This window comes from Mus caroli, unplaced genomic scaffold (genome assembly GCF_978045245.1).
Source record: "Mus caroli unplaced genomic scaffold, Mus_caroli_1 scaffold_5, whole genome shotgun sequence".
Classification (NCBI taxonomy): domain Eukaryota; kingdom Metazoa; phylum Chordata; class Mammalia; order Rodentia; family Muridae; genus Mus; species Mus caroli.
In genome coordinates this window covers 111,562,471-111,850,828 of record NW_028227260.1, presented here as the reverse complement: position 1 = coordinate 111,850,828, position 288,358 = coordinate 111,562,471, and the positions used below count along the sequence as shown (strand labels likewise).

General features: G+C 40.1%; 2 protein-coding genes and 1 long non-coding RNA gene across 9 annotated transcripts; 1 reads left to right on the top strand and 2 right to left on the bottom strand.

Annotated features, from left to right (window-relative positions):
- Nucleotides 1-62,818: 62,818 nt before the first annotated feature.
- LOC147004737 (uncharacterized) lies at nucleotides 62,819-75,374 on the bottom strand. The gene is made up of 4 exons (XR_015047102.1): nucleotides 75,325-75,374; nucleotides 73,738-73,866; nucleotides 71,163-71,226; nucleotides 62,819-62,912 (listed from the first exon to the last, which is right to left on the bottom strand). It is a non-coding gene; the product is annotated as an uncharacterized LOC147004737 (long non-coding RNA).
- Nucleotides 75,375-154,359: 78,985 nt separating this feature from the next.
- Nucleotides 154,360-165,620, top strand: Cd40lg (CD40 ligand). Its single transcript, XM_021154048.3, has 5 exons — nucleotides 154,360-154,515; nucleotides 156,105-156,236; nucleotides 160,420-160,474; nucleotides 161,855-161,917; nucleotides 165,244-165,620. The coding sequence occupies exons 1-5, from the start codon at nucleotides 154,360-154,362 to the stop codon at nucleotides 165,618-165,620; spliced, it is 783 nt and encodes a 260-aa protein (XP_021009707.1).
- A 7,397-nt stretch (nucleotides 165,621-173,017) lies between these two features.
- On the bottom strand, nucleotides 173,018-279,977 carry Arhgef6 (Rac/Cdc42 guanine nucleotide exchange factor 6). 7 transcript variants are annotated; one of them, XM_021152941.2, is made up of 22 exons: nucleotides 279,638-279,977; nucleotides 278,251-278,334; nucleotides 245,213-245,297; nucleotides 242,955-243,076; nucleotides 240,059-240,260; nucleotides 229,639-229,709; nucleotides 220,298-220,392; nucleotides 215,946-216,041; nucleotides 213,981-214,103; nucleotides 196,776-196,914; nucleotides 192,786-192,845; nucleotides 190,441-190,587; nucleotides 187,856-187,942; nucleotides 187,020-187,098; nucleotides 186,074-186,219; nucleotides 184,879-185,004; nucleotides 183,277-183,297; nucleotides 182,066-182,159; nucleotides 180,638-180,715; nucleotides 178,462-178,561; nucleotides 176,362-176,416; nucleotides 173,018-175,158 (listed from the first exon to the last, which is right to left on the bottom strand). In XM_021152941.2, the coding sequence occupies exons 1-22, from the start codon at nucleotides 279,872-279,874 to the stop codon at nucleotides 175,018-175,020; spliced, it is 2,388 nt and encodes a 795-aa protein (XP_021008600.1). In that variant the 5' UTR covers nucleotides 279,875-279,977; the 3' UTR covers nucleotides 173,018-175,017. The 7 variants fall into 7 exon arrangements, with proteins under 7 accessions (XP_021008600.1, XP_029329203.1, XP_029329205.1 ...); XM_029473343.2 differs by lacking the exon at nucleotides 184,879-185,004; XM_029473345.2 differs by lacking the exons at nucleotides 278,251-278,334; nucleotides 279,638-279,977 and adding an exon at nucleotides 267,298-267,607.
- Between the last annotated feature and the right edge of the window lie 8,381 nt (nucleotides 279,978-288,358).

The following is a 288,358-nucleotide window of genomic DNA, read 5'->3' as shown; positions in this document are numbered from 1 at the left end:
GACTGTTGTCAACCTCTGGTCTCCACATATTCATGCACAGGCATGCATGTATGCACACATGCATGTGTGTGCATTCAAGCGCATGCGCGCACACACACACAGACACACAGACACACAGACACACAGACACACACACACACAACCACAAAGCTTATATAGAATGCTGGTTGCAGTTGGTTATATTCAGGGGCAATAAATCTGGTGATAAATATATAGAAGGAAGTACAGAGTCAAGTCCGCCAAGGAGCCTCTTGGACTGTTGTAGAGATACAGGAGTTAACTGTGCACTATGCTGATGGCAGTACAGGAAGTTTTCCCAGAAGAGGTGTTGTGGCATCTTAGGCTGATTTAAAAAGAACTGGAGGGGTAGGGTACAGAATCAGTTGTACAGTGTTTGTCTAGCATGCACAAAGCCTTGAGTTCAGTCTCTATGGTAAGTTTAAGACCTGCTCAGAATATATGAGAATATATGAATCCTTGTTGGAGAGGGGGCAAGAGAGGAAGAGGAGGGGGAGAAGGAGGGAGAAGTGGCAAGAATTTTTCTTGAAAACAGGTTACATATTACATATTTCTTACATATTAAGGCACATTACCTACAGATTCAAAATAAAAGAGTGATTGAGTAATTGGCATTTTCCAAGTTATTTTTGTCCATGTGGTGGCTCGTGCCTATAATTCAGCACTTGGGAAGCTAAAGCAAGATTGCCAAGAGTTTGAAGCAAGCTGGAGACATGTAGTGAGTTCTAGGACAGCTTGGAATACAGGGTGAGGCTCTGTCTCAAAAATAAATAAGCAAGCAAGTAAATAAATAAATAAAATAATATTTTCAAGGTATGCTTCATTTTGTGAGTTTATATAATCCTTGAAAGATATTGAGTGCGTTTGTTCAATTTTGTACTAAATGAGCAAAGACTTCATTTAGGATATAATTAAAAAAAAATCTTCTATTCAAAAGTCTGGTATTTGCTAAACCGGTAGGTTTAAATCACAGGTATAAATCACATTGCTCTCTTCTCACTTAAAAGAAATGTCACTTGAATTTTCCAAGAAAACTTGGCCCTGAAATAAGGATAGAATCTATTGTGGTGGATGGGTGAGGAACTCATAGGTCCCATGTGCCAAGAATCTATGAAACAAAGTGATATCACTTTGGTAATAGCAGTTGGGGGAAATACCTACTTTCTCTTTGCATTTAACACCTTTTTGGAGAAAAGAACAAGACTTAAAGGTCAGATTAGCAACCTAAAAATGAAACTAGAATGGAGGGAAGGATAGAAGGAGTGGCATGCTGTCTTTCTTTAGTCCAAGCCTGAGGAGAAGTACCACTTAGTCTTCTAAGTTCCCAAGGCAGAAATCCAGGCCTTTAGTGTTACACACAGACTCATTCCATTTGGGAGGAAACTCTTCGAAGGGAAAAATCCTGGACTGATCGCTAGTCCAGAACTAGCTTGCAAAACCCTTTACTGGAGACAACGTACATAATTTGGATACAAGACAGAGAAATTCAAGCAGGAACTAACTGGAGGCGTCTTCCCTGTTAACTAGTATTCATAGTGCCAGAAGGGTCTGTGCAAGCTATTGGGGGAGAAAAGCCATCAATGATGTAGTTTGGCCTTTAGTCTCTCCCGGCTTGTCCGTTGAGGTAGTCCTAGGAGTGCAATAGTGTTGTGGCTGTTTTGGACACAATTGGTTGCTTCCTGATTGGATCTGAGACCTGCTCCATGGGAGGAAATAAATGTGAACCTTGTCAATACTCTACAGCTAAGGAGGACACAGTCTCTGTGGGGGGATCCACTACCTAGGTTTTGCTAAATGGACATGTTAAATTGCCTCCTAAGGAATTATGCTCATACACATAGACTGATGCAACTCTTTAGCCTTAGTCAGCAAAGCCTCTTTTGGCACGAGTTACAGTCCAAGCAGAGATTCCTAACTCATTAAAGTGCTGAGAATAATGGATCGCTGAGTGCTCATCCTACATAGGACATCCAGCTATTTCACCCACTCTAAGGTCCAGGGGGCGTCATGCAAGGGGGAGTGGAAAGACTGTAAGACCCATATGATAGGGAAGAGGACTTTCAAATACTGTCTTCTGGGCATGGCTGTTGCAATCATGAATGTGATGGAATTGTGACTCCCTGCACAAGACCTTCACATGGAAGGAGATGCTTGAGGGAGGGAGGGCAACTAGCCAGGAAAAAGAGAAGGTAATGGGACAACAATATATAGTATACAAGCAAGAGACAAAAGAGAAAGAAACATGAAAAGGGGAACGAGAAAGAAAGAAGAAAAGAAAAGAAAGGGAACGAAAAGAAGACAAAAGAAGGCAGGCAGGCAGGCAGGCAGGAAGGAAGGAAGGAAGGAAGGAAGGAAGGAAGGAAGGAAAAGAAAAGAGAACTGGATGGAATGTGGAATGAGCTTTTCTGAGACTTTGACTTTTCATTGATTTCTTTATGTTCGTGCTTACAAAGAACAGAAACCCACTGAGTGAATTCAGATGAAGTGAGAATGAGGAAGCTGACTTCATTAAAAAATAATCATCTAATATCCACTGTATTTCAGGTCTGAGCTAGGAGTATGGTGAGCAGTGACTAAGAATACTCCCTGTTAGCAGGACAGTGGCAGTGCATACCATTAATCCCAGGGCTCCAGAGGCAGAGGCAGGTGGATCTTTGTGATTTGAAGTCCAGGTTGCCTGGTCTACACAGAGAGTTCCAGAATAGCCAAGGTTGCACAGAGAAACTGAGAAACCCTATCTAGAAAGATGAGAAAAATGACTCAGTGGTTAAGAGCACCAGTTGCCCTTCAAGAAGACCCATATTCAATTCCCAGCACCCACATGGCAGCTCACACCTGTCTGTAACTCCAGTTCACAGTTTTTGATACTCTCACACAGACATACATGCAGGTAAAACACCAATGAATATGAATTAAAAAATAAATTATACCCAGCACTCAGGAGGGAGAGGCAGGCGGATTTCTGAGTTCAAGGCCAGCCTGGTCTACAAAGTGAGTTCCAGGACAGCCAGGGCTATACAGAGAAACCCTGTCTCAAAAAACCAAAATAAATAAATAAATAAATAAATAAAAAATAAAATAAATAAATAAATAAATAAATAATATATTAAAAAGGAAGAACAATGTGTGTGCCATCTAGCAGGAAAAAAAAATCAAATCACTGATGTAAGAAGCATGCAATTTGTCTGTGAGCTTTGCGCTCTGAATGCTGGAAGATTCCCCATAACCTTGTCTTAATTGTGCAGAAAGAAAGGTCAGGAAAGGCTTCCCTGGAAAAGAGAGAAAGTTCTGAAGGTGACTTGTTGCAACTAGAAGACACAGCAGCTCGGCAGGACCTGATTTTTGCCTTGCTTGCCTGTGAGTGCCCTTCACTCCCAGGGCAGCTGCTGGATACAGAAAGGTGCCTCTTTCCTTTCCACGCCCACTGCTCTTCTCTGAACTTAGGGCTCCAGCTTTGTGAGCACAGTTGTCTGGCCTCAGGAAGCAAACTGACCAAAGATTTGTGCAAAACTCAGCAGTTTCCATTTTGCAAACTTTGTTCTGAGGGAGTTGCTGATCACAGCCCTTCCCCCTTTAAAGTTCCCTTTGAACTCTGCCTTTGACTGAACCCAAGCATCACCACGGAACTTAGTCAAAACCACAGTGTGGACCCTAAGTAAGTAGAGGTATATTTGAAACTTGAGAATTCTCTCAAAAGGTTTTGAGATGGTGCAGTTGGAAAGACCAACATCACTTGCATTTACAGAGTGAGATCTTCAGGCATGTGTTTTAGAACTGGGTGAGAAAATGATGCTCTTACTACTAATAACAGTTAATACTTATATTCGGCAGTTACTACATTCCAGGAGGTTGTCTGCTAAGCACTTGTTTTATCTCATTGGCTCATTCTGGGGATGTAGGTGTTATACAAAATCCACTTTACACGTGAGAAAATGAAGCTTATTCAAATACTGTTGATATTGAATATTCAAACAGATGAATGTCTACGCAATCTTGCCACATGTAAATATTTGTGTCACTGACCACTCCCACAGTCAAGAAGGTCAGTTGCAGCATTACTACAAAAATTGCCTGTGCTGTGTCCCTTTTATAGTAACACCTAGCCCCCTTCCCCTGTTGCTGGCAACCACCATTCCACTCCCTGTAATCTATAGGTTTGCCATTCTGAGAATCTTATGCCAATACACTCATATAAAATACCCCTTCTTGAGACTGCCTTTTTCTTCTTCTCTTCTTCCTCCTCCTTTTCCTCTTCCTCCCCCTACCCACTCCTCCTCCTCCTCCTCCTCCTAGACATAATTCCCTTGGGATATACCCCCATTGCTGCAAATAGCAATAGTTCATTTCTTTATATTTATTGAGTACTATCCCATGGTATGGCTATAAATCTGTTTAACCATCTAGCCTCTAAAGAACACAGATATTTCCCAGTTTGGGGCTGTTAAAACTGAAAATGTTTTGAACATTTGTGTACACATTCTTACATGCAAAATTATGAGCATAATTTTGGAATGTGTCTTTATTATTACTTTAGTTACTACAGGATCTGTTGTACCTCCTTTATTCTATGGCTAACATTAGTAATTAGTATCTTACTTTCTTTTTTTTTTAAATTTTCAATATTTTTATTACATATTTTCCTCAGTTACATTTCCAATGCTATCCCAAAAGTCCCCCATAGCACCCCCCACTTCCCTACCCACCCATTCCCATTCTTTTGGCCCTGGCATTCCCCTATATTGGGGCATATAAAGTTTGCAAGTCCAATGGGCCTCTCTTTCCAGTGATGGCCAACTAGGCCATCTTTCGATACATATGCAGCTAGAGACAAGAGCTCCGGGGTTCTGGTTAGTACATCATGTTGTTCCGACAATAGGGTTGCAGATCCCTTTAGCTCCTTGGGTACTTTCTCTAGCTTCTCCATTGGGAGCCCTGTGATACATCCAATAGCTGACTGTGAACATCCACTCCTGTGTTTGCTAGGCCCCGGCATAGTCTCACAAGAGACAGCTATATTTGGGTCCTTTCAGCAAAATCTTGCTAGTGTATGCAATGGTGTCAGCGTTTAGAAGCTGCTTATGGGAAGGATCCCTGGATACGGCAGTCTCTAAATGGTCCATCCTTTCATCACAGCTACGAACTTTGTCTCTGTAACTCCTTCCCTGGGTGTTTTGTTCCCAATTCTAAGAAGGGGCACAGTGTCCACATTTTGGTCTTCATTCTTCTTGAGTTTCATGCGTTTAGTAAATTGTATCTTATATCTTGGGTATCCTAAGTTTTGGGCTAATATCCACTTATCAGTGAATACATATTGTGTGAGTTATTTTGTGATTGTGTTACTTCACTCAAGATGGACCCTCCAGGTCCATCCATTTGGCTATAAATTTCATAAATTCATTCTTTTTAATAGCTGAGTAGTACTCCATTGTGTAAATGTACCATAATTTCTGTATCCATTCCTCTGTTGAGGGACATCTGGGTTCTTTCCAGCTTCTGGCTATTATAAATAGGGCTGCTACGAACATAGTGGAGCATGTGTCCTTTTTACCAGTTGGGACATCTTCTGGATATATGCCCAGGAGAGGTATTGCTGGATCCTCCGGTAGTACTATGTCCAATTTTCTGAGGAACCGCCAGACTGATTTCCAGAGTGGTTGTACAAGCTTGCAATCCCACCAACAATGGAGGAGTGTTCCTCTTTCTCCACATCCTCGCCAGCGTCTGCTGTCACCTGAATTTTTGATCTTAGCCATTCTGACTGGTGTGAGGTGGAATCTCAGGGTTGGTTTGATTTGCATTTCCCTGATGATTAAGGATGTTGAACATTTTTTCAGGTGCTTCTCTGCCATTCGGTATTCCGCAGGTGAGAATTGTTTGTTCAGTTCTGAGCCCCATTTTTAATGGGGTTATTTGACTTTCTGGAGTGCACCTTCTTGAGTTCTTTATCTGATTTAGGATAGGTGAAGATCCTTTCCCAATCTGTTGGTGGTTTTTTTGTCTTATTGATGGTGTCTTTAGCCTTGCAGAAGCTTTGTAGTTTCATGAGGTCCCACTTGTCAATTCTCGATCTTACAGCACAAGCCATTACTGTTCTATTCAAGAATTTTTCCCCTGTGCCCATATCTTCAAGGCTTTTCCCCACTATCTCCTCTATAAGTTTCAGTGTCTCTGGTTTTATGTGAAGTTCCTTGACCCACTTAGACTTGACCTTAGTACAAGGAGATAGGAATGGATCAATTCACATTCTTCTACATGTTAACAACCAGTTGTGCCAGCACCATTTGTTGAAAATGCTGTCTTTCTTCCACTGGATGTTTTTAGCTCCCTTGTCGAAGATCAAGTGACCATAGGTGTGTGGGTCATTTCTGGGTCTTCAATTCTATTCCATTGGTCTATTTGTCTGTCACTATACCAGTACCATGCAGTTTTTTATCACAATTGCTCTGTAGTAAAGCTTTAGTTCCTGCATGGTGATTCCACCAGAGGTTCTTTTATCCTTGAGAAGAGTTTTTGCTATCCTAGGTTTTTTGTTATTCCAGATGAATTTGCAGATTGTACTTTCTAATTCGTTGAAGAATTGATTTGGAATTTTGATGGGGATTGCATTGAATCTGTAGATTGCTTTTGACAAGATAGCCATTTTTACAATGTTGATCCTGCCAATCCATGAGCATGGGAGATCTTTCAATCTTCTGAGATCTTCTATAATTTCTTTCTTCAGAGACTTGAAGTTTTTATTATACAGATCTTTCACTTCCTTAGTTACAGTCACGCCAAGATATTTTATATTATTTGTGACTATTGAGAAGGGTGTTGTTTCCCTAATTTCTTTCTCAGCCTGTTTATTCTTTCTGTAGAGAAAGGCCATTGATTTGTTTGAGTTAATTTTATATCCAGCTACTTCACCGAAGCTGTTTATCAGGCTTAGGAGTTCTCTAGTGGAATTTTTAGGGTCACTTTTATATACTATCATATCATCTGCAAAAAGTGATATTTTGACTTCATCTTTTCCAATTTGTATCCCTTTGATCTCCTTTTGTTGTCGTATTGCTCTGGCTAGGACTTCAAGTACAATGTTGAATAGGTATGGAGAAAGTGGACAGCCTTGTCTAGTCCCTGATTTTAGAGGGATTGCTTCAAGCTTCTCACCATTTACTTTGATGTTGGCTACAGGTTTGCTGTAGATTGCTTTTATCATGTTTAGGTATGGGCCTTGAATTACTGATCTTTCCAAGACTTTTATCATGAATGGGTGTTGGATCTTGTCAAATGCTATTTCCGCATCTAATGAGATGACCATGTGGTTTTTGTCTTTGAGTTTGTTTATATACTGGATTACGTTGATGGATTTCCGTGTATTGAACCATCCCTGCATCCCTGGGATGAAACCTACTTGGTCAGGATGGATGATTGTTTTGATGTGTTCTGGGATTCGGTTAGCAAGAACTTTATTGAGGATTTTTGCATCAATATTCATAAGGGATATTGGTCTGAAGTTTTCTATCTTTGTTGGGTCTTTTTGTGGTTTAGGTATCAGAGTAATTGTGGCTTCATAGAATGAGTTGGGTAGAGTACCTTCTGTTTCTATTTTGTGGAATAGTTTGTGAAGAACTGGGATTAGATCTTCTTTGAAGGTCTGATAGAACTCTGCACTAAACCCATCTGGTCCTGGGCTTTTTTTAGTTGGGAGACTATTAATGACTGCTTCTATTTCTTTGGGGGATATAGGGATGTTTAGATCATTAACCTGATCTTGATTCAACTTTGGTACCTGGTATCTGTCTAGGAACTTGTCCATTTCATCCAGGTTCTCCAGTTTTGTTGAGTATAGCCTTTGGTAGAAGGATCTGATGGTGTTTTGGATGTCTTCAGGATCTGTTGTTATGTCTCCTTTTTCATTTCTGATTTTGTTAATTAGGATGCTTTCCCTGTGCCCTCTAGTGAGTCTGGCTAAGGGTTTATCTATCTTGTTGATTTTCTCAAAGAACCAGCTCCTTGATTGGTTGATTCTTTGAATAGTTCTTCTTGTTTCCACTTGGTTGATTTCGCCCCTGAGTTTGATTATTTCCTGCAGTCTACTCCGCTTGGGTGAATTTGCTTCCTTTTGTTCTAGTGCTTTTAGGTATGTTGTCAAGCTGCTAATATGTGCTCTCTCTAGTTTCCTTTTGGAGGCACTCAGAGATATGAGTTTTCCTCTTAGAAATGCTTTCATTGCGTCCCATAAGTTTGGGTATGTTGTGGCTTCATTTTCATTGAACTCTAAAAAGTCCTTAATTTCTTTCTTTATTCCTTCCTTGACCAAGGTATCATTGAGAAGAGTGTTGTTCAGTTTCCACGTGAAGGTTGGCTTTCTATTATTTATTTTGTTATTGAAGATCAGCCTTAGTACATGGTGATCTGATAGGATGCATGGGACAATTTCAATATTTTTGTATCTGTTGAGGCCTGTTTTGTGACCAATTATGTGGTCAATTTTGGAGAAGGTACCATGAGGTGCTGAAAAGAAGGTATATCCTTTTGTTTTAGGATAGAATGTTCTGTAGATATCTGCCAGATCCATTTGATTCATAATTTCTGTTAGTTTCACTGTGTCCCTGTTTAGTTTCTGTTTCCATGATCTGTCCATTGGTGAAAGTGGAGTGTTGAAGTCTCCCACTATTATTGTATGAGGTGCAATGTGTGCTTTGAGATTTACTAAAGTTTCTTTAATGAATGTGGCTGCCTTTGTATTTGGAGTATAGATATTCAGGATTGATAGTTCCTCTTGGAGGATTTTACCTTTGATGAGTATGAAGTGTCCCTCCCTGTCTTTTTTAATGACTTTGGGTTGGAAGTCAATCTTATCAGATATTAGAATGGCTACTCCAGCTTGTTTCTTCATACCATTTGCTTGGAAAATTGTTTTCCAGCCTTTCATTCTGAGGTAGTGTCTATCTTTTTCTCTGAGATGAGTTTCCTGTAAGCAGCAAAATGTTGGGTCTTGTTTGTGTAGCCAGTTTGTTAGTCTATGTCTTTTTATCAGGGAGTTGAGTCCATTGATATTAAGAGATATTAAGGAAAAGTAATTGTTGTTTCCTGTTATTTTTGTTGTTAAAGTTGGCATTCTGTTCTTGTGGCTGTCTTCTTTTAGGTTTGTTGAGGGATTACCTTCTTGTTGTTTCTAGGGCGTGGTTCCCGTCCTTTTATTGGTTTTTTTCTGTTATTATCCTTTGAAGGGCTGGATTCGTGGAGAGATAATGTGTGAATTTGGTTTTGTCATGGAATACTTTGGTTTCTCCATCTATGTTAATTGAGAGTTTGGCTGGGTATAGTAGCCTGGGCTGGAGTTTGTGTTCTTTTAGTGTCTGTATAACATCCGTCCAGGATCTTCTGGCTTTCATAGTCTCTGGTGAGAAATCTGGTGTAATTCTGATAGGCTTGCCTTTATATGTTACTTGGCCTTTTTCTCTTACTGCTTTTAGTATTCTGTCTTTATTTAGAGCATTTGTTGTTCTGATTATTATGTGCCGGGAGGTATTTCTTTTCTGGTCCAGTCTATTTGGAATTCTGTAGGCTTCTTGTATGTTCATGGGCATCTCTTTCTTTAGATTTGGGAAGTTTTCTTCTATAATTTTGTTGAAGATGTTTGCTGGTCCTTTGAGTTGAAAATCTTCATTCTCATCCACTCCTATTATCCGTAGGTTTGGTCTTCTCATTGTGTCCTGTATTTCTTGGATGTTTTGAGTTAGGATCTTTTTGCATTTTACATTTTCCTTGATTGTTGTGCCAATGTTCTCTATGGAATCTTCTGCACCTGAGATTCTCTCTTCCATCTCTTGTATTCTGTTGCTGATGCTCGTATCTATGGTTCCAGATTTCTTTCCTAGGGTTTCTATCTCCAGTGTTGCCTCATTTTGGGTTTTCTTTATTGTGTCTACTTCCCTTTTTAGGTCTAGTATGGTTTTGTTCATTTCCATCATCTGTTTGGATGTGTTTTCCTGTTTTTCTGTAAGGACTTCTACCCGTTTGATTATGTTATCCTGTTTTTCTTTAAGGATTTGCAACTCTTTAGCAGTGTTCTCCTGCAATTCTTTAAGGGATTTTTGTGCTTCCTCTTTACTGTCTTCTATCTGTTTACCAGTGTTCCTTTGTATTTCTTTAAGTGTGTTATTAAAGTCCTTCTTGAAGTTCTCTACCCTCATCATGAGATATGCTTTTAGATCCGTGTCTAGCTTTTCCGGTGTGTTGGGGTGCCCTGGACTGGGCGAAGTGGGAGTGCTGGGTTCTGATGATGGTGAGTGGTCTTGGTTTCTGTTAGTAAGATTGTTCCGTTTACCTTTCGCCATCTGGTAATCTCTGGGGTTAGTTGTTGTCGTTGTCACTGTTTAAAGATTGGAGCAGAAGCTGTGTTTCACTCACCAGCAGTCTCAAAATCCTGTGGCAGGTGTCGTGGGTAGCTGGCAGGTGTCAGCTGACCCTGCGCTCTAGCTACTCAGGTGCTGGTCCGGCTGGAAGAGGCCTGTGGTCCTACTCAGGCCTGTTTTCTGCTTCCCTAACTAATGCAGTCTCAGGTCCCGCGTGATTGGACTGGAGCAGAGGCTGTGTTCCACTCACCAGCAGTCTCAAAATCCTGTGTCGGGGGTCCTGGGTAGCTGGCGGGTGTCAGCTGACCCTGCGCTCTAGCTACCCTGGTGCTGGTCCGGCCAGAAGAGCACTTTCTTTTTATCTTTACAATATTTGCTAGAGACTTGCTAGTTGTATCAATAATTTTCAGAGCCAACACCTTGTCTAATATTTTTTTCTATTCTCCATTTTCAATGTCATTAATTTCTGCTGCTCTTTTAGTATCTCTTTCTTTATGCGTTTACTTTTTTTTTTTTTTTGAAACAGGGGCTCATGTGTTCTAGGGTGTTCTCCAACTCCCTACAAAGTCAAAGATAGCTTTGAATCCCTGATCCTCCTGCCTCCACCGCTGAGTGCACCACGACACGGAGCTCTGTTTTCTTTCCAGTCTCTTAAGGTGTGAGCTTAGATTCTAGAGCTACAGTTTCCCCCTTTCTTAGGTGTAAGCAATTCTTACTGTCAATTTCTCTCTGTGTACTGCTATTATCTGCTCCTGTGTACTTCTGTATTGCTCCATTTTCATTTTCACTCAGCCCTACAGATTTTTAAATCTCTTTGGAAACTATCTCTTTAACTTATAGGTTATCAGTTATTCTGCCTAATTTCCAAGTGTTTGGAGGATCTAAGCCTTCCATTTTAATACTCACTTTATGTTTATTCCATATTTCTTTTTTCTTTTACTTTTATAGGTTATCTGAATTAATTTTTTAATTTCATTTTACTTATGTATAATGATTTTGACTACATTCTTTTGTATAGTTTTCTTAGTAGGTTTTGTAATAATAATAAATATAATAAATAGTAATACACATTAAACCATCACAGTATTAATTATTAGTATTGATATTCTATCACTCTGAGTAAAGGATGACTCTTGATTTCTTTTGGTCACTTTACCATTCACGTATTTAAATTTTTCATGGTTCTTTATAATCACTGTGCTCCATATCAGCCAAGTCTTAAGATACTTGCCTTAATCTCAGTATATAATTACAGATATAATAATAATATACCAAGTGAAATATTTGATTCTGTTTTTACCTGTTCTCTTGTTTTTTCACTTATCAAAGTTCCATGTTAATTCTGTAAAATTGCTTTTGTCTTCAGAGGACTTCCTTCAGCCATTATATCAAGGTTGGTTTGCTAGTGACACTGTTACTAATTGTCCTTCTTCTGAGAATGTCTTGGTTTACCTTTATATTCCTAAAGGATGGATGAGGTTATTCCTTTGATGGATAAGAAAGTTGTGATTGGCACATGGAATTAGCTACTTTTTCTGTTGCTGTGACAAAATCCCAGGCAAAAGCAACTTACAGAAGGAAGCATTTGTTTTGGCTCACAGTTTGAGGGGATACAGTTCAAGGGTAGAAGACAGAACAAGGAATGCAAATTTAGTGGTGGTAATGGAAGCATGAGACAGCTAGTCACATAGTATCCAGAGTAAAAAAGCATGGAAAGATGAGTGCTAGCATTCTTAACCCCACTTCATCCCCCACTGTCCCATCAACTTTATGTTCCTTTTTAAAACCCACCGAATCCACCTAGTACTGCAATGATATGCACAAGCATAGGATCATCTAGTAAAATATGGCCATCTTCTCAGGGGCTATATTTGTGAAAATGAACTACCCCTCCCCCACCATTTACCAATTCCTTCTCAACTAGAGGTAGAACTTCAGGAGCTGCTCCATGCTGAGATTTGTTTCTGGCTTGATGTTGTGCGGGTCGTGCATGTGAAGTCAGAGATGCTGTGGGTTCATGAGTCTAGCAAATACTGTCTCACTGCAGATGTCCTATATCACTAGCTTCTACAACCTTCCAGCCCACTCTTGACAATAATTCCTGAGCCTGAAAAGGAGAAGCCTGGGAGATGCACCATTTGAGGCTGAGCATTCCAGTCTCGAATTCCCTGTAATTGACCACTTGTGGCTTTCTGTATTGTTACTTCTTGCAAAAAGAAGCAGCTTTGATGTGGGTTGCAGTAACTGGTGGTTATAAAACTGAGTTTAAATAGAAATATCTTACAAAATAAAGACAATGCCTCTATCAGACACCATAGGCTATCAGATAAAAATCTCAGCACCAGGTATAGGTTGTCTCCTTTTGAGTTATTAGTCAGTAGGGTCCCATATATCTCCCCTAAACATTACAAGATCTTGCCATTGTTCTTAATTACCCTCCAAAACTTGATGGTATGACTTTGTTGATGAAAGCACCACATGTTGAGTCATAGGATGCAAAGAAACTAAGCTGGTAACAACCTGGACATTTCATCCCTACTGGCTAGAAACTCTTTATTTCTCACTTTAATAAAATTATTCTTCTTAGCACTAGGAACAACCTGGTGAGTACATGTTTAGGCAGGGTAGTTGTTGAATGCCATCTCAAAGGAACGTGACATTTGAGTTGAGGTGAAAATGTAGCTAATACAGAGATACAATGAGACTTAAGTTATACAGTGAGAATACAGCTATACCAAAATGTGAGAGAAGCCTTTGGAGCTGGGTCAGCAGGTAAAAGTACTTACTGCAAAATCCTGAAGACCTGAGTTCAATCCCCAGAACCCACATAGAAAACTGGATGCAGTTAACCAGAAGCACGTGAGTCAGCTAACCTGGACTGTGCTATCCACAAGTAGAAACAAAAAATACACCAATGCAACAAGGTAGAAGGAGACAACCAACTCCCAGCAGTTGTCCCTAGACCTCCACAAGCATGCCATGGTAATCACAGAGCACAGGGTAAGATTCATTAGAATGAGTACATACTGATGGACTCCAGACAATGAAAAGTAAGAAACTGATGTTGTCTCTGCTCATTTCATATGAATATCTGCTTCTCCTCCTGAATTTTGTGTTCAATAATTCTATCTGTCTACATATGTAAGAAATGCAGGAGTCAGCAGTCATCCTGCACTCTTCCTACTCATCTCCCTTATAAACTATCATTGAACTATGACACTTTTTTTTAAGAATGACCCTTTATCTCCACTCACACTGACACTATCCTATTTTGGAAGCCAATTTTGGTAATGGTTCCTTTTGGCTGTTTTTTTTTTTTTTAATTAAGTACAAACTGGCCTCAAATCATTATGCAGCACAGGCTTGCCTCAAACTCCTAATCCTCATGCCTTCACTCTCAAATACTGGAAATACAGCACTAGGTCCTATAGAAGCCACTACTTTAGTAGGAGAGGGAGTTAAAACAGAGTCTTATGTAGCCAAGTTGGCCTTAAAGATACTATGTAGTTGTGGCTGATCTTGAACACCTGATCATCCTGCTTACATCTCCCAAATACTGACTGCAAATATGCACCATCACATTGGCTTAGAAACCAGTATTTTTAATTATAGTATTAAAACTGATTCCTGAACTTGGTTAATGATTTCCAATTTCCGACTTCTAATCCTCCTTTTACTTTGCTTCTTGTATAATATTTCAAAAATAAATTATTCATCTCACCCAGTCTGCTTAATTTCTCAATGTTCCTCCTTTCTCCATTGCCAAAATTTGATGTTTATGAGCCTCTAATGCCCACATACCAAAGGGCCTCCTTGAAACCTGCTCCAGTCTTGATCATTTCACCATGTACCATCCAGTTGTTCAATCCTTATCACTGAAAATAGTCTTCATTTTCTTGTCCCGTTCATCCCAGTAGTAGCATGAGTTTGGCTATAGTTCAAACCTACATGCTAAACCCATCTATTTCCCTCTATCTCCATCATAATTGCTTTGGTACAAGCAATTATTATTTCTTAGTAGACTATCATGATGGTCTCCTAAACTTATCTCTTTATCTTCTCTTCCTGTTTTTAGATACATTGTCTACAACCACAGCTATTTTTCACAAATATAAATGAGTATCATCTTGATTGTCTTCGGAATTATTTTTCTTTCTTTTTTTTTTTTTTAGAGGAGCAGTTTAAATATTTACTTCTTCAAATAAGTCTACTATACACATACCCAAGTATAAACAAGCATTTGGATGGATCGCTTCTCTACTTTTTACAGCCTTGGAAATAATTACTTTCCTGCCAGCCAGCCAGGCAACCTGAGAAAACATAACCAATGCCAAATGCTTAAGATTCCATGTTATCTTTGAAAATAAAATACAGGATTATTTCCCTTCATTAACAGTTGTTATTCCCGTTTTTTTCCTGCTTTACAAACTGCATATTTAGTTTGAAGGCAAAATTTGCAAGAAATGTACCAACTATAGAGAAGCTAAAATTAATGTGATGCAGAGCCACAAAAATTGCTAGATTTTAGTTGACTCCTTCTATAATTTTCTTATTTCTTGCTTCAGAATGTTTTTCTTCTCATAAATACAGTTTCTTTTTTTTTCCTTTTTTAAAAATTTTTAATATTTTTATTACATATTTTCCTCAATTACATTTCCAATGCTATCCCAAAATTCCCCCATAGCGCCCCCCACTTCCCTACCCACCCATTCCCATTCTTTTGGCCCTGGCATTCCCCTATATTGGGGCATATAAAGTTTGCAAGTCCAATGGGCCTCTCTTTCCAGTGATGGCCGACTAGGCCATCTTTCAATACATATGCAGCTAGAGACAAGAGCTCCGGGGTTCTGGTTAGTACATCATGTTGTTCCAACAATAGGGTTGCAGATCCCTTTAGCTCCTTGGGTACTTTCTCTAGCTTCTCCATTGGGAGCCCTGTGATACATCCAATAGCTGACTGTGAACATCCACTCCTGTGTTTGCTAGGCCCCGACATCGTCTCACCGGAATTATTTTTCATTGCCAACTGACTTTAGCATCCTTTGGAGACACACCTCTTACATACTCTATGAGGGTGTTTCCATAGTGATTTAACTGAGAAAGGAAGACCTACCCTGAATTCAGGTGGTGGAAGAAAGGGAAAGATGAACTAAGTACCAGCATTCATCTCCCTGGTTTCTGGCTCAGTATTCAACAGTACACACTGTTTCACACGCCCAAGGTTTTCTCACCATGATCTCTTGTGCCCTCCAATTATGTAAGAAACATTTAATAGACCCTTCCTTCCTTATGTCGCTTTTGTCAGACATTTTTTTAATATAAAAAAAAGTATTGAATATACCAGTTGCTCTTGTGACAGAGCTTGAAGTCTACAATTTGTTAAGACTCCAACATTGGACAGTAAATCTGTGTCCTCATCACTTTCTCCTCTTGACACACCATGCTCAGTCCTAGCAGACTTCTTTCTTCTTTTTGTTCCCAAGATGCATCATGCTCATTCCCACTTTTGAGCCTTTGCACATGGATAGTCTCCCCTCTCACAACCCATTTCCCACTCTGTCAACACTGAGCTATGCCTTACTTCTACTCAACTCTTAGAGATATTTTTGAGGTGGCTATTTTGGATTACTCATATTAAATTAGGTCACCTCTAGTACTTCTGTAAACCCTTGTCCCCGCACCCCCCCACAAGCATGGGCCATATGTTATTATGCTCATTCAACCACCCCTCTCCTTTACTGAAGTGTAAATGCTATGTGGACAATTTCCAAGTTCTTTTCTTCATTACTTGTAGTCATTGGCTTTGGTTGCCATAACTGTGAACTACAGAAAGGATGGTTCAAATAACAATAATATATTGCCTTACAGCTCTGAAGTCCAGAAGTCTACCTGGTTCCTGTTCAAAGTGTAAGTGGTAAATCCATCCCATTAGTCTCTCCTCACTTCTAGGAGTTACCTGGCAGTCTTGGGGATTTTTTGGCTTGTAGATGCATAACCTTGATCCATACCTTTGCGTTTTCAAGGGATGCTCTGTGCAGCTGTGCTCTTTTCATTTCTTTCTTAAAAATTATATTTTATGCATGTGTGCATATGAGTGTGTGGTACATGAGTATGTTTACAAGTATGTTTATGCATGCATGTGGAGACCAAAGAACCACCTCAGGAACAATGTCTACCTACATCCTTTGAAACAGAGTCTTTCTTTTTTTTTAATTGGATATTTTATTTGTTTCAAATGTTACCCCATTTCCCAGTTTGCCCTCTGTAAACCCCCATCCCACCCCATCCCCCTGCTTCTATGAGGGTGCTCCCTCACCCACCTACCCACTCCAGCCTCACCACCTCAGCATTATTCTACACTGGGGCATCAAGCCTTCACATGACCAAGAGCCTCCCCACTCATTGATGCCAGATAAGGCACCTTCAGCTCCTTCATTCCTTCCCATTGGGGTCCCTGTGCTCAGTCTGATGGTTGGCTTTCAGGCCTCCACATATGTATCAGTCAGGATCTGGCAGAGCCTCTCGGGAGGCAGCTGTATCAGGGTCCTGTCAGCAAACACTTCTTGGCATCAGCCATAGTGACTGGATTTGGTGTGTGCACGTGGGATGGATCCTCAGATGGGGCAGTCTCTGGATGGCTTTTCCTTCAGTCTGAAACAGAGTCTTTCATTGGCCTTTTAGAGACAGAGACAGGAGGATTTCTATGATGTTGAAGGCATTCTGGTCTACACAGTAGGACCCTGTCTTAAAACAGAACACAAATCTCAAGTTCAAGAATAATCTTCTGATTCCAATAATGAAAACATTTCTTAGTGAGCTAAACCAGTCTCTAAACAGTACATGGCCACCACATATAATGGCTGATGATCAACAAAGAAGACACAGATGGAAGGAGGCTCAGATGCACCCAGCCCTCAAATCTTCTATATGTAAGAATCTGCAATCCCATAGCAACTTAGTCTCCCTCTTTGCTTCTTACTGAATTTTGGCATCTGGGATAGAGGATGTTCTACCCTTGAACTCCATTCTGACTAGGTCAGGGTTAGATAAGATACTTTCCAGAAGTTTACCATCCCAGGCAGACTCACAGAGCCCCCTGCCTTTGTCTTCTCAGCACTTCTGGCCTCCCCTCTGAACCTGACTGATACTTGATAAATGTCTACTCGGAGGTCCTTTGATGAAAATGCCATGGCATGTAAGTTAATTAATTATCAAGTACTGGTATGAATAATAAAAATGGGATGAGTTTGTATTGCCTGGCCTTGAATAACTTACATAAAATGAATGTTTCTTGCCAAACCACAGGCATATCTGAATTAGAAAAAAGAGATTGATAAAGTATATTTGGTACCTTAGTCCTTCAGAGTCAACATAAAAAATGTACGCTTTTCCAGACTCTTTTGTTGTTGCTGGGGGCTGTGCTCGGCTGGTCAGCTCGCTTCCATCAAAGATGATGAAGCCCTCCTTGCAGTGGCTTTCATCTAATGTTCCGTGTATTAAGAGAAATGCTCGCCTGGGAAATGGTCTTTCATCTGCTCCAAGCATGTTTTTAAAATAGTGATTGCTATGTCTTTATGGAGCTCCGTTTCCTTGGATACCATGATTGGTAGATACTTGGGCACCTGATCCAAGCTGAGTCAATCAAAATTCTTCCAGGGACATTTGATACTTTGTATTAAAAAGAAGTATAAAAATCTCTGTTGAAACAGCTCTTGGTAACAAGAGTATAGAAATGGTCAGCTTCTAGGAATCCAGTCCTGTGGAAAACATCTAAGAGAATCAAACAAGCGTAGGAGGTGGAGGTGGAGATGGAGGTGTAGGATGGGGGTGGGGATGGGGTTGAGGGGAATGGGAAGAAAAGGAAGATGACAGGAGAGGGTATGAGATGAAATGTGAGAGAAAATCCTGCCATTTGTTTGAGTGTTTTTTTTTCTGGTTGTCCTTACCCTTCTCATGGCTGGCTTCACAGGTAGACACTACTTGGACATTCCTTATTTGCCTGTTTTTTTTTTTCCTCCTAGTGTCTGAAAACAGTATCAAAAACAGAGATTTAAGATTTACATTTGGAAAGCACTTCAAGATTTTCATTGCAATTCAGGAAGCCTTCTTATTACTTGAATGGGTGGAGGGTGTTTTCTTGAGATATTTTGCTTTATTCTGTTTTTGAGACAGGGTCTCACGGGACCCAAGCTTGACTTGAGTTCACTATGTAACTAAGGCTACCCTAGACCCCCTGATCATCCTGCTTCTTTATCCTGAGTGCTGAGATTATAGACATGCACTACCAGTTCCAGCTATTTATTGGTTATTAGAGGAAGAGGATGGATGGTCTTCAGGAGTTACTCCTCCACTTACTAATGTGCTAGGTTGTCTGTTATTAGGTATCTTGAGATTGGATTCAACTAATATTCTGTCATTAAAAGCTAACTGCTAATATACTTCTCAATGAAAAAGGGTAAGGTCAAAAGGTTATAATGATTTGAAAATTAAAGTTAAGTCAAATTTTTGTACTGTGTTAACATACTTTAAAACTAGGTTTAAATTAACTTTATGACTACAAAAGAGACCATGATATAGGATGGGTCTAAGGAGGCCGCTAGAATACATGTGACATGTAAGTAGCAGGAGGGATGAAGGAAGTGGGACAGAGGAAGGGCAGAGGGGAGAAAGATCAATAAACATATCAAAACACAGCCTGGCATTATGAAAAATCTACAATGAAATGCATTACTTTGTATGCAAAATTTCTCTTTTTCTTTTGTGTATGAGCAAGTATGTCTATGCATGTGTGTGCGTGTGTGTGTACACACTTGTCACACATGGAAGCCAGAAGAGGAAGGACTTGTCCTCCACTCTGATTCTTGGCCATTTTCCTTTGAGGCAGGGACTCTTCCTGGATTTGGACTTTGAGATCTCCCCACCACCACCACTACCATGAAGCTGGCAGCCAAGTAGCATCATCCATCCTCCTGTCTTAGCTTGCCTCAGTGAATGGGACTCAGCTTTTATGAGTGCTAGGATGTGAACTCATGTGCATTTCTGAGAAGTAAGAACTCTTAACTACTGAGTCATGTCTCCTGCTGCAAGCCCCCCTCCCAGAAAACTGAAGTTTCTTAAAGTCTACCCATACTTTTAAGTTTAAAATGGTGCCACTAGAATTATGGAGGAAATAGGAAAAAAAAAGTAGCTACCACTCACTGTCTCCCAGCACATGACAAAATCTCATTTAAATCCCATAACACCATAGTTCCTGAGCAATCCCTGTTCTGCAGAGCATTAAAGAATCTTAGAGAGGTGAGACAGTTTTTCAGGCAGCATTTGAAAATGTAGTGATTCAAACCTGGAACCATAAAACTCCAAACTCCACATTTACTTCAAACATAGCCTTTGCACTGCAATCAGCCAGGGTGTTCCTGGGAGTCTCAATTAGCTATTTTGTGTTATGGATCACCTGGCTCAATTTGGACTTCAAGTAATGAAGTACCAGGCTGCATTATGTTTTCTTATGTATAAAATGTTTACAGTAGGTAATTCTAGGGAAGAGATTTCAGCTCAAGCCCTAGTCCTGTCTTCCCAGTCTGCTAATAAGGAAATAAATATGCAAAGGAATAGATACGCAATCCAGACATTTCTAGGTGCCTGCTTACAGGCATTCCACCTCCACATTTCTCTATTTTTTTTTGATTTTTTTTATTACGTATTTTCTTCAATTACATTTCCAATGCTATCCCAAAAGTCCCCCATACCCTCCCCCCACTTAACTACCCACCCATTCCCACTTTTTGGCCCTGGCTTTCCCCTGTACTGGGGCATATAAAGTTTGCATGTCCAATGGGCCTCTCTTTCCAGTGATGGCCTACTGGGCCATCTTTTGATACATATGCAGCTAGAGTCAAGAGCTCCAGGGTACTGATTAGTTCATAATGTTGTTGCACCTACAGGGTTGCAAATCTCTATAGCTCCTTGGATACTTTCTCTAGCTCCTCCATTGGGGGCCCTGTGATCCATCCAATAGCTGAGTATGAGCATCCACTTATGTGTTTGCTAGGCCCCGGCCTAGTCTCACAAGAGACAGCTATATCAGGGTCCTTTCAGCAAAATCTTGCTAGTGTATGCAATGGTGTCATCCTTTGGAGGCTAATTATGGGATGGATCCCTGGATGTGGCAGTCTCTAGATGGTCCATCCTTTTGTCTCAGCTCCAAACTTTGTCTCTGTAACTCCTTCCATGGGTGATTGTTTCCAATTCTAAGAAGGGGCAAAGTGTCCACACTTTGATCTTCATTCTTCTTCAGTTTCATGTGTTTTACAAATTGTCTCTTATATCTCGAGTATACTAAGTTTCTGGGCTAATATCCACTTATTACTGAGTACATATCATTTGAGTTCTTTTGTGATTGTGTTACTTCACTCAAGATGATGCCCTCCAGGTGCAACCATTTGCCTAGGAATTTCATAAATTCATTCCTTTTAATAGCTGAGTAGTACTCCATTGTGTAAATGTACCACATTTTTTGTATCCATTCCTCTGTTGAGGGGCATCTGGGTTCTTTCCAGCTTCTGGCTATTATAAATAAGGCTGCTATGAACATAGTGGAGCATGTGTCCTTCTTACCGGTTGGGACATCTTCTGGATATATGCCCAGGAGAGGTATTGCTGGATCCTCCTGTAGTACCATGTCCAATTTTCTGAGGAACCGCCAGACTGATTTCCAGAGTGGTTGTACAAGCTTGCAATCCCACCAACAATGGAGGAGTGTTCCTCTTTCTCCATATCCTCGCCAGCAACTGTTGTCACCTGAATTTTTGATCTTAGCCATTCTGACTGGTGTGAGATGGAATCTCAGGGATGTTTTGATTTGCATTTCTCTGTTGATTAAGGATGTTGAACATTTTTTCAGGTGTTTCTCAGCCATTTGGCATTCCTCAGGTGAGAATTCTTTGTTTAGCTCTGAGGCCCAATTTTAATGGAGTTATTTGATTTTCTGGAGTCCACCTTCTCGAGTTCTTTAAATATATTGGATATTAGTCCCCTATCTGATTTAAGATAGGTAAAGATGGTTTCCCAATCTGTTGGTGGCCTTTTTGTCTTATTGACAGTGTCTTTTGCCTTGCAGAAGCTTTGCAGTTTCATGAGGTTCCATTTGTCGATTCCCAATCTTACAGCACAAGATATTGCTGTTCTATTCAGGAATTTTTCCCCTGTGCCCATATCTTTGAGGCTGTTCCCCACTTTCTCCTCTATAAGTTTCAGTGTCTCTGGTTTTATGTGAAGTTCCTTGATCCACTTAGATTTGACCTTAGTACAAGGAGATAGGAATGGATCAATTCGCATTCTTCTACATAATAACAACCAGTTGTGCCAGCACCATTTGTTGAAAATGCTGTCTTTCTTCCACTAGATGGTTTTAGCTCCCTTGTTGAAGATCAAGTGACCATAGGTGTGTAGGTTCATTTCTGGGTCTTCAATCCTATTCCATTGGTCTACTTGTCTATCACTATACCAGTACCATGCAGTTTTTATCACAATTGCTCTGTAGTAGAGCTTTAGGACAGGCATAGTGATTCCAACAGAGGTACTTTTATCCTTGAGAAGAGTTTTTGCTATCCTAGGTTTTTTGTTATTCCAAATGAATTTGGAGATTGCTCTTTCTAATTCGTTGAAGTATTGATTTGGAATTTTGATGGGGGTTGCATTGAACCTGTAGATTGCTTTTGGCAAGATAGCCATTTTTACAATGTTGATCCTGCCAATCTATGAGCATGGGAGATCTTTCCATCTTCTGAGATCTTCTTTAATTTCTTTCTTCAGAGACTTGAAGTTTTTATCATACAGATCTTTCACTTCCTTAGTTAGAGTCACGCCAAGATATTTTATATTATTTGTGACTATTGAGAAGGGTGTTGTTTCCCTAATTTCTTTCTCAGCCTGTTTATTCTTTGTGTAGAGAAAGGCCATTGACTTGTTTGAGTTAATTTTCTATCCAGCTACTGATGGTGTTTTGGATTTCTTCAGGATCTGTTGTTATGTCTCCCTTTTCATTTCTGATTTTGTTAATTAGGATGTTGTCCCTGTGCCCTCTAGTGAGTCTGGCTAAGGGTTTATCTATCTTGTTGATTTTCTCCAAGAACCAACTCCGAGTTTGGTTAATTCTTTGAATAGTTCTTCTTGTTTCCATTTGGTTGATTTCACCCCTGAGTTTGATTATTTCCTGCCGTCTACTCCTCTTGGGAGGATTTTCTTCCCTTTTTTCTAGAACTTTTAGATGTGTTGTCAAGCTGCTAGTGTGTGCTCTCTCCAGTTTCTTTTGGAGGCACTCAGAGCTATGAGTTTCCCTCTTAGAAATGCTTTCATTGTGTCCCATAGGTTTGGGTATGTGGTGGCTTCATTTTCATTAAACTCTAAAAAGTCTTTAATTTCTTTCTTTATTCCTTCCTTGACCAAGGTATCATTGAGAAGAGTGTTGTTCAGTTTCCAGGTGAATGTTGGCTTTCCATTATTTATGTTATTATTTAAGATCAGCGTTAGTCCATGGTGGTGTGATAGGATGCATGGGACAATTTCAATATTTTTGTATCTGTTGAGGCCTGTTTTGTGACCAATTATATGGTCAATTTTGGAGAAGGTCCCGTGAGGTGCTGAGAAGAAGGTATATCCTTTTGTTTTAGGATAAAATGTTCTGTAAATATCTGTTAAGTCCATTTGTTTCATAACTTCTGTTAGTTTCACTGTGTCCCTGTTTAGTTTCTGTTTCCACGATCTGTCCATTGATGAAAGTGGTGTGTTGAAGTCTCCCACTATTATTGTGTGAGGTGCAATGTGTGCTTTGAGCTTTACTATAGTGTCTTTAATGAATGTGGCTGCCCTTGCATTTGGAGCATAGATATTCATAATTGAGAGTTCCTCTTGGAGGATTTTACCTTTGATGAGTATGAAGTGTCCCTCCTTGTCTTTTTTGATAACTTTGGGTTGGAAGTCGAATTTATTCGATATCAGAATGGCTACTCCAGCTTGTTTCTTCAGACCATTTGCTTGGAAAGTTGTTTTCCAGCCTTTCACTCTGAGGTAGTGTCTGTCTTTTTCCCTGAGATGGGTTCCCTGTAAGCAGCAGAATGTTGGGTCCTGTTTGAGTAGCCAGTCTGTTAGTCTATGTCTTTTTATTGGGGAGTTGAGTCCATTGATATTAAGAGATATTAAGGAAAAGTAATTGTTGCTTCCTTTTATTTTTGTTGTTAGAGTTGGCATTCTGTTCTTGTGGCTGTCTTCTTTTTGGTTTGTTGAGGGATTACTTTCTTGCTTTTTCTAGGGTGTGATTTCCGTTCTTGTATTGGGTTTTTTTTCTGTTATTATCCTTTGAAGGGCTGGATTCGTGGAAAGATAATGTGTGAATTCGGTTTTGTCATGGAATACTTTGGTTTCTCCATCTATGGTAATTGAATGTTTGGCTGGGTATAGTAGCCTGCGCTGGCATTTGTGTTCTCTTAGTGTCTGTATAACATCTGTCCAGGCTCTTCTGGCTTTCATAGTCTCTGGTGAAAAGTCTGGTGTAATTCTGATAGGCCTGCCTTTATATGTTACTTGACCTTTCTCCCTTACTGCTTTTAATATTCTACCTTTAGTGCATTTGTTGTTCTGATTATTATGTGTCGGGACGAATTTCTTTTCTGGTCCAGTCTATTTGGAGTTCTGTAGGCTTCTTGTATGTTCATGGGCATCTATTTCTTTAGGTTGGGAAGTTTTCTTCTATAATTTTGTTGAAGATATTCGCTGGCCCTTTAGGTTGAAAATCTTCATTCTCATCAACTCCTATTATCGGTACGTTTGGTCTTCTCATTGTGTCCTGTATTTCCTGGATATTTTGAGTTAGGATCCTTTTGCATTTTGTATTTTCTTTGATTGTTATACCAATGTTCTCTATGGAATCTTCTGCACCTGAGATTCTCTCTTCCATCTCTTGTATTCTGTTGCTGATGCTCACATCTATGGTTCCAGATTTCTTTCCTAGGGTTTCTATCTCCAGTGTTGCCTCATTTTGGGTTTTCTTTATTGTGTCTACTTCCCTTTTTAGGTCTAGTATGGTTTTGTTCATTTCCATCACCTGTTTGGATGTGTTTTCCTGTTTTTCTTTAAGGACTTCTACCTGTTTAGTTGTCTTTTCCTGTTTTTATTTAAGGACTTCTACCTGTTTGATTGTGTTATCCTGTTTTTCTTTAAGGACTTGTAACTCTTTAGCAATGTTCTCCTGTAATTCTTTAAGTGAGTTATTAAAGTCCTTCTTGATCTCCTCTACCATCATCATGAGATATGCCTTTATATCCAGGTCTAGCTTTTCGGGTGTGTTGGGGTGACCTGGACTGGGCGAAGTGGGAGTGCTGGGTTCTGATGATGGTGAGTGGTCTTGGTTTCTGTTAGTAAGATTCTTACATTTACCTTTTGCCATCTGGTAATCTCTGGAGTTAGGTGTTATAGTTGTCTCTGTTTAGAGATTGTTCTTCTGGTGATTCTGATTACCATCTATCAGCAGACCTGCGAGACAGGCTCTCTCTGCGTTTCAGTGGTTAGAGCACTCTCTGCTGGCAAGCTCTCCTCTTACAGGGAAGGTGCACAGATATCTGGTGTTTGGACCTCCTCCTGGCCAAAGAAGAAGGCCCAAAACAGCACCTTTCCCAGAAGCTGTGTTGCTTTGGCAGGTCACAGAAGCTTTCAGCTTCTGTGGTGCACAATCTCACCTGTGCAGACTAAGTTTCTAAGTTTGGCAGAGTCCCGGAACCAAGATGGCGCTCCCTGCTCCTGAGGCAGAGGGCTCCCGTGCAGGGCGTTTTCCTGTGCTCCCCGGCTGGGAGGGTGGCCGGATGTCTGCAGCCTGAAAAGGGTGCTGCCTCAGCGGCTCTGTGGCTCCCGCCTGTCCCAGAAGCTGTCTGCTTCTGTGGTGCACACTCTCACCTGTGCAGACTAAGTACCTAAGTTCGGCGGAGTCCTGGAACCAAGATCCATATTCTTTTTTCATTGGTCCTTTTTTCCTTTGTTCTGAGATCCAGTGAAGTCAGAAAAATGGTACTTTTCATCTTTATTTAAAGAACATATTATTATTATTATTATCATTACCGTTATCAATTTTTTTATTTACATCTCAAATATTGTCCTGCTCCCACACCCCCTTGCTCAGTTCTTCACTTTTTTCCCTCTCACTTTGCCTCTGAGATGGGTATCATCATTGGGGTCCCCCTTCCCTGGGCCAGCAAGTCTTTACAGGATTAGGCAGAACCACTCCCACTAAGGCCAGTCAAGGCAGTCCACTGCTACATATATATTGGTGGCCTCAGTCTAGATTTACTTGCTCTTTATTTGGTGACTTTATCTCTGGGAGCTCCCAGCAGTACATATTAGTTGACACTGTTGGTCTTCCATGTTGCCAACCCCTTCAGTTCCTTCAATCCTCCCACTAACTGTTACATACATGTCTCTGACCTCACTCTAGTAGTTGGATATAAGCATCAACATCTGTCTCATTCAGTTGTTGGTATAGCATACAGAGGACAGCATTGCTAGGCTCCTCTCTGAAAGTACAACAGAGCATCAGTAATACTGTCAGGCTTTGGTACTTGCCCATGGGATAGATCCCAAGTTGGGCTGGTCACTGGTCTGCCATTCTTTTAGTTATTACTCCATTTCCCCCTGCATTTCTTTTAGATAGGAACAATTTTAGGTTGAAAATATATAGACTCAATACAATTCCCATCACTATTCCAATATAATTCCTCACAAACATGGAAAGAACAATTTTCAACTTCATATGGGAAAACAAAAACCCAGGATAGCCAAAACAATTCTGAACAATAAAAGAACATGAGAAGAATCACTTAAGCAAAAGTAATAATAATAATAATAATAATAATAATAATGAAGCACATGGAATTGGTACAGAGACAGACAGGTTGGTCAATGAAATAAAAATGAAAACCCAGGAATAAACACATACACCTATGGTCACTTGATCTTTGACAAAAAAAAAAAAAAGCTAAAACCATACAGTGGAAAAAAATAAGGCATCAACAAATGGTGCTGGTCTAACTGGCAGTCTGCCTGTAGAAGAATGAAAACTGATTCATAATTATCACCGTGCACAAAGTTTAAATCTAAGTGGATCAAGGACCTCATCATGAAACCAAATACACTGAATTTAATAGAAGAGAAATTGGAAAATAACCTCAAACACATTGGCATAGTGAGAAATTTCCTGAATATAACACACAAATAGCTGAGACTCTAATCCATAAATGGGACATTACAGACCTGCAAACTTCTGTAAGGCAAAGGACACTGTCAACAAGACAAAAAGCAAGGGTACAGAAAATTTTATTGTGTGGAGTCTTACTTCAACTAGATAAAACAAGTCTGTTTATTAGGAAATATGTAATCATATCTTGACCATTGTATCAAGGCCTGTAGTATTTTCAGAGGACTATTACTATAAACTCACTTGGTATTACCTTGAATCTGGTAGCTTATTTGTACCATTTATAGCAGTTGTCCTCAACCTTCCTAATGCCAGCAATCCTTTAATACAGTTCCTTATGTTGTGGTCACCCCAAACAAAAATATATATTTTTTGCTTCTTTTATAATTGTAATTTAAAAAATTTGTTTCAATTGTTCATGGTAAAATGTTGTTTTATGAAGGTTGTGCAGAACAATGTAGACTCCTTTATAGCCAATTATAATGTAACCCTAAAAGGAAAGACTATGATAATATCTCAAATTTGATTCCTATTGAAAGAAAGAAAACTAAATTCAAGACTTTAAAGCCCTACCCAGAAAGTTTATTCAAGGTCCATACCTCATGTGGCTTGCTAGTTAGGAGGGCTTTTTGGGCTTAGAGCAAAGAACAAAGGCTGTAAAGTCATCCCAGGAACCAACTAGACTTTGAGATAAGAAAGACATGCAAGGAAAATCCCCCCAGGACAAGCTCAAGATGAGTAGTGGACCACCTGCTGATATGGTTTGGGCTTAGCCAAATGTCCTGCAGACCAAGATAAATACCCTCCCTTTAGAGTTACTCTCTGATGTTTAAATTGCCCATTTGTGTGTAACTGCACCAATTCGTCCCCTACCCCCACTCCTTTCCTATATAAACCCCTTTCCTATATCTACTTTTGAGCCTGGAAGCCGACATCTGTTATCTCCTGTGTGAGATGCATGTCAGTCCTGGAGCTCCGTCAATAAACTGCCTCGTGTATTTACATCAAGACAGTCTGTTTGTTCATGATTCTTGGGTGCACACCGAATCGGGAGTCGAGTGGGGGTTTCCCCACTAGGTTCTTTCACCATCACTCTTGTTCTTATGATCTTGAAGAAAAATGTTGGTGGAAGTTATGTCAGAATGTACATTTATGACACATACAGAAGTAAGTGGTGTCTTAAGAGCCAGCTTCTATAAATATTTTAAATTAGGTAAAGAAATCATTTACATATACCAATTGCAAAGACGCAGATGAGAAAAATATCAGCCAATGTAAGTTGAAGGCAATTTTCTAGAAGCATATTTTATTTTTATGTTTGTCTCATGTACATTATTTCCATTGTTTCTTTCAAATTCTGGGCTGTGTTGGGGTTATCTGTATGCTGCCTGGTTGGTGACTCTGTCTTTGGGAGCTCCCTGGGTTCTGGGTGAGTTTAGGCTGCTAGTCTTCCTATGGGTTTGCTCTCCTGAGCTTCTTCCAGCCTTTCCCTATTCCAACCACAGTGATCCCTGACTTCCATTGGTTGGGTTAAAGTATCTGCAACCTTCTCAGTTAGCTGCTTGTTGAGCCTCAAAGAGGACAGACATGCTAGGGTCCTGTCTGTAAGTATACCATAGCATCCATAATAGTGTCACTCTTCGAAGAATGGCCCCAAATTGGGCTAGTCAAAGTGCCTCCTTTCCCTCAGTCTCTTCTATATTATTTGTCCCTGCAATTCTTTTAGATATGAATAATTCTGGGTCAGTGTTTTTAACTGTGGAATGGCAATATTTAAATATAACTTATAAAATGATGAGAAAAGATTACCTGTAAATTAAGTTTCTATATACATAAACATAGTTTCCTCTTTTATTTAACTAAACATAGTAGTATTTTGATGCCTTTGAACTGCTGTATTCTCTCAAAATTGTTTTAGAAATTTACGAATATATTTTCTTTACCAATTAATTTCTTTTCATGGTTTTAATGGACATGTTGAATATAATAATATAAGTTATGTTGGTTTGGTTTTATCAAGATAAGCTTTATTATTTATTCGTGGAACCTGCTACCTTAAGATACATATCTTTATTAAAAATTAAATTTAGATAAATATTATTTCAATTGTTTTCCCATCAGTGCTTATTAGTGTAAGTGTTGTATTAAGTATCCTTTGGTTTTCAAAGTACCTTAATGACATTTCATTTTTCATTACTGTCAAATGATTTCAATGGTGTTCATTTTTCTTGTATTTTTATCAGTTTATCTCCCAGTACTCTGTTCCTCCATCTTTCTCATACACTCACTCATTCCCCCTGTTTTCATTCTCACCTGACTCAAATCTACCTACAAAATTTGTTTCCCTTCCTAAGGAGATCCATAAATTCCCCCTCCTTGAGCTCTTCTTGTTTTGCTTAGGCTCGCTGTATCTGAGGATTGCAGTATTATTTTCCTTTAAAGAAAAACTAATGTTCAAATATAAATGAGTGCATTTCATGTGTGTTTTCCTGTGTCTGGGTTACCTCATTCAGTATAATCTTTTCTAGTTCCATCCATTTGTCTTCAAATTTAAGGATGGTATCTTTTTTTTTCCTCACAGAATAGTATTCCATTGTGTATATTCACCACTTTTTTTTATTCACTATTCAGTTGAGGGACATCTAGGTTGTTTACAATTTCTGGCCACTATGAGTATAGCTGCAATGAAGATGAATAAGGAAGTGTCCTTGTGGTAATAGAGAGAGTATTCTAGGTAAATGCTCAAGATAGGTATATCTGGATCTTGAGACAGAACAATTTCCAATAGTCTGAGGAACCATTATGTTGATTTTCATAGTGGCTGTACTAGTTTGCTGTTCCATCAGCAATGGAGACACATTCCCCTTGTTCCAAATGATTGCCACCATCTGCTATTCCTTGTGGTTTCTACTTAGGCATTCTGATAGGTGTAAGATGGAATCACAAAGTTGTTCTAAATTGCATTTTCCTGATGGCTATAGACATTAAGAATTTTTAAGCGTTTCTTCGCCACTTGATATCCTCTTGAGAATTCTCATTTTAGATAAGATAACCCATTTTTAATTGTATTATTAGTTTTCTTAATATCTGGTTCCTTGGGTTTCTTATACATTAGCTCTCAGTCAGATTTGGGCTTGATGAAAATATTTTCCCATTCTGTGGGTTACTGTTTTTGCCACTCGGTGTTATTCTCTGCCTTATAGAATCTTTCCTGTTTCACAGGGAACCATGACAGTTTCAGTTTTTCATATGATGGATTACATTTCTGATTGTTGTATGTTGATCCACCTCTGCATCTTTGGGAGGTGATATACCTTATCATGATGTGTGATATCGATGTCTTTTTGTTTGGTGAGTATTTTTTATGAGTATTTTTGCATTAATGTTCATGAGGGAAATTGGTCTGTGATATACTTTCTTTGTTAAGTATTTGTGTGGTTTAGGTGTCAGGATAAATGTTGCCTCATAAAATGAACTTGGAAATATTCTGTCTGTTTATATTTTGTGAATGTATTTGAGTAGTTTTGGCACTATCAGTCCTTTAACAGTGTGATAAGAATTTGTATAATTTATGTTTTAGTGCTGTTCATTTTGTTTACAAATGCCAGTACCCTTGCATTTATGGCATAGATGATAAAAATTAAAAGATTACCTTGGTGAAAGTTTTTTTTAATGAATATGAAGTGTCTTTTTGTGTTTGCATTAATTTATTTTGGTTTGCAATCTCTCTTTTTTTTTTTTATATTAGAATGGATAAACCAAGTTGCTTCTTAGGCCCATTTGTTTATACATGTTAGATCAGGATAGTGAGAGCTCACATCATGAACTGAAAGCAGAAAGCAGAGAGAATTAATTGGTGGAAGTGAGATGATAATTTCCTTGATATACAGCCTGCAATAATATATGTATTCCTAACCCCTATTCCAAACTTGCAAGCAACACTAACCATGTGGGCCCAATTGTATAAATTCTAAAGATTATTGGAAACATTTCTTAATTAAATCACAACACTACCTTCTTCTCTTAACGTTCAGATGTCACAATGGAGAAGATAGTTGAAAGATAGCAAGAACCAAAAGTAGTGAATGACTACAAATAAAGTCTGTTTTCCAGAAACAATAAGGCATTTGTACATGTGAAGTGATAGTGACTATAACTATATGTAGAAGAAAAATTCAACATCAAGCCAGACAAAGCCCAGCATGTAGGGGTGAGATCTTTAGAACATCCCATTGCTGGCTAATGATTATAAACCACTTTTTTTTTTTGGTGTTCACTTTTGGGAGATAGAAGTTAGCTTTTTTTTTTTATGGATATGAAGCATGCACCTAATGACAGAAGAGCCTGAATATGGTGGGTTAAATGAGAAATGTCTCCTATAGGCTTAAACATTTGAATACTTCATCATCTTTTGGTGCTGGTATTTCTGAAGGTGCAGTTATTTATGGTGATGCCTGAAGAAGTGTGTAACTGGAGGCTGGTGTTGAGAATACTTAACACAGCTGGATTTCCAATTTAGTCCCCTTCTTTGTGCTTGTGAAAGAAGAGGGCTCAGTGTATCCTCCTCATTCTATTCCTGACACTTGCTGACATACAATCCTACCATCATGAAGTCTTTTCTATCTGAAAGTTTATGGTCAAAAATTATTCCTTAACAGAAAGAACACATAAAATATGAAGGAGACATTTACTCCTACAGGGATATGTAAGGAATAGAAAGGATAAAACGTGGAGTGGAACCTAAACACCCTTGACCTAAGAATAAGAAAATTAAATAACTTTAGTCAATAGATATTAGGCTTCTTATTAGATTCAAGGCTCACAACACAGGAGAGGAAACATGCTCATTAATGCAAAATTGACCAAAAAGCAGTAGCTCAGGGTGTGATAGGACATAGGCGATAACCTACTGTTATTATTTTTAGCTAGATGTATACAGTATCAATAAATCCCCACATGTAAAACAACATGCATATTTGGGTAATATTTAGCAGTAATATGAACCTAATTTTATTATTTGAAGCAAAACATATATAAATAGAAAATGTTATATAATTTGAAATAAAAGATACATAAACAATTGCATACATTGGTTTAATAAGTAAATTGAAACTGTAAAGTTCTAATTAAACTGTACATGCTCATTTACTTATAGCTTATTTGAGGTATAGGTTTTTACGTACTTAGTAGTGAGATTTCTTATGACTTTTGCAGATATCCTTAGTTTATCTTACCTTTTTCTATATTCCTTCTACATTAATCTTTCTCATTAGAACCTGACTCTCCAAAGTATCTCCAGAAAGTATGACAATCACAATTACCCATGCTGCTATCAGTAGCTATATTGAAACCCACATTTCATGTTGCTTCTGAAGATATTGTTAATGTCAAGGATCCCAGAAGCCATCAGAATATACAGTGAACTTCACAGTCAGTAAAGCTCCCTCAGATCATGTTGAGTTAAATGTTCTGAGATATGTTTTGTTGAGGTCGCATATATACTGGCAACAGAGAATGCATGGCCATGATACTTTAGGCCTCTAGAAACAATCATGTCAGTGATCCCTGCTGCATTATGGGACCACATTAATATGACAGTCTTGAACTGCATTAGAATAATTACTGATGTCAATTATCTATAATTCTGCCACATTCATAAGTGTTCTGCCATTTATAAAAATTTTTATGTCCTGTTTCATTCTGTCACTAGACAAGAGGCTTCAGTCATGGTCATACCAGCTATCTGAAATTTTCTTGATATCCCTGTTATTCCTGGCAACATAAACCAGGGTATATTCGAGATCCATTCTGCTACAGGCAACCAGGACATGAATGAACCCTCTTGCCTACTTGAATCTGCTGATGACATAAAAAATACCAACAGTCAAGAAAAATATATTAATATTACTCATAAATGATGCCACTAGTAACCATATTGAGATCTATAGTCAATTTTTGTATAAGAAGAGCTCCCTGATGTCTGAGAACCCCAGGCCAGAAGAGTCTTTCATGAAGATCATTGTCAGTATTACTGCCTGTGGTCATAATTAGGTAAGTGTTGTGTGATGCTACTGAAGAAACCATTGATGTCAGTGATCCTACCTGAAACCTGAAGCTCTGTTGAGGTCAGTGCTGCATGCTCTCACCAGTAACACGATGGAGTCTATTTTTAATCTTGCTGATGGAGATCATGGAGATGACTATGATCTGTACTGCTTCTGGAGAAACTGCTGAATTCCATGGTCCATACTGATACCCAAGATCGTTATGAGGTAAGTATTCTGAGCAGACACAGAATAACAGATCAGTGGCTGAGATTCTACATATCATAATGAATTCTGTTGATGTTCCTGATTCATCAATTTTGCCCTCAATTTTGAGCAAACAATGTATTTTGATGTTTTTGGTCCTACCTGTAAGAAGAAGCTATACTGATATCAGTGATGCATTTTGTGAACAGAAACTGGGCAAGAGTCCATTATATCTATTGCTGATGGAGATGCTGATGATGGCTATGATCTGTGTTGCTGCTTGAGAATCTGATTAATTACAAAGTCCTTACTGATGCTTGAATTCATATTGAGGTAAGTTTTCCTAGATGGCACTGAAGATCAGACTGATGTCTGAGATCATACCTGATACAGGAAATTCTCTTTATGTTTAATGATGAATGGATATAGACGCAGATGTTAAAATGAAATTATTACAGATGTATGTTATCCATTTTTCTGCTCAATTTGTGCGAAGATTCTTGCCATCTATAATAATTTTAATGTCACTATGCATCCTGCCTCTTGAACTACCTTGATGTCCTTGATTCTTCTTGGCAACAGACTCCACTTTGTATGCCAGATGCCTGGTGTCATAGGCAACCAGGTTAGGGGTGAATCTTACTCCCACTTTAGACTAATTAGTGACACCAGAGACCCCAAAGCAAAGTGAATCTTGCTCCTACTTTGGACTAATAAATGACATCAGAGGCCCCAAAGCAAAGTGAATCTTGCTCCCACTTTAGACTAATTAATGACACCAGAGACCCCAAAGCAAAATGAAGCTTGCTCCTACTTTGGACTAATTAATGATATCAGAGATCCCAAAGGCCATATAGTCATTCATCCATGATGTCACTGGTAACTATGTTGAGATTTATACTCAGAGATTGTAGTTGGAATGGTGTAGCAACTAGTATTATCTTTGAAGAGCTCCATGACATCTGAGATGCCCCAATCATAAATGTCTATTGTGAACATCATTGTCAGTACTGCTCCCTGAGTTTATAATGACAAAAGAGCTGTGTACTGTTATTGAAGTTCCCTTTGATGTCAGTGATCACATCTGCATGCTGAAGCTATGCTGATATTATTGCTGTTTGCTGTGATAAGCAAGCATAATGGAATCTATTCCATGAAGTTCCTATTACTAATGGAGACCCTGGTAATGGTTATGAGCAGTGTTGCTTCTGGAGAAACTACTGAATTCCAAGGTAAATGCTGATACACAATACCATATTGAAGTAAGTGTCGTTATCTGACACTGGATATAAAATTCATGTCTGAGATCCTACCCACCACAGGAAATTCTGTTGATGTCCCTGATGCATTCATGTAGCTGCTGATGTGAAACATGCATGGTTTTTTCATTATTATGATTCTACCTGTAACAAAAATCTATGTTGATACACCAGTGATGTATGCTGTGACCAGCAATTTTGATGGAGTCCATTATTCCTATTGCTAATGGAAACCCTCATGGTGGCTATGATCTGTGTTACTGCTTGAGAATATAATGAACCTCAAGGTCCACATTAATGCCCAAGTTCGTTTTGAGGGAAGTATTCTTATCTGGTACTGGAGGTCAGATTGATATCTGGAAACCTCCCTGCAACAGGAACATCAGTTGGTATTCCTCATGTATGTGTGTAGCCAACAATATCGAACATGTGATAAATATTGATACTTGTGATTCTGCTGGAAACCTGAAGCTATTTTGAAGTCAGTGCTGCAGTTATGACCAGCAATCATCATGGGGTCTTTTATTCCTGTTGCTAATTGAGACCCTGGTGATGGCTATGATCTGTGTTGTTTCTTGAGTACCTGATGAATTCAAAGGCCCATAGTGAAATGCTAGATTATATTGAGGTTAGTGTTCTCAATAATGGAGATCAGATTGATATCTGAGATCCTAATGGCCACTAAAATTCTGTTGATGTCACTGATACATGAATACATTGCATAATGTTGACTAAGTAATGTGCAAGATCCTTACTGCCACCCGAAATAATGTTGATATCAGGGATTTATCCTGCAACTAAATGAGGTAGTTATGACAATGATTTATTCTGTCCTGTGAATTGATGTTGATGTCATTGATATATAAATGTCTGAACACCCCATCGGATTGCAACCCCATCCATTTGAAACCTGGTTGCCTGTGATCCCTGCTGCCCCTGGTTACCATGTTAATATCACTATTACCAAGTTCCTGTAGAAACTATGATGATATCAATCATCCATTCTGCCTCAAGTAGCCATGTTGAAACCCAAAGTCCATGATGCTTATTGGATTATTGTTAATTTCAAGGATCCCTAAGGCTAGCAGAGTCTTAGGTGAAGTTTTAGATAAATTCTGCTGCGTCACATCATGTTGAATTACATGTTCTGAGATATATTGAGGTCACATATAGTGTGGCAATGGACACTGTTGCTTGTTACATATACTTCAGGTATCCAGCAGCCATGTCAGTGATATCTTCTGCCTTATGGTACCAAATTATTATCACTGTCTCCTACTGCCAATGGATTCATTATTGATGTCAATTATCAATGCTTCTGTCAAATTTATGTCAAGTATCCTGTTACCTGTAAACATTTTGATATCATGATTCAAAGTACCACTAGGGGAGTTCTTTACATGGTCATATATACCTTTTGAAACTCTCTTGATATCCCTGGCAACAGATACCATTGTATATTTCAGATTCCTACTCACACAGGCAGCCAGGCAGTGAGTGATCACTACTAACACTTTGGAACAAATTGATATCAGTGATCCCAACTGCTAGGGAAATTGGCCAAGGGAATTGGGAAATTGATGTCACTCATCCATGCTGCCACTGGTAACCATGTTGGGATCCTCAGTCAGTGTCTTTGAAGATGGCATGATGTCTGTGATAACTCAACCAGAATAATGTGTTGTGAAGTTCATTGTCAGTACTGGTGCCTAAGGCCATAATGATATAAGTGCTGTGTGCTGCTACTGGACACATATTTGATGCCACTGAACATATTTGCAACCTGAAGCTATGTTGAGGTCAGTGTTGTATTCTCCAACCAGAAATCATGATGAACTCAATTCTTATTGCTTATGGAAACCTTGGTCATGTCTATGATCTGTGCTTCTTCTAGAGAATATACTGAATTCCAAGATCCAAACTGACACTTGATGTCATGTTGAGGTAAGTGTTCTTATGTAGTACTGGAGATCAGATTGACATCTGAGATCCAACCTGCCACAGGTAATTTTGTTGACGTCCCTGATGCTTTCATGTAGCACCTGCTATCATCCATGAAATGTACAATATTCTTACTACCACCAAAAGAGGTAGTGATGTCAGTGATCTATCCTGTTCCTGGAAAAGCGTTTTATGACCCTAATTTCTTCTGCCCTCTGAATCAATGCTGATGTCACTAATATATACCTGGCAACAGACCCCATGGTATTGTCTGAGATTATTGTTCACAATGGCAAAATTATTGTCAGTGATCCTAGCTGACACTGGAACCATGTTGACTTCACTAATGCACAATTGCCACAGAAATGTGGATGATGTGAATCATACATTCTGCCTCTAGTAGCCATGTTGAAATTCATAGTGTGTGTTGCTCCTCAAGGGACTGTAAATGTTAAGAATCCCTGAGACCGTCAGAATCTTCAATGAAGTTCAGTCATTAATGCTATCTTAGGTCATATTGAGTTACATGTTCTGAAGTATGTTATGTTGAGGTGTTTTAAATATATATTAGGCGTGATCTCTACTCCCACTTTGGACAAGATTGATGACATCTGTGATCCTGACTACCAAGGGGGAAAATATATACATACATATATATATATATATATATATATATATATATATATATATATATTGGCATCAGATACCATTGTATGCCCATGATACTTCAGGCCTGTAGAAGACAGTAAGTCAGTGATCCCTGATGACTCTTCTGCCCAAATTAATATAACTTTCATTAACTGCCAATGGAATTACTACTGATGTCTGTTATCTATTCTTCTGTATAAAATCGCAGAAGTTTCTTGCCATTCATAAGAAATTTGATGTAACGATGCATCAGGCAACTGGAAAAGAGATTTGTTTACATGAAACCCTCTGAAAGTATTTTTATGTCCCTTGTATTTACTGGCAATGGACAACATGTTATATCAGAGATCCCTGCTGCTATAGACAAACAGATTAGGCGTGATCTCTACTCCCACTTTGGACAAGATGGATGACATCTGTGATCCTGACTACCAAGGAAAATATATTGACATTACTAATCCATGCTGTCACTGGTAACTATTTTGACACCCATAGTCTGTGTGGTCATTGAAAAGCTACATGATGTCTGTGATAAATCAACCATAAGAATCTATTGTAAAGTCCATGGTAAGTATTGCTGCCTAAGTTCATAATGAGGTAAGTGTTGTTTGCTGCTACTGGAGACTAGTTTGATGCCTGTGATCCTAACTGAAACCTGAAGATACCTTGATTTGAATGCTGCATGCTGTGACCAGCAATAATGATAGAATCCATTTTTTCTATTGCTGATGAAAAACCTGGTGATGGCCATGATCTCTCTTATTGTTGGGGACCTGCTGACTTACAAGGTTCATGTTGATGGTAGAGGTCATGTTGAGGTAAGTGTTCTGAGGTGGCACAGTAGATCAGATTGATGTCTGAGATTCTAACTTCCACAAGAAATTCTGTTGATGTTTCTGCCTGCTATCAACCATGTAATGTACATGGTTGTTACTGCCCCTGGAATTGTGCTGTCAACATAAATAGTGCTACCTGATAAGAGGTTTATGATCATAACTTTTCCGCCCTTTTAATCTATGCTAATGTCATTGATATATAAATGGCAATAGATTCCACGGTATGGCCTTAGTTACATGCTGTCATTAGCCACCTTGTCATTAGTGATCCCTGCTACCACTAAATTCTATATTAATGTCACTCATTCAAAGTGCCTACAGAAAATATGATGATATCCATTATGCTGCCTTCAGTGGCCTGTTTACACCCATAGTCCATGATACTTCTGATGAGATTGTTAATGTCCAGGATCTATGAGACCATCTGAACATAAGGTGAAAATTTAGGTCATACCGTTTCCCCATGTCATGTTGAGTTCCGTATTCTGTTATACTGAGGACACATAGTGACAAAAGATATCATTTTTATATTCATGACATTTCAGGCCTCAAGCAGCTGTGATCACAGTAATCTCTGCTAACTTATGGGCCAACATAAATATGAGCATCTCCAAATGCCAATAGAATCTCTACTGATATCAGCTATCCAAATTTTTCTGCTGTTATTTATGAGAAGTGTGCTTTCAGCTGCAACAATTTTTATGTCAAAGATCCATCCTGCCATCAGAGAAGAGGATTCTGTACAGTCATTCATGGCCTCTTAAATATTTTGATGGCCTTGATACTTCCTGACAACAAACGAGGTGGTATATACCAGTTCCAAGCTGCCACTGGCAACCAGGTCCTGAGGGATTCTTACTGCCTCTTTGGAACAGGTAATGACATCAGAGATCCCAACTTCCCAATTTTCAAGATAAAAGTATTGACATTACTTATCCATAAAGCATCTGGTAAACATGATGAGATTCATAGATAGTCTTGTCTTTGAAGGGTTCTGTCCTGCCTATGATCCTTTAGTCAAAGAGTCTATTGTAAAGTTCATGATCAATATTGCTGCCAAATGTCATAATGAGGTAAGTGCTGTGTGCTGCTACTGGAGATACTTTGGACACCTGGGATGGTACCTGAAACCTGACACTATGTTTAATACAGGTAATGACTGGTTTGACCAGCAATCATGATGGATTTCATTGTTTCTATTACTGAAGATGATGGAGACCCTGATCATAAGGATGATCTCTGCTGCTGTTTAAGGGAATTCCATATTTTATGGTCCATACTGACACTGGACATCATATTGAGGTACAGATTCTGATGTACACTGGAGATCACATTGATATCTGAGATCCTATGGGCCACAGGAAATTCTGTTGATATCCCTGATGTATGCATGTAGCCCCTGCTCTGGACCATGAGTTCACTAATATATACATCATGGGAAGACAAATCATTCTATGTCTATACTCTTTGATAGCAAAAGCAACAATGTTGTCATTGATCCTTTCTCCCATTTAGGGCCACATTAATATGAGTGATTCCAACTGTCATTGGAATCTATACTGATGTCAGTGATGCATGCTTCTCTCACCTGTGGGAATGTCCTTTATGAGATATATACTCTTAGCTGTAATAATTTTGAAGTCAATGATCCATTCTGACACTATAGATGTGATTTCTGTTCATGGTTCTCCCTGTTCTCTGAAACAATCACGATGTTCTGATTCTTCCTGGCAATAGACGCCATGGTATATGCAAGAACTTTGATGCCAGAGGCAACCAGGATGTTAATGATACCTACTGACACTTTGGACCAGATTGTGATAGAAATTGTCCTATTTGCTAAGATAAATATGTTGATTTTACTCTCCCATTGTACCATTTGTAACCACATTTAGATTCCTAGTCAGTGCTGACTCTGAAGATCTTGGTAATGTCTATGATCACTGTGGACAAAAGCATCAATTATGAAATGCATGGTCAGAACTTCTGCCCAAGATCCCAATGAGGTTAGTAGTGTGTTTTCCTATTGGAAACTTGTTTCAAGCCTCTGATGTGACTTACAACCTGAACCTATGTTGCTGTCACTGCTATATGCTGAACCCAGGAAACATGATGGTATCCATAGTTTCTATTCCTTGGAAGACCCTATTGATGTCAATGATCTGTTTTGCTGCATGAGAACAGACTGAATCCCAAGGTTCATATTGATGTACAAAGTTATACATTGAGGTGAATGTTCTGAGCGGGCATTGGGGATAACTTTGATGTCTGAGAGCTTACCTGCTGCTGAAAACTGTGCTGATGTATCTGATACATGAATGCATTTTCTTTTTGTAGACCTTGTTGTGGGTAATATCCTTGCTGCTCCAAGAAGAGATTTGATGTAATTGATCCTTCTTGCCCCCAGAGAAAAGATTTATGTCCATAATTCAACCTTTTCAATATCAGTGATACACTTGTCCGCAGACACCATACTATATCTACAATTCTTGCTCACAATAGCAAACAATATTAGAGATTTGTGCTGCCACTTTGGACCATGATGATCCCAACTGCCTACTGTAATATTATGATGGTAGCCATCCATATTGCTACATGTAACTCTGTTCTTATCCATAGACAGTGCTGCCTCTGAAGATCTTGTTAAAATCTATTTTCCCTACTGCTAGAAGACTCTGTCTTGAAGTTCACGGTAAATACTGTTGCCTAAGTCATGTTTACTTAAGTGTACTGTATTACAATCAGTTATGATTTTCATGCCTATGACCTGACATGTGACATGTAGCAGTGTTGATGTCAGTGCTGCCTTCTGACATCAGTAATCACGACAGTGATTATTGTTACTCTCAAGGTATTATGGTGCACAGGAATCTATGAAATGTCCATGATTTATGGAAATAGCCCCTCCTGTTTTTTTTAATAATTTATATGCTCCTTACTGCAACCAGAAGAACTGATCACGATATCATTGATCCATCCTGGCAATGGAGAAAATGCTTATGTTAATACAATTCCCAGGTTCTGAATCTATGCTGATGTCAAAGATACACCTGGAAACAGTAACCAAGTTTTTTCCAAGATCTGTGCTACCACTGGCAACCTTGATTTCAGTGACCCCTGTTGCAAATGAGTATCATATTAGTATCATTAATTCAAAGTATTGTCAGAAAGTATTTTGATGTCCATAACCAATGATGGCACTAGCATCTATATTGAAATGCATAGTCTGTGTTGCTTCTGATGGAATTGTTCATATCAAGGAGTCCTGTGGCCACCAGAGTCTATTCTGAAGTTTAAGGTCAATACTGCTGCTTAAGGTCATGTTGTGAAGTGTTCTAAGATATGTTATATTGATTTCATTGATATAATGTGGGAAAAGATACCGTTGTTTTCTGTCCACAATGATTGATACCAGGATCATCCATGGATGTCCATGTTCTCTGCTGCCACTTGGAACATTAATACAAGCTACTCCAATTGCCACCAAAATATATACTGATATCATCAATCCACACTTCTGCCATCTGACACCATGTTAGGTATATGATGTGTACTGCCAGCTCTAACCAATTTGATGTCAAAGGCCTATCCTGCCACTGGACTAGACATTACTGTCTATGGTTTTATATGTCCTCTGAAAATGTGTACAAGCCAATGATACCTCCTGGCAACAAACAACATGGATTATCCCAGATGATGGCTGCCATTAGCCTCAAATAGATTAGGGATTCTTGCTGTCACTTTGGACCCTATTGATTATACCATCGATCTCAATTGCATAGGAAAATATCCTGATGTCACTAAATCTTGCTGCCTGTGGTAACCATGTTGATATCCCAAGTCAGTGTTTGCTCTCAAGAGCTTGGTGATGTCTGTAAGCCCTACTGCCAGAAGAATCTATCTTGAAGTTCATGAACAATACTGCTACCTACTTCATGTGTAGTGTTCTGAGTTCCACCTCAGACATGTGTGTGATCCTACTTGCAACTGGAAGCTATACTGATATCAATAATACCTGCTTTCACCAGCAAAAAAGATGGTATACATAGGTATTATTGAGATCCTACCTGCCACAGGTAACTATAGTGAATTCCTTGATGCATGCATGCAGCCCTCAATGCAGACCATATTAATTAAATACCCCTTTTGACACCAGATTTGCTATTGATGTCAATGATCCATCCTGCCACTGGAGAAGAAATTTATTTGCATGATCTCTTCTACCCTCTGAATCTACGATGACATCACAGATTTATCTTGCAATAAACACCATGGAATCTATACTGATGTTGGACCTGCACTCTGCAATAAATGTGTGCGAGCCCCAGGTTCAGCCTGTGTATGGTACTTGGTTGCTATTTCATTATCTGAGAATCTCAGTGATCCAAGTTGTTTGATTGTGTTGGTATTCCTTTGGAGTTCTTATCCCCCTTGGGGCCCTCAATTTTTCCCCCAACTCTACCATAAGAGACCCAAGCTCCATTCAATATTTGGCTGTGGGTGTCTGTATCTGTCTGAGCCAACTGCTGATTAGAGCCTCCTAGAGGACAACATTCTTCTGTCTGCAATCCTATCACTGTATCATTAATGCTCTCAGGGATTGGTTGTTGCCCATGGGATGGGTCTCTAGTTTGGGCAGTTATTGCTTTGCCATTGCATTAGTGTTTTCTCTATCCCTTGTCCATGTATTTCTCATAGACAGAATAAATTTTAGGTCCAAAGTTTGAAGATGTGTTGGTGTGACGATAGCTTCACTGGAGTTCCTACATAGTTACAAGAGGTGGACCATTCAGATTCCATAGCACAATATTGTGAGTCACAGTTAAGATCACCCACATTGATATTTGAGTACCTTCCCTTTCCCAGGTCTCAGTCTCATCCTCAACATGTCACACCCCTACACTCTATACCCCTACAAGTTTCAGTTTTCCCTTCATTCTCATGGTCATCTGGACATCTACCCTGCCCCTACCCATACTGGATTCTGAACACTGCCATGCCACTACCCATTCTTTCTCTCACCCACTTAATTTTGCCCATCTGCTTCCCATGATTTTTTTTAAGTGAGATTCAAGCATCCTCACTTTGTCCTTTCTTCTTGTTTAGCTTCCTTGGGTCTGTGGAGTACAGCAAGTTTGTCCTGTATTTTAAGACTAATTTCAACTAATAAGTGACTACATGCCATACATGTCCTTTGGGGTCTGGTTTAACTAGCTCAGGATGATATTCTCCATTCCATCTATTTTCCTACAAAATCCATGATGTCTTTGATTTTAATACCTGTATAGTACTCCACTGTGTAGATGTGTCACATTTTCTTTATCCATCTTTCAGTTAAGGGACATCTAGGCTGTTTCCAGTTTCTGGCTATTATGAATAAAGCTATGAACATGGTTGAGCAAGTGTCCTTTTGGGGACAGTGGAATATCTTTTGGGTATATGCACAGGAGTGTTAAGCTGGCTCTTGAATAGAACTATTTAGAAAGAAACACCAAATTGATTTCCAAAGTTGATACAGAACTTTGCAGTTCCACCAGCAATTGAGGTATGTTCCCCTTGATCCACATCCTCACTAACATGTATTACCACTTGAATTTGTGATGTTAGCCCATATGATTATAGTATGATAGAATCTCAGAGATGTTTTGATTTGCATTTCCCTAATGACAAAGAACATTGAACATTTCTTTAAGTGCTTCTTGGCCATTCAAGATTCTTCTGCAGTGAACTATCTGTACCTAATTTTTCACCTATGTTATTTGGGTTTTTGGAGGTTAACTTCTTGAGTTTTTGGTAAATTTTGGATATTAGTCCTCTATGGGATGTCAGGTAAGTGAAAATTTTTCATAATGTGTAGGTTGCTGACTTGTACTATGGGCTATGTCCTTTGCTTTACAGAAGCTTTCCAGTTTCATGAGGTCCCATTTATCAGTTCTTGATCTTAGAGACTGAAGTATTGGTGTTCTGTTCAGGAACTTGTTTCCTATACCAATGTGTTGAACCTATTTCCTACTATCTCTTCTATGAGATTTAGTGTATCTGATTTATGTTGAGGTCTTTGGTCCATTTGGACTTCAGTTTTGTGCACGATAGTTGTGGATCTATTTGTATTCTTCTATATACAGACATCTAGTTAGACCAGCAAAACTTGTTGAAGATGCCTCCTTTTTCCATGTATACTTTTACCTTCTTTGTCAAAAATCAAATGTCCATAGGTTTGTGGGGCCATTTCAGGATCATCCATTCAATTTAATTGATCCACCAGTTTATTTCTATAGTAATAGAATGCAGTTTTAATATTATTTCTTTGTATTACAAATCAAAGACTGGTATGGTGATACCTCTGGAAATTCTTTTATTGGTTAAGATTGTTTTAGCTCTCCTGGGTTTTGTTTATCTGTATGAATCTTAGAATGGTTCTTTCAATGTCTGGAAAGAATTGTGTTAGAATTTTGATAGGGATTGCATTAAATCTATAAATTGCTTTTGTTCAGATGGTCATTTTCAATATGTTACTCCTAGTGCCCCATGAGCATTGAAGATTTTTCCAATTCTGATATGTTCCTCAGTTTCTTTCTTCAGAGAATTGAAGTTCTTCACTTTTAAGTCCTTACTTAAAAGTGGTGGGGTGAAATCAACCAAGTGGAAACAAGAAAAACTATTCAAAGAATCAACCAATCAAGGAACTGGTTCTTTGAGAAAATCAACGAGATAGACAAACCCTTAGCCAGACTCACTAGAGGGCACAGGGAAAGCATCCTAATTAACAAAATCAGAAATGAAAAAGGAGACATAACAACAGATCCTGAAGACATCCAAAACACCATCAGATCCTTCTACCAAAGGCTATACTCAACAAAACTGGAGAACCTGGATGAAATGGAGAAGTTCCTAGACAGATACCAGGTACCAAAGTTGAATCAAGATCAGGTTAATGATCTAAACAGCCCTATATCCCCCAAAGAAATAGAAGCAGTCATTAATAGTCTCCCAACTAAAAAAAGCCCAGGACCAGATGGGTTTAGTGCAGAGTTCTATCAGACCTTCAAAGAAGATCTAATCCCAGTTCTTCACAAACTATTTCACAAAATAGAAACAGAAGGTACTCTACCCAACTCATTCTATGAAGCCACAATTACTCTGATACCTAAACCACAAAAAGACCCAACAAAGATAGAAAACTTCAGACCAATATCCCTTATGAATATTGATGCAAAAATCCTCAATAAAGTTCTTGCTAACCGAATCCAAGAACACATCAAAACAATCATCCATCCTGACCAAGTAGGTTTCATCCCAGGGATGCAGGGATGGTTCAATATACGGAAATCCATCAACGTAATCCAGTATATAAACAAACTCAAAGACAAAAACCACATGGTCATCTCGTTAGATGCGGAAAAAGCATTTGACAAGATCCAACACCCATTCATGATAAAAGTCTTGGAAAGATCAGGAATTCAAGGCCCATACCTAAACATGATAAAAGCAATCTACAGCAAACCAGTAGCCAACATCAAAGTAAATGGTGAGAAGCTTGAAGCAATCCCTCTAAAATCAGGGACTAGACAAGGCTGTCCACTTTCTCCATACCTATTCAACATTGTACTTGAAGTCCTAGCCAGAGCAATTCGACAACAAAAGGAGATCAAAGGGATACAAATTGGAAAAGATGAAGTCAAAATATCACTCTTTGCAGATGATATGATAGTATATATAAGTGACCCTAAAAATTCCACCAGAGAACTCCTAAGCCTGATAAACCGCTTCGGTGAAGTAGCTGGATATAAAATTAACTCAAACAAATCAATGGCCTTTCTCTACACAAAGAATAAACAGGCTGAGAAAGAAATTAGGGAAACAACACCCTTCTCAATAGTCACAAATAATATTAAATATCTTGGCGTGACTGTAACTAAGGAAGTGAAAGATCTGTATAATAAAAACTTCAAGTCTCTGAAGAAAGAAATTATAGAAGATCTCAGAAGATGGAAAGATCTCCCATGCTCATGGATTGGCAGGATCAACATTGTAAAAATGGCTATCTTGCCAAAAGCAATCTACAGATTCAATGCAACCCCCATCAAAATTCCAAATCAATTCTTCAACGAATTAGAAAGTACAATCTGCAAATTCATCTGGAATAACAGAAAACCTAGGATAGCAAAAACTCTTCTCAAGGATAAAAGAACCTCTGGTGGAATCACCATGCCGGATCTAAAGCTCTACTACAGAGCAATTGTGATAAAAACTGCATGGTACTGGTATAGTGACAGACAAATAGACCAATGGAATAGAATTGAAGACCCAGAAATGAACCCACACACCTACGGTCACTTGATCTTCGACAAGGGAGCTAAAAACATCCAGTGGAAGAAAGACAGCATTTTCAACAAATGGTGCTGGCACAACTGGTTGTTAACATGTAGAAGAATGCGAATCGATCCATTCCTATCTCCTTGTACTAAGGTCAAGTCTAAGTGGATCAAGGAACTTCACATAAAACCAGAGACTCTGAAACTTATAGAGGAGAAAGTGGGGAAAAGCCTTGAAGATATGGGCACAGGGGAAAAATTCCTGAATAGAACAGTAATGGCTTGTGCTGTAAGATGGAGAATTGACAAGTGGGACCTCATGAAACTGCAAAGCTTCTGCAAGGCTAAAGACACCATCAATAAGACAAAAAAACCACCAACAGATTGGGAAAGGATCTTCACCTATCCTAAATCAGACAAGGGACTAATATCCAATATATATAAAGAACTCAAGAAGGTGGACTCCAGAAAGTCAAATAACCCCATTAAAAAATGGGGCTCAGAACTGAACAAAGAATTCTCACCTGAGGAATACCGAATGGCAGAGAAGCACCTGAAAAAATGTTCAACATCCTTAATCATCAGGGAAATGCAAATCAAAACAACCCTGAGATTCCACCTCACACCAGTCAGAATGGCTAAGATCAAAAATTCAGGTGACAGCAGATGCTGGCGAGGATGTGGAGAAAGAGGAACACTCCTCCATTGTTGGTGGGATTGCAAGCTTGTACAACCACTCTGGAAATCAGTCTGGCGGTTCCTCAGAAAATTGGACATAGTACTACCGGAGGATCCAGCAATACCTCTCCTGGGCATATATCCAGAAGATGTCCCAACCGGTAAGAAGGACACATGCTCCACTATGTTCATAGCAGCCCTATTTATAATAGCCAGAAGCTGGAAAGAACCCAGATGTCCCTCAACAGAGGAATGGATACAGAAATTATGGTACATTTACACAATGGAGTACTACTCAGCTATTAAAAAGAATGAATTTATGAAATTCCTAGCCAAATGGATGGACCTGGAGGGCATCATCTTGAGTGAAGTAACACAATCACAAAAGAAGTCACACAATATGTATTCACTGATAAGTGGATATTAGCCCAAAACTTAGGATACCCAAGATATAAGATACAATTTGCTAAACGCATGAAACTCAAGAAGAATAAAGACCAAAGTGTGGACACTGTGCACCTTCTTAGAATTGGGAACAAAACACCCAGGGAAGGAGTTACAGAGACAAAGTTCGTAGCTGTGATGAAAGGATGGACCATTTAGAGACTGCCGTATCCAGGGATCCATCCCATAATCAGCTTCTAAACGCTGACACCATTGCATACACTAGCAAGATTTTGCTGAAAGGACCCAAATATAGCTGTCTCTTGTGAGACGATGCCGGGGCCTAGCAAACACAGGAGTGGATGTTCACAGTCAGCTATTGGATGTATCACAGGGCTCCCAATGGAGAAGCTAGAGAAAGTACCCAAGGAGCTAAAGGGATCTGCAACCCTATTGTTGGAACAACATGATGTACTAACCAGAACCCGGAGCTCTTGTCTCTAGCTGCATATGTATCGAAAGATGACCTAGTCGGCCATCAATGGAAAGAGAGGCCCATTGGACTTGCAAACTTTATATGCCCCAATATAGGGGAATGCCAGGGCCAAAAGAATGGGAATGGGTGGGTAGGGAAGTGGGGGGCGCTATGGGGGACTTTTGGGATAGCATTGGAAATGTAATTGAGGAAAATATGTATTAAAAATATTAAAAATTAAAAAAAAAGAAAAAAAAAGAAATGTTCAAAGTTCTTAGTTATATGTGACTACAAATCAAAACAACCCTGAGATTCCACCCTCAACCTATCAGAATGCCTAAGAACAAGAGCTCAAGTGACAGTACATGCTGGTGAGTATGTAGAACCCGAGGAACACTCCTTTATTGCTGGTAGGATTGCAAGTTGGTAGAAACACTATGGGAAACAATCTGGCTATTTTTCAGAAAAATGGAAATAGTTCTACCTGAAGAACCAGCTCGACTAATTTGGGCATATATCCAAAATATGCCCCACCATGTGCTCCACTATGTTCATAGTAGCCTTACATGTAATAGACAGAAGCTGGAAAGAACCCAGATGTCCCTCAATAGAAGAGTAGAGACAGAAAATGTGGTTTCTTTACATAATGGAATATTATTCAGCTATTAAGAATGAGGAAATCATGAGATTTTCAGGCAAATGGTTAGAACTGGAAATTATTTTCATGAGTTAAGTATCTCAGCCCCAAAAGGGCATATATAGAATGTACACACTAGTAAGTGGATATTAGCCAAAAAGTACAGAATACCTAGGATACAACCTACTGAACTTAAGAAGTTTAACAACAGAAAGGCACAAATGAGGATACTTCAATAACATTTGATGGTGAAGGAAATAATCATAGGAGTCAGGGGGAGGGAGGAACCTGGGTGTGAGTGGGGAAATGGAACAGAAATGGGACAGGATCAGTTAGGTGGGACAGGAACGAAGCCCAAAGCAGTAGCAGAATAAGTAGAAATATGCAGGTTTGGGGGTGGGGTCGATGTGGGGGAACACTCTAGAAAGTACCATGGACCTTGGAGTTAAGACTCTCAGGACTTAGTGATATGCTCAAGAGTGGGGAGAGGGAACTTAAAAAGCATCCACCTCCATTAGATAGACAGGGCTTCAGGCAGATGGATGGGGTTACCAAAACACAGTTAAAATTTCTGACTCAGAATTGTTCCTGTGTAAAAGTACTTGAGGGACAAAAATGGAGAAGAGATGAAGGGAAAGGTGGTCCAGTGACAGACCCAAATTGGAATTCCTCTCAAGGGCTGGCTCTAAGAACTGACATTATTACTGATGCAATGGTGTGCTGACAGACAGGAGCCTAGCATTGTTTGGCCTCCTAGAGACCCAAATAGCAGCTGAATAATTCAGTTGCAGATACTTATACCTAGAAATTGGACTGAAGTCGGGACCCCTATGGTGCAATTAGAGGAAGGATGGAAGAAGCTGAAGGGAAGAGTGACCCCATAGGAATACCAGCAGTATCAACTCATCTGGATGCCTAGAAGCTCCCAGAAACTGAGCCACCAACAAGGCAGCATGCCAGAGCTGGCTGGAGTATCCTGACACACATATAGCATAGGATTGCCTAGTCTAGCCTTACTGGGAAAATATGGGCCTAATCTTCAAATGACTTGAGACCCCATGGAGGGTGAAGTTCCAGTGTATGTGTGGGAGCATCCTCTTGGAAGAGGGGCAAGGGGGAGGAGGAATATGATGAGGAACTGTGAGGGGGTACCAGGGGCAGAAACAAAGCCAGGATATATATATATATATATATATATATATATATATATATATATATATATATATATGCGCATACATACAATATTCAAGGTCATCTTCAGCTCCATAGTTAGTTTGAAGCCCACCCTGAGATACATTAGACCCTGTCTCATAAAAATATTATTAACTATACTCCTGTTAATAGAAATATAATTCCAGTTGGAATTGCCCCACTTAAATCTAGGATAACTAAGAGCTTTGCTGGCTTCTATTTGCCCTGAACTTGTGATAACTATTGTTTTTCAACCTGTCAAGAAAAAAATGAGACCTCTAATGTCCTATAATCAAAGGGTGTTCCTATGACATGGACCCAGAGGGAAGGAAACCTATGATAAGCAGACTGGAGTTAAAATGCTTAATCCGGCTCCCAGTGTGGAGACAGTGTCTTTTTGTGTCATTCTGATTTTCTTAAAAATTGGATATTTTATTAACTTACATTTCAAATGTTATCCCTTTCCAGGTTTCCCCTCTGCAAACACCCTCTTCCAACCCCCTTTACCCTACTTCCATGAGGGTGCTCCCCCTCTGACCTAGCTACTACTGCCTCACTGCTCTAGCATTCCTCTACAATGGGACATCAAACCTTCACAAAACCAAGGGCCTCCTTTCACATTGATGCCAGATAAGGCCCCTTCAGCTTCTTGAGTACTTCTCCTTACTCCTCCACTGGCTTCCCTTTGCTCTGTCCAATGGTTGGCTGTGAGAATCCACATTTGTATTGGTCAGGATGTAGAAGACCCTCCCAGGAGACAGTTGTATCAGGCTCCTGTCAGCAAGCACTTCTTTCTTTATCAGCAATAGTGTCTGGGTTTGGTGTCTGCATGTGGGATGGATCCCCAGATAGGGTAGTCTCTGGATAACGTTTCCTTCAGTCTTGATCCACTCTTTTTTTCTTGTATTTCCTATACAAAGGAGGAATTATGGATTAAAATTTTGGAACTGAGTGTGGGGTCCCATCCCTCAACCATGCCAACCTCTGGATATGGTCTTTAAAGGTTCTCTCTCCCCTTTCGTGGTGTATTTTGGCTAATGTAATCCTGTTGGAGTCCTGTGAGTCCTTTGCTTTTTGGCATTGGGGACTTTCGGGTTGCTACATCCAGTTCCCCATCCCCATTTGCTATACACTGCTATTCAGGTTCCCGACACACATTACATTTCCTCCATCTCCTCTGATATATGATTCTTCCCTCTTTTTCACCTACCCCTCTTCTCTTACATCCCAGTCCCTTTCACCCTCTATTTCCCAGGAGTATTTTGTTCCCCTTTCTAAGTAGGGCTGAAGCATTCACACTGATCTTCCTTCTGCTTGAGCTTCTTTGGCTCCATGAGTTGTATCTTGGGTATTCCATGTTCTTTGGCTAATATTCACTTATCAGTGAGTACATACCATGTATGGTCTTTTGTGACTGAGTTACCCCACTCAAGACAATAGTTTTTAATTTTTTTAAATTTTTATTAGATATTTTCTTCATTTACATTTCAAATGCTATCCTACAAGTACCCTATACCTTGTTCCATGCACTGCTCCCCAACCCACCCACTCCCACTTCTTGGCCCTGGATTCCCCTGTACTGGGGCATATAAAGTTTGCAAGACCAAGGGGCCTCTCTTCCCAATACTGGATGACTAGGTCATCTTTTGCTACATATGTAGCTAGAGACACAAGATCTGAGGGCACTAGTCAGTTATTTTTTTTGTTCCACCTATAGGGTTGCAGACCCCTTCAGCTCCTTGGGTATATTCTCTAGCTCCACCATTGGGGCCCTGAGTTCCATCCAATAGATGACTATGACCATCCACTTCTGTATTTGCCAGGCACTGGAATAGCCTCACAAGAGACAGCTATATCAGGGTCTTTTCAGCCAAATCTTGCAGGCATGTACAATAGTGTCTGAGTTTGGTGGCTGATTATAGGATGGATCCCTGGATGGGGTAGTCTCTAGATGGTCCATCCTTTCATCTTAGCTCCAAACTTTGTCTGTGTAACTCCTTCCATGGGTATTTTGTTCCCAATTCTAAGGAGAAATGAAGTATCCACACATTGGTCTTCCCACTTCTTGATTTTCTTGTGTTTTGCAAATTGAATCTTGGATATTCTAAGTTTCTTGGCTAATATCCACTTATCAGTGAGTGCATATCAAGTGGCTCCTTTTGAGATTGGGTTACCTCACTTAGGATAATATCCTCCAGATACATCCAGTTGTTGAAGAATTTCATAAATACATTGTTTCTAATAGCTGAGTAGTATTCTCTTGTGTAAATGTACCACATTTTCTGTATCCATTCCTCTGTTGAGGAACATATGGGTTCTTTCCAGCTTTTGGCTTTTATAAATAAGGCTGCTATGAACATAGTGGAGCATGTGTCCTTATTACCAGTTGGAACATCTTCTGGGAATATGCCCAGGAGAGGTATTGCTGCATCTTCCAGTAGGACAATGTCAACTTTTCTGAGGAACTGCCAGACTGATTTCCTGAGTGTTTGTACAAGCTTGCAATGCCACTAGCAATGAAGGAGTGTTCCTTCACATCCATGCCAGCATCTGCTGTCATCTGAATTTTCACACTTAGCCATTCTGACTGGTGTGAGGTGGAATCTCAGGGTTGTTTTGATTTGCATTTCCCTGATGATTAAGGATGTTGGACATTTTTTCAGGTGTTTCTCATCCCTTCGGTATTCCTCACTTGGGAATTATTTGTTTAGCTCTGTACTCCATTTTTAATGGGGTTACTTGAATTTCTGTGGTCCAGTGTCTTGAGCTCCTTGTAGATATTGGATATTAGTTCCCTATCAGATTTAGGATTAGAAAAAAATCCTTTCCCAATCTGTTGGTGGTCTTTTTGTTTATTGACAGTATCTTTTGCCTTACAGAAATTTTGCAATTTTATGAGGTCCCTTTTGCTGATTCCTGATCTTACTGCACAAGCCATTGCTCTTCTGTTCAGGAATTATTCCACTTTGCCTATAACTTCCAGGCTTTTACCTACTTTATCCTCTATAAAATTTAGTCTGGTTTTATGTGGAGTTCTTTGATCTACTTAGACTTGAGCTTTGTACAAGAAGATAAGAATGGATCAATTTGCATTATTCTAAGTGATAACCTCCCATTGTACCATCATCATTTGTTGAAAATGCTGTCTTTTTTTTCCCAATTCATGGTTTTAGATCGATCCCTTGTCAAAGGTCAAGTGACCATAGGTGTGTGAGTTCATTGCTGGGTCTTCAATTCTGTCCCATTGATCTCCCTGTCTGTCGCTGTACCAGTACCATGCAGTTTTTATCAAAATTGTCCTGTAGTGCAGCTTGAGGTCTGGCATGGTGATTCCACCAGAGTTTCTTTTATTGTTGAGGATAGTTTTTGCCATCCTAGGTTTTTTGTCATTCCAGATGAATATGCAAATTGACCTTTCTAGCTCAGTGAAGAATTGATTTGGAATTTTGATGGGAATTGCATTGAATATGTAGATTGCTTTTGGCAGGATAGCCATTTTTACTATATTAATCCTGCCAATCCATGAGCATGGGAGACCTTTCCATCTTCTGAGATCTTCAATTTCTTTCGTCAGAGACTTGAAGTTCTTGTCATACAGATCTTTCACTTCCTTAGTTAGAGTCACACCAAGGTATTTTATATTTTTTGTAACTATTGTGAAGGGTGTTGTTTCACTAATTTCTTTCTCAGCCTATTTATCCTTTGTGTAGAGAAAGGCCACTGATTTGTTTGAGTTAATTTTATATCCAGCTACTGCACTGAAGCCGTATATCAGGTTCAGGAATTCTCTGGTGGAATTTTTAGGGTCACTTATATATACAATCATATCATCTGCAAATAGTCATATTTTGACTTCTTTCCAATTTTTATCCCCTTGATCTCCTTTTGTTGTGATATTTCTTTGGCTAGGACTTCAAGTACTATATTGAATAGGTAGGGAGAAAGTTGGCAGCCTTGTCTATTCCCTGATTTTAGTGGGATTGCTTCCAGTTTCACTCCATTTAGTTTGATATAGGCTAATGGTTTGCTGTATATTTTTTTTTATTATGTTTAGGTATGGGCCTTGAATTCCTCAGTATATTATAGATGTCACTGAAGTCCAACTTGGTGGACCAATGAATTTTACTGGGATTCCTTACAGGAATATGTGCAAGGGGTTACTTACAGGAGCAGAAATGACTCAAAGACAGCTGCATCACCAAAGCCCACCACAGCATGGGCGAGAGCTCACAAAGCCGGGGACCTGGAGCACACTGCACAGCCTGCAGGCAGCACAACAGTTTGGAGAGAGTCTTCCACGTGCCTCAGTGGGTCTATACCTCTTCCAGGCAAGGTAGCTCCAGCTCTGCTGGTTTCTACTTCTTTCGGGAAACTAGTCTCATTTTCCACGATACTCCTCAATTGTAGCTCAGCTTTCTGCATCTGAGAGGGACTCTCAGCTTTTAGTCCTTCCTCTGGCATGGAGGAGCCTAATGACTGTTTTAAGTTTGGGGGACTCCTTGAAGCTGTTTGGAGGTGTTTGCCTTCCTGCTTAAAGAGCTTCCTGAAGCTCTTTTGAGTTGTTTATCTCCCTGCTTAAGGAGATTCCTGCAGGGTGGAAGGTTTCGATCCTCTGAGGACACTATTATACAACAATATATTAAGGGCTTTGGGAGTTATATTAGTAATAAATTCAACTGTACTTGGATTGTACAGTTAATAATAATTTTATATGTCACATTATAATATAGTAGAAATAGTAGTAATAATAATAATGATAATAATAATAATAATTTCAACTGTGCCTTACCCTGATAACATGGTTTCACATATACATGGGAGTATGGTAGCCTCCGGACCCATCCTCTGTCCAGGTAGCTGGACCATGATAATGGATTTTATACTCAGATGGCCATTAATTTTATTTATAGTTGCCAATTTGTAGGGCACACCATTTACTTTGAGATTTCCTGTACTTATTATAATTTCTAAATGGTCCCCTCTGGTAAATTGGAACAGGAAGAAAACTGTACAGCTAGACCCTAACACACACAATCCTGATGGGTTGAGCAGAAGTATAATCTAGGCTGTGTCCCCCATATATCCAATATAGTCCACAGAGGGCATGGTACCTGATATCTGCATTGACACTGTTTCAGGCCAGTCAGAGATGAGAGAAACTAGACAAGGGATAGATGTTTTGTTCAAAGTGGTTTGGGAACCAAAGCATTGGATTTCCTAATCGACTGCATTATAAAATCTTTGGCCCAGGTATGTGATGCTTCCAGCAGAAGTTTAAATCACACTAGGTAGGTCAGTTTTCCACAACAACTGAAGTATTATTTTGGTTTTGGTTTTGGTTTTGGTTTTGGTTTTGGTTTTGGACAGGGTCTCATTATGTAGATCAGAGTAACCTGGAACACACTGTGTTGTAGACCAGGCTACCATCAAACTCACAGAGGCCTCTGACTCTGGAGTGCTAGGTTTAAAGGCATGTGCTACTACCACACCTGACCCCAATAATTGAAGTTTTAGGGAGTTAAACTGTACTGGCTACTTTTGTGTCAACTTGACACAGCTAGAGTTATCACAGAGAAAGGAGCTTCAGTTGAGGAAATACCTCCATGAGATCCAACTGTAAGGCATTTTCTCAATTAGTGATCAAGGGGGAAAGGCCCCTTGTGGGTAGGACCATCTCTGGGCTGTTAGTCTTGGGTTCTATAAGATAGCAGGCTGAGCAAGCCAGGGGAAGCAAGCCAGTAAGGAACATCCCTCCATGGCCTCTGCATCAGCTCCTGCTCCCTGACCTGCTTGAGTCCCAGTCCTGACTTCTTTCAGTGATGAACAGCAATGTGGCAATGTAAGCTGAATAAACCCTTTCCTCCCCAACTACTTCTTGGTCATGATGTTTGTGCAGGAATAGAAACCCTGACTAAGACAAATTGGTACTGGGAGTGGGGTATTCCTGAGAAAACCTGACCATGTTTTGGGGAGGACTGTGGAAGGACTTTGGAACTTTGGACTTGAAGATCCATTTGTTGTTAAGAGCTCTGTCAGATATTGTATAGGAGCTTGGAAGATAATGTTGAGAACAGTACAAGAGATGGAGGTCTGGTTTGTGAAATTTCAGAGGGAAAATTAAAGACAATTTCAGGGCCATTGCTGTTTTGATTGTGAAGATTTTGTAGCTCTGGTTAGCTGGGGCTGAAGAATCAGCTGTGGTTAAGAAGATACCAGAACTACTAAAGCAAAAACTTTGCATTACTGGGACTATTGATGCTGGTTAGCTGGAGCTAAGAAATTAGTGGTGATTAAGAAGAGACCAGCATCATTGAGGTGACATCTTCTGGGAAGTGTTTTCTGAAAGCACAAAAAGGGTGTGCTCCAGAGATAGCCAACGTTGTACTCCTGCTGCAGCGGGACTTGGTAATTTGTAAGGGTCTCCCAGGTGGTACTGGTTTTGAAGGCATGAAGGGATCACACAGAGCAGCTGAGGCTCGGCACTGTGAGAGGCCATGGAAGGCCATTGGTGAAGGTGCAGCCCCAGTTGGAATTGAAGGCCCAGGACTGAAGGGGTCATGCAGTGTTTTGGACATGCCAGTTACATGAGATGACCACCAAGAGCAGCAGCAGCAGTGGAGTACAGGTATCTGGAGCCCAGAGGATGATGCGTGTGCTACAAAGGTCATGGCTAGAGAAGTGACCCAAGCCCTTGGAGGAGCCCAGAAGATCGTGAGTTGGATCCCAGACATTGGACGGTTGGAGATTGATTTTTGCTTTGATTGTAACTGTGCCTTTGTATTTTCCCTCTTGAAGGAAGAAACTGTTTTAGTGGAGCCCACAGTTAAGAGACTTTTAATTGTAAAAAGACTTTGGATTTTAAAAGAGATGGATATTTTAAAGAGATTGAAATTTTAAGAATATGTAAAGACTGTGGGACTTTTAAAGTTATTTAGATCTTGGGGATGAATAAGAACGTAAGGGTTGAGGCTTACTAGTGATGTGTTTGTGTGTCAAGTTGACAAGGGGTCAATTGTACTGGCTAGATTTGTGTCAACTTGACACAGCTAGAGTTATCACAGAGAAAGGAGCTTCAGTTGAGGAAATGCCTCCATGAGATCCAACTGTAAGGCTTTTTCTCAATTATTGATCAAGGGGGAAAGGCCCCTTGTGGGTAGGACCATCTCTGGGCTGTTAGTCTTGGGTTCTATAAGAGAGCAGGCTGAGCAAGCCAGGGGAAGCAAGCCAGTAAGGAACATCCCTCCATGGCCTCTGCATCAGCTCCTGCTCCCTGACCTGCATGAGTTCCAGTCCTGACTTCTTTCAGTGATGAACAGCAATGTGTGAGAATTTCGCTTTCTTTAAAAACCCAGTAATGTTATATGAGTACTTTTTTGTTTTGTTTTGTTTTAATCTCACGTGTGTCCCCAGCTGCACATAGTTTATGTTTGAAATTCTAGGGACTCTTGAGAGGGTATAAATGCAAGAGCTCCTGAGACGACCTGGGGCAGTTACTGCTACTCCTGTTGCATCTGCTTGTTATCTCTGGATTAAATGAACAGTGCTCTAGCCACTGGAGCAAGGTTGTGGATTTATGTGTGTCAAAGGGCAATGATGGATATACATTGTTTCAAGAAGAAAAACAATTCCAAAATTCAGCTCACAAAGTAGGGTATTACCTTGATATAAAAACTGTTTAATGTTAATTAAAAAATAGTTGGATAGGGGCTAGGAAGTTGGCTAACTGGGTAAAGTGCTTGCACTCACAGTAAATGCTAAGTGTGCCAGCACTTGTCTGTAACCCAGCTCTGGAGGAGTGGAGAGAGATAGATGCCGGGGCTTGCTGAAGTACCAGTATAGCTGAAAGGGCCAGCTCCAAGTTCAATGAGAACAACTATCTCAAAATAAGATGGACAGAAATAGAGAAAGTCACTCAGCAGCTTATCTGGAATGATTAATTCATTTAAGTAAATTTAGAAAAACAGTATGATTGATTTAAAAGAAATACTGAATATTTGGTAAAACAAATATTTCAATTCTTTCTATCTATAAATGAATATTTGAAATAATGAGGAATAAAGATTAACAGCTTAAGAATAAATCTAAACACAATGAACAGGACACTGAGACAGTGTGTGCATATTTGTGAGTTTTAATTATGATATATTTTCAATACACAGAATAGTATGTTGGATAATATACATATATGTTGAATCTACCTGAATAAATAAAATACTAAATCTAAAAAAAGAATGAATCTAAAAATCAAACTTCTATATGTTTGCTGACCATCAAAGTAGAAGGCATTCTTGATAATTTATGTTTGAGACACATGTGAAGCATTCTTAATCATTAGGTAAGTTTAGGTGTCATTTATCTGAAGGCCAAGCACAATGACATGATGTTTTGATGCCTTTATGAGAATACAAAAATCCATGTCTCAAACAAATATTTATACATTTTTTCAGTTACATTTAATGTGTTAGTGTTATGAAATATAACATGACAAGGGAGTACCTTTGGTGGGCTAATGCCAGGTGTTCCCCTGAGAAATTATACCATGCAACAGACCTGGTATAAAATGGATTTATTGGGGGAGGGGAGAGGAGTGAGGAACTGGGGAAGAGATAGAGGCAGACAGACAGAAGCAAAGCCATTAGGTCAGAAAATGTAGGGCAGAGAACAGATAGAGGGGAAGCTTGGAACAAAGACAGACAGAGATCTCAGAAAGAAGAACAATGGGAACAGAGAGAAGGGGCTGGGCCTGAAACAGTGAGAGGGGACTAATCAGTCCTTTTATCCTGCCTCAGAGTTAGCAGTTTAGTTTGTTTCAAGAAACAAATACACTTTCTTTCAATGAATTTTGTAAGTGAACAGGAAATATTCTCATCTCTCAGAGCTGACAGTGTTAATTTTATAATGTTTATAGGAGATTTTTGTGGGACTATTTTCTTAAAAACAGTGTAAGCCTGGTATGTTGTCACATACCTGTAATAGCACCTACATGGAATGCTGGGATCACCTTGAACCTAAACATTCTAGACCTTCCTGGACAATAAACAACATACTAAGTGGCTATCACAAAAATGAAATGAAATGAAATGAAATCAAACCAATGAACCTTCTATATTTGTATCTCATACCTTTGGGAACTAATAAGATAATGATTAAAAAATAAATTTCAATTATCTTTATGAATAAAAAGAATTAGAAATGTTAAGAAGGTTAAAAAAATCACTACAGGGAGGGGGGAGGGACCTGGGTGGGAAAGGGGACAAGGAGGGGAAGAGAGGAAAATGATCAGGTATTTTGGGGGTAGGGAAAAGAACTGAAGCGCTGAGGACCAGCAAAAAGAATGGAAACAGGCATGTTTGATAGGTAGGAGGTTATAAAACCCTCTAGAATGTACAAGAGACCTGAGAGGTGAGAGAATCTCAGGACTCAAAGGGAGGGACCTTAGATGAAATGCCCTGCAGTGGGGTGAGGGAACTTGTAGAGCCCTCCTCCAGTGGAGAAACAGGACATCAAGTGGAAAGATGGGGTTGCCATCCCACAGTCAAAAGCTTTAACCCAGAATTGTTCCTGTCTGAAAGAAGTACAGGGACAAAAATGGAGAAAAGCCTAAGGAAAAGGAGATCCAGTGACAGGCCCAAATTGGGATGCAGCTCAAGGAGAGGCATCATGGCCTGAAACTATTACTGATGCTATGGTGTGCTAACAAAAATGGGCCTATCATGACTGCCCTCTGAAAGACCCAACCAGCAGGTGAAAGATTCAGATGCAGAAATTTACATGCAACCAATGGACAGAAGCGGGGAACCCCTATGGTTGAATTAGGGAAAAGCTAGAAGCAGCTGAGGAAGAGGGCGACCCTGTAGGAGGACCAACAGTCTCAAATAACCTGGACCTCCCAGGATCTCTCAGACACTGAGCCACCAACCAGGCTGCATACAGCAGCTGATTTGAAGCCCCCAACACATATACAGCAGAGGACTCCCGGGTTGGACACAGTTAGAGAAGGTGCATCTAACCCTCAAGAGACTTGAGGCCACAGGGAGTAGGGAGGTCTGGTGGGGTGGGGGTAGGATGGTGGGGACATCCTCTTGGAGATGGGGAGTGGGGGCGTGGGGGGCATGGCGGAAGGAGTTATGGCATGTGGAACAGTCAGAGGGCAGACAAGGAGGGGGATAAAGTCTGGACTTTAAAAAAAGATTAAAGAATAAATTTTAAATAATGCACTACATTAGTGTGTGAAAGTTCGGTACAAGGGATTATTTGCCACTCACTTATTCATTTAGATTTTGTTTGGAAGTTAATATAAAGAGGCTCTTACACTTAAACAAGAAAATGATTAAAGATGTTTAAAAATAAAGGAGTTCTATTTTGACTCTAGAGGTATACCTCCTAGTTGACTTTATAATCACATCAGTGGGGTTTAACTTCCTTCTTAGAATCATCAGAATAACAAGGATTAAAGAGTTTTTCAAACTCAATTTCATAGGGGACAAAAAAGTTTGCGAATTTTTTTATTTGGTTACAAATGTACCAGCAAGTAAAAAATATGTATGCTTCATTAGTCTGAAGATGGGAAAGTAGATGAGTACTTCAGAGTATGCTTCATAATGTCTCTTTTAAACACAGACATTTATTTTCTCAGTTCACCATCTACATCAAAAAGCATATCGTCGTCGTCGTTGGTCTCCAAGTTCTCGTTGTTGGTCTCCAAGTTCATCAAACCCTAAAAGAGAAAAGGACTTCTTACTAAACAAACTCCCAAGCATACAAATAGGAAAGATTCTGTGCAAATGATGTATAAATGTGCTATATATAGTTAAGCCAGATAATTATACTGTTAATAAACTATGAGGTACATCTGAGGTCAAATTCCCAGTTTATCATTTCATGTCTTCAATAATTCCTACAAAGTCATTAAGATTTTACAAATAATATCAGTCACTTCAGTCAAAAATAATTCAAAATAGCAAGTAGTTAAACTTTTTGATTCCTAAAACATATTTAGTTTCCTAAGGACATTTTATTGACTATGTGCATACCTCCATGCATACTTCCATGGACTTCTCATGCATGTCTTTAATTGCTTCCAGGGTCTGGCTCTGACTACATTTGGACAGTTTTAATGCTTGTTGTTCTTTTTGATAATTGCTCTACAAATGTAAAAGGAAAACATTACTATAACAATTCTGTTCATTTTGTTGTTACTGCCATGCAGCATGAATGCTAGGCTAAGAGTCAACCACTAAATGTATCTCCAATACTAAAATGTTTACATGAGCAAAAATAATTCAATATGAAACTTAAAAGGAATAGTTTTCTAAGTGATTTAACATTTTAACAACTATGACTAAATATACTTATATTTTTAAGTAACATGAAATACAACTATACTACCAATTGTGGGTTAATAAAACTTTTTTTTTTGTTATGAGAAAGTGTTTGCCATGCTGCAGAGACTGGCCTTAGCCTCTCAAGTGCTTATGTTTATAGGCATGCACCATGTAAACATGAACTTGGTAATATCCTAGCCCTGGAAGCTTAACTCTAGCTAGTGTTAATGCTTTTATCATACAATGGCCTCCTTTTACTAAATAGCAGAAGCAATCCCAAGAGTTGGTTCACTACCTCATCTCTGTATGTACCCCCAACCTAAGGTGTATGTGCCACTTCTTCTACTTTCTCTTCCTTTCGTAAGGATGCCTTACACTATTCTTTACTAAGTCCAACATCTTCACTTGTCTCAACTATTGTCAAGAGTTTCAGCAATTGTAACTGTTATTTTAAATTTATGACTCTAGCTGGCTGTCAATGTAATGCCTATAAAACTAACTTTTATAAAGTTTGAGTTACAATGATCACAAGATCATGAATAGTCTTGATCACTTAAAGACATCCTACCTCAAAATAAAGTGTAAAGAGATGTCTGGGGATAAAGTTTAGTGGTAGATTGGTTTTCTCTAGGTTTCAATCTCAAGTAACACATGGAAGTAGAAATATACCTTTCTCTTTGTATTCTTTATGTTGGCACAAAACCATGGTAATTTGCATTTTATAAAACATTAAGACAAGCTCTTTACACCTTTTCTCCTTGGGACACTACATTCCTATTTTGTCCTTTATTTATTGTGATCAGTTTAACCTCACATTTCCACTCAAATCATCCTGATTAAGAACAATGACTTCCACTTTGCGTATTTTCCATTTAAAAAACGTACACGTGCATACATATGGAGACAAAGGATTAATATTGGGTGTCTTCTTTGGTTGCACCCTACTGTTTGGGAGACAGGATCTGACTGAACCTAGAGCTCATCCATTAGGCTACACCTGGTGGCTAGGAAGCTCTGGGAATCTTTTTTCTCTGAACTAAATCTGAGTTTGGTGGTTCTAAAATGCTCACCACCACACTAACTTTTATTGTTGTGGTGGTTTGTTTTTAGTTTTGCTAGTTTGTTGGTGGTGGTTGTGTTGGTGGTGGTAGTGGTGGTGGTGTGTACATGCATTCCTACTCAGGGAATATAAGCTCGGGTCTCCATGCCTACACTGAGAAAGATTACCAAATAAACCATCTTCCAGCCCTGCAAATCTGTCTTATTTGGCCCATTAGCAACATATGACACAGTTAGTGAACTTTTCTTCCTTAAATTTTTCCTTCACTTATGGTAGTATTCTTTCTACCAATTGTTCTCTTCCCTTGCTGGTTCCTTCTCAACCCCCCCCCCTTGCCCCATGCAGAATTACAAATATTTAAGTTCTCTGGGGGTCTGTCTTTAGATTCCTCATTTACACTGATGATCACTCCCCCTTGAAATTTCATCCAGAGTTCAAGGTATAAAAATTGCCTTCAATTGGAGTATTTTTTTTTTTATCTTCAGTCCCTATCTCTTTCTTGAACTGACATATAATGGCAGCTTCCTCAATGCCTTCCCAGGCAGGAATGGATCTCCTGTTCCTTTCAAATTTAATACTTCTGAAACTATTAACCAATCAAATAAAAAAGTAGTTAATATGGTCATCATCTCAGATCTTACTTGGAAACCATGTGATGACTACAGTCATTGGTACAGTAATGGAGAGATGATCTAAGATAGTTCGGTGATATTCTTCCACAGGAATATTCTGCTAGGGTTGTTGAGACAGCCTGATGGAAACAGGATGTTTCCATCCACTGTTGTTACTAAATCTGTACTAAGTTATGATGGTAAGAACTGATTTACCAGTTTGAGTTGGCTTTCTAATATTAACAACAGAGTCCAGATGACACCAGTAAGTAAGCTTTCACTCTCCTATCAACTGTACCTGAGGCTGACATACTGTGCTCCCTTTTGTAAAAACTGGTAATCCTCTTTTCATCTTTCAGCAAAAGTCTGCCTCTTGAAAATTTATGATCTGGACTACCATAAAATTCCTAGTGGTTTTCATTGATATAGTAGTATGTGATCATACTTCTCTGGTTTAAAATTCAGTAGGACTAGAACAGAACCAAGGATAGATAGATAATGAAACTTAATTTAGGTTCATGTGCCCAACACAAGGCTAGTTTCTCCATTCCTACCTGATACTTAGTTATACTAGGTTAATTATAAAGTTAGTTATGATACTAACCATTGATTTTTCTTGTTCTTCATTGAATTTCTGTATATCCATATCAAACTTCTGAAATGTAGTTATATCCTGCTCACACAATTTGTTGTTGATCACCTCGCTGTAAAGCAAAGTAATGAAAGCAGTCACATTTCATACCAATATGAAAAAAGAACACTCAAAACAAATTAAATTGACCATTTCATACTATAAAAAGAAAAACAGCAGTACAAAATTATCTAATGGGAAATCATTACAGATTTTTCCCTAACAGATTATCAGAGAAGTCTTCTTTTATGTTTTAGCTTTTCAAAATTAAAGAGGTTTTAATACATATACATCTTAATTTAGGAAATTAATTGTATTTCAAAGTATTTTTTCATTAATTTCTACCAAATATAAGGTATAATTTATTTTCCTATATTTATTCAGTTAAGACTTAGTGCAAAACATAAGTCAATTAAAATATATAAATTGTCTGCATATGTAATTGATCCTTTTCCATATTGTTATAATAAACCATAAATTACATTTCTAAGATTTTGTGCAAGACTTCTGTGTTTCCACAATGAAATTAAATCAAATTTTAAAATCTCATTAACAGGTACTTAAAGTAGAAAATAAAAATTTTCACAGATTTCTAAGAATTAGATTTAGTTTCCTTGAAGGCATGAAGTTATAGGGTTAAATGCTTAGACAAAATCAAAGTCACACATTTTTTACTAAAATCTCAGACATGGCTTTTTTTTAAAAAAAAAAACTCAGCCACATATAATTTTTTAAATGATACAAATGTGACCCTACCAAACTAAAACCTCTACCTCTCCCATTTGTTCATTTGCCAAAGTCATTCTAATTTCTGGTTGCTTTCTTTGAAAGAATCTTTGATATAAGTTTCCATGTGTTTTCTCTTTATGTGACTCCAGGTCCAAGGTATCTCAAATAATCATCTGATATCTATGGGCAACAGGAACATATGTGGTGCACATATATACCTGTAAGCAAAACACTAATATACAAATATGTCTGAAAAATAATTATTAAGAGCATTGTTTCCTAAGCCATTTAAGATGTTTTGGGCCTATGATCCTAGTCTAGGAAGCTTAAGCAGGAGATTTCCAGTGTATAGGACAACATAGATTACATAGCAAAATTCAGGCCAGCCTTAACTACATAGTGAGACCATATCTCAAAGACAAATTATTGTCTTCTAAGAAAGCTAATGTAACATTCAATTACATATAATTTAAAACAGATTCTTTTGGATCTGAGTATCATTCTCTCACTGGTTAGTAAAGCTGTCTTTTACTTTCAGTTACATAATTCATTTTATGAAAAAACAAAACAAAACAAAACAAAAAACAGTGAGGGGATTGGAGAGATGATTCAGCAGTTAAGAGCACTGGTTCCCTTCCAGAGATCTGAGATTGGATTCCCAGCACCTCCAAGATGGCTCACAACCTATAACTCCAGTTCCAGGGGAATCAATGCCTTCATCTGGCCTCCTCAGGTACCAGACATACAACCTGTGTGCAAGCCAAACAAACATACCCATAAAATAAAATTTTAAAAACAGTAATAAGGGTTACATTAAAGAATTCAGTTTTGCACTGTGTTGAATAAAGAAAGAAGCACAGAGGAGTCCTAGAAAAGAAACTGACTTAATATAAAATTAATACTAGGTCAATGAAAAACTGTTGCATGTACAGAATTTTATATACATATCACTTAGGTTTGAATACATGGAACTATAAAAAAGTTTACATCTTTTTTTTTCCTCTAAAATCCCTTCAAAGCAGTTATGAAGATACCTCAATAGTTAAGAGGGTTTACTGTGAAAGGAGGAGGTTCGCAAATTTGAATCTAGTACCCATCTAGAAAACCAACCATGGATGGTTGCTTCTACAATAGCAGCACTGTGGTAGGCAAAGTGAGAATTGCTAGGACTTGCTGGCTGCTTGTCTAACTGGATGTTCAGTGACAGAGCCTGTCTTAAGGGAATAAAGTGGAAAGTAATAGAGCAAAATCTAACATCCTCCTCTGCCCTCTACATTTGTATATATACACCACACACACAAACATACAAAAAAATAAAAATTAAGTTTCATTAATGTCACACCTCTGCAAAAAGCACCATTTTCACTTCTGTACCACAGGAAAAAATAAGTCCATGATGCTAAATCAAAAATATTTGCAAGAGTCTGTGTCATGAGTAGACCTTGGGTGCTGACTCTGCAACTAGTCCCACAATACCCAGAGGAAGCTCAACTCCCAGGTGCTCTAACACACCCAGGATCACAGCAATGGCATCAACATCAGGAGTAACTTGAGTCCCTAAGGATCCAGGGACACAGGAACTCCTGCCTTGCCAGTGGCATGGATTCCTTCTGGTCTGAAACTGCACCTGGATCAGACCTGGGGTACTGGCTCTGCACCCACTCTTAAAACACCCAGAGGGAGCATGACTCCCAGGTATTCTGAAATGCCCAAGATCACAGGATTACAGAGGAAGCTCGACTCCCAGGAGATCAGAGACACCCAGGAACACTGGAGTTCTGACAGAAGATCACAGCTGAGGGCACGACATCTTTCCCAACACCCTGTGTATCTGGGACCCCCACAAGAACCAGGGAAACAAAATCATCCTCCCAGCCAGAGGCACGGGTTCCTTGCAGCATGCAACTGTGTCTAGAGAAAACATAGGGCTCTGGCACCCCACCAAATCTTGCAACACCAAGAAAAAGCTTAACTCCCAGGAGCTCTGACACAGCAGGATCTCACTAGATTGGTCACACCAGGATTTCAGGATCCAAGAGGCAGCATGACTTCCAGGAGTTCAGACACACCCAGAATATCAGGATCGCAGGATCCCAGAATCCCAGATAGCTGGACTCCAATGAGTTCTGACACAACCAGGATTACAGGAGGGACAGGATCCAGTCAGAGACAGCAAGGGAAGGTAGCACCAAAGAAAATGAGATAGCAAGTGTTAAGTGCAAGAATATAAATAATAGAAACCAAAACTAGTCGGCATCATCAGAACCCAGTTTGGCCATCACAGCAAGACTTGGATACCACAACCCATTGGAAAAGAAAGATTCAGATTCAAAAATCACATCTCATGCTGATGATAGAGGTCTTTAAGAACAAAAATAGCTCCATTAAAGAAATACAGGAAAACAGCTAGAAGTCCTTAAAGAGGAAACACAAAAATCCCTTAAAGAGTTAAAGAAAACACAATCAAACAGGTGAAGGAATTGAACAAAAACCATCTAGGATCTAAAAATGGAAATAGAGAATAAAAACTCACAAAGAGAGATGAACCTGGAGAAAGAAAACCTAGGAGACATAGATGCAAGAATCTCCAACAGAATACAAGAGATAGAATAGAGAATCGCAGGTACAGAAGATACCATAGAAAACATTGTCAAACAGTCAAAGAAAATGCAAAATGCAAAATGCAAAAATCTCCTAACCCAAAACTTCCAGGAAATCCAGGACACAATGAGACGACAAAACCTAAGGAAAATGGGTATAGAAGAGAGAAAAGATTACCAAGTCAAAGGGCCAGCAAATATCTTCAACAAAATTATAGAAGAAAACTTTCCAAACCTAATGAAAGAGATGCACATGAACATACAAGAAGCCTACAGAAATCCAAATAAACTGGACCAGAAAAGAAATTCCCGCTGACACATAATAATCAGAACAACAAATGCACTAAATAAAGATAGAATATTAAAAGCAGTAAGGGAAAAAGGTCAAATAACATAAAATGGCAGACCTATTAGAAATACACCAGACTTCTCACCAGAGACTATAAAACCAGAAGATTCTGGACAGATGTTACACAGACTCTGAGAGAACACAATTGCCAGCCCAGATTACTATACCCAGCAAAACTCAAAATTACCATAGATGGAGAAACCAAAATATTCCACGATAAAACCAAATTCACACAATATCTTTCCACGAATCCAAACCTTCAAAAGGTAGATGGAAAACTACAACACAAGGAGGGAAACACTACACCATACAAAAATCAAGAAAGAAATCTTCTTTCAACAAACCTCAAAGAAGGTAGCAACATAAACATAATTCCACCTCAAACAACAAAAGTAACAGGAAACAACCAACAGTCACTGGTCTTTAATATTTCTTAATAGCAATGGATTCAATTCCCCAATAAAAAGACATAGATTAATAGACTGGATACATAAACAGAACCCAGGATTTTGCTGCATACAGGAAACCCACCTTAGTGACAAAGACAGACATTACCTCAGAGGAAAAGCCTGGAAAAATTTTTCCAAGCAAATATTCCCAGGAAACAAGCTAGAATAGCCATTCTACTATGGAATAAAATCAACTTATAACCAAAACAATTTTTTGTTGTTGTTGTTGTTTTGTTTTTGTTTTTTAAAGATAAGGACTGTCACAATACTTGTCAAAGGATGCATCAACAAAGATGAACTCACAATTCTGAACATCTATGCTCCAAATGCAAGGGCACCCAAATTCATAAAAGAAGCTTTACTAAAGCTCAAAGTACATATTGTACCCTATAATAATAGTGGGAAAATTCAACACCCCACTCTCAGCAACGGACAGATCCTGGAAACAGAAACAAAACAGAGACACTGTGAAACTAACAGAAGTTTTGAAACAAATGGATTTAACAGAGGTCTATATCTATAGATATCATAGAACATTTTATCATAAAACAAAAGAATGTCCCTTCTTCTCAACACCTCATGATACCTTCTCCAATACTGACCATATAATGTGTCACAAAACAGGCTTCAAAAGATATAAAATTATTTAAATAATCCCATGAATCCTATCAAGTCATCACTGACTAAGGCTGATCTTCAATAATAATATAAATAATCCAGGCATGGTGGCACATGCCTTTAATCCCAGCACTTGGGATGCAGAGGCAGGCATATTTCTGGTTTGAAGGCCAGCCTGGTCTACAAAATGAGTTCCATGACAGCCAGGGATAAACAGAAAAACCCTGTCTTAACCCCAATAATAATAATAATAATAATAATAATAATAATAATAATAATAATAAACAATAATAATATAATAGAAAACCCATATACACGTGGAAGTTGAAAAACAGTCTACTCAATGATAAATTGGTCATGGAAGAAATAAAGAAAGAAATTAAAGACTATTTTGAGTTTAATGAAAATGAAACTACAACATATCCAAACTTATGGGACACAATGAAAGCATTCCTAAGAGAAAAACTAATAGCTCTGAGTGCCTCCAAAAAAGAAACTGGAGAGAGCATACACTAGCAGCCTGACAGCACCATTAAAAGCTCTAGAACAAAAGGAAGCAAATTCACCCAAGAGGAGTAGAAGGCAGGAAAAAATCAAACTCTGGACTGAAATCAAACAAGTGGAAACAAAAAGAACTATACAAAGAATCAACCAAACCAGGAGCTGGTTCTTTGAGAAAATCAACAAGATAGATAAACCCTTAGCCAGACTAAAGAGAGGGCACAGAGTCAGTATCCAAATTAACAAAACCAGAAATGAAAAGGGAGACATAACAACAGAAACTTAGGAAATCAAAAAAAAAAAAAAAAAAAAAAAAAAAGATCCTACTATAAAAGCCTATACTCAACAAAACTGAAAAATTTGGATGAAATGGACAATTATCTAGACAGATATCAGGTCCCAATTTAAATCAGGATCAGATAGACCCTGCAAACACTCCCATAACCCCTAAAGAAATAGAAGCAATCATTAATAGTCTCCCAACCCCCTCACCAAAAATAAAAGCCCAGGATCTGATGGGTTTAGTACAGAATTCTATCAGACCTTCAAAGAAGACCTAATACCAACACTCTTCAAACTATTACGCAAAATTAAAAAGAGAGGGAACACTATTCAATTTGTTCTATGAAGCCACAATTACACTTATACCCAAAACATACAAAGACCCAAATGAAGAAAGGAAACTTGAGACCAGTTTCACTTATGAATATTGATGCAAAAATACTCAATAAAATTTTGGTAAACCTAATCCAAGAACATGTTACAATGATCATCCTTCATGATCAAGTGGTCTTCATCCCATGGATACAGAGATGGTTCAAATTATGGAAATCCACAATGTAAACAATGTCAAGGAAAAAATCCACAGTATTATCTCATTAGATGCTCAGAAATCATTTGCAAAAATTCAACAACCCTTCATGATAAAATTCCTGGAAAGATCAAGAATTCAAGGCCCATACCTAAACATAGTAAAAGCAATATACAGCAAACCAGTACCCAACATCAAAATAAATGGAGAGTAACTTGATGCAATCCCACTAATATCAGACAAGACAAGACTAGATAAGGCTTCCCACTCTCTCCCTACCTATTCACAGTAGTATATAATATAGTAGTATTCTATAGTACTAGACGTTCTATCCATAGCAACTAGACAACAAAAAGAGGTCAAAGGGATAAAAATAGGAAAGGCAGAATTCAAAATATCACTATTTGCAGATGACATGATAGTATATGTAAGTGACCCCATAAATTCCAACAGAGAACTCCTAAACCTGATAAACAAATTCAGCAAAGTGGCTGGATATAAAATTAACTCAAACAAATCAGTAGCTTTCCTCTACTCAAAGGATAAACAGGCTGAAAAAGAAATTATGGAAACAACACCCTTCACAATAGTCACAAATTATAATACCTTGGTTTGACTCAAACCAAGCAAGTGAAAGATCTGTATGACAAGAACTTCAAGTCTGAAGAAAGAAATTGAAAATCTCAAAAGATGGAAAGATCTCCCATGCTCATAGATTGGCACAGTTAATTTAGTAAAAATGGCCGTCTTGCCAAAAGCAATCTACAGATTCAATGCAATCTCTATCAAAATTCAAACTCAATTCTTCATAGAGATAGAAAGAGCAATTTGAAAAATCATTTGGAATAACAGAAATCCAGGATATCAAAAAAACTATTCTCAACAATAAAAAACTTCAGGGGGAATCATCCCCGACCTCAAGCTGTATTATAGAGAAATAATGATAAAAATGTATGGTAATGGTACAGATACAATGACTTCATGAAATTCACAGGCAAAAGGATGGATCTAAAATATATCATCCTGTGTGAGGTAACCCAATCCCAAAAGAACAAACATGGTATGTACTCACTGATAAGTGGATATTAGCCTAAAAGCTCAGAATACCCAAAATGTAATTCACAGACCACATGAAGCTCAAGAAGAAGGAAGAGGAAAGTGTGGGTGTTTCAGTCCTTCTTAGAATGCGGAACAAAATACTCCTTGGAGGAAATATGGAGACAAAGTACAGAGCAGAGACTGAAGGAATGACCATCTAGAGTCTGCCCATCCTGTGGATCCATTCCATATACAGACACCAAACCCAGTCACTATTGTGGATGCCAACAAGTTCTTGCTGACAGGAGCCTAATATGGCTTTCTCCTGAGAGGCTCTGTCAGAGCTTGGCAAGAACAGAGGCTGATGATCACAGCCAACCATCAGACTGATCAATGGGTCCCCAGTGGAGGAGTTAGAGGAAGGACTGAAGGATCTGAAGGGGTTTGCAACCTTATAGGAAGAACAACAATATGAACGAACCAGACCCCCCAGAGCACTCAGAGACTAATCCACCAACAAAAGAGGGGGTCCCATGGCTCCAGTTGCATATATAGCAGAGTATGACCTTGTCAGGCATCAGTGGGAAGAGAGGTCCTTGGTCCTGTGAAGGTTCAATGCCCCAGTGTAGGCAAATGCCAGGGTGGGGAGGTGGGAGTGGGTGTGGGGGGGTGAACACCCTCATAGAAGCACAGGGATGGGTTATGGAATAGGGAGTTTCTGGGGTGAAACCAGGAAAGGGCTATTATTAGAAATGTAAAGGAAGATAATATAGAATAATAAATAAATTAAAATAAAAATATTCACAAAATACTACATATAAATAGGAATAATTCATTAAGATGTCATATAGTATATTAACTAATATTTCCTAATATGTAAATTATGTTAATACTATATAGTTTTAAACACATTATATATCCAAAAAAACGTACCTTCAAATTTTCCCAGAATATTTTGTACTGGAGATCTATGAAGTAATTAAAGCTTTAAAAAGTAAGGATACCTTTTGATGGCTCAGCTTTTGCTAAAAGCAGGACGATGAGAGTTTGACCCACAGCACTACACCCTCCAAGAAAACCATTCAAATTAAGGATTAATCTTACGGAAATATTGTTTATAACATATATCATATTCTAATTATTAATATAGATTTCTTGCTACACAATCAATTAAACTTTTCTGGAAGTACTTACACTAAGAAGGAAATAATAAGTTTGAACATATTACCGTGTATCTCCAACTATTCCTTCAGGATTTGCATTCCCATCATCATGAGTTACTGGATTTTGTACTGGGTTGGTAATAAAACAAGATATTAAAACAATTACTTTATTTTGCAAATTTTAATGAAATGCTTTGTGATCATTCAGGCATAGTGCCAACATTAGGTTTTAAAGCACATCTATGATTTGTCTAGAAGTTAAACAAAATCAAGTAATGTCTAATTGTCATCTAGAAATATATTTTAAGCTATTTATTTACATGTTGTGATTAAAGACAAGAGATGCAATATGAGATTTTTGATCTCCATTACAATCCTAAGAAGAATAACTGAGAAAAAAGGAAGTGTAACATCAATGCCCAACATTAGATATCTGGTATCTTCCATAAGGTCCAATTCTGAAGCATTCCCATCTTGCTGTTCACCACTTAACAAATTACAGTTTTCCATTGGTGTCTCTACAGAACATGCAAAACGCTGCCATTCCACTGAGAAACTTACGTTTTCTGATTTAAAATAAAAAAATAAATTTTCTCAAGCCATTTGAATCAAAAAAATCACTTAAACTAATAAAATTGAAATATAAAATAACATTAAGGAATGATTTTTACAAAAGCAGCACTTCATAATTGCATGAAGGGTTTAAAGATAAAACCATATTTCTATTACCCTCTGATTTAATACTAAAGACTTTAGTATTTAAACATGGAACAGAATAGTTGGCTTCAAAGATAGACATTATAAACCTTAACTTTAATATGTACACATTTTTAAAAAAAGAATTAAGTTGAATAAAGTATCTTGGGCTTCCTTACTATAAAGGACTAAAAGTTTGTTATTTTTCAGTTTAAAACTCTCTCTCTCTCTCTCTCTCTCTCTCTCTCTCTCTCTCTCTCTCTCTCTCTCTCTCTCTCTCTCTCTCTCTCTCTCTCTTTCTGTCTCTCTCTTTCTCTCTTACACACACACACACAGACACACACACACACACAGACACACACACACAGACACACACACACAGACACACACACTATGATGGCTTTAACTGTGACTTCAAGTGGGTTTACATCTAATCATAGAAGGATCTGCATTTTGGTCCCATTCCTGCTAGGTTTTTGATAAGTTAGAGCAAATGTGTCTGCATCTCAATCTCCAAATAAAATCATAGTTCCTATGATCACAACCAAGCTCTCAATCTTTTTCATCGCAATACAAATCTAAATTATAAAGTTCTGCCTGTCTGGACATATATTTTACTGATACAGCAAGAAGCTCTGTGTTCAATGTTCAATTAAGAAAAAAATTTAAAAATAAAAAATAAAACAGGCATATATCCCCAGGCCCCAGTACATTTGTAAGGCTGAGGACTTCAGTTTCAAGGCCAGTTCAAGCTGCACACGTTTTCAGACACTCCTGAGATACAGAGTTAGAGCTTACTTCCCTAAACCAAAACAACACACAAATAAACACAGCCTGTCCTGAATTATGTCAGAAGTCCCAGTACTTCTGAGGCTGAGAGGAGCCTCAGGATTTTGAGGCTGTTTGGATCCTATATAGACAAATTTCGGCAATCTGGCCTTTCAACACCAGGTAGAGGAAAATGAAGACTGGTCTTCAGTTTGTTTTTATGAATTTCTGGCGGGAATGGAATGGGAAACAAAATACCCATGGAAGGAGTTACAGAGGCAAAGATTGGAGCTGAGACTGAATGCATCCAGAGACTGCCTCACTCAGGGAAAAATCCCATAATAACCACCAAACCCAGACACTGTTGAAGATGCCAAGAAGAGCTTGGGGACAGGAGACTGATATAGCTGTCTCCTGAGAGGATCTGGCAGTGCCTGACAAATACAGAAATGGATGCTCATAGACATCCATCGTACTGAGCACAGGGTCCCCAATGATGGAGCTAGAGAAAGTACCCAAGGAGCATAAGGGGTTTGCAGCCCCATAGGAGGAGGAACAATATGAACTAAGCAGTACCCCCAGAGTTCCCTGGGACTAAAACACCAATCAAATAAACCAGATGGTAGGACTTATGGCTCCAGCTGCATATGTAGGAGAGGATGGACTAGTAGGTCATCAATGGGAGGAGAGACCCTTGGTACAGTAAAGGTCCTATGCCCAGTATTAAGGAATGCCTGGGCCAGGAATTGGGAGTGGGCGTGTTGGAGGCAGGGGGAGAGGGGAGAGGAGAGGGGATTTTCAGAGGGGAAATAGAAAAGGGGATAATATTTGAAATGTAAATAAAGAAAATATATAATAGAAAAAAAGGAATGAAACAATTTATTTAAAGGTTATATGAAATAAATTCATGTTTTGCTAACATATAGGAACAATGTTCAGGTATTTTCCTGGGGTAAAATCATAGCAAGTTATTGTTTCTCAACATATTGTGACTATAGTGCCAAGAGTAGGTATATGCACTGCTAAAACTCAGGTATAGGAATATATAGATATAGGTAAAATTAGAAATGAAGTATATGAAAACTCTTAGAAAAGACTTGTTCCATTGCAGGTGAGTTGGTAAAAGTCTAAGGAACTGCAGGACACAATCAATACCGAAGACTGGATATATTATACCTTCAGAATGAGCCTCCTCCAAAACATTTATGTCATCTTCTTCTTCATCATAGTCAAGAAGTAATAAGTAACCGTTCTTTGGTACCACCCACATTTTCTTTGCCATTTTTCTCTTAAGCACTCAGTTGTCTTCTCAGTTAAAAAAAATAAGAAGGAAAAAAGAATAAAAACATAGCGATCTGAATCCAAAGGTATCATTTAAATAGTTATAAATGTCAAAAATTCAAATAATTATCTTAGCTCATTGAAAGATTGTTTCTTTTGTTTTTTAACACTTATATTTTTAATAATTTGTCTTTATCATAGAGTTTTGAATACATATTCAATATAGTGACATATATATATATGTATACACACATATATATATATATATGTATGTATGTATGTATGTATATATATATATGTTTTCCCTTACAATTTCCTCCATATATCCCATTTATCATGTCCCTCTCCCTCCCAACTTTGTTTTAAAATCTTCTTTAACTTACTTAGTTAAAAACCTTCTTTAGAACCCAAGTTAACAATCTACCATTTCTCAGTTTAAAAAAAGGCAAAAACAGGCCAGCCTTTAATGTGTGAGTCCTCCCCTTCCCACCAAAAATGATGAGCAAAATGTGTTGCATTTAAACTTTGAGGTATCTGAATTTTGATCCTATATCCCAAAGATTCTTTTAAAACAAAACATCAGCAATTCCGTTTTTCAGTGTATCTCAGTTTTAAAGTAAATTCACAGTACTATTCAGAAAGATAACGAGCATGGTAACTATATATTCATGTCAAGAAGACCCAATGCTCAGTCTACAACAAACACTCGCCACCACCACCCACACAGAAAATCCTTATATTGGAGAAACGTGGGATTGGGGGAAGCCGAGGATTTCAAACATCTGCAGATTTTTAGTTCAAGGCCTGCCCAAGCCAGGCCAGACTGAGCTACAAAGGAAGATCCCTTTCTATAGAAATAAAACTGAGTGAAAACACTGAACTTGGTGGTGCAAGTCTTTAATCCCAATACATGGGCGATTGAGACAGGAGGATCGGTGCTCAGAATCCTTCCCAGATTACTTATTAATCTCTTGCAATGTCTCCTCTTCTTCTTTTCATTCATTCTTCCTCTACCACTCCCTTCTCTGCAATGTCCATACAGTGTATACCAAAGGAACACACCATAGAGAAGACAATGAAGAGGGAGGAATCCTCAGTGTATTTCTAATGGATCCCAGACAGCACACAGGACAAGCACCAAGTTGGACCCTAAGGCTCCTTACAGCACACAGGACAAGCTCCAAGGCTCCTCACTCACAGACCCATGCTCCCTCGACCCCCAATCCTTCAGCCAGCTCGCTGATCCTATCCCCAGGACCCAAGATTGTGTCCTCCAAGGGTTCACAATCCTCTAAGGCCCTGACCTATTCAATATTCTGCCATGAATATGGTCCTCCACCTTCATTTAACAATCAGAAGCCATAGGAAATGGGGACCAGGAGGCTTTTCCTCACATAGTGACCACCTGGGCCTGATATGCCACACTGTGACACACCTCGATTAACTGTCCAACAACCCTGATCAGAGCAAATTATCACTTACAGGTTATCTCAGAGGTGAACACTTTCCCAACAGCACCCTTCCGTGCTCAGCTCCTCAACGGTAAAAAAACGTTGTCAGCAGAGATGCCTGGACAGAGGCTTCTGAGGACCCTTTGTGACGCAAGCTGGAGTAAACAGGTCTCACCCAGGGACTGCACTGATTGGCTGAATATATCCTGCGCATGCGTACATGGAGTACCAGGCACCATTGCTTCAAAGGGAGTTTTCAGGAGGTGGGAATGAGCTACTACTGGCTTTAAGACACTTTCTAGGTTCATAAGTCCATACAGACTTGAAATACTTGAACAAACGTGAAACATATGAAACAATGCAAACGATACTACTTTATTTCAAATGTAGAGGCTCTTGTATGCAATTTTGGTTTCTATTTATTTATGTGCATAACATTTAATGTGTGTGGACTTTTTCTGAATGTACTTACGCACACCACAAGAGTTTATTCTGTCCTAAGGGATCAGAAGGGAGCATCCAGATCCCCTATATCCCCTGGTACCCTCCTGTCTCCACCTTCCTAGTACTGACCTTGATTACAAGAATGTGCCTGACCCTTCTGGCCCTCTCTCTCACTTATGCCTCTGTTGCCTACAGAGGCTGGAAGTGTGCACTGATTCTCTGAAACTTTAGCTGTGCATAAATTGTGATCCAAGATATGGGTGTTTTGTGCCCGGTCATCTGCATAGAACAGGTGCTTTTAACAGCTGAGTCATTTTTCCAACCACTGTTTTGTGCACTTATTTGCACTCCTCTGGCCTCTTCAGGTACCAGGCATGCATCCGGTGTGTTTAAATTTATGTTGACCCAACACACACCCACACACCCCCACAGGCACCCACACACACCCACACACATTCACACACACACACACACACACACACACACACACACACACTGTACACACACATATGCCCAATGATAATTTTTAATTTTCATATTTCTCTATAACTCCTTTTGTACTATTTCATGCCTTGTCCAACTTTATTGTGAGGTGTATTCCTTTTCTTTCTTTGTTTTTTGATTGTTTTCAATTTTTTACTAGATATTTTCTTCATGAACATTTCAAATGCTATCCCGAAAGTCCCCTATACGCTCCCCCTCCCCGTCCTGCTCCCCTACCCATCCACTCATACTTCTTGGCTCTGGCACTCCCCTGTACTGCAGCATATAAAGTTTGCAAGACCAAGGGGCCTCTTTTCCCAGTGATGGCCGACTAGGCCGTCTTCTGCTACATATGAAGCTAGAGACACAAGCTCTTGGGATAATGGTTAGTTCATATTGTTGTTCCACCTATAGGGTTGCAGACTCCTTCTGCTCCTTGGATACTTTCTCTAGCTCCTCCATTAGGGCCCTGTGTTCCATCCAATAAATGACAGTGAGCATCCACTTCTGTATTTGCAAGGCACTGGCATATCCTCCTATGAGACAGCTATATCAGGGTGTGTTCAGCAACATCTTGCTGGCATGTGCAATAGTGTCTGCTTTTGGTGGATAATTATGGGATGGAAGCCCAGGTGGGTTAGTCTAAGGATGGTCCATCCTTTCACCTTACCTCCAAATTTTGACTCTGTAACTCTTTCCATGGGTATTTTGTTCCCTATTCTAAGGATGTATGACGTATCCACGCGTTGATTTTCATTCTTGATTTTCTTGTGTTTTGCAAATTGTATATTGGGTATTGTAAGTTTCTGGGTTAGTATCCACTTATCAGTGAGTGCATTTCAAGTCACTTCTTTTGTGATTTGGTTATCTCACTCAGGATGATATCTTCCAGATACATCTATCTGCCTAAGAATTTTATGAATCCATTGTTTTAATAGCTGAGCAGTACTCTAAAGTATAAATGTACCACATTTTCTGTATCCATTCCCCTGTTGAGGGACATCTGGGTTCTTTCCAGCTTCTGGCCATTATAAATAAGGCTGCCATGAACATACTACTGCATGTGTCCTTACTACCAGTGTGACCATCTTCTGGGTATGTGCCCAGGAAAGGAATTGCTGGATCTTCAGGTAGTACTATATCCAATTTTTTGAGAAACTACCAGACTGATTTCCAGGGTGGTTGTACAAGCTTGCAATCCCACGAACAATGGAGGAGTGTTCCTCTTTCTCCACATCCTTGCCAGCATCTGCTGTCACCCGAATTTTTTATCTTAACCATTCTGACTGATGTGAGGTAGAATCTCAGTTTTGTTTTTATTTGCATTTCCCTGAATGTTAAAGATTTTGAACATTTTTTTCAAGTGCTTCTCAACCCTTCGGTATTCCTCAGTTGAGAATTCTTTTTTAGCTCTGTACCCCATTTTTAATGGGTTATTTGAATTTCTGGAGTCCAGCTTCTTGAGATCTTTGTATATATTGGATATTAGTCCCCTATCAGATTTAGGTTTGGTAAAAATTCTTTCCCAATCTGTTGGTGGCCTTTTTATCCTATTGACAGTGTCTTTTGCCTTACAGGAAGCTTTACAATTTTATCTCGTCCCATTTGTTGATACTTAATCTTAAAGCACAAGTCATTGCTGTTCTGTTCAGGAAATTTTCGCCTGTGCCCATATCTTCGAGGCTTTTCTCCACTTTCTCCTCTATAAATTTCAGTGTCTCTGATTTTATGTGGAGGTCTTTGATCCACTTAGACTTGAGATAGGTACAAGGAGATAAAAATGGATCAGTTCTCATTCTTCTACATAATAACCACCTGTTGTGCCAGCACCATTTGTTGAAAATGCTGTCTTTTTTCCACTGGATGATTTTAGCTCCCCTGTCAAAGATCAAGGGACCATAGGTGTGTGGGTTCATGTTTTTATTTTATTTGGTATTTATTTCATTTAAATTTCCAATGCTATACCAAAAGTCCCCCACAAGCTCCCCTCACTACCCCCTTACTCCCACTTCTTGGCCCTGGCATTCCCCTGTACTGAGGCATATAAAGTTTGCACGACCAATGGGCCTCTGTTTCCACTGATGGCCAAATAGGCTAACTTCTGATATATATGCAGCTAGAGACACGAGTTCTGGGGGGTACTGTTTAGTTCATATTGTTGTTCCACCTATAGGGTTGCAGATCCGATTAGCTCTTTGGGTACTTTCTATAACTCCTCCATTAAGGGCCCTGTGATCCATCCAAAAGCTGACTCTGAGCATCCATTTCTGTGTTTGCTAGGTCCGGGCATAGTCTTTCAGCAAAATCTTGATGGTATATGCAATGGTGTCAGTGTTTGGAGGCTGATTATGGGATGGATCCCCGGATATGGCAGTCTCTAGATGGTCCATCCTTTCGTCTCAGCTCCAAACTTTGCCTCTGTAACTCCCTTGCATGAGTGTTTTGTTCCCAATTCTAAAAAGGGGAAAAGTGTCCACACGTTGGTCTTTGTTCTTCATGACTTTCATGTGTTTCTCAAATTGTACCTTATATTTTGGGTATTCTAACTTTCTGGGCTAATATCCACTTATCAGTGAGTACATATTCTGTGAGTTTTTTTGTCATTAGGTTACCTCACTCAGGATGATGCCCTCCAGGTCCATCCATTTGCCTAGGAATTTCATAAATTCATTCATTTTAATAGATGAGTAGTACTCCATTGTGCAAATGTACCACATTTTCTGTATCCATTCCTCTGTTGAGGGGCATCTGGGTTCTTTCCAGCTTCTGGCTATTATAAATAAGGCTCCTATGTACATAGTGGAGCATGTGTCCTACTTTCCGGTTGGAACATCTTCTGGATATATGCCCAGAAGTGGTATTGCGGGATCCTCTGGTAGTACTATGTCCAATTTTCTGAGAAACCACCAGACTGATTTCCAGAGTGGTCGCACAAGCTTGCAATCCCACCAGCAATGGAGGAGTGTTCCTCTTTCTCCACATCCTTGCCAGCATCTGCTGTCACCTGAATATTTTAGCCATTCTGACTTATGTGAGGTGGAATATCAGGGTGGGTTCATTTCTGTGTCTTCAATTCTAATCCATTGATCTACCTGTCTTTTGCAGTACCAGTAACATGCAGTTTTTATCATGTAGTACAGCTTGAGTTCAGCCATGGTGATTCCTAAAGAGGTTCTTTTATTATTGAGAATAGTTTTTGCTATCCTAGTTTTTTGGTTGTATTTTTGTTTTTTGGTTTTTTTTTTGTTTTGTTGTTTTTGTTTTTGTTATTCCAGATGAATTTGCAAATTGCCCATTCTAACTCAGTGAAAAATTGAGTTAGAATTTTGATGGGTATTGCATTGAATCTGTAGACTGTTTTCAGCAAATAGACATTTTTACTATATAAATCCTACCAATCCATGAATATGGAAGATCTTTTTATCTTCTGAGTTCTTCAATTTCTTTCTTCAGAAACTTGAAGTTCTTGTCATACGAGACTTTTCACTCCCTTAGTTACAGTCACACCAAGGAATTATATATTTTTTGACTATTGTGGAGGGTGTTGAATCCCTATTTTCTTTCTCATCCTCTTTATCCTTTGTGTAGGGAAAGGCCACTGACATGTTTGAGTTAATTTTATATTCAGCTACTGCACTGAAGTTGTGTATCAGGTTTAGGCTTTCTCTGGTGTAATTTTTGGGGTTACTGATACATGCTATCATATCTTCTGGAAATAGTGATATTTTGCCATCTTCCTTTCCAATTTGTATTCATTTGTTATCCTTTTGTTGTTGAAATGGTCTGGCTAGGACTTCAACTAGTATGTTGAATAAGTAGGGAGAAAGTGGGCAGCCTTGTCTAGTCCCTGATTTTAGTAGGATTGCTTCAAGTTTCTCACCATTTACTTTGATGTTGGCTACCGGTTTGCTGTCTCTTACTTTTTCTATGTTTAGGTATGGGCCTTGAATTCCTGAATTCCTCAACTTTTATTATAAATGGTGTAGCATTTTGTCAAATGCTTTTTCAGCATCTAATGAGATGATCATGTGGTTTTTGTCTTTGAGTTTGTTTCTATAGTAGATTAAGTTGATAGATTTCTGTATACTTAACCATTCCTGCATCGCAGGGATGAAGCCTACTTGATCATGATATATTCTTGGATTCAGTTTGCAAGAATTTTATTGAGTATTTTTGCATTGATATTCATAAGGGAAATCGGTCTGAGTTTCCTTTCATTGAGTCTTTGTATGGTTTGAGTACAATTGTAATTCTGGCTTCATAGAACAAATTGAATAGTGTACTTTCTCTTTTGATTTTGCATAATAGTTTGAATAGTATTGGTATTAGGTCTTCTTTGAACATCTCATAGAATTTTATACTAAACCCATCAGATCCTGGGCTTTTTTTGTTGTTGTTGTTGTTGGGAGACTATTAATTACTGCTTCTATCTCTTTAGGGGTTATGGGAGTATTTCCAGGGTTTATCTGCTCCTAGTTTCAATTTGGTACCTGATATCTGTCTAGATATTTGTCCAATTCATTCAGATTTTCCAGTTTTGTTGAGTATAGGCTTTTGTAGTAGGATCTAATGATTTTTTTGGATTTCCTAAATTTCTGTTGTTATGTCTCCCATTTCATTTCTGGTTTTGATAATTTGGATACTGTCCCTGTGTCCTGTAGTTAACATGGCTAAGGGTTTATCTAACTTGTTGATTTTCTCAAATAACCAGCTCCTTGTTTGGTTGATTCTTTGTACAGTTCTTTTTGTTTCCACTTGGTTGATTTCAGCCCTGAGTTTGATGTTTTCCTGCCTTCTACTCCTCTTGGGTGAATTTGCTTCCTTTTGTTCTAGAGCTTTTAGTTGTGCTGTCAAGCTGCTCCTGCATCCTCTCTCCAGTTTCTTTTAGGAGGCATTCAAAGCTATGAGTTTTCCTCTTAGGACTGCTTTCATTGTGTCCCATAAGTTTGGGTATGTTGTAGCTTCATTTTCATTAAACTCTAAAAAGTCTTTAATTACTTTCTTTATTTCCTCCTTGACCGAGTTATCATAGAGTAGATTGTTTTTCACCTTTCATGTGTATGTGGATTTTCTGTTATCTATATTTTTTATTGAATATCAGCCTTTTTCTGAGGTAATCTGATAGGATGCATGGGATTATTTCAATATTTTTATATCTGTTGAGGCATGTTTTGTGACTGATTAAATGGTCAGTTTTGGAGAAGGCATCATGAGGTGTAGAGTACAATATGTGTTTTGAGCTTTACTAAAATTTCTTTTATGAATGTAGATGCTTTTGCATTTGGAGCATGGATGTTCAGAATTGAGATTTCATCTTGGTAGATTTTACCTTTGATGACTATGATTTCCCCCCTTTGTCTTTTTTGATAACTTTTGGTTGAAAGTCAATTTTATTCGATATTAGAATAGCTACTCCAGTATGTTTCTTGGGACCATTTGCTTGGAAAATTATTTTCCAGCCTTTTACTCTGAATTACTGTCTGTCTTTGTCCCTGAGGTGGGTTTCCTGCAAGCAGCAAAATGTTGGGTCCTGTTTTTGTAGCCAGTCTATTAGTCTATGTCTTCTTATTGGCAAATTTAGTCCATTGATGCTAAGATAAATTAAAGAAAAATAATTATTGCTTCCTGTTATTTTTGTTGTTGAAGTTGGGATTTTGTTCTTGCAGCTGCTTCTTTTAGGTTTGTTGAAGGATTACTTTCATGCTTTTTCTAGGGTGTATTTTCCATCTTTTGTTGGTGTTTTCCCATTATTATCCTTTGAAGGTCTAGATTCGTGGAAAAATATTGTGGGAATTTTTTTTTTGTCATGGAATACTTTGGTTTCTCCATCTATGGTAATTGATAGTTTTGCTGGGTACAGTAGACTAGGCGGACATTTGTGTTCTCTTGCTGTCTGTATAACATCTGTCCAGGATCTTCTGGCTTTCATAGTCTCTGGTGAGAAGTCTGGAGTAATTCTAATAGGTCTGCCTGTATATGTTACTTGAGATTTTCCCCTAATTGCTTTTAATATTCTTTCTTTATTTAGTGCATTTGTTGTTCTGATTATTATGTGTCAGGAGGAATTGCTATTCTGGTCCAGTCTATTAGGAGTTTTGTATGCTTCTTGGATGGTCGCGGCCATCTCTTTTTTTAGGTATGGGAAGTTTTCTTATATATTTTGTTGAAGATATTTGCTGGACCTTTAAGTTGAAATTCTTCCTTCTCATCTACACCTATGTGGTCTGTGAATTTTTTCATGGGCATACTGAGATTCTGGGCTAATATCTACTCATCAGTGAGTGCATATCATATGTTTTGTGATTGGGTTACCTCCCTCAAGATGTTATCCTTCAGATCCATCCATTTGCCTAAGAATTTAATAAATTCATTTTTAAATAGCTGAGTAGTACTCTATTGTGTAAATATACCACATTTTCTTTATCCATTCCTCTGTTGAAGGACATCTGGGTTCTTTCCAGTTTCTGGCTATTACAAATAAGATAGCTATGAACATAGTGGAGCATGTGACCTTATTACAAATGGGAACATCTTCTGGGTTTATGCCCAGGAGTGGTATAGCTGGGTCCTTAGGTAGTACTATGTCCAATTTTCTGAGGAACTACCAAAATGATTCCCAGAGTGGTTGTACCTGCTTGCAACCCCACCAGCAATGGAGGAGTATTCCTCTTTCTCCACATTCTTGCCAGCATCTGCTGTCACCTGAGTTTTTGATTTAGCCATTATGAATGGTGTGAGGTGGAATAGCAGGGTTGTTTTGATTTCCAATTCCTTGATGACTAAGGATATTGAACATTTCTTTAGGTGCTTCTCAGCCACTAGATATTTCTTAGGTGAGAATTTTTTGTTTTGCTCTGTACCCCATTTTTAATAGGGTCATTGTTTCTCTGGCATCTAACTTCTTTAGTTCTTTGTATATATTGGATATTAGCCTTCTATTGGATGTAGGATTGTTAAAATTCTTTTCCCAGTTTGTTGGTTTCCATTTTGTACTATTGACAATGTCCTTTGCCTTACAGAAGCTTTACAATTTTATGAGGTCATATTTGTTAACTCTTGTTGTTCAGGATATTGTCCACTGTGCCCAAGTGCCCAAGGCTCTTCCCAATGTACTTGTCTATTAGTTTCAATATATCTGGTTTTATGAGGAGGTCCTTGATCCATTTGGAATTGAGCTTTGTTCAAGGAGATAAGAATGGATCAATTTGCATTTTTCTACAAGCTAACTTCTAATTCAAAGAGCACCATATGTTGAAATGCTCTCTTTTTTCTACTGGGTTTTTTTTAGCACCTTTGTCAATAAACACATGACCACATGTGTTTTGATTCATTTCTGGTTCTTCAATCCCATTCCACTGATCTACATGCCTGTCTCTGTACCAATACCATGCAGGTTTTTTAAAATTATTATTATTATAATTGCTCTGTAATACAACTTGAGGTCAGGGAATGTGTTTCCACCAGAAGTTCTTTTATTGTTGAGAATAGTTTTCACTATCCTAGGTTTCTTGTTATTATCAATGAATTTTCAAATTGTTCTTTCTTTTGAGATAACCCCCACTCTAGTTCTTCAAGACCCACATGAAGACAAAGCTGTACATCTACTACCTTTAAGCTGAGAGGCCTAGATCCAGCCTGTGTACTTTGTTAGTTACTTAGAAGCAGAATAGTTAATATAGTTTGTTGTTCAGGAGCTTTGGTTTTATTCTTGCATTATTTGTTCTTCTCTCTCATGGAACTATACACTTAGCAAGTGTGCACTACACATTCAACTCCCAAAGTAAATTTCATCAAATCTCCAAACTCAGAGGTTATCAATGAGTAGTCCACTGAATCCTACTTATTTCTGTTGTGTTTTTTAACAATTGGAGAAGATTGACATTCCATGTGTAAACTCTATCAATCATGGTCTAATCTCTCAGTAAGCAAAAGGCATGAGTGGTATGTGGATACTCCGTCTTTATCCCCTACTATCTTTTTATCTTCTATTTTTATTTTATACCAAGCCGAATTCCCCTTAGAGCTTTTGTACCAGTCACAATGTATTATGATACAATCCTCCTAAGGCCAATGATACTCAGGCTTTTATGTCTCCAGGAACATGCTATTCTATCTCTTTGGGCTTTTGTTACCTTATCTGCCTAAAAACTAATAATCATTAATCATATCAATTTGTTCTATTTATACACACACTGTGCATGTATGTTATGTGATTATCATTATTATTACAAAAGTCATATTTTTAAAATTATTTTATTAGGTATTTTCCTCATATACATTTCCAATGCTATCTCAATATCCCCCATACCCTCCCCCCACTCCTCTACCCAACCAGTCCCACTTTTTGGCCCTGGTGTTCCCCTGTACTGGGGCATATAAAGTTTGCAAGTCCAATGGGCCTCTGTTTCCAGTGATGGCCGAATAGGCCATCTTTTGATACATATGTAGCTAGAGTCAAGAGCTCTGGAGTAAGGGTTAGTTCATAATGTAGTTCAACCTATAGGGTTGAAGATCCTTTTAGCTCCTTGGGTACTTTCTCTAGCTCCTCCATTGGGGGCCCTGTGATCAATCCAATAGCTGATTGTTAGCATCCACTTCTGTTTTTGCTAGGTCCCAGCATAGTCTCACAAGAGACAGCTATATCTGGGCCCTTTCAGCAAAACCTTGCTAGTGTATGCAATAGTGTCAGAGTTTGGAAGCTGATTATGTGATGGATCCCCTGGATAAGGCCGTCTCGTGATGGCCCATCAAAAGGAATAATTTTTTATATTTTTAAAGGACTCTGATGGACAAATGTGAAGATTAGATTACCCCACAAATGATCAAATTTGACACAGTAGAAATATACTGAGACTTCAATGTCTCCAGCTGTGCCAACCAAGTTCTCTTTCACACATAGTCTGTCTTTTTATGTTTCTATAATATATTTTTATTACGTATTTTTCTCAATTAAATTTCCAATGCTATCCCAAAAGTCGAACATACCACCCCCATTCCCCGACCCACCCATTCCCATTTTTTGGCCCAGGTGTTCCCCTGTGATGGGGCATATAAAATTTGCAAGTCCAATGGGTCTCTCTTTCCAGTGATGGCCGACTAGGCCATCTTTTGATATATATGCAGCAAGAGTCAAGAGCTCCAGGGTACTGGTTAGTTCATAATGTTGTTGCACCTATAGGGTTGCAGATCCCTCTAGCTCTTTAGGTATTTTCTCTAGCTCCTCCATTGGGGGCCCTGTGATTCATCCAATAGCTGACTGTGAGCTTCCACTTATGTGTTTGCTAGGCCCCGGCGTAGTCTCACTAGAGACTGCAAGTGTATGCAGTGGTTTCAGCGTTTGGAGTCTGATTATGGGATGGATCCCTGGATATGGCAGTCTCTAGATGGTTCATCCTTTTGTCTCAGCTCCAAACATGTCTCTGTAACTTCTTCCATGGGTGTTTTGTTCCCAATTCTATGAAGGGGCAAAGTTTCCACATTTTGGGCTTCATTCTTCTTGATTTTCATGTGTTTTGCAAATGGTAAATTATATCTTGGGTATCCTAAGTTTCTGGGCTAATATCCACTTATCAGTGAGTACATATCATTTGAGTTCTTTTGTGATTGGGTTACCTCACTCAGGATAATGCCCTCCAGGTCCAACCATTTGCCTAGGAATTTCATAAATTCTTTAGTTTTAATAGCTGAGTAGTACTATATTCTGTAAATGTACTACATTTTTTGTATCCATTCCTCTGTTGAGGGGCATCTGGGTTCTTTCCAACTTCTGGCTATTATAAATAAGGCTGCTATGAACATAGTGGAGCATGTGTCCTCCTTACCGGTTGGCACATCTTCTGGATATATGCCCAGGAGATGTATTGCAGGATCCTCCAGTAGTACCATGTCCAATTTTCTGAGAAACTGCCAGACTGATTTCCAGAGTGGTTGTACAAACTTGCAATCCCACCAACAGTGGAGGAGTGTTTCTCTTTCTCCACATCCTTGCCAGCATCTGCTGTCACCTGAATTTTTGATCTTAGCCATTCTGACTGGTGTGAGGTGGAATCTCAGGGATGTTTTGATTTGCATTTCCCTGATGATTAAGGATGCTGAACATTTTTTCAGGTGTTTCTCAGCCATTCGGTATTCCTCAGGTGAGAATTCTTTGATTAGCTCTGAGCCCCATTTTTTAATGGGGTTATTTGATTTTCTGGAGTCCACCTTTTTGAGTTCTTTATATATATTGGATATTAGTCCTCTAACTGATTTAGGATAGGTAAAGATCCTTTCCCAATCTGTTGGTGGCATTTTTGTCTTATTGACGGTGTCTTTAGCCTTACAGACACTTTGCAGTTTCATGAGGTCCCATTTGTCAATTCTCGATCTTACAGCACAAGCCATTGCTGTTCTATTCAGGAATTTTTCCCCTGTGCCCATATCTTCAAGTCTTTTCCCCACTTTCTCCTCTATAAGTTTCAGTGTCTCTGGTTTTATGTGGAGCTCCTTGATCCACTTATATTTGACCTTAGTGCAAGGAGATAGGAATGGATCAATTCCATTCTCCTACATCATAACCACCAGTTGTGCCAGCACCATTTGTTGAAAATGCTGTCTTTTTACCACTGGATGGTTTTAGACCCCTTGTCAAAGATCAAGTGACCATAGGTGTGTGGGTTCATTTCTGGGTCTTCAATTCTATTCCATTGATCTAATTTTCTGTCGTTATAAACAGTACCACGCTTTTTTTTTTTTTCTTCACAATTTCTCTGTAGTAAAGCCTTAGGTCAGGCATGATGATTCCACCAGAGGTTCTTTTATCCTTGAGAAGAGTTTTGGCTATCCTAAGTTTTTTGTTATTCCAGATGAATTTGCAGATTGTTATTTCTAATTCGTTGCAGAATTGAGTTGGAATTTTGATGGGATTGCATTGAATCTGTAGAATGCTTTTGGCAAGATATCCATTTTTACAATGTTGATCCTGCCAATCCATGAGCATGGGAGATCTTTCTATCTTCTAAGATCTTCTTTTATTTCTTTCTTCAGAGACTTGAAGTTCTTATCATACAGATCTTTCGCTTCATTAGTTAGCATCACACCAAGGTATTTTATATTATTTGTGACTATTGAGAACGGTATGGTTTCCCTAATTTCTTTCTCAGCCTGTTTATCCTTTGTGCAGAGAAAGACCATTGACTTGTTTGAGTTAATTTTATATCCAGCTACTTCACCAAGACTGTTTATCAGGTTTAGGAGTTCTTTGGTGGAATTTTTATGGTCACTTATATATACTATCATATCATCTGCAAAAAGTGATATTTTAACTTCATCTTTTCCAATTTGTATCCCCTTGATCTCCTTTTGTTGTCGAATTGCTCTGGCTAGGACTTCAAGTACAATGTTGAATAGGTAGGGAGAAAGTGGGCAGCCTTGTCTAGTCCCTGATTTTAGTGGGATTGCTTCCAGCTTCTCACCATTTACTTTGATGTTGGCTACTGGTTTTCTGTAGATTGCTTTTATCATGTTTAGGTATGGGCCTTGAATTCCTGATCTTTCCAAGACTTTTATCATGAATGGGTGTTGGATTTTGTCAAATGCTTTCTCCGCATCTAGTGAGATGATCAGGTGAGTGTTCCAAGGTCTTTAACTCTCTGCATAATGTCTGGATGTGGGTTTCTGGATTTGCCCCCATCCACAGCAGGAAAAAAAAATCTCTGATGGTGGCTGAGCAGAGGAATGATCTATGAGAATGACAGAATGTCATTAGGAGTCATTTATTGTTACATGGTTTTTTGTTTGTTTGTTGTTGTTTTTTGGACTAGTAGTATTTCCTTTTCTCCTAGTTCCCTATCCTGTCTTAGGTTCTGGACCACTCACTCAGTGTTAGGAATAGTTCCATCTCATGGAGCGGGCCTTAAATTCAGTCAGGTATTGGTTGGTTTCTCCCAGTTTTATATCACTACTGCACTGGCACATCTTGCAGGCAGGCAGCATTGTAGATGGAAGGGCCTGTAGCTGGGTTTGTGTTTACCTTTCTCATTTGGTAACATGCCAGTATATTCTTGATCAATGGGTACGGCAGAATATTTTTAGGAGTCAATTTATTCTTACATTCTTACTACTTTAGGACTTCAGGACTTTCTCTCCCAGTTCAAGACTTCCCTTTGTTTTTCCCAGAACCATGTGTCAAAGAGATTAACCTTTCTCCAGCATATATATATATATATATATATATATATATATATATATATATATATATGCCTCCCCTATCCTTAGGTCTCTGGCACATACTAGTGATGTCCCCATCCCTCCAGCTGCAGATTTCTGTTCATTCCTATGGCCATATGGCCAGCTCCGTCTCCCCACACCTAATCTTGAAACACCTCCCCTATTCCCCTCCCCATTACCTCTCCCACCCAGTTCCCTCCCTCCATCAAGAAATATATATAATATTATATATAATTACATCAATTATTAATTATATTACTTATTATATTATAACATATAATATAATATTTTATATATATATTTCTTGATTTCTTTGTCAAAAATCATTTGGGTAGAAATACATAAGTTAATGTCTGTATTTTATGTTTTATTCCACTGGTTTATGTGTCGGTATCATGCTATTTTGATTAATAGGGTTTGTAGTGTATTTTGAAATTAGATATTGTGATGCTTCTTTCTTTGATTATTACTCTCTTGGCTACTCTTTTTTTTTTTTTAAATGATTCAGTATGAACTCTGTGGTTGTATATTCTAGTTACTAAAAGATTCTTATTGGTATTTTAATTAGTACTTCTTGACTCTTCATATCACTTGGAATAGTATGGATATTTAAATAATATTAATTATGCCAATACATAAGCATGGGATACCTTTCCAATTCTGGGTTGTGATTCTCTCAATGATGTTTTATAGTTTTCACTGTTGATATCTTTCACTTCCTTTACTACATTTACTGCAAGGCATTTTTTGAAGATATTATAAATGATATTACCCTTAAATTTGCTTTTCATCCAGCTAGTTATTTGTTCATTTTATCCAATAGAGCTCACTATATGCCAAGAGGGATAGGTTACTTTGAGGGTAGGTATTGAGTACCAAACTGTAGTTTGAGAAAGTAGTTCTATGTTCTATGGCATAATAGGGAAACTATAATCCATAAACTAACTGAACATGTCAAAATAACTAAGGGAAAAGAGTTTGAGACTTTTTGACATATAGAAATGAAAATATGGGTTGGAGAGATGGCTCAGTGGTTAAGAGCACTGACTGTTCTTCCAAAGGTCCTGAGTTCAATTCCCAGCAACCTATTGGTGGCTCACAAGCATATGTAGTGGTATCTGACGCCCTCTTCTGGTGTGTCTGAAAACGTACAGTGTACTAATAAATAAAAAAAAATAAAATAAATCTTAAAAAAAAAGAAATAGAAGTAGTCATTTAAAAGAAAAGAAAATATTTGAGGAGTGAACACTGCTAATTATCCCAATTTGATCTTTACACATTGTATACATGTATTGAATAAAATACCATGTCTTTTAAATAATTACAAGGGATATATGTCTACTTAAAATAAATTTAAAAATAAAAATGTCTATGCATGAGCCACCTCTTATAGGTAATAATATCTATCAGTCCTCAGTCTCTATCATATATTGCAGATAGTGGGGGACTGATAAGTACTGAGTCATTCCTGGCAAACTTCCCCAACACCTTCCCTAACCCCAAACATGGTTATAACACTGGATCTGAATTCATATGGACCTATGAAGTAATCCTGTCCCATGCTACTTATAGGATGAAATAAGATTCAATGAAAAGAATCATCACCTGATGAAGGAAAATACAGAAGTGATTTTTGTTTGATGTTTTAAGGAAATTATATTCACTCTCAAATCTATAAGTATCAGAAAATTTCCTGCCATGTTTTTTTTCTTTTTTTTAATTGGGTATTTTTTTCATTTACATTTCCAATGCTATTTCCAAAAGCCCCCCACATGCTCCCCATCCACTCCACCACCCACCCACTCCCACTTCTTGGCCCTGGCTTTCCCCTGTACTGAGGCATATAAAGTTTGCATGACCAATGGGCCTCTCTTTCCACTGATGGCCGACTAGGCCATCTTCTAATTCATATGCAGCTAGAGACACGAGCTCGGGGGGGGGGGGGTACTGGTTAGTTCATATTCTTGTTCCACCTATAGGATTGCAGATCCCTTTAGCTCCTTGGGTACTTTCTCTAGCTCCTCCATTGGGGGCCCTGTGATAAATCCAATATCTGACTGTGAGCATCCACTTATGTGTTTGCTAGGCCCCAGCATAGTCTCACAAGAGACAGCTCTATCTGGGTCCTTTCAGCAAAATCTTGCTAGTGTCAATGGTGTCAGCCTTTGGAAGCTGATTATGGGATGGATCCCCAGATATGGCAGTCTCTAGATGGTCCATCCTTTCGTCACAGTTCCAAACATTGTCTCTGTAACTCCTTCAATGGGTGTTTTGTTCCCAATTCTAACAAGGGGCAAAGTGTCCACATTTTGGTCTTCGTTCTTCTTGAGTTTTATGCGTTTAGCAAATTGTATCTTATATCTTGGGTATGCTAAGTTTCTGGGCTAATATCCACTTATCAGTGAGTACATATTGTGTGAGTTCCTTTGTGATTGCTTTACCTCACTCAGGATGATGCCCTCCAGGTGCATCCATTTGCCTAGGAATTTCATAAATTCATTCTTTTTAATAGCTGTGTAGTACTCCATTGTGTAAATGTACCACATTTTCTGTATCCATTCGTCTGTAGAGGGACATCTGGGTTCTTTCCAGCTTCTGGCTATTATAAATAAGGCTGCGATGAACATAGTGGAGCATGTGTCCTTCTTACCGATTGGAACATCTTCTGGACATATGCCCCGGAGAGGTATTGCGGGATCCTCTGGTAGTACTATGTCCATTTTTGTGAAGAACCGTCAGACTGATTTCCAGAGTGGTTGTACAAGCTTGCAATCCCACCAACAATGGAGGAGTGTTCCTTTTTCTCCACATCCTCGCCAGCATCTGCTGTCACCTGAATTTTTGATCTTAGCCATTCTGACTGGTGTGAGGTGGAATCTCAGGGTTGTTTTGATTTGCATTTCCCTGATGATTAAAGATGTTGAACATTTTTTCAGGTGCTTCTCAGCCATTCCGTATTATTCAGGTGAGAATTGTTTGTTTAGCTCTGAGCCCCATTGTTTAATGGGGTTATTTGATTTTCTGGAGTCCACCTTCTTGAGTTCTTTATAAATATTGGATATTAGTCCCCTATCTGATTTAGGATAGGTAAAGATCCTTTCCCAATCTGTTGGTGGTCTTTTTGTCTTATTGACGGTATCTTTTGCCTTGCAGAAGCTTTGCAATTTTATGAGGTCCCATTTGTCCATTCTTGATCTTACAGTACAAGCCATTTCTGTTCTATTCAGGAATTTTTCCCCTGTACCCATATCTTCGAGTCTTTTCACTACTTTCTCCTCTATAAGTTTCAATGTCTCTGGTTTTATGTGCAGTTCATTAATCCACTTAGATTTGACCTTAGTATAAGGATATAGGAATGGATCAATTCCCATTCTTCTACATGATAACCGCCATTTGTGCCAGCAGCATTTGTTGAAAATGCTGTCTTTTTTTTTTCCACTGGATGGTTTTAGCTCCCTTGTCAAAGATCAAGTGACCATAGGTGTGTGGGTTCATCTCTGGGTCTTCAATTCTATTCCATTGGTCTACTTGTCTGTTGCTATACCAATCCCATGCAGTTTTTAATCACAAATGCTCTGTAGTACAGCTTTAGGTCAGGCATGGTGATTCCACCAGAGGTTCTTTTATCCTTGAGAAGAGTTTTTGCTATCCTAGGTTTTTTGTTATTCCAGATGAATCTACCTATTGCACTTTCTAATTCGTTGAAGAATTGAGTTGGAATTTTGATGGAGATTGCATTGAATCTGTAGATTGCTTTTGGCAAGATAGCCATTTTTACTATATTGATCCTGCTAATCCATGTGCATTTGAGATCTTTCCATCTTCTGAGATCTTCTTTAATTTCTTTCTTCAGAGACTTGAAGTTCTTATCATACAGGTCTTTCACTTCCTTAGTTAGAGTCACACCAAGGTATTTTATAATGTTTGTGACTATTGAGAAGGGTGTTGTTTCCCTAATTTCCTTCTCAGCCCGTTTATTCTTTGTGTAGAGAAAGGCCATTGACTTGTTTGAGTTAATTTTATATCCAGCTACTTCACCGAAGCTGTTTATCAGGTTTAGGAGTTCTCTGGTGGAATTTTTAGGGTCACTTATATATACTATCATATCATCTGCAAAAAGTGATATTTTGACTTCTTCTTTTCCAATTTGTATCCCTTTGATCTCCTTTTGTTGTCGTATTGCTCTGGCTAGGAATTCAAGTACAATGTTGAATAGGTAGGGAGAGAGTGGGCAGCCTTGTCTAGTCCCTGATTTTAGTGGGATTGCTTCAAGCTTCTCACCATTTACTTTGATGTTGGCTATTGGTTTGCTGTAGATTGCTTTTATCATGTTTAGGTATGGGCCTTGAATTCCTGATCTTTCCAAGACTTTTTTCATGAATGGGTGTTGGATTTTGTCAAATGCTTTCTCTGCATTTAAGGAGATGATCATGTGGTTTTTGTCTTTGAGTTTGTTTATATACTGGATTATGTTGATGGTTTTCCGTATATTGAACCATTTCTGCATCCCTGGGATGAAACCTACTTGGTCAGGATGGATGATTGTTTTGATGTGTTCTTGGATTCGGTTAGCAAGAACTTTATTGAGGATTTTTGCATCAATATTCATAAGGGATATTGGTCTGAAGTTTTCTATCTTGGTTGGGTCTTTTTGTGGTTTAGGTATCAGAGTATTTGTGGCTTCATAGAATGAGTTTGGTAGTGTACCTTCTGTTTATATTTTATGGAATAGTTTGTGAAGAACTGGGATTAGATCTTCTTTGAAGGTCTGATAGAACTCTGCACTAAACCCATCTGGTCCTGGGTTTTTTTTTTTTTTTGGTTGGGAGAATATTAATGACTGCTTCTATTTCTTTAGGGGATATAGGGCTGTTTAGATCATTAACCTGATCTTGATTTAACTTTGGTACCTGGTATCTGTCTGGAAACTTGTCCATCTCATCCAGGTTCTCCAGTTTTGTTGAGTATAGCCTTTTGTACAAGGATCTGATGGTGTTTTGGATTTCTTCAGGATCTGTTGTTATGTCTCCCTTTTCATTTCTGATTTTGTTAATGAGGATGTTGTCCCTGTGCCCTCTAGTGAGTCTGGCTAAGGGTTTATCTATCTTGTTGATTTACTCAGAGAACCAACTCCTCCTTTCGTTGATTCTTTGAATAGTTCTTCTTGTTTCAGCTTGGTTGTTTTTGCCCCTGAGTTTGATTATTTCCTGCAGTCTACTCATCTTGGGTGAATTTGCTTACTTTTGTTCTAGAGCTTTTAGTTGTGTTGTCAAGCTGCTAATGTGTGCTCTCTCTAGTTTCTATTTGGAGGCACTCAGAGCTATGAGTTTTCCTCTTAGAAATGCTTTCATTGTGTCCCATAAGTTTGGGTATGATGTGGCTTCATTTTCATTAAACTCCAAAAAGTCCTTAATTTTTTTCTTTATTCCTTCCTTGACAAAGGTATTGTTGAGAAGAGTGTTGATCAGTTTCCACGTGAATGTTGACTTTCTATTATTTATTTTGTTGTTGAAGATCAGCCTTAGTCCATGGTGATCTGATAGGATACATGGGACAATTTCAATATTTTTGTATATGTTGAGGCTTTTTTTGTGACCAATTATGTGGTCAATTTTGGAGAAGGTACCATGAGGTGCTGAGAAAAAGGTATATCCTTTTGTTTTAGGATAAAATGTTCTGTAGATATCTGTTAGATCCATTTGTTTCATAACTTCTGTTAGTTTCACTGTGTCCCTGTTTAGTTTTTGTTTCCAAGATCTGTCCATTGATGAAAGTGGTGTATTGAAGTCTCCCACTATTATTGTGTGAGGTGCAATGTGTGCTTTGAGCTTTACTAAAGTTTCTTTAATGAATGTGGCTGCCCTTGTATTTGGAGCATAGATATTCGGAATTGAGAGTTCCTGTTGGAAGATTTTACCTTTGATGAGTATGAAGTGCCCCTCCTTGTCTTTTTTGATGACTTTGGGTTGGAAATCGATTTTATTCGATATCAGAATGTCTACTCCAGCTTGTTTCTTCAGACCATTTGCTTGGAAAATTGTTTTCCAGCCTTTCATTCTGAGGTAGTGTCTTTTTCCCTGAGATGAGTTTCCTGTAAGCAGCAAAATGTTGGGTCCTGTTTGTATAGCCAGTCTGTTAGTCTATGTCTTTTTATTGGGGAGTTGAGTCCATTGATATTAAGAGATATTAAGGAAAAGTAATTGTTGCTTCCTATTATTTGTGTTGTTAAAGTTGGAATTCTGTTCTTGTGGCTGTCTTCTTTTTAGGTTTGTTGAGGGATTACCTTCTTGCTTTTTGTAGGGCGTGTTTTCCGTCCTTGTATTGTTTTTTTTTTTTTTCTGTTATTATCCTTTGAAGGGCGGGATTCATGGAAAGATAATGTGTGAACTTGGTTCTGTCGTGGAATACTTTCATTTCTCCATCTAAGGTAATTGAAAGTTTGGCTGGGTATAGTAGCCTGCGCTGGCATTTGTGCTCTCTTAATGTCTGTATAACATCTCTCCAGGCTCTTCTGGCTTTCATAGTCTGTGATGAAAAATCTGGTGTAATTCTGATAGGCTTGCCTTTATATGTTACTTGACCTTTTCCCCTTACTGCTTTTAATATTCTATCTTTATTTAGTGCATTTTTTGTTTTGATTATTATGTTTTGGGAGGAATTTCTTTTCTGGGTTATTTGGAGTTCTGTAGGCTTCTTGTATGTTCATGGGCATCTCTTTCTTCAGGTTTGGGAAGTTTTCTTTTATAATTTTGTTGAAGATATTTGCTGGTCCTTTGAGTTGAAAATCTTCATTCTCATCTACTCCTATTGTCTGTAGGTTTGGTCTTCTCATTGTGTCCTGGATTTCCTGGATGTTTTGAGTTAGGATCTTTTTGCATTTCCCATTTTATTTGATTGTTGTGCTGATGTTCTCTATGGAATCTTCTGCACCTGAGATTCTCTCTTCAATCTCTCGTATTCTGTTGCTGATGCTGGAATCTATGGTTCCAGATTTCTTTCCTAGGGTTTCTATCTCCAGCGTTGCCTTACTTTGGGTTTTCTTTATTGTGTCTACTTCCCTTTTTAGGTCTTGAATGGTTTTATTCAATTCCATCACCTGTTTGGTCATGTTTTCCTGCAATTCTTTAAGGTATTTTTGTGCTTCCTCTTTAAGGTCTTCTACCTGTTTAGCAGTGTTCTCCTGTATTTCTTTAAGTGAGTTATTAAAGTCCTTCTTGATGTCCTCTACCATCATCATGAGATATTCTTTTAAATCCAGGTCTAGCTTTTCGGGTGTGTTGGGGTGCCCTGGACTGGGCGAAGTTGGAGTGCTATGTTCTAATGATGGTGAGTGGTCTTGGTTTCTGTTAGTAAGATTCTTACATTTACCTTTCACCATCTGATAATCTCTGGAGTTAGTTGTTATAGTTGTCTCTGGATAGAGATTGTTTCTCTCTTGATTCTGTTAGCCTCTATCCGCAGACCTGGGAGACTAGTACTCTCCTCTGAGTTTCAGTGGTCAGAGCACTCTCTGCAGGCAATCTCTCCTCTTACAGGGAAAGTGCACAGATATCTGGCGTTCAGACCTCCCTCCTGGCCGATGATGAAAGCCCAAAACAGGACCTGTCCCAGAAGCCGTGTTGCTTTGGCCTGTCAAAGAAACTGTTAGCTTTTGTAGTCCACACTCTCACCTGTGCAGACTACTTTCGGAGGAGTCCCGGAACCAAGATAGATGTCTCCCACTGATGCTGAGGCAAAGCCCTCCAGGGCCAGGCGGACACCTATCCTATGGCCTGGAAGGAGCCCGGAAAGGGGGCTGCCTCAGAAGCTCTGTGGCTCTCTCCTGTCCCAGAAGCTGTTAGCTTCTGTAGTCCACACTCTCACCTGTGCAGACTACTTTCGGTGGAGTCCCAGAACCAAGATGGCTCCTGCCGGTGCTGAGGCTGGGCGGACACCTATCCATGTTTTTTTTTTTTTTATTGTGAAAAAAATTAGCAGTGTAAATTGTTGTCATATTACATCTTGTAATAGTTTAGTGACTTAAAACATCAAATAATGATTTAAGGATCTGTGGTGTAGCAAGAACTTTCATTTGTTATTTTGGATCCATCATTTTGCCACCAGCCTCTTACCCCTAGGGAAATGTAAAATTTGAATGCTCGTCAAAATATTACATAACCTTCCTAAAATGGAGTACTATGAAACCAGTGTTTGAATTTTTTTTTAATGTCACTTGAATTCTTAGCAGTACTATCACCCCACCCCTCCACATACACACATTGTGGTTTAACTACAAATTATCCCACAAAGGCTCATGGGTTAGCTTCAGCTGGTGACAGTGTTTGGGAAGGGTGTGGCAGCTTTAGGAGCTTCACTGATAGAGGTGGGTTGCTGCAGGTAGGCTTTGAGGTTTCCAGCCCACTCCTCCCTCATACTCAGTGTGAATGTAATGTGAGCAGCCAGCCTCCTGCTTCCTGATACCTCGTCCTTGCATCTTCCCTGCCTGTTGCCATGTGGTCCCCATCAGGATGGACTATATCCCTCTTCATTGCTTCTGTTGGGAAACTTTATCACAACACCAAAAAGAGAAACAAGATTTTTTTTCCTGGAAATATAGGAAATGTTATTTTTTTCCAAAAGGCAATCAGTGATTTGATTATTTCAAACTTTTCCTCCTTCCTTTTAAATACTTTTTAAATCAGGAAGGAAAGTCTTGAGTACCTGGCCCTTCTATGAAAATAGTAACTCCAGTTAGCTCCCTTAAGAACCATGAGGCAAGGAGGGAGTAATTATCTTGTGAGACCAATCAATACTATTGACAGCCAGTCTAGAACACTTCATCTTAATTCAAGCTCCACAGTCAGGGAAAGGAAAAACAAAGGCACCCAAATTATTAGGACTAATTGCTTCCTCTTGCCATGATTTTGTCTTCATTAAGTTTACATTCTCAGAAACTGATTGTGTCCTTTCTATGTGACAGTTATTGACATCAATAGTTATTACAATATCAGCAATAACTTAGGCCCTAATGGGATGTCTATTATTGTTTAGTTAAATAGTCAAGTTGTCAAAAAGCCTTCTAAATATTTATGATTATGCCCAGAGATGTGGGATGCTCTTAATTTTAGTCAGAGGCTTCTTTTTGCAGTGAGTAATGGATCATAACTGCTCAAAATTAATGAGAATACATGACCCTGAGTGCTCAACTCAAAATGAGACACCTATTATCAATATTGTCTCACACACACAGCTCAGAGAACATCTGGGAGGGAGGGGCAGAAAGAATGGAAAGAATGGAAAGGAGTGCTGTGAAATGGTGTCTTCCAGATGTGACATAGTTGTTATACTCAAGAATTCACTGCAGGCATGATCACCAGTACAAGATCAAGTCAGTCAACATTCCATGCCCCATCCCTAGCTAAAGAGCTATTGACAGCTGTTTGTTATTGAGAAAGGGATTGTCCGTTTTCTTTAGGGGTGTGGCCTCTGGAAGATTGCCCATGCTCTAGTGGATATCTCCCACCCATGGGTAACATTCATTGGATTCAGTGGCTTATTGTTTTTAAGAGACTGAGAAAGGTTAAATAATTTGCTTATTTCATAGAGCTGGGCTTTGTACTTGGGTTGTTTTGTTGCTGTGACCAGAGCCTTTAGCTTCTTCATTACCTGCTTGATAAGCCAATGACTATTACTTTCTTTTTTTATTGGCTAATTTCCTTATTTACATTTTAAATGTTTTCCCTTTCCAGGTCCCCCCTTCAGAAACCCCTTATCCCATCCCCTCTCCCCCTGCCGCTCTGAGGGTGCTCCCCCACCTACCCACTCCCATCCTCCTGCCCTGGCATTCCCATACACTGGGGCATTGAACACCCTCAGGCTCAAGGGCCTCTCCTCCCACTTATGTTCAACAAGGCCATCTTCTGTCACATGGGTCGATCGCCATGGGTCGATCCATGTGTATTCTTTGGTTGGTGATTACCTGGGAGCTCGGGGGGGGGGGGGGCAGGGTCTGGCCTGTTGAAACTGTTGCTCCCTCCATGGGACTGCAAACCCACTCAGCTCCTTCAGTCTCTTCTCCAGTTCCTACATCAGGGACCCTGAGTTCAGTCCAATGGTTGGCTGTGAGCATCTGCCTCTGTATTTGTCTGGCTCTGGCAGAACCTCTCAGGAGACAGCTATATCAGGCTCTTGTCAGCAAGCACTTCTAGGCATTCACAACAGTGCCTGGGTTTGGTGACTGTATAGGCCAGGGATCATACAGTCCATACCCCGAGCTCCCAGGTAATCACCAACCAAAGGATGGATCCCCAGGTAGGGCAGTCTCTGGATGGCCTTTCCTTCAGTCTCTGCTCCATACTTTGTCTCCATATTTCCTCCTATGAGTATTTTGTTCACCCTTATAAAAAGCACTGAAGCACCCACATTTTGGTCTTCCTTCTTCTTAGGCTTCATATGGTTTGTGAATTGAATCTTGGGTGTTCTGAACTTTTAGGGACCATCACTTTCTACTACTCTGCTTCTCAGCACAGGGATCATACAGTCCACGCAGGATACCTTCAAAAGCAGACATCTTGATTTCACAAACTTTGCAGTTCTCATGAAATAGATTAGATGAAGATTCATTACATATTCTAGATCAGAAATGTCAAAATAAGGCTTGCCTTTATAGGTTTCAGAAAGCTCTTTAAGAATGGTGTCATCTTCATGTTTGAAAGAAAAATGATGAGAACAAAAGGACTATTTTTAAAAGCGCATGCTTAGTATTAAAGAGTATACTGCATTACTGGTTCTTCTCCTTAACTGGCTCCTCTCCTTACACTGCTGGGAGTCACTGTTCTTGTGGAGGCCTGGACAAATGTCCACTTACACCATATAGGGAATTGATGCTAGACCATTAAAGAACAAATACCACCAAAGTTAAACTTGGTTAACCAATGAGTATTATTCAGGATTATGAGTGAGGGATCACTTACAAGAGCAGAAGTGGCTCAAAGATAGCTGCACCACCAAAGCCCACCCCAGCATGGATGGATAACAATGCAGGGTTAGCTGGAAACTAGCAGTACACTGTACAGCCTGCAGGCAGCTCAGTGTGTTGGATAGTGTCCTTCCTAGGTGGCTCCCTTGGTCTCAGCTTCTTCCAGGCAGCTCAGCTGGTCTTTGTTTCTTCTGGGTGGTTCAGCTGCCCCCTGCTTCTTTCAGCAAGTGGGGCTTGTTGAAGGATTTCTTTGCAGCTTGGCTTGTCTGAGAGTGACTCTTGGCAGTCTTTACTGATATCTAACTTTGGCGGGAGGATCCTAGTGAATCTGCTCAGTTTCAGGGACTTACTGAGTCTATTCTGAGTTGTTTACTTCTTGCCTTAAAGTGCAGTACTTCCCTGAAAGAGTGTTTCACCTTCCAGTAGAACATCCTACATCTTATAAGTTTTTCCCCCCAAGATGAATTGTTTTAACCTTAGAGGAAATTACTGTATTTATATTCTTTCAAATTTGGTCTTCATTTTTTGGGAGGCAGGTTTGAGCATTAGTTCTCTTATGCCTTTTCTAAAATGTAATAAAGTAGAAGAGAAATGCAATGAGTAGCCCTTTCCTGGAAGCCTGTAATCCTGCTTTTCTTTTAGAAGGGACACATTGTAAATTATGTGAGGACTGAGTCAATCCCAACAGAATGACTTCAAGAGCACACTGAGGCCCTAGCTACATAGAGACTTCTGTTTATTCTGACGTATGTACCAGGAAAATGTTGGCTTTATCGACATTGCTCTACATGTTTGTATTGTATACATGTTATGATCAAGATATCATCATTGTGGGACTATCATCCTCTACCTGAATGCCTTGAAAGCGGAGTTTTTATAAAATCATTGGCAGAAATTTCAAAAGTAAATGGCTTAATAGAGGTCCTCAGGGAAGAATGAATGTTTGAGTATGGAAGTATAATGAAACAGCTGACAGGATAAATACAAGAATGGGATCAAGGCAATGGTGAAGTGCCTTAGTCCTAAGATGTGAATGTCCAACCAGCTCTCACATTATGCATTAGTTTCAGTGAAGTCTGCCTTTGCCAAACTACCACAAACTGCATTACTCAAAACAGTAGAGAGTGGTTCTTTTATGGATTTGAAGATTTGAACTGTGAATTCAAGGTATCAGTAGGGTTGAATTATTTGGAGTCATTCACACACAAACACACACATGAGGGGGAAAGGGAAGGAGGGAGAGAGGGAAGGAGGGAGGGAAGGGAGGGAGGGAGAGAGGGAAGGAGGGAGGGAAGGGAGGGAGAGAGAGAGAGAGAGAGAGAGAGAGAGAGAGAGAGAGAGAGAGAGAGAGCGAGCCAGGCTTGCCAACCTGCCTGAGTCAAGGAAGCAGAAGCAGCAAGCTGCCTACTGCACAAACCTCACAAGCAATTCTTTGGCGAGTCTCTCTCAATGGCAGAATTACCACAGGTTGAGCTCAGTAATGCTATGTAAGGGGAACCAATCCATGGGTGTAGTTAGTGAAGAATAGAGAGACTGAGCAAACCAACCAAAGCTCAGTGCCCATCTCCCACTATCTGTGGGATCGTATTTGTCCTCCTTCATCCAGGGTCCTTACACGTGTCTGCAATATCCAAACATTCTTGCGCCTGTGTCTGCTTCAGGAAAACAGTCTTTCATGTGTTTGTTTCAGCAAGACATCCTTTCACCTGTGTGCCCCAGCAAACTAACATTTGACAAAACAAACTTTCTGAAGAACTACAAGTTTCCACTTCAATATTCCCTCTCTGTTTTGCACACCTGATGGCAGCCTGAATTTTTGTATCAATGTACAAGTGGGGAAAAGTGAGGAAAAATGGTAAGTAGCCAAAGCAACTAGTGGAAATAAAAGATGAGGTTCCCCCCCCAAAAAAAAGATGAGTCCCAAATTTCACTCACACTGAGCTTCAGTGCCTCACACCCTAAATGCAAGCATTCTTCTCGGCATAACGATGGTAGTCAGTAAAGGCTGGTGGGGCTCATCCCAATGCATTTCACTGGACACAAAACATAAACATACACTTTTATTGCACAGGTAATCCTGGGCAATATTTTCCTCTCATTTTCTGAATTCAGATTACATAGCTTCACATGAATTGCTTTCATACAGTATGTGTGACATGGGAATATCTATCAAAAGAGATCTGGAGAAGGAAACTATACTGTGTCCTTCCCTGAATTCCTATACAGCAATAACAACCAGGAGCTAGACATGGATGTGTTCATGTGAAACAATCTCTGAGTTTGTTTGCTTGGGTGAGTTGCGTTGGGTTTTTGGAGACAGGGTCTCACTATGTAGTCCTGGCCAGGCTGGATCTCACTCTGTAGATAGAGTAGGGTAGCCTGGAATTGAGAGTTTCATGTCTCTTCCACCCAAATGCTGGGATTAATGTGTACCACAATTCCTGGCAAGACATGGTTTCCCCTTTATATCTCTGCATGCTTGAGATTGTGTTTTTGTTTAGCTGCTGTTTGTATTTTCCTCAGTGACCTGGTTTTATTTTTGTAAGTTTGAAAGACATTTTTAAAATCAGGTATAGTGATACGTATATCTGTAATCTCAATACTTGGGAGGTTGAGGCAGGACCATGAGTTCAAAGTCACCCTAAATTACACGTGAGACCCTGTCAAAATACACCAAAAGATATTCCAAATGCATATTGGTAATACTATGCAAGTAAGAAAATAGGGGGGATTAAAGTGGCTTAGAAATCTGTATTTTAAAGAAACACCCCAGATAATCCTGATGTGGCAGATGCAACAAAACCAGCTGTTTAATTTTTATTTACATTCCACTTAAAATTTAAAATTTGTAACATTTTTCCAGGCATGATGGTGAATACCTTTAATCCCAGCACTTGAAGGCCAAAGGCAGGCTGATCTCTGAGAGTTTGAGGCCAGCCTGTTCTACAGAATGAGTCCCAGGGCAATCTAAGCTACATAGTGATACTCTGTTTCCAAAAAGAGAATTGACACTTTGATACATTTATTCGTTGTCTCTGCATACCCCTCTTCTCTTTGCAGTAAATTCTGGTGTCTTTGAGAGTAAGTTAGAGGAATCTTAGCATCACTCACCTCTAAATACTTCATTCAGTATTTCTTAACAAGGATATTACCTGGCCAAAGATTAAAGTCATTATCACTGCCAAGAAATTTGACATTGATATAGTAAGTTAATACCAAGAGTTCACGTTTGCCAATATATCCCACAACACTTTTTAAAAATCTATTTTTTGATAACATGCAAAATAATGAGTTTAATCATGGCAGTTAGCAGCCTGTTCTTTTTGTTTGTTTGTTTTTCCTTACTCCACCCCTGGCCCTTTACGAACAACATTTTGGGAAGAATTGCTCTATGGCTGGGTTTCTTGCTGGGCTTCCCCCTCCTTCTAGATTCTTTGTCTTTTCCTGTTGTTCACAGTGTCTCATGTTTTCTACCAGGAATCTCTCATGAACCTGCTGCGTCAAGGATTCTCACATACTCCCTACCAAGTGCCCCAAGGGCATCCATCTTCCTCATTTCCAAGTACAATAGCCAATTTTTGGACATCCTCTTTTTTGAGCCACCAGCAGCATTTGACAGAATGGATCCTTCTTTCCCAAGCCAACATCTCCTCCCAGTGATTTTCCTATGTCATTGATCAAGCTTTTGCATCCTTAACTGGTTCCTCCTTGAAAAGAAGTGGCCTGGGCCGACATGTCCACATTGCATCTCTGCTCCTATTTGACTCTTGTAATCTATTCTCAACACAGGAGGTCCTTCTAAACATTAAGTTAGACCATGCCCTTCCTCTCCTCTCCTCCACTGAGTGGCTGCTACCGCCTCGTCTTAAAGGGCTTTAAAACTCTTATTATTGTTGCACCCAGAGGAGCTGAGTCTTCTCCTTGCCCTTCAGTCTTATGCATACCTATGCTTTTGGAAGTGCTTGATTCCCACGTGTGAGCAGCTGTGAGACCAAACAAAGAGGCAGGCAACACAGAACTGTACTAAGTGTGGTGTGTTTAGGGTCTACATATAGAACCATGCCATGGGTAACAGCAAGACAGAAGGTGCCCCACCTTCCATGGGGAGTTAGAAAGTACATCATATACTCCCTATATAAACTCCAATAAACTCCTGTATGAACTTGTCTTGTTTTCCCTGTCTTCGCAGTCTACTTCAGTACCATAAGGTTTCTGATAGGTTTCAAGTTATGCTTCTACCAAAGGCCTTTGCAGTTGCCCTAGAGAGCCACATTAATTATTCCCTTACCTTTTGGGAATACTTAATGTGACTCTCTAGGGGTCTACTAAAATGTCAACTTCTCCATGAGTCCTTCTTTTAATCTATAAAATAGCAGTCCCCTTTCTTTCTTTCCAGCACTCCCCAGCTCTCTCTTACCATGTAATATTGTCTGTCCATCATCACCATCATCATCACCACCATCATCATCATGATGCAATATTGTGGAGTCCTCTGTATCTTAAGGTTTCTCTCTCCTTGCACTATGTTGTAAACTCAGAAAAGGAAGTAATGGTGTTTTGTTCATAGCTGTATCCCCACCAGCGAGCTAGCTTAGCACCCAGGGTCTCCCCACAAATGAGGGAATGACTGGAGAAGGGACCCTCTATGTACTTATCCAAACAAGGAGATCTATAAGGATATCCAGTAAACTGGCCACAGTCGATACCACTGGAGGTTGAGATTTCAGGATGAGCACATTGATGTTTGACTTGATAGACTTTTATTTTTATTGCTTTCATTTTAAAATCATCTATGCATGTGTGTGCACATGAGCATGCATATTTGTGTGCATATGGGTGCCAGTGAAAAGATGTATGGAAGCCAGAGAACAACCTCAGGTGCCATCTTCAAGAATGTTGTCTGCATCCTTTGAGATGAGGCCTCTTGTTGACTCACTACTTAAGGGTGACTGGCTAGCATGCCTGTTAACAAGATGGACCTGGCTCTACTTCCCTGGCACTTGGACTTTGTTATATGGGTCCCAGCGAGGGAACTCACACCCTCATGCTTGTAAAACAATGACTATCAACTGAGCTGTCTTTTCTGCCCATGCATTTTTATTTTTATATTTTTTAAGGACAGAATCTCATGTAGCTCAGGCTGACCCCAAAATCTCTGTGTATCTGAGACCGGCCTTGAGCTCCTGCCCTCATGCCTCCACCGTCCAAGTGATGGAAGTATGTGTATGCAGAACAATGCTTGGTTCATTGTTTGCACTTTTATAGCAAGGCAGGTTACTTTTATAACTATAAAGTAAAGACCAACAGAAGCATTTTAAAACAAAAAGAGTTTGAAACAATGCCAAAAGATTAGGAAAGCATTTTGGGCAGCAGGTGGCAGGATTGTTTCAATGCTCTACTTCTCTCTGCCAGATTGGTGTACATCAGGAGCCCACAGGCATGCTAGCCTGGCATGAATAGAAGGCCAGGAAGACTGACATGAATCTGTTAAATAGAAAGGGTTCCAATTAACAGTGCTATGTGACCAGCTGCTACCAATGGGTCCCTGGGTGTAGGCTTATCATAGGTTTTTAAAGGTTCTGTGGTGTGTGTGTGTGTGTGTGTGTGTGTGTGTGTGTGTGTGTGTGTGATATTCTCCATAGCAAGAACAAAGAACTGGTAAGATGCAAGAAAAAATAAGCGTACAATTGTAATCTCAATACTGAGGATTCTGAAGTAAGAGGATTAAGCAATCAATGTCAGGCTGGGCTATAAGTAACTTTAAGTTTAACCTGGGTATCTAGGAAGACCCTGTCTCAAAATCTAAACCAAACGAAAACTTATAAGTTAATAAAGTTTTTCTACAGCTTTATTGACGTATATATCTGATTCACAAAAATCTGTATTGATTTCATTTTTACACAGATGTACACACTCATTATATCACCTCCACACCTAAATGGGTGTCAAGTGCAGATCCCATAGGTAGAAGCCCACCCATTGGTTAGATTATAGAGTTTATATTATATTGCTTACTCAAGAGGGTGCCAGTTTGGGGATAGCATTATTATATACACACATTCTCCAATGTCAGTGGGCTACCAGGGTACCTTGCCTTAGGACACTAGGTATCCACTGAGACATTTGAGAGCAATGTATTTGATGCCTTGCAAGCTTCGTGGCTCCAGTCTGCACATCTCTATAGATATATATTTGAAGAAGAAAATTCTAGAAATACAATTTTAAGATATCCTATCCCTCCCCCAAGCTTTTATTGTAACTTCCTTACGGCTGTTATCATGAGAGACATGTTGAAGCAGAGTGACTTTGTTCTATGATGCTTTTGAAAGATGTAGCTCTAAGAATGAACTCATCGACAGTTAAGTCACACTATCCCTTACACTACTCTGGTGTAAGAATGTACTGCATATCCTACACTTGATCTTAGCCAAAAGGCTGAGAAGCGATTGTACTGCATATCCTGCCCAATATTGGGATTTTCTTCATTTCTCCCCCTAGCCTACCCGTTGCCACTACATTCATAGGCCACATAGAGACACATATCCATGTGCCTACACCGGTGTGAATATACATTTGTCTCAGGGCAGGAAGCTCTCATAAAGCCTTTGCTCCATTGTACTTTACCCTGCCAGATACCAGGCACAATCTCCTCCAACCACCCTGAGGCTGAAAGATTGCCTCAGTGCTAAAGAGCCAATGCTCAGCATCCTAACAAACATCTGCTATCCCAACTTTCCTCCTCCACTCTACTCTAAACACTCAACTTAGTATCTTTCATGAACATTCCTCCATTGCAGTCTCTTGGAATGCAAGCAAGAGACCCATTAAAACTGGTTTGGTAAAAATGTGTCAAAGCATAATGGAGACACAGATAAATGAGATGAAGATCTCATCCTAGAGCATTATTAAGCACCCAGAACAATACAGTTACCATTCCTGGTTTTCTCTCCAGAAGACCAAATCTTGTCCTCCATCTCAGTTTCTTTCTGTATATCTATTGTATTCTTTCCCTTTTACTTACTAGATACCTCAGAACTTTTGCCTTTATTATGTGGCCTCTCATACAACTTGCTGCAAATATGCCTTTTCATTCCACTTTAACCAGATCTGGTGAATCTGAGGGTTCAGACTCTGAGATTTCAATATGCTCAGGAGAGGAACCTAATCATTTAAGATCACCATTAATTTTAATACCAGGCTTCAAGAATTCTACATAGGGAATTCATCTGTTTAAGAAAGGGGACATGATTGCATCCAATGCCTGCGAATTCAGCAGTCATCAGAAAGTACAGAGAAAGAATTGGCATTCTGGAGCCATTTAGGGGCCTAAGAGCAGTAGTCAGGCAAATGATCAGCATGTCTAGTACACTAAGCCTGAAAACTGGTCTGGAAGCAATCCCAATAAAATCAGGGACTAGACAAGGCTGTCCACTTTCTCCCTACCTATTCAACATTGTACTTGAAGTCCTAGCCAGAACAATTAGACAACAAAAGGAGATCAAGGGGATAGAAATTGGAAAAGAAGAAGTCAAAATATCACTTTTTGCAGATGATATGATAGTATATATAAGTGACCCTAAAAATTCCACCAGAGAACTCCTAAACCTGATAAACAGCTTCGGTGAAGTAGCTGGATATAAAATTAACTCAAACAAGTCAATGGCCTTTCTCTACACAAAGAATAAACGGGCTGAGAAGGAAATTAGGGAAACAAAACCCTTCTCAATAGTCACAAATATTATAAAATACCTTGGTGTGACTCTAACTAAGGAAGTGAAAGACCTGTATGATAAGAACTTCAAGTCTCTGAAGAAAGAAATTAAAGAAGATCTCAGAAGATGGAAAGATCTCCCATGCTCATGGATTGGCAGGATTAACATTGTAAAAATGGTGATCTTGCCAAAAGCAATCTACAGATTCAATGCATCAAAATTCCAACTCAATTCTTCAACGAATTAGAAAGGGCAATCGGTATATTCATCTGGAATAACAAAAAACCTAGGATAGCAAAAACTCTTCTCAAGGTTAAAAGAACCTCTGGTGGAATCACCATGCCTGACCTAAAGCTTTACTACAGAGAAATTGTGATAAAAACGGCATGGTACTGGTATAACAACAGAAAAGTAGACCAATGGAATAGAATTGAAGACCCAGAAATGAACCCACACACCTATGGTCACTTGATCTTTGACAAGGGAGCTAAAACCATCCAGTGGAAAAAAAAGACAGCATTTTCAACAACTGGTGCTGGCACAACTGGTGGTTATCATGTAGAAGAATGAGAATTGATCCATTCCTATATCCTTGTCCTAAGGTCAAATCTAAGTGGATCAAGGAGCTCCACATAAAACCAGAGACACTGAAACTTATAGAGGAGAAAGTGGGGAAAAGCCTCGAAGATATTGGCACAGGGGAAAAATTCCTGAACAGAACAGCAAAGGCTTGTGCTGTAAGATTGAGAATCGACAAATAGGACCTCATGAAACTGCAAAGCTTCTGTAAGGCAAAAGAAACCATCAATAAGACAAAAAGGCCGCCAACAGATTGGGAAAGGATCTTTACCTATCCTAAATCAGATAGAGGACTAATATCCAATATATATAAAGAACTCAAGAAGGTGGACTCCAGAAAATCAAATAACCCCATTAAAAAATGGGGCTCAGAGCTAAACAAACAATTCTCACCTGAGGAATACCGAATGGCTGAGAAACACCTGAAAAAATGTTCAGCATCCTTAATCATCAGGGAAATGCAAATCAAAACAACCCTGAGATTCCATCTCACACCAGTCAGAATGGCTAAGATCAAAAATTCAGGTGACAGCAGATGCTGGCAAGGATGTGGAGAAAAAGGAACACTCCTCCACTGTTGGTGGGATTGCAAGCTTGTACAACCACTCTCGAAATCAGTCTGGCGGTTTCTCAGAAAACTGGACATGGTACTACTGGAGGATCCCACAATACCTCTCCTGGGCATATATCCAGAAGATGTTCCAACTAGTAAGAAAGAAACATGCTCCACTATGTTCATAGCAGCCTTATTTATAACATCCAGAAGCTGGAAAGAACCCAGATGCCCCTCAACAGAGGAATGGATACAGAAAATGTGGTACATTTACACAATGGAGTACTACTCAGCTATTAAAAAGAATGAATTTATGAAATTCCTAGACAAATGGTTGGACCTGGAGGGCATTATCCTGAGTGAGGTAACCCAATCACAAAAGAACTCAAATGATATGTACTCACTGATAAGTGGATATTAGCCCAGAAACTTAGAATACCCAAGATATAAGTTACAATTTGCAAAATACATGAAACTCAAGAAGAACGAAGACCAAAGTGTGGACACTTTGCCCCTTCTTAGAATTGGGAACAAAACACCCATGGAAGGAGTTACAGAGACAAAGTTTGGAGCTGAGACAAAAGGATGGACCATCTAGAGACTGCCATATCCAGGGATCCATCCCATAATTAGCCTCAAACGCTGACACCATTGTACACACTAGCAAGATTTTGCTGATAGGACCCTGATATAGCTGTCTCTTGTGAGGCTATGCTGGGGCCTAGCAAACACAGAAGTGGATGCTCACAGTCAGCTATTGGATGGGTCACAGGGCCCCCAATGGAGGAGCTAGAGAAAGTACCCAAGGAGCTGAAGGTATCTGCAACCCTATAGGTGGAACAACAATATGAAATAACCAGTACCTCGGAGCTCCTCTCTCTAGCTGCATATGCATCAGAAGATGGCCTAGTCGGCCATCAGTGGAAAGAGAGGCCCATTGGTCGTGCAAACTTTATATGCCCCAGTACAGGGGAATGCTAGGGCCAAGAAGTGGGAGTGGGTGGGTGGCGAAGTGGATGGGGAGCATGTGGGGGACTTTTGGGATTTCATTGGAAATGCAAATGAGGAAAATACCTAATAAAAAATTTAAAAAGAAAAAAAACTCTTGCCCATCATCCGGCCAAAGAACAGATACTTGAGTACACAGCTCCTCCCTGTCAATGCTCAGAGAGCATCACAGAATCAGGTACAAAGACAGTATGAGCTGGAGGTTGGATAAGACTACTACATAATAGTGTCTTCTGCACAGGACAGGATCCTTGCACATAAGAACCCACATTATCTGTGGTTGTCTACACAAGACTGGGACAAGATTAATCCAGTCAGCATTCCAGCATGAATAGGAAAGGGGCTCAGGAGGCGCCATTCCTAGATGAGGAGCTGCAGGCAGTTGCTTGGTACTGGGAGAGGGATAGTGAGCTTTTTATGGGTACAGAGGGTCATGTTCAGGTACGTTGGTCAAGCTTCAGTGGATAGTCCAACACCCATGTATGGGCACCACAAATTGTATTCAGTAGTTTTCATTTAACGGGAAAAGACATTGGGAGGACGATGTTGGGGATATTCTAAGAGGAGGTGTATTTAAGGTGAAACTACCACAGGGGAAAAATAAATTTGAGGAAAACATTAACACCAAAAACCGTATGCCAAAGGGCTCCATTTTACCTAAAAAGCCATGGTAATCCTGCATGATGTTTCTGTAACCTGTCTTCAGGGCTTCCAGAATTGATGAACAGGTCTTAAATTCAATCCCACCCTCCTGCTGAAAACTGTCCTAGCTCCTGCTCACCACTCCCCATAGGTTCTATTGAATCCCTTTATTGAAATGATACATGGTATGTCTATACAATGGAGTATCATTCACCCATAAAAAGGCATGAAGCACTGATAGTTATTGTGGCGTGGATGGGCCTTGAAGCGTTATGTTAGGAAGCAAAACAGCCAGACACAACATCCTACATGATATATGACTCTTTTCATATGAAAATTAAAGCTAGAGAAATCTACAGATATACAAGATTAGTGGTTTGTTTGGAAGATTTAGAGCAGGGTGATAGGTAAAGGGTCTATGGTTTCAAGAACATGTTTTAGAATTAATAATGGTGATGGTTGCACACATCTGTAACCACACTAAGACTCGTGTCTTTAAAGATTTCAGTGAGACAGCACAGAAATGAGCACATAGTCCTCCTGTCTAGCTGCATTTTAATAATCAGTGTGCACTATCCTCCGAGCCCTAGTTCTCACCCTTCCTGGATTCTAGTAGTTATTCCTTTATTCTCTACTTCTAGGAAATCAACTTCTTAAGCCTCTATTTATATGCAGTTTTTAGAAAGATCATCAATTTAAAGGAGAGATGGATGGGCTATATGGGAGGGTTTGGAGGAAGTAATGCAAAGGGAGAAATGTCATCATTGTATTATCAAAAATATGAATGTAAAGGCAAAAATGTACACAGCATTCATCTTTCTGTGTTCAGCTTATTTTACCTTAAAATGTCCTTAGGTTCCATCTATGTTGCTACATATAGCAAAGTGCCCTTCTTTTCTGATGCTGAATAATATTTCACTGTGTGCATGTCCCACATTTTCTCTATCTGTTCTGGCATTGATGGACAGCAGCGCTAATTCCACATCTTGGCTATGATGAGTATCTCAGCTCTCAATGGGAAAGCCCTGTGCTTCTGTTTAAGTTTTCAATTTTGCTTTTTTGCTTTTGTACAGGTTTTTACTCTGTAGCCCATGCTGGCCTCTAACTCACATCAATCTTCATACCTCTGTCTCTTGACTCCTAGGATTAGAGACATGAGACACCATGCCTGGCTTTGTATTAGAAAAGTCAGGTGCAGTGGTGCATACCTATAAGGCTAAAACTGGGGAGGCTCTGGCAGAAGGGTCATGAGTTTGAGGCCATCCTGTGCCACAAATCAAAAACTTGTCTCAAAAATCCAAAGCCAAAAGTTTTTTAAATATATCTGACTATTAAATAATTTAAAAATCACAATCTATTGCTAGCACACCAACAGAAGCCCACAGGTAGCCCATCCAAATAATACAACCCAAAGGTACTTTTCACAATTGTTTCCTGTGCTGACATGGCCTTTACTACAGATTCTTCAAGCTATTGAATCAGGTTGAATATATAAAATATCATATCAACACCTTAAATATATGTCATAAAAGATATGACATATATTTAGAGTATTATTTTTTTAACTTAAATCATTTTAATTGACACTAAAAAGCACAAAACAGAATAAATAATGGAATGTATATTTAAATTTTATATAAAGTATGATAAAACATCTAAGCATGAGAACATCCTACTGTTATTGGGAAACCTTTCTCATAATACTCAATATTAGGCATAAAGCCCCACGACACCCATTCCAAATTTAGTTTCATTTATTCATTGTTTTGCTTTTTCTTGTTTGGTGCTATGAAACTCCTGTTTCACAAGGCTATGTAGAGAAAAAAGAAGGACATAAACTGTACAGTTTACATATTTATAAAGACTTAGGTCATAAACAATGTTGTACACTATGACTATCTCTCTTTACTGTTTAGAAATGTAGCTAGATGGATGGTCCTAATTCTGGACTATGTAGTGAGGAGGTCAGAGATTAACAGTAGCCAAAGACACACAATTGCACAATGAACATCTGACTGAAGAGTGTGAAGGAGAAGCAAAACATCTTTCCCTGGTATTTTAGGAAGATCCTTGGAGTGGTGGGAAATCTTAGGTTGTATCATGATTTATGAAACTATAAGACACATACATAATATGTATGTTATTTTGTAGGGATTGTAATGTTAATATTGATCACCAACTTTCTTGACTTAAGAAATCCAGCACTCAGCCAACCTTCTCCATTCCCCTTTTTAAACTAAGCCTGAGTAGGCGCTCCACTGACATCTATGGTGGGTCTTTTCTCCTGTCATCTCTGGAAGTGCCTTCACAGATATGCAGAGATGTTCCCTGTAAACGATCTTTTTATAACATTTATGTATTAAGTGTGTAGACACATGCATGCCACAATGTATTTGTGGAAGTCAGAGACAATTTGTAGGAGTAGGTAGGAGTCCTAGGGATAGAACTCAGATTTTTATGGTTGGAGACAAGCACCTTTAGTTGTCTGTGAAGCCAACTTGTCTGCCTAGATGTGTGCAACCATCACCATTATGAATTCTAAAACATGCTCTTGAAACCATACCTATCACCCTGCTCTAAATCTTCCAAACAAACCACTAATTAATATAGAGGGGATGGAAAGTTGGAAGACGGAGCCAAGTGGGAAGAAATAGATCCCTGAGGATATGTCCTGGAGATATATACCTTGTGGCCAACCTCATCTTACTTCTTTTTGCTTCCTGTTTGGCCACAAGGTTAACCCCATTACTCGATTATATGCTATTGAAGCCATAGTGTCCTGTTTCATCTCAGATATAAAAGCAATGGAGTCAGACAACCATGTCACTTAAGTTTTTTTTATTTAGATTTATTCATCTTATTTTGTGTTTGTCTGTTTCTTGCATGTATGTGTGTGTGTATGTATGCGTGTATGTATGTTTGTGTGTATGTATGTACAGTAAGTGCATATCTGGTACTCCTGGGGTTCAAAAGAGGGCCCCTGGGACTGCAGTCACAGATGTGGGTACTGGGAATTGAATCCAGGTCCTCTGCAGAGCAGCTCTCTTGCCTATTATATCATGATTTTTTTGTTGTCATAACAACAAATGTTATGATAAAAGAAACTCAACTCAATATGTGCCAGGTGCTAGCCAGATATAATGTTGTAGGCCTTTAATCTCAGCACTCAGGAGGCAGAGGCCGGTGGATCTCTGTGATTCGAGGACAGCCTCGTCTACACAGTGAGTTCCAGGACAGTCAGGGCTATATACAAAGAAACCTTGTCTTGAAAGAAAAAAGAAAGAAGAATGCTGCTCTTGCAGAGGACCTGAGTTTACTTTCCAGCACTCATGTGAACCTCTGACAGCTCAAGCTCCAGGGGATCCAACCCCCTTTCCGGCCTCTGAGAGCACCTGTAATCCTGAGTGCAGAAACACTCTGACTGCACAAATACACAGAATTAACATTTTAAGGTATGTGTTATGTGCAAATTGTGTGTGTGTGTTGGGGGGGGGGTTAGACACATCTTCTGCAGTGCTGGAATCTCAATCATGCCACTGCACCTGGATTTTTATGTGGGTACTGGGGATGCAGACTGAAATTCCTTTGCTTACATGGCAAGCACTTTAGCAATTGAGTCATGTCCCCAGTCCCAGGCTATTCTGAGTAGTTCATCGGAATTAACTCTTCTATAACCTATGTGTTAGGTAGAATCCTCTTATTTGGCATTTGAAGAAATGGAGACTCAGGAAAGGTAAGCTCTCTGTCTCTCTCTGTCTCTCTGTCTCTCTCTTTCTGTCTCTCTGTCTCTCATACACACACACACAGAGTCGAGTCTATGTACAAAATTGAGTTAAGTCTAAAGGATGCCTATAGTTAAGTCCCAGCTCTACCTCCCTGTATTAGGATACTGTAAGAGACAGTATAGTGTGGTGACAAAATGCCTCTCACTATTTATATTTCGAGTCCTAGCTATGCTACTTCAAGCTAAGAAATCCTGGGAAGTTTTCCAGTCCTTCTCATTGTCAGTTGCCTATAACATGGGGATGAGTCTGGTCTTCCCTGCTTCCCAGACCTGCTGGGAGGATAAGAAGAACTAATCCCTGTACAATTCCTTGAACACAGTACGTGCTCAGAAAATGGAGAATGATTTCATCTTTCATCCATTCAACTTCCTGGGGTGCTCAAATGAAAGGGCTTTCCCTTTATGTGCAGTAAAAAAGGACAATCCAGCATAAAGACCGCCGTTAGTAACACAGCAGCCATAACTTATGAGACTTTACAGACTTCTCTATGCCTCAGCATGTACAGAGGAGCACAGCATAGCCAGTGAGTGACCGCTCATAGATGGTGGTACTATACCTCACTGAAAACATATGCTATCAACTCACCTAAACTCAAGAAAGAATCCTTCAAAGTTCTGAGCATTGCAAGCCTAGGTTGGGTTTGTTTAAAAACACCATTTACTCAAGCAAAGAAAAAAACATGAATAAATTGTAAAATGATGAAGTGATTCCTGGTTAAAGCAGACAAGAGATTTGGGGGATGGGTCTCTTGTCGTCAGGCAAATCCCCTTGTCTCCAATGTAAGATTGTTTTCTTCTTTCTCCATCTATAGAAACAAAGCTAGTCTTTTAGTGCTTCCTCGAGATGAAGGCTAGGGATGCAGCTCAGTTCGTCGAGTACTTGCCTAGCATACATGGAACCCTGGGTTCCTTCCCTACCACCAAATCAAAGCCAGGTGTGGTGGTACACTCCTGGAATCCCAGCATGCAGGATGTGCAGGCAGGCAGGTCAGCAGCATCCTCAGCTACATGGAATAGAATTGGAGGCTGCCCTAGAGATTATGAGCACCTAATCTAAAAAAGAATAAATAAATAAATAAATCCCTTTGCTATATTTGTGTCATAGAAATGCTTTTTAAAAGAGCGTTTTATCAGAGAAGGTTGGCATAAAGAGAGAAAGTGTTGCCAGATGACCTAACTGACAGAAGGTATCTGTGGAAGAGCATGGACCTGCCTTGTTAGTGCCTTTTCTTCTGTTGAAATGCTTCTCAGCCTTCCTAATTCTGTGACCATCTAATGCAGTTCCTCATGTTGTGATGATACCCAACCATCAAATTATTTCATTGCTACCAGGAGATGTAAATATCTGCTATGCAGGATATCTGACATGTGACCCCTGTGAAAGGGTCATTGGATGCCCCCAAAGGGGTAGCAACCCATGGAGTTGAGAATCACTGTTCTGTTGGCTGAGATCTTGATGTTAATGTGCAGATTACGGTAGAAATACAAGTTTAGCAACTAGCATCCTAAGAGGGTTTTTTTTTCCCCACTCCATTATATTCCAATGTTAGCTCCTGTTCCAACTTTGACCTGTTCCTGCAGGAATGCGAAAGGACAACTGCTCAAAAGATCCCTTTCACCTCACATAAAGCACACACATGGTCATCATACACTGTCCCCGGCCAGCATCAAGCCCACAACTCTGTTAGGAGGAGCACATTGATCTCTGTGGCTAGTAGGTACAAGCCAGCCCGTTCATTGCTCTTCTGTGAGCCTCAGGAAGGAGTTCTTCTAGGTAATAGCCAACTCTGGTTTCTTGTCTTAGTATTTGGTCTTATTTTTGTGTTGTCTCTGAGCTTCTAAAAATAAAACCAGTCATTTTAAAAAAATCAAATAGAGTACCTGTCAGGCCTATATCTGGGCATTGTGCCTACTACCCAAGTCATACTTTCCAGAAAATACTATGGTGCTCATTTGGGCTTCAGATGTTCACAGTCCTGATTCTCTGAGGAAAGAGCAGGTATGAAGAAACACTTGGGGGAAATGTGTGGGTGAATAACAAATAATTATAAGCCAGCTGGTAGGTGTTTAATGAATTATAAGTCACCTCCTCCAGTCTTTTCTGGAAATGGTTGGGAAGATGATAAATAGTACATTAAGTCATACCTGAAGTGAGTGGCTGAGGCAGAGTTTAAACAAACACACAAAAGCAGAAGGAAGCACCTGCCATAGAAGCAGGACAAAGCAAGCTACTGTGATGATTAAGAGACAGTCTTAGACTCAATAGCCATAGATCAATGCAGCTCTTAATCCTCATTGAGAAGTGCCTTTGAGTGTCTGATGGTGCTGCTTAGTAGACTGATACCTGGTCCAAGTGCAGAGAGAACAAGTGATGTAGTACACAGCCATGAATGGGTCATCTATGTTACATTCCTTTCCCTGCAAGGCCAATGACATCACAGAAGATGGGGCAGGGAGATTGTAACAGGAAACATAAATGCAAAGTTGTGTCTTCTGGACACCACAGGACCTTTGCACTTGTAAGTGCACAACAATTGTGGTTGCCTGCACAAACTTGGAGGAGAAGGGGCTCCTAATTCCTGACTCATGATGAGCTATTGACATTTGATGGATGCTGGGAAAAGGAGTCATGGTTTCTCTAAGAGTTTGACTCCAGGTAAGTTGACCAAACTCCAGCAACTACATGAAAAGCACTAAATAGAATCAATAGGTTATTTTCAAAAACAGGACATAGATTTGGGAAAGGGATGTGAGCACATGGGGATACAGGAGTATATGGAGGAGAGGGTAAGGACGAGTATGATTAAAATACAGTGTATACCTGTACACAATTCCCAAAGAATTAATTTAAAGTGTGTGTGTGTGTGTGTGTGTGTGTGTGTGTGTGTGTGTGTGTGTGTGCATGTGTATGGACAGGCTTGGAAAACAATCTGTCTAAATCTTGTCCTCATCATCTAGAGCAAGACAAGAAAGATTAATGTCCTTGGGACTCAGTTTCCTAATCTATATAATGGGAAGAAGAGGAAGAAGAAGAAGAAGAAGAAGAAGAAGAAGAAGAAGAAGAAGAAGAAGAAGAAGAAGAAGAAGAAGAAGAAGAAGAAGAAGAAGAAGAAGAAGAAGAATTTGATAGTTACCTTAAAGAGGTATTGTGAGATTGAATGTGTTCTTAGAAAGTGACTGAAACAGCCAGCATTAAGGTGCATGCAACACACTATATATTGTTGTTATTAGATTCTAAATGTTTCCAGAATGTTAATCACAGCTTAGTGACAAAACAAAGGGGAGGTAGATAAGAAGACACCTTCTGTGAGTAAAATTTCCCAGTTCAAGTCATTGACAACTACCTCCAAACTCTACTGTTGAGTGATTTGATGTTCTTGTTCTTCTACACACCCACATTTTGAGGGCAGGGGAGAGTGGTGCATGTTTCCACATGGAAATTAAAGATTGAGATTGCTTATTTCAGGAAAGCACAAATAAACAACATGGAGGCACAAAAGGGACCGTCCCCACCTACTTCCTAGGCAACTTCATAGGAAGCTGGCCTTGGCCCTTTGAGTAGTGTGGGGGTCATCTGGGTCCCGGTCTGTCACACACCTACTCTTTTCTATTCCACCATGTAAGAAAGAACCAAGTCACCATTCTTTGGTTACCGATCACTTTGATGCGTGTAACTCTTCATTTCCTAGTAACCGTTTCCTTCCGCATTACTAAGCCCTGCCAACCAAAGGCTCTGAGCTCTTCCATTCTGACTCAGAACAAGAGGCGCACAGCGTGGAAGAGCTCCGAGGCCATGAATCAGAGCTTTTCCAGTGTTTGTTGCTAGGAAGGAAAGAATTCAGGTATGGCAACTGTGATCACAAGATCTATGGCTTTGGAAACCTCTCACACAGATTTCTAGTCACTCGTCATCTCAAGACTGTCCCTGTGAGGGTAAAGCACCTTGAGGAGAAGGCGGAAATGATGACATAGAGGTGGCCAAGAGATCCACATCTACTTCACATCGTCATTTACCCACTGAGACCTTTGGCCTACTTGGGCTGCATCCTTTCTGATAGGATGAGAACAATTTGATACGGAATCCACACTCAGGTGCTAACATTGTAGCATGACCCCTTTCACTCAGATTTTAAGTTTAAAGGGAATCTCAGATAGCTTGAGATGTTTCTAAATGTGGTGTCCAAGCATGCTGACTTCTAACCTCCAAGTCCCAGGATTAGAAGAGTTATTAATAAGAGTTTTAAATGAGTTTTTTCCTTCTTTTTTTGCTCTTAATTTATTTGTTTACAGTCTGATAGCAACCCTCTCTACTTCCAGTCTCACCCTCATACACACCCCACCCCCCCATTCCTTTTCTCTCAGTGAAGGAGAGCTTCCCATGGGTACCAATCCACTCCGGGACATCAAGTCCCAGCAGGACTGAGTGCATCCTCTCCCACTGAGGCCAGACAAGAGAACCCATATATGGGGAAGAGATCCAATGGCAGGCAACAGAGTCAGAGTCAGCCCCCACTCTAATTGTTCGAGGACACACATGTAGACCAAGCTGCTCATTTGCAACATCTGTGTAGGGGTCCTAGGTCCAACCCCTGCATGCTCTTTGGTTTGTGGTTCAGTCTCTGTGAGCCCCTTATGGACCCAGGTTAGTTGACCCTGTAGGTCTTCTTATGATGTCCTTGATCCCTCCAGCTCCCTCAATCCTTCCCTCCACTCTTCCACAAGACTCTCTGAGCTCCAACTACTGTTTCACTATGGGTCTCTGCATGTGTTTCCATCAGCTGCTGGATGAAGCCTCTCAGAAGAGGGTTATGTTAGGATCCTGTCTGCAAGCATAACAGACTATCATTAATAGTGCCAAGAATTGTCTCTCTTCTATGGGGTGGGTCTCAAGTTGGGCCAGTCATTGGTTGTCCATTCCCTAGATCTCTGCTACATCTTTATCCCTGAACATCTTGCAGGCAGGACAAATTTTGGGTAGAAGGTTTTGTGGGTAAGTTGGTGTTCCCCTCCCTCCACTGGAAGTCCCACCTGACTACAGGAGTTGGCCTCTTTAGGCTCCATGCCCCCTGCTGGTAGAAGTCTCAGCTAGGGACACCCCCATAGACTCTGGGGAGCCTCCCTCATCGTAAAGATGCCTCCACTGATTTCTATTCTCTCTCCTAACCTTTCCTCCAATTCCTGATCCCTACCCCTGTTTCCACCCTTACCTCTCTCCCACCCATTCCTTCCCTCCATCTACTTCAGGTGTCTATTTCCCCCTTCTGAGTAAAATCCAAACATCCTCCCTTGGGTCTTACTTGATGCTTAGTATTTTTGGGTCTGTGGATTGTAGCCTAGTTATCCTGTACTTTATAGCTAATATACACTTATAAATGAGTACCTATCATGCGTGTTTTTCTGTGTCTGGGTAATTGTCTCAGCTAAACCATCTTCCAATCCTGGCCACTGTTCAAATCAATTACCCCATTTAATTTTCTTCAGAACCCTTATTATTATTTGAGGCTATCTCTTGAATTTATCCATGTGATTACCAGTTCTCCATTCTCTCAAAAGTACAATGTGTACAAGGCCAGAGACTTTAGTTTGTTTACTAGAACAGTGTCTGGTACATAATAAGTGCTCATTAAGTATATGTGGAACATATGAAGAGATACTTTTAAAGCAAGTTCTCCTGAAAATAAAGTAATCACACCCCCACATACCCCACACCATCATTGCCTTTGACAATCCAGCCCTCAGTCCTGCTGCACAGGTCAAATAAAACTACCCTTTCTCCCTGTATGCAGAATAGGATGAAATGAGAGGGACCAAGAGTTATTCAGTCACAGTCACTCAGTGGACTGCTTGTGAGAATTAAGTTGAACTATAAGACAATAAGAGGACAGAGTATACACCTGCATCTGAACGTACTGGATTGATGGTGGAAGAGAACTCAATTCTAATGTAATTGAGATGTCGAAATGGAGTTTAAAGATGAAGATAACACGACAACCCCACATCTCTGAAAGTTCAAAGGTTTCCACTTTGTTAGATGAACATCTTCTAATGATCCCCCACTCCCTTTGCCTTTGCCTATAAAAAGCCTCACTACAGCAGTAAGACATGTAGGTGGTAAGTATTATTAGGCCTGTGTGCAGGTGGAGAAAGTGAGGCACAGCCTTGGTGGCACAAAGTGAATCAACAATCTGCCTTAGTGTATACTGCACTCAGTCACCACCCATTCAGTGACTACTTTGCACAAGAGCAGTGATACTCGTTCATGATCAAAGCCAAGAAGACCAGAACCTTGAGATGCTCCAGTGCTTAAGAGTGGTGGCTTCCCTTTAAAAAGCAAAAGGGATCTCTTGATGGTTTTTATGATCACCACATTCCTTGGAGGGCGAAGCACTATGTTTTTCCTGAATTTTCTTGTTGGGTCTCCATTACCTTCAAGGTAGCAAATACCTTAAAATCCTACTGACATATGAAGAAGTTAAAGTCCACTGACATCTTCATGTCCACAAAGACTTGAACATGAATTTCTTCTGTCTGTCTCTGATTCTGTGTTTGCAGATGCAAGCAGGCCACCTGGAATGCTGCAGCAGTCAGTGAAACATTGCGATGCTACTACGCTGCACAGGGTGAAGTTTACTCAGCAAGATACTTGTTGGTGTCCACAAGAACTTTAATAGGCTATATTTTCAGTAAATGTGGGATGAGTACACAGTAGTGCACATACAGAAGCTACGAGATCTTCAAGAAAATGTGGTGACATGCTTGCAGTCTTCTGTTGTGGAGTAACATTGCTGGGCGGTTTCTATCATCATGTCCTTTTTATGCAGTCTCATGTGCATAGGCTAGCCTTTGGAGATAAGCTTCTCCAGAAGAGCTATTTCCTCAAAGGCTCCAGACAACAGCTTTGCTCCCCTCCACTATCATTTCTTCATGTGCCCTGACAGAGATGTAGTCAGTAGCAGTGATGGGACACTTATGTCAGGCTGGGGCTCTAATCACAGCTCTGCAACCTGCTAGCAGTATAGACTTGGTCAAGATGATTCACATATGGGTAAGCCCATTTCTTCCTCTCGTGTGCGGATTGAGTAGGATGCTACTTGCATGGCAGTTACAACAGAACTTGGCAGACAATAAATACTACAGCAGGCACGCATTGTTCTGCTTCAAGTAAGGAAAGATCCTGCCTTAGAAGCCTGTCCCATGGATAGACCATCAGCTAGACTAAGCAAAAGCTGCATACCGAGGGCCAACCTTACAGATTAGATCTTCAGTGCAGCGAGTATTTCTCCTCCCCCTTTTTTACTCTTTTTTTTTTTTTTTTTTTTTTGAGCTTCAGCATAGCTAGAGTGTGGCCCACCAGAAGCCACATTCTGTGACCACCAAAACCTAGAATTGCCCACCTTTGCCTTCTAGAAAGTCTGGGTGACTCAGCATTCACTTTCTAATTCCCCAAAAGTACTCTGAAAGGCTAACCTGCATTGCTGCAGTTGCCAGTGTCTGTTCCATGGACCCTTCTTCCCTCTGCATGCCCATCTTGCAAAGAGGCATCCATCTGATGGTTAGCATGTGGTCAATGAGGTTCTGACCGAGCAAAGGCTGTTCCAACAAACACAGCTCACATTCTAAACCAAATCACCGTGACTTAAAATAGCCTCCTAATCTGTGTTAGTGAAATGTCGAACCCATTCAAGAAAATGTCACCACCGCCTTTGGCTTTTTCCATTGCCCCTGCTGTCTTTACGCCTTTCAGCCGACTACCTTATAGCTGTGGGCTCCATTTTTTTTTAAAACAAGCCACAGCAAAGCACATGTCACTTACGTAGTACCCAAATAAGAACCCTGTAATGTCTCTGCTTTATATTCTCAGCGGGGAAAAGTTTGATGATGAATACCTTCTTATTCTCTTCAAGGTAATTTATTGCTTTTTCCCCCTTCACAGTAAAGAACTCTGGGAAACTTTATATTACAAAGTTCCAGAGAATAAAAAAATAAATCATAATTGCCTTTTCTTCTTGATTCAGAAGAGCATATTTATAAGTAAAATGTAATGTTAATTCATGCATGTAGATAATTTTCACAACTTCATCCATTCTTAGGAAATCTTGGATATAGTCCAAATAAAAATATATGGTCCATGATTCTACTACAGAGTTCATGAATTTTTCTCCTTGGCACCTGAAATCTTTTGTGCACTTCTCTCTTGACTAGGACACCGTTAAGCTTACGTTTGTTTCTAGTCTTCTGCCCCTCTTGCCTCTACCTTCCGTTACTCTTCCTGCTATACCACAGAAGTAAAGATGACATGTGATGGGTTGACTTGTGTGTTCCAACAATCATGCATTGAATTCCTAGCTCCAAGTACTTCAGATTATGGTGCTGTTTGAGAACAGGGTTCCTACACAGATAATTAGTTAAGAGATTATACTGAGATAGGGTAGACTCTTAATCCAATATGTCTATTATTTTTATAAAAGGGGAAATTGGCAGAAACACAAACATATAGAATGTCATGTTAACACAACAGCTGGAAATTCTGATTGTAAGTCAATAAACAAGGAACACCAACGATTGCCAACAAACTAGCAGAGAATATACTCCTTAGCAGCATCTTTAAAAGGAATCAATCAGACTGACATCTTAAGCTTTGACTTCTCACCTCTTACAGTCATATCACAATACATTTCTAGTGTTTGAAATATGTTTGTGGTTAACAAACTAATAAACTATTTATATGGTCAGTTGATATTCATTTTGATTATATAGGGTGATCCAGTATCCAAATTTATAATGTCTGGTATAGGTAAAGGAACTCAGACTCCTAGGAAAAGTCCTGAACAAGATGGCTCAATTTCAGGGCCCTGGGGGCCATATATCAAATGGCCAACTGGTAGAGCCAACAGTAATGACAATTTATGCTCATAGCCTAGCACTACTCCAGAAGGAGAACATCTGCAGTTCAGTCAGTTTGTGAGTAACAATGAAATTAAGGGGGCTATATATATTTTGTGGGATGCTCCACCCATCCTAGCCTAGTTGAGTCACTCTGAAACTTGTGGTGAACAAACGTTCTGGTCCCATCTAACCGAAGCCTGACTTGACCATTGACTTAGACTCAGGGAACCCAAAAGAAAATAACTCATTCTAGGACCCCACACACAGGAAAAGTTTCAGGGCTGAGAATCCAAGCCTTCAGAAAGTTATCATTACTGTCCTTAAGCAAATTATATAACCTCTTTAGATGCCTTTTAAAGACTGTATGACGTTAATAAGCTTTATTCACATCTAGGATCCAATCCCATATTCACTGGGTCAGAATTTCTTTTGTTGTGTTCTTGGAATCTGCATTGTAATATGCTCTAAGACCATTGTCAAATTACAATTTCATGAATCTGTGTTGTACTGATCCATTTCCAGTATTCTTACCATCTATTACACATAATATCACTTTCATGTCTGTCTTCTTACCATTTGTAGCGTGATTTCTAGTTATATAAAGCCATACTTCTACTTCCAGCAAAAGATACTCCACAGCAAGGAGAAAAACGAAAACAAAAATTAGGTGGGGAATAATTTTGAAACTGCTAGCTTAACAATTTCTTGATATTGCCTGGCTTTTGATTTTCCAGAACTTGTTTGTCCTTTCTTGAACATAAATGATCTGTAGGTAGTCTCACTAAAAATTTCCTTGAACTGGTTCCTTTGACAAAGGATGGAAGGGGGTGTCAACTTTTAGGTCTTCAATTCCTAACAAGACACACATAATAGCTTTGCATATCAGTATATGGCCTTTCCTGCTAAAGTTATTTCCTTGGGTTTGCAAACAGGAGTCTGAGAAGCGTCCTAGTGCTAACTGAACTTTCTTGGTAATGTCACATTTCCAACCACAAACTTAGTCTCCATTTGAGTCAGGCCAATTAGAGGAAGTTTAATGGCTGTGTGGACAAGGTACTGAAGTACTTACTGAGGATGCAAGGTAGGTCAGTAAAATTGGAAGCTGTCCTTTTGGAATTTGCATAATTTAGTAGGGAAGTGCCCAGAAACCATTCTTACGGGAGATTATAAGAGTGTGGCAGGTTTTTTCCCTCACAAATAGTAGGGAATGGCCTTGCAGACTTCACTGATCTCTTCTCTGCCACTTTTTTTTTCACAATCTTTCTACAATTTATAATGTACATTTTGATTTTCAGAGGATAAGCCAATGCCCACATTCTAGTACCTGAGTTGATATCTCATTATAAGGTACTCATTTCAAACAATCCAAGATATTATTGAACAAATACACCCACAAAGATATGTTCTTGGTTGCTGTATAAAAACATACTGCCGTGTTAGATAGGAAAACTAAGAAAAATAAAAGAGTCCTATATGTGGGACTTGGAGATTACTTAGTGATATCAAGAGTCACCATTCCTATTTATTTGCATCTTGAACCTCTTTTCTTGTAAGTGTCATCCTTAGTATCTCACCTCTTATGAGACCTTTCAAGCCTGAGGATCAGAGTTCAGATCTTCGGAATGTACATAAACACCACATGGGGATAGTGGTCATTTGTAACCTCAGGACTCAAGAGACCAGAGCAGAAATCCCTGGGACAGGCTGGGCTAGCTAGACAAGCCAGTTAGTGTGTTTTGCGTTCAATTGAGAGACTATGCCTCAATGAATAAGGTGGAGAGCTATTGAGAATGACTTTCCAAGGTCAACCTTGGACTCCCATATACTAACACACACATGTGCACTCTCACACATCTGAACACACAGAGAGATACAATACACACACAGGCATGCACCACACATACATACATGTGTAAAACCTACTTAAAAACAAAAACAAAAACTCCAAAGATAAGTGTTGTTTTGAGAGTTGATATACTACTTGGAAGTCAGGACATAAATTAGCAGACCAAAAGTTATCAAATGATGTTTAAATGGATCTTTACATATGAGAACATATTAGTGCTGGTAGTTTTCTTTTGTGAGCTTTACTTGTTGTGAAGATTTCCTGGTACAAGGACACAACTTCCTCCTGGAGTGTGCTACGCTAATGAGGATCCTGAGAAATGAAAGCTCATGAGGCAATGATTTGGGAGGGTGATGCCTATGCCAATTAACCAATAGGAATTCTAGGTTTCAGAAACTAATAAGCATGTATTGGTCTCTAGTTATATCCCATTCTGAAATGCTAGATCCCCTAGGTGAGAATCTCTCATGTTGGAAGGTTATGTTTCTTACCTTAGTGTTTGGTGCCCTCCAAGATGCTAGAATTTTCTCATTTGGTTACCATGGGGGTGAGGTGTTAACCCACCAGAGCACACTCTCCAGCAAACCAACCAACAAGATTAAAGGGGTGTGAGAGAGGGTTCCACAGTACTACCCCCACATCAAGGCCACTGAGATAGCACTTCCGTTAGGAGTAGTTCATAGGTTCCAATACAAAATCTGAGTTTGAAGGTGACAGACACAGATCGCTGAAAGCTTACTCTAGTGCACTGGTGTGGATTCCACTACTTATGGACTGTTCAGGCAGACCTCAATGTGATGCTACTCACGGATTCCAACCTAACTCAAGGAGTATACGCACCTTTGTTGGAGCTCTGTTTCAGGCCCACCACTTGTCTGTTACAGGAGAGATCTGGGCTCATCACAGCTTGGTATCTCCTGCTATAGGAAGAGCCTTCATGGTGTGAAGGTTAAAGGCACAAACAAAGGAATCAAACACATAACAGTTTTTTTTCCCTCTGTGTTACATATGAGCTTGACCAAATAATGTGATTCCTCCATTACTCTACACGTTGTTGGAGCTATAATGACATGCAGCATCTAAGGTCATAGCCTGGACTAGGACTAGCATGAGTACTGGAACCCTGTGAATCCCATACTGCTTCCTTACCACTTCTAATCCACACTGGGAAATGCTGGGGTAATTTGCATCAGGGGCCAAACAGGAAAAAGTATGAAAACAGTAAGATGAGGCAATGAAAGAATAAATAACATTGCAAGGTGTGGCTCTGAAGCCATCCATATGATTTTACTGGGTTTTTTTTCCTAAAGTGATAAATTCCCATTGAATGAGCAACCATGTGTTAAATGTCTTAACCCTGTACCTAATGCAAAGAAATAGGAAAAAACCCACAAGGTTACAGTGATGCATTATCATTAAAAGAAAACGTTCCTTGAGCCAGGGAGATTGTTTAGTGGCTAGTGTTTGCCACGATAGTCTGGTAACTTGAAGTAAACCCTCAAAATCCAATGGTAGGAAGAGGAAATTGACCCTCTGACTTCCTCATGTGTGCCATTGCACGTGAATGCTTGCACACACATGTATATAAAACACGCATTCATACATATGTAAGATAATAAATTAAACTTAAAATGAAAATATGGAGCAATATTTTTCTTACCTAGTAAGATTCTTCCTAGGAAAACCTACATAAATAAAGCAGGATACAAATATTATATAAGTCTATAATTACAACCATGAGAAGCGTATATGAAGCAGAAAAGGTAATGTGACAAATAGTTGTGTTTTAAATTTTTCTGGCTATTATTATATTCCCTTTTTCTTTGTTTGGCAATGGCATTAACTTCTTTCTAGCTTTTTCTCTCATAATTTAATGTGAAAGAAGGGTTTCTGTGTGCAGTTATTGTAAAATTAAGGCTGAAAGCATGAGCTGATTTTTCCTGTCGCCTAACCCAATCTTGCAGAAACTGAGATTCTCCATGGGGTGAGCAATTTTTCACCTTAGAACCGTTGCCTAGGAGAAGGGCTTACCTGGCCCTGGCCTCTGGGTGACTATGCCCAGAGAGACTCTGAGTCACTCTCACAACAAAAACCATCAGCCTCAATCCTTCTCTCCCTTTCAGTGGAGAATCCAGTGCAGTCCATTTTCCTGTGAGAGGAACAAAAGCTGCCTTCAGCAAAGGGTGTGCTGGGTGCATGATGGTGCCTGTATTTCCTGGGCAAAGAATGACACACAGCTAAAATCGTCTTCTTAGATGTATCCTGCTCCCCAGAGGACACCAACTGCATTGCCGGATTCACAAGGATGTTTTTATGGGGATCCTCAGTTTACTGGAAAAAAAAATCTCTCAAAGGTACCGTTTGTTGAAAAATGAGAAAAAAACAATACAGAGCACCGGCAGCAGCTTAGTACCTCCTTCTGCTTTTGCAATTCATAAGCTATTTATGGATATAAGAGACAGTGAGGTATTGGAGCCTTGTGCTACAGAATTAAGCGCTACATGAGTGCAAGAGAATTCCTTGGCTACCAGAAAACTTTCTGCAAAGCTCTCTGCTGCTCTGGAGTTTTGGAGTCTATTTCTTTCACCTCTTAGGCTTCCTCATATTTGAGGGTTCTGGAAAGGGCTTCTGAAAAACCAGTGTTAGTCATTTGCAAAAAATAATCAGGTTCTGAAGGGGACGAATCCGGAAGCAAATAGAGAACTATCCAAACATAAGCCTAGTTCAAGGATAAAGGAGGAATATATACTGACAAAAACATCTAGATGGCAGAGTAAAACCCATTATTTTATTATTTTATACTTTATTATTGTGTATGCCACACTAAAACATTAATGTTAAACAGGACAACACAGTATCCACACATATTCTGGCTTCCATTTCAGTGAGGTAGGATGAATGTATTTATTTATTTATTTATTTATTTATTTATTTATTTATTTAATTTCTTGACAGAGAGGGAACATGCAAACTACTGAGTCTAGGAGGAAACACTCCAAACTGTTATCAGTGTTTATCTGTGCACTGTGGTCCGTTTGCTTCCTTCTCTATGTTTTTCTTCATTTTAAAGCTTCCCACAATGAGTGCTTATCGCTTTTCGCATCAGAAACGCAGAGCACCAACAAGCCTTGGTGAAGCACTCTCGAATGTGGAGCTTTTTCCGAAAGTACTTGTATAACTTTAAGAACGATTTGAGGGAGAAAATCTCTGGCTAATTGAAAATGAGTTCTTAACTAAACTTTGGCCCCTTTGAGGTGACTATTTCTCTGCTGAGATGCAGGAAGGCAGCCTCACTTTGCCCCCACACTTGTTCTCACCTCTCAGTAGCCTGACAGATTGCCTAAAGCTGCAGCAATCAAGAGCTTGGTGCCTTTAGGATGTTTTTCGAGATACGAAGTGTAATAAGATAGTGGGAGTCTCTGTGCAACTCTGTCTTAGGCCCAACACCCACCGACCTGTTACAGGAGAAATCTGGACTCATCACAGCTCGGTATCGCCTACAGTAAAAAGAGCCTTCATAGTGTGAAGGTCAAAGAAACAGAAACCAGACACACGTGGAATTTTTCTCTGTGATACATATGAGCTTGACTAAGTAACTCAACTCTTCTTAGCTTTCACATTGTTGCTGGAGCTGCAATGATATATAGCTTCTTAGGTCGTAGCCTGGACTGGGAACAGCATGAGTACTGGAACCCTGTGAGTCCCATACTGTTTCCTTACTACCTACGATGCACACTGGGAAGTGCAGTGGTAATTTGCATCAGAGACCAAACAGATGAGGCATAGGGTAGAGAAAGAATAAATAGCATTGCAGGGTGTGGCTCTGAAACCATCCACAAGAAACACAGATTTCCTCTACATAAGGAAGATCCAAGTTGTGTGGCTGCCAGAAGAGTTTAAAGAAAATAGGGAACTACATAGGGATTCCTGGAGGAGAAACAGCTGAGGTTGGTTCTAAATGGGTGGAAAGCATGGCAGATAAGGAGAACAGGTCAAGGCATGATGAGAAGGGTTAAGAATGCTGGGCTGTGGGCTGAGGACTGGAAGGATTATTAAGAAGGTAAAGTGTTTGTTGTGAAAGTCCCAGGACCTGTCCTCAGATCCCAGGCAATCACATAAAAGTCCACATGGCAGCGTACTCTGTAACCCTATACTGAGGGACAGGCAGGGAAGGAAGGCCTGGAGATAGCCAGGCGATCTGTGGAGCTTGCTGAATAGCCAGTCTAGCAGAAATAGAAAGCTCAACACTTGAAAAGGGAGTCAAGAAAACACCCAACATCACATCACATTCTTGCCTACACACACATATTCACAGGTATTTTCAAACACACACACACACACACACACACACACACATGGGGGGATGCAAGAGAGGAGGGTGAGCTGTTGAACTAAATTTGTACCTTGTTTGCAGAGTGTTTTGTGGGTGGAGTACAAGAATAACAAATACTCCTCTGATGGTCCAAACTCCTTCATTTTAAGTCTAATAAATGTAGATGCTGAAAGAGAGGTCTGTACCATCAGACAGCTGACCAAGAATGCACACAGACCTTCACACTAGTCTTCAGATCTCCTCCCCTGGAGGTGTGTCACTAGGCTGGGAAAATTTGGGGGACAGAAATCTTGCTGCAGTCAAAACTGAATGGTGTATAGGAAGGAAATGAGATGAGCCTGATAAAGGGGGGCATGGTTTCTTTTGGGGTTGATGAGAAATGTTCTGGAATTAGACGATAACAGTTGGTTACACAACTATGCATGTGGCAAGGATTTTTGAAGTCTATACTTTAAAGGAGTGAATCCTATGATGTGGAAATTATATGTCAATATAGGTACCACAAAAAATACTGACTGAATCCATTCTAAGTTATGTCTCAGAACAGGGCCAGGTCCACTAGAAGGAGAATGGAGCTAATGAATGCTAGAATAGAACGATATTTGTTAAAGAATACATAACTACTCTGGTATTTCATACATCCAAGCTGAAAACAAAACTAAAATAAGACAAAAACAACAACAACAAAAAAGAGCTAACACCACCACCATCGAAGTGAGGTCTTCTAGTCATCTTCTGAAGTCCTTATACTCAGCTTTAGATGCCGTTTCTTCAGCCCTTCACTTCCCTCACCCAGGATGCCCTTGATCTCTTCATAAACAGTGGAGATCACATGGTGCCCAGGTGTTAGGTTCTGAGTATTTGCCAGGAGCTAGAGATGGGTGTGTGGAGACCCTGTGGTGAGAGAGTGCCCAAATCAAAGAGGTGCCAAGTAACTCCTCAACTGACCTAGGTGATGTGATAAGCACCAGAGAGGACTTTCAGCCTGGATTCTCAGCCAAGCATAAGTTGTATGACTTCACAGAAAATTCTAAAGGCTTCCTCTGCTCTTATTTTAGCATAATGGTAAGTCTTCTGTGAACCAAAACAGACATGTGCAAAGTAATTTTCTTCCTTAAAAATAAGTTTTTAAAAACTCATACGAAAGCATTGAATCTACATCACTCCTGACCCTTCACCTCCAATTCCTCCCAGGTCCTTCTCCACAATTCATGATCGCTTCCCCACTTGTGATTGTTACATGAATATACGTGTGTGTGTGTGTGTGTGTGTGTATACAACCATGAGTATATAACCTACTGAGTCCATGTCCGTTTGTTCACATGGGCACATTTACAGGAATGGTCACTTAGGATTGTACAATCTCTGCAGGAGTTTGTCCCTAGAGGAAACTGATTCTCCCCCTCTCACCTGCGGCTCTTCATCTAGGGGTGGGACCATGTGAAAGTTTACTTGCCCACATTGACATGACAACTGGTGGTGTCACTATATTGGCTTTGCTTAGGCAACTGTATTGTTGAGAGCTCATAGGTGCATTTCTGAAGCAGAACACGGGTACTCTGAAAGGGGAAATGAAAAAATTAGGAGGCTATAAATGTGGAGGTGAGAGGATGAGAGAAAGAAGGAGGAACAATAAATATACTAAGGGTATTTGAAAGAAACATGCAGAATCATATTAATTTTTTTTACCCAGAATTACATATAACATATATGTGCCTATACATACTCAGTCTCTTATTTTTATCCATTTCTTTGTTTATGATCTAGCAAAGGAGTAAGAGATTATTGACATTGTAGAGCTATTATAATAAGTGCAGTTGTACAATGGCTCGTAAGGTTCCTGCACACACACCTCTATGTTTATGCATTACATAGCTCTATCTAGTTGCCTGCCTATGGGAAGTAACGAGTAATAGGATAATACTCCCGTGGTTAAGTTATATTTATGAAGCAAATATGGAAGATGTTGCAAATGTAGTTAAGGTCCCAAATAGCTTTAAACTAGTCAAAAAGATAGTCAACCTATTTGGGTCAAATGCAATCACAAAGAGTAACTAAGAGAAAAAAAAAAACTGAGACAAATACTAAAGGAGCTGCATGGAGATCCACAGTGGGGGCATTTGAAGTAATAATAGCTAGCACAATGATGTTTTCTAGGCCTATTCTCAGAGCCTTTGTTAGACCTCACAATGACAGTAGCTCCTGGAAAAAGCCTTCTTGCTGGACTCTGCTGATTTCTGAGGTTCTTGAGTGAACAGAGGTTTGGTCTGTTGCTATGTATTGTAATGCTTAATGGGGCCCCCAAGGCCTAGTTGCCCCAGAAGCAACAGAGTCTGCATGTAGACCCAAGTGACCTTATCCCCCAAGTTATTTCTTATTGGTGAATAAAGATAGGCAGAATTGAGATAGATGGGACTTGGTGTTCTCGGCCTTGTGGTTGGAGGAGAGCTATGGCAGGGGGGAGGGTGGCAGGGGTGGGAAGAAGAGAGTAAAGAGAGAAGAAAGATGCCATGAGTTAGGAGTCAAGAAAGCATGGCCCTGAGGACTGGCCAATTGGAGTTAAGAGCAGCCCAGATGAAACATAGTAAGTAATAATTTGGGGTTATCAATAGGAATGTAGATTTAATAGCATAGAGGGTAAATATCTACCCAGCTCTAGTGCTGATTAAAGCTTATTGCAAATAATAAAAGTGTCTTTTATTATCTGGGAAATGAATGATCAAAGGCAGGGTAGAAGCCTAGGATTGGGGTTAAATATTTTCTACGACAATGGAGCACCCCATCAGACTCCCCATTTCTTATATTACCACAGTCCCATAAAGTTAGGCCTCTACCCTATGGCTTCATGGAACTTTAACTACTCCTCAAATATCCCGCCTCCAAATACCATACTGAGATGAAAATTCAAGCCTTTCAATACCTCACAATGAAGATTAAGTGTCAACAGGAGTTACGGCACACCATTCAAACTATGGAAGCTAGCAGTTTTTCTAACTGGAGTCAAATGACGACTACATGACTTTACAGTTTTATTTGTCCATTAAGGCAATCTGAGGAAACTTTCTAAAGTGACTCTAGCGTGAAAATAGGGCCATGAACCATTAAATTATTACAGTGAATGAAGTCAATTAGTATAATGACACATTAAGGGGATTCAGGAGTTAGCATGATGGGGTTGCAATGCCTTACTCATCAGGAAGTGTGTTACTAGGTTGATAGGACCATATATGAATAAACAAGCCAGAGCAGTGGTAAAATTACTCTATAGCCATTGGTTAAATGGAAAGAAAATGGGAAATCAATGAAATGAGAGTCTATCACCTCTCTCAGTGTGCTCAGCAGTGTTAGTGAATGGTACATGGGTAAGAATATAAAGTAGAAGAAGGAAAGGGAGTTGTGTGGCAGCACTTCCCACAGATTATTATTGAATCTGCATAGTTTGATTTCTACTACTGTGATTAAACACAGACTAAAACCAACATAGGAGAGGAAATGCTTTACTTTATCTTACAACTCCGGCGTCACACTCCATCACTGAGGGAAGTCAGGGCAGGAACTCAAGGCAGACATCTGGAAGCAGTAACTAAAGCAGAGAACAAGAGCATTAAGGAGCATTACTTGACCCACCCCCTAATATTCTCAGCTTGCTATCTTATACCCAGGACCATCTGCTCAAAGGTGGCATCCCACAGTGGACTGTATCCTCTCATGTAGATCATTCATTTGCCGCCACAGACTTGCCCATAGGCCAGTCTGATGGAAGTATTTTCTCAATTGAGATTCCCTCCTCCCACTTGACCCTAGTTTGTGCTGAGATGAAAAAAGAAAGAAACAAACAAACAAGGAACAAAAACCAATACTGAGAAGTATATATTATTGTCCCTATTGAAAATATGAATTAAAAGGCTAGGCATGCTATAGCCCAATTGGTAGACTTACCTGCTCAGCATTCATGAGTCCGTTCCTCAGAATCCTATCAGCTGGGCATGGTGCTGTATACCTGTATTTCAACCACTTGGAAAGCAGAGGCAGGATGATCAGAGATTCACGGTTATCTTAGGCTACATAATGAGTTTGAAGCCAGTGCAAGATACATGAGGCCCTGTCTCATAAAGATAAAGGGGGAAAGAACAATATAAATGGAAGTAAGGGGACAAATAGTGAGACATTTTGACATGTAAAAATAGTAAGATTGGTTTAGAAATGATGAACATTGCATGTGTTCTGAAAGTATCATCAGAAATTGGTGTTCACTGTTCAGCTTTGTCAGCATTTATCACAATAATGCCTTTTCTTTACTCTGCTAGTTGAATGAATTAGATTAATAGATTTTAAAATGTTAAGCCATTCTAGAATGATTCAAATGGTCTATCTTTCTGCAGGTGTAAGTGTAACTTTAATATTTTTAAATCTTATTTTTAATAATGGTTCTTAAATGCTTTAACCTCTCTTATAGTCCACCACCCACCAGAAGTAATTTTTAAAAAAGATACAGGGGAAGTGGCCCTGTTTAGAAAGATTCTTTGGAGCAATTCCCATCTGTGTTGTCTGGAAGTCTACAGTTCAGTTCACAGGTCAGCAGTAGCAGCTTGATCCACTACCAAGCACTTTACAGATACACCAGCAGTCCAGTTCTGTAGAGTTTTGATACAAAAAATAAGAACAACAGTGGCGACACTACCTAGCAGAGACAGTAGGCCTCGGCCAGCAGAAGGGACCAACAGGAACATCAGGAGAAGTTCTCTGCTGTGCCTCTCTCAGTGAAGTGAAGATTATCGATTAGCAAAGATGCAAAACCAACAAGCATTGTGCAGCTATCTCCATAAGCAAGCCTAGCTCAGCCCCTGTCACTGTCCATCAAATTCTATTTATATTCCCCTGAAATACCCCGTGTCCTCCACAGGTCTTGTCTCAGCACGTGTGTCTATCTCAGCTGGCATTACTTTGCCAAATAGCCTGAGTCCACAGAAGCAGCAAGAAACTGTAGCACATCACTAGAAGTGTTTTGGTGTGTTTCTCTCTATGGAATCCTGACAAATGAAGCTCAACTATGCAATGTAAGACAGACCAATACATGCGTGTCGTTAACCAAGAATCCCTCATCATGTGTGCATCATTTCTCCTGTGTCTGCTTCAGCAAGACATTCCTTCACGAGTCTGTCTTAGCCTTTCACCTATGTCCGCTTCAGGAAAACACTGCTTTATGTGATTTCCCCAGCAAAACACCATCCAACACAACCGACTCTCCAAAGAACTCTTGTTTTCACTTCTTGTAGGAGCATTCTGTGCTGCCAAATTCATAGCATTAATATATTGCAAGGCGATTTCCAGTATATATTTATGTGTGAGACTGACTGGGAGCTTCATTTTATACCTGTTGTTAGATTTTTTTTTATTTGTTATCCTCGCTTTGAGAGGGAGACACTGAGGAATGGAGGGATGGAGGGAAAGAAAGAGAGAGAAAGAAAAAAGAGAGAACGAAAAAGACATTTGGAAGGCAAAGACAGGCAGATCTCTGAGTTTGAGGGCAGCCTGATCTACAGAGTGAGTTCCAGGACAGCCAGGGCTATACAGAGAAACTCTGTCTCAAAACGAAACACACACACACACACACACACACACACACACACACAGAGAGAGAGACAGAGACAGAGACAGAGACAGAGAGAGACAGACAGAGAGACAGAGAGACAGAGAGACAGAGAGACAGAGAGACAGAGACAGAGATGACAGATCTGAGAAAGGAAAACTAGGATAATTTCTCTCATCATCCTCTTCTTCTTCCTCTTCCTTTGTTCTGGAACATTTAGGAATGTATCAACATTACCTGTTCCTTGAGAGTATGCAAAAATTCATGGGGTGGTTATAAGAGACAATAATGGAGCCAATTTTGACCAGGAGTATCATATGTCTACATTGATTTATATGTATAAGTGAAATTGTGAAAGAATAAATGAGTTTAAAAAAATCATCGTATGCCAACATGCCCAGCTATTTTGGCATCCTTTATGCAAATGATAGCATTCTGTCTGAGACATTGCATATGAGGTTTCTGTTTTGCACAGAGATATCCTGGTGTGACAACTTATTTGCTTGTTCATTAGAGTTTATTCTTGAAAGCTAAGTTACTTTACAGAGAAATTATACAGATACAATAGACAATTTCTATATTTTGCTTCTTTGTGGCAGAAAAGGAAATAACTTATTCATGAAATTCCTTCAGCCTGATGCTGTTTAGGAGACCTGGCTACTTAAGAATGTTCCTAATGTAGTCCATGGAGACTGAAGTGGCCCAAGAAATGCAGTAAAGAGCACTGCCTTCATAATGCATATGTTGTACATTGAGGGCATTTCCCCTCAAATCCATCTCAATTTTCATCCCTCACTCCCTTCTGATGGACCTTTTGTCCCCTAGACAGCATCACCTCTGCTTTCATATTACATATATGCCATGCTGTACATCTATAAAAAATTTTTATTCAGTTCTGTAAGATCCAAGAATTACAACCAGGAGAGACGTAATCCTCTTTCTGGGATTGGCTTCATTTGATTAGTATGATTACCTTTACTTTTGTCCACTTTCCTGCAAATGGCCTAACGTCATCCTTTGGTTCTCTCCTTAGCTATTTACTAGTGATCACCACAGCTGTCAAAGGATTTTTCCCTTCCTCGCTGAAGCTTTGCTGCAACAGGCTGACAACACAGACCAACATGGGGAAAAGGGGGCATCTGCACATTTCTTCAGGAGCCACACAAAAATAGCAAATGCAAAAGGGAACAGGCAGAGAGCAGTTGAGGCTCAAATGCCTTCATGGGAAGAGAAGGAAATAGGAAAATTGTGGGCACTTGTTAGTTGTTAAAGGAATGGATGTGTCCAATGTACAGACTATAGTTTGTAAAGAATCCTCTTTGGAAATGATTTGAGCCAAAGAACAGACAATATAAAGTCCCTCTAAACATGGTGGCTTTCTCTAGTCATTCATGCACTGAATTCAAATGTGCTCTAGTGAGGAAAATTTCAAAGAGGAGACTGGAAGTCAATTGTGTTCAGTTCCATTGGATCTCTTCTTTGAGAGGGTAAGTAATTTCAAGAAAAACCCTTCTCATGTATATGAGGGAAGGTAGAAAGAGAGGAACTCAGGGGATCTTGGTCATAAAGCAGCTTCTTCACTACCAAAAAATCACATGTCCATATGTGTCTATAGCAGAGCGCTCATTTCTATCTGCCCTCAGTCTGGATCGTTTCGGACTCAGCATTAACTTGCTCTAGGACTGTGTGTTGCCATGCCTGGGACACCCAGGTGCACTATCAGTACAGCTGGGTGCCTGATATAGACTCAGGCTTTTTGCAGGCAACTTGAGTGTGCAAGAAGTTCTGGACTTCCTGAAATTGGCATTCTTCTTTTCTTTATTTCCTCTACTTTCTCCTTTCCTGGCTTTCCTAGCCCACATGCTAGGCTGGAGGTGAGCAGAGACGGGGAGAGAGTGGAAAACTATCAGAAACCTTATTGGGCATTAGATTTTCCCTCTTTACCCCCCTCCTACCCAAAGGCCTACTATTCTTCCGGGGCCATGGTTTGAGCCTGCTGCTCTAGAATGTTCCACAGTGCAACTATTTCTTTCCTGCAGAGGTCATGAAACATAGATTTCGTCTTTCCGGTCTTGCTCACAGATGTTCGTTTCAGTGAAATACCAATCCAGAAGCTGCTTTGAATAGTGTCATATGCTGTCCTCAGCCTTCGTTTAGGAATAACGTGTGCAAAAGCCACAAATGCTCCTCTTTACAAAACCTCTACTGTGGTTTGGCACATCACTGCTAACGAATGCAGTCTTTCCTCTTTCTTACAGGAGTAAGAGAAAGTAGTAGCACTAAGTCAGCCCTGTTCATATTTCCGGTTTCAGAAGCACTAGCTCTGAAAGTGCAGCAAATAGCATTGTCCCCCAGGCCTGTGAAAGACATGCCCAAATTCCACACTACTGGAAAAATTCTTACATACCCTAAACTGAACAAACAGAGACATTCTGCTGTCAAATGAGAGCAGATTTTTGACAGGTGTTTTGCTTAAGAAGCTAGAGGCCCAGGCTTGTAATCCCAGCTCTTTGGAGACTATAGGAGAAGCATTTCTGTAAATTCGAGGTTAGCTTGAACTACCATAGTCAGATGCTATCTTGAAAAGATGGCGTGAAAGGAGGAGCAAGAGGAGAGGAAACTTATGATAGAAGCTCTAGAAGACAGTGTGCATTAATTCTTAGCGATAGACGCTCCAGTGACAGTTTAGATTGGCATTTTGAGTTGGTTTACATTTTCTTTTAATTGAGTCAAATTCTCACTCTGTACCTTGCAGTGGCCTCAGATTTGCTGTCCTCCTGCCTCAGTCTCTGGAGTGCTGGTATTTCAGGTATGTCTACCAGATCTGGCTAGGACTCATATTTTATACACAATGACTCGATAACAGAACACCAAACTTCTAGGGAAGATGTTTCTAGTAGAACTAGTTGCTTCTATCTCCTCCTTCTCAATCCGTTCCTCACTTTTAAGAGCCCATTCCAGCACAGGGCAGTGGGGATATGGGCAGAAAAATCATAAGTTCAGGACCAGCTTAGTCTACAAAAAAAAAAAAATGGTGGGATACAGAGTAAGATGTTGTCTCAATCTAAATAAATAAATGAAAGCTGCAGACAGACCTCTACAAGGTCTCCTTTCCTCAGCTTATACACTTAAATATCTCCAAAGAAATGCCCCCAGGAACTGAGGTACAATTCTTGTTTAGGACACTTGCTCTGGAGAGAAAGGCTCTCCTATCAGGAATTTCCTACCTGATGTCTCACTCATGTCTCTCTTTCTCTCCCCTTCTCTCTTCTTCCTCTCTCTCCTTCCTTCCTTCCTTCCTTCCTTCCTTCCTTCCTTCCTTCCTTCCTTCCTTTCTTTCTTTCTTTCTTTCTTTCTTTCTTTCTTTCTTTCTTTCTTTCTCCCTTTCTCTTATAAAGGCCCTATATGATCCCCAACCGCTAAGATGAGATCTGTGTTTTTTTGTTTTTTAAGTTCCTCTATCTTTTTCACTGTTCACTGTGAATAAGCCTCATTCTGTCCACCGACTTCTGTTTCCTGAGTCTGAGACTTTGGTGGAGCAGCATGAATCTTTCATTTCTGCGACAAATATTAACTAGAAGAGTGAGCCAAGAAATCTAGTAGCAGCAGTAAGCATCGCTGGAAAAGTAGAAAACAGCCCAGAGCCTCCTCTCATCTTAGGGCATCCCACAGGTCAGGAAGACATCCTTTACCAAAATGGATATGGTCTTACCTGGATTCAAAAATGTGTGTTCTTCCCAAATCTTTGACTTTCACTCACAAAGAGTCTCTGAGTAAGATGGTGGTACCTTTTAAAGGCAACTTTCTTAAAACTGGTTGAGCCTTTTTACCCTCCTTAAAACCTCCCTTCCAAGGTAGTTTTCCAGGAGGATTTACATTTGAAAGAGATCTAGAGGCCAGGCCACAGCAGGGAAAACAATCCCTGGGGAGATTGCCCTTGACAGAGAACTGGAGTAGGGCAAACAGCATAAATTCTGGGCAACTAGAGTTATGACCCTTCCTTCAGCCTGCAGCCCTCTGTTTTCTACTTCCAGTTGGTTTTCCATTTAAGGCTTCCCATCTATTTCACCAGTCTTTCCTTCTGACTCCTTCTTTTTTAAATTCCAGATTCTTTTTTTTTAATTTTTAATATTTTTATTACATATTTTCCTCAGTTACATTACCAATGCTATCCCAAAAGTCCCCCATAGCGCCCCCCACTTCCCTACCCACCCATTCCCATTCTTTTGGCCCTGGCATTCCCCTATATTGGGGCATATAAAGTTTGCAAGTCCAATGGGCCTCTCTTTCCAGTGATGGCCTACTAGGCCATCTTTCGATACATATGCAGCTAGAGACAAGAGCTCCGGGGTTCTGGTTAGTACATCATGTTGTTCCAACAATAGGGTTGCAGATCCCTTTAGCTCCTTGGGTACTTTCTCTAGCTTCTCCATTGGGAGCCCTGTGATACATCCAATAGCTGACTGTGAACATCCACTCCTGTGTTTGCTAGGCCCCGGCATCTTCTCACAAGAGACAGCTATATTTGGGTCCTTTCAGCAAAATCTTGCTAGTGTATGCAATGGTGTCAGCGTTTAGAAGCTGATTATGGGATGGATCCCTGGATACGGCAGTCTCTAAATGGTCCATCCTTTCATCACAGCTACAGACTTTGTCTCTGTAACTCCTTCCATGGGTGTTTTGTTCCCAATTCTAAGAAGGGGCACAGTGTCCACACTTTGGTCTTCATTCTTCTTGAGTTTCATGCGTTTAGCAAATTGTATCTTATATCTTGGGTATCCTAAGTTTTGGGCTAATATCCACTTATCAGTGAATACATATTGTGTGAGTTCTTTTGTGATTGTGTTACTTCACTCAAGATGATGCCCTCCAGGTCCATCCATTTGGCTAGGAATTTCATAAATTCATTCTTTTTAATAGCTGAGTAGTACTCCATTGTGTAAATGTACCATAATTTCTGTATCCATTCCTCTGTTGAGGGACATCTGGGTTCTTTCCAGCTTCTGGCTATTATAAATAGGGCTGCTATGAACATAGTGGTGCATGTGTCCTTCTTACCGGTTGGGACATCTTCTGGATATATGCCCAGGAGAGGTATTGCTGGATCCTCCGGTAGTACTATGTCCAATTTTCTGAGGAACCGCCAGACTGATTTCCAGAGTGGTTGTACAAGCTTGCAATCCCACCAACAATGGAGGAGTGTTCCTCTTTCTCCACATCCTCGCCAGCATCTGCTGTCACCTGAATTTTTGATCTTAGCCATTCTGACTGGTGTGAGGTGGAATCTCAGGGTTGTTTTGATTTGCATTTCCCTGATGATTAAGGATGTTGAACATTTTTTCAGGTGCTTCTCTGCCATTCGGTATTCCTCAGGTGAGAATTCTTTGTTCAGTTCTGAGCCCCATTTTTAATGGGGTTATTTGACTTTCTGGAGTCCACCTTCTTGAGTTCTTTATATATATTGGATATTAGTCCCTTATCTGATTTAGGATAGGTGAAGATCCTTTCCCAATCTGTTGGTGGTTTTTTTGTCTTATTGATGGTGTCTTTAGCCTTGCAGAAGCTTTGTAGTTTCATGAGGTCCCACTTGTCAATTCTCGATCTTATAGCACAAGCCATTACTGTTCTATTCAAGAATTTTTCCCCTGTGCCCATATCTTCAAGGCTAAATTCCAGATTCTTTTTCATTGTTTTTGTTCCTAAACTATTCCAACCAGAGGTATCCCTCCAACTTGTGTCTTCATCTGTCTTTCTGTTTCTTTGATCCAGAAAGAAATCACTGCATGGGTGACAAAGCTCACACATCCACACAGAGCCTTCCTTCCTTCCTTCATCTCAGACCTGTATTACACGAAGATGTGCTGTGGACAGGGAAAGCTTTCCAGTGCCACCCGTTGTCCTACATCATGCACTGTCAACCTATGGAAGTCTCCTTGCAGGTTATATGGAAGGGTAGACTGAAGAATGAACCAAACTATCTTTTGTCTGGAGATATGTCATTGTCAGGACATGAAAGGACAGACAAGAAAGACCACTAGCAGAACCGCTCAGCAACCCTGCCCATCTTCAGCAGAATATCACAGCCTGATTTGAACAAAATCAGGAGAAGCTTGCTTTCACTGAAGGATAATTACAGAATGATTCAAAGCAAAATGTGTTGCTCTTGCTATATTCCAGGACTACTCTAAGTAATGAAGACAACTCTGTGAAGAAGAAAGACAAGGCTGCTTTTACATAGCTTACATCCTGGATTAGTGGTCCTCAACCTTCCTAATGCTGAGACCCTTTAATACATTTCCTCATGTTGTGGTGACCTCCAACCATAAAATTATTTTCATTGCTACTTCATAACTATAATTTTCCTACTGTTATGAATCATAAATATCTGTGTTTTCTGATGGTCTTAGAGAACCCCCTCTCCCCTCCCCCATCTCTCTCTCTCTCTCTCTCTCTCTCTCTCTCCCTCTCTCTCTCTCTCTCTCGTGTGTGTGTGTGTGTGTGTGTGTGTGTGTGTGTGTATGTGAAAGGGGAAAGAGAGAGGGGGGAGGGAGGGAGGAGAGAGGAAGACTAAGTCTAAATTGCCTTCTTTATTTGTTTCTTGGACTTGACTTTTAGCTAAAAGCAAGTGCAAATTTGTCTCTTTAATAAGGATAACAGCCATTGAATTAGGCTCCCTCCCCTAGTATGGCATCATCTTAATTTAACTATCAACTGCTGCCAGAACTATTTCTCAATAAGATTAAATAAACAGGTCCCACATGGATTTGAATGTTGGAGGGCACATTCAACCTCACAAAGTGTCACTCCCACTACTTATTGAATCGTGCTTCCATGTAGTTGGTTATCCCATCTCAAGAGATAGCTCTGCCGGGCGTGGTGGCACACGCATTTAATCCCAGCACTTGGGAGGCAGAGGCAAGCGGATTTCTGAGTTCGAGGCTAGCCTGGTCTACAGAGTGAGTTCCAGTACAGCCAGGGCTATACAGAGAAACCCTGTCTTGAAAAACAAAAAACAAAAACAAAAACAAAAAAAGAAGAAGAAGAGAAGAAGAAGAGATAGCTCTATAGGCACTAGCAACCTAGTAACTATAAAGGTCATGGGGATTTTCTTCTCAGTCAGAAAATACCTCGATTCCAAACCAGTGCCATTAAGTTGAATGTGAGTGTGCTCAGGTGGGAACCCTTGAACATTGACCATTACCCATATGGCACTGTGCATTCTGGGGCAGTGCAGCTGAGAGAAGTTCTAATTCCATTCATTCACTAAAGAGCACCCATGACACTATAGCTCTGAAAGCACTTTGGCTTGTAGACCAAAAAAAAAAAAAAAAAAAAAAAAAAAAAAAGGCAGGGATGCAAAGATGGAGGGAAAACTAAGATAATTCCTAACTACCATTTGTAGATACTTCAGAGATACTCCCATGTTTTTACAAAAGTGGATCCATGGGAACACCCTATTTTTGCCATGGTATTTTCAATATCCTGACTGACCCCCTCTAAACTAGTGAAAATACTTTATTGACATAATATATGTACTAGATAAGCCTACATCTTTTAATATAATACTTCCATGTAGCTTTCCTCCCTGCTATAGCTTACGCTGAGAGATTACCTGTCACTCTAAACTTACTATTTATTTGAATGCCTCCACCTCCTTTTGCACCATCAACACCTCCTACCCAACTAGAAAAAAAAAGTTTGCTGTCTCCAGTGTTTCCTTAATCATCTAAAGACATGACTACATGTCCTTTGCTTAGCCAGCTGAGTCAGAAGTGCAGACTGGCTAGCTCTGGTGGGGAGTAATGAAGTAGCTCAGGCAGGAAGTGCTGAGAGAGATGGATGCACAGTGCAAGCGGTGGGTGGGAGCCTGCTGCCGCCCTGAAGCACTGAGCTTTGAGACAAAGAACATGAGGATGGAATCCAAGAGACTCAACTCAGGCTAGTCTTAGCCACCCAACTCCTTTACTATCTGACTTGGTAAGTCACTCATTTTTCTCTGAACCTCAGTTGTTCCCTTTTATAAAGAAAACATAGGGTTTGCCCTAGGAGACACTGCTAGTAGAACTAGAGGTCTCCTAATCAGGATCCCTTTGGGATGTCCTTTGAGGACATCTTGAGGCTGAGTTGGGAGCAGAGAACACATTTCAGAAGCAATGCCCTCACCAGAAGTTTTCAGGAAGGGACTACATAACTCAAAAAGGTCAGAGCTGAAGACAACCTTATGCAGAGAGGAGAAGAGAAAGAGGAGGGTTCTAACAAGTTAAAATAAGAGGTAGGATTAGGTAGTGGAAACTCAGGGCAGGCAGGGAAAAGCTAGACAGGAAGATGTCTAGATATAGAAGCTACACGATAGTTTTGGAGCCCCCAAAGGAAGATGCATAAGGCAGGCTGAGACTAATGCATGTGGTGGATTGAAAAATTAAAAAGCAGGCTAAAACATACAGGTAACTTCTTGCTGTTAAGACCCCAGGACAATGCTTTTGTCCCCAGAATACTAGAGCAAGTGGAGATGGAGCTCTTGACCTTCAGCCTCTTGGTCCTTCCACATGCTACCCCATGGTACCACTGCATTCTTTCCTAGACCAGAATAGTTCCTAGACACTCTGATGTTTTCTTTCAGGAAACCTTCCTTACCCTCTCACATCTTCTTCCCCCTCCTTGTCATTGGTGCTCCTGAGCACATGCACCCTTGTGAGTATTTCTCTTCCATGTTTCTAAGCACACCTCCACCAGCATTTCTCTAGGACAGTGCTTACCCACTGCACTGTGGTTAATATTCTCTTTGCATTTGTATCTTCATAGTTGGCAGGCCTTTCTGCCTTCACTTTGGATCTCCAGACCTATCAGAGAGCCCAGCACCTGCTGAATGCTGATTAATGACTTGACAGCATAATATCCGTTATTGTTAGCTAGCCTGGGTGGTCTTTCCATAGGAAACATCAATTGAAGAACCTTTTGAAATTATACAGAAAGCTGCTATGGGGGCAGCGTCTTTGTGTCAGATACACTAGCAGTAGATGTTAGAGTCCTACAGAAAGAAGGTCCAATGACTTTCAAAAGCCCTGTTATGGTTATACATTTTTTCTAGGTTTGCCTTGGAGGAAGATCTTCTTGTACATAAGTGGAGAGAAGTGTATGTTATTCAGGAGATAGAATCTTACCTATAGGGCAGGCCTCTGAGGGGTTTTTCCTCATAATGACAGAGAAAAGTCACATTCTCCCCCAGATAGAGGCCATAAACTACGCCAAGGACACCCTCTCTCACTGACACTATTTTCAGGCTTTTCAAAAAGGACAGAAAGAGAACATTCATGAACATACACTATGCCTTGCACACAGTAGAGCCTTATATAATCTTCTTGTTCAGGGACAAAGACAGAGCTAGAGAGATGGCTCAGCAATTAAGAGCTCTATTGGTCTTCCAGAGGACTTGTGTACATACTGTATCTGTGTTGGATGGCTCACGACCATCTATAATTCTAACTCCTTTTGCTCTCCATGGGCATTTTAGCCACATATGCACATGCCTACAAATATATACACACATATATTTTTAAAATTAAAATGATAACTCCTTTTTTAAAGACAACTAAAAAATACTCAGAAAAATTCCATGAAGATGTGAAACAGAAAATACAAATGAAGGGCAAGATAAGATAATACTACAGAGCTATAAGAATGACTACAATAAAAACGTGGATAATACCAAATGTTAGTAGGATAAGAAGCTGGTACCCCCAGCCAGTCAAAAGTAGTCTTTGGTCATAGAGGACATAATAGTGGTTACCACTGTGAGACATGAAGGTGGCTGGAAGGATGCTTCTGAGATAATAGGACTAAAATCTGGATGATGACCACAATAAGTGTGTCTACCTTATGAAAATTCATTTCACTTATGCTTTGTGTCCTTCACTTCAATATAAAGTTTGTCAGAAATACCTTCTCATAAAGGTAAAATTGCTTGTTCAGTGAATATAGAGCAAAAAGTAAAATGTGTCCTTTGCGTTACAACTTTACTTCTCAATGGTAGCCACTGTTTCTTGTCTAAGCATCTCAGTACTATTCTCTTATAAAAATTTACATACAGTAGAGATTTGACAGGATAGATCACTAGGTAAAGGTGCTTGCCACCAAGTCTGAAGACCTGAGTGTTATCCACTAGAATATACACGTGGAAGGACATAACCAATCCCCCAAAATTGTCCTTTGACATCCACATCCTGGCATGGCACGCATTCACACACACTAAAACTTTTAAATATTTTTAGTTGAACCAAAAAGAAAGTTATTCTTAGATGCATGTCATGTCATATGACAATAATCTCAACATTCGGGATGAGATAAAGTAATTGTGAAGCCGGGTGTGGTGGCGCACGCCTTTAATCCCAGCACTAGGGGGGCAGAGGCAGGCGGATTTCTGAGTTTGAGGCCAGCCTGGTCTTCAGAATGAGTCCCAGAACAGCCAGGGCTACACAGAAAAACTCTGTCTTGAAAAACCAGGAAAAAAAAAGGTAATTGTGAGAGGCCAGCCTGAGCTACATAGTGAGACCTTGTTTAAACCTCCCTCCAAAATGAATGAATGAAAGTTCACCTTGGAGACCTTGGATGGAGGCAGGCAGCAGGTCGATATTGATACTGAGGATTCTGATTTCATCATGGACACTAATACCTGAAACCCAGCCAACACTAAAAGCAGTTGCCTTCCCAACTTCCTGTGTCTATACTAGAGGTGGTTATCCCCGGGCCTTCCCTAGCTTATTCCACCTGGGCCTGTGCAATGTCATAGTAAATAGAAGCAACCAGAATATTCTGAAGAGTGGAAATGGGGACATGTTCCAAGTTATAAAAGACAAGGGAAACAGATGAACACTACATTCTAAGATTTGCCACATATGATTCAACTTTCAAGTTCATCTCATGTTTGTATCCCCAGGTCCAGAGCAGCACTTGGCTACTCAGTGAACATCAGTTCAACCAAATGAACTGATTCAAGGGAGTGACTTTTGAAATTGCCTTTTGCTAATGTAACCAGAAAGTACAGCATCTTGGATGGAGATACCAAAGATCACAAGATCTTTCTTTGTGCTTCAGAGTCACATGGAGAATCTCATTAGTACAACCCAAATTCTTTTTTTTTTTTAATATTTTTATTACATATTTTCCTCAATTACATTTCCAATACTATCCCAAAAGTCCCCCATAGCGCCCCCCGCTTCCCTACCCACCCATTCCCATTCTTTTGGCCCTGGCATTCCCCTATATTGGGGCATATAAAGTTTGCAAGTCCAATGGGCCTCTCTTTCCAGTGATGGCCGACTAGGCCATCTTTCGATACATATGCAGCTAGAGACAAGAGCTCCAGGGTTCTGGTTAGTACATCATGTTGTTCCAACAATAGGGTTGCAGATCCCTTTAGCTCCTTGGGTACTTTCTCTAGCTTCTCCATTGGGAGCCCTGTGATACATCCAATAGCTGACTGTGAACATCCACTCCTGTGTTTGCTAGGCCCCGGCATCGTCTCACAAGAGACAGCTATATTTGGGTCCTTTCAGCAAGATCTTACTAGTGTATGCAATGGTGCCAGCGTTTAGAAGCTGATTATGGGACGGATCCCTGGATACAGCAGTCTCTAAATGGTCCATCCTTTCATCACAGCTACGAACTTTGTCTCTGTAACTCCTTCCCTGGGTGTTTTGTTCCCAATTCTAAGAAGGTGCACAATGTCCACACTTTGGTCTTCATTCTTCTTGAGTTTCATGCGTTTATCAAATTGTATCTTATATCTTGGGTATCCTAACCCAAATTCTTAAGGCCATACAGAAGTTTGCATGGGAGGCTACATGAGTTTGAAGAAAGTATATATAAAACATGTGCGAGCTGGGCAGTGGTGACGCACACCTTGAATCCCAGCACTTGGGGGCAGAGGCAGGCGGATTTCTGAGTTGAGGCCAGCCTGGTCTACAAAGTGAGTTCCAAGACATCCAGGGCTACAAGGGCTACACAGAGAAACCTTGTCTTGAAAAACAAAGAAAACAAACAAAAAGAAAAAAGTAAACTACAACACATGTTTATTTTTGTTTGTTTGTTTGGTTTTTTTTTTTGCTATGGTTTGATCTAACTAGTAGAAATTAATGACTGTGGTGTGCTTTAAGGTTACAGGTTGATTGTCCAAATTTAAGAAAAAAGTGAATTTTGGCTTTCTGGGGATTATAAAATGACTGAAGAGTATTTAAATGAGTGCTTAAGTACAGGGTTATTTGTTATGGCATAAATATACTATTAGAAAAAAAAAAGTAAACAGAATAAAAGAAAAAGAAATACAATTCCTGTCAAACAGCCTCTGCTTTCTTCTGTTTGCTTGGTATATGCGGCAATCCCTATGAAGTGAATAAAAATATGTTATTTTCAAAATCAAATGTCTTTTCCACTTAAATAAATAAACACACACACACACTACCACCACCAACAACAACAATAACATCAACACAACCACTTCCCCTTGGTGTCGCTTTACCAAGAACAAGTCCAGACTTGAATTGTCTACTTCCTATTCCCTGTGTTTTCCATCCTCTCTCTGTTGCATGAGTCTGAATCAGTACCTGCCTGAAGGCTTCCTTGTGAATCTGTTTGTCCCTGTGTCTGTGTCTTCTGCCTGTGTGTGACTGTTCCTAACAAAGGGCTTTGCTCTGTATCATTGAGCAGGACAAAATGCACCACATGAGGACGGAATAGGATACTTGACAGACATCTTTAACAGAGTTTTACAAGGACTAGGTCTCTGGCTCCAGCTGATCCTAACTGACCAAGATAACAAATGTCATTGTTATCTTGGATGCTTTCAACATTTCTGGGATATTTTAGGAAGTTGATTTTAATATCTGTATTTGCCAAAAAGCAGCAAAATATTCATATACATTTATGTCAGTCAGAAGATTATTACATAATCTTAATGTATAGATCACAGCTGTACATTAGCTTAGGTTGTAAAGTCGATAACTTGTAAATGCAAGGCAAATGATGTCAATTGTTGCATTGCTCTCTTAAAAGCAAGTTAAACACACAGCAGGTCTTAAATGACTTAAGTTTTTGTAACATTGACTGTGAGACCCAGCAAAAGTTCCATTCTCTTAGAACGTGAGAGATATTTTCAGAATATTACATTGTCGTAATCCACAAAATAAATATATAATGTAATTAATTTTTGGCTTTTTAATTAGTTCTTTGAGAATTTTTATAAAATTCCTTTTAATTGTATTTACTCTTCCTCCCTCATCACCTCCTAGGTCCATTTCTTTTCCCTACTCAGCTAGCTTCCTGTCCTTTTTTAACCCACCAAGTTCAGTTTCTTTTGTTCCTTTGTTCTTATAAGTATGAACTTACACTGAAGGGTAGCCAACCTAGTACAAACTGCATTATTAAATAAAACTGTCTCCAAGCAGCTATTAGCTTCCTCAGCTAGGGATGGTACCATGTGCCCACCTCCCATCTCCATGTTGGGGATTTGATCTGGTTTGGGCTTGCACAGGTCTTGGGCATGCCAACAGCAAATGCTGGCATATATGTGGGGAAAGGGAAATACCTATGTACTGCTAGTGAAAGTGCAAGCTGTTGTAGCTACTATGGAAATCCATGTAAAGGTTCCTTTCAAAACTAGATATAGATTTAACATGTAATCCGACTATACCACTCTCAGGGATATCCCTAAAGGTTTCTACATCTTTCTATGGAGATACTTGCTCACCCATGTTCATTGCTGCTCTATTCATAATGGCCAGAAACAGCCTAGAAGTCCGTCAACAGATATACGGATAATGAAAATGTGTTCCATTTACATGGTAGGATGTCATTGAGCTATTAATAGAAATGGGAATTATGAAATTCACAGGAAATGAATGGAACCAGAAGCAATCATTCTGGGCAAGGTAATCAAGACTCAGAAAGAAAAATGTCCCATGTCTTTTCTCATTTGTGGATATCAGTTTTGAATCTTTAGATATGTGTGTTTCATTCAAAATACCCTATGGGGTCAGGAAATTAATAACAGGCCATTCAAGCGGGAGGGAGTATAGAATGGAGTGATATATAGAGGGAAGAGTGAATACTAGAACAGAAAGGCTTAGATGGTATGGGGGATGGGAAGTCATAATACAGGAGGGAGTACGGGGATAAGTAAAACTAAACCCTTCTGAAAAAAAAAAATCATGTCACAAACCACTATGGTAGAAGCTTCCTACAACATAAACGTAAAAAGAATGTATATGGGTTACCCTATAACGGAGCAGTAATGTCTCCTACTAGACACCACAGAACTAAACAAAAAGCCTCATGTCAGGAATGGGTGAGCTCTTTTGGAATTGTTGGTCATTGAGGTCCCATAACCCCACCCCAAATATTGCAGGTTATTGCTACCCTCTAGAACTTGTAAGTCCCCTAGCAACATTGTTGTTGTTGTTGTTGTTGTTTCTGAGACAGGGCTTCTCTGTATAGCCTTGGCTGTCCTGGAACTCACTTTGTAGACCAGGCTAGCCTCAAACTCAGAAATCTGCCTGCTTCTGCCTTCCGAGTGCTGGGATTAAAGGCGTGCACCAACATGCCCTGCTCCCTAGCAACATTTTTGTGAGCATCAGCTTTCAGCCTTCACCCTCAGGCTAAATTTATCTAGAAAAGGATCTAGGTAGCATTCTGAGGATGGGAAGAATAAACCAGAGGAAAAGCAGCCTCAATCAGCCAAGACTGAATGTCTCTAAACTCCACCTTCAGAAAACTCCACCTCCTTTCCTTATCAGTTGGAGAGGGTCCTTGGTTTTCCTGTCTCTCTACCCACACAACCTAAAGGGAAGCCTGCTTATTGACAGGCCCCACACAATTAAACAAAAGCCACACCCAGCCCTTTCATTGCAGAGAGATGTTTTCAGGGGAAATAGATCAACACAATTATAGAGGAAACCCATGCTATCTACTCATGAAAATCAAGACAGATTTCCACTCATAAATTAGAGCAGAACACTGGCAGGGCATGGCAGTACATATTTACAAGTCCCAACCCTTATGGGGCAGCTCTAAACAGCTAGTTTCAGGCCAGCCATGGCTACATGGTGAGACCTGGCCTTATAACAAATGATATGGATAGATAACTAAAGATCACTAGACATTTCAGGAAAAGAGGGGACAAAATAAGCAAATAAAACTGAGTCCAGAAACAAGAGAAATTAAATGACTGGCATAAGTTTCAAAACAAATATATTCTGATTTGTATCACCAGCAAAGATAGCCAGTACTCTTTCTCCTCCCCTCCCCACTTCTCCTTTTCTTCTTCCCCTTCTTCTTCCTCCTCCTCCTATTCTCTCTCTCTCTCTCTCTCTCTCTCTCTCTCTCTCTCTCTCTCTCTCTCTCTCTCTCTCTCTCTGTCTCTGTCTCCCTGTGTGTGTGTGTATTTGAGTATTTTTTATTTTGTCTGCATGTATGTATATATACCACATGTATGCTTGGTACACAAGAAGAACAGAAAAAGGAATGGATCCGCTGAAGCTGGAGTTACAGATGCTTGTGAGCTACCATGTGGGTGCTGGGAATCAAACCCAGGTCCACTGCAAGAGCAGCCAGTGCTCTTAACTACTTTGCCATTTCTCCAGCCCCAGCTCATCCCAGGGGTATTCTTCCAGCTTAAAACATTTTGTAATTTCTCTTTCTATTGCATTAAAAGACAGTTTAGTTATATTAACTAATTCCTTACACTTCTTCAGATGTCAAGGACTCTGAAATTACCAAAACTGAACATCCTGTTCTAGAAGCTAATGACAAAGATGTCAGCCAAATCAAATATGATAGGATGTGGCAAATATGATAAATTAAACACAGATGTGGGCATGTTGTGGGAGGGGGGTATTTCATATCAGGCATTAGTGTCAAGGGACAGGGATCCAGCCTGTACATAGGGAATAGTACAAAAAGGTACAGTGTGTGAAGGGAAACAAACCTAGCTTAACATGCATGATGAGCAGGGATGAGCATCAATGGTTTGTGAAAGACGAGGGAAGAAATGTGGGCAGGGAGTTGCTCATTTCTTGTGCTGAAAATAAAAAAAAAAAGTATCCTCTAGTGGATAATCTTCCAGCATATTTAGGAAAAGAAGAACAGCCTCTGTGACACCCTTCATATAACAAGCAGAACACCAATATAGTTAACTCTTTCATATACACTGGGAATATTTTTCCTTGCAGAAATTATGACTGTATTTTAGATTATCTATATAAGATTGGAACCACAAGTATATTCACACCCAAAGCAAGTTTTTGAAGTAAAATACACTGAAAGAATTTATTCCCTGTATAGTTTTTGGTTACAGATCAGTTACTAGCTTGCCAAAAAAAAAAAAAAAAGTAGCACAAGAAAAGGAGACTTAAGAAAGTCGGTATCCGAACTGAAAAATGAGACAATTCACATAGACCTAACTTTGTACAAACTGAAACAGTGGTGGTCAACATTCAATTAGCAGTCCAAGTACTGTCATGCATGCCATAAATCTCCGTATTTACTGAGAACAAAGTTTGAGAGTCATTTCTGGATGTAGGCACTTGAAGGTTTTATTTTTTATTTTAGGTATTAGAATTGCTGTTTGTTTTTAGAAGGGGTCTATATAGACTAAGATGATATCAATCTCACCATACTCTGGCCACAGGCTCCCAGTTGCTAGGATTACAAGGACACTTCACTGTCACAGGCTTAACTGCAGATTTCTTAGTGAGGCCTACCACAACGGCCAACCTTCTCAGTATTAGGGAGAAATAAGTATAGGATGTTTCAACAGGAAGGCCTTTTGTCTCAGAATCTGACATCAGAATAGAGCTAAAGTGTCGAAACTGGAAAGTTAGCCATCATTGCATTGTGCAGAAAAGACTATTCTGAAAAGGACATGGAAGAAGGAGGAGGAGGAGGAGGAGGAGGAGGAGGTGGTGGTGGTGGTGGTGGCGGTGGCGGCTCTGGTAATATAGTTCAGTGTAAAGTACTTGCCTAGGAAAAAAAGAGGCCTTTGGGGCTGGAGTAGGGAAGAAGGGAGGGGAAAGAGAAGAAAGAGGGGGTGAGAGGTAAAAAGGAAGAAAGGGAGAGCAAGGGAGGGACAGAGGAAGAGAGAGGGAGAGAGATATAGAAAGAATGACTTAAAATACAAGTCCAGCATGACATAGCCATATTGACATGTCAGGGCAAATGTCATTGCACTTCCTTGAGTCTGGGACCGAGTCTTGATTCCAATCAGATTGGTTAATATGTTCACTTAAAAGATTTTAATTTAATCTAATGGTGTGGAGGGCAGGAAAGCAAGTAAGCAAGGAGACAATTCGAGGTACTGCAGTTTAGGAAGGCAAGACAAGGAGCAGGTGGAGGCCTGGGTCTGGCTATTGACAGGAGAGTGAAGAGTAGCAGTAGTCAAGAAGCTTGGGGACAAAGAAGCTCGCTGGAGCTGGACAACCATCTCCATAAGACAAAAGAAGGGCTCATGAATGACTCTCAGGTCTCTCACCTCTGCAATTAGGTGGGACCAATTACTGTGATAGAAAAGAACCGTTGCCAGCTCAGACATCCTCTCTTCAGGAAGAAGAAAGAGGAAAACGGAGGGAAAGGAAAGACAGAAAACAACAAAAAGAGAAAAATCAAAGATTTGCTTTGTGTGTTTTTTGAAACAGGGTTTCTCTGTGTATAGCTCTAGCTGCCCTGGAACTTGCTCTGTAGACTAGGCTGCCTTGGATCTCACAGAGATCCACCTGCCTCTGACTCCTGAGTGCTACAGTTAAAGATGTATTCAAGGAACAAAGATCAAATGAAGAATACAGACCATTCTAAGAGGAAACAACTCTCTAGATCCACGAGTGTCCTGTGACTTGAGCAAGGGGAGTATGTAGTATTAACTAAGCCATATAAAGTCCCAGTAGTGGAATACAGCTATGTTTGTAGACACAAGGAGAGAAACTCAAACGAGGAATGTCTGAGCAGGACACATCACAGGTAGCCTGTAAAATAACTACTTTAAAACATGATCAACCATTTTACAATGCATAGAGCATCATGCGATATACCTGACACCCGTACAATTTGCATAGCCAATTACACTATGTAAATTTGGAAAAGAAAATGAAGTAATGGGCCGTGGTGTTAGAGGATTTAAGGGTGGAGAGTATTCAGGAGGATGGTAGAAAAATAGGTCAGGAGAATAAGAGAGAAGGCACTAAAGAGAAATGCTAAAAAGCTTTCAGCCCAAGCTATAACTGAGCTAATACCTGAAGCACCCGTTTCAGTGTTATGTTGTGGGCAAAAGTCAGGCTTCAGGAGTCTGGAGATGAAAAAGTGGGAGCAGGGAGGCTTTACAACACTTTCTTGAAGTTGATCACAAAAGCAAACCCTGATAGCCTGTCCAAGGTGCCTGTAGCAACCTCTCCCTTGAGCTTGGCTGGGCCAAGCTGATCTTCACAAGGCCTTTGTAAATTGAACTTTCTATAATTATGTGAAGTTGACCTGGAACACAGCCTTGAGCCCAAGCTATGATCACTTGTCTAAGAACCAATGCTTCTGACTTGACTGATCAAAGTCTATCATTTGCTTTGAAGCCACCTCCTAGCAGATGTAGTAAAAAAAACTGCACAGGTTTGGGCCCAGGACAGGATGCTGAGGCGTGGGAGGAGAAGACAGCAGGTGCTAACTACACAGACAGCATCCCTAGCAGAGCAGTGTTTATATTTCCTATTTGTCTCTTGAAACAAGTTTGTAGGAATCACCAAAGCAATTTTATCAGTTTCTATACAGGAAGTTGGGATGTGGGAGAGAGATTTCCACAGCTGTATTAGTTTGAAGGTTATCTGATATGACATCACAATGGCCATTCATACATGTATACTTCCGAAAACAATGTCACAACCTGAGGTGGTTTGGCCTCAGTTTAGTTTGTTCATCATATAAAGAGTTAAGAATCATTTGGAAAACTCATTTCTTAGGGTATGAAAACTGTTAAAAAAAATAGGGATAGCTATATATTGTGTGAGATGCCTCCAAAGCCTTTTTCCTTAGCATCTTTAGTCTGTCTTCACCAAAACCTATGGGTTAGGCAAAGCCCTTTGTGTAGGGGAGAGTGAGAGGCAAAGTGACTTACTGGGAGTTCGTAGGAATTTATTAGTACAGCAAGGACTAGAATCCAGGTTTCTCAGCTGAAGCTCAGTTTTCTTATCCTTAGCCACATATCAGTATAGTGGACTGTAACTGTGAAAACAGGGAATGTGGCCGAATCAGGCTAATCATCGCCTTTAGCTTCAGTCCCCTAGTTTCTGTCTGATTTCCCAAACACTGTAGCTAGCTTTGCTTTTCACCAAAGTTTTTATTCGTTTGTTTTTTACATAAATTCTCTTTCTAGCTACATCTTATTTAATAAATGTGGAGCCCTTTTTTGCTTCATGACATGTAGTTTTGACTAGTAAAGCTAGAGAGATTTTATTGAGCTTAGAGATTAAAGAATCAAAGTCCTGAGAAGCAATTAACGGGCGGCACACTGGACGGGAAATCAGTTCTTATATTTGCTAACATCTAGTTCTTTAACTTTATACCAGGTTCCAGATTTATGTTAGTAAGATTGAAATTGAAATAAGTTTATTACTAGTGGACTCATTTGTCACTTTCCTTGAAACTGGTGAACCCCAAACTTTAGAGAGCAATAGGAAAAATACTGCCATTGTCTTTTAAGAAGTCTGACATTTCAAGGCAAGAATGAATGTATGGAAGAAGAAACTCGTTTCTTCTTTACTAACAAAAGGGAAAGCCTGGAAGTGAATGATATGGGTGTAATTTAAAAAAAAGAAAAGGAAAGAAAAGAAAAGAAAAACCCTTTACGTAACTTTTTTTTGCTGGGACAGAAGACTACGAAGCACATTTTCCAGGAAGTGTGGGTTGCGACGATTGTGCGCTCTTAACTAATCCTGAGTAAGGCGGCCACTTTGACAGTCTTCTCATGCTGCCTCTGTCACATTCTTGGTCAGAAGACACCATTTCAGCTTTCAGTCGGCATGATAGAAACATACAGCCAACCTTCCCCCAGATCCGTGGCTACTGGACTTCCAGCGAGCATGAAGATTTTTATGTATTTACTTACTGTTTTCCTTATCACCCAAATGATTGGATCTGTGCTTTTTGCTGTGTATCTTCATAGAAGATTGGATAAGGTAAGGTGACCTACAAGCCTTAATTAGCTAAATTAGGGGGTGTTATTGATCTAGGACAGTTTTAGTTTAGTTCTACCCAAATGATGGAGAACAGTAGAAAGTGGATAATGTTTGTTGTGGCATAATGTTTGTTGCCTAGAAAGTAGAGCCTTACATTTTTGCCTCTGAGACTCTGCACATGTCACTTCATATTTTCATCTCTTTTTCTGTCCCAGGGAAATAGAGGTAGACATAGTACCCGTGGCACAGATCAAATGATTCTAGCCCTGAAGAGGAGATAAACTATGCCTGGCACATAGTACGTGCTAGTTAGTTCCTAATAGTTGCTCCCCAAAGTGAACTATTTCCCCCCACAAAGACAACTTAAAAAAATGAGCCCCATGAAAACAACTTTAAAAGGTGAGCCAGAAAAAAAGGAACATTGATTTGATCTGAAATTCCATTGTGTTTTGGATGAGTACAGACATGAACTATGCTCCCAATCTGCTGATTTTTAAAGTCAGAATGGTGCTATCTGTGCAACTCTTCAATGCCAACTGCCATTGTAAGCTGCTCTGTGTTCCGCTGAGGAGATTTTCCATGCTTAAATGATTAGGAAGGGAGCAGACTAGTTAAGAACAGTAACTTCGGGATCTACCCTATTTCCATGTGCTGGTTCATATTCACTGAGAGCCATATGGGCTGTGTTATGAAATGCTAAGGGATAATGGGGAAGTTGTAACCCATATAGACTCAAATGTGCTGTCATATTTAAGTGAACTTTAAATGACAGGCAAAGCTATTGGCAAACTCCACCTTATATTTTGTTTTGATTTTATTTGGTTAAGCTTGGATTTTTCCCCCTTTTTGAGACAGTTTCATACTGTATCTCAGAATGGTCTGGAACTCTCTAGATAGACCAAACTGGCTTCTAACTCACAGGAACACTCCTGCCTCATCCTACAAATATAGAGATTACAGACATGTTCCACTATACTTGTATTGGTTCTTGTTTTGAAAGTTAAGAATCTGCCCTTAAGACAAGAAGAAATTGTTTGGAATTAGTTGACAACACAAGTTAATTGCATACATTGAATTGCTCAAATATTAAAAAAGAAAATATCGCATTCACTTTGGGAATAAGAAATAATTTCTTTAAAAATGCAAAGCATTTCTACAAGTATGGAAGAAATGAGAGATGTAATTATAAATCCATGTTGTGAATGAATGCCGCTGTAATGCCTCATGTCATGAACACTACCATGAAGCAGGCAAACTAGCTCGGCAGCAAACTACTTTATGGCTGGTGGGAAACATGACAATTATAGGACACTGCTGTTGTGGTACACTGAGATGAAAAGTCATTAGAATAGCTATGATTTCTATCGAGAGGCACAGAAAATATGCCATCGGAATCACCGGCTTTTTAGGCTGTTAAATGGCAGGTGCCAAACAGCAGGAATCCAGCATAATACCTTTTAATATTCCCCCATTTACACTGTCAAAGTCCCCCTCTCGTCAGTGCCATGGAAGTGAATGTGGAGGCAGACGTGATTAGCTGCATTCTTCTTCACTATGACATTTCTCACCAGTGTATTATTTCAAAACAGGTCGAAGAGGAAGTAAACCTTCATGAAGATTTTGTATTCATAAAAAAGCTAAAGAGATGCAACAAAGGAGAAGGATCTTTATCCTTGCTGAACTGTGAGGAGATGAGAAGGCAATTTGAAGACCTTGTCAAGGTAAGGTGCTCAGTTCCTGGCAGATTTCACAGAGAAGTTTTCTTACATTTCCCAGTCCTGCAAACTGAATTCTGACCCTGGGAAGCTTTAACGTATAAGCAGGGATAGTGAGCACAGCTGTGATCTCAGCGCCTGAGAGGCCAAAGTCAAAGGACGGACTGCTGTGGGTTCCAGGTCAGCTTGGTCTACAGAGTGAGACATGATCAAAATGTACTGTATATAAACATACTCGTACACATATATACATGTACACACATATGTGTAGGGGTGGAAATGTGTACATACAAAAAGAAAAAAAAAGACAAAGCCTTACGATAAAATGAAGAAGAGAGCTGAGTTGGCTATGTGCACAGTACTGCAACAACAAAAAAGTTTCCATTCTTTTGTACAGATAATGTGTAATCCAATAATGGAGTAAAGAACTCAAAATCTTACTTCCTTTGTAAATTCATGACACATATGGAAGTCACAGGACAACTTTCGAGTCTTGCTTCTTTCCTTCTACTGTGTGAATCCTGCAGATTGAACTCACATCCTTAGGCATAGCCTTTACCCACTGAGCCATTTCATTATCCTCTTCAAACCTTATTTCAGAACTTAATATACATCCTCCTATTTGGTCAGGGAGGTGTAAGTTAACCTAGTCAAGAAGAAGGTTCTAAAAGCTTACTCCTAGGCCACTTACTGGGATCAGAATTAGGTTCAAATTTGCCGTTGGCTTTATTTTAAGCTAGAATGTATTTTTTTTTTATTTTTCGAGACAATCTTGAGTAGCATAGGATGGTCCTCAGCTTGTAAAAGACTTGTATGTAGCTGAAGACTTGCTCTCCGGATCCTTCTGCTTCTAACCTCAGGCATGCAGCACTGTGTCCAGTTTAATCTAGATTTTATTGTTTTAGTTTTGTACAATGCTCAGTTGTTTGTACCTTGTGTATTAACCCCCCTCCCATTCTATAATCTAGGATTTCCATAAAATTCTTAACACTTTATTTGCAAGACTGGTGAGTTTGGAAAATATCTTAGGTTTCTCCAGTGCTTACATGTAGAGTCCTAGGGACTGAGACTCTATAAGGACACAACCAGCTCTGCTCTTCTCTCTGTGATCAGTCTTCAGTTTCCTTGAACGACAATGAAAGTGGCTTGTTCTTTTTTCCCTTTTCTCTCTGTTACAGAGAGGTTTCCCAGGTGACCTTCCAATCCCCTTCATGCTCATTCAGGTCAGATTTAGAAAGCTTGCAGAATCATCTACCTAGGATAGGAGCAAGGCAAAGAGTCTTTTCGGCTTTTATGAAAAAAAAAAAAGTAGAACTTTTTTAGCATATCAGCCAAGGCTCTAGGAGTGTACTGTTTACCTATCAGGGTATGTAGAATTACTGTTTACCTGTCAGCTATGGAACTCCAAGCAATGCCATCTTTACTTAGGCTATAAAAAAGCTAAACTTCAACGTTTTCCCATCAGCTAATTGTCCTCTATCTAAGGCTCCCCCTTTAGGTCGCCATTTTCCTAGAGTTCTCGCTCAGAAACACAATTTGGAACTGTTGAGCCCAGCAAGTCAACTGTAGACTAATTCCAGATTAGATTTGTGTTTTCTCAGCTAATGTGAGCAGACTTTGGACCATGAGCTGTCTGGCCCAGAATAAACTTGAAGTCACAGGGCCTTCTGGGGTTTTAGAAACACTCTGGTGTAATTATCAGTTCTTAGAATTTCAGTCTTCTCTTTACCATCTCTACAAAGTGGTCAGTCAATATTCATTTAAATAGCTCTCATGACAGAGAGCACCTTAACTTCTGAGACAAGTATCATGGAGGTCTCACAGTGCATGGAAGATGGGGGTCAGGGCTCATGTTAGGACAAATGCAGACAGCACTTTAAACAGTGTAATTACATAGTAAAATCTACTTTGCTCCCGGTCTAGTATGGTCAGTCTCATGGTTATCTGTCTACCAATTTCTGAAGTGTCTTTGATTGGCATCAAATCACTTCCATTTCAGGTTAAAGAGCTCATTATAACCTTATCTGCCATGTAGAATTTCCATGTAGAGAGAAATCAGTAATATAAGATATTTATTTTTGAAATTTGACTTTAAAAACCCTTTCAATTGAAGTGAAGAGTGAAGCCACACAAAAAAGAAAAAAGGCTCTGGGAGTGTGAGTTGGGGAAAGTTCACAAAAGTCAAGGCTAGGTTCAGAAAAGACAAATTTTGCTGATTTCACGTTTTCATCTGGGCCAGGCCCCAACACCACTGCAACCACCTAGCCTAAAAGTATCTCGACTTCAATCATCACACACTAGTGTTTGAAAAGCCACCAAAGAGTCCTTTGTTTACTTGTCAGCTTGCAAACATTTTCCTGTTGCTGCATTGTCACGGTGCCCCCACCACAGCTCAAATGGAAAGTTGATCTGTGGGGCTCTCTGTGCTTTAAGCCCTCACTCACAGCTGGCAACCAAGCTGAGTCTATAGTTGCATTAGGCAAGAGTAACAACACAGACACCTTCTTGGGGTGAAGAATATGAAGGAATGAAAAGGAGCATAAGACTATCAGATCTGAAAGCACTACTGTTTTTTTTTCCCTGCCTGTTCTGAAGAGAATGATGTAACAGATTGAGCCAGGTCTGTGAATTCTACTTTCTGTACTTCATGTAAGCCTCAGGCCCTAGGTTGATCTCATACTCACCAGGCCTTTGATTCAGTCTTCTTAAAATGGCGGCAACAGCCTTGATCATCTCTCGGGCTCCATAGAAGGAAGTCTGTGCTAGCTTCCTCAAGTATGTCCAGCATTCTTTCATGTTATAAGTAAAGCAAACACAGGAGTGGATGTTCACAGTCAGCTATTGGATGGATCACAGGGCTCCCAATGGAGGAGCTAGAGAAAGAACCCAAGGAGCTAAAGGGATCTGCAACCCTATTGTTGGAACAACATGATGTACTAACCAGAACCCCGGAGCTCTTGTCTCTAGCTGCATATGTATCGAAAGATGGCCTAGTTGGCCATCACTGGAAAGAGAGGCCCATTGGACTTGCAAACTTTATATGCCCCAATATAGGGGAATGCCAGGGCCAAAAGAATGGGAATGGGTGGGTAGGGAAGTGGGGGGCGGTATGGGGAACTTTTGGGATAGCATTGGAAATGTAATTGAGGAAAATATGTAATAAAAAAAACATTAAAAATTAAAAAAAAGAAAATAAACATAATGAGAAATACAAAGGTATTTTAAATTGCTCTCTACTCTTGAATGTGTAATGAATTGAAATGTGACATAAAGATCTCTGAACCATGGGATATATTGTTATGAAAATATGATTGCTATACTTGTGATGTTTAACATGAAATAAAATGTCTTCTAATGTTGAACTTTTTAAAAAAATAAGTAAAAGAAATCTTTCAGCGTTGCATTTAATAGGCATTGTGGAACATGCCTGCAGTCAGCATTTGGGAGGTAGAGGCAGGAGGGTCAGGCATTCAAGATCTTCCACAGCTTCATAACAAGTTCAAGATTAGCCTAAGCTTCGTGAAAACCCGTCTTAAAAGCATAAAACAATGTGCATGGAATTTTCAAAGAAAAACTAAAATAAAAATAAGAAACTAAGTGTTCTGAACACCATCACCAACATTAGAAGGTCTATCTCTGCTGAATGTTAATTACTCTAAATATTATAGGCCATACAGAATAACCACCCACAAAACATACTCAAAGCAAAGTGTGTATTTCTCTCCCATGATCATAGTCAAATCTTTTCTTAAGAGGTTTCAAACTAACCTTATTCTAAGAGATCTACGTCCTGAATTTTGTTTGATAATATTCCATATACCAGTTTCAATGGTTGAATTATTACCCCATTCAGCATTATTTATCAATATCTGTCAAAAGACAGGGAGGTCAGGGTCATAGAAAGGGTCAGAGTCACAACCTCTGATCTGGGGAGAGCACTGTAATGGAGATAATAAGGCCTGGATTTTGCTTCCAGGGTCTCCCCTGGGTTTTCTGGGCTGTCAGCTCATCTGTCAGAGCCAGGGATTCCCAATTGCTATGGTGGAATTAATGGCTGCATCTTAAGCTATATTATAATCCTCAGCAGAAGCAGACAACACAGTACTGAGAATCGCCAGATGAATGATACTTTTAAAACTCCTAAAATAAGCTTCGGTCAACTGATCTTTTGCAATGATTCTTCTTTTAGGATATAACGTTGAACAAAGAAGAGAAAAAAGAAAACAGCTTCGAAATGCAAAGAGGTAGGTTGCTATTTACCAATTTTGTTAAATGCTTTAAGACTGAAAAGAAGCTTTGGATTGGGCACATGAAACAGGGAATGCTTAGCCCTGCAAATAAAATACAAGACATTTGTTAAACTGCTACATTCTCAAGCCTCTGTGATACAGAAAGGCCATGTGAATGAGGATATGTTCATGTTAATATTGATGATAGTAAATATGTAAAACAAAACACATCCAATACCTTTATCCAAAGGACCACACTATTTGGCTCCATCTTCAGAGGACCAAGTGAAACAAAAGTCATCATTTGGTAAAATTGGCATTCATCTTTCAATGACAACTAGTTTGTGGAAGGACAGTAACCCAGTGGGTCTTCTGGGATCAATGAATACAGAGTGGCTACATTCTAATCTTTGTCTGTTCTTAACATGAGAGTATCCTGGACATCTGGAGGTCATGAAAGGACCTTGATGGCTCTCAATTCCAGTACAGCCCTGAGAATATCAATGAAGAAATTACTGAGCTTATGGCCTCTGCTTAGCTATGCCTTGAGATAAGATACCTTATACACAATAACACATCCCAGTCTATCTTTGAATAGCTCTAATAATTATATTAAGGACAATATCTACTCAAAAAAAGGTCTTACCTCCTAACTGTGTTCCTCAGAAATTTCCTGGAGTATCTAATTTTTGGGCACATTTCTGTTCTTTGGAGGTGTACTGAGCAAAGAATAATTACTTCTCTATATAGCAGCTGTCTCAACACTGGAGACAGCAGCCATGGTCCCAAGTTTCCATTGAACACATTCTTATTTAGGCTAAACACACCCAGCACCTTCTACTTTATGTTCCCTTTATGATCCTTTGTAATATACCTACACAGTTTGCAGCAGCAGGCACATAACTGGAAAGAAAGTAACCACAGTTTCTACATTTAGGAGATGGACACTTTTAATTTGAAAGCAAGGCTCTTGCATAAGAAACAGAGCTAGGTTTGAAAGTCTGGACAGTCACTTGACCCAACCAGATACCATGATCATATCAGTAACTCAGTTCGCAGGTACAGTGCTGTCCACTACCACACCAGTATATGGAAGCTGTTCTTAAAAGCAAGATTCAAGGCAGCTTTAATGAAGACCAATATTTTAGCCTGTGTCTATTTATGTTAAGTGGAATGGAGTATTGAATACCAATCAGGAAAAAGACCAATTCAGTTTTTGAAGTACTAGAAACCACCTTTTCCTTCAGTGGGAAGGATTCCAGACCAGTTATCCTTCCTTTAACATAAACTACTGTAGCACAGTCACTATTATGCAGTTGTAGAACTGGACCCTTTAATCTCATGAACTGTTGCATATTTCTTTGGCCTGACAGTTTGCTTTTGGTTTCACTCCAGGTGATGAGGATCCTCAAATTGCAGCACACGTTGTAAGCGAAGCCAACAGTAATGCAGCATCTGGTAAGTCCCATCACTTCGGAGTGAAAGCTACCCAAGTGTGTGAGCATGTGTGTATGTGTATGTCGGGTACTCCAAAGCCATTCAGCCTAATCATTAGGCACTTTTCTTCCTCCAGGGACCAATTTACCAACCTATCCATATAACTCTTCATACACTGTCCTTTGTTATCAGAGTCAGCTCAAACGCACAGATGGGACTTAGAGGGACAAAAGGAGGTGGAAACAGTCTCTATGTTCTCATTATGCTTTTTCTCAGTGGCTGCTTCTAAATGATGAATGACTAGGTGGAGGAACCATTATTTTGCAAGTATAAAAAGAGATGGCAGGTAGTGACCTCCTCGCTGGGAACATCTCTTCTTCTAAAACCTCTCCACTGTGTATAAATGGGCCTCAGGAGGTCTTTTCTGTCATCTGTCAATCCCTGTATGATTAACCCCAGGCTCAGTGGGGCTGACCTCAGGGAAATTAAAGGTAAAAATCATTTTGTAAAGATCAATAGGTGCTGAGACGTTAGATTTTTCAATGAAGTAACAACAGATGGCATACTGTGGTCTTTTCAACACCAATGCTTTTATTTCCATATGTATTCTACCATCATCCAGCCCTTATTTTTTTCCCCAAATCTCTACCCTGTAATATCTAGTACTGTAAAATGAATCCCCTCTCTAGATGAATGGAAACACGTATGTACGCTAGCATAAAATTTCCCATGTACATAAAGGCATGAGCATGGGATCAGCCCTAGAAAGCTTCAGCAGAGTACTTTACAATGGAGTTCTAAATCATGTGTGTGCCTTTGTGCATGTGCACATGCACACACAAGAGAGAGAGAGAGAGAGAGAGAGCCGCAGAGACACAAAGGAAGATACTGATACTGGGTTGTGTTGGTTTTGAGGTGACATGAGCTCCTTGGTGACTATAACACAGAAGCACATGCATGATGTTGTGGCTCGAGTACTGGTTAGGGAGTTTGTGAGCACCGGGGTTTAAAAGCTAAGAATTGCTTGCTAAATGACTTTAGGCAAATCCAATTTATCCTGTGGCAGTTTTCTTTCTCATCTACTTCACAGAGTAGTTTTGAATGCCAAATCAACTAGTGTGGAAGAAGGTTATATTATTAAGCAATGTTATACACAAACAACATGCCAGGACTTAGCTTCCTTCATTCTGATAACCAGAGAGTGACCTAACATTCTTCATGGATTCCAGTTGCTCTTTTAATATTTATTGCTTTTGTCATATACTGTTCTCTCAAAATCATGTTTATGGGAAAACACCACAATATTGCTGTGACAGAGAAACCATTTACATATTATAGCAACAAAGAAACCTCCTAGAATCGAATCATCTCCTACAGGTCTGTATCTACCTGTACCCAAATATTTTGGTCCTTGGATATATTTAATAGAATTTTGAATTTTTCAAAAGGCATAGAACTGGTACTACCTGCCTGTGAAATATGTCACAGTCTATATCACAGTAGATCTGTATAGGACAACATAAAGTACACTGCCACCCCAAATTTCCTATTCTTTTCTGGACATGATGCTACAAACTTGACCTACACCCCCTAGTAATAACCAAAATGAAATAAGGAATTAACCAAGTGGCACATGATCTCAGTGCTAGGAAAGAAGCAAAAAGATTATATGTTTAAGGTCATCCAAAACTACAAAGTGAATTCCAGGTCAACCTGGGTTCCATAAAATCGTGTCTTCCCCCAAAAGGGGATAAATTCAGTAGACAGAGGCAGGTAGATCTCTGTGAGTCCCAAGCTAGCCTAGTCTGTATAGCAGGTTGTAGGCCAGCTTCTGTTTTCTTTTCTGTCTCAAAAAAGAAAACAGAAGTGTAAGTGGGTAATGTATTTATTAAACTGAAAAGAATCTGGTCCTTTTTTTTCTGAATCAAATGGTTCAAAAGTGAAAACATCACAAAACAAACATCCTTTATAGAGAATTTGGGGTTCAATGTATCAGGTGCAATGCCTTCCTGGGCAAAAAGAGGAGCCTTAATCAATAGTATCTTATTCCATAACACATGTAAGACCATCAAATAAAACAATTGAATACCTCAAGAAAGCAAATATATCAATACTTTTACTTCCCCCTGCCTCCCACCTTTCACCCCCATCAAATCTAGCTGTGGAAGCTGAGATTTGAAATCGGGTGCACACACCACTTTGAACCCACTCAACAACTATGCAGAGAAAAGGGCACACTGTTGGTGGGGACTCTGCCCTAGCCGCAAGAATATGGGTACTTTTAAGTTGGTGGCACCCACTACAATGGGAGATCAAAACACAGTTAAATGAACACATGGTTTATTTTCATACTTCCTTGCCTATTTTAGGCTTGGTCGTGGGAGGCAGGTCAGGTTTGCAACAGCATGAGGTAGAAGGAAGAAGTGGGGTCTTGACTCTGAGCTGACACTAATCTAGGTAAACTGACAACTCTAGCTTTGTAACATTCATGATAAGTTAAATGTTTGCACGCCCGTTTAGCAAGAATTTTATAGTATTCATAAATCTGAAGTCATTTATGCTTCATTTTAAAACCATGTATTTATTTATGTTTGAGTATGCCTGTCTGTGTGAATGTATGTACACATATAAGAAGGGTAGTGGAGGAACACAAAGATCAGATGAAGGTGTCCTTGTCTTAGCACTCTCCACCTAGTCTACTGGATTAGGAGCTTTCCTTGAACCCGGGACTCAAGTCTTCTCATGTAGGTTGGGTACCAGCGTGTGTCGGTGATCTCCTCTATGCCCGACCACCCCAGTCCCTTTTGTGTTGTTGTTGTTTTGAAACGGGGTCTTGCTTAGCCCTGATAGGTCTCAAAGTCAGTATGTGACTAAGGATGACAATGACCTTGCACTCATGATTCTCCTGCTTCAATGTTGTCTGGGAATTTTAGGTGCACATCACCAAGCCTGGCTAATCATTTGCACTTTCTTAAATTCAATGGTAAATTGGTTTGGAGAACTCGAAAGGGAGGAGAAATTTTGCTGTTACATGCCATTTTATTTAACCTTGTCAGATCTCTGAAACATGCTGTAATACTGTCCCTGTTCTGTTGATTCAGAGTTAGTGTCAGGTTCCAATCCGGGGAGATCACGTGATGTGCCCAAGTTTGAAGAAAACCCAGAAAAAAACCTCTGAAGCCCATATAAACTTGGTATCTGTAATCCCTTGTGCCTCTGACGGCCATAAAGTGCGTTGAGAATTCATTCTCACATGATGTTGGCTTCTGACCTTAAACCTTATTTCCTGTTAGAATATATGCCGTGCTGTGCTTAAACTGACCAGTGATTCCCTCTCTTTCTTACAGTTCTACAGTGGGCCAAGAAAGGATATTATACCATGAAAAGCAACTTGGTAATGCTTGAAAATGGGAAACAGCTGACGGTTAAAAGAGAAGGACTCTATTATGTCTACACTCAAGTCACCTTCTGCTCTAATCGGGAGCCTTTGAGTCAACGCCCATTCATCGTCGGCCTTTGGCTGAAGCCCAGCAGTGGATCTGAGAGAATCTTACTCAAGGCAGCAAATACCCACAGTTCCTCCAAGCTTTGCGAGCAGCAGTCCGTTCACTTGGGCGGAGTGTTTGAATTACAAGCAGGTGCTTCTGTGTTTGTCAACGTGACTGAAGCAAGCCAAGTGATCCACAGAGTTGGATTCTCGTCTTTTGGCTTACTCAAACTCTGAACAGTGCGCTGTCCTAGGCTGCAGCAGGGCTGATGCTGGCAGTCTTCCCTATACAGCAAATCAGTTAGGACCTGCCCTGTGTTGAACTGCCTATTTATAACCCTAGGACCCTCCTCAAGGAGAACTATTTATTATGTACCCCCAAGGCATATAGAGCTGGAATAAGAGAATTACAGGGCAGGCAAAAATTCTAAGGGACCCTGCTCCCTAAGAACTTACAATCTGAAACAGCAACCCCACTGATTCAGACAACCAGAAAAGACAAAGCCATAATACACAGATGACAGAGCTCTGATGAAACAGCAGATAACTAACTGAGCACAGTTTTGTTGTTTTATGAGTGTGTCGTTCAATGGACAGTGTACTTGACTTACCAGGGAAGATGCAGAAGGGCGACTGTGAGCCTTGGCTCACAATCTGTTATGGTTGACCTGGGCTCCCTGCAGCCCTAGTAGGCCAAGTTCTAAAGTCTCCCACGGAGAATTGAGAAACTCTGCCTCCACCTCCCCCCCCATACCCCAACACTCAGTATTTCAATGTCTCTACTCTCTCTTTCCCTCTCTCCCCTCCCTTTCTCTCCCTCCCTCCCTCCCTCCCTTCCTCCCTCCCCTCTCTCTCTGTCTCTCTGTCTCCTCTCTCTCTCTCTCTCTCTCTCTCTCTCTCTCTCTCTCTCTCTCTCTCTCTCACACACACACACACACACACACACACACACATGCACACGCACGCACACATACACACACACACACACACACACATACACACACACAGAGTCAGGCTATTGTTGGCTGGTTCTCTTGTTATCTACCCTGTATCTGTCTACAGCACTGTCAGGTCTGTAGACAGGAGCTCTTGGCCTGCCCATTCCTCCTGATGGAATGACTATATTTAAAGAAATCTGTTGTAGCTCCCTGAAATCTCCATTGTTTCCATAGTGAACTTAATGATTATGTTATTATTTATTTTTTGATTAATAAAGACCCTCTAACATTATTGTTGTTGTATAGCTCTCTTCCAATTTGTGGGGAGGAAGAGGAAGTATTTGGAAGGAATTTTGCCAACTCTTTTTGGTGGGAGGCTGTTACCATAAACTTAGTTCTCAAGCTGAGCATACAACAATTTATATCAGTAACAACATTCTTTCTGCAAGTCTGCTATGGCCTTTGATAGATGACACGGAAGTCTGGTCAGTGAAAAGCAGTCTCATTCTCTGTTCCCACCTTGTTTTGGAATGGTAGAAGGAGACTGGAGAAAGAGCTGTAAATGAGAAGCAGGAGCCAATCTTTCTGATAGCTGTGCTCTAAGCAAGAAGAAAACAGAGCTGGAACAACCTGAGGGTGACTTTTGGCTCTGAACCTTCCACTGAAGCCAGTGGGATTATTTCTTGCTACCTTCAACTGTGATGTAAGAAATGATAATGTAAGAAACTCAAGAGTTTAACTGGTAGAATGTTTTGATTAAAAGAAACACATTCATCTAAAAAATTACTAATGTAAGAATAAAAAGGAGAAAGTGTCTTTCCTCCTGTCCTTGCTCTTCAGGCGTACGGATGACACAGCTGTATCTTGATGAGAGCTCTTGTAATGTGAAGACTCACCAAAAAGCTGAAATTGTGCTGGACAAGCCTGTGTGTCTATACACATCCCCCAACAAGAGACTTTAGGTATGAGCAAGAATGATGTTTGTGGATTTAGTAACTCAGTAGAAATGTGTGTGCTGTGCCTTTGTGCTCAGAACTGCAAAGGAGAAAAAAGCGTCAACTGAGCAAACTCTGCATAAGCTGCTTAAAGGACGTGATGCAGAAGCCATGGCGGCCGAGTAGATTGTGGCCATGATGCTCTTACAGTGTGGGCCTTCCTTAGGAAGGCCAGAATTCTACGTCTTCTTGAAAGAAGGCATTAGTTCAGTCAAAAGGGAGGGTAACAACATATGTATCATAATTCTTTCTTCCTTACAACTGATGGATATGTTGTGGCATAATCTTTCTTATGCAGTTTGAGTTAGTGAGAATAGGATGGGCATGCGACATCACTAGTTTAGTAGTGTGTCACCTGGAGAGATAGATTTTATTTTACTTTTTATACACTTTAAGATAGTAGTCTCTTTTTCTTTGATTATTAGTATTACATACATATATTTTTGATTATTAGTATTACTATATATATGCATAAATATATAAATATAACCCACTGAGTCAATTTTTGTTGGTCACATGTGTGTAGTTTCAGAGCTGACCACTTTGTAAACAGTATCTCCTAGAAATAGCTGTACAAATAAGAACAGAACACCCCAGGCATATTTTTAAAAAAATCTTTGTATAGTCATGTTTTCTTGTTTAGAACATTGCTCCAGTGTTTCACCCTACATTCTTGTTCCTTGGGAGCTGTTATCTTCCAAATTAGTTCTACTTCTAGTAAGGAATTTGCTCAGAACAGCTATATCCAGCTGGCTATGGTAGTGTGCACCAGAGATACCAACATAGCTTTGGAGAAATGAAAGAGAGTTGCAGCAAATTCAAGGCCAGCCTGTTTTAGCTATTGAGATCCAGGCTAGCCAGGCCTGCATATTGAGATTCTTTAGATTAATTAATTAGTTAAATGATTGTAAACAGAAGTAATAGCATTGATATAAAACGCTGCATTTTCGAGGCCACCTTCTCCTCTCCTAGAATCTCTACTGCCCTCTAGAGCTGCTTCTCACAGCTCCATCCCAGATATTTTTTTTTTTTTTGACCTTGCACTCCAAACAACCAAGCCCCCAGCCTCTCACCTTATTTCCTCACAAGGTCTCCTTGCTAGTTCAAAAGCCTCTAAATCCAACAATTCACCGTCTCCTTCTGCCCTACATTCCCGAGGGTCTCTCTGCTCCAAATAGGCACGGCTTTAATAAACACTTTCAAGTTACTAATGAAATACTTTTGAGGTAGGGAAAGTTTGGAGTTTGACTTGTTTATTTTAGCATTTTTGTGGGGAGAGGGGACACCTAGACCTATGTGTTTTTGCAGGGCTTGAATTCATGGTGATCTTTCTGCTTCCAATTCTCATCCTCCTGGGATGACAGGAGTGAGTCACCTAGGTAATAGTTTGGATTTTTATGTCCCCTAGAAGTCCTCTACCTCTCATCAGTGGGCTCAGGCCCTCGGATCCAATGCATACAGATGGAACTTTGGATCTTGCTACCTACGGGACAACATCTTCTGTCAGTGTTGCTCATTCCACCAGTTGCCATCTTCCTCTACCCCACTTACCAAAGCAGAAACCTGTCTTGACCGAGGATCCTCTTGCTTCCCGCTCCCACGTGCTGGAATTAGAAGTCTATGCCACCATGCCTGCTTTGTTCAGTACTAGGGGGTTAAACCCAAGGCTTTGTGCATGCTGGGAAAGCAGTGGGCCAGCTGAGCCCCAACCCCTAGCCCATAGTGCTGTCTTGATAACCATGCTACCTCTACATTCCATGGAAAGCTAGGGGAGAAAGAATTGAAATACACTCTCATTTTTGTTTTGTTTCCAAACAAAGTGAAAATGAACAAGGTACAAAATATTGCAGTCTTTGCTGTTTGGTAGGAAGCAAGGAACCACAAGATGCAAATGTCTGCTGTGACATGCTTTCAGAGCAGGAGTACCCCACTTAAACAGAAGCAGCAGTGCCCTCCTGGGCTTCCAGTGGGAATGTATTTTGTGGTGTATTCAATTATTGCCATTGGAGCAGATTCTCTATATGGAGAGTTGCTCTCTCTTTGAAGAAGGGACTTAGAGCTGAGTGTGATTGCTGTTCTGCTCGTCTTGTAAGATAGAGTTGTATTCCAGGCTTCACAATTTATCAGTTTTATAACCATAGACAAATCGTTCAACCTGACAGTAAGTGTCCACATCTGAAAAGTTGGCTTTTGTTTTTGACACAGGGCCCAGGTTGCCCTAGACCTATGTGTTCCTTGCAGGGCTTGAATCCATGATGATCTTCCTGTCTCCAATTCTCCTGGTGAGGATATTATTTTTTGTACAGTTGATAGGGTTGATGAGGTCAGCAGAAAGTCCAAGTAGAGTGCTCTCTCAGGCTCATCACCAAATGAAGCACATTGTGGAACCCAGAGCAGTGGTCTGCATTCCGCACCGCAATTGGGTGAGGGAAGGGGGCATCCTAAGGTAGATCCCACTTGGTGGCTCCGACATCTGATAGCCCTTACCTGTGAAGTGGAAGGAAGAAAGCACCAAGTGTGGAGTGAAGTGAAAGCAAAAATACAAAGAGTAAAGAAGCTACCAGGAGAGAGACAGACTTCTGTGAGGGAGGGAGAGGAAATGGAGGGGGAAGGGAGAGAAAGGGGAAGACAGAGAGAGAGCACAAAGGGCCATGTGCAACCGTGCACACCTGCAAATCTGTAACTCTAGCACTAGGGAGGCAGAAAACTAACAAGTTCAAGACCAGCTTAAGATACACTTGAGTTTATTCAGCCATGTTTGAGCTACATTGTGAGATTCCTTCAAAAATGAACAAACAAAAGACCACTTCAGTTGCAAAGAATAGAGTTTGAATACAACAGAGAAGCCACTTTGAGGTATTGAAAAGCAATTCCCTAGATTTGACAAGTGTTCACTGGTAGACTAGAGATATAGCTCAATTCATAGTGCATGCATATCATGCATGAGGCCCTGGGTTTAATACCCAGTACGTCATAGTACCTGGCTTAGTAATGCACATGTGTAATCCAAGAATTCAGAGGCAGTGGCAGCAGAATTGGAAATTCAAGATCATCCTGGGCTACATGGTATATCTGAGGTCAGCCTGGAGTACACAAGATTCTGTCTCAAACAAACAAACAAACAAACAAACGCAAAAATAAACACAAAATGGAGCTGCTTGCGGATTTCACAAGGGTTGTTAAATGGGCACAAAAGGCAGAAGAAGAAATGTGGTATAGAGAGCTCAGTTCCAAGAGATAGACCAGAATATAGGCTCAAATCACACCCCCACCATGAAGTACTATATAATTCAATATCTTGGTACTTTTATTCACCTGTTATATGGAGAATAACAGCAAGAAAGACCTGACAGTGTTGTTCAAGGTTTACATGAGCCTAAATATGTGAACTATTTAACCAAGTGCTAGTATGTGGGGCTTAAATTTAACTATTCAAAGCAAGAAAGAACCAGTAAGGCAGCTCAGGCAGAGAGTTAATTTAGTCTCTCCAAAAATGTGGGGACAAGGGAGTGAAAGGCAGTGGGATTCTGGCTTCACAATCATTCCATGGAAGTTGGACCCAAATGCTGCTATAACTACTGCCTGTCACTGCTACTGCTGCAGCGTCACCCACAAAACTTGAGCAGAGACATCACAATGTGGACTAAAGAGACCAGAATATGTTGGGAATGTCCTACAGGCCACTGGAAGGCTGTCTAAATTAATACTCTCCACTCCACCCCAAATATTGGCATAAATGAAGTATATGCGGACCCTCTTTGAATCCAGAACCCTTGCTGCAACTTAACAAACTGTATATTTGCTCTTATGTTTTCAGGAGGAACATGGGGAGAAGAATAGACAGTATCTAGCTCAAATAATTCCCTGTCTCTGTCTCTCTGCCTCTGCCTCTGTTTCTGTCTCTTTCTGTCTCTGTCTCCCTCTCTGTGTGTGTGTGGGGGGGGGCTGTGTTTGTGGGGGTGTGTATGTGTGTGTGTCCATGAGAGAGTGAGGATGTAAAACGCATAGGTAGGTCTACGTCAGGTATTGTTTACAAGACTCATCTATCTATTGGGTTTTTTAACTTCATTATTATAATGTGTTTATGATAGGTAGGGCATGCACATGCAGCATTTCATGTAGGGAGACAGTTGAGGACAACTTCATGGAGGTGGTTGTCTTCTTCCATCCTGATGAGTATTCTAGGAATTTAACTCAAGTCATCAAACTTTCAAGGCAAGCACCTTCGCTCAATCATCTTGCCAGTCCCACCTTGGTTTTTGAGATAGGGTCTCTCCCTAGCCTAGAACTTGATGAGCAGGCTAGGCTGGTAGACCAGCAAGCCCCAGGGATCTACCTGTCTTTGTCATTTCAGTTCTGGGACTGTAGGTGCAAGCCACCACAGCACTATTTTGACATGTATTCTGGTGATATACTTTAGATCCTCCTGCTTTTGTGGCAAGTGCCTCCCCAACTGAGTTGTCTCCCCCAGCCCCCAGCTCATAAGTTTCATCCTACCTGCTGACACCAGAGATCACAACTGAAACTATCACAGATGGACAAACCCTTGTAAAATGCAAAGATGCAGGAGCACTTGCATAGGAAAATGAATGTATCTCTTCTAGTGTTGGAAGGAAAATTGTGAGATATAGTTCAAGTAGTTTGTAAGTTGAAGCCAGAAGATGAAAGATAGGGCAGTTAAGGAAAGTTCTATGTCACTAGTGGGTGACATTTGCTCACTACATTTCAGGTATGATCACAATATGAAATAAAACCTTAAGTGGAAAAGGTAGGTTGGGGGAAGGCTGATGCGAGTGGACTAGCTAAAATTTCCAACCTCAACCTACTCCTCACTATTTCTTAAAGAAACAGAATGATTGAGTACTAGGCACTTTGTCGGGATCTAGAGTAACCTAAAGCTGGTCATGATGTTAAGCACACTTTGATCTGAGCACTGGAGAGCCAGAGGAAGACAGATCTCTGTGAGTTAAAGTCTGGCCTGGTATGCACAGTGAGTTTCAGACTAGCCATGACTACACAGTGAGACCTTGCTGGTGATAAATAGATGATAGATAGATAGATAGATAGATAGATAGATAGATAGATAGATAGATAGATAGATAGAAGGTTAATGGAATTATTGTAAGGATCTATGAATCAATTGATGGATAGAATTATGGTATATACATAATGGAATGCTACTCAGCTTTTAGAAAGAAGAAACTAATTTATAACAGCATTAATGAACCTGGAAGGCATTGTGCCAGGTGAAATAAGCCAGGCAGAGAAAGGTGAATGCTGCAAGATCTCATTCATTCCTCACATGTGGAATATAAAAACAGAAACTCATAGACATGTAGGGGAAAATAGGAGTAAATCAGGGCATGAGTGAGGAAAAAGAAAGGATAGTATTTTAATTAAAGTGGACAAAGTTTCAGTAAGACAGGAAGAATTTGTATGTATACAATACACTGACTATAGTTAATATTTGTCTATCTCAAAAAAGTTAAAAGCAAAGACTTTCAAAGTTCTCACTACAGACATTGTAATAGTTGAGGCAACGCATGCATGGATGTCATGATGTATGCGTGGAATGAAAGCTCACACCACTGTCACCAACAATTCATATTTGTCAGCTAAAAATAAAATGACATTTAAAGAACAACCGTCCTCTACATCAGTCAGTAAGAAAAAAATGAAACACACGATCTTATTTATAAAGCACTGTTTATTCTTGTTTATTGAAAATGTCCATTTTAAAAGTCTTTAAAATAAAAACAAGTTTAGAAAATCTGAGCTCCTATAAGAAGGGACATAACAGAGGGGAAACTGAAAGGCCCCTAAGGGCAGCAGTTTACTTCCAGAGTATTGTAAACAACACAACTATGGAGACATGACTGTGGGATTAACATGGCTTCATTTCCTTTATATTATTTAGTGTGTAAGCATGGGCAGCCCACTGCACAAGTTTCATTATCCAGAGTATCAAGGGCTTCTCCTCATAAGGGCAAAGTCCCCAAACATGCATATGTACACATCCTTTATGAGACCTTTCAATGTCTTAAGCAATGAACTAAATTATTTGGCGACCACAAAAGTGGTTTTTCCTATGGACAAATTTTGCACATTGATTGCCAACTATCAACCAAGCACAGACAGGACAAATGGGAACATGTGGGTTGCTACTGTTATTCCTTTTGTAAAAATGTTTTACATGAAAGATGTCTCATAGAAATCTCTGGGCTTAGAAACAGGACAGCTGTTCTTAGAAACCTTTACTCTCTAAGCTGACAAAGATAGCTCTATGCGATTGTCTGAGGTTGGCCTTCAGGAATACTCCATATCCTGTGGGTGCTATAATGTTGGCCATGTAACATGAGATAATAGCACTGTACCATAAAGTTATGGAAACTGTGAGAGCCTCCATATCACAAAGGAAAAGGGCTCCTCAACAAGCTTTTAGGCCTCAAGGTTGGTTTTGAAACAACCCTTACAGGGCCCAATCAAATAATATACATGTAAGCCTTTGGTTGGCTTTCTGCATCTCTTTCCAGTGACTTTGCCATCTGGCCAAGTTGTCCTGTCATCTGAGGAGGTAGGTGAGAGCTGTGTTCCTCCATCCTCAGCCCATTTTGACTTGTGTTGAATTTAGGTATACAGTGTTCTTCTGGGGCTCTCTGTGAAATCTGCTTTCTCACAGGTCACTTTTCTGGACCACATACAAAGTCAATGGTTTGACATTATAATCAACTTGAACAAACTAGTTTCAAACAGTCAGCTTCACTGACAGCCTGCTCCGGCTAGGAGGGGCCCTTTAACTCAGGGTCTATAATCTGGCTCATCATCCACTGATGAGTCCAACTTCTCATTGCAGAAACCAGAGCTTGGTGAGATGGGATGGAAGGTGTACAAGGGCACAATATTTTCTCACCCAGGTTGTTTAGAAAGGTGAAAAGGCTGTCATGGGAATATTTAAAGTAAAGTCACTGCTCACAGTAACTGACAAGATAAGCAAAGCAAATCCATGATCATTGACACCCCACTTTGTATGGTTGGCTAAAAGCATGGGGTTGGGGGGAGGTAGAAAACTTACATAGAGGCAGAGGGCTGGGCTGTAAAGCTACGCTATACTAGGGATAAGTACTCCATCAAGCTGCTTTGCCCTGCTGCTGAGGGAGGACTGCCTGAAGCAATTTGTTGAGAGACTTGGTGCTGGTGTGGATGGTTGGAGTTCCTACCACACTGACTTTTAAATGGACAACAGCACAGAGAGCGTAAGGGCACTACACTGTTCTTGATCTCAACAGACAACATGGGCAATAACTTCTTAAAGTACTGAAGGGAGCCATATGATAGTCAAGGGAAGTGCAGCTGGGTCACTGGACAAAGGTGTTCATTTTCACCTACTCTAGACATAGCCTGAGAAGCTTAGCCTCCAGCGAATTAGGTAGTAAAGGGCTGTTGGGCATAGCAAAGTATTGGGGCCATTTTGGGCGCCACGTCAGGCTATTTCCCCCTGTTAAAACAAGTGTCAATCAACTGATAACCAAGCAATAAACACTGAATCAAACAGTGGAGGGGAGAGGGGGAGGGGAAGGGAGAGAGGAAGAAAGAGAGAGCATCCCAACACCACAAAGCACAAAGCTCAAATGCACAGTGAAACCATTCAGCTGGCCACTTTAACGAATGCTGAAGGCACTGTGCTCAGCTGCACAGTGATGGTTACTGGAGAATTGAGGTCTTGCTGCTGGATTCAGATCGAATGCATTCATCTGTTTGTTTCAACAGCTTCCGGACCAGCTTCTCTAGGTCCTTCCTGGACTTCAATTCTTCTTCCAGACATTGCTTCATTTTTTTATTCTCCTAGAAGGGAAAAGAGTTATTAATCACTGAGCTAAGGCAGCCCTTCTCGGGGTTCTTCCCCCTCTTATTTCCCCTCCTCATCATATCATCCTTCACACTGACTACATATTCTGAGAGCAGGCTGTCTCTTGGTTCTCTGCCTGTGTGTAAGCAGCCTCCTACACTCTTCACTTTTCTCCAAATGTTCTTGCAGACGGAACCTGCAGCACAGACAACTTGCTCCATGCTTTTTCATTCAGGATCACTTTTCTCTCAATGCAAGCATGTGCTAAGAGGCTCCCCAAATATCCCTGGTGCCAACTTCTTCTGAGTACCAGACCCATAGGGCCATATCAATGGGGCAGATCAAACACCTTAAACTTATTATGTTCTAAAGGGAACTTAGTATCACTTCTCCCACTACCTGAAACCTCTTCCAGTGCTTCTGGATCCTTGAGAGGTTGCCCACCATAGCAAATAAGACAACCAGGGAAGAAGCTTCTCTAATGTCTGTTCTCTCCTGATCCTTGCCCTGTGCCATAACATGCCATAAGCTTCAACTCTGCAATGTCTCTTTATATTTGCTCTATTCCTCATGGCCCCACTGGCCGGCCTCAGCTTGCGACTTCACCATGCCTCATCCAGGATATGCTAAGCATTCCACAAGTGCTCCTGCAGGCCCTGGACTCCCCTCTTCCCTATGCATCCCCTTCTCACAGGTACAACCAGTCTTATCACATATGGAACATAGGACCACACTGCCCATAAATTCACAAACCACCACAGACAACTCTCTCTTCCATCTTTCCTTACTAACTTCTTTCCTCTTTTATATCTCCTTCATTATTCCCTTTATTTGTTTTCATGACAAGGTCTTGCTATACCAAGCTAGCGAATCCATGATGTCCTTACCTCAACCTTCCTAATGGCTAGGATTGCAGACAGGTACCACCATACCTGAGCTTGCTTACATTTTTTAAAAGATGTGTGGGAACAAGAAAGCTGTATCTAAGTTTGGGACTCTGCTGCATATATCTAAATAGAAAGGCTCAGAAATTCAAGGCCATATGGTAAAATAAATAAGACCCACCTGATACCACAAAGAAAATAGCAACCCTCCCTTAGTATCTGCTCCTGGGCTCTTCCTGAATCCCTCTCCCAGTGGCAAAGAAGACAGAGCAATTCTATTTTTATCTGAGAAGATAGCTTTTGGTAATGCATTACCTGCTTCAGTTCCTTGACCTCATCCTTCAAGGCATAGACAGTATCAACAAGGCTCCTAAAATATACAGAGCAAATTTATAAATGAATGGTTGGTACTGAAGTGCTGATAAATAAGGAGCCTACCATTCTATATAAATACAGAGATGGAAATATCAGTGGGTTTCTACTTCATGGGGAGAAAGGATGACCCACATCCTTTCTCTTCATAGGAGGAAAACTCTCTTCACACGTGCTCATTTCAACACCATGTTACAGCATCATTTCTATACTGCACAGTTCGCTTCCCACTCCCAGCTCATGTGACCAGAACGCAACAGATTACAACAATGAAATGTGTTTTCTTTTTCAATTTGAGGATATGGTAGACAAATTAAAAATGATATATTTAAAGTATACAGCTTTGGTGTGTTTGTCTTATGAAATTATGCCATAAATGAAATTATTATCACAACCATCACCACATGTATTTATAGCTACAATTTGTGCAAGAGAGAGACAGAGAGAGAGAGTATTGAGAACACAGGAGGTCAATGCTCTTAGTAAATTTCAAGTATAAAAAAATATTGCTATTTAAAAAAAAAAAGCCGGCCATAGTGGCACACGCCTTTAATCCCAGCACTTGGGAGGCAGAGGCAGGTGGATTTCTGAGTTCGAGGCCAGTCTGGTCTACAGAGTGAGTTCCAGGACAGCCAGGGAGATACAGAGAAACCCTGTCTCGAAGAACCATTATATATATATATATATATATATATATATATATATATATATATATAGAGAGAGAGAGAGAGAGAGAGAGAGAGAGAGAGCTATTAATTATAGTCACTGTTAGATAGACTAAAACTTACCTATCACCTTATACAATTGAACATTAAACTTTTTTTTTATCAGCATCACCTATTTCTTCTACCCCCTCCAAGTTTCTGGTCTACTCTGCTCCTATGAGTTCAATTTTTAAAAACATGACTATTGTAGCATATATAGGGTCTTGTGATAGCATAGCTTTAATTATATTGTAAGTAATATTTACCCCTACTCTAAAGCTGCAGCAATAAAACCAAAGGATGAGACTCTTTTAAAAGGTTAGCTAACCTTTCATAACAGAGAATTAGGACATTAAAAAAATAATTTTTAAAAATGATGATGAAGTTCCCTGGTTAGTGCTGGCATTCCTTGTTTCTCGATTTCTTTCAAATCAAGGAACGTTCAGATCAGATTTTAGTTGGGGATTATTTTAAGATTAATTTTTATGATTGATGTGTACATTTATGTGCATGTGAATGCAGGTACTCAAGGAGGCCAGAAGAAGGCGCCAGATCACCTAGAACTGGAATTTCAAGCAGTGTGAGCTAGCTGCCCTACCTGTGTCTTGTGAATTTAACCAGAGTCCTCTGAAAGATCAGCTAGTGCTCTTAACTACTGAATCATCTCTCTAGGCCCTAGGTTTTCGTTTTCATTCTGTCACTTACTGTCATTCTGAACTTGTGTAACCAGTTTTCTTTTTGTCTTGTCATGGCTATTACTTTCTTTATATATGAAATAAGGATAATACTACATCCCTTGCAGCCTTCACAAGGCTATGATGACTACTATATCAATAATAATGCTCTTAATAACAATAATTACTATAGATGGGCATACATTTTTGAGTGCTAACCTTTAAAATTATTATATTTGATCACAAAACATTTTGTGATCAAAAAATAACACAGAAAGTATTTCCATCACTCACATTTTACAGATGAGGAAAACAAATTCAGAGAGGTAGAAGAGCTAGCCCAGGGCGATCCTGACAATACACAGCAAATTGAGAGAAGAACTTGGACTCTAGCCTGTTCTCTTGAGCAGGACTATGTATGTGCAGCATCCCTCCACGGCCTTTGCATCAGCTCCTACCTCCAAGTTCTACCCTTGTTTGAGTTCCTGCCCTGGCTTCCCTTGACGTTGAAGAGTGACCTGAGAGTTGTAAGCTGAGATAAACAGTTTCCTTCTCCAACTTGTTCATGGTTATAGTGTTTTATCACAGCAACAGAAGCCCTAAGACAGGATGTCATGCCTACTTTAGGCCCCAAACATGTCAAGAAAGCAACACTCTCTACTCACTTCTCTTCAATAATGGTCTGCCCATTACTTCTGGTTTCTTCAATAATGAGTTTCTCTTCCTCGGGGAGTAGAACTTGTGGAACAGAATCTTTACGAGTACCTGTAAGTGATGATCACGATCATGTAAGACGGGGTAGGGAGTTACCAGAGGCAGTCCTAGGTATTTGCCCCTTTCTATTGTAGTTACAGCAGAGACATTCTTCATGCCCTTGTACTCAAAGGGCAAGCATGCCACTTTTACATTTCCCGATAGGGGAGACTCTAAATGACCAAATGACCTTATTTTGTCTTCAAGAAGGGGAACTGATGTGGTAGGAGTCCCAGACTTTTCTGTTTTCCCTTTCCCAGAGCAAAGAGCTCATCACTGATCACCCAGTCTCTGCATGCCTCCAAGTGTCACAAAGCACATCCCATGATCACTGGGAATTCTTTAATTTCAGTGAAGATCAGGCTGAGAGGCAGCACTGCTCTGGGGTACAACATGGCAAAATGGGCTTCAGAAGCAACACTCGTTTCTTCCGTGGTCCTCTAGGAAATGCGGAGCAGCCTAAAGCTATTTTGGTGGTGGGTACAGTGGAGCTGGGAGATTATCTCAGCAACAAAACTCAGGTTTCTTCACTGCTTTCTGCCCACACTGCCTCTCCATCCTGGCAATCTAGATCCTTCCTCTCTGGGTTCAGAGACATAATCTTTGGTCTGTCCAAGTCACTGTCTAGGTCACTGTTTTGGAAGAGTATCCTGCACAGAGGTATACATTCACTGCTTTTCCTTGACCACTTCCATTTCCCCAGAGTAAAGATGTGTTTCCCTTTCTGTGTTCAGAGAATGGCTCTTCATCAGTATGCAGAAGATAAATGGATGGATAAAAGAAAGCCAAGAGCAGTCATTTCTATGGAAACAGGACATTAGACTGGCCCATGCTGCTGCTGAAATGTTGGCCACATCTGAGTGTCAAGCGGGATACTTCCTACATGTAGAAGGGAAGGTAAGAAGGAGGAACAAAACTGCTCTTTTTCTTAGGGCAGATCACATGCCTGAGCTTTTACCTCTAAGTACAGGGCTAGACACTAAAGCTAGGAAAACAAGTGGTTCAGAGGTGAGGTAAGGTCAGATTTTGTATGAGTGATGCTTTGGTGTCTCCTCGTCCCCATTTCCACCCTACCTTTCACAATAAAACTTCTCTCACTCTCCTCCCCCAGCTCATCAAAACTTATTAGAACTGAGCATGCCAGAAGTGCAGCCAGGTTGCATCTGTGGCACACTGTCCCTGTTCACAGTGAAATGTATTGATTTCCACATCAAATGCTTTCCTTTTGTGACAGCCTGTGAGATGTGTTACTTTGTGTTAAGGCAGTCTCTTATGAAATCCCTCTCATTCCGAGTAAGCAGCTGGTCAGCAGCTGTGAATACTACAGCACCAGGGGATGTTCATTCCCTATGCAGATGAGAAAAACTTTCTAAAGGGGCTAGTTCAGTAATGGCATAAAGTCTGAGATGAGAGAAAACAAAATATATAATCTGTGTGACCTAGACTGGGAAGAGCACAACGGTTTGCCAAAAGGCATCACCTAGCTTTCAAGGGTATAACCTAAAAGCTGTTTAGGCAAATGCCCAAATCTCACAGCTCCTTGAGACATTTTATACATTATGAAGTCTCAGCTGTGTAGCTACATTTTTCAGATTTTCAGAGCAACTTTGAAACCCAAGTCTGATGAAGCATCGCTCACTTCAATACATAGCTGATGAGAGATAGTATTCTGACTTCCTTTCCTATTCTGCCTATAAGACGAGATTAGCATCAGTTTGCAGACACAGGAACTCTCTGGGCTCTTTAATTCCTAACTAGTGCTGGTGGAGGTATCTGTGGAGATCAAAAGAGAGTGACTTTAAAAAATTTTTTTCTCATTTCTATCACCTCTAACGTTTTCCCTCTTGCATCTCTTTCTCTCTGGGTGAAAAGCAACGATTCACAAGCAAACCACCCAGTAACTAAAGCACCTTATCTGAAAGATTCAGTCCTGCACCTCTGCTCTGCACTGAGTCACATGCTTTTCATACCCTGCAAACCCCATCTTATTGAAGGTTTTTTTTTTCCTTCTAAGAGACAGTGAGCACTAAACAATAAAACCCCATTCATTAGCAAAAGCAGTATGTCAAATTCTAATCGAGCCATTACCTTGTTGAAAACTGGCGCTGGTGCAATAAGCTTCGATCACCTTAAGAATCTGAGCATCCTCTTCCAGGGCAGCAGTACCTGTCAAATTTAGTCAGTAATAACTTTTGCTACATATATGACCCCAAACACTCAAAATGATGTGTTGTGCCCATCACTGCCAAGGGTTTGCAGTGTTTCTGAAAGGCAGGTAGAAATTTGTTCAAGCCCCACGAGGCAAAAGAATGCTATCAAAAATAACCCCAGGAGTTCTGGGGTCATTACCCGGGGGAAGGAATGTTGCTTTGAAGTTCAGAACTCAAAAGCAATAAGGGTTTTATTAATAATCTCTTGAAGGCTAAAATGATGGCAGTGGGCTTGGTTTGGCTCTAACTCTCATCCAGGACACCAAAGTCTTTCTATCACTTAAATTTCAAGACTTGCCTTCTTTAAGAGTCTTTTCCTGTTGACCCCACCCATCTTTTCAACCAGCTAGATATCACTTATCATCTCCCCAACTCAGTCTTTAAATACTCAGATGACAATGTTCCACTAATAAGTTTAGGTGACGGTGGGGTTGGAGCTTCAGGAGTTGAAGTTTAGCAAAGATATAATTTTAATATATTATATTATATTATATTATATTATATTATATTATATTATATTATATCAGAGTTTCATACAGTCCAGGGTTACAGCTAACTTGTTATGTAGCTGAGAATGAGTTGAACTTCTGATCTTCCTACCTATATCTCCCAAGCAGGGATTAGAGGCACATGCCACCATGCCTGGTTTATATCATGCTAGGGATCAAACTTTGGGCTTTGTGCATGCTCAGCAAGCACTCTATGAATTGAGCTATTTCCCTAGCCACAGGAAAGATTTAACTAAACTATACTCGCAACTGATATATGCATTGCTTGCTAAAACACTGATGTCTCCATGTATGCCCCAAAGTTTCCTTGTTCACAATTTTAGAGTCAAATACAGACATATCTATTGACTGGCTGACTTTGCAGGCATCTCCTAAATACAGCTCTGTTTTCTGATGTCAGCAGGCTGACTCCATGGGCAACTGAGGATATATCCCTGAGCATGAGACTGTCAGAACGATTTCTGTCCTCAGGTCCATTTGGTTTATCAGAAAAAAGTATTCCAGGCATCAGAAATCTAGAGGGAAAAATGTGCCCATAGAAAATGGGTACCAATTGGGGGATCTAAACCAGGTGGGGTGAGGTGATGCAGCATGAAAATGGTCCAGACTGATGTCTGTCAGAGTCAGCAGGAAGTACAGCAGGAGGAAGCTTATTCTGAAGACTTAGAAGTGAGCAAATTTTCTGTGTATTTTTTACAACAGATGATGCCAAGAACAAACTGCTCTAATTATCTGCTTTTTAAACATTGTCATGTTAGTTCACCCATAAATAACTTTGCAAAAGTACAGGCACATACTTTTCCTAATCACGTATTCTTCCTCGGATGCTTTCCTCTCCGTCTTTCTTTTGTGAAGAAACTTCTTCATTGTTTTGGGGCTCTTACTAGATTCCTGTGAGGGTAACAGTTTCTCCATGAATTAACATTCTCTTCCAAACACGAATGAAAATAAAGCAAATAAAATGAATCGGAATACATCTCTTATCAAGATAACATCCATTAGGGAAGGGTCAGACTTTTAGATCACACATACTATAAATGGCTCCAGTAAACTTGGAAAGGTTCAACAAAGCACAGGCAATGGCGTTGCCACAGGGATGAGAATAAGAATGGAGAAGGATGCAGATTGTGCAGGAGGGTCAGTGCCTTTAGGGTACCATCTGCAGCAGAAGTAATGGGATTTCAATCCCAGAAGAGTACCAGCATTCCTAACTTGTTTTATATTCACCATGGATAGTTGGAAGTGGATTAAGTAAGCGATGCAACTACTAATAGAACAGTTCTAAGAGCTTAAAACTGCTTGAGTAAGTTTTGCTGAGCAGTGGCCCTACAAAGGAAACCATAATTCCTATCAGTCAGATGGGAAAATTAAGGTGGAGAGAGAGATTTTCTCAGAGAGGAGAATTTCATGAAGGGTTTCCTGATAAATAAATTTGGCTTATATATAGCCAAACCACACCTTTAATTAGTGCTCAATAAAGGTGAAATTTAGTGTATTTGCTTTTTGCCACGTTTTTTTTTAAAGTCTATTCAACATTAATATGCAAATAAACAGATTGGAACACTTAGAATCCCAATATAGTACTCTGATATTCCATATTGTCCAGAATCTATGTATCTATATATCTATCTGATACGTGAGGTATAACTAGTATTGTAAAATATAGGGAACAAAGAATTTAATTGCTTTCGCTTAGCCACAGTGACTCCACTTACACTTAAAAAGAGGCAAACATGAAAACCACACGTGATTTAAGAAAAAAAAATAAGAGGAAAAGCTAGCATTAAAAACATAGGGACAACAAGCATTTTAAAGGCATGATATATAAAGTGATATTTTACAAGGACCAAACACAAGCCTGCTTTTGAAGAAAGTACTTACATGTCAGAATTGCATCTTCACATTTTAGCCACCAATTATAGCAAGGGACAAAACAAGCATAAAGGAAAGCTTCATTCACCAAAGGTTACAGCACAAGGACATTACGATGTCACTGTTCTACCCTTACCTTTAAGATATAAGACATCCTCTAAAATGAATATGTAAAGAAAGAAAAGATGAGCGTGAGAGGTTGATGGTTATAATGACCACATCCATTTATCAATAGCTCTAAAACAACATTTGAAATGTTAGTGTTATCATCAATTACACAGAAAGAATACCGCCACATTTCCCACATTAGTCTCAGATGCAATACCCTCATGCAAAAGTCCAAAGAATCCAGTTCTTTACCGAATTAAAAATGCCGAAAAATCACCAAAATGCACAGGACATAGCAAGAACATATTAATAACTCTCTTTCCCCAGCAGAAACAAAGTGATCATGCCTTAGTTTTAATAGATTAGTTATGTGTAGGATTAAAGTCAACTTGACCCTTCAGAATTTGCCTTGGTATGAATTCAGTAACTGACAGTTGCAAAATGTCCATTATAAAAAATGGGAATAGGTTACGATAAAGTGGCACTCCTGGTTCAAGTACTAAAAGAAAACTGAATAGTTGTAGGCCAATTGCAAAGCAAATCTGCAGGACCACTTCCTGCCCAAATTCTGAATAGGGTTACATTTAAAAAAAAAAAGTATGCTCAAGACTCATGTCTATTATGCCAATTGAAGGGGTTAAAAATCCTCCAGTGTCTATATATTGTTCTATTTTGCACTGAGAGACAGAGGCAACAATGAATGGGAACAAACGCATGATTGATCAAATCAAAATACACTCAAAACTGAGCAACATCTCCAGTATCAAAGCACACCAAACAGAGAATTATACATTGTCTTTATATCCAAATTCTAAGGTTCATTTCATAACTGTCAGCAACTTACTCTTCATACAACAAGACCTGAAGAGTAGTTATTAATAAATGAGAATCTTTTCTGAAATATGAAATAAGTAGAAATAAGTAAAAAGGGAAAACATCGCTGGATGAAAAAGGTAATAAATACTGTGTCATTAAGGGAGCTAGTGACTGACATGCCTTGACTACACTTGTAGAGCAAAGGACCAGCCATACTGGCCATGACATATCTTTGTAGCACACTAGGCAGATATGATGCCCTGTGCAGGAAGTTGCTACTGAGAAGCCCCTCTGTAAAAAAAGACATTCCTTTCATGTAATTCTTCTATCCTTCCTGCTATAGCAAACATTGCCTTCGTGGTTGAGACACATGCGTTGGTCTCATGATGTTTGGTGATTGGGCTTTATTGATCAGCAAGCTACAAAATGAAGTATCAGATATTTGATTAGAAATGCAACTTCCAAAGATGCGTTTCTTGTTTGAGATGTGTGTACATAGTTAGCTAATCTAAAGAATCATTCTCTCTTCGTAGAGAGACAACAGAGACACCTAAAGAAAACCTAAAGAAACAGGCAGTGTACTTTAACTGTTCAGTTCCATCAATGTGTATATATGGGGAACAGGGGAATGCAAAATTAAAAAGCAACCACTGAATCTAGCAAGTCAAGACATATATATATATATATATATATATATATATATATATATATATATATCCTATCATAAATTCTAGCATATTCTCACTGAACTATTTGCAGTAAGCTCCAAAATTAGCTTGTCAGAAGCATTTTACACCATACATAGCAAAATTACCTCTTTATAACCTAGTGCTGCTGATGGTCTAAGTGGAGGTGCAGGTCGTAGGCAACTTAAACTCCACGGTTTTATAATTTGAGGAGGCTCCAAGGGTCCTCGGGGCTGTCCGGTAGAGCTAAAAGACTGGGAAAATGTCTCATGAGATGCTGGCAATCTGCCATCTGAACCCGACCTGGTACCACACAGTGAGAAAATGACAATAGCTTCATTGGATCAGCAAAGCCAGACATGAAATGGGGAATGTGGAATAGTGAAAGTGTCCAATTGGAAAGCTGACAGTTTCTACATAAAGTTATGGGATCTCTAAGGAACAGCACAAAATGGACTTGGTGTCCCATGATCCTGTCCTCTCTTTTCTGAAATTCCATTTAAGGCAGAAATGTATCCTCTGTAAGGGAGGAAAATGGAACAACAGAAACCAATCAAGGTTCAGCGATGTGTTTGGCACTCACTTAGAATCTTAAATGGATTATTTCATCCAACTAAACTACGACGACAGACTCAGCGAAGTGAAGAAACTGGCTAGTAATTGGCAAAGACAAGACTTCAACCCAAAGCCTGTGTTCTGCCACCAAAACAGACATCCAGCACTCAAAATAGGAATGTTGGCATTGCAGGTTTGAGTGTTAACAGACAACAGAGGAAAGCTTCCGTTTCACCCAGCAAGTACAGTGATATCTCACTAATTCCAATTCCACAAGTTATTGGTTTCTGAGAACCCAGAGGATGGCAATGGTAAAAGCGTCCCTTGCATGCAAGTTCCTGAGCAGATGTAAGAGGACGAGTTGCATGGAATTGTTCAAGCACTCAGGGAAGTGAGCTCCCTGCTTTGACTTAGCACATGAATCCTGTCTTGTTTCTAATTAAAACATTTTAGAAGGGCCTTTGGCAGGAAACACTTGGCTAGTAGTTAGCCAGGGTCCCTTAAGACTGCTGACCAAAAGCACACACACCTAAGTGAAATGTTTTGTTAATTTCAATGGGCCTCAACAATGATGAGCAATCAGAATCAGTGAAGTTTAACTGTACTTCAAAATCTACAAATAGAGACCACCCAAAGTCAAACGGCATGCTTGCTGCTGATTTTTAGAAATCTTTAGTAGGCAAAGTCTGACAGGAAAAAAAAAAAAGAAAGAAACCTTCATTAATCCTAATACTTCAATAATTCCAACAATTCCAATGGACTACCTACAGAATGAGTACTACATGATGATGAGGAGGTCTTAGACAATGAACTGCAAGAGGCTGGTCCTTTGGTCAGTCTGTTCAGCTGCTCCATCCACTCCTGGAAGTCCTGGTTATTGTTGCAATGGACCACAATTCTCTCAACCGTGCTACCTGTATCACCAAATTATGAGCATTTAGGAACAAAAGGCAAGGATCTGTCTCATAAACATACTTTGCAGAATCTTAGACACACTATAAAACCAAACAATAAACACACTGGCAATCTGGAAGCTCACATGTACTGACATGCCATCTAGTTCAATTTATTCTAAGAATATTGTATTTTTTTGCCCATTGTCCAAGACGAAAAAAAACATGTTGAAAAATCTTTAGGCAAGTACCAAATCTTAGGCTCCTTATTGGTGAGTACAGGTTTGGATAAAGCTGGGGACATTAGCCCTGTCTGTGTCATCCATGTAGAAGTACAGGCATTACAGGTAAATCACAGAGGCCCCAAAAATGGGGAAATGTCAAGGAGAATTATGAAGCCTGGGTATTTTGCTCAATTTGTATAGAAAGTTGTGTGGCTTCTTAGAACACAGCCAAGCCTTGCTGGTATATAGGTTGGTGATGAGAGTGGACAGAAGGCTGCACCTTTGGCTTCTTGGCCACCATGAACCATATGACAGTGAAGGAGAAAGTCAGTCTCGTTATTCTCCAGCTCTTACAAGTAGCTCTTAAGCAAGAGAAGATGGAAAGTACTGGCAAAGTTGAGACTATTAAATGACCAAGAAGATTCGTGGCTTCATGGGTCTACTTTAGTTATTCTGAGGAATGGAGTGGGCTTTGCCATATCCTCATAAAGCCTGCTGATGAACTACACGGGAAAATAATAGCACTTATTTGTTTAAACTCCACTTTATTCCAAAAAGGATTTGAAGTAGCTACATAGAAAAGAGAAAATTACCCACCTGTGATTTCGAACATACAGTCATTGCCTTCAATTTCATCCAATCTGTTCACTACCATCCCTGCTATTGGTATTTTTCCCTAGCAGAAAAAAAAAAGTCTTCCTATTAATTCTATGATTGTACATATTTCTCTCAGACTTTTGATCCTCTCAGGAATCACACGGCAAGACATATTTCACTAGTCTGACAAGAGATAAGGCTTCTATAGTCTACGTTTTAATCGGATAAGAAAGCAAGGGAGAAATGTGCCTTTGGCTAATACACCTTAAACCCCAAGCTCATGATTTACAAAACGGTTGACTTTCTAACTTCTTTTCCTGTGAATTGAAAAGCGAAAGCTCACATTTTATAAAAAGGGAATAATGGCTCTGACCACTAATAACGGAGAATCATAGCATATTGGTCTACATTTTAGGAACAGCCTAAGGAAGGTTTCATTCCCTAAGGCATTTAGGGACTGGAACCTTACAAACCGAAATCATATAACATGGCTGCAAATGCAGCCACAGGATCAAATGCCAGCTTTGTATTTCTCAGCAGTAATGATATGGGTCTGTAAACTGTTGCTGCTAATTTACCCAATTGTAGACTTAGATTTTATTTATACAACTAAAGACCTAGCTCATGAGTAGAACAGCAGATAGCCAGAGCAGGATTATACTAATACAAAGGCCTTTGATCTCAAGACCATCTGTTCTTCCAAGCTGTTTCACTATGATAAAAACATTCTGCTTTGGAAGGCCTGAGCTTCTAATGGCATGGTGTATATATCACATCTGAACAGAAGCCTCTTCTCATCTGGCCTTTGATAATTTACTTTATATAGATCTACTCACCTGATACATAAAGCCACTCATCCGAGGACTTGCAGACAACATTATCAAGACACTTGAAAACAGCAGAAAATATCGTTCCTCTTTCTCCTGAAATAGAATAAAACTCATGAAAGGGGGAACCAAAATTGGACTGCTTTTATTAAGACCATTTGAAATCACTCCCTTGAAAACTAGAGCTTACATAATCATCAACCTGAGCATCTGCAGTGAGTTGTAAAAGGATAGCCAACTCAAAAGCACCTAATAAGTGTGTCCTGAGTGTGTGAATATAAGAACCCACATAGATTATGTACCAGTGTGACATGATAGTCTAGACACAAAGTAAGTTTCTCAAGGTTCACAGAACTAAAATATAACTTTGCTTTGAATAGTAGCAAAGTGAAACAACTTTCAACAGCTAAGAAATTTATTAATATTCACAGTTGTTGAATTATTTCTAATCATTAATACTAGGATAATTATACGCTCAATGGATAAAGTACCTGCTGTTCAAGCATGTGGACCTAGGTTAGGATTGCTAGCAACATGTAAATGCTGAGCACAGCAGCAAGCATCTGTTACCAAGATGAATGGTGCAGGCTCGTAGGCAATCAGACCTGAGGGGCTCACTGGCTCACCAGTCTAGACAAACTCAGTAAGCTACAGTCAATGAGAAACAAAATTGGAGTGTAATAGTGGAAGAATTTATTGTCTCTACACAAATGCACATATATAGACAAGTGCATACACACACACACACACATTGAGAGACAAAGCTTCTGTATGGCATGCAAGACAAATAAATAAGTAAATAAATAAATAAATATATTTTACATTTTAAAATATAATGGCTTGGATTATTTGGTCTCATGAATGATACTAGAAATCCAACCCAGGGCCTTGAGCGTACTAAATCTACATTCTTCCACTCCCTATTTACCCCCAGCCCAATTCTGTGGGTGTTTGCGTTGGTACGCAAGATATTTGTACACATTTATAAGAAACCATATTGCATTTCAATTTTTGTACACATTATATAATGACCAAATCCACGTTTTTGGCATATCTACTTTCTTAAGCCTTTATCATTTCTTCATGTTGAACACACTCAGAACCCTTTATAGGGCCAGCAAAATGGTGCACTAGGTAAAGACTTGTCTGCTAAGCAAATCTGATAAATGATCTGAAGAGCTGAGTTTGATGCCCAGAACCCATGTAGTAGAGAAGAGAACCAACTCCTACCAGTTGTCTTCTGACCTCTACATGTGTGCTTTGGCACACACATATACATACACAATAAATAAACAAATAAATAAATAAGTTTATAAACTATTTTTAAGATATATTATAATGCATTATTTGCCAACTACATTTTTATGATTGCACTAAAGGAAACCTAACACACAAGGGCTGCTCTGATCCTCATAACAGGGTCACAGTAATTCCACTTCACACAATTATCCTCATGGCTGTCTACTCATTCTCCTTTCCACTTGAGTAGATTAAAGCTTCACAGCTAACTGCTGGAACAACCATTATTCTCTCGTCTCTTTTTATGCCTAGTTTTCCTTCCACAAACATTGCCCTTCTTCATCAGCCTCTCCAGTTCTACTGGGTTCTCCTCTTTTGCCTTTAACATATGCTTATCGCTTTCTGAAGGACCTGGCACACCCTATGTGGTTCCTCACTTATAATATCTCATTTCTTGACATTTTATTGCCAAATTACTCCCTGCCTTCATTTTCTCTCCATTGATCCCCTCCTAACTGCACTCTCCCGCTGCTCTCTCAAAGTCATCAATAACTGCCTTCTAGCAAAATCCAATGGCTTCTTTTTGGTCCTCACATTCCTTGACCTCTGATCCTTCCATGGCACTCAGCTTGCTGGCCATTTTCAAGTGTTCCTCCAGGAATTTCAATGACACCATAACCCCCAATTCTTTTCTGTTCTCCTATTTGTGTCCTGCATCCATCCCCACAATGGTTCTTCCTCCTTTCATCCAAGGATTTCATCCCAAAGCTGTGAATGACTTAATAGTTCCCTCATTGCTCTAACCTTCCCCAGGGTGTCTGCAGTTTCAATAAGATTGCTTATTAACCCATAGTAATGAATCTCTGCCACAGGCATGTCAGAGGGTATAGAAAGGTGTCATGGAGAAGGGAGACAACTCTAACACCCAATAAATCATACCAGGTGACATGATCAACCTTTGTCCCCTACTGTAGCCTCTTCCTAAAAGAAATAATCCGTCTTCAACCGCTGTGCTCCTCTTTGGATATGTACTTCCTAGAAAGGTACATCTGTCAGAGACATTTAAATCTCTGTAACACTGACCTCTCACCTACATTTCCATGGTACATTAACAGCTGCTTACAGGACAGCTATGCATAAATACCTAGGGTCTTTTGAAAGTTAACAGGTGTAAAGTATATCTGCCATCTTCTGTATCCCATAAGTTACCCCTTTCTGTTGCCATTACCATCAAAAGGGTCTCAAAGTTACCCTTTTCTTCCATTCCCTCTGCCACTACCCTGGTTGATCTTGACATAAGAACTAATAATGGAAGGGAACTATGAAACTCGGAAGAAGCAATGCTGAGGACTTACCTCACAGGCTCCATGCTGCATCACTACTTGAGACATAAAGATCACATTTCCCAAAGTCTTAATATCATCTCCTTCCCATGCCTGAATAGGTTCTGAAAGGATCTGCAATTCCAGCTGCTTTCTCTTTCTCAGATCTTGGCACTGCCCCTGTGGATACCAAACAGAGTATGATGCAATGGGGATTTGGACAAGATGAGATGGGGAAAGTTCTCAGAACAAGTTCAAAACAAGCCATGGCTTTTGAGCCCTTATTTCTCACTTTATCCTTTGTTCTTATCCTATGATCATCTATGCTCCTGCCAGACAAACCAATACACTATGTAGCTGTTAGCCTTTCAAAGTCATAGGAAGAGGGGAGCATTCCCATTTTGTCAAAGCATCAAAATAAAGTGGTAAGAGGGGGGGTATTTCTCCCTCCCCATGAAGAGTCTGGAGAGACAAGGAACAGATTCCTACCAACTAGAGCCAGAAAAGCAATCAGCCCTTCACTACCATAGGTAAATAGGGCTGTAATTACAAAGCAACTTCATTATATCAAGTATGCTTACTCTCCAAAAAAATAGCAACTCGATAAGAAAAATGAACAAAATCACTCCCAGAGTTTTGAGAACAGAGACTGGCCAAATTTATTTATTTATTTATTTATTTATTTATTTATTTATTTATTTATTTATTTATTTAATGCCACTGTGAATCAAACTGAATTTATCATGAAACAGGCATGCAGTGTTCCAACTTTATTTAGGGAGCAACAGGACATTTTTTATAAAATATTCAGGTTATTTTTATTCCTAAAAGGATTAGGGAAAATAGATATGAGTGGCTTTCATGATGATTAAGTTGGAAATTCAAATTAAGAAACAGTTTGCCAATACAATAGAGAGTATGAAGAATATGGAGAGATATAAAACCTGTTTCAGAAGACTAAAGTTATCTTGGAGTGATTTAACAGTACTTATTCCAAAGTGAATACAAGTCTAAGCAAATGAGTTATTACGTTACTGCATCCAAATTAATGTAGTATAATTCTTTCTGGTAGTACATTTTTCTATAAAAGTCTGTTGCTTCATTCAACTAAGACTTTAAGAAATAAATACACTACAGATTTTTAAAGTGCACGTGTTTGCATTAAATATATTGCCACCATCAAAACAAGTTTTAACATGACAAAAAGGAGACGTGTTTGCTTTGTGCTGGGAGCCCGGTACTTTGGTTTGTTGCTGTTACTGTTCAGACAGGGTCGTGCAGCTCACTATGTAGCTGAGGCTCTGATTTGAAAGTGGACCTTTTGTCTCAGTCTCCCAAGTGGTGGTCTTACAGGCCAACCCCACCATGCCTGGCAGATACTTGAATTTGCTGTACTGTTTGCTTGCCTGTTTTTTCAAAGGTCTTCTATGTTCCTTTACATACAATGAATGCAAGAAAGACAGGTTACAACCAGTGCTATGCCATGGGTTTGCGTGAGCTCTTCTACAAAACTGAGCCATGTGAAATGCTAACATTTTACCATTTTTTCCCTAACAACAGGAATAAATTTCTCACAATACCTTGCCTGATCTCCAGCTTTCTCTTTAACCACTGACACGTCAGCTACTTATCTTTCAAAAGCAATAAAAGTGAATTGATGGTGACTGGTAGGCCATAACCTTCCAGCAAGGATCAAAAGCCCACAGAAAGGATCCAAATCCCACAGAATGCTTTAGAAATGTCAAATATATCGAAACTTAGCCCATTACTCAAAATAAAGGGTTATTTTTTTCCTCCTGAAATGGCATTCAATGGTTTTACATCAGTAGGTTCAAGGAGATAGGTTAACCTTGATGCTCAAGATGTAAGATTACAGCTACCTCTGGTAGCAGTCTATATTAAGCAACTTCATTTTAGTACACTGTGTTTTTCCTTTTAGGAAGAATTTCTTTTTCATATGCAAAAAAACAAAAAAAAAAACAAAAAAAACAAGTTCACATCTTTTGGCACAAATAGTGAAATTCAGTATTGATGCCAATCAGTGAATGACAAGTTATACAGACATAGGGTGTGCAAGGGGGTAAATGCAAAGAAATTAAAAAAAAAAAAAAGGAAACCCCCACCTACACATCAATGCTTAATGTGGCCAAGGCTTTCAACTGCGACTGCTTTATATCTTCAGCCTGGCAACCTTTCTTAGGTAAGCATACTTTGTGAAGAACAAAACCAAATGCAACAAATCATGGGCCTACTGTGCTCAGAGCTTATTGTTTCTCTCCGGAGGACTTTTGCTTAAGGAAAGAAACGGCACACACAAATCACTCTTTCAGCAACAAAGTATACAAAATGGAGAAGGACAATCTGAGAACATCACCTACCATGAGTGTTTTGAATGCTATGATTGCTTTCAGAATATCCTGATGGTCTGGATGAGTGTCCTGTCAAAGGAATACATTTACAAACAGTATCAGCATGTGCATATATGTATATAACAACCTTCAAAATAATTAAGATAGATAAATAATAAAAACAGTATTAGAGGAGAATGGATGCTGCCATGGATGGAATGAGTTGAAAGTGTGACCACAAAAAGATAACCCAACAGAAGTGCATGTGTGTGTGTGTGTGCGTGTGTGTGTGTGTGTGTGTGTGTGTGTGTTGGAATTGTCTTGTATCTTAGTTGTGGTTGATTACATGAATCCACACCTGTATTAAAATTCAAGGAGGGGCTGGAGAGATGGCTCAGTGGTTAAGCGCACTGGCTGCTCTTCCAGAGGTCCTGAGGTTAAATCCCAGCAACCACATGGTGGTATACCACCATCTGTAATGGGATCCGATGCCATCTTCTGTGTGTCTGAAGACAGCTACAGTGTACTCATATAAATAAAATAAACACATCTTTTTAAAAATTCAAGGAACTATGAGCCAAAAGCAATTTTATTTCTTCTTATCTTTTAACATTTTATTTTTATTTTATTTTTTAATTATATGTGGCTAGGAGAGAATGTGTATGTGCACCTGAGTGTAGATATTTGAGGAGGCCAGAGACTTTGGGTCCCACTGGAGCTAACCACAGTTACAGGCAGTGATAAGCAAGCTGACTTCAGGGCTGGGATCCTTTGCAAAAGTAGTATGCACTATTAACTGCTGAGCTGTCTTTCCAGCCCCAGAACATTTCTTCTATTTTTATTTTTCTTTTTCTTTTTTCTTTTTCTTTTTCTTTTTTCTTTTTCTTTTTCTTTTTTTTCTTTTTCTTTTTTTTTCTTTCTCTTTCTCTTCCTTCCTTCCTTTCTTCCTTTCTTCCTTCCATCTCTCCCTCCCTTTCTCTCTCTTTCCTCTCTCTCTCTCTCTTTCTTTCTTTTTTTTTTCTTTTTGACAGAGTTTCTCTGTATAGCCCTGGCTGTCCTGGAACTCACTCTGTAGACCAGGCTGGCCTCAAACTCAGAAATCTGCCTACCTCTGCCTCCCAAGTGCTGGAATTAAAGGCATGCACCACCACTGCCCTGCTCCCAGAAAATTTCTTAATCACTTAATTACTAGAAGCACTGAGATCCTAAATTCTGGTCCAGTTTTGAATTCTTAACTTATACTATACAATTGATTGTTTTGCACATAAAATTAAAATGTACTGCTATTTTTCTTTTGAATTGACAAGCAAATTTGTTGATAGTTATGGTGTATAATATGATGGTTTAATATATGCATACACATATACACATTCACATTGTAGAATCTAGCCAATCACAATTGACATTTAAGACAATTTATAACATATCATATATTTAGTAACAACATAATAGTTGTCATTATTGAGGTAATACTTCCCATTTCCCTGACCAGCAAATAATGAACTCCACAGATTTTTGTATGCTTCGATATGGTTACAGTTTGGTCTGTCTTTCTTTCCTTTCCTCTTCTCTTCTCTTCTCTTCTCTTCTCTTCTCTTCTCTTCTCTTCTCTTCTCTTCTCTTCTCTTCTCTTCTCGTATTTTGTTGTCTAGGTTTTGTAGGATTTGGGTTTGATTTTTGAGAAAGATCTTGAAGCTGAGTGGGTAGGGAGGAATAGAGGATCTTGGTGGACTTGGAGGAGGGGAAAAATATGATCAAATATATTTAAATTTAAATTTAAATTTATTTTAATTAATAAAAATTGAATAAATAAGTAATATTTACCATTACTAAATAATTACTCAGAGGGACATCACTGATCCTGTAGTGCAACTAGTATTGAGGTATATGGACATGGTAGGCATACTTCACTTAGGAGTATATATGGATTCAGTTGAAGAACGGAGAAGGCCAATCTGCTCATACAGTCTCAGGTAGAAAACATGGTAGAACAAACTAGAGATCTAACTCAGGCCACAGGCAGGATTGTCCATGGAAAATTAGTGTGTGTTCTTTCACGGTAAATCTTATTTTATCAAGTGATTAGAAATTCGGATGGGCCTGTCCCAATGCTACACTCCCAGAAAGGGGGATGTAGCATTTGATGGTCCCAATCTGAAGGAAGAGTCAAAGCCAATGTGACCAAACAGAGGCTGGCCTAGAAACAGATGAGGCTTGCAGGCAGACAGGCAGGCAGGAGGAGCTTAACTGTGTGTTCCTGAAGTTGTCAGTACTGCAGCATTGTGTTGTAGCATTGAGAAGTGACAAGCAGAGGCCACTGGTTTCTGAATTTTTGTGATAAGGAAGGAGGGGCAAACCTCAAACCATCTGCTGAACTGGTTTAGCATACAGAAAGGCATCCAGAGGTCAATGCCTTCTAGAGCCCCAATTGAAATTTCATTCTGGCAACCTTTCCTCACCAGCTCCCCGCTGTCTCCAACTTTAGGGTAGCCCAAATACCCCGAGAGGAGACGGTTTTTTCACACGGAGGTGAGCGCTTAAGACTTACAAATTCTGACAAGAACAGTAGCTTTTTTTCTTTAAAGATAATCAGCCCCTTTAAAACCTCAAAACCTTTCCCCAGACACAGGAAGAGCAACTATGGTAAACACAGTCGTTGCCGCCCACGCCTCCACATCCAGTGCCAGATCACAAAAGAGCTGCGTGTTAAAAGATTTTGCTGAAAGGACCCTGATATAGCTGTCTCTTGTGAGGCTATGCTGGGACCTGGCAAACACAGAAGTGGATGCTCACAGTCAGCTATTGGATGGAACACAGGAGGAGCTAGAGAAAGTACCCAAGGAGCTGAAGGGGTCTGCAACCCTATAGGTGGAACAACAATATGAACTAACCAGTACCCCCAGAGCTCGTGTCTCTAGCTGCTTTTGTAGCAGAAGATGGCCTAGTCGGCCATCATTGGGAAGAGAGGCCCCTTGGTCTTGCAAACTTTATATGCCTCAGTACAGGGGAATGCCAGGGCCAAGAAGTGGGAGTGGGTGGGTAGGGGAGTGGGGTGAGGGAGAGGGTATAGGGGACTTTAGGGATAGCATTTGAATAAATGAAATAAATACCTTAAAAAAAACCCTCAAAATTTGGGTGCTCAGACTCGCTTATCAGACCTCATTGCAATTCCTAATATTTAGAAAAGATTGTAGCTACACTACAATCATTACGAGTACATTTTAAGTTCCTAAACAAAAATGTGAGTGGACTTTGATGTAAACACACTGGTGGGCAGTGGAGAGTAGTATTGGATCCATTTATAATCTTTAAGGAGGGCCAGAGTCAGAAAATCAAATGTCCACATTGTTCCCATCTGCGACAAACATCTTTTTCTTTTTTTTTGTATTTTCTTCTCCTGATTTTTGGAGAAAATGTTTTTTAACATTGTTTTGCATTGGTTTGCAAAACAATAGAGATTTGTAGGTCTGAATGCCAAAGAACCATCATCTACAGACAAGTTGGCAATAGAAAACCAAGGCAGTAGTTCTCAGCCGTCCTAATTCTGTAACCCTTTACATTTCCTCATGTTGTGGGGACCCCCAACCATAACCTTAATTCATTGCTACTTCATAACTGTAATGTTGCTACTGTTATGAATCACAATATAAATATCTGATGTGCAGGATAGCTGATATGTGATCCCAGTGGAAGGGTTGTTCAGCCGCTGAAAGGGTTGCAACCCATAGTTTGGGAACCACTGACCTAAGTCAATAAATGAGCACAGCCTTAAGGGAAGCAACAGGGCCAAGATCTGGAGGAGGAGAGAGGAAGAATTATAACTGTGTATCTTATTTGGTTGCATAAAGAGGGATGCTGGAATACCATCCAGGAAGAGGGAAGAACTCATCAAGTTGACTTGGAAACCATGATGCTTTCTGGATTCTTAATAAAGTTGGTTTGGAGGCAGACCATCTGCTTTGTGCAGTGCTGAGGACACCAGTTGGTAGTGGACCTTGCCTAAAGCTTGCCTTTCCTTACCTCCATATGTCGTTCCAGTTCTTGCAAGAGAGTAACATACTTTTCCAGTCGCATGAATGGTTTGCTGAGACTTGTTGTTAGAATGAGGATACCCGGGCTGGATGCACCTTGATTTTCCATGAATCGTTCTAGATCATCACTAGAGAAAAACAATGAATGTATTTTGAAGATTGCTAAATATCTGATGCCGAGTATCAACTTACTGTGTTAGTATATTTTGCACAGTGAAAACAGCCATTATTCATCTCTCCAATGTCATCAGTTCTGTGGCCAGCACAGGGGAGATGATGATGGGCCACACCTGAGATCCCTGGTGTTATTTACCCATTCAGCACTTACTAGTGGAGCAGCTACTGGGGAGAAGATTCTGTCCTTAGATAGTACTACTACAGCAATGAACATAAGTTCCCCACCTTTAAGGATTCTGTATCCGGGTGACAGGGTGAAGAGTCTATCAGATGACCTCAATCTCATGTTAAAATAGTATGCTTTCTTGATCAGTTCAAACATTCTACTCATTTGCTGGTCTGATGCCATGATTAACAACTTAGTAAACTCTCCATCTCACTCTACTCTGCTCTTCTAGAATCAAAGGCTATATTCAGGCAGCAGGGTGTTGGTATGGCTAAGCAAAGAGTTAATTTGAGTAAGACCTGACTGAGTACAGTTCTGCAGTTTATCTGAACATTCCCATAAGGCAGCATCTTAGTGGAGATACAAGTACATTTCATGACCCTAGAACTATAAATGTATAAATCTCACATGCTGCTTCCTCTTTCAGTACCTTTCCAGATTGTCTCCATCTATGAGGGCTGGGACTACAAGGTGATTCAATATACCCTTTGAAAAATAGAGAGGTGTGGTAGCAATTGCTGTCCTAGCTCTCAGAACATAGGAGAAACTCCAGCAATTTGAGGTCAGCCTGAGTGACCTAATGACATCTAGGGCACACTGGGATAAAGAATGTTGTATAAAATAATGAAAGAAAAAAGATGAGAAAGAAGGAAAGAAGAAAGAAAGATGGAAAGGAAGGAGGGAAGGGAGGAGAGGAGGGAGAAAGGAAAAGGAAAAGATACAAGAAAGATGGAGAGAGAATGGGAGGAAGGAAATGGAAAAAAGATAGAATTAGAAAGAGGAATCTACTTCCTGAGAACTCAATTTGAATCTTTTGCTTTCTCCCTTGACCACTTAACTCCCTTGGTCATCTGTACACATTCAGCCATTTCCAGATTTCCTTGGAGTGCTTTCATCCCTGTCCACCCCACCTCTATCATACAAGTCTAAGCCATCATCAGTTCCCATCTAGCAGACTGCTGTAGGCTAAGTGTTTCCTCAGCTTACTGTCTTTCCCTGTTCACCATCCTGCAATAGTGCTTTAGTACCATAACTTTCCCATCAAGAACTTCTAAGGTCGTCTTAACTTTTTAGATCCCTACTGGATTCACCAACATTCAAACTCACCCCATGCAAGAGTTTTCTACTAAAGAGTGGCCATGTTTTAATTGAACATACTTTATTTTGTGAACCCCAACTGTGGAATTACCACAGCTTGTGAAATGAGTTCAAAGAAACCCTACTATCAGCAATAGAGTATAAATAGAGTTGAAAATGGAGAAACTTGTAAGTGATCCCTATTTTAAATGAACACTCTCTCCTCAGGTTTCTGGGCTTAGTCAAGGATGCAGTTTCAGCAACCACACAGCAGCTCTGACTATGTAGTACTGTATGCATGTCAAGGGGGAAAGGGCTGGCGATGGCTGCCTTAGGGAATACTGCATCTCAACTGAACAGTTGCATCAAATCATCACTGTTCATCAAATCGTCCATTTTCACAGCCATGTTCTAGAAGCAGCTGAGGGTAAATGCCTGAGCCTCAAGTAACCCATGCATAAAACAGAAAACCAGGAGCTGGAAAGAGACTTGGTGGTCAAAGCATATACCTTTGCTCTTGTAAGGGACCAGCTCACAACTGCCTCTAACTCCAGTTCCAGGGGATCTGACACCCTCTTTTGGATCCTATGGGCACCTTCACTCACATGTACACATACCACCCCCCAGAAACATAATATACATGGATAAAAAGTAAAAGGAATCCTTTAAAGAACAGATAAAACTTACTTTCTAATTAAACTGTTTGGATTAAGCTAATGGAATTTGTAAGGTTACCATTTTATGCTAAGCATTTTGGTATAGGTGTTTTCTCCATTTTATAATTGAGAAACCTGAGGTCCAGGAAAGCAAATAGCTGGTAGTGGCTATGGTAGGTCTGATGCCAACCTTGGGACTGTCAACATTACCACCCTGCCTCTCTACAGAGAGGGATTTTTTTTTTTTTGTCAACTTTAGCCAACAGATGCATTATCATTACCTTTTCAAGACCTGGCTACAATCTTATCTTTGAAATCTCCTAGTACCCAGGATTTGCAGCTTAATGGATAATTGTCTGATGTTTAATTTCCAACCAAGAGATTAAAGAGGCATTAAAAGTCATCACTTATAAAATATAAGTAAGAAAGTGCATTTAAGCAGCCATGCAATCTAAAGAAAATAGCTTTGCTAGTTTCCTTTCAGTTTGGTAAATTTGCTTTGTGTTTCCTTTCTATGACTAAAGGACTGTCAATCTTCCAGAGTCTGCTCTAATTGCTGTGAGAGTTGCAGCAATTGATAGCATGGGCTCATGGACACTGTGCTATTGCTTCCCAAGAACCAGGCTAATTCTTAGACTTGGTAAATATTATAAAGCTATTTAACATTTTTTTAAAAAAAAATAACATGAGACACCTGTCTTGGATAACAACAGATTATTGGGAAGAAAAGAAACTGTTACTGGTGAAATGAACCCAATCATGTTATAGAGATACTATCTGGAGTGATAAATTGATTCCAGAAGACATACTTTATTTAGCTAAATAAGCTTAATATGGAAAGTAATATTATGTGTAAATAAAAATATACAAATGTATAATCATTATAGCAAAAACCCAATATGGTTTGAAGTAGTTTTTACTTTTAAATAGCTTTAAAGAAAATCTTATTTTATTTCATAATGTGTGTGGGTGTGTTGCCTGCATGTATTGTTTGGGTATGTATGTGTTGGATCCCCTGGAACTGGAGATTCCCATGGTTGGGGGCCAATATGTGGGTGCTGAGAATTGAACCCAGATCCTCTGCAAGAGTCGTCATTGTTCTTAACTGCTGAACCATCTCTCCAGTCCTCACCCCACTTTTTGGCTACTTGAGGAAGGTCTCATGTAGCTTAGACTGACCTTTGCTATATAGCAAAGGGTGGCTTTGAACTCCTGATCTTATTGCCTCAGATGGGCTTACAAATGTGTATTACCACAACAGGCTCAAGCCTTGCTTTTGAAGCCTAATATTCATAAGAAACACTTTTCAATGAATTTATGAATGCCATTTCAAATTCAATATACATTTGCTTCATAGAAAATATGGTTGATGGGGCTGTGTTATATTCTGGGTTGGGCTGGAAGAGTGGAGAAAAACATGCTATGTCATAATAACACTAGAGTGTTTAATTAGTCTCTATAACAATGTTCCTGGGGCCACTGAGGTGGCTCAGTCGGTAAAAGTGCTTGGAGTGGGAGTCTTTACAAGTGATCTGAGTGTCATCCCTAAGACCCACACTGGAAGGAAAAACTAATTCCTTGACCTCTACACTTGTGTTATTGTAATGCACCACACACACACACACACACACACACACACTACAGCAGAGAGAGAGAGAGAGAGAGAGAGAGAGAGAGAGAGAGGCACTAAATTGGTATGTCAAAAACTTTTTCTAAGGAATCTTCATGCAGACTTTTAAGGAGAATGAATACAGCCCTAACCTAGCAGAGGGTCAGTGACTCCTCCTCCCCACCTTACTCCCTCCCTAACAGCCTCTCTTTGGAATTGTGGTGTCCTGGCATGAAGCTTTCAGTTCTAGTCAGTGGAAAAGACACTTTTCTTTTCTTTTTTTTTTTATTCTCCAATGTTAGACTATCTGCTTTCTGTTTATTTGTAAACAGCCTTTGATAGCCTTCTAAATCAATACTATATAGTATGTGCTAGCTTTCAGTTCCTGATTCTCCTGCTTTCAATTATCAAATGCTGGGATTATAGGCACACCCACACCCACCACATGTGATTTGTCTGCTTTTTGTCCCCACCACTTTTTTTTTAAAATGGGACTAGCCAGTCTCAGTGCATTCCATGACTCCTCAAAGACAGAAACAAAACACGATTAAGGCTTAGAACTGTTACCTGTGTTCCTTGTCCACAGAGCAAATGGCTAGTTCTTTGGAGGTTTTCTCAAAGTCATCATTACTAGCAAGCATAGTAAACAGAGGATGAGGACTTAAGAATGAGAAAAGTATACAGGGTATCTGTGATAGCCACTGCAGTGGCAAGGGAAATGATGTTCACAACTGTTGGTGCACACTCTCTTCTCTTCTCTTGTCTCTCTTTTCAACCCTCTCCCTCGTGGAAAGGGTGGATGGGTGCTATACAAAAGCTCGGGGAAGAAGTGGGTATTTCTGTAAGGGAGCAGTTATTCCCAAGAAGAGCCAGAAAGGTACCTTAACAAGTCAGCAGGGGAGAGGAAGGGGAAATCCCAGAAGACCTCACCCAGTGGATCACAGAAGACAGAAGCAGCCATTCAAATATATGTAAATATGGGGACCCAGCAAAGCTGGTGCCTGATTACATATGCAAATTCAGGCAAGACTTCGCCACATTTACACAAGGCATCTTACGCAAGGCATCTAATTTGAAGGTTGAATCTGTTTTCATGGCCAACAGGTGCATGTGATCATTTCTGGTTTGATATTGCCACCTACAGACCCAAAGGCAGAAGTTCACCTGGGCAGGACAACTTGAGAAGGCAGAGAGAAATCCACTGATGTACCCTATTTCAGTAGAAGCCTTCATCAAAACACAACCTCAATCTGGAGTTTCTGTGAGCTTCGTTCAACTGGGTTTTGTATTTCATCTGTCATCAGTGAGCCAGAGATCCATGCAAAATAGAAGATACACTCGAAGCCCAACTGAGAAAGATCTCCAGCATTTCAGTTTAATGTCATCTCATCCATGGAAATAGGTCAGAAATTTACTTCTTGGGAGATTCCACTGAGTCTTCTATCATTTTAAGGTGGATTATAAAGTGCTCACAAAATCACCACTAATTAATATTCAAGGAAGGCAACTGATATTTAGAAGTTATTTGAATCCTACCATGTAACACAGCTTCTAACTGGGACAGTATAAAGGTGATTTTAAAAACTAGGATCAGATCAGGTAAAGTGCACATATACAAGCATAAAAAATAAATTAGGGGGCTAAAGAGATGGCTCAGTAGTTAAGATTGTTTGCTATGAAATTCTGAGTTCTATAGTTCATTCCTTTGTTAAAAACAAAGGTATCATGAATTTTGCAGGCAAATGTATGTGACTTAGGAATATCATCCTGAGTGAGGTAACCCAGTCCCAAAAGGACATGCATGGCATGTACTCACTGATAATTAGCCACAAAGTGCAGAATACCCACGATACACCCCACAGGCCCTAAGAAGTTAAATGAGAAGAAAGGCCTAAATAAGGATTTTGAATCTCACTTAGAAGGGGGAATAAAAAAATTATAGAAGGCAGATGGAGGGAGGGAACTGAGTGGGAGAGGGGATGAGAAGGGAGTAGGAGGGGTTCAGGATCAGATGTGGGGAGAGACAGGAGAGATAGCCATGAGAATTAATGGAAATCTTCAGCTGATGGGGTTGGGGGTGGGAACATCTTGAGGTTGTATCAGAGACCTGAGATATGGGAGGCTCCCAAGAATCAGTGGGGGTGACCTTAACTGAGACTCACAGAAGTAGGGATGTGAAACCTGAAGAGGCCACCTCGTGTAGCCAGGCAGGAACCCCAGTGGAGTAATGGGGACACCTACTCACAAAACTTTTGACTCCAAATTTATCCTGTCTACGAGAAATGCAAGGATGAGGGATGGAGCAGAGATTGAGGGAATGGCCAACCAATAACCAGCCCAACTTGAGATCCATCCCATGGACAAGCACCAATCCCTGACACTATTAATAATACTCTGTCATGCTTATAGATAGGAGTCTAGCATGGCTGTCCTCTGAGAGGCTCTACTCAGCATCTGACTCAAACAGATGCAGACACCCACAGCCAAACTGTGGATGGAGCTTGGGGACTCTTATGGAAGTATAGGAGAAAGGATTGCAGCCCCTAAAGGGATAGGAACTCCACAGAAAGACCAACAGAGTCAACTAACTTGAACTCTTAGGGCCCTCAGAGTCTGAACCACCAACCAAAGAACATACAGGGCTGAACCTAGACCTCCCCACACATATGTAGCAGGTGTGCAGCTTGGTCTTCAGGTAGGTTCCAAACAACTGAAGCAGGGGCTGTCCCTAAAGCTGTTGCCTGTCTGTGGAATCCATTTTCCTAACTGGGCTGTCTTTTCTGGCCTCGGTGGGAGAAGTGCCTAGCCCTGAGGAGATTTGATGTGCCAAGGTGAGGCGATCTCCAGGGGGAGCTTCCACTCTCTTAGAGGAGAAGGGGAGGGGGTGGGTGAGAGACTATAGGAGGGGAGACTAGGAGGGGGACAAAAATTGGGATATAAAGTGAATAAAAAAATAAATAAAATAAAGCGGTGAAAGATAAACACATTGTGGGGCTAAAGAGATGACTCAGTAGTTAAGACTGCTTGCTACAAATCATGAGTTCTGTAGTTCAGATCCCAGCACTCAGGTAACTAGCTGCATGTCCAGTAAATGCCTGTAGCTGAGCTCTGAGCGATCCAACACCCTTGTCTGGCCTCTGTGCTACACGGGTGCTTTCCCCTCTCCTCCCCACTTTCTCCAACACACAAACAAACCAATCAGGAAAACCAAGAAAGTAATGGTAAGTTCTATTTTCTTCAGTGAGCTATGCATAACAAATGCAAATAATACAGTCTCTAGAAATTACTCTGATAGGATATACCAGAGAAATATTTGCTCTTGAAGATGTGAAAAGATAAAGGGTGCCAATCTACTGTACCCTTTTCTCTTTTCTTCACAGCTACAGTTTCACAGATACCATACTCCAATGAAAAGATCACCAAATCCCTTAGAGAATGGTCAACAGATGCATTTCACCAAAATGGGCATGCCACCAACATATCCCATCCTCTTCAATTCTAAGTAAAAGGAACTGAATCCCAAGCAAGTAAGGCTGGAGAGTAGGGCACACCCCTTCCTCTAGACCTTGCATATAAAGTGGAGGCTATATTAGGAGATTAGAAGGCTGAAAATACTTGGGCTTCACGTGAAGGACAAGGGTGTCATGCTAGATGAGGCTCAGAAGGATGGCAAAAGTTTTCTCTGTTCTGAGTGGGAATGTTGATAGTGAGGTTTTGTGAATGACTGAACATTAAGAACCAGCAACTGTAACTTCCTTCTTCTAATTGTAACCTGAGACTGCTTCCCTACAGATACCTATAAAGACCTACTGAGACTAGCTAACTCCTCTTCCTGCGCTGGCTGTACTTGGGTTGTTGCACCATTGGTACCACTACATCAGAGTGCACATGGCCTCTGTGGTCACAGGTTTTCTGTTCACTTATCTGCCTGTGTTCATGTACTCACTCCATGAATCAGGTCAATCTCTGAAGCCACACTGGCCTCAGCAACTGGGTGAGCTCATTTAGACCTAGTCTCAGAAATATAAGGTGGATAGTAATTAAAGAATATACTGAACATTGGCTTCTGGGCTCTGTGTGCACGTGCATGTGTGCTCATGGGTGATTCTGTGCACATACAAAGTACAAAGCAAGGACATGTCCCAGCCTCTTTAGTTCCTTATCTGGTGGCATGATTTCTCTTTGCCATGCTCCTGCCAATGATTCGAGCCTCCTCACAAAAGCCAAAAAAAAAAAAAAAAAAAAAAAAAAAAATGTCAGCACCATGGCCATGAGCCATCTAGATTCAGAAGCCTTATAAAGTTACCCAGGTTCAAGTATTTTGTTATGGAAATGAACAACAGACAGTTATACCTCCTTTTTACTAAATTTTACCATTTTTTTACTAACATACCCAATGGTTCTTCTCAGATATATCTTTCTAGTTACATAAAGATGAACATTCTGCAAATGCAGAATAAATTCCACAGAAAAGTGGCTCAAAGGGTAAAATTAAAAGAGCAATGATAGAGCCCAGAGCTATTGAGAGCTGCCAGCAGAAAGTAATACTGAGCCTGGATGAAATAACCACTGGAGACAGCTAGCAGCTCTATTGAGAATTGCTGTAGACCATTAATGGCTTTGTGATTCCCATTCCCTACTCTACCCACCACTTCACTGTTGGTTGATGGGTATTTGCTAAATTTGTTTTTAAGTGACACATTAAAATGTATGAAAATATACATACCATACAAAAATATATAAATAAATAAAACTTGAAAGCAAGGGTCTTGTGGCCCAAGCCAGTTATGCGAGAGGATCACAAGTTTGTCCTGTCTGGGCTATAAAGGGAGCCTGAAAATTCAGTGAGAACCTGCCTCAAAATAAAAAAATATAAAAGAGGCAGAATGTTTGTGTATCATGTCATAGGTTCAATCTTCAGTATCAACAAAAAGGAAAAATATATAAATTCAAAATGTTCTAATATCACAACCATGGCAGATAACACAATAATAGCCTACCATGCAGACTAAAAATGAAATTTAAAAATTAAAATATTAATGAATCATGAGATAGACATTAGAAAAACTATAAAATAGGACATTAAAATGAAAATTATGTAGAAGAATGAAACACAAGTATGCACTTTTTATCGATATATTTTCTCATTCTTTGGTATTTCTGTTTTCACTTTTATGAACATTTCAAAATGACTTCTCATCAAAATAGCTTTTGTAACATTCAAGGTAACCACAAAAAATCCTGTATAGTAGATGTACTGGCTAATTTTGTGTCAACTTGACACAGCTGGAGTTATCACAGAGAAAGGAGCTTCAGTTGAGGAAATGCCTCCATGAGATACAACTGTAAGGCATTTTCTCAATTAGTGATCAAGGGGGAAGGCCCCTTGTGGGTGGTGCCATCTCTGGACTGGTAGTCTTGGGTTCTATAAGAAAGCAGGCTGAGCAAGCCAGGGGAAGCAAGCCCGTAAAGAACATCCCTCCATGGCCTCTGCATCAGCTCCTGCTTCCTGACCTGCTTGAGTTCCAGTCCTGACTTCCTTTGGTGATGAACAGCAGTATGGAAGTGTAAGCCGAATAAACCCTTTCCTCCCCAAACTGTTTCTTGGTTATGATGTTTGTGCAGGAATAGAAACCCTGACTAAGACAGTAGACAACCAAGAAAACATAAGACAAGAATCAAAACATACCAATAGAGTAAATCACTTAACCACCAAGGTAGATTGTAAGACAGGGAGGCAAGAGGAAACTCCAGTTGAACTTGAAAACAAGTTAAAAATGGCTCTTATTCTATTGACAATTACCTGAATGTAAATAGAACTGAATGGATTAACAAAAGCAAGACTCAACGATATGTTATACAGAAGAAACTTGACACATCTAAAATTAAAAATGAAGGTGGCTAGATGTTGTGGCTTATGTCTGTAATTCTAACACAGAGTCAGGAAGATAGGTCTGCAGCCAGTCTAAGTTAGACAGGACGGTTCTGTCACAAAGATGTTCTATACAAATGGAGTCCAAAAGAAAGCAGGAATATTCACAAAATAAACTTTAAATCTCAAGCAGTAAAATAACACTCAATAACAATAAAAGAGTCAATTCAGTAAGACAGGACAACAATTCTATGTACTCAGTATATGAAGCCCAAGCAAGTAAATATGTAAAAGAAATATCAATAAACCTGAAGGAAGAGACAAACTCCAACATAGTAACAACTGGAGACTTTAACACCTCTCCTTCAGCAGTAGTAGACAAGCACAACAAAGGAACATTAGAATAAAATTGTAGACTAGACGAAAATGGACCTCATAGACATGAAGAAAACATTCCAGACAGCAGCTGCAGACAACTTATTCTTCTCAGCAGCATATAGAACATTCTCTGGAATACAGAGAACAGCAGACTAAAAACAAATCCAACATGATGCATTAATACTGTGGGTCTATAATAAGAAAAACTTTGGGAACTACAGAATTCCATGTAATTTAGGCAACTTAGTATTGAATAACCCATGGATCAAGGAAAGACTAAGAAAAAGATACCAAAAAAAAAATCTCTTTGAAACAAATAAAAATTGAGATACAACATGCCAAAAATTCTGGTACACAGAAAAATACACTAAAAGGAAATTTTCATTTCTTCTTTGAGACAGCTGATATCACAGAAGTGCACAAAGATCTTTGGAGATTAGTATGAACAATTATATAGTCTCAGGTTGGATAGAAGAAATGGAGAAATTCTCAGACATATACTTTACCAAAACTGAAACATGAAAAAATTGAAAACCTAAACAGACCAATAAAGCAATGACATTGAATCATAAATAAATCTTCCATCCAAGAAAAGTCCAGGACCAGTGAGTGTTACTGATAAATTCTTCTTTTGAAAGAATAAATACCAGTTCTTCTTAAATTATTCCAAAGCAGCATATTTAGAAGATTATTCATCTTGATCAAGTGAAGTTCATCCAATGGTATAAGCACGGCTCAGTATTCACCAAATAATGAACACAATATACCACATCAGCCCAATGAAGGGCCAAAACCGTATTATTTTATGGTTATTGCCTTATTGTATGCAGAAGTACTGGATAGACTTCAGCCTGCCCTCATTATAAAACCAAACAGCTAACATTATACCAAATAGGGAAAATACGGATTCTTATTTCTCTAAGATCTGAAACAAAACAAGGATGCTCACTTTCACCACTTTAATCCAACTTCAGTACAAAATTTCTAGCCAAAGCAATCAGGAAGAAGGCAAAAAAGGAAGCTCATCTAAACTAGAAAAGAGGGAAACAGATTGCCAATGTTTACAAATGGTGTAAACATATAATAAATGATATCGTACAGGAAACGATATATGTGTAAACATATAATAAATGATATCGTACAGGAAGAGCTCAAGACTCTCACAAGATATCTTAGAACTAATAAACAAACTTAACGACATAGCAAGATGGAAAACTAAATAGCATCATTGTGTGCCAATGCTAAATTATCTGAAATAGAAACCAAGAGAGTAATCTCAATTATAGCAGCTATCAAAAAATGAACTATCTAGGAATAAATTCAATCAGAGGTGAAAGATGCCTAAAGTGAGAATCATGAAACCCTGTTGAAAAGAAATCGAAGAGAACCCAAGGAACAGGAAGTTGGTTCTCTCTTTCTATTTCTATCCTGAAATCAAACTCAGACTGCCAAGTTTGTACAGTAAAGCTGTTAGCCACAGAGACATGGCACCAGCCCTGCCCATTTTAATAATGAATAATGACTTCCTGTGGGTAGGGGAGGGGGGAGGGTATGGGGGATTTTTGGGATAGCATTGGAAATGTAATTGAGGAAAATATGTAATAAAAATATTTTAAAAATAAGAATATATAAAATAGAAAAAAATACAGTATTTTGAAGTGAAGAGATTCCTCAAAAAATTAAAAATAACAACTGGGTATGTGTCCAAGGGAAATCAGATCAGTATGTTGTAGAAACATTCGATTCTCATGTTTACCACAACACTATCCTCAATATCCCAGACATAGAACCAACCTAAGTATCCACTAACCAGCAAATGAAGACAATGTGGTACAGGTAAACAAAGAAAGAGTATTCAAAGAAAGAAAGAAAGAAAGAAAGAAAAAGAAAGAAAGAAAGAAAGAAAGAAAGAAAGAAAGAAAGAAAGAAAGAAAGAAAGAAAAGAACAAAATAGCATTATCTGTGACAACATAGATGGAACTGGAGATAATTATACTAAGTGAAAAAAGTCCAGGCAAAGAAAGAAAAAAATGTTATGATCTTACTCGCACATGGTTATTTTAGAAAGCTGGCCCCATGGAAGTTGACTTAGAGAGTTATGGAGCTGGAGGGAAAACCTTGAGCCATGGGTGTGAAGTTACCTAGAGAGGAGCAAGCTGTTCCATTGCACATGGAGATGATCCAGTTAACAACAGTACATCTTAACAAACTAGAGGAAATGATTTCACAAATTTTCATCATAAAGAAATGCTAAATGTATCAATATATAGATATGTTTAGTTTGTAAATATTAGACAGTGTGTGTGTGTGTGTGTGTGTGTGTGTGTGAAAACATTACTTGGTAAAAATAAAGCTCATTAAGAGATAACTACGAAAATAAATCTGATGATGAAAAAAATAAGTTCTTGATCCATCACTCATGAATGGAAAAACAATATGTGGGTATCTATATAACAGAATTCTTAAAATTATTTTTATTTATATGTATGTTTATGTGTTTATATGAGCCTATGCCCGTGACTATAAGACCAGAAGAAGGCATTGGGCTCCTTTGAGCAAGAATTACAGGTATCTGTGAGCCTTCTGATGTGGGAGCTGGAAAGCAATCACAGGCCCTCTACAACACCAGTACACACTCACTCTGAACCACGGTGCCGTCTCTTCAGCCCCCTCAGTATATATTTTTAAAAGATGTGCTGATAATTTTATAGTGTGTGGAAAGCTTTAAAAGACTGGCGCCAACACCAGGGAAATGTAAATTAAAGCTACATGGAGATTCCATCCAACTCCACTAAGAAAGCACCAACAGGAAAATGGATGCAACTAGAGATAATCATATTAAATGATTTAAGCCCTTCTCAGGAAGATAAGAACATTCTCCCCCTCGTTTGTAGTTCTCATACTTTATATAGATATATAAAATTCTCTATATGTACATGCCAGGGAAATGATGGAGCTAAACAGGGGAAGAGGGTTGAGAACTGGAGAGGGGGGGTAAAAGTTATGAAGGAACATGCCTAATACTCAACACATACTTTGTAAAATGTTTATAAAAAAACAAGTAAGTGCAATTTTAAAAATGATGGCCAAGGACTGGAGAGATGACTCAGAGTTTAAGAGCACTGGCTGCTTGTCCAGAAGTCCTGAAGTCAATTCTCAGCAACCACATGGTGGTTCATTACCATCTTATTCTCAACAGCCAGGAAATGGCAGCAGTCTGGAGGTTCATTGACTAAAGAATGGATAAAGAATTTATGGTATATGTACACAGTGAGATTTTGTACAGCCATAATGAAAGAGGATGGAACTGAGGAGACTTTAGTGAAATCAAACTGTCCCTAGTTTCATTTCTGTTGCTACATTAAAATACCCTGAATAAAAGCAATTTAGAGGAGAAGGGTCCATTTAGCTTATAATTCCAGGTTGTAGTCCATTATTGTGGAGAAGTCAAGGCAAGAATTTAAAGTAAAACCTCCAGAATCAAAAATAGAAAAAATAAACACATGGATCCTTTCTTGTTCTCAGCTAGTTTTTTTCTTCTCTTACACTGTTCAGAACCCCTGACTAGGGAGTAATGCCACCCACAGTGGCCTCCATCCTCTTACACCAATTAACAATCAATACAATTACCAAAGGTTAGTCTGAACTAGATAAATCTTCCTAGGGAATTCGAGCTTGTGTCAAGTTAAGTTAAAAAACACCAGCAGAGACAAGGGTCACATTTTATTTCATATGCAGAACACACACAATATATATAAATATATGTATGTGACACAAATGTAGATTTGATTGCAGGGAAAGAAAGGGGTTTAAAAGGATGGCAAAGAAGAAAACACACCCACATACAATCATAATAAAACTCATTATCATGTTTGCTGCCTAAAAATATAACTTAAAAGACAAAAAGGCAAAATGCTAAGTGAAAGTAGTCAGATACAAAAAAGCCACATATTACATGAGTCTACTTATACCTAATCCAGTATAAGTAAATGCCTAGTGATTGAAGTAGTTTAGGGTGGTTACCTTTGGTTAATTGGTGTTAGAATACATCAGGTGACTGTTACAGGATACATTTCTTAGGATGGCTAAAAATATTCTTACATTGACAATTGCGCAATTCTGTGAATACAGTTAAGATCAAGTCATTATATTCTTTACTTTGGGATGAGAAGCACTGGAAGTTTCTCAGCAGACTGTGACATAAGTTGGTGGTGTTAGACTCCTGAGAGCATATTTTATGATAATTCTTCAAAACTGCATTTATATTATAATTTACAGGTAAAATATCTATCTTACTAAAAACCATCTTTAGAAACCTGACTAATCTGACTTCTAACTCTATCACTTAAAAATTATGAGTTTTTGGGCACATTAGTCAGCCTAAGCCTGCCAGTGACTTAGCTGTAAGGAGAGCCGGTAATAATAGTAACTTCCTCATTGTCTCTTACTACTGCATGCCTGGTACATTTTCAGTGCTATTATTAGCTAATGTTCCCTGTAAGCAGTTGAGCCACTTGCGTTATAATGTCTATAATATCCACTCTTTTAAAAATACATTTTCTCTTTTTAACTTATTTATGATGGTGATGGTAGTGGTAGTGGTATATGTGTGTGTGTGTGTGTGTGCGTGTGTGCATTTGGTTGTATGTGCATGTATACTTGCAGAAACAAGACATGGGCCTCAGATGCCTTCCTGGATCACCCTCTTACCCTATCATTCAGTCTGAGACTCCCTGTTCTGATGGATTAGCTAGTCATTGAGCTCCAGGCTCTGCCTGTTTCTTCTCTCCCAGTGCTGACATTAAAGACAGGTACCTCCATGCCTGGCCTGGTTTTGTTTACATGAGTGCTAGAAGTCCCAACACAGGCATTTATATTTGTGTGGAAAACACTTGACCCATGAAGCCACCTTCCCAGGCCTGTAAAGTCTTATTCTTATTCTGATGGGAGCTATCATTCAATTTTATTTTTTTACAAACTCAAAACTAATTGTACTGGAGCAAACGATTAAAGGAACTATCACACAGATCACAGCAAGTGTTAGGTTCCTTACCCCACTTGTTGTTTACCCATTTGACTTCCTGAGACTTGTGCATCAGTCAGCCCATAAGAAGTGGCACAGTTTGGAGAGAATGTTAATTAATTAAACAGAGAGTAGAAGAAAATATTAAGGACCAGTAAAACAACGACTGGGGAAAACTGGCTAAAAACAGCATGTCAACACATGGGACAACACCCAGATCTCTCACCCTGCACAAGAATTATTTCAAAAAGTGATCAAAGAGCAGAAACTTTGAAACTGCTAGGAGGAAACACTAAAATTTAGGCACCCACTTTCTAAGAAGAACTCCCATATGCCAGGAAATCAAGCAAGATGTGCCATATGCAACTACAGAGATGTTTTTTAAAGCAAGCAGCCTTCTACACTGCAAAATAAACAACTTAACAAAGAGAAGGCCTACAGAAGGGGAGAGAAATCTCCTCCAGATTGTCAAACAAACGCATTCTAAAAACTCAAAAGTGCAGTTGCTGCAGAGCCACCCTGACACTCATACCTTTTCCTTTCTTTCTTTCTTTCTTTCTTTTTTTTTTTTTTTCAGATACTGGGCAGAGCCTGAGCATAGTTTCTCTGGTACTTCAATTACTGTCATCATCATTTCTCTGATGTTTCTGCTATGTGTCTGCTTCTTTACCATATGACTGGCCTCCCTGCTGGTTTGGCTAAAATGACAATCTCTCTGTCCTCTCTCCCCTCTCTGTCCTCTCTCCCCTCTCCCCCTTTTTCCTCTCCCCTGTCCCCTGTCCTCTGTCCCCGGTCCCTTCTCCCCAACTCCCTCCTCCTTGCAGCTGGTGGGATTTACAGCTAGCCTTCCCTGGTATTTTTCTTTTTAATTCTAAGTAGAGTTTCTACAAGCTTCAAAAAAAAAAAAAACAGCTCAAACTTATCCAAAGAAGAAATAACACAATAAATAAATTGACAAATTATCTAAGTAAGCACTTCCCAAAAGGAGAAGCACAAATCTAAAATTTATGGGGAAAATTCAATATTTACCCAAAGAGGAGATGAAAATCAAAACTGTATTAGGATTCCCATCTCACCCTGAGTCTGATGGTTCTCATCAAGAAGGCAGTAACTAATGCCAGCAGATACGGGAAAGGAAACTGTTATCCATGACTTTGGGAATAGACTTTAGTCTAGCCTCTATAGAGCAAAACACTAAAATCAGACCTGTGTGTATAACAGACAGGAAAGCAGCTCTTAACAGGGATATCTGCACACCCATGGTTACTGAGGCTCAAATTGTGATAGCCAAGCAATGGAATCAGCCCCCTTCTGTGTGGGTGGATGTGGGTGTGCACCTTTATAGCTATTTATATTTATTTATCTTTCTATCTATCTATAGTGGACTATTATTAAGTCACAAAGAAGTGAATGTTGTTTGCATCAAGTATATAGAAATAAAGGTCTTCATGTTAAAATAAGTTTAATTCAGAAACACAAAAATCACACATTTTTTCATATTCAGGAACTAGAATTTAAAAAAAAAAATACCATGTGGTTTGTGTACTTGAGAGGATGTGGCAGGAGGACGGCCAAGAGTTTTATACCAGTCTGAACTATGGGCTGAAATCTGATCCTAAATCAAAACAAAACAAATACCAACCAGAATGCAGTAAACTGAATACTGAATACCTGTGATTCAATAGGGAAGAAGTAAGTTAAGAGAGTGGATATGACTAATTCAAGATATGTGCATACGTGGAAATGTTACAGGGAAACCCAATGATATGTGCAATTAATATATAATGATTACAGTGTGAGCAGTAATAGTTGGTATGCGTAGTGTTTACTCACTAATACAAAATCTTCCCTGATTTTTTTCCTCTACCCTTCACCCAACTAATTTGGTATGAAAACATCGCAAAGTCTCCCAGTATCCTTTCGACAAATCCCTTGCCATACATGTCTGCAGTGTTTCACTTGATAATTGTTCTCATCTCCCACAAAGAGTGGGGCCCTCTTCTTCTTGTATGGTACTACTATGCTCATCAGTGTACACACAATCTCGCTTACAGTAGGAGCTCAATAAATTATTTGTTGCATTAGTGGGTGACCAAAGCCATGGAACAATGAATTCAGTCTTAGCCTACAGAACAGAGAGAATCTAGAGTTGATCTAGAGACCTTGGATTCCCAGAAGATGCCTGCCTGAGCAAGGCTATCACTGCAGGACAGTTGTGCTGTGGCCAGGCCATTACCTGTGCTGGGTGAGCACGTTGACAGCTGAAGGATGATTTGCACAGTAAGCCAGGTACATCGATTTGAAATGAGGCATGAGGTTCAGTAGGCAGCCTCCTACTTTGTGCTGGTTTTCTGGAAACCTGTAAGTAAAACATGTCAAGTGTGGAACATAAAGTAGGAAGCAGAAAGTTAAAGCATTTGCAATTGAGACCAGAAGCAGGTAAATCTTTTGATGAATTACCATAGGACTTATGTATGTATGTATGTATGTATGTAGACTGAAAACACTTTATCCCTGGGATGCAGTTTTTGATGGCTGATTAAAATTCTAGCCACCAGGCTGGAGAGATGGTCTGATGGTTGGGAGAACTGCCTACTCTTCCAGAGAACCCAGGTTCGATTCCCAGTACCCACACGGTGGTTCACAACTGTCTGTGACTCATGCATATGGTGCACAGACATATGCAGGAAGAACACTAAGTAAAACTTTGATGCATAAACTTTTCTTGACACACCAACATTCAAATTCATACCAAGCTCAAGTACAGGTAAAACTGATTGAATTTAACAGCATAACATACCTTACCCAAAAGTTCATGGCATAAAGCTCAGAAAACAGCCAATTCCCCAATTTCCATAGACGGATGAAAGTTACCAGTTTTTACAAGATACACTCTCTGGAAAATTAATTTTACACTAAAAATACACTGGCAGATGATCATTCCAGTGAACTTTGTAATATAATGTTGACCAATTCAGCCATCAGATAGTCATCAAAGCCATGCCCTGGGGGTCAGAGACATGGCTCAGTCGTCCTTCCAGAGGACCTGGGTTCAATTCTTAGCACCCTCATATACTGGTGGCTTACAATTGCCTGTAACTAAAGTCTCAGGGCATCCAGCTCCTTCTCTGCTCTCCAAGGTTACCTCCTGTACATGGTGCACATACACACACACACACATACACACACACACACACACACACACACACACACACACACACATCGCAGGGAAATTGCCCATATACAAAAGATATAAATAAATCTATCTTCTAAAAAAATTATAGTGTGGCTCACATAGGACATATATTTTTCCTTCTCAAATCCTGTGTATGTTTCTAGTCAGAATATAACAGATGCCATACAAAGAGGCCTACAAACAAACATGTTGGGTACGGTGGTAAGTATTAGTAATACCAGAAGCCAGGGGTAGAATGATCTGAATTTCAAGACCCACCTCAACTACATAGTAAGCATGAGGCATGCCAGGCAGGACTGGAGAGATGGAGGTGCAGGATGGGGGATGGGTGGTGGGAGTGGGGAAAGTGAGGGTCAGGGCTGTAGCTCAGTACAGCCTTCTTAGAATGCACAAGGCCACAATCCAAGGAGCCAGAAAAGGGGGTGTCATTAAATGAATGATGTAAATATTTTTTTTCAAATAATCTGTGGCACATAAAATAAAAATGTCTTCTCAACATCAAAGCAATTATCATTGGTCCTAGAGAGATGGTGGATGGGCTTTTGCAGAGGACCAGAGTTCAGCTGCCATGGTGGCTCAAGGCCATCCACAATTCCTGGGGATCCAGCACCCTCTTCTGGGGCACAATATATACATGACGGCAAATATTCATATAAATAAAATAAATGTGATTTAAAGTTAGAAACAGTTCACTAGATGGACAAACTTTGTATACATTTGGCACTGAACAGCACCACTGTCTTTGTAGGCTTTTTAATCTTCATGTTTTTCTTTTGTTCTGGAACAATGTGTTGAAACCACAAGTGGTGTATCTGAGCCTGGCCTAAGCTTATAATTCCAATACGTTAGCGGTGGAAGCAAGAACAAAAAGTGGAAGCAAAAGTTCAAGATCAGCCTCTACTATAGAACGAGTTCAAAGCCAGTCTGGTCTAGGTGACACACTGTCTCAAAAATCAATTCATGTTTAACTGTGGAAGGAAACAGCAAAGCCACTGTCTTACTTACTTTGAACATTCTTCCAAGGCTTGGCAGAGTGTCTGTTGAAATGTGCATACTTCTTCAAAGTTTCCCAATAAACATGTAAACTCCACAGTACTCAGGCTGATTTAGAAAAGAGAAAAAGAAAAAGGACATAATGTACCAGTTAATAGAATGGAAAATTCTGTCAGTTGGAGCCCAGTTAGGCCCAGTTAGCTGCTAGCTTGCTGCTAGCTGAAAAGTATGAGAGAAGCCAATGTAACTTCTGCTGCTTTAGCTGCTGCTAATGACTCTGTTGTCTCTGCCCCACCCACCCACCCCCACCCCCGTATTTAGCTTCCTTTCTTGGTTCATCTTTTCTAAAATAAGAGCAATGATGCTAAAGAACATTGGTAGTAGTCAGGGGCATTTAGGTATTTTGTTAGGCCATGAGGAAAATAAAACATGTTTAATATCAAAGTATAAAAAATAGACTAAAAACACAACATGATTAGGAAGAAGGTAAACACCTGTGGTGTATTTCCTTTCTAGAAAACGGGAGCATGATTAAAGTATTTATGTTCAACAAGTACAGAAGGGAAAGGTTAGCAAAATCAGCTTTCTCTGAAATGAAAATATTCAAATAACAACTAAAAACACTCTTTATGAAAGAGAATAGAGGGGAGAAAATAGAACTGAATTTTGATATTGCTATTCGTAGGGTGGAATGGAGTCAAACAGAGGCAAACTGAATGATGGTGCAGCACCTCTACATGAGGAATGTTCCCGTTCATTTTTCCCTTACCAAACAGTAAGTGACACTAGAAACAGGAGTCAATCCTCCTAAGGCGTGGTGCACTCATGCCAACACTTTCCAAGGAGGAGCTTCCGTTATTCTGTGAGCTGAGTGCCACAGCGGTCTACATTTTACAGGTGAGAAACCAGGCACAGAGATGGTAGGTGGTGAGCACATCACCCAACATCAGAGAACAAGGCAGAGCAAAGAACTGGCATCCCAAGCATTCCAAGCCTACAGACCAGACTCCTAAGCACTTTGGGGAAGAAACTTGTCTGAAGAGTCACTTAAGGTAGGTGTGCCTCATATTCTCCTTCCTTCAGAATATATGATCCAGGGAGGAGGCTAGGGAGAAGGCACAGAGGTTAAGAGCACTTGCTGCTCTTGCACAGGGGGCAAGTTCAGTCCCCAGCACCCACAGTGGAGCTGCTTATAACTAACTGCCTCTAATTCCAGCTCCAGGGACCTGACACCCTCTTCTTGCCCTCCTCCAGTACCTGTGCCCACACAGCCTGCATCACATAGACAAATGTAAAATTAAAAATTAAAAAATAATCTTTTCAAGAAATGAGTGAAGATGAGAAGGGCAGGTCAGCCCCAAACACTTAGGAGAAACTCTAAATGGCTTCAGGGGGACAAGGAAACATTGGAGAGGGTAGAGGAAGAGTAAAAACACAGTATTCCCGTAAGAGACCCTCACAAATATAAAAGAATTCTATTACTACTACACACACACATACACATATATGTATGTGTATGTGTGTGTGTGTGTGTGTGTGTGTGTGTGTGTGTGTGTGTGTGTATGTGTGTATATATATATAACACATGTGGTAAGGCATACCTGTAATCCCAGCACTTGGAAGGCAGATTTAAGAGGGTCAAGGGTCTCAGCTTGAAGCTAGCTCTAAGTTACCTGAGACACACTGTCTCAAAACAAATTTCAAAAGCATACACATCTCATAGTTAAGTTGTGGGGGAATATTTGCAAAGAAGTTCTGCTGACTAATCTAAAAGAGAAGATCCCAGTAAACATTCCCAGTAGCCCCCAGCACATGAACTTCTCCCAGTTCCTCTGCTGTTTTGCCCTCTTGAACTGCAAACTGGAAACCCCCACCTCTTGTTGTCTGGCGGGGGTGGGGGTGGGGGGGTGGGATCTGGCAGTCTGCCAGTTTCTCTAGGTACTGCTTTGTCATAGCCACAGCAAACAGGGTCCCTGAACTTTTTGCGGCCTGCCCGGGGGACATTTCTAGCTTCTTTGCAGTCAGACAGTAAACAGTCTGGCTTGCTCAAATCACTGTGGCAAGAGGAAACGCTCTGACTCTGGTGTGAGTATCAAAGTGAGACTGAGGACAGGTCTGACTTTACTCTCACAGATCCTAGCCCCCTTTCAGGATTGCCAGTCAGCCCCTTCCTCATTTGAAATCTGACCATCTCCCTTCCAGGATGGACACTTCAGTGGCCCTCTCTTTTGTATGTCACAGCCAGAAGACAGAAGGTACATTTCAAATAGTGAGTGACAGGCAGGAGACATGGGAGTCAGTCTGGTCACTTGTTGGCTGTGTGACAGGCAAAGCGATGAGCCTGTCCAGACTTCAGTCTCTTATCTACTCAATGGAGACAGCCAATTCTCCCAGGAAACTAGAAAGGGTGACGTGCTGCTGTATTTCTGTATCACTCTGAGAACTGTGATTAACATAACACTTCACATTTCACATAATAAAACCAAATGCAGGAATCTAAAACCCTTCCATGTGAAGAATGCTTCCCACGGTGCTATGAGAACAGTTGAATGAAGATTCAACATGATGTTTTGCCTAACTAACATCATTTGGGGAGAGAAAAAAAAAGAAGAAAAACAGTTAACTACATTAAACTCATTTAAGCCTAAAGTTGGTAGTTTATACAAACTTCCTCAAAAGTCAGCTTTTCCTGAAGAGGGGAGGATTTTGTCTTCCCCTGTGTGAGCTAAAGTTTCTATTTTACTTACAGAGCATGATCACTAGCAAAATGTCATCAATTAAAGTAACAAATAAGAATAGTCAGTATTTGTTAAGTATGCTATCCCTAAAGCATAAGAAGTAAATGGTCAGTATTTTTAAAACATTTTAATTGAAATATAATTCCATCATTTCCCGTTTCCCTTCCCTCACTCTAGCTCACCCCCTCCACACACTCTCTCAAATCACTGGTCTCTTTTCTTGGATTATTAGTGTTAACATGCTTCTTATCATTTCAGGTTTAGTACACATTGTACATTTTGCTTTCAGAAATGCTTTTCCATCTCATTATCAATCACATACGCGTGAATGAAATGCTGGCTTGAATTGCTCTTCTAAACATTTGCAAAATGCCACACTCTTTCCACTCTGGGAGCATGGGAAAGAGGTCCAGCCTGGCAAGCAAAGGTCAGAGCGAGCATGAGAATTTCCAGTTTATGTGCTCTCAGAATAAAAGCACCAAAGAGTCCTTCTTTCTTTATGGTACAACGAGACCCATCACTTCAAAATGCACAGGAATGTGGAAGCTAAGAGGGAGATCCCACACACCTGCACATGGAAAGGACTAGTGAAAGGACTCTGTGTAATATTGCAGCCCTGTTCACAATAGCTAAGCAATGGAACCAACCCAGGTTTCCAAGCCTAAAGGAATGCACAGGGGAAATTTACTATCTATGTACAAGAAAAATTGCTTAGCTATAAAGAAAAATGAAGATGTGTCATTTGTAAGAAATTGATATAATTAGAAAAAAATAATATTAAACAAAGTAAGTCAGCCTCAGGAAGGCAAATATTAGGTGTTCCCTCTGATGTTTCATATAGATATTAAAAAATCGTATATGCGCGCGTGTGTGTGTGTGTGTGTGTGTGTGTGTGTGTGTGTGTGATGAAAATAGATGAAAAACTATGTAGGGTAATGAAAGGAAGTAAAAAGGATAAGAAAGAGAAGAATAAGGGAGTGGGCAAATATGCTTAATACATAAAATATGTACTTGTATGAAAAAAATTAACTAAAATATTTTTAAAGTAAATATTACAGAAACAGAGAGTAGAAGAGTGGTGACCAAGGCCTGGGATAAGGAGGATGGTAGGCTGGAGAAAAGGTAAGTTAAGGGGTACAGCTAGATGTGAAGTATAACATCTAAATGTTCTACAGCACAGTAGGGGTTTTAAGGGTGCCAAAATGTTACTGTATATTTCCAAATAGCTTATGAATATGATGATCACCCTGATCTGATCATTACACATTGAAGAGCTGTACTAAAATATCACACTTCATCTTATGATCATGTACAATTTTTTAGTGCCAAGTGTTGAAGATGTTTTTAATATTACATAGAAAAGAGGCAAAAGAAAAATATCCAATACACAAATTGTCACAGTCAGAATCTCAGATTAACTATTCCTTCTTCAGAAAGCAAGCCAAGCTCTCCAAAAGCAACATCTTGCATAATTGTTGTTGCCCTGACTATATTCTTGGCAACCTGTGATCTGTGGAAATCATTTTAAAAGGCAAAATCAATTATTCATTGGCATAGGAGCAATGCCTCCAAGTGCTGACATTAGATTCTCTCGCTTTATTTCACTAAGGGTTTAAAAAGTCTTACTTGTTATTAGACTGCAAGGGTCTTAGGTAAGTAACAAGAAGAGACTGAAGTTCTTTGGCATATTCTTTTTCAGTGTCCAAGATGTTCTGTAACACCTGTGGAGAAACAAGAATTAAGTTTTCATAACCATCAAGCAAGTCCAAGGTCAAACAGCTTTAGATCTTTACATCGATTTCCTAGAAAAAGGTGTCCGTATTTACTTAGGCTGGTGCTCGATGTAAGAAACACAAGAATACAAATGTACTTTATTTCACACTAGAAAAGTATTTTAGTAATTATCTAGCAGCTATTTATATCACATAGCTCATATGAACACAATTATCATGAATTACCCTCTACTGGAAAAGCCTTGCCACTTACATGACACTGGCCACATTTATGCTTTAAATGATTTTATCAAGAAATTTATCAAGGAAAGGGCTAAGCTAACTAATAAAGTTTTCAATGTTCTCATTTTATGAATAATAAAATTATAAAATATAGAGATTCAAGACAAGGAGAATTTAGGAATAATTATAACACAAAGGAGCAAGGAGTTTGTTTGTGTATTGCTTCTGATAAGACAAATTCTTACCATATAGTACATTCTTAAGCAGTGTTAAAAGTAGTCTTTCAATAAAACAAAGTCTTCTCATATGAGCACTTCAAATCCAAAAAGGAGATCATATTGTGAGAAATTTAATGAGGATAAAAATTCAATGATTATCTGGTATTAATAGCACAAAACTCATTTTTGTTCTTTAAGACAAATTCTCAACATAGTTCATAATGCCTAGAATTCATTATGTAGCCCAAACAGGCCTCAAACTCACCATAATTCACATGCCTTGGACTCTATAGTGTTGAAATTACAAGTCTTCCCTATGCTAGTGGTTATGCTGCTTACAGGTAAGGAGCTTCTTTTATATCTGAAGATGGAGACATTAGGTAGGAACCAACAAGACAGAGAGAAATATATATGGCTAGGAGAAACACATTAGTCAACCAAAATGGCAGAAACACACAGCTGATACTGTGTGTCCATGGCTTCCATATTAGATAGGTTCTATAGAGCTTCAACTTCCACAGGCTTCAACTAATTTCAAATTGAAAATATTTTTAAAATGTCACCTGAATTGAGTATTATAGACTTTTCCCCCTTGTCATTATTCCTTAACTAATATAGTATAACTCAAGCCTTTAATCCCAGCTACCCTTGGGCTTGATACAAGAGGACACCAAGTTCAAAGCCTACCGGGCAAATTAGTCAGGTCCAGTCTCAAGATAAATAGCGTGCGGGGGTGGGGGGTGGGAGGTGGAGCTGAAGGTGTAGTTCAGAGCACTTGCCCTAGCATGTGTGTGGCCTTAGGTTCGGTCTCCAGAATCAAGTAATTCTTGATATTGTACCAATTATTCATATGGCACACACACAGACAGGCAGCCTAGAGATTATCTGAACTCTAGAGAGGAGTGAAAAGATCATGTGCAAATGTTACACCATTTTATATAAGAGACTTAATAGGACTGGAGAGATGGCTCAGTGGTTAAAGGCACCAGCTTTTCCAGAGGTCCTGAGTTCAATTCCCAGCAACCACATGGTGGCTCACAACCATCTATAATGGGATCTGATGTCCTCTTCTGGCATGCAGGTGTCCATGCAGATAGAGCACTCATACATAAAATACATGAATAAATCTTTTTTTTTTAAAAAAAAAAGAGACTTGAATATCTGAGGAGGCCCTAATCCTTGTGGATACCAAAGAATGACAGTACTCACAAGGCAAAGCATGGTGCTGATGAGGTGGTTGAACTAAGTAGGGGCCCAAGGAGCCACTGGCTTTCTGGTGAACAACTGACCCGGGTAATGATGGTCCCAACTGTGCTAGTGGCTGACAGACTGCTTCAGTTTTAAGGCATAACCTACCTCATCTCAGATTGTGACATTTCAGGGACCATTGTGAAGCAGCAGTGAGATGCTGCACAGGTAGGTACTGGCAAGTGAGAAACACTTGGACCAGTTTAAGAGGCTAAACACATCTCTCCCAATAATAGCATCTATTGGCATTTCAGACCAGAAGTCAATGTTGGGAGAGGAATGCCCTATGTCTTGTGGGAAGTTAAGTAGCATCCCTGACATCTAGCCACTAAAGACCATCCCACAGTACAATTATGGCTATCAAAAAAAATGTGCTCAGAAGGGAAATATCACCTTAGTTGGGAATCAACGACTTAGAAGGTCGCAGAGTGGTTACCAAAGCTAAGGGTTTGCTAAGCATAAAGGCAAACACTTATTATCCCAACACTGAGTGAGGGAGCTGGGGCAGAAAGCTAGTTTGAGGGCAGTTTACATGGTAAGTTAAAACCAATCTGGGCTTATAATGAGAGAGGAGGGGGGAGACAGACAGAGAGAGACAGAGAGGGGGAAGGAGGGAGAGACAGACAGAGAGACAGGGAGGAAGAGGGAGGGAGGAAAGGAGAGAGGAAGAGGGAGGGAGGGAGGGAGGGAGGGAGGGAGGGAGGGAGGGAGGGAGGGAGGGAGGGAGGGAGAAAGAGACAGAGAGGGAGAAATGGAGACAGAGCCAGAGAGTCAGACAACAGTGAAGGGTTAAACTGTAGGCCCTACTGACTGCCACTCTTGTCTATTTTCAGTTCCCATATTGCTCAGAAACTACTCTTTAGAAATGTGAATTCAGAGATCTGAAAGTACTGATGCTCTCTGAAATTAGTCCAATGGTGAAAGAGAAATGTTACTGCCTCCAAAAAAAAAAAAAAAAAAAATCCAGTTCTGCTGAAGGCCATTAGAAACTGATATAGCTGTCTCAAGTAAGGCTATGCCAGTGCCTGGCAAATACAGAAGTGGATGCTCATAGTCAGCTATTGGATGGATCACAGGGCCCCCAATGGAGGAGCTAGAGAAAGTACCCAAGGAGCTGAAGGGGTCTGCAACCCTATAGGTGGAACAACAATATGAACTAACCAGTACCCCCACAGCTCGTGTCTCTAGCTGCACAAGTAGCAGAAGATGGCCTAGTCGGCCATCATTGGGAAGAGAGGCCCCTTGGCCTTGCAAACTTTATATGCCTCAGTACAGGGGAACACCAGGGCTAAGAAGTGGGAGTGGGTGGGTAAGGGAGCAGGGCAGGGGGAGGGTATAGGGAACTTTCGGGATAGCATTTGAAATGTATATAAAGAAAATATCTAATAAAAAAAAAAAGAAAAGAAACTGCCTTGAGATGGATGAGAAGAAAACACTGCATGCAAGAGTTGGCTTTGGAGGACAGTTGGAAAATGCTTTCCTAGTATGCACAAGGTCCTAAGTTGGATCCCCAGGACCACATAAACTGGGTATAATGGTTCGTGATTATAATCCCAGTATTCTCAGGAAGTGGAGGCAGGAAAATTGGGAGTTTAAGGTCATCATCATCTACAGAGGCAGTTCAAGGTCCACCTGGGATGTGAGACCTTCTCTTTAATAAAGTAAAAACTTATTAGTTTCAATCAAAGTGGCTCTTCAAGAAAGAAAAAATTTTAATTCTGAAGCAGACATGCTATGGGAAGCACTAATGGGACTCAATGGCTTAAAAAAAGAGGGAGACACAGAGGAAGTGAATATGGTCAACATTTGTTATATGCATGAAAGAAATTCATAAGGAATAAATACACATTTTTAAAGGAGGGATGATTTCTAATCTTCCATCTAGGATCCAAGGGGCAGGAAAGTCATTACTTCCTTCTAACATAAATTATATGGACAAGGTGAAAAAGTAAGCTAGGATCTGTGAGGAAAGAGGTTATTGATGACATCTATCCCAAAGAGTGGGGCGAGAGTGGATGCTGAGAACTCAGCTCCTTAGCAACAGGAATGTAGAGCTGAGACTATTCTATTGCTCACATCTCCGTGAGGACGATGAAAGAGTACCAGGTACTGCTGGTACTCCAGTTGCTTCTTTTCCCACTTTGAATCCATTCTTGTGTCTCAGTTCATGGCATGGTAGCTGCAACATTCCCAGTGGGGACTTCTCTTCTTGGTTAATCCTCTTAGGAAACAGACTCAGAAACACACACCTGAAATCTGTCTCCTAGGTGATTCTAAATCTAGTCATGCTAATGGTTCTGAAGATTATCCATCACATTTTGTCTGAAGAAGAAGAAGAAGAAGAAGAAGAAGAAGAAGAAGAAGAAGAAGAAGAAGAAGAAGAAGACGACGACGACGAGGAGGAGGAGGAAGAGGAAGAGGAGGAGGAGGAGGAAGAGAGGATAGAAGCGATGACTCAGTGGGTTAGAGCACTCACCGCTCAAGCATGAGAATTTGATCAAATGTCGACACCCACATAAAAAGCCAGGCATGGCCACTTGGTAATGTCAACATCGTGTGGGGGTGGAGACAGGAGACTTGCTGGCCAGCAGCCTAGCACCAGGTTCACTAAGAAACCCTGGCTCAAAGGAATATATGACAGTGATAGAACAGAACATATGACATCCTTTTCTGATCTCTGTATATTCTCCATACATGTGTGTATGCATGCACACGTGCGTGCACACACACACAAACAAACACAAAAGCAGACATAAACACAGGCACAACTGTTATGTTAAGGAGAAAGATGTGATCATATAAAATACTCAATTAGAACAACAAAAAGCAGAAGAAAATAGAAAAATAGAGCAAAGAACAAGGGGGTAACAAGTACTAAACAGTAACAAAGGGGGTCAGTGAGATGGCTCAGTTGGGTAAGGTGCTTGCCGCCAAGCCTTATGACCTGAGTTCCATCCCCACAGGTAGAAAAAAAGAAGAACCAATTCTGCAAGTTGTCCTCTGACCACCACATGTGCACTCTGCTGCATGTGTACACACAAATGTACACACAATAAGTAAGTAAGTAAATAAAATGTAATAACAAACCTAATTCAGGGTGCTGAAAGGACCGTTTCCTAAATAAATGCTATTAGAAAAACTAAACAGGCATTCAGAAAAATGAAAACAAACTTTTTTTCTTGGTTTTTCGAGACAGGGTTTCTCCGTATAGCCCTGGCTGTCCTGGAACTCACTTTGTAGACCAGGCTGGCCTCAAACTCAGAAATCTGCCTGCTTCTGCCTCCCAAGTGCTGGGATTACAGGTGTGCACAACCACTGCCCAGCTTTTTTTTTATATTTATTTATTTATGTATATGAATACACTGTCACTTGCTTCAGACACACCAGAAGAGGGCGTCAGATCTCATTACAGTTGGTTGTGAGCCACCATGTGGTTGCTAGGAATTGACCTCAGGACCTCTGGAAAATCAGTCAGTGCTCTTAACCACTGAGCCATCTCTCCAGTCCCGAAAACAAGCTTTTAAGTTCATTTTTGTCTTAAAAGATAAGGTTAGGTAAGGCAGAAAGTGGGGCATGGTAGTGCCACACACCATTAATCCCAGTGCCCAGGAAGCAGAACTCTGGGAATTTTGTGAAGTGACTTCCAGGCACATAGTGAGACCCTGTCTTAATTAACTAAGCTGGAGAGATGGCTCAGTGGTTAAGAGCACTGATTGCTCTTTCAGAGGTCCTGAGTTCAAGTCCCTGCAACCACATGGTGACTCACAACCATCTGTAATGGGACCTGATGCCCTCTTCTGGTGTGTCTGAAGACAGCTACAGTATGCTCACATACATGAAATATATAAACTAAATCTTTTTTAATCAATTAATTAATTAATTAGAGCCAAAGAGTAAGGCCCCCACACTGACTTTTTGTCTCCACATGCATATGTACATGCACACACATACACACACACACATGGATACACATGAACCTACATATAAAAACAATGAACAGAATAAAGAGATAACCTACAAAATGAAGAAAAATCTTTTCAAACTATTATCTGCTAAGGTGTTCATATCCAAAATATATAAGGAATTCAAAGAACTCAAAGGTAAAAGAACACCCCATACTTTTATAATGAGCAAAAAATAACATAACCCACAAAAATCTGAATATACATTTTTCAAAATAAAACCTGTAAGTCCGCTAGCACATATATAATAATGCTCAACACCACCTATCATGAAACACAAATTCAAGGATTTTCACTACATTCCTGTTAGGTTGGTAATTACTGAAAATACAAAATTTTGGTCTGGGGATGTAGCTCAGTGGTGAAGCACATTTGCCTGGCATGCTTTGAGGCTCTGTGTTTGAGGCCCCAGGCCCCATAAAAAACATAACATATTTGGTTCTAGACCAAATTCAGGCTACATGAGACTTTGTCTCAAAATAAAGCCACAACAAATGGGAAAAGAAAGCCAACAATATGGCTCAGCTGGGAAAGGTGCTTGCTACGTGACCCGGCAGATTTCTGCAGCTTTAGAAACCATGGGAAAATATAAGGAGAAAACAGACTCCAATTTCCACAACGTTGTCCTCTTGTCTCCACACACACTCTATGCCATGCATGCTTCTGTCCAACACACACACACACATACAGAGAGGTGCGCTCGAGAACACACACACACCACACACACACACACACACACACACACACACAAAGGGAGCAAAGTTTTCTCATCACATTACTTCCTCCCAAACCCCAGGAGACTTTCCATACAAGACACAGAGCTGCCCTTGCTGTTGCTGCGGTGGCAGCTCTGCTCCTTGGGAATGCTGGAAATTCTTTCCTAAATTCACTGGGACTTTCTTGCTTTTTACAAACTCAAAAGAGTGGCTGATGAATGGAGCTCTCCCTCCCCAACCCCACCCCCTCTTTTCAGGGCACAGGGCATCTAATATGAAAGGATAAGGAGAGAAGCAGACAGAGGAGGCTATGTGCTCCTGAACAGAAGGCCTCAGTGGTGAGTCAGAAGGCAAGGAGCTTGGCAGACTAACCAACTTCAGAGCAGTACAGTTTGATCAGGATGAAATCTCTTCAAATTTACTAAGATAGGCTGTGTCCAGACACTGCCTGCACCTCCCTGGTTCTGTCTTCATGAGGCCAAGTGAGAATCCATTTGCTGAACATCTAGTAAAGGACATCTAATAATTGTATTAACGGTGCTTTGATGGGGGAGTTGATGTAAGATTAGATGGGAACATCTCTCATGTGGAATAACTTGATTTTCTAGTCTTATAAATGGGATAGTATTTTTTATTTGTCTCAGATATCCACAAATAAGAAGGATACTCAGATCATTTGAGAAATACTCTGAATTCATTTTCACAATATTTTTCCTAAACATTCAACTCCAAAGTAGTATGGATTTAAAAATACCCAACCAACAATAATCTCTTTATATTCGTATCTAGCTATAACATATACAGTGTATCTGTACTCAATAATAAAACAGTAACAATCCAGAGATGGCAACACATTCCTGCAATCCCATTACTTGGGAAGCAGATGCTAGAAGATTGTACATTCATGGACAATCTGGGCTATGCGCTGAATTCCAGGCTAGCTTGGCCAACAAAGAGAAACAGTCTTAAAAATAGAGATAGATAGATAGATAGATAGATAGATAGATAGATAGATAGATAGATAGATAGGTATGTAGGTAGATAAAAGATCGGTAGGTAGGTAGGTAGTAGATAGGTAGGTAGGTAGACAAATGGACAGACATATGGACAAACAGACAGACAGATAGATAGGCAGATAAGCAAACTGAGCATGCTTACTGTCCCAACACATGAGAAGCAGAGGCAGGAGATTAGAAATTCGAGGCTATCCTCAACTACATAGCAAGTTTGCAGCCAGCCTTAGCTACAAGAGATGAAACTTTAAAATAACAAACAATAGAATAAATTAAAAAACAGTAAAATTATTAAGTAATATTAACACAAAAGTTCTATATGTTTTCCCTTCTGGCCAATACGAAATGCCCAAGACCTTCTTTTTTCTTTATTAAATTTGAGATTTGATATAATATACATTGAAAAATTAAAATCATATCTATCTTTTGAGCCCAAAAATGAACCTCTAGGAATCTACTCTGCAGATCCTTAAATTCTATGGCTAAGGTGCCGCCTGCAGAATTGCTCCTAATTACTAAAGGGAGAAAGAATATGTATGTTTTCCAATAGAGGCTTGGTTATACAAACTGCAGTCCACCCAGTGTTTGTGTATAATAGCTGCATATGAGAATCACAAGAGTTGCTCTTTTGTATGTGCTACACAATACCGTACCACTGACTCTCAACATTTGAAAGTGTTGCAATCGGAAGATAGTGATATGCACAGCAGAGTGCAATATACTGCAGATCCACAGGGACACACTATGGCACACTTGCAACTGTCACTTGACTCAGTCATTTCCTTAAAAATGAAATCAGTAGAGGATCATTTGGAAGAAGTGACAAGGCCTGAAGGAAAATGGGAGGCTAGTTCTGATGAATCACGCCTTTTCATCTAGAAACCAGAGGAAACACGCTGACAAACAATTCTCCTCTGATCCCATGGCACCCCTAAAGCTCCTCATTGAGTCTTCATATCACTTACTGTTTATGTCACCAGTGTGGAACAAATTCACTGGATAGTGAAATTTAATTTTTGAAGCCAAATTACATTAACATACCTGTACAGAGGTGATTAAAAACTCTTTTTCATGCACAAAATGAAATGAATATGTAGTAAAAAGGCACACAGAACACTGGGTAAAGTCGGAAGCTGGACTGTGGTAGAGGTTTGGGGACATAGTGAGGCTACCAGGAAAGGCAACTTAGAGGCAATGATGACTTGACCTTTTCATTAGTGACTGGGCCAAGTCTGGAAAGGAGACAAGAAGGAAAGCAGAGAGTAGATTAAGGAGAATGATGCAATTTCTTTTTTCAAACGGGAGCTTATTTTGAGCATTACACATACCCTATTTATAGCTAATATAGTTTGACATATCTGTGTTTAAGCCAGAGCTATTTCACTCGTCTCTCTCTGTCAAAAGGCAGTCTTCCTTTCAGGCTCTCCTCAAAAATAGAATTGAGAATATTCCAGCAGGTGTTATGGGTTGATTGACTCTCAAGTAAAAATCACAGAGTACAATCACTTAAAACTCTTTACATGGTAGAAACCTGGGGACTTGCCTTCTTTTAAATAGACATTTAGGTGATGTCACTGAATTTCACCATGGTGCCTACATATTAATCATCTTCTCTTTCACCACTGTTAGTAGGTCTTGATCTGAAGCATTAGTCAGTACTGTGGATGCAAAACCTCTAGATATCTGTAAGACTCACAAGTATATGAAGACCACTGTAATGCAAAGAGCCTTGGAACCTCACAAAGCAAGTTTTTCCCATCTTTCCTTTGTGTGACCTCAAAATTAGCAGTGGTTGGACAAGTAAAACATCTCCATCTCCAGTTAAAACAAATTTGCTCTTTGAGCGAACACTCACCACAGTGTAGTAATTCTTGGTAAGTGGAGCAGTGTCAAATCCTTTGATAGCCTTAGGGGACAGAGGTCTCTCTGTAAAAAATGACATTTGGATAATGTTAATATCATACAATTGATAACAGAGGACAACTGACATACAGTGAAGAGTCGAAGTGGGAAGAAAAGGGAAATGGACCTTCTTAAGTAGGTGGAAATATCATTAACTGCACAAGATCAAAGTTCAATCTTCTTGTTCAGTCTCCTCAAGTTCCAAGGGGGAGGGAGACCAGTCAAAGAGTTAATCCATAGTTCAGCAATGGCAGAGCCAGGGCGAGTGCCACTCACAGTTTAGATTTATTTATAGAACTCAGGGTGTCCAGTTAATTTATTCACAACAGGTGAGTGGAACCAAGGCAACCTGAAGTGGATTTGTAACTTACAAATTAACACACAAGCAGGAAAGAACATATACCACCCATGCCTTTCTTGGGGATGCCTACTGTGGCAACGATAAAATAATAAGAATCTCCAAGTCACTGAAAATTTCTGTACAATTCTCCTCCGTTTTCTCTATCGTTTTAATATTATTACATTATATTACAAAACGCTGCCTTTATTTTACACAGTGAATCTTAGCCATTAGATAGTACCCATGGGATATCCTAGGGCATTCTTCCATTTAAAATGAAACACAAGACGCTCATATTTCTCTTTATGAGACAAGGCTTTACCATGTAACCCAAACTACCCTTGAACTCCTGATCCTCCTGCTTCGGCCTTCCAAGTGCCAGGATTAGAGGTGTGCACCACCACTCCTGACTATAACCGTTTAGCAGCATCATTGCATAGTATCTTTACAGCCTGTGCTATCTTTTTCTTCGTTCTGTTTTGTATTTCATTATCTTTCTATATTATACAACGTTTTAAACTCTTTCTGAACATAGTAGACTTCACATGACCAAGTAAGAGTATGTCATCACACATTAACACTTCTTTTATAAATAATATTTTTCAAGTTATGAAACCTTTATAGGCCAACTCTAAAAATTAAAAAAAAAAAACATAAAGGATGGCCTAGTCAGCCATCAATGGGAAGAGAGGCCCTTGGTCTTGCCAAGATCATATGCCCCAGTACAGGGGAATGCCAGGACCAGGAATCGGGAGTGGGTGGGTTGGGGAGCAGGGGAGGGAGGGTATAGGGGGCTTTCAGGATAGCATTTGAAATGTAAATGAAGAAAACATCTATTAAAAAATGAATCCTAATGATTTTGTCTTTTTATTCTTTTCATGTATATTTATGCTTGCATGCACACATACACACATCTTTTTCTATAGTCTTGTAATTCTAATATAATATAATTTTATGATTTTTCCATATACTTTTAATTTTAACTCTAATTATATTAAATTATTCCTAATATTTATTTGGGACTAAGTAGCATTGAAGATATTTTATTTCTCCTTAAAACATGCTGAAAAATGAAGATCATCTTATTTTATAGAGGAGAGAAAAGACCAAACCGGAGATGTGATACCCTTGGCCTAAGGTCATTCAGGTAGGAAATGGCAGAATCAAAGCCAAAGTTAAGGCATGAGTTGATAAAGAGGCTCTGCTCCCAATCAATAGGACTCTCAGAGACAGAGCTACTAAGGGGCTTGGTGAATAATACTGGGCAGAAGCTGATACAGGACTTCAGTTATATCTGGGATGGCCAGAAGGACTTGATCTGACTTCAGAGGCCTGTAGATAAGAAAGCAAAGCAATTTCTATGTAGGGAGAACAAACAAACAAACCACGATGCCGCATTCCAATATCAGTATTCAAAGGAGCTGTATGCCTGTAAAAATGAATGCCATTTGGACCATGCTCATAAGGCTTAAAAAAACAGCAAAGAAAGCCAGATTTGTTATTCTGATCATGAGTATTGTCCAGTTTCTGAAATCTGTGCTACTTCACAGTTCATCTTTGTCCACTAGTGGCTTATTAAAACTTTATAGATAACTAGAGATATGACTCAGTGGTTAAGAGCACTCTGCTGCTCCTGAAGATCCTAGTTTGATTCCCAGCACCTATGTCAGAAGGCTCAGAACTTCCTATAGCTGTGGTTCAAGGAGGTCCTGATGGCTCTGACCTCTACAGGCACTAGCACTTGCTCACATAAACCCACACTTAGGAACATCTGCATTTACATGATGAAACCTTGGAAAGAAAAAGACTTTATGGGAACAAAACTGAGTAATGTAGAGCCACCCCACCTGTTCCTTGAGATTGTAGACAAGAGTCGGGACCTGAACTCCAGGACTGTACTGTTGTGCCTGGTGTTCTTTCTTAGATTTAAAATTCAAACAGCATTTTGGAGGAAAGAGGATAGTCTGAGTTGTAAAGTTAGACCCTCTTGGGATGAAAAGAAAGGAGAAGGGAAATGGAAAAGAAATGGAGAGGTGGAAAAGAGAAGAATAGAGAAGAGAAGGAAGGGAGATGAGCAGGAAGACAGGGAGGTGAAACAACAGTGAAAGCAGAAGCAGTCAGAGGAGGGATGAAGACAGGAGTGAAATAATGAGCATTATCAAAGTTTTATCAGGCACATTTGCCACAATTTGTAGAGATTTTAATTAGAACTTAAGTTTTTTTGTTCAATTATTATTTAAGCTGATCTTAAAACAAAACTTTTGAGCCTCTTTCAGTGTGTCACATTCATAATCCCAGTCCTAAGGAGGCTGAGGCAGGAGGATTGTCATAAGTTTTAGACTAGCAAACGATACCTAGAGAGTTGCAGGTCAACTGAGCTACATAACAAGACTTCCCCCTCAAAAAAAAAAAAAAAGAAAAGAAAAGAAAGAAAGAAAGAAAGAAAGAAAGAAAAGAAAAGAAAAGAAAAGAAAAGAAAAGAAAAGAAAAGAAAAGAAAAGAAAAGAAAAGAAAAGAAAAGAAAAGAGAAAACCACTTTTTAGGTGTACAGCAAGGTCTAGAGCCACAGTACATGGAACATGCCCCATCTCCTTTGGTTTCAGAAACTAAGCAAAGTCAAGTCTGGTTAGTATGTGGATAGAAGATATCAGCAAGATGTGGTCACCAATCAGAGGCAAGGCCAAGAAAAGTGCATTCCACTTATGGAGTGCCTACTAAGACACAGCCAAGGGCAGGAAAGGCTGAAGGAATGCATAATGCAATTGAAACACAATGTTCACTATGCAAAGAAGAATGAAGGACAATCGTATACAAGAGAAGTAGATGCTTGGTGGCTGGGATGACTGAATGCAATGAAAAAGAGTTAGTGCTTTGAAAATGTAAAAGACTGCAACGGTAGGAGATCACAATACACTGAAAACATGTGAAATCGTCAAAGAGCAAATTTAATAAAGGGTTTACATTGGTTTTTTTAAAAGCAATAAAATCATCAAAGCTCTAATGAGACTGTGAAAAAAAGTGAGACAGAAAGAGAAAGAGAGAACACATTACTATTATCAGGGGCTATGAGATGGCTCAGTGGATAAAGGCCCTTTCCAATATGGCTGACCACCTGAGTTTGATCCCTATGAAGGAGAGAACTGACTCTCAAAAGTTGTCCTTTCAGTCTCTGCCTACACACACACACACACACACACAGAGAGAGAGAGAGAGAGAGAGAGAGGGCGGGGGGAGAGAAGAGAGAGAGGATTCATTTAATTTTATTTTATTTTTATAAATCAATTACCAGCCAAACAGTGGTGGGACACACCTTTAATCCCAGCACTTTAGAGTCAGAGGCAGGAGGATCTCTGTGAGTTCAAGGCCAGCCTGATCTACAGAGCAAGTTCCAGGATAGCCAGGGCTACACAGAGAAACCCTGTCTCGAAAAAGCAATACTACTACCAATAGTGGTAGTAATACCAACATCAGGAATGAAATAGTTTACTATTACTCGATTCTGGAAAATTGGGAATATTTTTTATTTAGTTTTGAGATAGGGTTTTACATATATGCCAGGCTGGCCTCTAATTTATTATGTTGCAGAGGACAACCTTGAACTCCTGGTTCTCGGGCATTCACAGCCTCAGTGCTGAAATTGTAGGTGTGTATCATAGTGGTTTACTCTGTGCTGCAGATGGAACCCATGGCTTCCTACATGCCATGCATGCACTTTACCACCTGAGCTACATCCCCAGTTTCCGGTGTTTTGTTCTTCTTTTGCTCTACATTCCTGCCTTAAATTCTCACCCTGTGAAGCTCTCTCTAAATTCTGCACTCAGCAGCATTCAGCTAAGAAATAAATATGTGGAAATGCTGAGGGCTAGTTCCAAGTGGCCTAATCAGACCATGAATGCATAGACATTTTTGGTAACATTGCTAAGGCATTGGAAAAACAAAGCTGGCCAAGTCCATTCAATTAATGACAAAGCACCAGTAAACATTTTTAACAAACAGCAATGTCACACGTGCAAGGGAATAAGAAACTCCCTGTTCCTACTGTAAAGACTCCTTTGCAGTTCGTTTTGTAAGCTTACCTTGTTTTTGCTGATGTCCAAATTTCTATTGCCTGTTGTGGGTGCCAAAAATAAACCTAGTGACAGTTTTTCTGGACATGGAGCATGTATGTGAAACAGCTAGGGTATTAAAACAGGAAGTCCAAATCTAAAGCTCAACCCTAGCTTTGGTTTACAATGATGAGGAAGAGTAGTTTTCTAACAGACCTTAATCCAAACCTAGTTAACCATGGACATAATCATCCTTCTCAACTCACTTAATGACTCCTTAACAGGATCAGTTGGCAAAAATCAAAGTTGTTGAAAATCTCCTCTTCCAACCCTGCTCGTTTCAACATGTTCCTGACATGGAAAATAAGAAGGTGTCTTTCCTTGTCCCTTTTTTTGGCTTTTTGCTTCCTTTTCCTTTCTTTCCGACAGGTTTGTTTTTTAAGGTAAGGTTTTGCCAGTAGCCCAGGCTAGCTGCAAATGCATGATCATCATCTTTAGCATGCTGAGCACTGGGATTACAGGTGGAACCCACAATGCCTGTCTTGGAAAAAAGTGAATCACTAAACATACTGTATCATAATAATACCTTCTCCCTTTAATCTGCAAGCCAATGATGCAAGTGTCACTCTTACGCTTTTCTGTCTCACCAGTGTCCAGGACAATAATTAATAACTTAATCACAATAAATAAGTCTTTGTTAGCTGGCCAGATGAGTGATAATGGATACCCTTAAGGAGTCCATCATCAAGGTGAACCTCTAGATTTGAAGTTCTCATCATCTCTTCCTTTGTCCTTGTAACCACATTTATAGGTTCTGTTTCAGCAACATCTTCTGCATTTATGCACTTTTCTTTCTCTCCACTGTCATTCACTATCTATATTTTCCAGGCCACAGCAGATGCCAGAACCACCACGTTGGGGAAGGTCAGCTATTTTTTCAAACCACATATTTTCCTCTGTTTATAAAAAGTTTATTCAGATATAAAGAAGACTTCACTTGGGTCTTGGAATGTAGTTCACTTAGTAGAGTTCTTGCATAGTACATATGATACCTTGGGTTCTATTTCTAGCACCAAATAAACAGGGCATGGAGAACAAGCCTACAACCTCTGTACTTAAGAGATACAAGCAGGATCAGAAGCTCTGAATTATCACCTTTTACATAGTAGATTAAAGGCAATCTTGGGTTATGTGAGACTCTATCTCTAAAAGAAAAAGTATATTAAAACACTTATTTTTAGAAAAATGTATAGAACTGTAGCTCATAATGTTAAGCAAAATAAGCTAGTCTCAGAAAGATAGATAGTACATATTTTCTTGTCATACACAGAATCTAGATCATATATGTAGACATCAAAGTATAAAGATAACTATGAGGGGAGGGAACAGTCTTAAGAGAGGTGTGCTGGTTTAAATAAGAATGTTTTCCCTTAGGCTCATATTTGAATGCTCAGTCAACAGGGAGTAGAACTGTTTGGTGGGATTAGAAGGATTAGGAGGTGTGTCCTAGTTGGGGTAGGTGTGGCCTTGTTGGAAAATATGCCACTGAGGGTGGGCTTTGAGGTTTCAAAAGTCCATGCCAGACCCAGTTTCTCTTTCTGTCTGCCTAGGGATCAGGATGTAGTTCCCAGAGCCTGCCTGCATGCTGCCATGCTCCCCACCATGATAATAATTGGACTAAACTTCTGAAACTGTAAGCAAGCATCCAATTAAACACTTTCTTTCATAAGAGTTGCCTTGGTAATGGTGTCTCTTCACAGTAATAGAACAGTGACTAAGACAAGACAGGAGAGGTGAAAATAAGGGTGATGTGTGGGAGAAAGAAAATATGGCATATTTTCTTTTATGTAGAATCTACATAATATGTATACACACATATAATGCCATTAAAGCAAAAGCGGGGTTATTCATAGGAGGAGGAGGAATAGCAAGGAATGTAGAGGAAAGCTGGGACAGGGAAGTAGAGAATATATAAATATAATAATGAAACTCATCATCTTGTATATTACCTTTAAAACTTAACGTTTAAAAATGTTAGTAAAAAGTAAGAAGCAACTTGAAATAGCCCCACCCCTCCTCATAGAGCTATAGCTCAAGGGTCCAGTCTGTTTTTATGATTTTATTCTCAAGGAAAGGCATCCTACATGCTGCTCTGGGCCTTCCTATACACATTCTTTAACTCACTCTCTCTACCCTTCCACCAGTCAAAAATCTTCTCAACCCAATTCAAGGGCTTCCCCTCAACTTAGGATATTGCTAGTCAAATTGTTTGTTCACTGCTCCAATCACACTTGCTTAGACCTTTATCTGTATTGCCGGCTCTGTCTCATGCTGTTACTATAGGTTAAGCACATAAGCCTAGGAATGTCCCAGGGGCAGAGCCCATGAGCAATAGGGTGTTGTTACAAACACCCTAAGTGGTTAGCAGATACTCAATGGACAAGATGAATGCAATTTTAACAACTACTTCATAAAATTCATTTATTTTACAATATGATGTTTTGCTGTTTCTGAGCCTGGACTTTTTACTGGTATATATTCATTGCATATAGCATGAGGTGGCATCTACACAATTTTTTCAAGTAATCATATACTTTGACCATATTCACCTTACACAAATATTTGTAGTTTGTTTTGCTCTTGATTTTTTTTTTTTTGAGACCAGGTTTCACTCTGTAGCCCAGGCTAGCTTTGAGCTCATGGGAAATCTCCTGTCTCACTCTTTGAAGTGCCAGAAATTGCAAGCATGAGCCATCACACCCAGACATTTAATAAATAGTAACTAAGCATAAACAAAGCAGAAAAGCATATCTGGTCTCGTGGTCCTTACATTTGAAAGGTTCGATGTGGGCAGTAAATGAAATAAAGAAGTAACCATGTTGGCTATTAGGGGAAGGAAAACAATAGAGCAAAGGTTGAAGCAGGGCAGAGAAATGGAGAGAGGCAGCAGGGACAGAATTCATCTCTGTCCTGGGTACCTCAGGAAGGTGCTGGCTACAATGTGCACAAGGGAGCAGACCTGACGGTCACAAAACAAGCAGCAGTGCTGAAATCTGAGGAGAGCATTGCCAATGACTGGGCAGCCAGGTAGGCCAAGAGGCCAGTGTGCATAAAATGGAATGGGTGATGGGAAATGAACTCACTAAGGACAAGGTTGGCTAGCACTACCATGGTGACATAGGTTTTAATGCTTTCTGGGAGGAGCCATGATTTGGGCTTCCCCCTGATTACTGAGTTTAGACTAGATTACAGAAGTGACAAGGACAGCAACAAGGAAGATGAGGACACAATGACATTGAGCTACATGAGAGATGCCCATGTGTGATCCACATACATCAGATCCTATGCTTTTCTCTTTTTTTAAAAAAAAAGATTTATTTCACTTATATGAGTACACTATAGCTGTCTTCAGACACACCAGAAGAGGGCATAAGATCCCATTACAGATAGTTGTGAGCCACCATGTGGTTGCTGGGAATTGAACTCAGGACCTTCGGAAGAGCAGTCAGTGCTCAACCTCTGAACCATCAAACACCAACACACCAAATTCTTCTTGCCTCTTTTTGCTGTTGTTTGGTTTTGTTTTTAAGACAGGGTTTCTCTGTATAGCCCTGGCTGTCCCCCTATGCTTTCCTTGCATCACAAGCTTCTTGGATTCTGAAGCCTGACCTACCCTCAGTAGCAATAGTGGGATGTTTCAGGGATCAGGCTCAGAGCTTGCTACTCTGAGTCTTAAAGCAGAGTATCCTAAGCCTGAAGGGAAAGGAGACCAAGGCCTAGGATGCTCCATAAAAGATCAGGCACATTGCTGTAAGACATCACAGTGAGAGACATGCTGTTCATTTCCAATGCCCTGTAAGCAATGCTTGGAATTTTCAGGCGAGGCAGCAAAAGCTGTTCCTTTTAGTTTTGCAGATGCAGCCACTGTACCAGGGAGCATCACTGTCAATCTAGAAAATGGTTTAGGGATCCTGACAACCAGACTATGTCAAAGGAAAGATACAGCAGGGCATAATGGTCAGCTGGAAAAATATTCAGAACCAAGAAATTCCAGGCAAGACCTGTGAAAATACGTCATAGTTTAAAAGATATGTCTCAATTCCCAGTAAATGAAAATGAGGTCTGGGACTCGGGATCAGAGGTAAATCGCTTACCCAACATGTATTAGGTAGGACCATACCCAAGCATGACAAAAACTGATGAGATGTCTGTACAAACAAATATTTATAAATCCTCCACAACACAAACACATTCCATTAAATGGGGTGCTCCTCTCCCCTATCCTAGAACACAGAAAGTGGTACAGCTAAGTTACATCTTAAGTTCTTGAAGGAATGTCTTCTAAGAGTGACAGTGATCTGAGAATCGCTGTGGAGGAAGAAGGGACTTCATTAACTATACTATACTTACAAAATATTTTACTTTATTTAGAGTGAGCCTATATTTTCATTAATTAAAGGTATCTTTGTAAAAAGATATTCTGTATATATGTGAGCATGCTGTGTGTGGGGGGGGAGGGCACTCCAGCCATGCTGAGGTCAAAGGGCTGCTCTGTGCAGTTGCTTCTCTCCTTCCACTTTTCCATGGGTTCTAGGGATCAGACTAGGGCCAAGCTGTGAAGCAAGCACCTTCACCCACAATGGCTCACTGGACCACAGTATTTTTTTTTAATTCAAAATTATTTGTTGTTTTAGGGGGCATACACTATGATGCATGTATGGGGGTCAGAGAGTAAACTTTGAGAGTTGTTTCTCTCCTACTGTGTGGGTCCTAGGGATTGAACTCAGGATGCCAGGCTTGGCAGAAACACCTCAATCTGCTGGACTCATCCATTTGAAAGCCTTAAAATAAAAAACAAGAAACTCATACAAAAGGAGCAATATACTGGGAATCCAGCTACTGAAAGGAGCCCTTGGGTAAAAAATTTTTAATTAAAAATATTTATTTAGCCGGGCAGTGGTGGCGCACGCCTTTAATCCCAGCACTTGGGAGGCAGAGGCAGGCGGATTTCTGAGTTCGAGGCCAGCCTGGTCTACAAAGTGAGTTCCAGGACAGCCAGGGCTATACAGAGAAACCCTGTCTCGAAAAACCAAAAAAAAAAAAAATATATATTTATTTAAAAATGAAGAGCTGTAATAATAGCACTTTTATCTGCTTTATCATGTACTATAATAAATTTGTTCTAGAAGGGTTCTATTGATTTCTGTTGTTAGTTGGTTTATTTGAGACAAGGCCTGGTATAGTCCTAGCTAGCCTAGAACTTCTTTTATAGGTAAGGCTAACCTTAAACTCTTAACCTGCCTGCTTCCACTTTTCCAGTGCTAGGATACCAGCTATCTGCCACAAGACTCTGCTAACTTCTGCTTATTATTCCAAGAAGAATATGCCTTCTTCTTCTTCTTTTTTTTTTTTAAAGAAGAACAAACAAGTTACCAAAAACCTCTAGAAGAGACTTCTAAAGAGCAGTTAGAGTCTATCGTGTGTTCATTGTTCAACAAAGGGAAAAGTCGCTCATGGTTTCCAATAAGCTAAGGACAATCTTGTTCTTAAAGTGGTCAGGCAGCTTTCTGCAAGGCGACTGTTATCTCTCACACATCTCTCGGGCAGTTTTAGGTCTTCGGAAAGGCTGGAGAGCTAAAACGGGAAGTCAGCTCTCTGCTTCTCTTGTTATTGTATTCTGCCATGGTGATTCTGAGAGAGGCGCAGGAAGGACTCTGCACTGTACACTCTGGGCTAGTCTCAGTGGGCAGAGAGGCTCGTGCTTACATACAGCAGTTGCTTGAACTTTGGATTCCTTTGCTGTTTTAGCTATCACATAATCTAAATACAGCTTTGTTTCAACATATCTAATTCTTCCCAGTTCTGTTCTAGTCTTATTTTGGACACACATGTATCAACTGTGTTAAGCAATTTAAAATAAAACATTTTCAATAAGAATACCAAGAAGGAACAAGTCTCACACTTAAGACTTTAAAAGCTTTACTTACCACTGGGTTTAATTTCTCGGACATAATTACTAGGGAACCATCCGGTTCTCCCATTTAATGTGCCTTCCCACCAGCCTCCTTCTTCAACTCGTGTGACATAAATGATGTCCCCTTTACACACTGACAATTCATCTTCATTCGTCTGCTTGAAGTTGAATCTTGCCTTTACTATCAACTGGTGACTTCCATTTTCCGTCATCTCCTAGAGACACAAAAGCCACGCCAGATTAGCTGCCTATCTAATTGTATTTGTACACAAAGTGGGATGGTCAGAATTACAACCCTGGGAATCTGTTCAGCAGTTAACAATTCTGGATCCTCTTACAGAGGATCTAGGTTTGATTTCTAGCACCCACATGGCAGCTCACAAACATCTGTAACCCCAGTTCTAGGGAATTTGATACCTTTTTCTGGCCTTCTTGAGCACTTTTATAGGTGGCACACAGACATAATACAGGCATTTTTTTATTTTTTTGCAATTTAAAAAGAGTAAAAGCCCCAAGCTCGTTTCACTTATTTACTTTATTTTGTGGGTTGTTTGTTTGTTTGAGACAATGTGTCATATTAACTCTGGCTGGCCTGGACTTGGCCTGGGCTTCACTATGTAACCTGGGCAGGCCTCACAGCAGCCCTGCCTTTCAGCCTCCCACAATCTAGGATTCCAGGCATGTGACATTATGTCTAGCTTAGCCTCAGTTTTGAATCTAGGAATCTATGAAAAGGTCTATGGAGGTTACCAGCGCCTTCAAATCATGCAAATGACTGCAGGAAGAAGATGACCTGAGCTCTTTCCTAGAGCCCATGGTGGAAGGGAGGGAGGAGGGAAGGAAGGAAGGAAGGAAGGAAGGAAGGAAGGAAGGAAGGAAGGAAGGAAGGAAGGAAGAAAAAAAAGGAAGTCCTAAAAGGTGTTCCCTAGTCTTCACATGCATCTACATTCATACACAGATAAAACCCACAAACAACCACCATAATAATATAAACTTTTAAAATAAAAAAAAAAACTGCATTTCTCAGAACATATATTTTTGAAGGAGTCACAGCTTTCATTTCCCTCTTCTTTTTCTAAACCTGGGTACTTAGCTGAACCAGCTACTAAAGTAAGTTAGTATACCATTCCATTCTGCTTCTGTCCAACATAAAACTTGGTGCAAATATTAGCTACTAACCCACTCTTATAAAAATCACTCCCATCTCACAGTTACTAACAAATCTTAACTAGACCAGCCTTCCGTCCTAAGTAAAGACAAGTTACACTGTGAGCAAAATTAGGCTGGGTAGGTGAAGGCACACATACATGATGTGAACACTTAGGATTTGAAGGGGGAAAGACAAGGAATTCAAGGGTATCCTCCACTACACAGAGTTTTGAAGGTCAGCCTGGGTGCCATGACACTACCTCATAACACTCACAATTATGTAAGTCCAAAGTTCTGGGATTAGCATCTGAAAGTCACAGACCCTTGTGAGAATCTGGTAAGCTCAGTATAGCTTTCTTTGCTCATATTCGTTTACCCACATGAGGTTTTACACTCAGTTTAAGAGACGGCAAAGACTATGGTGCCGTAGCATTCATCATAGAAGCTGTGACAGCTTCTTTGGGGGCTTCTTGGTGGTGATAGGGTTGATAGAGTGCTTAGCTGGCAAGCAAGAAGCCCTGGTTTGATCCCCAGCCTTGTACAAACTAAGTCTGATGGGACACACCTGGAATCCTAGCACTTAGCAGGGGGAGGCAGGAGGATCAGAAGTTCAAGGTCATTCTCCTCCCAGGACATAGCAAGTTTTATGCCAGGCTGGGTTATGTGAAAGCCTGCCTGAAAAAAACAAGGAGGAAGAAGTAACCTCAAAAAATAAATAAATAAATAAATAAATAAATAAATAAATAAATAAATAAAAAGCACCTGTTTAGACCCTCTTGAAATAACAGGTTGTAGTGGCCTACAGTAAGCCAGTGGCCTTGGACAAGAATAAAAGAACAGAAAAATGGCATTTCCTCTCAAATCAAAGCTTCTAAGGCAGTGGTTCTCCACCTGTGGGTGGCGACCCCCTTGGAGGTTGAATAATCTTCTCACTAGGGGCTGCCTAAGACCATCACAAAACACAGATATTTACATTACGATTCATAACAAGAGCAAAATTACAGTTATGAAGTAGCAGTGAAAATCATTTTAAGGTTGGGGGTCACCACAACATGAGGTACTGCATTAAAGAAAGAATCACAGCTTTAGGAAGGTTGAGAGCCATTGGTCTAAGACCGGATGCAAAGACAACTAGGCGACCCCGTATAGAGATTTATCATGGGCTAATATTTAAAAGTGGTTCTTCTTTTGAGACACCAGAGTTGAATATACAATGTAGCCCAGGTTAACCTCAAACTAGTGATGCTCCTGCCTCAGCTTCCAGAGTGCGGGGAACTAAGCTTCTTTCTTGCTCAGTGGGAATTCAAGGAAGGAGAGAGAGAGAGAGAGAGAGAGAGAGAGAGAGAGAGAGAGAGAGAGAAGAGAGAAACCAAGACCAGACAAATAGTGAGAATTTACTGATTGCCTGTGAAAGCCGGGTAATAACTCATTCTAATAAACTCCTGGGGTAGGGTAAATGATGGCAAAGTGCCATGAGGAGCACTCATAATGACTGACATTTGCATAGCATTCTCAGTTAAGTGACTAGCCAAGTTCTAATAAACAACAGAGCTCCACCTCTGAAGAGCTCCACCTACCTGCTTTCTCCCAGGATTCCAGCTTGAAGGGAAGTTCACTCTGTCATTCATACTCTGGTGACACCCCAAAACAAACAGAATATCTACCTCACCACATACGGAAATTCATGTGCGATGTTCATCCCACTTGACAGATTTTTAAAAGGAAGTGGTTCGGGAATGGGGGGCACGGATACTACTTACCGCCTTTTCCTCGCTGTGCTGCTCTGGAGCTGTGCTGGGAACGGCCACCTGTGGGTTTGTCTGAGAGCTGGTCGCAGCACTAAGAGAAGAGGACCGTCCACATGGTCTTTCTGAGAGCTGATCTGTGAAGAGAGGAAAAGGCATGGGGAAAACAAATAAATAAATAACACTCTAGGCAGGAAACCACCTAGAGCAGGAGAAAGAAGCTCCAGCCCAGGACATTGCCAAAGCCATCCTAGCAGCTCCTGGGACAATATGGCTCTGAACAGGCTGGGTTCTTAAGGCCTCCCCCTCCCTTTTTCCTTTTCAATGGCCAAATTTTTTTCTTCTTAACCTTACTGGCCACTGCTGTCCAGTATAATGAAAAACAGCGGCAGAACCACATTTTCTCCTAACCCATTTCCCTACAACTCTCCCTTACGGAACCAGTTGCCACAGTATGTATGCCCTGTGATCCAAGGCAGACCTATATCGGGTACCAAACAGCTGTTTGTGGCTCTTAATACTTTTGAAATATTTCAAATTTCTCTCTTTGTTTGCTGGCTCATAACTCAGGGGTTCTTTGCTTACATGTCAAAATATGTGTGGCCCACATAACATAAAGTCTCCCTGGTGTTTTGGGGTGGGGTGGAATATCAGAATGAGGGAGAGGGTGTGTTTGAGACAGATGCAATCTTGGTACTAGAATCATTTTGTAAAAATCAAACACAGGAGCTTTCTCTTGCTTGATTCTTTGTGAAATTTGATCAGGCCTGAGCTGAGCTGGGTGGTTTCAGCACACTGAGAGTGTATTGAAGGGAGAGGCTGGCTTCTTGACAAATTCAAATGAAGTTCTTTTCCTTTCCACTTATTTTTAAAAGATATAAACTGCAAAAGTCTAAAGCCCAAACATTCCCTAGGCGACAGGCTCAGCATCCGAGTAATCTCCTTGAGGCTGTGGGTTTTTACTTTCACCTCCTTGTATTTTTATAAATATCTGTGGTGAGCGAAGAGACTGTAAAACTTGCTAGAAGAGTTTGGCAAAGAAACATATAATTTGTGTGGCATAATGTTAGAATTATACCATCCTCCCTTCCCAGAACTGGATACTTGTCATGTGCGTTAAATATAGCTACTTGAATTAGCTGTACTCTCTGCTATATGCCTTGCAATAGCTCAAAAACCATTTTTTTTCCCAAATAGCAAAAGAACAACTTCAGAGAAGTATTTTTCCACATCTTGCCATTATCTACAGCTCTTTAGGGTAAAACTATAATTACTTGATGGCTTCCTAGATTCTCTGTTCTACTCGGCACTTGATTATATTGTCTGCTCAGTTCTCTAATTGGTTCATGTGGGTAAGTTGAGTCCCCATAAATAGATGGTGATTTTCTCAAGGGCAGGGCCAGATCATCTACTTCCTCCTTGGCACCTGGCAGTACTGAGCACAGTCATTTGGCTCTTAAGCCATTCAAGCAGCAGGATTCACGTTTGGCATAAGGGCTCTGGACAGTTTTGTGTGGATTTGAATCTTAGCTTTCTAGTTGGGTAACTGTGGGCCTGGCCTACCTAATCTATAATGTTGACTTTACCGTCCTTATATCCACCAGTGGTGTTTGACGGATTAAATGAGACCTCTCAGAGCTACTGAGACAGCCTAGACCCAGGGAAAGGACTCAAAGCACTTGAACTCACAATGGCTACTATTGATATAGTTAAGACATGATGCCACAGAAGAAATGGCTTTCTAGTACAGTTTTATCAGTTTCCTCTTTGCTCAGATTATACTTAATAATCTCCAATACAGTGGATATAAAATTTTTAAATAAGCTACTCTTTACATTCATTGGGAAATCTGAGGTTTCATTCCAAGTGGAAAGCTAATGAAAAGCTCCTTTTTATGACCTATGGAAAACTACAAGAAAATTATCTCTGCTGGAGAAAGGGAAGTGATGGCTGCTTTTTGTAAACCTTTTTTTTTTTTTTTTAAGGAGGAACTGGTCTTTCCCTTTTTTGTTTGTCTTGTTATACTCAGTTGGCGATCCAAAAGCTTTGCATGAAGTCACTTTTTGGTTCTTATTGTCATGCTAAGAATATTAGGATTTCATAGGTATGTATTCTTTCTTGTTATTCTCTGATGGATACATTTGAGTTATAAAAATTAAATATTTTATATTTTTAAAATTTGTGTGGGGGAGGGGAGAAATCTGCACCATTTGCACAATTGTGGCCATAGTTAGTTTCTACAAACATGGATTGCGATCACCCACGTGCCTTACCTTCAGTTGCTTTGTTGACAGCTAAAAGAGTATTCAGAACCTTGGAGAAATTGGCCCCCGAATAGAGGTCATCAGGCTCAAACACCTATTAGAAAGGAAATTAGAAACTGTAAGACACTGTATGTAATCAACTCAACAACTGAAACTGGGAAAAGACCCCTTGCTTTAGTATTCAAGAGGACAAACAATGTACAAGACAAGATACAAACCTCTGCATACCTTCTGGAGAAACTAGAGCAGCAGCTGAGCTGCCTAATGGCATGTGGCAGCCATCAGTGACTCAGAACAAAACAGCACTTGGGATATGAAAGGCAAGCTGAGAAGGTAGCACCCACCAGGAAATCTAAAGCGCATGCTCAGCCCCACTCTCCTGATCTGAACCTATGAAACTCCTCAGGCAGTTACAGGAAGCCTGTGTGCAGGGGTTCCTGTTACTGCCCAACACCTCTCCAAAGGCCTCAGAAGCCTACAAATAAGGCGGTGAGGCTTTCTGCTTCACATCTTATTAACTCTCCTCACTGGTGGCACTGGTACAAGTCCTTGTCTCTCCTTCCCCTTCCTCCCTGCTGCCGCCCAGCTGCCTAAGATCCCAATGCCACATTGCAGAACTGCTGTCCCAACCTGCCTTTTGCTCAAAGCCTCACTTCCTGTTTTCTGATGATTGATCTTGCCCTTCTCATCTGTGAGCTACAAGGATCTGACTCTCCATCTGCCTGAGCCTATGAGTTCTTCCTGGCTTTGGGTGACCTTTCTAGATATGCCAGGCCTTTCTGACACTTTGGCCAAGCAAGATGGGTCGCATCTGTAGTCTTCGCACTTGGAAGGCTGAGACAGGAGGATTACCATAAAATTTAGGCCAGCCTGGGCTACAGAGTGGGTTCCAGGTCAAGCTAGAGTGAGACCTGCCTAAAATTAACATCTGCATGGCCAGTTTTTGCAATCTGATAAGTTACTCTCCTTACTGAAAGTGTATATATTGATATATTCTCTATCTTTCTGTGTCTCTGTCTCTCTGTCTGTGTGTGTGTGTGTGTGTGCGCGCGCGTGCGCGCGCGTGCACGTGTTTGTTAGAGGACAAGTTTTGAGAATCAGTTCTCCCCTACCATATCATATGCATCCCTGGACATTAACTCTGGTTGTCAGGCTTGGCTGCAAGTGCCTTTAATCACGGAGCCATTTCACCAGCACCATTGTTTTCAATGTAAAATAAAATGTTGGTTTTAAAATATATTCCCCGTATTACGATATGTTGAGGCGTCTTACAGTCTCTGACACGTATATCAAGCACAGGCACAATTGAAAGGAGGCAGTCAATAATGTAGCTATTAGCCAAGCATGGTGACTCACACTAGTAATCACTCAGCAATTAGAATCAGGAGGATCACCAAACCTTCAAGGCCTGCTTAGTCTAGATAGCAAGTCTAACTACCTGAGTTTGAGTCCCAGAATTCACATGTGGTAGTAAAATGTTAACTCCTTAAGCTGTCCTCTGCTGGCCTCTATAATCATACGTATGGAGTGGACATGGGAACAAACACACATATACACATGCAGAGAGAGAGGGAGTGCAAGTAAGCAAATAAGAAGCACAGACAGACTTTTAGTAAAAGGATACCATTAATATTTCTGAAGAGTTAAATAGTACTACATCCCAAATGTTTAAAAAGCACGTTTCCAGGAACAAACTGAGATGTGTTCTATTTTAGTTTGCCAAAGCCAAGGTAAACACAATACAATAGATGGTGGGAGAGCATCCTGAACCCCAGGGGATGACTTAGTCAATCTCCCAGTGGGAGAGAGTTCATGATATCTATGCCAAAATGGTCACCAGGCAGATTCTCCATGTTTCCTTTGTGTTGTGTGTTCTTTTGACAATTTCACACATACACACATGTAGACAGTGCACTCTCATCACTGTCGTGCCATCCTCTCTGACAGTCCTCCCATGCCCCTATTATCCACCCACCCCCATGTCTCTTCCTTTTATTTGTTTTCTTTTGCTTTGTAACCCCCCTGAGTCTAACTAGAGCTCTCTGTGAAGTTCATTTGTTTTTAATCCTATCCTTCCAGTGGGATTGTGCTTATATGTGTTCCTGTGGATATGGAAAAGGTGGGCAGACTTTACAATAATAAGCAAAATGCAAGGCTAAAACAGAGACCAGAGTAAAACCTGGTATGCAAATCTCCCCTGTGTTTTACTTGTGTTCCTCACCCAGCTTGATGGCTTACATGTGGTAACACTAGTAATCTTAAAATATCCTGGTATTTGACCGAGTTTTAGAACACATGAGTTGATCAGAAAATAAAACATGCATCAACACGAGTCACTGCTCAAATGAGGAAGTTGCCTGGACTGCACCCAGTTCCCTTTTGAGAAAACCCAAATATGCTTTTACAGCTAGCCTGTTCTAGAGCAGCGGGAAGGATACAGGAAGGCATTGCACGCGGCCTTTAGAGACGAGTATAAAAACAATGCACAGGGGTTATTGTTTTAGAGCATTTGGTGAACCAGATACACCTATAGATAGGCTTCACCACACCATAAATTCCTAAGATCTAAATTGATTTTTTTTTTTGAGACAGGGTTCCTGTAGCACAGACTGGCCTGGAACATACTTTGCAGTGAAGGGTGACCTTGAACTTTTAAGCTTCCCGCTTCTACCTCCTGGGTTCTGGGATTAGAGGTGTGCAGCACCATGCCCTTTTCACGTGCTCCTGAGGATTAAACCTAGGGTTTTGTGTATGTTGAACAAGTATTCAACCAGTGAGCTACATCCTCAGCCTCTCCAAAATGAGTACTGGAAGCTCTACTCTAGATCTTTCTTCTGTGAACTTGACCTGGGCCCCTTCAGAGAAGGAAATATCATTTGGAGAGAGCATATCACTTCCATTCATTGCCAGCCATTGAGACCATAATGCAAAGGAGAAATGTGAAATTGAATTTACAGACAAGGATGTTCAGAAAGACCAAGTGCACTGGTGTCCAACTAGAAAAAAGTGGAGGAAATTCCCTTAAGGTGGAGTGAGATTGGACAAATGGGGTACCGCGCAGGTCACTCAAGTAGGAAGAACACCAGTTGTTTGTTCTTTTTCTTTGGTTTGTTTTTGAGACAGCTATGTAGCTCTGGCTAGCCTGGAGCACATTGTATACAGGAATTCTCTTTGCCTGCCTCTGGAGTGTTAGTATTATAGGATTGAGCTACCACATACCCAGCCTTAATGTCTAAAAATGGAGAACTAATCTGACTTTCTATCTGCAAACCCTGGGGCTTGTGGAAAGGTAAAGTATATAATTATCCAAAGTGCGTTTCAAAGTCAAAGTCAAATCATGACAGAGTTGTGATGATACCATCTGTTTATTGTCCAGTATATGACCAAGATTCTGTTAGCTGAACTTTCTTTATTCCTATTTAAGTCCAGAAATAAGGCACATGGTTCATTTAGATCCATGAAGGTCAGATAAACAGCAGTACTCCTACCCTCCATTCATTTTATTACTTCTGTGACTCAGACAAAAAAAGAAAGAAAGAACTTGAAATATTGCTAGAGAACCTGAAGGTGCCACTCCAACAATTGGATGGATAGGACTCAAGTTCACAAACAACAGAAACTCAACTCTGGATAAGCAATAGAGAAGACACTCAGTAAACATTATTAGGGATTCTTTTCTGAATATCGCCAGTCAAAGTCCACTCCAACATCAGCAGATGATATGAGACAAGACATTTAGTTTTGACAAGTTTTTCCATTCTGGAAATATGCAATGACATCAAACCCATTTTCCCATCCTCTAAATGTCACTTGTGAATTCTGAGATCTTGGGGATCTACCAGGGTAAATTATGCAAATATTATTATATTTATGACTTTACAAATATATCCTTTTGGAGTCACTCTCAGTTTCATCATGTAAGACAAGGAGACAAAGTAGAAAACACTCCTCTACCTCCTGGTCCATTTTCTCTTACCTTCCCCTTTGGACAAGATCTCACGGAGTCTAGTCTAGATCTCAAACTCCCTACAAAGCGAAGGATGATCTTTCAACTTCTTATGTTCCTGCTTCTACCTCCAACGCACTGGGCAAGCTCTATACGGTTCTGGGGAAGAAACCCTGGGCTTCATGCACACTAGCCAGGCTAGTGTGAGCTATTAACCTTACTGAGCTATTAACCTCCACTCCATCCCTCTCTAATCATATAATATGATCGCCGATTTGTTTGGCCCCTGCCATCTGCCCGGCTTGATGCTTAGAGAATAAATATATATGGCAATGATTTCGGTGTTTATGTCACCGAAATTTATAGTGAAACTTAATCTTTGAGGTGGTACTATTTGCAAGTGGTGACACTGGGAAGTTATTTGGTCCAAGCATTGATACCTTACAAATGGGATTAGTAACCTTATTAAATAGATGAAAGTGGGGCTGTGGCTCAGTCATTAGGAGCACTGGCTGCTTATCCTAAAGGACCAGAGTTAAATTCACAGCATCCACATAACAAATCACAACTCCAGATCCAGGAAATCTGACACCTTCCTCTAACTTCTGCTGCTATCAGGCAAACATGTGATGCAAGGGCATACACGCAGGCAAAAACTCACACACATAACACAAAATAAATTTTAAAATGAATAAATAGAAGGACCCCACACAACTGTTTTGCCCTTTCCACCATATGAGGGCACTGCGATCATGTATTTACCAGCTACTGGACTTTTCAACCTCCTGGGCCATGAATAACACAATATATTTCTGTTCTTAAAAGCTTATGCTATTCTGATATATCATAGACTAAGATTAAACTTTTTCATTTTATGTTTCTCACAGCAAGCCTGCAATATGGGAACTATTATTTGCTCACTTCCTTAAATGCGTAGAGTAAGACCCAGAGTAGTTGTCACAGACCAAGACAGTGATAGACCAATGCAAATACACAAGTAAGGAATTGGGGGTGTGGGTCAGTTGGTCGAGGGTCTGCCTAATTGGATTTGGCTAAAGCCCTGGATTTGCCTCCTAACACTCTGTAAATCAGGAGAGTTAAGGTAATCTCAATAGGGAGGAGGCAGAAGCAGGAGGATGGAGGCCAAGCGCATCTTCAGTTACATAGCAAGCTTGAGGCCAGCCTGAGATATCTGAAGCCTTCCCTCAAATGAAAACATGTACAAGTGGGTGCTCTGAGGGCCATTGTAGCCTTGTACATGTGCTTGGCGTTTCCATGAGACATAGGAAAACACAGAAAAGCCATCCGTGGGTTTGCACAGGAAGAAATCCCTTGATACTTCAGTCCAATAAGCATCTGTACCATCTGCATTTTGTTAGAATCCCCAAAATGACTAATTCTACTAATGTGGCAATGAGAAACTCCCCCATACTAAACTGCTTCCCAAGAGGCCCTGCCTAATTCCTGGGCTGTCTTTCCATTTCCCAACACAACTCAGGCTGCATTTGCCAGAGTCAAGAAGAGCAGTTAACATTCTGTAAGGCAGATGGGGGCGGGAGGGGGGGAAGCTTGTGGTTACAACAAGGAGCTAAGCCACCTCCTGACTGCCTCATTATCTTGCCTTACACACCTGAGTTAAGCAGTCACAGCTGCCAGCCACATCCTAGTTAAGAAAGGAATCCACCCCACCCCCCACCATTATACTTTGGAACCAGCAACTCCTTTAATGTCACTGTGCCTTGAGTCAACTCCCATTTCAGGTTAGAATTTCAGGTTTACATTGATCACAATTGGCTTCATCACGCTTTTTTTTTTTTTTTTTTTTTTTTTTTTTTTTTTTTTTGTAAAATCTAATCAAGTGAAAAACAAGTGATTCCATGGAACCACAAGGACATGCAGCTTCTCTTTCTAGCCTATTTAGAGAAAAGATACCAAATATTTAAGGACATTTCAGTGCTTCCCTGTTCAGCTCACTCTTATGAAAAGGAATCTTAAATTAACTGAGCTCATCATTGAATCTCATTCTCTAATTCTCACAGCTGAACACACTGCCTCTGCTGACCCCTGAACTTTGAAGGAAATGTCATTACATGGTACAGCTGAGGAGGCCAAGCTGAGCTGCTTAGTCATAGCTCGCTGGTGCCATTGCTTCTGGCTCTGTAACCTGTGAGGCTTCCACCAAGCTCCAGCTAAAAGCAGTCACAAAGTCAGCAACAATAATGCTCTTAGCTCCAAAATTGGACTCATTACCCACTAGCATTCCATTTACTAGAATACGGTGGTGGTATTTGTAGCCAGGCTAATAACAGCTTGTTTATTGATGGGGAACAAAATTAAAAGAGCAAACCCCGAATTCACTGGACTTTGATCCCTCCATTTCTCAGCATTTCAGCAATTTAGGAAACAGGGTCTGACTTGTGCCTGTAGTCACAACAACATGAGGTATTTTGAGAAGAGCTCTGGTGTGGGGGTCCAGAGACCTAAACTCTAATACCAGCATTGTCACTGGTAAACGGTTATGAGGATCTGAGGAAAGCAACACTTCTTCCCCAGGGCTTTGACAACTGGAAAGACTTTGACCAATCCATGCTAATGAAAAGTCTAAATAGGGAATCTCCAAGGCAACATCTTAGCAAGATCTCTGAGGTCTCAAATCTGGTTCAATTCTCAAGGCTATAGAAAATGGATTCACAGTAGCCAACTTCACCAAAGGCCTACTGTGTAAACTCAAATGTCAAATTCTCAGTGTTTGCTAAAATATGCTGTTAAATGGATATCAGGATTTCACTTCCTTATACTATACACAGTGAACTGAATCTAGCGGCTCAGGCTGTAATCCTAGGTACTTGTGAGCCTTGGGTGGGAAAAATACTAGTTCAAGACCTGTTTGGGTTATAGAATTACTTCAATGTCAGCCTAAGCAACTTAACAAGACACTGCCTCAAAACAGAAAGGGAAAAGGGCTGGGGATGTAGTTTAGTGGTGGACTGCTTGCCTAGAATTCATGTTACCTATACAGAGCAAGGGAGTTGATGGTACTGTGAATAAGAGAATAGACTCCATAAGTTAATTTTTTCCAAGAATGTCACTTAAATGAGACTTACTCACAAACAAATTCTATCTCTATCATCCTGCCACTAAACATTTGGATTGTGACTGTGACTACAGGCAGTTTGTTCTCTTGTCTCTGTGGGTCGCTATGTGGTTACTTTATATGACTACCACAGGCTCCTAGATGACTTGAACCTCATAGACTCCTGAGCTGGGAAGCCCAGCTTCACGGTGCTGCTAGGAGAGAACTAAGGCCTAAGCTTCTTTTCCCACTATTCACAGTCTTGCTTCACCAAATCGACTTCCCAAGCATCAGTGCACCACAGTCCAGGACGTTACTCTTTTGTGTTATGCCTTCAGGGAAAACTCCACAGTAGACATTTATTTTCAACTGAGGGTTCAGTGTTCAGGAAAAAGGAGAAGAGACAGGAGATGATAGAAACATCTGGCGTGGGAAGGCAGTCATTGGATTTTTTTTTAAAGACACTGCAATAGAGAATAACTAGCAGCAAGAGAAAGGACTTGTAGCACAGGAAGAGCCAATTGCTCTTGTAGCTCCCCCATCACCTCTCTCTCTCTGTCACTGTAGCTTTTTCAGAACCACACTGGCTGCCAGTTTTCAGGATGGAAGCGGGTGATGCCTCAGCCACTGGGGTCTCTTTATGTCAGAACCTGGGGTGGCCTCCCCAGCTGCTACCGCCACCCGCTTAAGAAAACGGACTGACTTCTGAGTCTTCTAAATGGGAATGAAGAACACATTTTTCTGGAGGCCTGGCATCACACCTGCTACATAGTCTCTGTGTATTTTTATAGTTTAGCCACATAAAGTAGGAAACGAGCTTTTGTGGGCCAGCCTGCAAACATAATCACCATGTAAAGCTTTATTTCTATGGGGGAAATGTTTGTGTTAGTAACAACAACTCACAAGTGAATATTTGGGAACTTGTCTATTTTTTTGTATCTTAAGAACACATTTCATTTAACCATTTATTTCTGTTCCTATTTTACATTTCATCCATTTACTCTGCATGGGCATATGAAGGTCAGAGGACAACCTGTAGGAGTCAATTCTTTCCTCCCACTTTGTGGGGACTGAGCACAGGATATCAGGCTTTGAAACAAGTGGATCTATCCACCGAGCCACCTTATCCTCCTCTATAGTATTTCAACTCTTCAGTGTCACTAGCCACACACTCCCAAATCAACTTCTAAAACCCACAAGGCTTTCCCCCTCTTCTTTTCATAAGTATGGACAAAGGGCATCGACATTTTAGAACTCAGTGGTTTGAGGACCAGGGTAAGTATATGAAGACCGAGAACCCCTCCAGTAGTGTCAGTATTAATGTTGTAGTAATCTGGACAGCTGGGGAGGGTGGTTTGAAGCCTCTGCTTTCACAGGGGCCTCAGATAACTTTGTTGGAGCCTTAAAAGACAGGGAAAGCAATCATCCCCTACACATTCTAGGTACAGAACACAGGACTAGTGTCGTGGCCTTCACACAGCAGAGAAACAAAGTTAATGAGCACAGGGACTACAGGCTTCCGGAACAGCAGTCCCTCTGTTAGTTTCCATGAAGTCCTCTATGGACCGACCTTCATGTTTCTCCTGAAAGAAGTTCTAAGGTGTGTGACGCTGCACAGCAGGGCCCTCGGAGGCTCTTCATAATCTACATGACTTTTTTTTTTCCTCTGGGACTACCAAGATTACTCATGCGGTTCCAGTTGGATGGTGGAGTCTCTGAAATCCAAACAGACCTACTGCTCTGCCAACACATGGTAAATCCATGATGAATAACAGTCTCTCACTGGTTGACTGACAGGCTGCTCTATCAGAAAGACTTACATGAAGACAGACCACTTCTACAATGTGAGACATGTAACACCAACATAATCTTTTCACTCTTAAACCTTCTATGTCCAGAAGTGCTCCTGTTACACAGTAGGATCTCAATAGATATTTGAATACATACTGAATGTTTCCATGTTCTCATCAATAGATAATTAATCATGACCACAGAAAAGGCATTGCTGAAAGCACAATAAACCCAGAAAGAGGGCTAGGGATGTAGCTCAGTGTTGCAAGTGCTTGCTCAATATATGCAAGGCCCAGGTTCAACCTCTAGCAGCACAAAATAAAATAAACTCAGAAAAATACCACTTAAGAAACAACAAAAAGAAAACCAGTCATCATCCAGCATTGCAGTAAACAACTCTCTAAACCAAGAAATACCAATGCTCATTTGAAAAGTTCAGTAATTAGTCCCTGTGACTTGGAAGTGCCCAAAGGCACTTCAAACTTTATTGCTGTGTATCTCTTGAATCATGTACCAAATATGGTCCCAGCCCATGAAATCCCATCAAAAACGCCATGATTAAGTATTCTAAAGTAAAGAAACATGAAGGATTTGTAGGCTTTCATTGCCTTGCTGAAATGGACTATCTTTTACTTATTGTATTATATAGCAGCAAAATAACAAAGAATACAAACTTTACCCACTGTTTCCTACACATGTTCTAAAACCAGCTTCAATTCACGTGCAGAGGATATGGCAAAATAACTCCTCGAAACAGGAAGAGGCAACATTCAATTTGAAAGACTATAATCTACTCATCCAAAGTTCTAACAGTAGCTTATCAGGGTGGGAAGAATATTGCATCAAAAGTAACTATCATTTTCCTTCTTTTATAAACAAGGTTTCATGTAGCCCAGGCTAGCCTGGACCTCACTATGTTGAGTCTGATCCTTGAACTTCTGATCCTCTGTCCTTCATCTCCCAAGTGTTGGGGTTACAGGAATGCATTGCCACATTGGTTTATGCAGTTCTGGGAACAAAATCTAGGGTTTCCTGGATGCTAGGAAATCACTCCATCAACTAAGCTACATTCCCATTACCTCTTTAATTAGAGATTACATTTAGCAATTTTTTCTGGCACTTCATGTTGCTGTCTTTGTGTAACTTTTTAAAAAAAAAGTCATTTTTCAGAGACAGCAATGCTTAATGGGTATTAGTTAATTAGTTTATTAGCTGGTTAATTAATTAATCAATTTTACAACATTTCATTAAAAACACCATTTTTTACCTTGGAAACAATCCAAGCACTGACTTGTTCATTCAGGAACTCAGATATCAGAGACATTGGTTACAGGTTTCAGTTAGCATCCACAGGTCAATGAATGGCCACCCAACAAAAACCTAACCTAAACTGCCTGCAAGATGACATTCATGAGTCAGGCCTGGAAGCTACTGCTTGTAATCCCAGCACTCAGAAGGCAAAAGCAGGAAGATCATCACGGGTTCAAGGTCCATTTGATTGGGCTACACAGTGAATGCACGACAGCATGAGCTAGAGTGTGGCCCCAAGGGACTAAAACGATGCTTCAGTGGCTAAAAGCACTTGAGGCTGTTGCACAGGACCTGAGTTCAATTCCCAACACTCTTGTGACAGTTTACAAAACGTCCCTAACTCCACTTTGAAGTGATCCAACACGTTCTTCTAGTCTCCATGGGCACTGCACCCACATGGAACATCTACATTTATGCAGTCAAGATACTCATACACAAAAAATGTGTATTCACAACAACAACAAAGAAAACAAAAAAGCATGTTCAGCTTTCTCAGGGAGTAGTGTGCAAAACTATTATCAAGATGATCCTCCTTAACAAGTCCAACCTTTCTCACTACCTCACTCTATCAATGTGCACCCCATGGGCTCGTCTTTCTTCATCCTTCCTCTTTTGAATTTATTCTTCTCCTTTATAAAAGGTTATATAGCACCTGAATCCCAGAGCTCCATCATGGCTCATTCATAAGGATTGTTCCAAACACTACTCATCATCATCCAGTGGAATTCCCTGCTTCTGAACTTGTCTTGCAGTTGGCCTCTAGATTCTGGAACCACTAACTTGGATACCTAGCTATATGCTGTTAAATTCCACCTTTTTTATTTGGTCACAGGCATGGTCCCACTGATTGCCAGCCTCTTTCCCAATCTAAAATTCAAACAGGGAACAGAGAGAAGTCTTCAAATTGGGTTAATAACACCTGTTGTTCTTGGGAAGACCCATGTCCATTCCCTAGCACCCATATGGTGGCTCACAACTATCCATGACTACAGTTCCAGGGGATCTGATTCGTCTCACCTTCATGGACAACAGACACATGTTGCAAACAAATCTATGTAGGGGGAAATTCATATACATAAAGTAAATATTTTAAAATAAAATTCAATTAGATACTTACATCAAGTATACCTGTTCTCTTGCCACATCTCTCCAAGAAAGAAGAGAGGGCAAAAGACTTTTATTTTCCTACTAAAACTTGATAAATCAGGACTCATATATTTTCTACCATTCTGTAAAACAAATTCTCTTGTTACAAAGTGCGATTGCGAGGCTTCACCAGAAGGAAGTGAAGTTGCCATCTGTGTCACTTTGGAAGAGGTCACAGGCAGGAATATTCCTTATGTAGATAGAAGTCTCATCTTGATAGGTCAATGAAGGAACCATGCAAGCATGAAGATTTGAGTTTGGATCCCTAGCACTGACATAAAACCAGGCAGATTCTATAATCGCAGAGCTGGACAGTAAGAGACAGGCAGATCCTTGGGGCTTACTGACTAGCCATTCTAGCAAAACTGATGAGCTCTAGGTACAATTCGAGTTCATATCTGAATAAAAAGGGGGAGGGCTGGCGAGATGGCTCAATGGTCAAGAGCACTTGCTGCAGTTTACAGATGCCTGTAACTCCAACTCTAGGGGCTCTGGTGCCTTCTTCTTGCCTCCTTGAGCACCTACATACATATGGCATAAATCACAGATACACATACATTCATTTACATACACAACCTTGTCAGTCTGTGTATGTATATATGTACAAACTTATATGTATGCATATGATAATATCAGGGCTGATCACTTGGAATTGATATTCTAAAAATATGGTGTGGGTAATCGAGGAAAATGCCTAACATTGACTTCTGGCCTTTTCATACATATGCATCCACAAGTACAAGTGCATACACATATACATACATACATACATACATACATACATATATACATACATATCAAAAACTTTAGAAAATAAAGAAGTCACCCCCACTTACACTAAGTTCCTATTTGGGGGGCACCTTTAACTTTTTTTAAGACAATGTCCCATGTAGCTGAGGCTGGTTTTGAACTCCTGATCCTCTTGCTTCTACCTCCAAAGTGCTGGGATTCTATGTGTGCTCCATTTAGTTTTCCATTCTGTTGTCTTTCCCACCCCACTACCTTTTTTTGTTTTTTGTTTTCTTTGTTTTTCAAGACAGGGTTTCTCTGTGTAGCTCTGGTTGTCCTGGAACATACTCTGTAGACCAGGCTGGCCTTGAACTCAGAAATCTTCCTGCCTCTGCCTCCCAAGTGCTGGGATTAAAGGTGTGTGCCACCACTGTCTGGCCTGTTGTCTTTCCTTGAAGGTTTTTTTTTTTTAATTCCACATCAAGAATTCCCAGGCACCAACTTCCTTTAGAGAATGCAAACAGTTTAAGTTAACATATCTCTCTCTCTCTCTCTCTGTCTCTCTCTCTCTCTGTCTCTCTCTCTCTCTCTGTCTCTCTCTCTCTCTCTCTCTCTCTCTCTCTCTCTCTCTCTCTCTTTTGGCTTTTTCAAGACAGGGTTTCTCTGTGTAGTCCTGGCTGTCCTGGAACTCACTCTGTAGACCAGGCTGGCCTCGAACTCAGAAATCTGCCTGCCTCTGCCTCCCAAGTGCTGGGATTAAAGGCGTGTGTCACCACTGCCCGCCCGTTTCTCTTATAAATGTCAGAGAAGCTACATCTACAAAATCTGACCAGCATGGATGCCTAAATAAGTCCCGAACAAGGGTGACATGAATAGACATGCTGACATGAAATGGGGAAAATCTCATGAAGCCTGTACCCCATATATAAAACTACAGACAACAAAGAGTATCGAAAAAGGTAGAAATAGTCTTCCCCAGGGAAATTAGCTATTCAGTACCAAGTGGTCAGTCCTGAAACCATCATGTATTTACAAGTATGTGCATATATACATACACACACTGAGAAGGCTGCATTTATATTTAGGAGTGTGTCTGTGTGTGTGTGTGTGTGTGTGTGTGTGTGTGTATGTGTGTGTGAGTGTGTGTGTGTGTGTGCATAATGCCACTTAAAGGAAAAGGATTTGAATTTGAGAGAGAATAAGGAAAGTACATGGGAATGGTTAGAAAGAGGAAAAGTAACAGTGAAATGTAATTTATTTTAAGCTCAACACTAATAAATTAAAAGAAAATGCTTATTTGCAGTATATTCAATCAGATGTTTCTAGATTTTATTTTATTTTAAAAATTAATTAATTTTATATGTGTGAGTGTTCTGCCTACATGTATATCTGAATACTACATGTATGTCATGTGCTCGTAGAGTCCAGAAGAGGCATTGGATTCCTTGGACTGGAGTTACAGCCACTTTGTGAGCCGTCATGTAAGAGCTGGAAAACAAACTTGTATCCTCTGGAAGAATAGCCTTAATAATCTTAACCACTGAGCCATCTCTTCAGCCTTCTAAATTGTTCTTTTTGAGATAGGATCTTGCTAAGGTAGACCTGGAAAACTTTATAGAGCCCAAGCTGGTCTCAAACTTGTGACCCTTCTACCCCAACTTCATTAATGATAGGCTTACAAGCATGCACTGCCACGCCTGGTTATAAATGTCTTTTGTTAGTTAAGTACATCATCCCTTTGATTTACATATATTTCTCTAAAATTATTGAGAAGAGAATCTCTCTTTACTATAGATCTAGCTTTGAAGAACACACAAATTATAAAAGAAAAGATTTCTTAGTATTCAGGGCTGTTTCGCAGGCATAGTTCTTCATAAAAGACGTTAGAAACTTGACACCTTAAAGCTGCCTCTTAAAATAAAGTCAACACTTCCACAGAGTAGAAAAATGTCTTGTTATTGTGTCTGGAGTGAGAGCAGTCCTTAATCATGGCTTTACTTGCCACTCTGAAAGCTTCTGCATTTTGTCTCACCTTGACTTAATTCCTTTTCCCTCATGTCCTATTCAATCTCTCGACTGACATGTCTGATCTCTCTAATAATATCCAAGTCCCTAAGAATGAATAAAGCTGGCATTTTACTCTATTTGTCTAAGTGGAACTTAATTAGAAAGGTAAATCTTCTGCCAGAAGCCAAACAGAAGTGATGTGTGACTATCTACTCTAGGGAGTCATCCCCACACTCTAAAGGCCATCAGCAGAGATGCACATCTCTAACCCCGGCATGGTGCTGCACACCTGTAACCTCTGCACTTTTGAGGGGAAGGCAGGAAAATCATGAGAGTTCAATGTCATCTTCAGCTACGCAGTGATAGAAAGTTGGAGGCCAGGACTGGGCTACATGAAACTCTACTGTAAAATCAAATAAAAAGATCTCATTTTTCTGATTCTCTGAAGCAGGCTGTTTCTGGCCAGGATGGGCAATTATGCTTTATAAAATTCTCCTAAGATAGGACCTTAGGGGACCAATGTGTGCCTTCACACTTCTCTCATTTGCAACTCAAAAAAGCACATCCTAGGACAGCAGGAAGGCTCAGTCAGTAAAGAACTGGCTGTTCAAGCCTGATCCCTAAGCTCAACCCATCAACCCATATGGTAGGAGGAAAGAAAACTTGAAAACTTCCAAGTCCTCTAACCTCTACACACATGCCATTGGCACACTTGAACCCTCATTCACACATTCATACACACACACAGAGGTAGGCTGATAGTAATAAATAATCTTTTAAAAGCACATTATGGTCCTGCCAGGCATCATAATCCTATCACTGGGGAGTCACAGGCAAGAGGGTCCTAAGTTGAAGGCCAGCTATGACTTCATGGTGAGACTCTATGAAGGAGATAAACAGCCAGGAGAAGTATCATGCTTGTAGTCCTTGCACGTGGGAAGGAGAAGTAGGAAGATCACTGCAAGTCCAATGCAACCCTGGGCTAAAGATTGAGTTCTAATCCAGCAAGGGCCGCATAGTGTGACATTGGACCTCGAGAAAAAAAGTACAAGAGAAAAGTTCAATGTGCCTTTGTGACTTGTAGTAAATCCGATGTCATCATCAACTGTGGTGCACACCTTATGCTATGTGTTCAACCCAGCATCAGCTCTTACACTGATCCTAGGTTAGAATGAGCACAAGTTGAGGCTAGCTGGGCAAGACTACATGGTTTGAATAAAGAGGCATATTGTATTCAGTTGCCCTCAGAAATAGTCTGGATTAGAGTCAACGTTAAAACTAAATGAGTGTGAGTGAGGTTTTAAAAACGAGAACGTATGGGGCTGGAGAGATGGCTCAGTGGTTAAGAGCACCGACTGCACTTCCGAAGGTCCTGAGTTCAAATCCCAGCAATCACATGGTGGCTCACAACCATCTGTAATGAGATCTGGTGCCCTCTTCTGGTGCATCTGAAGACAGCTACAGTGTACTTAGATATAACAATAAATAAATCTTTATTTAAAAAAAAAGAGAGAGAGAGAGAGAGAGAACTTACATTTCCAGTCGGGAGATTGCAGTGATCCAGTTTACTAACAAACTGCATTCCTTTGCATAGATAGTGAGTATATATCACTCAACTCAGAAACAATGGGCTCCCTTTTTAGACATTAGTTTATTTTTAAAAACTAGAGGCCAATGATCCTGATCACCCCAACTATGCTCAATTGGACAGGTTTATTACTTATTTCCGGTGTGCAAGGGGGAAATGTTTTACAGTCATCCAAAAAAGAAAAAAAAAATCATTCATCGACTTGTTTGATTTAACTGGAACAATGCACATCTTTCTGGCCAGGTACCATACTTGACATTTCAGGATATTTTAGTGGCACAATAAACATGTTCATTTAAAAAGATACATGAATTAAGCTCCTTTCATGGAGGCAAACAGAAGAAAGTGAAATATTTCTTTCTCATATTTGTCTACTTGATGTAGACTAGAAAATAATGGATAGCTAACCTGAGTTTTTAACTCTAAGAAGAATCTTTCCAAGTTGTTTCTCTAGTTAGAGCATAAAATGGCATCTAAATAAGTTACAGTGGTTAAAAAGTAAATAGTTTAGTGTCCTCTTTACAACTGGATCCTCAAGCACACTTCTAATCCTGAATCACTGTAAAGAAAACCACATACCATGTGTTCTTATCAGTTAAAAAAATCTGGCCAGGTATGATGGCACAGACCTTTAATTCAAGTACTTGAGAAGCAGAGGCAGGTAGATTTCTTTCTTTCTTTCTTTCTTTTTTTTTTTTTTTTTTAAGATTTCTTTATTTGCCGAGCGTGGTGGCGCACGCCTTTAATCCCAGCACTCGGGAGGCAGAGGCAGGCGAATTTCTGAGTTCGAGGCCAGCCTGGTCTACAGAGTGAGTTCCAGCACAGCCAGGGCTATACAGAGAAACCCTGTCTCGAAAAACCAAAAAAAAAAAAAAAAAAAAAAAAAAGATTTCTTTATTTATTATATGCAAGTACACTGTAGCTGTCTTCAGACACTCCAGAAGAGGGCATCAGATCTCATTACAGATAGTTGTAAGCCACCATATGGTTACTGGGATTTGAACTCATGACCTTCAGAAGAGCAGTCTTCGCTCTTAACTGCTGAGCCATCTCTCCAGCCCAGGCAAGGAGATTTCTATGAGTTTGAGGCAAGCCTGATTTACACAATTACTCAGTTCTAGAACCGAGTGAAGCCCCTTTTAGTCACACACACACACACACACACACACATATAAATGAAACTACTGTGTAAAGAAAGAGTGAGAACTGTTGCAAGTCATTTTTAAAGCTTGTATGATTGTCTGAAACTACAGTTAAGAATTCCAATCTGTGTTCCATGGGTTACAATGACCCACAGTATCAATAAAATATGAACTGTCTGTAGTCTCCCAAAGCAAATATGTTATTTAAATTATTTTAAACACATTGCAACTTATTCTAAAATGCAGTGACTGACTTTGATGAGAATTTCAATTTCAGGGGGGAAAGGCTGGCTCTTCAATTAGGAAAAGCACTCACAATGCTGAATGGGCTCATCTTTGCAGTTAATCACGGAAGCCAAGCCAACTCTGCCACCACTCTTCATCTAAAAGCCCAGAAACATTCGACTTTGTTTTGCTTTCTAAAACAGGCGTGTGTTAAGTATTGCAAATTATGGAGGCTTTTGCCTTTGGCTTTAACATCTAGACAATTTTCCCAAACCAGGCAGTCTCTACCAAATAGAACATGGAGGTAAGACATAAGATGGCTGGATGTGTTTGTTTTCCAATTTCATCCATGCCTAACTTTCCAGCTAGTACAAAACACACAGAACACGGGGAGAGCCTACACAGTTTATCCTTGCTCTACATCTAATTTGTTAAAATGTTAAGATTTCAAGAGATCATCTGGCTCACTTATCAAATAGGATTACCTCAACATAACTAAACCAAGGGAGCTGCTGTTTTTACAATGCAGATCCATTTATCAATAAGTCTACTAGAAGACATCAAAGTTTCCATTTAGAAAAGAGCTTTCAGGGCTGGGGTAAAAACTCATTTTGTAGAGTACTTTCCTTGAATGCACAAAGCCCTGGGCACAATCCCCAGACTTACATAAAGCAGGCCTGGTGGCCTGTACCTGTAATCCCAGCCCTCGGGAGATAGAGGCAGGAGGATCAGAAGTTCAAGATCGCCCTCTACTATGCAAAGAGTTTGAGGGCAATCTGTCTTATGGTAGACCCCACTAGAAAGAAAGAAAAGAAGAGAAAACATAGGAGAGGGGGCAGAGAGGAGAGGGGAGAGGAGAAGAGGAGAAGAGAGAAGAGGAGAGGAGAGAGGAGAGAGGAGAGAGGAGAGAGGAGAGAGGAGAGAGGAGAGAGGAGAGAGGAGAGAGGAGAGAGGAGAGAGGAGAGAGGAGAGAGGAGAGAGGAGAGAGGAGAGAGGAGAGAGGAGAGAGGAGAGAGGAGAGGAGAGAAGAGATATGGCAGAGGAAAGCATCTAGCATTCACTGACTGTACACTTGGTGCCAGGTACTATGCAAACTGCACTTTTATTGCTGTTTGACACTAACACTAGGGGTCCTATATATCATTACCACCTTCAAGACTGGCTCTACATAATTAGTATCCAACCCAGGCCAAACCAAGTTCAAAGTCAAGCTGAAGCTTTTACCTACTGTGCTACACACACACACACACACACACACACACACACACACACACACATCATGCCATGTGCATCATGTCGAATCTGCAGTAGCCCCTCTTTTCCCTTTATCCCAGATTTCTATTCTATTCAGGCACTGTGTCCCAGTTTGCAAAGTGCCTCCATAAACATTCCCTCATTACACCTCATCGACTCCTTCTAATCAGTGTGGGGTGATCAGCCAGGTGCCAGGTTACCCTTAATGCTCACATGCTTAGATAAATAGAAGTAACTTATCTCTGAGTGGGAGCAGAGGCAATGTCCTAAGATCAAAGCATGTAAGTCTCAGTGTAAGACTGGATCACCTCCTTACCTAAAGTCTCTGAATATTCAGCCTTTCTGCCAAGCACTTATTTAGTGACTCTTAGTGAGCACCTGCTATGAGCAGTGCAAAGCAGACCTGAGTTATAAGGATGAAGAATCTTTGGTCTCTGCCTTTAAGGACTTCTAAGACAAGCCTACAGATATACTAAAACATGACCACAGTGAGTCCTGGCAGTTGTCCCCGTACCTCCACACATATGCTACCGCATCTGTGCATGTATACATGCATGTACGCACAGTAAAAATTACAATAATAATAAAGTAAAAATTCTAAAAGAATCTGTGTAAAGGATATAAATGACTTAACCCAGCAGCTCCCTCTCCTTCCGTCTGCTTCTCCCTCTCTATAGTCCAGGCTTGCCTGAAACTTGATGTACCTCAGGCTTCCCTCCAACCCAACAATCCTTGTGCTCCAGCCTCCCAAGTGCTGGGATTACAGGCTTGTGCCACTACACTGTTTAGTATGTCTTTTCTTATGGTCTCAGCAAATGCTTGACGTGGCTAGATTGCTAAAATGTGAATAAACTAGAAAAGTGCTTCTCAACCCTAGATGCAAGCCAGAATCACTTGCATAGTTTTCAAAGTGCATACACTTAGTGTTTTGTCCCTTTAGTGACCTTTCTGGAGGTACTTCCTAAAGCAGAGTATATACATAACCTATGACCTAGTGACAACTTTATTGCTATACATAAGTTCAACAGAAATGTTCTTCAGGAGATACCCACAAAGATATTCATAGCAACATTGTTCATTGAAACAACAACAACAACACACACACACACATACACACACACATAAAAAAAAAACCCTGCAAACACTCTAAATGTCCATCAATGAGTAAATAGAAAAAGACAAAATTTGGAATATCCATACAATGGAATACTGTTCAGCAATAAAAAAAAATAAATAAAACAGTAATACCGACAACATGCTAGTTATTCAAATATTATGCTTAGTGCAAGGTAGTTTATGAAAACAAGCACACACTTTACTATCCAACTCATATACCTAAACGGGTAACCCACCACAGCACTCTCTTCTTTTAGGAGTCAGGTGCTCCTTCACAAGCAATCCTGACTGAGAAGGCACAAAAGGCACTCAATGGCACTGATAATGTCCTGTTGTTTAATCCAAATGGAAAGTATATGGGTGTATCAGTTTGCAGGGATTTGTCAAGGTAAATATTTAGGATAGTTTCAATTTTTAGAAATTAATGTTACTAAACTGGTGTAAACATCTAAAAAATACCAATGCAAAAGCCTTCTATAAAACAAGTCAGTCAGGATCTCTGGTTAATGAGACTCTAATACTTGTGGTTTCAAAAGTGCCCCAAATATTTCTAATGTGTAGTCATGTCTGAAAACCAAGTATTCCAATGTTCCTCTATGTTATCAGTGGCTCACTGGTGGCTGCAACCTGGTTCATGACAGGGCATGAGGTCTTAGCTGACTATTCTAGGTCTGCTTTGCACTGCCAGGATACAGCATGAGGATGGATCTTCCCTAAACCTCAGTTTCCACCATTATGGAATGGGTACAATGTCACCTGCCTAAAGGGGTTATCGTGAGGATTAAATGAGATAATATACTTAAAGCATTCATCCCAAGGTCTAGAACATGGAAGTTGCTGGAGAAATGGTATTCAACTATGTTTTCACCTTTGCAAATGAGCCCCTAAGAACAGTGATGGGCACATTGCTATAAATGAACCAAACATTGACCTCTCATTTTGTCCCCTGAATAAATTTCTAGAGACTTAAGCAATACTCTATGAATGGTGTCAAATACGTTTTGGAAATTTCTAGGTCCTGGTGGCTCCCCCTAGCCATGCCTTGCTATCCCTGAAGATGATGGGGAGAGTGGTGGACCAGAGGGGGCGAACAAAAGCTCCCAGCCCAGCCCTCAGCCCTAATTACAGAGTGGAGGCTATGTGAGCAGAAAAGGCCAAAGCCACAGCTAAGACAAAGACCAGGTAGTTCAGAGCCACAGGCCATGCATACAATGTTTTTAATGAAACACTTTTGTACAAAGTATCACCTTTTAGAGAACACAAACAAGCCTAGGTAGGCCCCAAGCAAGAGCTCTGAGTTAGCTCCCAGCTAGCTCTTTGGCTCTACTACTAGAAGCGATTCTGCTTAAGCAAACTTCTCTATTTCTTTGATCACTGGAAGAAACGCCTGCTCTCCAATGTCCTTTATAAGGGCATGGTGAGGTGGAATTTGAGATAAGTGGAAAGCGTTCCAAAAGAGGAGGAGGAGGAGGAGGGAAAGGAGGAAAGAAAGGAAGGAAAAGAAGGAAAAGAAGGAAAAGAGAACTAAGGAAAAAGTAAATGTAAGTACTAAAGACATACAAGGTGAGATTTCTAGCTGCTGATTTACTGTATTCAAAACTTCAGCCATCCCTCAGCAACTCGCGTGGAAACAGCCCCTCTCTTGTTTTAACTGCTGCTCCAAGCATACCCTGCACCACATGGGCCTGGAGCGTGCTTATGTAAGAAGGGACTGCAGCATTGCCTGGCATGTAGCACAATATTTTGCTTAAGAGAAATCTGCTCAAGTCCAAGGGCAGGCCCAGGCCTTACAGATTTGGACAGAGGTGCTCTCAGTGGCGGAACGCTGAACTGTGGCTGGAGCAAATGATGTCATCAGAGATCCTTTTACCATGGTCAATGTCAAAATTAAGATAGGAAGTTCAAGGACAAACTGGATTTTTCCAGGCAAATACAAATTGGAAAAGCAGTCTGGACTTTAGAATCTAATCTTTAAAACCAATACCTTAAAAACTTAAACATTTGCCCAAATTTATCCTGTTCTGTGTGGCATTTTGGTTTATGGGAAGCTTTTAGTGAAAAAAAATAGTTTCAGAGCAAAGTACATACTTTGAGTATATTTTTACTCCCACTACACATTAAGAAGGGGGGCATATGAGTCACTCCTACATTCAAAACCAATAACAAACCCAAACTAAAAATATAAGATATTGAGAAGAAAGATATTTGAGGAGACAGAGATAAACTCGAGGGCTCTCTACTCCAGAGCTAAGAAATGAAATAGCTGGAATACCTGTTGGGTCCTTCAGTGAATAGAAAATGAATACTCTAAATCAACTACAGCTACACTGAATACTAGGCAGAGTCCATCCGAAAAGGACTCCTACCTATGACAGACTTGTGTCAAACATTCCCCAATGCAAGGATTGCTCCAGCTTGGGAGAGCATCAAATTAATATCAGAAACAGTACCGTTGACTTCTTGTTCTGGTTCGCGGAAGGGGAGAAGACAGAATCCAGTCTGCTATAAACCTTGCGGCCGAAGCTGGACAGCCGCCCTTAAGTTTGGCGCGTCCTCACCCTTAGCCCTGGCCCCCGCCCCCGCTCTGGGTACGCAGACACGGCACCAAGGAGAGGCCCTGGCAAAGAACAGACTGGCGGCTAGGGCTGCAGACCTAGGCGGTCAATCCTAGAAGAAGGGCGGCTCCTCCTCTGGCTCCACCAGCCCCCCAACATCAGGCCCTTGTAGATCCCCTCCCCCTGACCCCTTGCCCCCCAGGCAGGTCACCTGGCTTGGCTTGGTTGTCCTCCTGCTGCTCGTTCCCTCCAGCCTCCTCCTCGGAAGTGGCTCGCCCTTCAGAGTCACGGGGCTGCCGAGCGCCGCCAGCCCGTGCCAAGGCTGCGGGAAGCGCTGTCCCCAGATGGAGCTGGGACCCTGCCCCGCGCGGCTGCCACCAGGGCGAAACTGGAGAGCCCGCTGGTATGGCCGGCGGGGAGGGGCGGCTGCAACTTTGCTCCTGGACGCGTGAGGAGGGGGGAGCCCGTCTCCAAACTCCTTTCTGTGCCTCCAAGCTCCCCAGGCAAGGGATTTTATGTATTTATGTATTTATTTATGTATTTATTTTAATAAAGAGGGAAGTCAGGTTCTTGCCCTCAAGTTCTCTCTCTAGAGCACAGATCAAGGGCTACAGGAGGCGTGCCCCGGCGGGACGGCCACAGCAGGGGAGCTGGTGGCCAGTGGGAGCCTGGACCCGGGGTTCTTCCAGACCCAGCTCTGCTGCCTGGAGCCAGAACCCGGGAGAGAGAGCAGCCCGGAGAGACCGGGCCAGCAGAGGGGAAGCTATGACCCGGACCTGGATCGCAGAAGTAGGAACTGGAAGTGACAGCGGCGCAGGGCAGAGCAGCAGCAGCAACAGCAGCAGCGGCAGTGGTTGTGGCGGTGGTGGCAGCGGCTGCCTCAGCACCCCAGTAGCCAAGGATGGAGCAAAAGCTGAGGTGTAAGGGCTGCAGCTACACTGCGCATGCTGTTGCCACCCAATTCCCAAGATCAGGGTTACAGTGCCTGGGCTGCCCAGGGTCTTTGCCAAAACCCTAATGGGAATGCTAGAGTCAAGGACTAGCTATTACTAGTTAGTAGACTGCTTTCCTCTCCTATCCCTGGGATGAGACTCAGGGACCTGTGAGCTGCATAGTGACCCACTGAGGCATCCCCCACCCCTTTCCCCGAAGCAGAGAAGTGCTCAGTGGTCCTTCACAGCCATTCCTTCCCTAATAGACCCCTAAATAGCACAGTTCTTTCAAAGACGCACATAGTAGGCAACTTCATCCAGGGTTCCGTTTCTAGTTTAGAGGAATGGTCTCTCTATATAACCCAGACTGGCCTGGAACTCACAACCTCCTGCCTCAGCCTATGGAGTAGCTGAGAACACCGATGTGCTACAGTGCTTCATTTTTCATAGAAGTTCAACAGAGTAAAAGATTAGGTCAGCCAGAGTAATGGGAGTATCACATTGGCTCAGCTAGTAAAGGTGGGGGAAGGTGTCAACACCCCCTTTAGTCTCCCTCCTAGTTAAATTAAGTGGAAGTTTTGCCCAGTGCAAACAGATGGAAAAAAGGCCAGATGCTGAGACATTATCCAACTTCTATAAAGGTTTCTTAGCTGTCTGTTGCAGTGCATGCCTTTAACCCCAACACTCTCAGGAGGCAGAGATGGGCATATGCCTGTGAGTTCGAGGCCAGCTTGCTCTACATAGTGAGTTGCAGGCCAGCCTGAGCTACGTAGTAAGCGTAGAGAGAGGAATTCTGACTTCACACAAGTCCCTGCTGGGCCTTGAAGAAGTCCACTGTGCCCTTGGTTTGGCTCTTTTGTCCTGCTTTCTTAGAGCTAGAACAGGACAGTGATGGACTTAACTTTGACTCATGAACATTGGTAAAGCTGCCTTACTTCTAGGAGTTCTTCCCCGCAGAACAGTCCCTGGGAAATGGCAACTGGTCCATCCTACAGCCTCACTTAAGGGAGAGCACCTGTGCTGTTGCTGTGACAAGGCAGATGGAGTGACTCAGGAAGTCGGGAGAGTGGTGGTGGGGGATGGGGCAGAGAAAACCCATGCTGCTACAGGCTGAGATTGAAAGGAAGCATGGATGGAAGGAAGGAAGGGGGGAGAGAAACACTATTTGAATCATGTATTCATTCGATGACCCCTTCATGAACTTTTTTAATGAAGTAAGCCTGAATCTAGAAGCAGAGGACATGCCTGTTTCTGCACAATGCAGATAAGAGAGTATCCTAGGCAGGGTACAGCAGAAGTAGACGATAAAGGAACAGTATATACTAGGAATGAAAGGGAAAAAAATCCCTGGGCTGGAGCTTCCATAGGCCAGTATTCCCATGGCTATTGCCAAACTGTACAGCCAAAGACCAACTGATCAGAGCCTGTGATTTCTAAATCACATGCTCTTGAGAGACTTCCTGGTATGTTACACACACACACACACACAGAGTTTTGACTTGGCTGAATATATTCACCACCACCTCCTCCATGCTTTGAGAAAAAAAGGAAAGATGTATTTGGTTTACAAAGAAAAAATACAAATGGACTATAAAGGAGTGACAATATGTCCAAATTCATTTGGACTCCTGAAAAACAAGTTATAGCAAAAAAAGGAAAGAAAGAAAAAGCAATACTGTTTCATCCATCACATTGGCAAACTTGAAAGATAAATAAAGCACAATGTTGACAGGGGCACAGAAAACACTTTCCACCATCTTGGTAGAGCAATTTCATAGGCGAATTTGACATTATCTTATTAAAATTTGACACAGTAATTCCATTTCTATGATGAAAGATTCTTCAAGAATAGTCACAAATGCACACAAAATTATATGTATATATGCAACATAACTCACCAGAATTTATGACAGGAATGAAGGATGGAAGCAACATATGACTATCAGTCAATGTAGCAGCATAATAAAGAGCCTAAATAAATGATCATCTCAACAGAAGCATAAAATCTGCAAAGAAAACTGGGGGTGGGAGATGGCACTTCAGTAGGTAAAATGCTTGCCACCCAGGCATGAGGACCTAGGTTCAAATCCCCAGAATGTATGTAAAGCCAAGTTCAGCAACACACATCTGTAGTCTCAGTGCTTCTATGGCAAGATGGGAAGAGAAGAGAGAAGACTGCCTGGAAATGTCATATGTAGTTGGCCTGTGGTATGTAGCATTGAACCAAAAAGAAATTCAAGATAACAAGGGGTAAGTGAGGAGCAGCACCCAAGGTTTTCTTCTGCATGCAAACTTGTGCTCACATACACACATGCAGTTCGTAAAGGTAGCTGAAGTGGATCCTGAACTCTGGAACCTCCTATCTCTACCTCCCAAGGCAAACTGATCCAGAATTTGGCAAAGTGAATCATCTTTTCTAACAACATCAACAATAACAACAACAAAAATACTCGACAAACTAGTATTGGAAATTTTCTCAGTACTAAGGTCTATTTGTGAAAAATACACATCTAACATCATACCTAGTAGGGGAAGACTAACACTTTCATCCTTAAAAGCAAAACTCAAACAAGGAATGTGTTTCTACTTTAGCCTATAGAGTAGCACAGAAAAATAAATAAAAATTTCCAGACCCCCCAAAAAAGAAGTACAATATCTCCTAGTCAGAGACAATATAAGCTTGTATAATAAAAATAATCAGAACACCACAAAGAAACTATTAGAATTCATAAACAAAATTTGAAAAGTTGATAGAAGATAATTCTTAAAAATTAATTGTATTACCATGTAGTGTCAAGGAAAGCTCCAAAATCAAATTATGAAGACCATTCTGATCCAGAGATGATGGTGCAGGTCTTTAACCCCAGCACTCAGGAGGCAGAGGAAGGAGGATCTCTGTGAGTTCAAGGCCAGCATGGTCTACAGAGAGAGTTCTAAGACAGCCACGGCTATACAGAGAAACCCTGTCTTAAAGAAAAGAAAGAAAGAGAGAGAAAGAGAGAGAGAGAGAGAGAGAGAGAGAGAGAGAGAGAGAGAGAAACTGAAAAAAAGAAAGAAAATTTTAAGTTGAGTGTGCACAACCATGATTGGCATAATTATTTTTTTTAAAAAAGAAAAGTTATACCACATGTGACCGCAGCCAAAAGTAAATCCTAGCACTTTGAGGCACAAGCCAGGAGGTTCTGGGGTTTAAGCTCATCCTTAGCTATGCAGCTACAGCATATAAGGCCAGACCTGGTTACATGAGACCTTATTTCACACACACACAAAGTATAAAATGGAAAAAAAATTGAACCAAAATGGTATGACACATCTGTCCTAAAAACTATAAAAACAAAATAGAAGGAAAGTAAAGAAGACGCAAATGCATAGTAAGATAACCATTTTCAAAGATTCAAAGACTTAGTTACTACTACTCAAAGTGATCTGTAAGGTCAACACAGTCCTGTGAAGATCTTAGCTGGCTGGGTTTTTAAAATATTTTTTCTATTTTTTATTAGATATTTTCTTCATTTACATTTCAAATGCTATCCTGAAAAGTCCCCTATACCCTCCCTTTAAATATTTTTGACTTATTTATTTTATTTTTATGTATACGAGTACACTGTTGCTCTCCTTAGACACACCAGAAGAGGGCATCTGATCTCATTACAGATGGTTGTGAGCCACCATGTGGTTGCTGAGATTTGAACTCAGGACCTCTGGAAGAGCAGTCAGTGCTCTTAACCACTGAGCCATCTCTCCAGCCCAGCTGGCTGTTTTTTAAAGAAATACAGACAGACATAGTGGTACACACTTATAATTCCAGCAGTCAAGAGCCAGAAGCAGGATTGTCACAAGTTCAAGGCCAGCCTGCTCTACATGGGAAGTTCCAGGCTAGTCAGGACTTTACAATGAAAGCCTGACTCAAAAATGTGTGTGTGTGTGTGTGTGTGTGTGTGTGTGTGTGTGTGTGTGTGTGTGTGAGAGAGAGAGAGAGAGAGAGAGAGAGAGAGAGAGAGAGAGAGAGAGAGAGGAAAGAGAAAATAAAATGCAGGCAGGAAATGATATAAAACTCATCTGTACATTCAAAGATTTAGAATATCCCAAAATGGTTTTGAAACTAAGAACAAGTTGGAGAACTCACACTTTCTGTCTTTAAAAGTCACTACAAAGTTATATTAATCAGCCAAATGGGAAGAAAGTAGTCTTTTCAACAAACATGGATTAGAAAACTGTGTGTCAACATACAGGAGAATTAACTTGGGGCCAGTGAAATGGACCAGTGGGTAAAGGCACTTGCTGCCAAACCTGATGACCTAAATTCAATCCCCGAAACCCACATAGTGAAAGGAAAGAACCTCCATTTGTAATCTATGGTACACGGAGTTTTTTAAAAGAATTAATTTGGACTCCATTCATAAATGTAGTATGTATGGAATATACCATATATAGAAATTAACCTAAAGGGGATCAAAGGCTCTAATGTGGAGACAAATGAGGAAAACACAAGTACTCATGACCTTTGATTGTACAAGCATTTTCAAATAACAGCAGAAGTCAAAGTTTAAAAAAGAAAACAGCCAGGCAGTGGTGGCACACGCCTTTAATCCCAGCACTTGGGAGGCAGAGGCAGGCAGATTTCTGAGTTCGAGGCCAGCCTGGTCTACAGAGTGAGTTCCAGGACAGCCAGGACTATACAGAGAAACCCTGTCTCTAAATAAATAAATAAATAAATAAATAAAATAAGATAAAATAAGATAAAATAAAATACAAATAAAAGAGAGGGGCTGGCGAGATGGCTCAGTGGTTAAGAGTGCCGACTGGTCTTCCGAAGGTCCTGAGTTCAAATCCCAGCAACCACATGGTGGCTCACAACCATCCATAACGAAATCTGATGTCCTCTTCTGGAGTGTCTGAAGACAGCTACAGTGTACTTACATATAATAAATAAATAAATCTTAAAAATATATATATAACAGTTAAGAATTGGTGAGATTGCTCAGTGGGTAAAACTACTTACTGGGTTAGCATGCAAACCTTGCCCAATGGCTCAGTAGTTAAGGGGACCTGGATTCAATTCCCTGTACTCACGTGGTGGTGGTTCACAGCCATCTGTAACTCCAAGGGATCTGACACCGTCTTTTATAGTCCATGGGCACCAAGTATTCAAGTGGTGGACAAGCATACATGCAGGCAAAGCACGCACACACATGAAATACATTTTTAATCTTGAAAAAGCTAGATGCCTTGGTGCACATCTGTAATCCCAGCACCTTCATGGTGAGATGAGAAGCAGATGAGAAAATTGTTGGCATGTTCTCAGACCAGCTAGAGGACACACCACCACCACAGAAAGGAGACAGGCCCTGCCTTAGCAAGGCAGAAGCCAAGAAGTAACTACTAAAAATTGTCCTCTGACCTCCACATACACTGGGGCAGACACACAGAAACATGCACAAAAATAAAATAAGACAAAATAAAATAAAAATAAATATGACTTTATCAAAATCTTTTTTTTAAAAAAATAATGTTTCAAAGGACAGTCTGAAAGTTGGAAAGGTGAGGCTGGAGAGATGGCTCAGCAGTTATGAGCACTGACTGCTCTTCCGAAGGTCCTGAGTTCAAATCCCAGCAACCATATGGTGGCTCACAACCATCTGTAATGAGATCTGATGCCCTCTTATGGTGCGTCTGAAAACAACTACAGTGTACTTACATAAAATGAATAAATAAGACTTTTTTTTTTTAAAGGAAGTTGGAAAGGTTTTGTTCTCCAGATTTATGTTATTAGCTGTATGGACCACAAGAGACCCCTAAACTATCATATCCAAATCCAACAAAAAGATGGAGGTCATCTGGAGAGGCCAAGTGTTATAATGTAGTCTTCCACCTCTGAACCCCAAGCTCAGTCAGCACCTCTCTGACTCAGTGGTTCAATCTTCCAAAGCAACTGGTTCAAACTGGCAGCCTTTCTTTAGATAAATGATAGTGTATCCTGGGAAAGAGTCAAGCCCTATTCTTGCATTTCATACACGTAGAGCTTTACAAAGTTAACTGAGATCCACCAAGCATGTCTTATGCCTCACACTGTTCTAAGTACTTGATACCTGACTTCTCTCATTCTCTCATTTTCTCTGTGTGTCTCTGTGTGTCTCTCTGTCTTTCTCTGTCTCTTTCTGTGTCTGTCTCTGTGTCTCTTCATCTCTGTGTCTCTCTCCCTCTCTCCCTCTTCCTCCATGACCTTTGAGAATACTTCTGTATAGGTCTGTTTTTCAGCTACCTGGAAACTTTGAGACTGGACAGGCCACATACTTGGCTGCTCCGTGCTTTCCGGCTCATCTTTCAGTCTCATTCCTTCTGTGGTGATTCTATGTGCCTTCCTTGAGGGCTCTGTGAGTGACTCATTGTGGCTCAGGTTTTTTTTTTTTTTTTTTTTTTTTTTGCACAACAGTACAAAGAGCACCTAATCATAAGGTAACAGCAGTGGGATTCATGCTTAGATGCAGTGATACATTAAGAACTGTAGATGAATTATTTTGTCCAACCCTTAAAATAGCTCTCTGTAATGATACCCACCACATTGAATGCTAACATTAGGAATTAATTTCAAAGTCTTCTGCTGTTGGGCTGGAGAGATGGCTCAACAGTTAAGAGGAGTGGCTGCTGTAGCAGAGGATCCAGGTTCAATTCCCAGCACTCACATGGAAGCTCACAAATATCTGCAACTCCAATTCTGGGGTGATGCCATCTTCTAGCCTCTACAGGCACCAGGCATACATGTGATGTGCAGACATACATCCAGACATGTTACACACACACATGTGAAAGCACACATTAAAGCCTAAAGTCCCCTGTAGTAAATCTTGTTAGAGTCCCTTCCATACAGATGAGGAAGCAAGAGCACAGCATTGCCAAGAAACTTTATGAAGAGTAGAGTGAACTAAGATGTAAGGCTGAGAGGATGGCTCAGTGGGTAAAGTGGTTGCTGCACAAACATGAGAACCAAAAGTTGGATCCCCAGCATCCATGGAAAGGTTAGCAACTGCCTATAATCCCAATGCTGAGTAGAGGAGGGGCTTGTTGACAAAAAGAGCAAGCTTCAAGTTTACTGAGATATTTTATGAAAGGAAGGAAGGAAGGAAGGAAGGAAGGAAGGAAGGAAGGAAGAATCAAAAGAAGTGGACAAGATGATTCTAAAACTCATCTGTACATATCTAGACTATTTCAAATAGTTTAGGTAACCTGGAAAGCACAGAAGAAGACACCAACATCGACCATACATATGTACCCACAAAGTGTATGTACATATCACACACACACACACACACACAAGGACAGAAACATGGATACAGGCATGGACTGACTCTAACACATATCTATGAAGCTACAAAAGGAATGTGATAATCATAATATCTGATATTCTTTTATTCTAATGTTCATATCATCTCAGTCTGATATACTTTTTGTAAAATTTCTACCCAAGGTGGAAAGAACTTTTTTGATTAAAAAAAACCATTTTAAGCATTTTTGCTTAAAGGAATAATCTTTAGTTATCAGAAAACCCCCAAGAGCGGCAGCAGCAGGAGGTGTCTCTGTTTCATCTAGTATTCTTAGAACTGCAAAGAAGCACAGTACACCTTCTGCCTATTTCGGCACAGAAATCACTGGCAACTTCACCATGTTTTTATCTGAAAAATTAAACATGAAAATGTCATGGTCTGCTCCACAGTAGACAGCATCCTGTACATACTCTGAAGCCACATGGACCATGAATGCCAAGGTGGCTGGTGGGGCCCCCAAACTGAGAAACAGGGAAGATTGGAATAAGATATTCTGACACAGATGTAACTTTAGATTAAGGTTGGGTTCAAGAAAAAAAAAAAGACAAACAACAGACAGACAAACAAAAGGCCAGTTTTGAGACAAGGTCTCATGTTGTAGTCCTGACTGACCTGGAACTATCTGTGTAGACCAAGATGGCCTGAAGCTCACAAAGACCCACTTGTCTCTGCCTCCCAAATGCTGAGTTTAGAGTTTTACACCACTATCGCCAGCTAGCTTGAAGAGAACTTTTGAAGAAAACAAAGTTTATCTGAGACAACAGTTAGTGTTAATGCTGGTAGTGGTGGTGGTGGTGGTGGTGGTGGTGGTGGTGGTGGTGGTGGTGATAAATAGCTCCTTGAAGAAATATATGGTCCAGGCTCTCTTCCCAGGGTTTTACATATATTAATTCATTGAAATTTCAAATCATGCAGGTGCCACTAGTATTTCTATTTTACAGGTGGAGAAGCCAAGTTATAGAAGCATAGTAAAACAACAGATGTCACTAGTCAATGTCACTGTAGTAAAATAACAGATGTCACTAGTCACAATGTCACTTGTGAACAATAACTGAGATTTAAACCCAAGAAGTCTAGTACCAGAGTCTATGCTCAAACCCCTACCACTAGTGAACAATAATTCACTATTGCTCAAACCCCTATCACTAGTGAACAATAACTGAGATTCAAACCCAAGAAGTCTAGCACCAGAGTCTATGCTCAAACCCCTACCACTTACCCAGACAATATTTTCTTAGTAATGTAAAACACCTCTGACCTGGCCCTGAGCTGAAGATAATACACAAATTATTGCATTCTTTTTAGAAGGTTGACTTTCTTAAGACTACAGAATTAAGCAATATCTCATTTGACCCTGAAACACCATCACAATGTGGTTAGTGCTGTGTCTCTTTCACAGCCCAACGGCTTATGGGAGGGCATGAAGGAGTGATGGGGATCCATTCCCCATACTACAAAAACAACATGGAAGCACACGAAAGGCTTGCCCTCCTTTTCAGTGAGATAATTGGAGCATGCACATGTAATACATATTACATGTGCACATAGTTTAATGTGGCTTGTATTTTGATTTTGCTTTTTGCAGGTTTTGCTCTGGGTTTGGGGATTGAAGCCAGGGCCTTGTGCATTGTAAGCAAACCTCTCCCTCTGATCTGCTTAAGTACAGCTGTGACCTAAAGGTCAGCCAGGTTCTTATAGTTTTCAAGGCCTCCCTTTGTTCGGAAGTGTTAATGGGCTTTAAAAGCCCATTTCTTTTTCTGTTTTTTTTTTTTTATTGTTGTTGTTGTTGTTACAGCATTTCTCCCTTTCCTCTTCTCGCTCCAAATGTTCCTGCGTACCCCTTTCCACTCTCCTTCAAATTTATGGCCTCAGGCTGGCAAGATGACTCAACGGGTAAGATCACTGATCGCTCTTCCGAAGGTCCTGAGTTCAAATCCCACAACCGCATGGTGACTCACAACCATCCGTAAAGAGATCTGACGCCCTCTTCTGGTGTACTTACATATAATAAATAAATCTTTGAGCTGGAGTGAGTGGGGCTGACCAGAGCAAGCAGAGGTCCTAAATTCAATTCCCAACAACCACATGAAGGCCCACAACCATCTGTATATAGCTACAGTGTACTCATATACATTAAATAAATAAATAAATAAATAAATAAATAAATAAATGTTTAAAAAATTATGGCCTCTTTTCCCATTAATTGCTACCACATTGTATATGTATAAACATGTACATATATGTTCCTAAATACAATCTGCTCAGTCCATATAATGTTACTTGCATGTATGTTTTCAAGGCTGCTCATTTGGGCCATTTCTTTTTGGAAGATTACTTTTACTGCTGTTGCCAGTGACTCGCTGGCTGGCATTACTACCTCCATTAAGAAGGAAGCACACCCACAGAAAGCTTGATCTCCTAGAAAGAAGCTGCATTTAAAAGTCATCAATTTTGCATTTTGTTGTTTTGTTATTTTCTTTTTGCTCTCTGTCTCTCTGTCTCTGTCTCTCTGTCTCTCTGTCTCTCTGTCTGTCTCTCTGTCTCTCTGTCTCTCTGTCTCTCTCTCTCTCTCTCTGAAAAAGACTTTCATGTAGCCCAGACTGGCCCAAAACTTAAATGTATAACCAAGGATGACCTTGCTCCTCTGACTTCCATGTCTCCATCACCTTAGTGTTGCAGAGTATAGGTGTGTACCACCATTTCCAGTCAATAGTTTTGCTTTGTTTAGTATTAGGTTCTGAAAGACACTATTGGACATCATCAATCTCAACTGGAGATTCTCTAAAGGGTTCTCTACCTCGATTTACTCTGTGGCTACTGGCACCGAAAATCAATCCTTACATTTGCAGACTTTTTAATTAAGAGAGCAGAAAATAATGGCAAAATGAAAGGCAAGACAAGTAAGCTTACTTCCACTTGAAGAGTTGCACATCCTTTCAGGAAGTTGTTGATGTTGTCGATGCAGTCGGCCTCAGTTTGGGGTTCCAGACAATACTAGGGAAAGAGTCAAATGTCACTTGGAGATTGCTAAGCCATGACAAACCATCATCATATTCTTTTGCTGATAACTAGACACAGTTGGCTTTGGAAGGCAGAGGGCAGCCCTGCTCTCCATCCAGGAAGAGAACTAACCACTGAAGGAAGTGATGCAAATGCCTGAACGGTTGCTTTTTGTTTCAGAGGTCTCCAAGCCACTTCTATTTAAGATTCTCTCATACCTTCTACTCGACTGTGGTGCTAGCAAATCGGAGAAACTAAGACACACAGACACACGGACGGACACACACACACATGTCGATGCAGTCGGCCTCAGTTTGGTGTGTGTGTGTGTGTGTGTGTGTGTGTGTGTGTGTGTCTGCGTATGTATATATAAATATATATAGTTTAGATCCTGCTTTTGCCCGAGGTTACTTTGATCACCTCCCTCTACTCCTCATGATAATTTGTTCATATTTCACTATGACTGAGCATCACATTTTTTATTATGTCTCTCTGTATCTTATCAGTTTAATCACCGTTTCTCACATTTGAAAAATTTTAAGTAAATCTACTTGTTCCATAAACATAGAACTGATTCCAAAAGGCAAAAGACCCTTATTTAATTTATGTGCACAATGACCTTAAGAAAAGAATCATAAGTACTCCATCTTTAATGAAACAAAAGCACCTACTTTAGAAACCTTCCACTGTCATAACATGGGCTTCTAACCTCAAAAATCTTGAAGTTTTTTTAAAGCAAGGTTTAGTTTCACTTTGAATGCCCATTGCCTTCAATGCATAGAGTTGGTTTCTCTTTGGTTTGGGGGGAGTTTTAAGTAACATTGACACTTGTGATTAGACTTTTCTTCAATGAATCTTTAAAAAAAAAAAAAAAACAAGGAAGTCTCCATCAATTTTTTTTTAGGCAAACTTTCAAACACCAGAAAGATCCACAACAAAATTATTCCATTTTCCCACAGACTCATGCTCAAAACATGTCTAAAGTGCACAGGGGAAGTTTAATGTGCATTTCCACAACCACAGCAAACTTGTACACAATAAGGTTGTCCTCCCATCCCTGATTGGCAGTCCTGTAGCCCAGCTTTAGTAGGGTAACATCAGGGGGTCAATTACTGAAGGATAATATTTCGTTTTCTGACTTTTTCAAAGTACAAGGACAGTAAATAAAAACGCCTAACTTTTAGAAAGATATTGAAGAAGGGGATTCCCATGAGCCCGCAATAGAAAAATCTCAAGAATGATATTATTGCTGCTCTGTGGTGGAAAGTAATCCCAAAGACACAGCAAATGACCTTACCTTCTCCACCGAGCCAGGCAGAAGTCTGTTTATGAGTTTGCACAACACTACCCCATTTTTCAGCGAGGACTTCAAGAACTCCTCTGGATCACAGACAGTCTTTTTGGGAGACTCTAGAACTCCCAAAGATATAAGCCATGTCACAAGGCGTTCTTCTGGATTCATGACTGAGGCTCTCGGACGATCTGAACAGCTCTCGGGGCAGCTGTGAAGACTAAGCCACATCCGTGATTGCATCTGCTGCTGTCTTCCTTTTATGAGCGCTCTTCTGGTGCTTGCAGGGCAAAGGTTTAAGGCAACTTTTCTCTGACAACAGTGGAACGTGGGATTTCTAAACCACAGAGATCATACCTAAAGATATGGAAAGGAATGATAAGGAATGGACAAACTCCTGGGAGAACATCACTGGTTCTTTTTCGAAACTTGCAAAACAAACTCATTAGGTTTTTCTGTTGGGGGTGGGGTGGGGAGAGGAACACGTACAACAGTGCAAGAAGCTGTAAGGAAAGGAAGTGAGGAGGATGCTGGGGAGGCAGAAAAGTCAGCAAGTGCTCGTGGAAACCGGAGTGAGCCAGCACTTTACAGAGCCTTGGAAATGAGACACGCATTGGGCAGACTGGGAAAACACTGTCAATACAGTCTAGTCTCAGTGAAAAATCTGGCTTCTGTCAGGAGGAGGATGCCAACTGGCTCTTAGGTCAGACAGATCTGAGCCTCGTGGGGAGCTGTGCTGGTAAAAGAGAGCTCAAACAAAGACTTAGGTGGACTGAAAAAATTCCTCCCAGAAATGGCCGGATGTCCTCAGACAATCTCACAGTGACAGTGTATGTCACGATCATGCCTTCTTTACAAAACACGTGAAGCCGCATGGTGACAAACTTGCCAAGCAAAGGAAAATTGTCCCTGCTGTCAGCCATCGCTGCATTTAAGCAGAAGCTGGAAGAATGGCATTTTACTTTGTAGCCAAAAAAGCTATGTTTAGGGAAATAGGCTAAGGATAACATCTGACATCCTGTTTACTTGCATTCTTTAGCAATTCTTTTTCTGGACCTGGTTCCACTCCACAGTCCAGCTGCAGCACCCTTAGCAAAGGCTTAGACACAGTCACAGAAAATGAGGGAAATATGTTTGGAGACAGAGCACTTGAGAACAAAAGAGCACTTGTCTTCTTTGTCTACACTACAGACTGAAAGATTCACTTCTTGTCATCAACAAACACTATGCGTTTAAAATAGTGATCTGCAAACCAGCCTCGCTCATGAATCCAGAGAGGTTTGTTATTGTCAAACACTTTTAGTACCAGGTAAAGTAGTCATACTATAGAGAAATTTATGATAAGGCAGAGTTTAATTGTATAGCTCGATGTTGGCAAATGCAGGCCGTCAGCACCTCTTCACATGTATGTGAGGCATCCAGTTAATTATAGCTGTTTCCCGCTAAGTCTCACAATCCTGTTCTTGTTGTCCTCTGCCTCCCTGCTTTTTGATGGCGATAGTGATAGGGATAGTTTCTTGTAGCTGAGGCTGACTTTGAACTCCTGATTCTTCTGCCTCCTCCTCCCAGATGCTAGGATTAGAGGCATGCAAAATCAAATCCAGTTTACGGGGTGTTTGGGCTTGATCCTAGGATGTTGTACACACTAGACAGGCACTCTACCAACTGAGGTATAGCCCCAGGCCAATTGAATAATTTTAATATTTACAGGCTATTTCATTACAATCACGCACAGTCTAGATCAATGGTTCTCAACCTGTGGGTCTCAACCCCTTTGGATATTAAAGGACCCTTTTAGGAGGATCACATACCATATATTTCACAAGTCATATGTTTGCATTATGATTCATAACAGTAGCAAAATTACACTAATGAAATAGTAACAAAATAATTTTATGGTGTGTGTGGAACGGGGGTTCACCTCCCTAATCCAGAAACTATCCCTAATTAATAACCACTCAGAAATGAAAACTTAATTTTCTCCAACAGAATATCATGGGCTATACAAACCACTCTTAAGGGCAGGCAGGCCCTGTTCCCAGCAGTAGCTAGGCAACTCAAAATGAACTCAATGACAACTTTGGACGTTCTTAGTCTCATAATACTTTGTCAAGGTATGTTTTTGGTTTTGCTTTATTTTTTTTAAACCACATAGGTCCTTTGTATTTATATTGTGGCTTCTGGCTCTGTGTTTTCCCGTGTGTGTGTGTGTGTGTGTGTGTGTGTGTGTGTGTGTGTGTACAGGTGTCATTGCATCTATCTGTGTTTTTTATGCTTTTTCTTTGGCTCTTTTTCTTCTGTTTGCTTGTTTTAATGTATTTTGACTTGTTTGTTTTTGTCTTATTTTATTATTACTGCCAAGATGTCTGCATATTTTCTAAGCAGAGACAGAAATGGTGTGGATCTGGATGGGAGGGGAGGGAGGGAGGGTTCATGGGGGTGTTGGGGAGGGAAATACTGTAAATAAAATATATTGTATAAAAAGCTATTTTCAATAAATGAAAATTTGAAAGAAAAAATGTGCCCCTTTACCTCCTTTTGTTCTTCCTTATCTCCACATCATAGGCAACTGCTCATTTGTTCTCCACCCTTTTATGCTAGCCTGTAATTTCAAGGATCTTGCATAAAGGGAATATACAGCATGGTGGTATTACTGGTGGTCACAATCTGGACCCAGTTTTTCCAGGTTCTTGGTTTCTCAATCAAAGAACCGAAATAAGGGCTCCCATATATTTTGAAAGTAGCAAGGAGACTTTATTCAAGGTGAAGCAACAGTCCGGATCAAAGTAAGCACACTATCAAGATTGATAGCAGCCATATGAGTGAAGGCACTCAAGGGCCCGACATCATCAAAGTGGTGCTAAGGAGAGTAACTTATCTCCACTGTTTAAAGCAGGTCTATGTGCAGCCTAAGGCAGATGTATGTGGGGGTCGCAGGTTGTCAGCATGTTGCTAGGTGCATTATTAGCACAGGAGGTACTTGCACACAACCCAAGCCAAGTAGAGTCTCCTGTTTCTAAGCTATTTCTACGCTCACCCGTCTCAGTACTTTGTTTTCTGTGTTTTAACACCAACATTTTGAGAGTCAGTGATGTAGTTGGGTCTATCCATAGTTGTATAAAATGATGAATTTACCTCTGTGGTTTGGGCTTGTTGTACTTATAAGTAAAATAAATATAGTTGATCAAACATTTTAATTGGATTTGAGCCATGGCCAAATCTATGTAATAGAAATAAACAGAATCCAATTGTTGATACATTTACTTCCTCAGTGTGACCTATTTCAATACAATTTTATGTCATTTGGACCGCACCACAATTGCTCAGGCAAATTTTACTCCACAGGCAAACAAAGTATTATTGAGGTACTGCGTATATTTTATGATGACAAGCTAGGTCTGAATCACTTTAAGAATATAGTTTAACCCAAAATAGGGTCATGGCCAGTGTCCACAGGTTAAAAATCTGCCTTGTTTGGCTTTTTGTCTTGTTTTGTGGAGACAAAGTTTCACTGTATGGCCATGGTTAGCCTGAGACTCATGGCAATCCTCCTGCCATCACTTTAGTAGAGGATAGATGTGCCTTACTTATCACTTCCATCTTTCTCCCTCAGTTTAAGCATTTAGCTGTCACAAATGACTGTAAGTAACAGAAGAAAGGTAGAGAGGGCCACAAACCAGCACAGCAAGGCAAAAGAAAGAGTTGCTAACATTGAGATTTAAAAGTTACATTTGTTACAGAACAACATCAGGGCAGGCCACCGTCTATGTGACGTGACTAATCACAGAGCCCAGGCTGACTTGGGAAGTAGGTGAAGATAACAGAGCTGATGAGCTGGGAACGAAGGTGAAAACAGATACCGGAGGTCACAAGAACAGAGCAGCCTTCCCAGAAGGGCCTGAGGAAAAAGACCAAAAGTCAAGCTTCACACCCTCTGCCCCACTGAATCTACCTCTTCTTATCCTAATGAATATTCCCGAAGACTCCAGGTAGCTAGTGTTATTTAATTTTGGTTTGTCTGTTTGTTGGTTTGTTTGTTTTTAGGGACATTCTGCTTTTTACAAAAAGGAGCTAGACAAGATGGTAGAAACTTGTCATCCCAGCACTTGGGAGGTAAAGGCAGATCAGGAATTCAGGGCCATTCCTGCCTGCATTGTAAGCCAGCATGGGTTACGTGAAACCCCTACTTTAAAAAAGAGAGATAAAACCCTTCAAAGGCTTTCTGTTGCCTAAAGCAGTAATGGACAAACAAGAATATGCACCATGGTAACCTCCTGGTTACAACAGAGAAAAGGGAATGAGTGTAGAATTTGAGCTGAAACAAGTAGAAATTAAAAACCTATAGGAAATGAGGCATATGTGAACATATGTTAGAGCTGGCTGACGGGTAGGTAATCTGGGACCTGGTATACTATTTTCTTGTCTTTTATACATTTGAAATATTCACAATTGACTTATTTCAGTTGGCACTTGTGAAAACAAAGATCTGGTAGAAGTATATGTACTTCAGAAGAACTGCATTAGAGTCCTCCACTTGACTCAGATGCAGACAGACCGAGGTCACACTTCAAGAAACAGCTTGCCTCCTGACCTTCTACTCCACTCCAATCCCTGGCAGTGTCTGCTTGGTTATCCACGGGAACAACTCAACACCACTCAGTTCCTCAGTTCTCAGAGTTTCTCTGACTGGGATTGATGTGGCACCTCTCAGATTGCCTTTATACCTGTTCTCTCAATGGACCTGGGGTTTTCAAATACATTTTGCCCTGCCACCATCTGGCATAGTGTTAGGTTCTATCACTGAGGGACAGAGACAAATAGGGCAGAATACTTCCTGCTTCCTCAGGCTACAGACTCTGGCTAAGCCCCCTCCTCACACTCACCTTCTGTAGCTCTAGCTTCTCTGATGTATTGAGGGGGGGATGTTCCTTACCATTACCCTTGAGTGGTTCTGTAACAAGTGCCCCTGGTGAGACACCTCCCATGTGAACAAGCACCCCAGAGGAGCATGGTTTCAGGAGGATTGCAGACAAGTGATGTAGACCAAACTGCACATGGTCTCTAACAAGGCCTGGTGCTCAGCTATGGGTCAAGAGGTGGTTATCACAGTCCATGGGGCTCTGAATGTAGCATATTATATTTATCATATCTACTATCCTATATTAATCTGCTAGTCCTACATTCTTTTTTTTTTTTTTTTTTTTTTTTTTTTTTTTGGTTTTTCGAGACAGTGTTTCTCTGTATAGCTCTGGCTGTCCTGGAACTCACTTTGTAGACCAGGCTGGCCTCGAACTCAGAAATCCGCCTGCCTTTGCCTTCTGAGTGCTGGGATTAAATGCGTGCGCCACCACACCCGGCTTAGTCCTACATTCTTTTAGAGTTTCCTGTACTTCTTTTGTACACTGTATGAATTTTACTTCTAGCCAGTACTTCAATACCCCAATTCTCAAATCTGTTACTGTCCGCATCTTATATTTGTAGCCTAGGTTAGTCTCAGACTTGCAAAGTGAATTGACTGAAGCTCAGTCAGGATGGGGAAACCTTACAGTGATTTGAAAAGGGAAATTTTAACAGTCAAAATCAGGTGGACATGCCTTTAATCCCAACACTCAGGAGGCAGAGGCAGATGGATCTCTGTGAGTTTGAGGCCAGCTTGGTCTACATAGTGACTTTCATGATAATCAGAACTATCCAGTCTCAAAACTTAAAAAAGAAAATAAGAAAGAAAGAAAGAGAGAGAGAAAGAGAGAAAGAGAGAAAGAGAGAAAGAAAGAAAGAAAGAAAGAAAGAAAGAAAGAAAGAAAGAAAGAAAGAAAGAAAGAAAGAAAGAAAGAAGGGAAGAGAGGGGAGGGGAGGGGAGGGGAGGGGAGGGGAGGGAAGGGAAGGGAAGGGAAGGGAAGGGAAGGGAAGGGAAGGGAAGGGAAGGGAAGGGAAGGGAAGGGAAGGGAAGGGAAGGGAAGGGAAGGGAAGGAGGAAGGACAAGAAAAGAAAAAAAGAAAAGAAAAGAAGTGCATCCAGAGGGGCTGAGAGAATGGCTCAGTGGGTAGAGAGAATGCAGTACAGACTTTGAGAACCTGAGTTCTCAGTGCTGGGATTATAGGGGCCAACCACCATACCTACCCTTATTTTGTTTTTCTTTTGAGACAAGATCTTACATAGTCAGGCTGGTCTTAAACTTTATGTCTAGTCCTGGGATTGCAGAAAGTATGCACCACACCTGGCTGTTAATTCTTTTTATGTGTGGTATGCATATGTGTGCACACATGTGGACAGGTGCACATTCCTACAGATATACTTGTGGAGGCCAGAGGTTGACTTCAGATAGCAATCTCTATTGATCTCCACATTATTATTTTTTTTTTGAGACAAAAGTTCTTACTGAACCTGGAACCCCTTGTTTTGACTAAACCAGCTAGCCAGTGAGACCAGAAACTGCATGTCTCCAATTCCCAGGAGCTAGGGTTACAGGCTGTCCTACTTTGGTTCTCTTTTGCTGTGATAAAGCCATGACCCAAAGCAAGTGGGGAGCGAAAGCTTTAGTACGTACTATGGAGGTTTATTATATGAGTTTGACTCCATTGTGAAAGGAAGGCAGAGCAGAAACTCAAGACAGAAACTGTAGCAAAAGCCATAGAGGAACTCTGTATCAGCCAACTTGCTTTCTCATACAACCCAAGAGCACCTTCCCCAATCATGAGCTGAAGCAGATTTTTCCATCTCTCCCATATAATTTTCAGACCTTGCAGAGGCCTCCAAATAATTTGTCCATTTGTCAAAAGAATTATATAACTTTGCATTCTCACAATGACATTATGATTTCCCATTGACCACTTGATAGTTCCATTTTCTGAAATCTTACACCCACACGCATGAACAAGAGAGAGGAGGGGGGGTGGAGAGAGAGAGTAAAATTGTGTGGGTAGGGAACAGGTTCTAGGCGGAATTGGGGTAGGGAAAAAGAACAAGCAAAATATGTTATATGAAAAGGAAAATTTAAAGACCATCCAGGTATGGTGATTCACACCTGCAATCTATGCATCTAGAAGGCTGAAGAACTAGGGTTATAACCTGAATTCAATCCCAGCCTAGATTAAATAAGAGAGTAGGCTGGAGACCAGCTAGGGCTATGAAAGGAAACAAGACCTAAATACAAAATAGACTGAATACAACTAGGTGTGGCAGCTGACACTTGTAAAACCCCTCCAGCCCTTACTCCTGGAAAGAAGATGGATCACCACAAGGCTAACCTGGTTTACATAGTGAGTTCTAGACTAGCCTAGACTAAAAAAATGAGACTGTCTCAAAGGGGGGATTTATTACCATAGAATTACAATTTACACAAGAATCTTAGACCTCATCTAAGTTAAGAATACTGGCTCCATAAAATCTCAGTTTAAGAAAATGAAAAGTCACAGCCAGGAAGAAAACATCACAAGTCACATATCTGATGCTGTCTTACAACCTAAAAAGAAGTCTATACATTCTTACAACTCCTTTAATGGGGGGGGGTGATTCACTTGTTCATAGGGGCTCATTTTTATTATTTCAGCACTGAGGAGACCAAGTCCAATCTGAGCTGCATAGTAAAGTCCAGGCTAGATTGAGGTATAGGAGTGAGACTTGTCTCAACCTTTCCCCAACTACAATCCAACAGAAAATGGACAAAATACCTGAATGGACATTTCATGAAATGGATATTTGGATATAAAAAATACATGAAATATACATCACTTTAATTAATCACTGGAGAAACGACAAATGTTTATCTGATACATGATATACAAGTAGATAGAATAAGGGCTAAAGTAAAAGAAGGTGAGGCCACAAAATGCTGGTGACAATACAGAAAAGCTGGACTTGAGTATCGCTGGTGGCCACAAAAGTGCTGCAGCTGTGCTGAAAACAGCTTGCAGTTTCTTGGGGGAGAAAAACCAAACAAGCATTTACCATGTAATTACATTTGTGAGCATTTACCTCAGAAAGGAATATACAGGAACCAATACATGGATGCTCTTGCATCTTTATTTGTAACAGGTCCAAAGTAGAAACAATAACTCAAAATATTTTTTTTTGAGACAGGATTTTGCTGTATAGCTTAAGCTGGTCTGGAACTCACTCTGCGACTGAAGCTGAAACTCTAAGAATTTCTCCTGCTCCTGCTTCCTGAGTGCTGTAATTAAAAGCCTAAGATACCACACCTATCTGATTCAAGTGGTCTTCTATAGGGAAATGCCTAAAACTACTCTAAGTCTATAATTTAGAATACTACTTAATGATACGACTAAATTAATAACTAATATAGACAACAACTTGGATGGAATACCAATAATATGGAACAAAAGTCAACTTCAAAATGTTGCATACTGTAGTATTTATTAATACTCTGGTTTTTGAGAGAGGGTCTCATGTATCCCAGGCTGACTTTGGACCTAAATATGTAGCCCAGACTGGCTTTGAGCTCCGGTTTCCTTGCCTCTATCTCCAAAGTGCTGGGAATATGTAATCATTCCGTTTATTAATAATCTTGAAATAATAGATGCTCAGAGCTTTCTCGGTATCAGTAGTATAACATCTATAAAAATATTGGGGACTAGAAATATGTCTTAACAGTTAAAAATGGTTGTTCATTTTACAGAGGGTTTGAGTTCAGTTCTAAGCATTCATGTTAGATGGCCAGGTGGCCAAACTCCAGCTCTGAGTGATCTCTATGGGAACCTGCACTCAACA

Bases quoted from the DNA above. Each gene is read 5' to 3' on its own strand.
- Cd40lg (XM_021154048.3), top strand. From the start codon at position 154,360: ATGATAGAAACATACAGCCAACCTTCCCCCAGATCCGTGGCTACTGGA. The intron at 156,237-160,419 runs GTAAGGTGCTCA...TTCTTCTTTTAG, and splicing joins AATTTGAAGACCTTGTCAAG to GATATAACGTTGAACAAAGA. The intron at 161,918-165,243 runs GTAAGTCCCATC...TCTTTCTTACAG, and splicing joins CAACAGTAATGCAGCATCTG to TTCTACAGTGGGCCAAGAAA.
- Arhgef6 (XM_021152941.2), bottom strand. From the start codon at position 279,874: ATGCAATCACGGATGTGGCTTAGTCTTCACAGCTGCCCCGAGAGCTGT. The intron at 243,077-245,212 runs GTAAGGCACGTG...CTCTCTTCACAG, and splicing joins TGTCAACAAAGCAACTGAAG to ATCAGCTCTCAGAAAGACCA. The intron at 178,562-180,637 runs GTAATGGCTCGA...CATCACTTACAG, and splicing joins CAGCGCCAGTTTTCAACAAG to GTACTCGTAAAGATTCTGTT.